General features: G+C 45.8%; 4 long non-coding RNA genes across 4 annotated transcripts; all 4 read right to left on the bottom strand.

Moving 5' to 3' along the window:
• Positions 1-51,085: 51,085 nt before the first annotated feature.
• LOC143959428 (uncharacterized) lies at positions 51,086-86,208 on the bottom strand. The gene is made up of 2 exons (XR_013270227.1): positions 85,131-86,208; positions 51,086-51,255 (listed from the first exon to the last, which is right to left on the bottom strand). It is a non-coding gene; the product is annotated as an uncharacterized LOC143959428 (long non-coding RNA).
• A 7,386-nt stretch (positions 86,209-93,594) lies between these two features.
• LOC143959427 (uncharacterized) lies at positions 93,595-149,353 on the bottom strand. Its single transcript, XR_013270226.1, has 2 exons — positions 149,250-149,353; positions 93,595-93,839 (listed from the first exon to the last, which is right to left on the bottom strand). It is a non-coding gene; the product is annotated as an uncharacterized LOC143959427 (long non-coding RNA).
• Positions 149,354-194,867: 45,514 nt separating this feature from the next.
• LOC143959426 (uncharacterized) lies at positions 194,868-229,990 on the bottom strand. Its single transcript, XR_013270225.1, has 2 exons — positions 228,913-229,990; positions 194,868-195,037 (listed from the first exon to the last, which is right to left on the bottom strand). It is a non-coding gene; the product is annotated as an uncharacterized LOC143959426 (long non-coding RNA).
• Positions 229,991-237,376: 7,386 nt separating this feature from the next.
• On the bottom strand, positions 237,377-284,706 carry LOC143959425 (uncharacterized). The gene is made up of 2 exons (XR_013270224.1): positions 284,603-284,706; positions 237,377-237,621 (listed from the first exon to the last, which is right to left on the bottom strand). It is a non-coding gene; the product is annotated as an uncharacterized LOC143959425 (long non-coding RNA).
• Between the last annotated feature and the right edge of the window lie 3,652 nt (positions 284,707-288,358).

Here is a 288,358-nt window from a genome sequence, read left to right as displayed (position 1 = left end):
TGCAGACTGTCAGTGTAAAGGCGCGTACACACGGGCGGACTGTCTGGCCAACTTAGTCCGTCAGACAATCCAACGGACAGTCCGTCCTACTTTCGAATGAACGGACTTGACCACACACGGATGCAAAACAGTCCGTCGAAAGTTTGCGCGATGACGTGTACAGCACGTACGACGGGACTAGAAATAGGAAGTCCAATACACAGCAATGCAACCTTTCGCCGTGTAAATCCTTTCTGAGCATGCGCCATACTTAGTCCGTCGAACTAGCCTACTCACGAGCGGATTGTCCGCTGAAACCAAAGTCTGACGGACAATATTACGGAAATTCCGAAATACTTAGTCCGCCAGACTGCACGCTGAAAAAGTCCGCTGAAGCCCACACACGAGCGGACTGTCCGCTGAAATGTGTTTCGACGGACTAAGTTGGCCAGACAGTCCGCCCGTGTGTACCACAAAGGATGGCGATGCTTGTAGATCATTCACACACACAGAGTCCTGTGCTGTGAAGGAATAATGCAGCCGTGTGAGCAGAGCCCCGTGCGGCCGCACTGTTTTCAAAAAGTGACAGCTAGTATAGGGAACTTCTCCCCATGCTGCTGCCAGAGGGAGAGGAGGAAACGGTGAATGGCTGCAGCAGTAGGAACATGTTACATGTTTCACCTTAAAAATGGATGGAACATGTAACACGTTCCCAAAGGTGGATTTATCCTTTAAAGAATCTTAAAGACACAGCGCAACATACAGTGCCTTTGCGAAAGTATTCGGCCCCCTTGAACTTTTCAACCTTTTGCCACATTTCAGGCTTCAAACAAAGATATAAAATTTAAATTTTTTGTGAAGAATCACCAACAAGTGGGACACAATTGTGAAGTGGAACAAAATCTATTGGATTTTTGAAACTTTTTTAACTAATAAAAAAATGAAAAGTGGGGCGTGCAAAATTATTCGGCCCCCTTGCGTTAATACTTTGTAGAGCCACCTTTTGCTGCGATTACAGCTGCAAGTCGCTTGGGGTATGTCTCTATCAGTTTTGCAAATCGAGAGACTGAAATTCTTGCCCATTCTTCCTTGCAAAACAGCTCGAGCTCAGTGAGGTTGGATGGAGAGCGTTTGTGAACAGCAGTTTTCAGCTCTTTCCACAGATTCTCGATTGGATTCAGGTCTGGACTTTGACTTGGCCATTCTAACACCTGGATACGTTTATTTGTGAACCATTCCTTTGTAGATTTTTCTGTATGTTTGGGATCATTGTCTTGTTGGAAGATAAATCTCCGTCCCAGTTTCAGGTCTTTTGCAGACTCCAACAGGTTTTCATCCAGAATGGTCCTGTATTTGGCTGCATCCATCTTCCCCTCAATTTTAACCATCTTCCCTGTCACTGCTGAAGAAAAGAAGGCCCAAACCATGATGCTGCCACCACCATGTTTGACAGTGGGGATGGTGTGTTGAGGGTGATGAGCTGTGTTACTTTTATGCCAAACATATCGTTTTGCATTGTGGACAAAAAGTTCGATTTTGGTTTCATCTGACCAGAGCACCTTCTTCCACATGTTTGGTGTATCTCCCAGGTGGCTTGTGGCAAACTTTAGACAAGACTTTTCATGGATATCTTTGAGAAATGACTTTCTTCTTGCCACTCTTCCATAAAGGCCAGATTTGTGCAGTGTACGACTGATTGTTGTCCTATGGACAGACTCTCCCATCTCAGCTGTAGTTCTCTACAGTTCATCCAGAGTGATCATGGGCCTCTTGGCTGCATCTCTGATCAGTCTTCTCCTTGTCTGAGCTGAAAGTTTAGAGGGACAGCCAGGTCTTGGTAGATTTGCAGTGGTCTGATACCCCTTCCATTTCAAAATGATCGCTTGAACAGTGCTCCTTGGGATGTTTAAAGCTTGGGAAATCTTTTTGTATCCAAATCCGGCTTTAAACTTCTCCACAACAGTATTACGGACCTGCCTGGTGTGTTCCTTGGTCTTCATGATGCTCTCTGCGCTTTCAACAGAACCCTGAGACTATCACAGAGCAGGTGCATTTATACAGAGACTTGATTACACACAGGTGGATTATATTTATCACCATCAGTCATTTAGGACAACATTGGATCATTCAGAGATCCTTGCTGAACTTCTGGAGTGAGTTTGCTGCACTGAAAGTAAGGGGGCCGAATAATTTTGCACGCACCACTTTTCAGTTTTTTATTTGCTAAAAAAGTTTAAAATATCCAATAGATTTCGTTCCACTTCACAATTGTGTCCCACTTGTTGGTGATTCTTCACAAAAAATTAAAATTTAATATCTTTATGTTTGAAGCCTGAAATGTGGCAAAAGGTTGAAAAGTTCAAGGAGGGCGAATACTTTCGCAAGCCACTGTATATATATATATTAGACATGTGCGATTAGTTTTGTACGAATCTCAAATTCTTACGAATTTCCAAAAATTCGTACGTTCGGGAGGATCCGAAATACGAATTGCCGTGCGTCCGAATTCTGTACGGAATACGAACTTTTGTTTACGAATTCCGGATTTCGGACGACAACTCGGTCATTATGTTTATTATGACTTGTAAAAGACTTTTGTGATAGAAGTCAATGTAAGTTGCCTGAAGACATCAGTGAAGCACTTTCCTCCTCTCTGGGCAGGCTGCCAAGAAAAGATCAAAGTGATACAATGTTTCTTCTTCAATGGGCTGAACTCTGTGTGTAGAAGTTCTCAGTTTACCCATTTAAAGACTAAATCTTTTCTGACACTTGTTGCTTACTAGTAAAAATCCAGTATTTTCTGCTAGAAAATCACTCATAAGCCCCAAAAATTATATATATATTTTTAGCAGAGACCCTAGGGAATAAAATAGCGGTTGTTGCAATATTTTATGTGACGCGGTATTTGCGCAGAGGTCTTTCAAACGCAAGTAAGCCCTTTTTTTTCGGTCGACCTCTAGAGAGCACTGACATTAGCAGCGTGACATACAGCAATGACACCTGCACCGTGATAGAGTGATCTGCCACCAGCACCGTGATAGAGAGCACTGACATCAGCAGCGTGACATAAAGCACTGACACCAGCACCGTGATATAAAGCACTGACACCAGCACCGTGATATACAGCACTGACACCTGCACCGTAAGCAGCCCCAAGAGGAAGTCAGCATAGTACAGGGATGGTGGAAGCCCCTCATAATAAGCAGCCCCAGGAGGAAGTCAGCATATCACAGGGATGGTGAACTTTGCAAACCTACAGGTCATATTTGCAGCCACAAAATAATTACTAGCTGTGCACACATAGTCCCACCACATGGCCAATGACATAACACATGTATGAGGTGAATCTGGGATCGACAACTACAAGCATTCTTTTTTATATGTGAAGTTCTGAAAATTCAGGAATCTTGAGACAATGGAGGCGAGGGAAGGTCAGGGTAGGCAAAGAAGAGGGTGCAGGAGATGATCACCAGCACCAGCACCGTGATATAGAGCACTGACACCTGCACCGTGATAGAGTGATCTGACACCAGCACCGTGACATAACACATATATGAGGTGAATCTGGGATCGACAACTACAAGTATTCTTTTTTTTATATGTGAAATTATGAAAATTCAAGAATCTTGAGATAATGGATGCGAGGGAAGGTCAGGGTAGGCAAAGAAGAGGGTGCAGGAGATGATCACCAGCACCAGCACTGTGATATAGAGCACTGACACCTGCACCGTGATAGAGTGATCTGACACCAGCACCGTGACATAACACATGTATGAGGTGAATCTGGGATCGACAACTACAAGCATTCTTTTTTTATATGTGAAATTTAGAAAATTCAGGAATCTTGAGATAATGGAGGCGATGGAAGGTCAGGGTAGGCAAAGAAGAGGGTGCAGGAGATGATCACCAGCACCAGCACTGTGATATAGAGCACTGACACCTGCACCGTGATAGAGTGATCTGACACCAGCACCGTGACATAACACATGTATGAGGTGAATCTGGGATCGAAAACTACAAGCATTCTTTTTTTATATGTGAAATTCTGAAAATTCTGGAATCTTGAGATAATGGAGGCGAGGGAAGGTCAGGGTAGGCAAAGGTATCAGGAGCGAGTCATCGACCATGTACGGTCACATCTGGTGCTCCCAGGAAACCGGCACATGGCTCCGCAGTGTGGGCTTTTTTTAACGTGTCCACTGCTGACAATAGCGTTGCCATCTGCAATCTTTGCAGTCAACGCATTAGTCACGGTAAGCCCAACACTCACCTAGGGACGACCGCCTTAAGAAGGCACATGAACAGCCATCACCGAGCCCAGTGGGAGCAACAGAACACACAAAGCCACACTCCAGGCTCTCACCGTCCAGCCTCGTCTTCTACTTCTGATGTCAGTGCTGTATGTCACGCTTCTGATGTCAGTGCTTTCTATCACGGTGCTGCTGTCAGTGCTGTATATCACGGTGCTGATGTCAGTGCTGTATGTCGCGCTTCTGATGTCAGTGCTCTCTATCACGGTGCTGCTGTCAGTGCTGTATATCACGGTGCTGATGTCAGTGCTGTATGTCACGCTTCTGATGTCAGTGCTCTCTATCACGGTGCTGCTGTCAGTGCTGTATATCACGGTGCTGGTGTGAGTGATTTATGTCATGCTGCTGATGTCAGTGCTCTCTATCACGGTGTTGCTGTCAATGCTGTATGTCACGGTGCTGGTGTTAATGCTTTATGTCACGCTGCTGATGTCAGTGCTCTCTATCACGGTGCTGTTGTCAGATGACTCTATCACGGTGTAGGTGTCTTTGCTGTATGTCACGCTGCTGGTGATCATCTCCTGCACCCTCTTCTTTGCCTACCCTGACCTTCCCTCTCCTCCATTGCCTTCATGCGCTCCACAGTCCTGAATTGTCACAACAATTTCCCATATAAAAAAAAAGAATGCTTGTAGTTGTCGATCCCAGATTCACCTCATACATGTGTTATGTCATTGGCCATGTGGTGGGACTATGTTTGCACAGCTATTAATTATTTTGTGGCTGCAAATTTGACATGTAGGTTTGCAAAGTTCGCCTCCCATTGAAGTCCATGGGGCCCGCCGCGAATGTTCCGGTTCGCGAACTATCAGCCGCGTTCGTGGTCCGCGTTCGCGAAATGTCCCGTCGGAAGTTCGTCCATCACTATTCCCCAATAGATGGGGACTCTCATTCTGCCAGTTCATTTTTAGGATTCATACTTATTGACTACCATGAGGCTCCATAGATTTATTGTCATAGTGCATACACTAGCATTGCCCTACAGGGGACATGAATTTATGTAAGGGCCTACCCTTAAACATTGACTGGAATATGCATGGCACCTAGACAATTACACTTTTAGTCTTTCCTTTGGTGCACATACTCTACAACCTTTCCTCCGTTGAATAGTCCTTTCCTCGCAGAATGTAGACACTGCATGCAAAACATAAAATATTTCCGTTCTGTTCTGTACTTACACATATTCAGCTGCCTCACAAAACTTGCCATGTTATTGTGCTTGAAGTACTTGGGTAGAACTTCCTTTGCAAACCTGCCTTGGTCAAAAACATGGAAACTGGTGCCATTCTGCAAGAGAGAATTTGGAATATATTTAATGGTGCCGGGAACAAAATAATCTGAAACTGAAAAGAATTTAAGAGTAGTATTCCCTACTAGAAAGGAGGTAGGCCAGCAATACAATAGAACATTTGAACCCAGGGGCAAGGGCATTGCACAGCAAACTGTGAACATATTTATTGATGAATAAGTATTAATTCCACGCTAAGGGTCTATAATCTGAAATCTGGCTGCTGCCTTACCTCAACTTCCCCACCTGTAGGTGGAGTCTATAAAGGTAAGTCTAAAAGAGAGGTATGTGTGGTGCTGCCCAATACTAGTGTCTATTTTATTAAATAAATAAATTCATCTGCATGGTGCCTTTAACTTTAGTGCTAATAAAACTATGTGTTCTAACTGATTTGTGTCACTTATTTATACCTTGTTACCCTTTTAGTAGCTAAATAAATAAATAGCTAAATTGAGTGAACAAATTTATGCCTGCTGTCCCTTTAAATGCTGCACTGAATGAAAAGTGTGTGTTGTTGTTCAAACTACATTTTCCCAGTTGTAACACATTTAATAAATACAATTAATACTGGTAAATGTTCAATATGAAAGTACTCTCATGCCCATTAAACAAAAACTTATGTGCAACAAAACAATTTAAAGGTCTATAAAGAAATGTAAAAATCATTAGTCCATATAAACTCTTCCAATCCAAAATGGATGGTGCTTAAGCATTCATGCATGTACAAGCGGCTGGTGAATAGGTGAAATCACTCGTGCTCCCCCCTCCAGGTCTGTGCTCACCACCAGATGGTTAAGCCCCAACAGGGGTCAAAGGAACCAAACATACTGTAGATGCTCCAAATCCCTTTGGATGGTATCTTATATCTCATCCTCCTCTTCACAGTATATAGTCAGTGGATGTGCTCATATGGATGGGTGAACAGAAAACGCATCTCGTAGCGTAATTCAGTTTTTACATTTATTCTTATAAAAGACAAAAACTCACTTATATGAAAGAGGGAAGATAAAATGCATGCAATATACAATGTGGCCAGGATGCCCTGTGGAAACTGAAAGTGACGCGATGACGCTCCAAGCCCTGCCCTACACGTTTCATCAGAGTGACGCCATAAGGAGCTTGTGAGATAGATTAAAGTAATAAAGGGGTTTACACTAGAGTTCTCTATTTTATATATATTAAGAAAACAGTTATTTTGGAGTGGAAAAGCTGCTGCCCTGGATATATTAACCTGTTGGGGAAAAAAAATGCATTAAGATCATACTCTTCACAGAGGGGTCATGGTCATCTAGTGAGTTCTCGGCTGTGGTGGCGATGCACGGTGGAGGATTAGCAGCACGGAAGAGATAATTTATACTCAGAGCACCATATAAAGTGATATCACTTATTGTTTTATACACAGACAGTATTGGATAGTACTTGGATACTTTGCAGAAGAATTGTTATGTTAGAGCTCATAAACAAAAATACTGATTTGCACATGGAAGAACATTTGGACACTTTACATAAGACTCCCTAACTCCCTAAGGCACACAATAAAGAAGTTCCTCTAAAGCTGGCTATACCGTATGTAGTGCTACCCCCATAGGAGCCGGTTGAGTATTACCTAGATAGTCCTTACTTCTTCACTGGCAGCCAGGTAGACACACTTAGGCTTGATGTAGTCAAATACCAGTCTAGGGGTGTTGTTTTGTAGTTTTTTTTTTGAGGAACTTGGATGAGGTAGGGTGTTTGTAGTAGGACACTCCAGAACAAAACTATTTACAACTTAAGCACTCTAGCTGATCTGGAATTGAGTAGGTGAAGGCCCTTGCTGGGAGCAGATGGCAGACTTCTCCTGTGTAGCAGTGAAGGAATAAAGAATATGAGCAAAGTCTGTTGTAGTAAATGATAGGTTGGCAAAGCTCTTTAGGTCACTAGCCAGTGATCTCTTTAGTTGGACCCTTGGCTAAATGTACTAACGCAAAGGGGTATCCAAAAAGAAACACCCCCTAGATCTTTGGTCTGTACTCACAGGTGTACTAGGACCCCTCCATTTTAGCTTCAGGCCCTCCGGTTGCCCACCTGGGGCAGCATAGCAGCAGGTACAAGGGGAGGCAAGCCTGCCTCACCCCTGACTGGTGCACTCTACCCAGAGCTAAAGTGTTCTCTGAATATATAGGCCAATCCCAGCATTCTCAGGAGCACCTCTCCTGTAAATGGCCGAGACTGCTACGTACATACTCATGCTGCCTATTTGCCTAGCTCCCACCAATGTTCCAAAAAGCTCTACTAGTTTCTTGAAGACAGGAGGAGCCCCTAGGCAAACTTAGAGTGGTTGTTAACCCACTTCTATCAAATCTTCTTATTCCCTCTGTACCTTAATAACGTAAATGTCCCTGTGCCTGTGTTCTGCAAAAAATCAGTTGATCTGTACTGATATAAGCTCCGCTCCGGGCGCACAGCTGATTCCCCTCATCGCTTCTCTCTCTGGCTCACAAAGGGCAATTTGACCACACTAGTGACCAGAAAATCAAACAAACGTTCTTAACTATTTGCCTACCGCCAACAGTACATTTACTGCTGGTGGACAGCTTCCCAAGGCACTGCTGCATACCCGCATGTTGTGGTGGTGATGCGCACAGTTCGCATCCCCTGGGGTGTGCAGCATGATCCACTCTAGACACAGCAGATTGCGTTACTCATTATTGGGTCACTGTGAGCAGCCTAGAGACCAATAGTAATGGAATCCATTCATGGCATCATTGTTTACTACTGTGTGTGATCTGTGACTGGTCACCAGTGATCACATGGGCCATGGGTAATAACTGTGGGTCAATCACAGCATCATAATTGTAAGCTATAGGGTTGATTTACTAAAGCTGGAGAATGCAAAATCTGTTGCAGCTGTGCACTGTAGCCAATCAGATTGTAACTTCAGCTTATTCAATTAAAGTGATTGTAAAGGCAGAGTTTTTTTATCCTAATGCATTCTATGCATAAAAAACCTCTGTGTGCAGCAGCCTTCCTCAGCCCCCCTAATACTTGAGCCCCATCTAGATCCAGCGATGTTGCAGGAGGGTCTTGGCTGCCCGGGATTTATTTGTTATATATATATATATAGATTTGAGCGCCTGTAAAGCGCCTGAAAACTGCTTTACATGCCGTCCAAATATGAAAGTCCAAGTGCTTTCACACTTTCACAGGTGGTGCGCTTGCAGGACGTTAGAGAAAGTTCTGCAAGCAGCATCTTTGGGGCAGTTTGGGAGCACCTGAAAAGATCTTCAGAAGCACCACAAGATGGTGCTTTTAACTCCTTCTTTAGCGCTAATACTTCGGCGGCCCCAGTGTGAAAGTGGCCTTATTATTACCAAGGAAATGTAGCAGACTACATTTTGGCCTAAATTTATGAAAATAGGGTTTTTATTTGCAAATTTTTATAATAGACATTTTTTTTTAAGTTTTTCTAGCACACAACATAGGCATACTTAGAATTACTCCCCAAAACACCTTCTGCTATTCTTTTTATGAATAGTAATAGCACATGTGTGAGAATTTTGCACAGCCTATCTACATAGAGTCCCAAAATCCAAGAAGCACCTTCAGGGGGCTCTAAGGACACAAATTACTATTTCCTGACTACCTATCACATTTTTGGAGGCACTGGAGCACCAGGGCAGTGAGAACACTCACAAAATTACCATTGTTTTAAAATTATACACCCTAATGTATTTTTTAAAAGGCATGAGTTTTTGGAAAGGAAAAATGAAAGAAAATGAAAGTTTTTTGTTTTGTTTTTACAAAAAGTTGTCAGTTTAATAGCATATTATTCACCTACAGCTTAGGCATACTTACAATTACAACCCAAAACACATTCTGCTACTCCTCCCAAGTATGGGTATACCACACGTGTGACACTTTTTCACTGTTTGGAATGACTATGTACTAAACAACGTATCTTGCGTGCCACAAAAATCAACTAAATTAAAACCAATGTACTTTAATGGTAGTTTCTTTATGAGGTCAAGGAATGTAGCTTAGTGTAGCATCACCTAAAGTAGTCACAGTTCCTAAAAGCCAATCAAGCTTAGCCTACTGGTATGTGGCTTCCCTCAGGAATGCCATGTTCACTGGCCAGGAAGTACAGGAGGCTATAAAAAAAAGTAAGAACAAAAGTGTTTCTGTGATTCCAAGAGTGCAGTTGTCTGTTGAAGATGGCTGAGACTACTTTCTGGCAAGAATGTCATCCGTCTCACATACAGATGGGTCAGTTCAGTCGTTAGGCAGAGACATGGTCAGCAAACAGGCAAAGAATTAGTCCAGGCAGCATGCAAAAATGTGGTCAATAAACAGGTCAAAGTCAGTACAGGCAGCAGGCAGAGGCAATACTGCACCCATGTGGCAGTGATTAGGGACACTATTGCTTACTTACACTGGTTTGGTGACACTTGCCACTACTATGGCAGCAAATTTAGTGACACTGGTGACTGGTGACACTGGTGACACTGTGACTGGTGTGACAGTGGCGATGATCAAGAAAACATGTTAGCTTCACTGGTCTGGTGTGGTGGAAATCAGGAAAATTCTTGATGCACTTATCTGGTGACACTGATGCCGCGTGCACACGAGCGGAATGTCCAACAGAAAAAGTCAGACAGAAGCTCATCATTGTATATTCCGATCATGTGTATGCCTCATCTGACTTTTTTTTTTATTCTGACGGACCTAGAAATAGAACATGTTCTAAATATTTCTGACCGAACCAATTCCTATCAGGAAACCGCCCGTCTGTATGCTGTTCCGACGGACCAAAAACATTGCATGCTCTGGAGCAAGTACGAGATAGAAGCTATTGGCTACTGGCTATTGAACTTCCCTTTTCTAGTCCCATTGCATGTTTTATACGTCACCACGTTCTTGACAATCGGAATTTCGTGTGATCGTGTGTACGCAAGACAGTTTCAGCGGAATTCCCTCAGAGTTTATGCCAACGGGAAAACCGGTTGTTTCTACAGGGCATGAGACTTGTGTAACAGTGATCAAGAACACTGATGCTGACTTGCACTGGTCTGGTGATACTGGGATTGGTGGGACGACAATCAAGGACACTGTTACTGGATAACACTGGTCTGGTGATACTGCAACTTGTGTGGCAGTGATAATGAACACTGTAGCTGACATAAACTGATCTGGTGACACTGCAACTAGTGGCTCACTTTTTGAATGTGTGGTGGTGATCGGAGACGCTGTTGCTGGCTTCACTTTTAGGGCTCATTCACAGGAGTGGTAAAACCTTGCAGTTGAACCTCAGTTTTCCTGCCCCTCAACCACTATCCTCTTTAACTGCAGAGGCAGCGGCCGGGGGTGTACATATGCCTAGGCTGCAATCAGTAGCTTTGCAGCTGTGGGAGAAATAATATATCCCCCTAGACGCCCACCAATTGTGACCCATTCAAGTGAATGGGGTGCTTGTGCAGGGTTCAATGGGCTAAAGAGGGAGGAAGGGAAGCAATACGATGCCTCATCACCGCCTGAAAAATGCTCCCTAAAGAGCGATTCAAACAGGGATCACACATGTGAATGAGTCTTTATGGGGACACTATGACCAGAGTGGCAGTGATCAGGGACACTGGGACTGGTGTGGTGGTGAACAGGCAGTGACGGAATTATAGGGGTCGCTGAGATTGCCAAGCCCCCATGCTGCAGGGGGTCCTCAAGTATATCTGAAGGAGCGGGCGGCTGAGACCGAGCTCCCCGATCTTCAGCCGAAGTGTAATCGGCACTGTGCGGGGAGCTCGGAGTCATCACACTGCTTATGACTAAAGTGAAAGCAGTGTGTGCTCTTTGTCTACCCCTACAGTGCAGTACCCGGCAGGAAGAGGTAAGATAAAGCACTGCCATTTTTGAAAAGACTTTATGTGTGTGTGCATTTGTGTGTGTATGTGTGCACATGTGTGTGTGTGTGTGTGTGTATGTGTGTGCATGTGTGTGTGTGCATGTGTGTAGATGGCGACCGGGCGGGGGGCACACTGGGGGCATTCAAGGGCACACTAGCAGCATTTGATGGCACACTGGCAGCGTTTAATGGCACAGTGGCTGCAATTGATGGCACAGTTGTAGCATTTGAGGGCACAGTGGCAGCGTTAAATGGGCACAGTGGCAGCATTTGGCACAGTGGCTGCAATTGATGGCACAGTGGCAGCATTTGAGGGCACAGTGGCAGCGTTAAATGGGCACAATGGCAGCGTTAAATGGGCACAGTGGCTGCAATTGAAGGCACAGTGGCAGTGTTTGATGGCACAGTGACAGCTTTTGATGGCACAGTGGCTGCAATTGATGGCACAGTTGTAGCATTTGAGGGCACAGTGGCAGCGTTAAATGGGCACAGTGGCAGCGTTTGGCACAGTGGCTGCAATTGATGGCACGGTGGCAGTGTTTGGCACAGTGGCAGAATTTGAGGGCACAGTGGCAGCATAAAATGGACACAGTGGCAGTGTTTGATGGCACAGTGGCAGCGTTTGATGGCACGGTGGCAGCGTTTGATGGCACGGTGGCAGCGTTTGATGGCACGGTGGCAGCGTTTGTTGGGCACAGTAGCAGCGTTCGGGCACAGTGGCTGCGATCGATGGCACAGTGGCTGCATTTGAGGGTACAGTGGCAGCGTTTGACGGCACAGTGGCTGCATTTGATGATTTGGTTTATAAAAATGTTGTGCCCCCCAAAAATTTTGAGCATCAACCGCCGCTGTTTAGATGTATGTATGCACATTTTATGTATCTGCGTTTAATCCTGCCCCCCCTTCCCATATTAGAGCTGGGTGATTTAAAAAATAAAAATAAATTTGTCATAAAAAAAAAACTCGATTCACAAATCGAATCCAGTTTTTTTTTATGGACACTGCGCCAGTCCTGAGGAGCTGTGGGCAGGAGTTTTTAGGTGAGGCCGTGGCTTCGTCCTAGTCCGCAGGTCCGGCCTCGTGGACTAGGCCGAAGCCACGGCCTCACCTAAAAACTCCTGCCCGCAGCTCCTCATGACCGGTGTGGTGTCAGCACCGATCCTGGTGAAAAAATAAATATCTAAAAAAAACTATTTGCTGAAAATTTGAATCGATTTGACCTCTCAACTCAATTCAAGATTCAAATCGATTTTTTTCCCCAGCCTTACCCCATATGTGTACAATCAGAACTGTTTTTTTTTCTTGCTTGTTCAAAGTACCAGCAAAAAAAGGCTATTCCTTTGACAAGCGATCTGTGCTCAGATCGCTTTTCCGAGGCATTTGACAGCTGGTAAAGGGGCAATATGTTGCCTCCTGACCACCTTTCTTTTTTTTTTATAACAAACATGTTATACTTACCTTCACTGTGCAGCTCGTTTTGCACAGAGTGGCCCCGAACCTTGTATTCTGGGGTCCCTCGGTGGCTCTCGTGGCTCCTCCTCTTATCAGACAACCCCCTAGGGAAAGTGCTCTCCCGGGGGGGGGGGGTTACCTTGCAGGCGCCCCCGATGCCCGCGTCATTGGATTTTATTAACAGCAGTGGGAGCCAATAGCTGAGCTGCTATCAATCTATCCAATCAGGAGCCGGGCAAAGGAAGAGCGCATCTCCACCTGGTGAAGTTCCAGGGCTCAGGTAAGTAAAACAGGGGGGGGGGCTGGGGTTCCGATGACTGCCAGGTGTTTTTTCACCTTAATGCATAGGATGGATTAAGGTGAAAAAACACAAGGGTTTACAACCCCTTAAATGCATCATCACTATGCTGCAACCGCATGCAATGCACACAGTTGCAGGGAGGTTGCAGTGCAGCCCCATTCACATAGGGATGTACTTAAAGGGTGCCCTGACTGGAAAAAGATTGAGAAACACCAACATAGAGGAACCCATCTCTCCATTTTCCTCCTGCAGCCGCTGAATGCCTGTGGAAGGGAGAAGTGGAGAAGCAGCGGCAAATGGAGAAATTGGTTCCTTTACATGCAGCCACCCAATTGCAACCGGGCCCTGTTGTTCCGCCACCAAACTCGGAGTAAAGGGCCCTGTCAGGGGGGCCCTTCATGGTTTCTTGCATCGGGACCCTGAAGGTTCTAGTTACGCCACTGTGAACAGGGACGCTGTGACTCGAGTGATGTTATTAGGGACACTGTGACTGGGGTAGTTTTTGTTTTGGGTGACATTGTACTGCTGGTGGCCCTGACATACAGTGATTTCAGAGCAGCCAGCTATTGTCCATGATCAGTGCCACAGCAGTACAATGTCACCAAAGCAAAAAGCGATGTGTGCAAGCATTTGACACTGTTTGTCTGCATTCATGCATCCATTCAGTACTAATGTAATAGATACGATTGGCCACAGCTATCCCATGGCAAAGAACTGCTGTGATTGGCCCTGTACCATGTGATCACTGTGACCAAACACAGAGACTACAGTAGTAAACAATGACGTAATGAATAACAGCTGTTGTTTACTACTGGTAATGCGATCCCTGTGATTGGTCAGTAACAGTTGTATCCCGATCTGTTATTCTGGACACAGCGATCACCAATTGTGCTGCTGCACGCTCTAGACAGAGCAGATGAGCAGCCGATGCTGGAGAACATATGGGAATTGGTACTGCTCTCCTCCGGCCAAATATATGCATTGGCCTGACAGGAGGTGATTGATACAGCTATGTAATCATTAATACATCATTAAATGTATTTCTATATGCAAGCAGTTGGTATCAGAAGCAGTACAAGTAGGGTTGCCACCTTTTCTTCAAGCCAAACCCGAACTCTTTAGCGGCCTGGGAATGCCCCAAGGAGAGCAGTAACGTGGTGCAGATAGAGCACCACAGCAAACAGTGGGTGGGGTCAAATTGCTCTTGCTGACATCATCACCCTGCCCCCTGGTGATGCCGAAACTACCCAAAAACAGTCGCCCGCAGCTCCTGGGTGGTGTCCTGTCATATACAGTCCCCCATCGGATAGTGTACGCTTTGTACTGCGCATGCGCAGTACACAGCACACACAGATTCTGAAAATACCGAACACATTATTCAGACCAGGCTGTGGCTCACCAAGTAACTAAGATAGTCGCACACAAATCTGTTGCCACTGTTCTGGCATATAGTGTCCTGCCATCATATACTGTCCGCCCCATACTGCGCATGCGCAGCGCTTGCACAGTACGGAGCAGAAGAAGCTTTGGAAAATCTCCGAAGATGAACGTCGCCTGCGCCGTAAGTGGAGGTTCTAGCCCCACCATCCAAGTGGACATAGAGTTGGAATAAAAAGAGCCGCGCGAAACGAGGCCAATCCTGAAGCGTGGCGAGGGGCCCTCTAATTTTGCCAGCCCTATGTCCGCTTGGATAGTGGGGCTACCACCTCCACTCACGGTGCAGGCGACGTTCATCTTCGGAGATTTTCCGAAGCTTCTTCTGCTCCGTACTGCGCAAGCGCTGCGCATGCGCAGTATGGGGCGGACAGTATATGATGGCAGGACACTATAGGCCAGAACAGTGGCAACAGATTTGTGTGGGACTATCTAACTGAGGAGCCACAGCCTGGTCTGAATAATGTGTCCGGGTTGCAGTCCACCTGAAACCCAGACACATGATTCAAAACATGGACTATCCGTGTGAATCCTCGACAGGTGGCAATCCTAACTACAAGGAGCTAGCAAGTTGTGTTTCAATGCAAGGAGCCATAAACTCATTAGTCTGCTACTTCTCTACTCTGCAGGATTAGGAGGAGACCAGTAAGTTAAGTGAAAGTGCAGCTGAAAAAAGATAAAGTCTACTGCCCTACCAGGCAGGTCTGTGCTGTGTGGCAGAGATGTGTTGATCTCAGAATTGGATTTATGGAAATACATTTCTTTTTCAGATATAACAGCTCTCCTATATGTATTTTATCTGTGTGTTCAGTATTTTTCCTGTAGTTTAGCTTTAACAAACAATGAAAGTTAAAATAATTACTATATGTATTATTTTAATGCAGACAGTGTCTGTTGGACAAAATCTGCAGCATACAAATACAATGACCTGTGCTAGGATCAGTCATCTGTGGGTAGTCGAGTTATTATAACACAAAAGGTACACTCCAGATGACATCAGAGTGACGAAACGTGTAGGGCGGAGTAAACACACGTTCTTGCATCACTTTCGGTTGTCGCGATAGTGTCAGCAATACATGCTTTATTGTTTGTATCTAAATGTGAGTACATTTCCACATCTTTTTACTGAAATAAAAGGTTTAATAGTATTACTCTATTGGGATCCTTCTCTCCTTTACATGGTACATGAGTGGAACATTACCAAAATATCTTGGGTGGGCCAGTTCTCAGGGTGCTACACAGTGGCAAATACTGTGAATGCCTTATACCCCAGGCGGGTAAGAAAATTCTGGTGAGTGCAGTCACAATAGGAGCACGGATAAGTCACGTATGCTGTGATCACCTTTTGAAGAGGAAATTTGATCAGCGTTATTTTAATATTTTTTCACTAGCACAAAGCACTTTATTGGACACTAATTATTTAATGCAATGGGATTTTTATATTTTATTTAATTAACTTTATTCATATTTTCCATTGGTATTTTATGTTCACCAAGTGGCACAGTGGTGTAGTGGGTAGCACTCTTGCCTTGCAGTAAAACGCGCTGCTGGTTCAAGTCCCAACCACGACACTACCTGCCTGGAGTTTGAATGTTCTCCCTGTGTCTGCGTGGGTTTCCTCTGGGTACTCCAGTTTCCTCCCACACTCCAAAGACATGCAGGTAGGTTAATTGGCTTTTGTCCAAAAATTGTCCCTAGTATATGAATAGGGACCTTGGATTGTGGCTCCTTGAGGGTAGGGACCAATGTGAGTGTGCAATGTACAGGGATAGGGACAATTGAGGACACTTACTCAGGTTGAACTGGATGGACTGGTGTCTTTATTCAACCTTGCAAACTAACTACCGTATATACTCGAGTATAAGCCGAGATTTTCAGCCCCTTTTTTTAGGCTGAAAGTGCCCCCCTCGGCTTATACTCGAGTCACGCAGATCGGCGACCATTCCACTATTCAAAAGCTGCGCCTCCCTGTCTGTGATAGGCGGAACACTCAATTTCCCAGCAGTCAGTGTTCCGCCTATCACGGACATCCGCTCATTCTCATACTACGGACGAGGATGAGAGGATGTCCGTGATAGGCGGAACACTGACTGCTGGGAAATTGAGTGTTCCGCCTATCACAGACAGAGAGGCGCGGCTTTTGAACAGTGGAATGGCCACCGTCTGTCAGACAAGGAGGAGAGGTGTGGCGCGGCATGGCACACAGAGGCTGCAGAAGGCAAAGAGACAGGTAGGCTGCGATGGACACAGGGAGGGACGGGACACAGGCATGGACGGGACACAGGCATGGACAGGACACAGGCATGGACGCATGGACGGGACACAGGCATGGACGGGACACAGACATGGACGGGACACAGGCATGGACGCATGGACGGGACACAGGCATGGACGGGACACAGACATGGACGGGACACAGGCATGGACAGGACACAGGCATGGACGCATGGACGGGACACAGGCATGGACGGGACACAGACATGGACGGGACACAGGCATGGACACAGGGATGGACGGGACACAGGGATGGACGGGTCACAGGCATGGACGGGACACAGGCATGGACACAGGGATGGACGGGACACAGGGATGTAACAGTAGCTGCTGCATGTCTCACCCTCGGCTTATACACGAGTCAATACGTTTTCCCAGTTTTTTGTGGTAAATTAGGGGCCTCGGCTTATATTCGGATCGACCTATACTCGAGTATATACGGGTATGTGCTATTTGTATGCACATGATTGTATATCAAGTTTATTTGGAACACTTCAAAAATGTTATATTTATATACCACCATTAGTTGTCATTTTATTTTTTGTAGTTATATGTGAGCATATTTGATTATAGTAATTCAATTTTGAATCAATGAATTGCATCACTACTACTTTATCCAATTCTCAGTCAAGTTAGCTTTATACCTATTAAATGAACAGCGCCATATCTACTTTATTTTTTATTTTTTTCTATTATAACACATCGACACAGGCCATCAGGTTTATAAAAGTAAATTTTGTACTAACTGGCAGATACTACAGACCAACCCACATCAACTAGCTAAATACCTATCTATGCCAGTTCATAAACTTCAAATAAAAAAAGTCTTGCAAAAGCACCTGTGTGTGTACTCTATGACTCAGCCCTTGTACACACGGTTGGATTTTGTCCGAAGCTTGTGTTGCATACACACGGTCGGACAAAGTTGTCGGAAAATCCGATCGTACGTAACGTGATGACGTTATTTCGTTAGGACGGACTACGTTCATGCTAGTAGCCAATAGCTTTGGTCTAGGAATTTGATCTGAGCATGCGTGGCACTTTGTCCTATCGGAATTCTCTACACACAATCAGACAAAGTCCGATCGGATCGCGTTGTCAGAAAGTTTTATAGCCCAGCTCTCCAGTCCAATGGAGCCCACACACAGTCGGATTATCCGACAACATGGTCCGATCGGACATTTTCCGTCAGAATTTCCGACCGTGTGCACAAGGGCCAACAGACAAAACAGAATGTGCTTTCTTGTTGGAAAGCTACCAATGTAAAGGGTATCTCCTCCAAATGAAAACTGTGTAAGGCCCCTTTCACACTAACGTCCCGTTCAGGCCCGCCTGTCAGTTTTTCAGGCGGACCTGAACGGGTGCTCCATAGAGCTCTATGGAGCGTCGGATGTCAGCGGTGACATGTCCGCTGACATCCGACCCGCTCCGATCCGAAAAAGTGTGACGGAGGAAAAAGCTATTTTTCCATCCGTCTGCGGATCGGATCGGATGACGAGGGGCACTGCGGTCCGTCGTCATCCGATCTCCCATAGGGGAGAGCGGCGCTGTGACAGGTCCGTCCCTGCACAGTGTGCGGAGACAGACCTGTCATCTCCCTGCTCAGCGGGGATCGGCGGAGTGATCCCCGCTGAGCAAACGGACATCCACGGGGCGGATCAGAACTGATCCGCCCCGTGTGAAAGGACCCTAAGATAGAATGTAAACTACACCTAACAACATAAAATGTATTTCTGTAATCCAGGTACTTTGATATTTCCATTTTACACATGTTCAGTAGTAAGATTCATGCGCTGTGATGAGTAGCAGTTCATAGATTGAATCCCTGCACTCTGTATGTTACATAATCCAGATTTGTGCACTACAATGCTTTGAAAAAGTATTCACACCCCTTGAAATTCTCCACATTTTGTCATGTTGCGACCAAAAACGTAAATGTATTTTATTGGGATTTTATGTGATAGACCAACACAAAGTGGCACCTAATTGTGAAGCGGAAGGATAATGATAAATGGTTTTCCACATTTTTTACAGATAAATATGTGAAATGTGTGGCATGCATTTGTATTCAGCCCCCTTTACTCGGATAACCCTTACTGAAATCTAGAGGAACAAATTACCTTCAAAAGTCAGCTAAATAGTAAATAGAGTCCACATGTGTGTAATTTAATCTCAGTATAAGGCTGGATTCACACCTATGCATTTTTTGTGCTTTTTGCATTTTGCAGATTTGCACTACAGTCCATTTAAATGGTTTCCTATGGAACATGTTCTATAGTGCAAATCTGCAAAATGCAAAAAGCACAAAAAATGCATAGGTGTGGATCCAGCCTAATTACAGCTGTTCTATGAAGCCCTCTGAGGTTTGTTAGAGAACTTTAGAGAACAAACAGCATTATGAAGGCCAAGCAACACACCAGACAGGTCAGGGATAAAGTTGTGGAGAAGTTTAAAGCAGGGTTAGAGTATAAAAAAATATCCCAAGCTTTGAACATCTCACAGAGCACTTAATCAGGTAAGCAGCCAAGAGGCCTATGGTATCTCTGGAGGAGCTGCAAAGATCCACAGCTCAGGTTGGAGAATCTGTCCACAGGATAACTATGTGTATTCCCCAAATCTGACCTTTATGGAAGAGTGGCAAGAAGAAAGCCATAAGAAGTCCTGCTTGCAGTTTGCGGGAAGCCATGTGGGGGACACAGCAAACATGTGGAAGAAGGTGCTCTGGTCAGATGAGAACGAAATTGAGCTTTTGGGCCTAAAAGCAAAGCGCTATGTGTGGCGGAAAACTAACACTGCACATCATTCTGAACACACCATCCGCACCGTGAAACATGGTGGTGGCAGCATCATGTTATGGGGACGCTTTTCTTCAGCCGGGACAGATAAGCTGGCCAGAGCTGATGGGAAGATGGATGGAGCCAAATACAGGGCAATCTTAGAAGAAAACCTGTTAAGAGTTTGTAAAAGACTTGAGACCGGGGCGGAGGTTCACCTTCCAGCAGGACAACAACCCTAAACATACAGCCAGAGCTACAATGGAATAGTTTAGATCAAAGCATATTCATGTGTTAGAATGGCCCAGTCAAAGTCCAGAGCTAAATCCAATTGAGAATCTGTGACAAGATTTGAAAATTACTGTTCACAGACGCTCTCCATCCAATCTGACAGAGCTTGAGCTATTTTGCAAAGAAGAATGGGCAAAAATATCACTCCGGGTGTGAAAAGCTGGTAGAGACATCCACAGAAAGACTTGCAGCTGTAATTGCACCGAAAGGTGGCTCTACAAAGGATTGACTGGGGGGAGGGGGGTCTGAATACAAATGCACACCACACGTTTCAGATATTTATTTGTAAAATTTGAAAAACATTTATCATTTTCCTTCCACTTCACAATTATGTGCCACATATTATGTTAGATGCTGAAGCCCGCTGTTGGCTGACAGCACAGAGCTGATCCAAGCTGAGGAAAAATCGCAACCATACGGTCAGGATCCACCCAGAACCCTAGACCGTTGCCGGGTTCAGCCTTTCATTTTTCTAATCAATTGTCACTCAGTTATTAGTGATACCTAATAAATGTATAGGGTGATTGATTGTCATTATATCATTTAATTGCTTTACCTTTTAGATAATCATTATTTAGTTTCATAACCTTTTAGACAATCATTTTTCAGGAAACGCATGAATATATTTTGCTTTATAGTGAGCCCTTGAGAGCTTGAGCCAGCCTCTCCCATCCCCTCCACAGCCCAGCACTCCAGTGAGTGGAGGAGAGGGGGCAGAGCAGAGAGCCGGTGACTGACAGTCTCCTGCTCTCTGCTCACAGAGCACTGGGAAACGAGCGATCAGTGGTGTTAGATTGCTCGGTTCTCAGCCTTAGAGGCACTGAGGACCGATGCTGCATCCACCTAGGTAGGTATTATATAAGAAAAAAAAAATAACTTCGCTTTTACATGACTTATCCGCTTGCCGACCGCCTCACGCCGATATATATCGGCAGAAGGGCTCGTACAGGCAAACTAATGTACCTGTACGTTGCCCTTTAAGAGGCGGCCAGCAGGTGCCCACGGCAAGCTCTGTGAGTTGGGTCGTGGGTCCCGCAGACTCGATGTATGCGGGGATACCCGTGATCGTCACACAAAGAGGAAGAACAGGGAGATGCTAATGTAAACAAGCATCTCCCCGTTCTGCCTAGTGACAGTGTCACTGATCTCTGCTCCCTGTGATTGGGACATAGATCAGTGATGTGTCACACATAGCCACGCCCCCCCCCCCACAGTTAGAATCACTCCCCAGGACACACTTAACCCCTACACTGCCCCCTAGTGGTTAACCTCTTTACTGCCAGTGTTATTTACACAGGAATCAGTGCATTTGTATAGCACGGATTGCTGTATAAGTGACAATGGTCCCAAACATGTGTCAAAAATGTCTGATGTGTCCACCATAATGTCGCAGTCATGATAAAAATCGCTGATCGCTGCCATTACTAGTAAAAAATTATTAATAAAAATGCCATAAAATTATCCCCTATTTTGTAAACGCTATAACTTTTGCACAAACCAATCAATAAACGCTTATTATGTTTTTTTTAACACAAAAAAATTTAGAAGAATACATATAGGCCTATACTGAGGGAAAAAAATGTTTATATATATATATATATATATATATATATATATATATATTTTTTTTTTTTTTTTTTTTTTTAATTATAGCAAAATGTAAAAAATAATGCATTTTTTTCAAAATTGTTGCTTTTTTTTTGTTTATAGCGCAAAAAATAAAAACCGCAGGGGTGATCAAATACCATCAAAAGAAAGCTCTATTTGTGGGAAAAAAAGGACGTCAATTTTGTTTGGGAGCCATGTTGTTGCTTAAAGCGACGCAGTGCCGAATCGCAAAAAGTGCTCTGGTCAGGAAGGGGGTAAATTCTTCTGGGGCTGAAGTGGTTAAAGGATAAATTTCCTTTTGGGAATATGTTACATTTTTCCAGCCATTTTTTAGGGTGGAACATGTAACATGTTCCCACTACTTCAGCCACTCCCTGATTACCCCCTTCCCTATGACAGCAGTATGGGGAGAAGTTCCCCATACACGTTGTCATTTTTTGAAAAGAGCGTGGCTGTGCGGGGCTCTGCCCACATGACCGTGTCAGCCATTCACAGAGTTCTGGGAATAAATGAACTACAAGTACGGACATGCTTTGTGACTGGTCACTTGTAGTTCTCAGTGAACTATTACGGTGCTGTTGAGCGCTGTGGTAGTTCATGGACTCTTCCTGTCAATGTGAAACTGCGTGCAATGCTGTACAATGTACGGACGGGCAGCTTACACTGACAGCCTGCAGGAGACCTGCTGATTGCTGCTGCAATGCTTTTCAGGCTCCTACACAAAACAAAAAGCAAATGCATTTTTTAACTGCAAAAAATGTTTATGTTTTATTTATTTTTTAAAAGTGAACTTATTCTTGAAAGCACATGTTCTTACAAAACAAAAAACAACATAATATTGTAGTGCTGACCTCCTGAGCACATGTTTTTGGCCTTTAGTTCTACTTAAAGTAGAGGTACACTTTAATGCCGCATACACACGACCGGACTTTCTGGCAGACTGGGTCCGACGGTCTTCCCGACGGACTTTCGACAGAATTTCTGAATGAACGGACTTGGCCACACACGAACGGACTAAGTCCATTCGAAAGCCCGTTCGTTTTGAACGTGATGACGTAAGACGGGACTAAAAAAGAAATTAAAGAAAGTTCAATAGCCAGTAGTCAATAGCTTTCCTTGCGTCGTATTTGGTCCGTCGGACCAGCATACAGATGAACGGTTTTCCCGGTAGGAATTGAGTCAGTCGGACAGATTTGAAACATGCTCTATTTCTAGGTCCGTCAGTTTATTTAAACGAAAAACGATTGGATTAGCCCACACACGATCGGATTGTCCGACAGAATGATTCCATCGGACCTAGTCTTCCGAAAAGTCCGGTCATGTGTACTCGGAATCAGAAATGCACTTGGAATTATCTATAAAGAAGATGAAATTCAAATAACGGAATATTCTGGCTAGGGGCTAAAAACTGAATTGTGTTCTTTGACTATTTCCTTGTTTTGCTTATAAAAGTATTTCATAACTGATTTAAGTTCACCTTGTGACCAAGATACATTCTTGGTCACAAGCCAGTACAACTCAACGAGCAATAACGAGACTGATGACAACCAGAGACAAACGAATGTCTTTACCGAAAACTTTGCACACAGGACATGGCCGATAAAATGGCTGATAAAACTACAGTAGCATTTCTTGACTTTGACCTTAAAAACATGACTCACATCGCTCCATTTAAATACACTGAGATAGCAGCTTGTGTAATAAAACCGAATTCCCTCAGATATAATGAACCCACTTTTTTTTCTGGTATTGCTTGTTAATCAACCAATTCAAAACATCACTGAAATAACACACAACCTCCTCGACTTATATCCAACTCCAGCCAAACCTTTTTTTCTTATGCCGCATACACACGATCGGAAATTCAGCCAGCAAAAGACCGATGAGAGCTTTTGGTCGGAAAATGCGATCGTGTGTATGCTCCATCTGACTTTTGCTGGCCGAATTTTGGGCAGCAAAAGATTGAGAGCATGTTCTAAATTTTTCGGTCGGAAAAAGTTCCTATCCGAAAATGCGTTCGTCTGTATTCAATTCTGACGCGCAAAAGCTCACGCATGCTCAGATTCAACTACAAGATGGAAGCTATTGGCTACTGGCTATTGAACTTTCTTCTTCTAGTCCCGTCGTATGTGATGTACGTCACCACGTTCTTGACGGTCGGAATTTGGTGTGACTGTGTGTATGCAAGACAGCTTGAGCAGAATCCCGTCGGAATTCGGTCAGGAAAACCATCAGAGCTTTTTCCAACCAAAATTCTGATTGTGTGTACGCAGCAATAGTCTTGGAGTGTAGAAGGATTAGAAGCTCTGTTTTTTTATTGCTAGTTGGCATTTTTTACCTCGCTTCTGCTCTATTCAAAAACATTACTTTCAGTAATAATCAAAAAAATTTAATGAATAATAATCATCAGAATTTTTTTTTAAATTGTGTCCCCTTTACATTGGTGATCAGTATAGCGATCTTTATTTTTTATTTTCATTTCTTTAGCTCTTTTCTCCTTGGGGACTCAAAGCACTTAGGAGGTGGGGTGGCCATCTTGAGCACACTCAGTTGAGCTATTTACCCTACCAGCATGTCTTTAGAGTTTGGGAGGAAACCTGAGTACCCAGGGGGTAACCTGCACAAGCCAAGGGATGACATACAAACTCCTTGCAGGTAATGTCCTGGTCAGGATTCAAACTGAAGGCCAAAGGCAGAAACGCTAACAGCCACTAAGTCATCAAGCTGTACTGCCCATTGTCAACATTCTTGGTCAGTGGGATTAGGTCCCCTTACATTGGTGATTAGTGTAGTGGCCTTTTACATTGATGGTGAGTGGAAATGTAGTACAGCCATACCCCACTTTTAAGTACACAATGGGGTTTATTTACTAAAGCTGGAAAGTGCAAAATCAGGCTCCCTTCTGCATAAAAACCAATGAGCTTCTAACCCCAGATTGTTCAATTACGGCTTTGGCAATAAATCCTGGAAGCTCATTGGTTTCTATGCAGAAGTCAGCCTGATTTTGCACTTTCCAGCTTTAGTAAATAAAACCCATTGTGTACTTAAAAGTGGGGTATGCCTGTAAGTGGTACTGTAGGTGCACCCCATATATGTGGCTTTTAGTGTAGTCATACCTCCCAACTTTCCCATTTTCTGAAAGATTGTCCCGGGGTGAGAACGAAATCTGAGGGTCCCCCAGACCCAGTTTATGTCCTGGAGCCGAGTGCTGGAATGCTCATCCCAGCCAGCACTGCTGACCACCGACAGGTACAGGCAGGGCCGCTGATAGGGCAGTACAACCAGCCCCATTGTACGGGGCCCGCCCCCATCAGCTACACAGTGGGGCCCGGGCATCTTACAGTTTGTTACTGCATTTAAAAAAAAAAAAGTTTCCTAAATTCCTCTCCCGCTCCTACTTGCTTACAGAGGGGGGGTTATATAATTTTCCAGGAGGGGAGTGCAGGCGCAGCAGAGGGACTATTTCTTTATTTTCGGGCACATGTACATCATGCCGCCCCACTATTTTATTAGTCCCGGCTGGCGGAGTGATACAGTGATACTCCGTTCGTCTCCCGGCTGCATTCCTCATGAGTTATATAGAAGTTGATCGGCTGACAGGGGAGAGGAGAAGGACAGCGTGGCTGCACTGGACACAGTGAGTGGAGAATAGAGGTTAGAATACTCACTGTGTCCTATCATGTATCTCACAGCTCAGCAGGTTATCAGCATTACAATTATCACAGGTAGCAGAATAAGCAGGTGCTCTGTCATGGTTCTATCATGGCTCTAGGTCACATTGCTTTTGGGTGCTCACTGTATTATGGCTGTGCTTTGTTACAGTCTGTTACATACAGTACAGCCATAAGTTAACTCAGTGAGCACCCAAAAGCAATGTGACCTAGAGCAATGATAGAGCCATGACAGAGCACCTGCTTATTGTGCTACCTGTGATAATTGTAATGCTGATGATCATAAGAAACAACGAGATGCTACTTGAGGGTCGGTTCACACTGAGGCAGCGCGACTTACAGCGCTATTGCCTCAGGCGACCCAGACGCGACCGCTGCAGCGACTTGCAAAACGACTTCTGTATAGAAGTCAATGCAAGTCGCCCCCAAAGTCGTTCAGGAACCTTTTTCTAAGTCGGAGCGACTTGTGTCACTCCGATTAGAACGGTTTCATTGCAACAGAACGGGACGCTACAAGTCGTCCTAGTGTGAACCGACCCTTAGACTTCATTTGGGGGAGCAGTAAACATGCAGCAGAGCTACATTTTTACGGCTCCCCAAACCAATCCCCTTTAACTGCTTCCCATCCAGCAATGTACCAGTAAATCGCTGGGATAGGCGGATGATATCTTGATCATCACTACAGCAATGATCAAGATATCATTTTTTTAGTCCCAGTCGAGGGTGGTTGAAGGGGGCCCCGTCAGGTAGGCTGTACAGGGCCCCATGATTTCTAACAGCTGCCCTGGGTACAGGGTCTTGTACAGGAGCATGCATATGGCACAGAGTTGCTAGGAAAGGCTAGGAACATACTCACTCAGAGTGCTCTGAGCCTCTGTGCTGCTCTAAGGTCTGCAAGAGTTGTGGAGGATGGACAGAGGAGGGTAGGATGATGATCTGGGTTCTAAAGAAGGTCTGATCTGGGAGTCTGAAGTAAAGGTAAAGGTGGGGAGGTCTGAAGAGACGCTTAAAGGGGGCGCTGATCAGGGCAGGGGTCTGAAGGAAGCTTTAAGCCAAGATGATCTGAGATCAGAAGAGAACTTATCTGAGACCCAAAGGGGCGTTTAAAGGTGGCTAATCTAAGATAAGAAGAGAAGTATAAAAAGTTTGAAGGGCTGATCTGAAGCCTGAAATAGAGTTTAAGGGGGAGCTGAACTGAGATCTGAATCTTAAGAGGGTCTTATTATATTTCCTCTCACCGACCAACGGCATTAGTCATTTTTCACAAACTGCCCACTGCTCCCAGTGATTAAAAATTCCAGGCTTTTTTTCTGACACATACCACCAAAAGCAAGGCATTTTCCCACTGCCTAAATGGTCAGTGGGAAAAATGATCTGTTACATTGGTGGTCAGTGGGAAGAATGCACCTTTACATTGGGGTCAGTGGGAAACATGCCTCTTACCGTGGTGGAAAGCAGGAAGAATGCCCCTTATATTGGTGGTCAGTGGGGAAATTATTAAATATTCCATTACAATGTGGATTATTGGGAGGAATGCCTCTTACACCTGTTACCAGCAGGGACCCCTACTTTTTAATATATTTGCAAATGATATAGGGTCTGGGACTTGCCTACATGGTAGGCCTGGTATCTGGCATCAGGGCTGAGAGGCAAAACTCTGGTCAACTGGAAAGAATGATGATTATGAGGCCATAAAGTACTCTATATTTATGAAGTATCTATGGACACCAGAAGTATATTACATGGAATTCAGGTTGCTGCAGAGAGGACTTGGAGATACTTTCACAGATATGGTAAGCTGTCAACACTCCAGCAGTGCACTAAAGTGTTCGAGAAAGAGGCAGGATCACCTCGAAATGCGTAGCACTCCATTCACACCTCCTGGCGTCTGATGTCACAGACTTGGTTCCCACGCCTGTCAGAGAAGCTTCCCTGCTTCCTGGTTGTCCCTGGGTCGGTGCTGCTAGCTGCACATTGTGGACTGGATTCTCTGCATCTGTGATACTGTGGTTCCAGCAGCAGACCACCAGATTGAGATATTGTTGACAGGCACTTATTCTTCTGATGCTTGTGAGTTGCCAAATGTCTTTTTATTCAATAAACATATGTTTACTATGCTTAGACTGCGCCCTCTGCTGTCTGTTTGGTTTGTTACTCTAAAGATCTCTTCAATCTCCTGAGGCGCTGCACTGAATGAATTGGAGCTCCTGGAAATTAACCCCCCATGTACCTGTCAAGGACTAATATGGATTTTCTACTGTGTATACATTGAAGAACTCATGCTTCACTGCTTGCATCATTACCTATTTTTATTTTTTTTTATTTTGCAAGGAATGATACTGAGAGTGGATGGACCAGTGAAATAAAGTATTATGTGATGCAGTTTGTTAATGAAACCTCATGCTTCAACTTATATATATATATATATATATATATATATATATATATATATTGTATTTTTTCTACATGAATAGTTCATAAGTCATAATGACAAATAAAAACAGCTGAATAAAAAAATGATTGAACGATTCCAATTAATGAGTCTAGTATTCCACTCAGGGACTGCCTTGATCTGACCTTCCATAGCAAAAATATCAATATTTAAGTGCAATATGGCTTGATCAAAAGAGATTTCAGTGCAGCAATCCCATTAGAAATGTTGTTGGCGCTCCCAAGGCTGTAAAATGTTACAAAAGAATTTCTAAGGACTTGGACCCTCCATCAATTCACAGACTAGCAGATAGTTTGCAATCAGTCTGAATCGATCACTACTCTACAAATGGTGTCCTACAATCAACAATGCAAGCACATGCCATACAACCCTCATACAAGTGAAAGTGAACCCTATGGTTGCAATGAAGAGCCTGCCCACATATCTTGCTCCTGATAACCTCATATTTATGGGTATATCAAAAGAAACAACTGAACAACAATTACATTTATGCTAGTTTATCAAAAGAGAGAAACTAGTTCTCTCTCCCCAAAAAAAAAAAACTGCCCTGATAATGACCACTTTGGCATCTTGCAGCATTAAGCCCGGTACACACGATGAGAATATGAATGATTGTCTTTTTTGTTTGCATGCTAGTCTCATATCGAAAACCAATAGGTTACTAAAGTTATGAAAATTCTCGTACAACAGAATACAACTTCAGAAGTGATGTCATGTATTGTATTGTAATGTAGTCTTTCATTTGCAAGCATGCGTGGTCTTGGTCACGTTTGTTTTTTTTTTTGTACAAATATTATACTAATTTAAAAAAAAATCAGTCGTTCTGAAATCGTACGAGAAAAAGTTTTGTGCTTGATCAGCTCTTAAAAGCTGTGTACTAATGATTCGATTATCGGAACGATCGCTACAAAAGCAGTATTTTTCGTCCGATGTCTACTAGGCATGATCAGTGAACAGTTTAAAAAAAAGCAGAACAATATGTTATGCCAAGTGTTATGCCAAGAAGCAGCAATGCATTTAATACCACCACTATAACCATATCTCAACTGTGAAGCATGGTAAAGTCAGTATGTTACGTCTTGCAATCGCTATTGAGTTCCAATTGTTTGAAGACATTTTACAACAGAATGCCAGGACATTTGGCTCGGAAAAGCCAAACAGAAGGGTCATGCAGCCTGATAATATTACAAAACACAGAAGTGTATCAACAATGGAGTGTCTCAATTAGAAAGAATGCTCAAGACTACAGTACCGACCTCAGTGCCAATGAAATGCTGTGGCATGATTAGACACGCCAAGGATTTACACACACTGGAATTGCTTTGAATACAGGATTGGGCCATATTAAGATTATTTCCAGTAATGTAGATCCACTATTTATTAAATACATGGGTTCACAGTCTTTGCATCAATAACCTTTGGTGTTTACACCATTTTTTCAATAAAGATTGTAATATGTGTATTTGTGAAATAAGATTTTTATTATAAAGACTAGATGGCTCATAATGTATTAATACAGAAAAGGGGTTCACAATTATATGCTAATTAACCCACAGGATATTACTACAAACTTACAACATTTTCTCATCCTTCATGATTAAATATGCTTTAATCTTTTTTTTAATAAACATTTTTCTAAGATAATTTCTAATGAAAATAATTTAAATGTAGGTAACAAAAGGCAAATGTAAAATACACAAAAAGAGCCAGGTTCAGGTAGAATTACAAGACAAAATATATATCATAAAATTAAATATTAGTTCATAATCAATGTATTTTCTTGATTAACCAACCAGGTATCTTTCTTGGCTGCAGGTGCTTATGAAGGTCAAATAGGAAATTAAAATATTAACTCCGCTCTCTTTTCATCTCTGGGTATGATATTAACCTCTATGTACTGTATATAGAAAAGACTTACAAAATCCCTATAGCATCCCTAATCCCTACAGTTCTGAACCTCTTTAGCTGGGCCTCACCAATGAAACACTTACCAACGTGGTTGGTTTCGGGATCTTCTACAAGTGTCCACAGCTTGGAGAGGAAGGCTGGCACGTTGCTGCAGTACCCGTCCATCGCCAGGGAATTAGCAGATTCCTGCATGGTGACCGATGTGTGCTACTCAAACTCCATGCCTATGAGATGGTACAGTGATAGGGACAGCTGAGAAGAACCCATGGGCTGAGGTCACAGTGTCACAATGAGAGTGGTTGCAGCTGATTCACACCACCAGGTCACACTGTGAACCACTCAGCACTATTTTGCTGGCACCGACCCCCTCTCCCCAGCACAGAACAATGCTCAGTGATGCAGTATTCATACAAAGCTCTGAACAAACATACAATATTATGTAAAGGGCTCATACAAACCCACCGAAAGGCAATGGATCACTGCACATCGCTAAGACACTTCAGTCGTATAAGATCACACAGCTGTGTATGACAAATGCATCCTGTGATACATTGTACTAGAACATGTCCTTGTGTATTGCCTACAAGCTGTTACAATGCATGTAAGCCCCAACAAGTATTAGCTCCGTTTATAAAAATGAAAAGAAAAGAGGGGGATTTTTGCAGTGCCGTAATACAGAATGAAATACATGAAAGGTACTATATAAAATGTATTCATTTATTAAGATACAATTAAAAAATTGCACATAGTACAATCACAAGAAGATATACATAAACAAATGGAGGGGTCCTGAAGACAAGACATGAGGTACTTGCTGCACTTTATCCCAACATGTTTCGCATTGGCTTCATCAGGGGATGTGCAAACTATCAAGTGTTTGAGAAAAACAGAAATTAGTAATATTCAATGTAAGATTTGGAAGACATAAACAAGAAATTATAAAATGTGTGAGAAGCTTTCCATGTGAAGATTCAAGAAGAAGCGCTTACCCTCCCCTAACTGAACCCTCAGATGCACTAAAAACCAGCCACTAAGTGTGGAAAATATGTGTAACCCTCTGCCCACAGATGGCCACTCAATAGAAGGAGGGCATAGACGAAGGTAAGTCAAGGCTAGAAAAAAAAAGGGGAAAATATATATTTATATAGTACCTTTCATGTATTTCATTCTGTATTACAACACCGCAAAATCCCCCTCTTTTCTTTTCATTTTTATAAATCAAATATGTACAGGGGATGAGGTGCCTATCTTTCTGGTGTTCCATGGTAGTCTAGACCCCAATTCTATAAGTATTAGCTCCCTTTTGGTCTGTTCAATATACTATTAAAAGCCTTTTGTTATTTCTGTTTGATAAGCGCAAAAAAATCTTTTCAGAATTTCAGAGCTGTCCTGAGTCCTCTGTGGTCTTCCTGTGTTATTTCATAGAGCCCTCCTCTTTCCTGTCTTGGACTACAGAGGAATTAACCTGTATGCTGTCGAGATCAGAGAGAGGAGTGGTTGAGTAGTTTAGGAAAAAGATAATGAGTATGGCTGATAACACTCACACATACAACAGCACTTCTGACAGATCAACAGCTATTCTCTGTACTTGTAACAAAAGAAATGGAAAAACTGATAAGCTCTAAAGCAGTGGTCTCTAAACTATGGCAACAGGGCCAGATGTGGCCATTTGCTTACCTTTATCTGGCCCTTGGGGCACTATTTCATCCATTGACTCCAACAATGGCCTACAACTCCTGCCAGTGATACACACAACATTGAGGCACTCCCACTGACACCAACAAAGGGGCACTATTCCTCCCAGTGACACCAATGATGGGGCACTATTCCTCCCACTGACATCAATGATGGGGCACTATTCCTCCCACTGACATCAATGATGGGGCACTATTCCTCCCACTGACACCAATGATGGGGCAGTATTCCTCCCACTGACTCCAATGATGGGGCACTATTCTCCCACTGACTACGATGATGGGGCCCTATTCCTCCCACTGACACCAATGATGGGGCAGTATTCCCCCACTGACTCCAATGATGGGGAACTATTCCCCCACTGACTACGATGATGGGGCACTATTCCTCCCACTGACTCCAATAATGAGCCACTATTCCTCCCACTGACACCAATGATGGGGCACTATTCCTCCCACTGACATCAATGATGGGGCACTATTCCTCCCACTGACACCAATGATGGGGCACTATTCCTCCCACTGACACCAATGATGGGGCACTATTCCTCCCACTGAGGTCACTGCTGTCAGTGTCACTGTGAGAGTGAATTTTATGTGCGTGTGCGCCCATTCTAATTTCGTGCCCTCCTGAGTCCTGTCCCTGAGCTACTTACTTACTATATCAAAAATAAAATAAAAAATATGTTTTTTTGCCTTATCTACTTTAAATCATATTGATAATTGCAATTTGTACTTGTTTGTAGCCTAAATACTCTCATTTGCACTTAAAACTGTGATTTTGTAACTTTTGGAAATGTCAGTAAAAACTTGGCTGTGCCAGTAAATTTTTAGTGCTGTGTCATTAAATTTCAATCAAAGGTTGGCAACACTGAAAACAAACTAATCTCCAATGCAGTGCACTTAAACATCCCTCCCCCACCAATCCACAGCCTGATAGGCGGCAGCTATGTAGGGTTGTGGGAGGAAGAAGCAGGTGTTCCCTTCCTGACTGACCTCCCCCAACCCACTGACACAGAACGCTACCTAGCAGGCTCAAACTTCCCACTGGAGTAGCAAGATGGAGGCCAAGTGAGATGGAAAGATCCAAAGGATCATGAGTGGCCTCAAACACCGACACAGGCATGAAACCTTGGGCTGCTTTCTGTGCCGGGCGATCCCGCTGCCACCCCCCACAGGGACCCCCCAGGAAGGCACAAAACAGGAGAATATACAGTAAATGGTGCAAAAATATATAAAGGAAATACTCGTCCAGCAAGTACACAGTGAAAGAAATAAAGGAAATTGAAGTAAACATCCAAATATCATTCTTCATTTCAGTAAGTCCACAGTGAGAAAAAAAAAATATTCAAAACTTAATTTCAGCAAGTCCACAGTGAAGAAAATAAAAAAATAAAAAAATGTGTGTGTGTATATATATATATATATATATGTGTGTGTGTGTTTGTGTATGTATATATATGTATGTATATATGTGTGTATGTATGTATGTATATATATATATATATATATATATATATATATATATATTAGAAGCAAACAGTGCCCAGTAAAAGAAATATAAAAATATTGAAGTAAACGTCAAAATAAGATATCAAAAATTCTTAATTTCAGCAAGTCCACAGTGAAAAAAATAAATATATATATATATTATTCAAAACTTATTTTCAACAAGTTCCCAGTGAAAAAATATATATATAATATAATGTCCCGTAAAGTGACTCTGAGATGATGATCCAAATAATATTAACTGTGACTTCACACACGTGCTCCCCCCATGTGACTGCGCTCACCTCCAATTGTGTGACCGCACAATTAAATTTGGTCCACAACAGCAGCTGAACCACCTCTGGGCTCTAAGTAGCAGGATTTACAAGCTCCCCCAGGTGTAATCCAAAGATGGTATCCTCAATTTAAAATACAAAGGAGGCCAGATAGTACATTATCGTTTAAATATAGAAATTTATTGTAGGTACATATCAGGGTACTCACACTTTATAGGTGCTTGCAGAGCACCAGGCTATAGAAAAAATACAATGTTAAAATCCTCTCCAATTGGTTTGCAGACTTGTGCGAATCAGCAGCTAGCTCAGAGAGCAAGTGACTGTCTCCTCCACTGTCCTGGACCCTCCCCTCTCTGTGACGACACATGGCGATCACGTGTCTTCCTCAGGGGGAGACAGTTGAAGTTGCACCAACATTCACTCACGCATTGCCCACGGCAATTATATCAATTTTTTCACCTGAGTGAGTGATATAGCACATAATTTGTTTATTTTTAAAATACATTTATGTTTTTGGTTGTAACATGACGAATGTGAAAAATTTCAGGGGGTAAGGATACTTTTTCAAAGCACTGTAAAGTCCATAAAGAAAAAGGGGAAATATCCATTACATCAGGGTCCCCAGAGAGCCCCCCCTTACATCAGGGTCCCCAGAGAGCCGAGCTTACATCAAGGTCCCCAGAGAGCCCCTCCTTACATAAGGGTCCCCTGAGGGCCCCTCCTTACATCAGGATTCCCAGAGGGCCCCCCTTACTTCAAGGTCCCCAGAGAGCCTCCCCTTTACTTTAGGGTCCCCAAAAAGCCCCTTCCTTACATCAGGGTCCCCTGAGGGGCCCCCTTACTTCAGGGTACCCAGAGAGCCTCCCCCTTACTTTGGGGTCCCCAGACAATCCCTTCCTTACATCAGGGTCCCCAGAGAGCCCCCCTTACTTCAGGGTCCCTAGAGAGCCCTTCCTTACATCAGGGCCCCCAGACATCCTTACATCGGGGTGCCCAGAGGGCCCCCCTTACTTCAGCGTCCCTAGAGAGCCCTTCCTTACATCAGGGCCCCCAGACATCCTTACATCAGGGTCCCTAGAGAGACCCCTTACTTCAGGGTCCCTAGAGAGCCCTTCCTTACATCAGGGTCCCCAGAGAGCCCTTCCTTACATCAGGGCCCCCAGACATCCTTACATTGGGGTCCCCAGAGGGCCCCCTTACATCAGGGTCCCCAGAGGGCCCCCTTACTTCAGGGACCCCAGAGAGCCTACCCCTTACATTAAGGTCCCCAGAGAGCCCCCTCTTACTTCACAATCCCAAGAGAGCATCCCCCTTACATCGGGGTCCCCAGAGAGTCTCCCCCTTATATCGGGTCCCCAGAGAGCCCCTTCCTTACATCAGGGTCCACAGAGAGCCCCCCTTACATAACGATCCCCAGAAAGCCCCCCTCATCACATCAGGGTCCCTAGAGAGCCCCCCTTACATTGGGGTTCCCAGAGAGCTCCCCCTTAGATCGGGGTCCCCAGAGAGCTCCTCCTTACATCAGGGTCCCCAGAGAGCCCCTCCTTACATCAGGTTCCCCAGAGGGCCCCCTTACTTCAGGGTCCCCAGAGGGCTCCCTTCAGAGAACCCAGAGGGCCCCCTCTTACATCAGGGTCCCCAGACAGCCGCAACCCCCCCTCCACCTTGCAGAGGTTCCCTTGTCCCTAGCTGGTCTCCACTTTTTGTGCACCTCCAACCCCCAGCACATCTCTGTACCTCCCACCTGGGGGGAGGTGGGATGTGGCGATCAGCAGCTCTATTGCATCCACGGGTGGTGGGATCTCCCTGGAGCTTGTAGTTCTCTCTCCGATTGTATACAGTAGAGAGGGGAGGGGCGTCTGACCTGGGCATGTATCGGCAAGAGTGTAGAAGCAGAGCGACACGCTGAAGAGTGAGGCCCCTCCCCTCTCCACTGTATACATTCGAAGAGAGAACTACAAGCCCCAGGGAGATCCCGCGGGCACCATACAACTTCTGATCGCCGCCTCTCACCTCCCCCCACTGCATACTAAAAACAGACAGCCAGAGGTGCAGGGGAGATGCCAGGTCTTGGGGCCCCCCACAGTGGCAGAACGGCAGGGCCTGCTGCGTGACTGCTGCGACCCTGAAAGTTTCACCACTGCTTAGGATTTACAGTACATCTGGAAAGTATTCACAGCACTTCGCTTTTTCCACATTTTGTTATGTATTTCCCTCAAAATTCTACAAACAATAACCCGTAATGAGAACGTGAAAGAAGTTTGTTTATAAATGTATTAAAAATAAAAAAATAAAAAATCCCATGGATTCATAGCTTTGTCATGACACTCAAAATTGAGTTCAGGTGCATCCTGTTTCTACTGATCGTCCTTGAGATGTTTCTACAAAGTGATTGAAGTCCACCTGTGGTAAATTCAGTTCATTGGACATGATTTGGAAAGGCACACACCTGTCTATAGAAGGTCCCACAGGTAAAAGTGCATGTCAGAGCACAAACCAAGCCATGAACTGCAAGAAATTGTCTGTAGACCTCCGAGACAGGATTGTATTGAGGCACAGATCTGGGGAAGGGTACAGAAAAATGTGTGCAGCATTAAAGGTCCCAACGAGCACAGTGGCCTTCATCATCCATAAATGGAAGAAGTTTGGAACCACCAGGATGCTTCCTAAAGCGGGCAAAACTGAGAGGTCGGGGAAGAAGGGCCTTAGTCAGGGAGGTGACCAAGAACCCGATGGTCACTCTGACAGAGCCCAAGCATTCCTCTGTGGAGAGAGGAGAACCTTCCAGAAGAACACCCATCTCTGCACTCCACCAATCAGGCCTGTATGGTAGAGTGGCCAGATAGAAGCCACTCCTCAGTAAAAGGCACATGACAGCCCACCTGGAGTTTGCCAAAAGGCACCTGAAGGACTCTCAGACCATGAGAAACAAAACTCTCTGGTTTGATAAAACAAAGATTTAACTCTTTGACCTGAATGGCAAGTGTCATGTCAGAGAAAACCAGGCACCGCTCATCATCTGGCCAATACCATCCCTACAGTGAAGCATGGTGGTGGCAGCCTCATCAGCCAACCTGATGGAGCTTCAGAGGTCTTGCAAAGAAGAATGGGAAAAACTGCACAAAAATAGGTGTGCCAAGCTTGTAGCATCATACTCAAAAAGACTCGAGGCTGTAATTGGTGCCAAAGGTGCTTCAACAAAGTATTGAGCAAAGGCTATGAATACTTATGTACATGGCATTTCTTTTTTCGTTTTTTTATTTTTACAAAATTTGCAAAGATTTCGAACAAACTTTTTTCACTTTGTCATTATGGGGTATTGTTTGTAGAATTTTGAGGAAAGTATTGAATTTAATTCATTTTGGAATAAGGCTATAACATAACAATATGTGGGAAAAGTGAAGCGATGTGAATACTTTACGGATGCACTATATGTAGGCGTTCATTTCCTTATTGGATTTTTTATTTATCTTACAATATAAACAAAAGTTACAGCAGGGCTGCAATGGAGTCAGATTGTGTTTCTTTAATCCCCGAGAAGCATAAGGAGCCAGTGAAAGATTAAAAATAAAACAAAAAAAAACTCCGCCCAAAAGTAAAATAGCAGTTTTGAGCAGATTGGACCTTTAATATAATAGGGTACTCTTTAATAAAGCACCCTTGGTAGACCTGGAGCCAAAAATATATTTGTATTTTATTCTGAAAATGATGGTGGCCGGTGGCTTGTGCTATATATTATTTTTAGTTCTTTATTTACACTGACTGCTTAAGGTCCGGTTCACACCGCTGCGGGTAAGAGATCCGGATGTGATTCGCACCGCACTGCAGTGCAAATCACATCCGATCTCCGTAGCGATGCGAGTTCAGCCATACAGATAGTATGGCTGAATTCGCATCACTCCCGCCGCAAACTCGCATGGGACCCTTTTTTTGGTCCGCAGCAGAATCGTATCGCATGGGTGTTCACACCATGCGATCCGATTCCTGTGCGAGTGTGCAGATCGCACTGCGATATGCGGACGGATCTGGGGGTGTCATTAACATTTCATTGACACTCCCAGCAGTCCGCATAGGGCAGTGTGAACTGCCGGCGGGAGGCATGCGATGCGGGAAAACGCTGTGGATTCGCGGCGTTCCTGCATCGCTATGGTGTGAACCCAGCCTAATGTAGAACTAAAGGCAAAACATTTTTTTCATTTTGTATAGAGTAAAGGAGGGTTATAACCCGTTGGGTATTGTTTTGCAATCTGTGTCCCACTGGGAAGATATCACTTAACTTCTTGTCCAATAGCCAAAACAGGAAGTGAGAGGAAATCCCTGGTTGTCAAAGAAAAAATACCCTGGGACAGACCCCTAATGGAAAAAGAGGTTGATCCTTCCCCATGCGGCTTGTACTGGTAAAAATGCATATAAAGAAATACAATCCCTGGTTGTTGTCAGAACTAGTGTTTCCATTTAAAGTGGTTGTAAACCCTTACAAACCACTTTGACCTACAGGTAAACCTAGATTAACCACTTAAGGACCGCCGTATTGCCATTGTACGTCATCACAATGGCACAGGCAGGCACAAGCACGTAGATGTACGTGCCTGCCTTCCAGCGGGTGGGGGGTCCGATCGGACCCCCTCCCGCTGGATACGGCGGTCCGGTTTGCTCCAGGAGCGATCCGTGATGAGGGGATGGCCGTTGGTTTCTGGCCACCCCCTCTGGATCTCTCCTGGCCAATGACAAGCTTCCTCCCACTGTGTATTGTTTACACAGGAAGGAGGAAGTGATGTCATTCTCCTCGGGGCGGTCTTTTTGACCGGACTACGAGGAGAAGACTAAAAGTAAGTGCACCAAAACACTACACTGACACATAGGTACACATAGGTACACAAACCCCCCCCGATCGCCCCCCCCCCCCAGTCACAGTGTCACTGATTGCATTGATCATTTATTTACTGATCACTGCATTCAGTGTCAGTTGTAACAGTTAAAACTGTCAGGGCAGTTAGTGTTAGATCCAGGGTAGACCCCTATCACCCCCCAATAAAGATTTAACCCCCTGATTGCCCCTAGAGTTAACCCTTTCACCCCCTTTTGCCAGTGTCACTAAGCGATCATTTTTCTGATCGCTGCATTAGTGTCGCAAGTGTCGCTAGGTAGCTAGTTATTTTTTTAGGTTCACCGCCAGGTTTTTATAGCGCTAGGTACCCCAATATACTACCCAATAATGGTTTTAACCCCCTGATTGCCCCTAGTTAACCCTTTCACCCCCTTTTGCCAGTGTCACTAAAGCGATCGTTTTTCTGATCGCTGCATTAGTGTCACTGGTGCCGCTAAGTAGCTAGTTATTTTTTTAGGTTCACCGCCAGGTTTTTATAGCGCTAGGTACAGCGATATACTACCCAATAATGGTTTTAACCCCCTGATTGCCCCTAGTTAACCCTTTCACCCCCTTTTGCCAGTGTCACTAAGCGATCATTTTTCTGATCGCTGCATTAGTGTCGCTAGTGTCGCTAGGTAGCTAGTTATTTTTTTAGGTTCACCGCCAGGTTTTTATAGCGCTAGGTACCCCGATATACTACCCAATAATGGTTTTAACCCCCTGATTGCCCCTAGTTAACCCTTTCACCCCCTTTTGCCAGTGCCACTAAGCGATCATTTTTCTGATCGCTTCATTAGTGTCGCTAGTGTTGCTAGGTAGCTAGTTTTTTTTTAGGTTCACCGCCAGGTTTTTATAGCGCTAGGTACCCCGATATACTACCCAATAATGGTTTTAACCCCCTGATTGCCCCTAGTTAACCCTTTCACCCCCTTTTGCCAGTGTCACTAAGCGATCATTTTTCTGATCGCTGCATTAGTGTCACTAGTGTCGTTAGGTAGCTAGTTATTTTTTTAGGTTCACCGCCAGGTTTTTATAGCGTTAGGTACCCCCATATACTACCCAATAATGGTTTTAACCCCCTGATTGCCCCTAGTTAACCCTTTCACCAGCGATCACAGTATAAGTGTCACTGGTGACGCTGGTTAGCCAGTTAGTTATTTAGGTTCCCCGTCAGGTTTTTATATAGCGCCAGGGACCCCCATATACTACCTAATAAAAATGTGAACCGCCTGATTGCCCCTAGTTAACCCTTTCACCACTGATCACCGTATAAGTGTTACGGGTGACTCTGGTTAGTTTGCTTTTTATAGCATCGGGGCACCCACCATTTATTACCCAATAAAGGTTTAACCCCCTGGTCACCCGGTGGGTGATATCAATTAGGTTTTAGGGTCAGGGTCTGCATCGCCCCAGGCAGCGCTAGGTTAGTGCCAGTCCGGCAAAACCCACACGCAAAGTATAAACCTCCTGTAGTGGTATAGAATCTGAACAGATCAATATCTGATCTGATCAGATCTATACTAGCGTCCCCAGCAGTTCAGGGTTCCAAAAAAACGCATTGTTAGCAGGATCAGCCCAGATACCTGCTAGCACCTGCGTTTTGCCCCTCTGCCCAGCCCACCCAAGTGCAGTATCGATCGATCACTGTCACTTACAAAACACTAAACACATAACTGCAGTGATCGCAGAGTCAGGCCTGATCCCTGCGATCGCTAACAGTTTTTTTGGTAGCATTTTATATTTAAATCCGGAAGGCAGTGCTTGGTTTTCGGGGTCCCGTACGTGGCTAGGCTCCCAAAAAGTCCCCCACATGTGGTATCCTCGTACTCGGGAGAAGCAGCAGAATTTATTTTGGGGTGTAATTTGACTTATGCCCATAGCATGTGTGAGCAATATATCATTTAGTGACAACTTTGTGCAAAAAAAAAAGTTTGTAATATTCCCGCAACTTGTGGCAAAATATAAAATATTCCATGGACTCAACATGCCTCTTAGTAAATAGCTTGGGGTGTCTACTTTCCAAAATGGGGTCATTTTGGGGGGTTTTGTGCTATTTTGGCATTCTATGGCCTTCGAAACTGTGATAGGTAGTGAGGAGTGAAATCAAAAATTTGCACCCTTAGAAATCCTGAAGGTGGTGATTGGTTTTCAGGGTGCCGTGCGCGACTAGACTCCCAAAAAGTCCCACACATGTGGTATCCCCATACTCGGGAGAAGTAGTGGAATATATTTTGGGGTGCAATTCCACATATAACCATGGCATGTGTGAGCAATATATAATTTAGTAACAACTTTTTGTAAAAAAAAAATTTTTTTTTTTTGTCATTATTCAATCCCTTGGGACAAAAAAAAAATATTCAATGGTCTCAACATGGCCCTCAGCAAATAGCTTGGGGTGTCTACTTTCCAAAATGGGGTCATTTGGGGGGGTTTGTGCCATCTTGGCATTTTATGGCCTTCAAAACTGTGATAGGTAGTGATAGGTAGTGAGGAATAAAATAAAAAATGTATGCCCTTAGAAATCCTGAAGGCGGTGCTTGGATTTCGGGGTCTCGTACGCGGCTAGGCTCCCAAAAAGTCCCACACATGTGGTATCCCTGTACTCAGGAGAAGCAGCAGAATGTATTTTGGGGTGTCATTTCACATATGCCCATAGCATGTGTGAGCAATATATAATTTAGTGACAACTTTGTGCAAAAAAAAAAGTTTGTAATATTCCCGCAACTTGTGGCAAAATATAAAATATTCCATGGACTCAACATGCCTCTCAGTAAATAGCTTGGGGTGTCTACTTTCCAAAATGGGGTCATTTTGGGGGGTTTTGTGCTATTTTGGCATTTTATGGCCTTCGAAACTGTGATAGGTAGTGAGGAGTGAAATCAAAAATTTGCACCCTTAGAAATCCTGAAGGTGGTGATTGGTTTTCGGGGTGCCGTGCGCGACTAGACTCCCAAAAAGTCCCACACATGTGGTATCCCCATACTCAGGAGAAGTAGCGGAATATATTTTGGGGTGCAATTCCACATATTACCATGGCATGTGTGAGCAATATATCATTTAGTGACAACTTTTTGTAAAAATTTTTTTTTTTTTTGTCATTATTCAATCCCTTAGGACAAAATAAATAAATATTCAATGGGCTCAACATACCCATCAGCAATTTCCTTGGGGTGTCTACTTTCCAAAATGGGGTCATTTGGGGGGGTTGTACTGCCCTGCCATTTTAGCACCTCAAGAAATGAGATAGGCAGTCATAAATTAAAAGCTGTGTAAATTCCAGAAAATGTACTCTAGTTTGTAGACGCTATAACTTTTGCGCAAACCAAAAAATATACGCTTATTGACATTTTTTTTACTAAAGACATGTGGCTGAATAAATGTTGCCCTCAATGTATGACTAAAATTTAGTTTATTCGATTTTTCTTATAACAAAAACAAGAAAATATCTTTTTTTTTTCAAAATTTTCGCTCTTTTTCCATTTATATCGCAAAAAATAAAAATCGCAGAGGCAATCAAATACCATCAAAAGAAAGCTCTATTTGTGGGAAGAAAAGGACCCAAATTTCGTTTGGGTGCAATATTGCATGACCGCGCAATTACCAGTTAAAGCAGCGCAGTGCGAAATTGTAAAAAGACCTCTGGTCCTTAAGGTGTTTATTGGTCCGGGGCTGTAGTGGTTAAGGCTTACCTGTAGGTCCAAGAAATATCTCCTAAATCTACACGGTTTAGGAGATATTTGCCGAAAGACAGGCACCGCTGTCTACAGAGCATGCGCCGTAGACAGCGGCGCGCAGGCACACTGAGCGTGCCGCAGTTAACGACGATATGCCACGAGTGGCGGCTCCCGTGCGCATGCGTGAGAGTGACGTCATCACGGCTCCGACGAATGACAGCGCCGGAGCAGCGAGACCCACCAAGAAGATGGAGGCTCCGGACTACAGGGGACAGCGGTGACTTCGCTGGCTCCTGTGTCAGGTAAGTGACACATAATGGACTACTATGCGATGCATAGTAGTCCATTATGCTTTACCTTTGCAGGGAATCAAAGAGGAAGTAAACCCATCAGGGTTTACTTCCTCTTTAAACATTTCCCCTCTATTACTATTCTGATGACAACCCAACATTTTAGATTTTAATAAATTTTCAGTGATAACTGTAAACATGACAAATACAACAGGTGAATCTCCCTAATAGGGGGAAAGGAAGCAGTAAAAACCTGACAGATGTTCTAATCGCTCTCCACTCCATCAATTACTAAATAAATGTTGCCTTTAGTTACACTACTGCATAGCAGAACTGCAGTCTGCAATTCTACCAGCAGAGGGCAGGGCTGTATAAGTTTTACTCTGTTAGTATTGCAAGTTAAAGGATCTCAAGATTACAAAATAATGTTTAAAGCGGGAGTCCGCCGGGACTCCGCGTTTTTTTTTTTTAAAAGCCAGCAGCTACAAATACTGCAGCTGCTGACTTTTAAAATAGTGACACTTACCTGTCCAGTGCGCCCGCGATGTCGGCACCCGAAGCGGATCTTTAGATCGTCACTCGGGTGCTGCCGCCGCCATCTTGGGTATGGGAATCAGGAAATGGAGCCTTTCGGCTTCATTTCCCGGTTCCCTACTGCGCATGCGCGAGTTCCGCTGCGCAATAAGGATGGTCCCCGCTGCCTCTGGGATCTGTGTGTTTCCCAGCAGGCAGCGGGGCACTTGCGGAAGGGGGCGGGCACTTGCGGAAAGGGGCGTAATCTATGCCCCTTTCCGCAGAGAGCTATCCCGGAAGTGGGTGCAGTTACCTGGATTATCCAGGTAACTGCACCCCCCTCCCCCCTGAAAGGTGCCAATTGTGGCGCCAGAGGGGGGGAGGATTCCGATGAGCGGAAGGTCCATTTTAGGGTGGACCTCCGCTTTAACCACTTTCAGACCGGACCATTTTGCTGGTAAATGTAAAAGGTCTTTTTACACTTTGGTACTGCGCTGCTTTAACTGGTAATTGCGCGGTCATGCAATGTTGTACCCAAACGAAATTTGCGTCCTTTTCTTCCCACAAATAGAGCTTTCTTTTAAAGGTATTTGACTGACTCTGCGATTTTTATTTTTTGCGATATAAACGTAAAAAGACCGCAAATTTTGAAAAAAAATGATATTTTCTACTTTTTGCTATTAGAAAAATCCAATAAACTCAATTTTAGTCATACATTTAGGCCAAAATGTATTCAGCCACATGTCTTTGGTAAAAAAAAAGTCAATAACTGTATATTTATTGGTTTGCGCAAAAGTTGTCACATCTACAAACTAAGGTACGTTTTCTGGAATTTACGCAGCTTTTAGTTTACGACTGCCTATCTCATTTCTTGAGGTGCTAAAATTGCAGGGCAGTACAAAACCCCCCCAAATGACCCCATTTTGGAAAGTAGACCCCCTAAGGAAATTGATAAGTGGCATGTTGAGCCCATTGAATATTTTATTTTTTTGCCTCAAGCGATTGAATAATGACAAAAAAATTTTTTTTATTTTTTTTTTTTACACAAAGTTGTCATTAAATTATATATTGCTCACACATGCTATGGGCATATGTGAAATGACACCCCAAAATAAATTCTGCTGCTTCTCCTGAGTACGGGGATACCACATATGTGGTACTTTTTGTAAGCCTAGCCGCGTACGGGGCCCCGAAAACCAAGCACCGCCTTCAGGCTTTCTAAGGGCGTAAATTTTTGATTTCACTTCTCACTACCTATTACAGTTTTGAAGGCCATAAAATGCCAAGATGACACAAAACCCCCACAAATGACCCCATTTTAGAAAGTAGACACCCCAAGCTATTTGCTGAGAGGCATGTTGAGTCCATGGAATATTTTATATTTTGCCACAAGTTGCGGGAAAATTACAAACTTTTTTTTTTTTTTACACAAAGTTGTCACTAAATGATATATTGCTCACACATGCTATGGGCATATGTGAAATGACACCCCAAAATAAATTCTGCTGCTTCTCCTGAGTACGGGGATACCACATATGTGGGACTTTTTGGGAGCCTAGCCGCGTACGGGGCCCCGAAAACCAAGCACCGCCATCAGGCTTTCTAAGGGCGTAAATTTTTGATTTCACTTCTCACTACCTATTACAGTTTTGAAGGCCATAAAATGCCAAGATGGCACAAAACCCCCACAAATGACCCCATTTTAGAAAGTAGACACCCCAAGCTATTTGCTGAGAGGCATGTTGAGTCCATGGAATATTTTATATTTTGCCACAAGTTGCGGGAAAATTACAAACTTTTTTATTTTATTTTATTTTTTCACAAAGTTGTCACTAAATTATATATTGCTCACGCATGCCATGGGCATATGTGAAATGACACCCCAAAATAAATTCTGCTGCTTCTCCTGAGTACGGGGATACCACATATGTGGGACTTTTTGGGAGCCTAGCCGCGTACGGGGCCCCGAAAACCAAGCACCGCCTTCAGGCTTTCTAAGGGCGTTACAGTTTTGAAGGCCATAAAATGCCAAGATGGCACAAACCCCCCCCCCAAATGACCCCATTTTGGAAAGTAGACACCCCTAAATTTACGGGTACACTAGTGAGACTAGGTAATAAATGGCGGGTGCCCTGAAACTATAAAAAAATAACTAACCAACCAGCGTCACCTGTAACAGTTATATGGTGATCACTGGTGAAAGGGTTAACTAGGGGGCAATCAGGGGGCTTTATGCGGTAGTATATGGGGGTCCCTGGCGCTATAAAAAGCTGTGGCGAACCTAAATACCTACCTGCCTAACTAGTGTCACCCGTGACACTAATACAGCAATCAGAAAAACGATCGCTTATTAGGCTGGGTTCACACTGGAGCGATGCGGGAACGCCACGAATCCGCGGCGGGTTCCCGCATCGCATGCCTCCCGGCGGCAGTTCACACTGCCCTATGCGAAATGCTGGGAGTGTCAGTGAAATGTTAATGACACCCCCAGATCAGTTCGCATATCGCAGTGCGATCTGCAAACTCGGATCGCATGGTGTGAACACCCATGCGATCCGATTCTGCTGCGGACCAAAAAAAGGGTCCCGTGCGAGTTTGCGGCGAGTGTGGCGGGTGCAACGCGAATTCAGCCATACTATCTGTATGGCTGAACTCGAATCGCACAGAGATCGGATGTGATTTGCACTGCAGTGCGGTGCGAATCACATCCGTTCTCATAAACCACTGCAATGTGAACCCAGCCTTAGTGACACTGGCGACGGGGGGTGATCACGGGGTTAAACCTTTATTGGGGGGGTTAGGGGGGTACCTTAGAACTAAAGGGGGCTAACCCTAACTGCCCTAACAGTTATTACAGTCACAAATGACACCCGCCGGGTGATCAGGGGGTTAAACCTTTATTAGGTAATAAATGGCGGGTGCCCTGAAACTATAAAAAAATAACTAACCAACCAGCGTCACCTGTAACAGTTATATGGTGATCACTGGTGAAAGGGTTAACTAGGGGGCAATCAGGGGGCTTTATGCGGTAGTATATGGGGGTCCCTGGCGCTATAAAAAGCTGCGGCGAACCTAAATACCTACCTGCCTAACTAGCGTCACCTGTGACACTAATACAGCGATCAGAAAAACGATCGCTTATTAGGCTGGGTTCACACTGGAGCGATGCGGGAACGCCACAAATCCGCGGCGGGTTCCCGCATCGCATGCCTCCCGGCGGCAGTTCACCCAGCCCTATGCGAACTGCTGGGAGTGTCAGTGAAATGTTAATGACACCCCCAGATCAGTTCGCATATCGCAGTGCGATCTGCAAACTCGGATCGCATGGTGTGAACACCCATGCGATCCGATTCTGCTGCGGACCAAAAAAAGGGTCCCGTGCGAATTTGCGGCGGGTGCGGCGGGTGCGGCAAATGGCTGAACTCGAATCGCAGAGATCGGATGTGATTTGCACTGCAGTGCGGTGCGAATCACATCCGTTCTCATAAACCGCTGCAATGTGAACCCAGCCTTAGTGACACTGGCGACGGGGGGTGATCACGGGGTTAAACCTTTATTGGGGGGGTTAGGGGGGTACATTAGAACTAAAGGGGGCTAACCCTAACTGCCCTAACAGTTATTACAGTCACAAATGACACCAATGCAAAAAAATAAAAAAAATGCATTGGTGTCACTGTGACTGGGGGGGGCAGGGGTAATTGGGGGGGTGATCGGGGGGTAAAGGGGGGGTGTGAGTGTGCCTGGCATGTTCTACTGTGAAGTGTCGTGTTGGTGCAACTCACCGATCCTCTCTCCTCGGTGCCGGAACGAAAAATACCGACACGAGGAGAGATTACATCACTTCCTCTGCCTGTGTTTACATTACAGGAGAGGAAGTGATGTCACGAAGGATTTCCATTCGTCGGGAGCGATTGCGAGGGGGTGGCCATGAATGAATGGCCGCCCCCTCATCCCGGATCGCTCCCGAACGAATACCGACCGCCGCAGGCACCGGGGGGCCCCCCACCCGCGGGAAGGCAGGGACTTATATATACGCCCATATGCCTGCCCGTGCCATTCTGTCGATGTATATCGTCGTGCGGCGGTCGGCAAGTGGTTAAGTGCTGGTTCACACTACCGCAATGCCAGACATTGCATGTAATTCGCAGCGCACTGCTGTTCATGTTACATGCGATGTCTGTGCGGGTGCGATGTCAGCCATACAGATAGTATGGCTGATATCGTACTGCTTTCGGTGCAAACACGCACAGGACCCTTTTTTCTGTTCGGACCAGAATCGGATCGCATATGTGTTCACACATATGCGATCCGATTCATGTCCGAACTGTCAGTTCGCAGTGTGATATGCGAGCTGAAATGGGGGTGTCGTTAACATATAATGACACCCCCCAGCAGTTCGCATATGGCAGTGTGATTCGCAGGGTTCTCGCATCGCACTAGTCTGGACCGGCACTTAGGCTCGTTTCACTCTACTGCGATACGGGAACCCTGCGAATCCACTGCGGGTTCCCACATCGCATGTCTCCCGGCGGCAGTTCACACTGCCCTATGTGAACTGCTGGGAGAGTCAGTTAAAAGTTAATGATACCCCCAAATCAAATTCGGACAGGAATCGGATCGCATTGGCGGTCCTGTGCGAGTTTGGTCCAAATGCGATGCAAATTCAGCCATACTATCTGTGTTGCTGTAATCGCATCATACAGAGATCGCATGTGATTTGCACTGCAGTGCGAATCACAACCGATCTCGGACATCGCACCGGTGGGACCCGCCCCTCATTGCTTTACAGGTTGTCTCTTTCCAGAGAACCTTTGTAAGACCATATTTCTTAGTTTAGCCCAAATTCCATTAAATGTCATATTTTACCAACAGATTTCCCATCCATTCAAATAAAATGTCATCTTTTTATGACTTTCTAGGAGAGGAAACTGGAGGCTCCGAATGTGAAAAGAGGCTTTTTTTGGCATTGCCCAGAATCCCTTTCCGTTTTGTAGAGGGTTCCTTGTACATTATTGCCTTTTATTTTAATTATATTTTATTTAAAAAATGTTAGTTATTTTAAAATTATTTCAGTTTAATTTTGATGACACAAGCCTTTGTTTCTGGTACAAAACCTGCTGAATATACATTTTAAATTAAAGTGGAACTAAAGCCCTATAATAATAATGAAAAGTACGCGGGGCGTAGAAAGTTTTTGGCAGAAGAGACTTGCAAAGTTTATTCCTGACCCCGGGTTTTTTATTTACTAAAAGTATGTATTTATGCACCAACAATTAATACAGCACTTAGGATATTTTTGTACATTCACATCAGCCCCTGTCCTCAGGAGCTTACAATCTAAGATTCATATCTCAGATGTACACTATATTACAAAAAGTATTGGGACGCCTGCCTGTCTTAGTCTGTAAGGTTCAATATTGAGTTGGCCCACCTTTGCAGCTATAACAGCTCCAACTCTTCTGTGGGCTGTCCACAAGGTTTAGGAGTGTGTCTATGGGAATGTTGAACCTCTCTTCCAGAAGCACATTTGTGAGCACAGGCACTGATGTGGACGAGAAGGCCTGGCTCGCAGTCTTTGCTCTAAGTCATCCCCAAGGAGTTCTATCGGGTTGAGGAAAGGACTCTGTGCAGGCCAGTCAAGTTCCTCCACCCCAAACTCACTCACCTGTATCTTTATGGACCTTGCTTTATGCACTGGTCCAAATCATTTGGTGGAGTGGATATTAGGGTGTAGGGTTGTTTTTCAGGGGTTGGGCCTGGTCCCTTAGTTCCAGTGAAGGGAACTCTTAATGCGTCAGCATACCAAGACATTTTGTACAATTTCATGCTCCCAACTTTGTGGGAACAGTTTGGGGATGACCCCTTCCTGCTCCAACATGACTGCGCACCAGTGTACAAAGCAAGGTCCATAAAGATACGGATGAGTGAGTTTGGGGTGGAGGAACTTGACTGGCCTGCACAGAGTCCTGACCTCAACCGATAGAACACCTTTGGGGTGAATTAGAGTGGAGACTGTGAGCCAGGCCTTCCCATCCAACATCAGTGCCTGACATCACAAATGCGCTTCTGGAAGACTGGTCAAAGATTCCCATAGACACCCCTAAACCTTGTGGGCAGCCTTCCCAGAAAAGTGGAAGCTACAAAGGGTGGGCCAGCTCAATATTGAACCCTACGGACTAAGACTGGGATGCCATTAAAGTTCATGGGTGTGTAAAGGCAGGTGTCCCAATACTTTTGGTAATATAGTGAATATACAAGTATACATACTTGTGCCAGTTAACCTACCATATGATCTTGAAGCTCACACAAGCATATGGAGAACATACAAACTCCATGAAGGTAGAGCCATGAACCACTGTGCTGTCCTGTATGTCTTATATGTCTTCATAGTGGGCTACCCTGTGAGGCCCCTTTCACACGGGACGGATCCGTAATGATCCGCCCCGTGAACATCCGCTTGCTCAGCGGAGATCGCTCCGTTTATCCCCGCTGAGCCGGCGGATGACAGGGCGGTCCCTGCACACCGCCCTGTCAGATCTCCGCTCTCCTCTATGGGAGATCGGATGAACATGGGCCGTCTGTCCGTGTTCATCCGATCCGCTCTGCAGAAGGATAGAAAAATAGGATTTTCCTCCGTCTGCAGAATCGGACCATAGCGGAGACGGATGATATCGGGTCATAGGGATGCATGTATGTCCGTATTTCATCCAAAATTGTCCGCATGTGTGAAAGGGGCCTAAGTGGCATGTGGAAGACCCATGTTTTTTATACTTCTTTTTAGACATGACTCAAAAACAAACAAACATTATATAGTCTGTTATGAGAGCTAACTAAAGCTGGTCATACATGGCTCCAATGTTGGCCGATTTGACTGAGCTCATCTCTGTCTCTCTTCTTTCTCCTCCTATCAATAGGCTTCTTGTCAGTACATGAATTGTGAAGCCCTCTTTTCAGGGGGGTTATGAGAAATGACCCTCCCCAAATAGGATATTGCAATACAACTGTGGGGAAAAACCAGAACCTTCGCTAAGGCTAGATTCACATCTATGCAGGTTGTGGTTGATGTGCTTTTCCAGCACGTTTTGTGGTGTGTGTTTTATATGTTCTTTGCTTTCTTTTTTGTGTAACTTTGATTCCCTCATTACATCAGGTGTCTCCAGCCAGCGGAGTCCCCCTATACATCAGGTGCCCCCAGCCAGCGGAGTCCCCCTATACATCAGTTGTCCCAAGCCAGCGGAGTCCCCCTATACACCAGTTGTACCGAACCAGCGGAGTCCCCCTATACACCAGTTGTCCCGAGCCAGCGGAGTCCCCCTATACACCAGTTGTCCCGAGCCAGCAGAGTCCCCCTATACATCAGTTGTCCCGAGCCGGCGGAGTCCCCCTATACATCAGTTGTCCCAAGCCAGCGGAGTACCCCTATACATTAGGTGTCCCCAGCCAGCGGAGTGCCCCTATACATCAGTTGTCCCCAGCCAGCGGAGTGCCCCTATACATCAGTTGTCCCCAGCCAGCGGAGTGCCCCTTGCATCAGGTGTCCCCAGCCAGCGGAGTGCCCCTATACATCAGTTGTCCCCAGCCAGCGGAGTGCCCCTTTGCATCAGGTGTCCCCAGCCAGCGGAGTGTCCCTATACATCAGTTGTCCCCAGCCAGCGGAGTCCCCCTATACATCAGGTGTCCCCAGCCAGTGGAGTCCCTCCTTACATTAAGTGTCCCCTCAGGTGTGGGCCGCAGGTGATTTGGCCTCCGCCCAATTACAGATGACCAGCTGAAGGGAAGAACCAAAAGGCAGAGCCTGGGTTCAGCCTCTTCTTTCTTCCTCACGATAGCTGGTCTTCAGTAAAATGGCAGCCGGCAGAGACATTTTATTAGTGCCGGTGTTCTGTCCAAAAATGTCCACCTATGGAACAGTGTCCGCTGTGTACTGCGCAGGCGCAGCGCTTGCACAGTATGGAGCACAAGGAGATTCGGAAAATTTCCAAGGATGAACGGCTCCTGCGCCATGAGTCCAGGTGTAAGCCCCACCATCCAAGTGGACATAGGGCTGCACATAGTTAGAGGGACCCTTGCGGGCTTGTGTCGCTCGCCACGCTTCGGGCACGGCCTCGCTTTGCTCGGCTCTTTTTTATTCTAACTATGTCCACTCCACTTGGATGGTGGGGCTAGAACCTGGACTCACGACACAGGCGCCGTTCATCTTCGGATCTTTTCAGAATCTGCTTGTCATGTGTACTGCGAATGCGGACACTATCTGACAGGACACCGCCGCAGCCTCTAGTGGGAAAAAAGATTTAGACCGGGACATTTCCCAGGAAACTGTAAGACCGGGACAAAGGTCTAAATCCTGAGAATTTCCCAGGACAGTTGGCGAGTATGCTCTTCTGGCTTGTAGCATGGATGGGACATTTGGCTGAGACTTTCTCTCTCTCTCTCAATTTCCAGGGTTTCGAAGCCAACAACTCCAGGGCAGGAAGTGCATACATAATATATTACACATGCATAAAGAGAGCATTCCCTAAGACACAAAGTTCAATAGGACTTTAATGGTACCACACCAAGAAAAAATCTCCAAGTAAAAAAACAACTTTTATTGTCTATGTTCAGTAAAAACATCCTAAATAAGGCACCAAGTTAAACACATAATACAAAACTGTACACTTTAAATCAAGGTGAGGACAATTATACAACATGTTATATAAATGCCGTCATACATTTTTAAAGATTCCACTCATAGCGTCTTGAATATGTTCTCGACACGTTTTGCAGGGCAGAGTCTGTTTCTTCAGGAAGACAAACTGATGAAGTAGAACTGTCTAAAGACATAAAATATGGACATTAACTTCTTGCAAAACAATTATGAAGGAAGTATACAGTGCATGTATAAATACAAAATAATATGATTGTCACAGTGGTAACAAAAATGTGAAGGACGACCTGCTGTATAAGGACTGCAAGATGCTGATATAAATATCTAATGCTCAACAAACACTCCTATAGAGTTTGTATGGCATTAGTGTGGGCGTCAGACCGGCATCAATGAGCTTTAGTCTGGGCATTTGACAGGCATTTTACAAGCATTAATGAGGAGTTAAAAATGCTCCCCAAACACCCTTTGGGCAGTTTTGAAGCATTTGATGAACGTTAAAACTGCTCCACAAATGCCTATTCCATTACAGTAAATGAACAAATCTTAATGCCCTGCAACTGCCTACCAGAGCATTTACCATAGACTTGAATGGGGGGCGTTGAAAAGGCTTCAAACACCTCCTGACTCGACATGAGGCTTCAATTTTGAAGCAACAGGATGCTATCGCTTAGTGTGAACAGCACTATATATCTATTGTATCTTGTGCATAGGCATTTGGGGGGCTTTTTAAAACGCCTCTCAAACACCTGCTCTTAATGCCAGTGTGAACTCAGCCTAAGGCAAATTCAGGTAAGTACACAGCTTAAAAAAAAAGAAAACATATATGGGCTGGCCCAAGACATTGTGCTGCCTGGGTCCAGGAATGAAATGCTGCCCAGCCCACCTACCCCCCCCCAAAAAAATCACACCCACCAAAAGCCCCCACAACCATTATTTTATATCATGGCAATGAAAATTAAAATGTAATTTATCAGGAAGTAAGATTTACATGCAACAGTGGTGGGGGAGTTCAATCAAATGCAATGGTGGTTGGGGGGTTTAGACACAGGCAGGGGGGGCGGGGGGTTTAGGCACAGGCAGGGGCAGCGGGGGGGTTTAGACACAGGCAGGGGCAGCGGGGGGGGGGTTTAGACACAGGCAGGGGCAGCGGGGGGGGTTTAGACACAGGCGGGGGGGTTTAGACACAGGCGGGGTGGCGGGGGGTTTAGACACAGGCAGGGGTGTTTAGACACAGGCAGGGGGGAGGTTAGACACAGGCAGGTGTGGGGGGGGTGGTTTAGACACAGGCAAGGGTGGCAGAGGGGATAGACACAGGCAGGGGTGGCAGAGGGGATAGACACAGGCAGAGGTGGCAGAGGGGATAGACACAGGCAGAGGTGGCAGAGGGGATAGACACAGGCAGAGGTGGCAGAGGGGATAGACACAGGCAGAGGTGGCAGAGGGGTTAAGACACAGGCAGGGGTGGCAGAGGGGTTAAGACACAGGCAGGGGTGGCAGAGGGGTTAAGACACAGGCAGGGGTGGCAGAGGGGTTAAGACACAGGCAGGGGTGGCAGAGGGGTTAAGACACAGGCAGGGGTGGCAGAGGGTAAGAATCAGGCAAGCACCCTGACTGCCATTTGGTATCAGGATGAAATCAGAAATCATTATCAGACCCTACGCTGGTGCAGTGGGTTCTGGGTTCCTCCTGGTGTATGACAATGCCCGGCCTCATGTGACAAGAGTATGCAGCCAGTTCCTGGAGGATGAAGGCATTGATACCATTGAATGGCCCCCACAATCGCCTGACCTAAATCCAATAGAACACCTCTGGGACATTATGTTTCGATCCATCCAACACCGCCAGGTTGCACCTCAGTCTGTTCAGGAGCTCAGTGATGCCCTGCTCCAGATCTGGAAGGAAATACCCCAGGACACCCCAAGACACCATCTGTCGTCTCATTAGGAGCATCCCCAATGTTATCAGGCATGCATACAAGCATGTGGGGGCCATACAAAGCAATGTAAGGGGTGTGATGGGAGATCAATTCACTTTGGTGAGATTTCCTGTTGCCTCTCCCAGACAAAATATGAAGGGAACATTTTCTTAGTAGCAAACTTTTAGAAAAAATACCAGATATGGGTTAAGTACCCATTCACATCGTTGTCACTTGTCATACGAATTTGACAGATCCAAAATCGCATGACAAGTCGCACCTTGTTGACAATGGAACTGATCGAATGGGTGCGTCTTCGACTTTGAGGTGCCTCGCCGATTTGAAATAGAAGTTCCTGCACTATTTTTTGCGATTTCAGTTTTGCACTTGAAGTTGCGATGACCTGCAGCTTTGAAATCTATTTCAAAGTTGGATTCGGTGTGTGAACGGGGGCTTAACCCTTTCCTACTCCATAAAAAAAAAAAAAAACGACCTTTTACTTTTGCAAACACTATGGGTCGATTTACTAAAGGTAAATAGTCTGATCACTGTGTCACTCCTTAGCTTACTGAATGTGGTGAAGCTCTGTTGACCTCCATAATCCAATCATGTGAAAGTATAAATACTGATTTTTCGACAGATTTTCACCACATTCACTAAGCTAAGGACAATTTCCCCTGTAAATTCACACACAGTAAATTCAATTTCTGGGGATGTTTTGTACTCGAATGGTGTACTGAACTCCTCCAACATTCCATCCTGCAGGGGAAGAGGTCTGACTGGCAATTTTAGGGGAAAAAAAGAGAGAAGACAGGCGCTAATCACTAGAAAGGGTTTCGGCGCTGATTGTGTGTTGAATCGCGGGAGCCACCACTAAAGGCACAATTGCCGCTAGAAATGGCACTCAGTATACCTGCGTGCCGTTGTCTACAGTGCGTGCGCCGTAGACAGCGTGACTGTCTTTTCCACACGGTTTAGGAGATATTTCTTGCACCTACAGGTGAGCCTTAATCTAGGCTTATCTGTAGGTAAAAGTGGTTTGTAAGGGTTTACAACCACTTTCCACCAAATCCCGTACCTGTACATCATTTGGCTTCAAGTGGTTATATTGGGGTGATATGCAACTGCAGACATCACCCCGGTACCGTTTTTTAGAGCCAACCGTCCCTTCCTTGTAATAACAACCGATGCGGCTAAGCAGCGGAGAGAACGTTCCCCCTCCCCGCCTTCCGCAGCTCGCCCGTCCCACCAGGAGGCCCAAGCGACCAGCCGCCACGTCTGCCGGCAACCCGGACAAAACTGGAATCGTCTTTGATCGGGTCTCGTATATAGTAACCTGGAAGTGATGGCATGACATTACTTCCACTTTACTGGAGTCTTAACCACTTGCCGACTGACTCACGCACATATATGTCGGAAAAGTGGCTCGTTACCGCAAAATCCCCTTTAAGAGGCCGCATGCTGCACCACTGGGGACCCGATGCACGTGGCCGGTGGGCAAAATCGCTGCCACCCACGCACGATCACAGGCACGAGTGCCAGAACAAGGATTTGTGTGTGTAAACACACAAATCCCCATTTTGTCAGAAGAGAGACAGATCGTCTGTTCCTACTAAGGCGGAACAGCCATATGTCTCCTCCTCTAGTAATTCCCATCCCCCATACAGTTAGAAACCCACACAAAGAACACAGTAATCAGTGTTTTTTTATAACATTGATCGCTGTATAAATGCCAATGGTCCCATAAATGTGTCAAAAGTGTCCAATCTGCCCACCGCAATGTCGCAGTCCCATAAAAAATAAAAATAAATAAAAATCGCAGAGCACAGCTATTACTAATAAAAATAAAACATAAAAATAATACAAGCATTTAAAACCACTGTTGTTGACATTTGGAATGCTTTTAAGTGCAAAGGAGGACCCCAGATCCCCCCATAATAATACCTGACACATGCCTATTGGTGTCATAAAGGATGTTTACATTCATTGTGACGGCAACATAAGTGATTTAAAAAAATAATTTAATTAAAGCGATGGTGTCAAAATAAAATAGTATAAATAATTAGAAAAAAAGCGTACGTTGGTCCTGAACACACACAAAACAATCATTCCACACGTGGGGAATCGCTGCGAATGTCAGATCATGGGCAGGAATTCTAGCACTAGACCTCCTCTGTACATCTAAAGTGGTAACCTGTAAAGGCTTTTAAAGCATTGCCTATGAATAGTAAAATTTATGTTGTTTGTCGCCGTTGTGCGGGCGTGTGCAATTTTAAAACGTGACATGTTTGGTATCTATCCAATCAGCGTGACATCATCTTTTATATTTAAAAAAAAAATTGGGTTATGTATTGTGTTTTTTCACAATAAAATGTAAAAAGGTGTAGTCTCTAACCCCCCCCCCCCCCCAAAAAGCTGCGTTTGAAAAAACGCTGCACAAAAACCATGTGACATAAACAATGGCAAAACCCACCAACCTCACTGTGCAGAGACGGACCCCTCAGAGTCCCACTCTCCTCTATGGGGAGATTGGATGAAAACGGACCACCTCTCCGCCAGATGGATGGTGGTCCTGGATTTGGTGGACAGGATCAGATTGGATATCGGAGGATGTCAGCAGACGTGTGTCCACTAACATCCACCATTCCATAGAGGTGAATGGATGGTCTGATCAGATCCACCTGAATAACAGACAGGCCGACCTGATCGCACAGCCTGTGTGAAAGGGGGCTTAAAGTCACAACAATATCCTCCTTATTCAACAAATTGAATCCATACATATCCCCCATTTAATCACTTCAGTCCCGGAAGGATTTACCCCCTTAATGACCAGCCCACTTTTTGCGATACGGCACTGCGTTATTTTAACTAACAATTGTGCGGTTGTGCGACATTGTACCTAAAAAAAATGTATGCCCCTTTTTTCCCCCCACACATAGAGCTTTCTTCTGGTGGTATTTGATCACCTCTGCGGTTTTTATTTTTTTCTCTAGAAACAAAAAAAGACCAACAATTTTGAAAAAAAAAATATTTTTTACTTTCTGCTATAAACATATCTAATCAAAAAAACAACATTCATCAATTTAGGCCAATATGTATCCTGTTACATATTTTTGGTAAAACAATCCCAATTAGTATATATTGATGGTTTGCGCAAAAGTTATCACGTCTACAAACTAGGGGATAGATTTAGGGACTTTTTTCTTTTTTACTAGTAATGGCGGCGATCAGCGATTTTTAGCAGGATTACGACATTGCGCTGGACAAATCTGACACTAAGGCTGCTTTCACACTGGGGCGGTATTCAGTGCTAAAAATAGCGCCTGTGTAATGCCTGAAAAAAACCGGCCCCTTTAACTCCAGTGTGAAAGCCGGAGGGCTTTCACACTGGAGCGATGCGCTGGCAGGACGGTGAAAAAAGTCCCGCTAGCCGCATCTTTGCAGCGGTGAAGGAGCGGTGTATTCACTGCTCCTACCAATTGAAATCAATGGGACACCGCGGCAATACCGCCGGCAAAGCGCTGCTGCAGCGGCGCTTTGCGGGCGGGTTTAACCCCTTTTCGGCCGCTAGCGGGGGTTAAAACCACCCCGCTAGCGCCCGCACACCGCCGCTAAAACAACGGTAAAGCGCCGCTAAAAATAGCGGCACTTTACCGCCGACGCCGCTCCCGCTGCACTGTGAAAGCAGCCTAAGTGACACTTTTTGGGAACCAGCGACACCAATACAGTGATCAGTGCTAAAAAAATGCATTGTCACTGTATAAATGACACTGGCACGGAAGGGGTTAACATAAGGGGCAATCAAAGGGTTAAATGTGTTCCCTAGTTGTGCTTTCTTACTGTGTGGGCTGACACTAGATATAGAGAGAGATCGGTGTTCCTGATTAGTAGGAATCACACATCTCTCTCTTCTTCTGTGACAAAACGACGGACTGCCTGGTTTACAAACCACCGTTCTGTTGTTCCTCTGAACGATCGCGGACCCGCTGATTAGGTCCTGCTGTGTCCAATCACAGTGGGAGCGGGTTGCACGCACGTGCCCCAGACCAGGAAGTGCAAACAAAGTACAGGTATGTTGTTTTTGTGCAGCCGGGCCGCCCTGCGGCAGTAAATGTGTGGTGGGCCATTAAGTAGTTAATGGTCCTGGGAAATTTTTCATGAAATTATCTCTCATTGTGTGTTTCTCTGCCTCCTTACCATCCTCATCCTCCTTGAGCTCCTCAACCTCTCCTTTCCCTCTCACACCCATTTCTTTTAAACAAGCAGTGCATATTATATTAGTTGCAATCATGTGTGAGCAAAAAATAAAAGAAAAGAATTTGGAGGGGGCTGAGAGCCACAGAGGATATTTTTTGAGTTAAGAATACATATTTGAAAAGATGGTGTTAAAATCAGAGTTTAGTGTCACTTCTAAGTAGGACTGGGGAAAAAATCTATTTAAATCTTGAATCGAGTTGAGAGGTCAAATCGATTCAAAATTTAAAACAAATTGATTGTTTTAGATTTTTTTTTCACCAACCCGCCAGTCCTGAGGTGCTCCGGACAGGAGTTTTTAGGCGAGGCCATGGCTTCGGCCTAGTCCACAAGGCCGGAAGCCAAGGACTAGGCCGGAGCCTCGGCCTCGCCTAAAAACTCCTGCCCACAGCTCCTCAGGACTGTCCATCAAAAAAAACCAAAAAAAACAAACTTGATTTGAATCGTGAATCGAGTTTTTTTTTTTTAAATCGCCCAGCTCTACTTCTAAGCCTCTTACACAATAATCGTTTTTTTTGTTCTACGCGGCGGGCTAAACAAAGAAAAAAAGAAAACTGACAATTTAGGGGGAGCCGCTGTACTATCAATGCAATGTTAGTACGGCGATCTCTCCTGCTGTGTGATTCTGTTGTGCCAGGGGAACAGCCCACCCACCAGAACACTCCGGTCAGCACTGAATGGGAGTCGCTCAGCAGACCTCTTTCAGTCATAACCCTTCCAGAGAAGCTGGCTAAAAGAACAGCTTGTCGGATTGGCTGCAGTACACACGGGCCGAACGAGCCCGACATTCACCCGTGTGTACGAGGCCTCAGAGTCCCCTTCACATCCAAGTATGAAATCATTTGGCTACAACACAAGCAGTAATACAATCATTGCATTTTTTTATTCAAAATTATTATTAATATTAAACATTTGAGAGTCTATTGTTATTCTCTCTATTGTTAATAAGAGAATCCATTTATAGTAGAATAAAATCCACCAGAAAAACTGAATCTGAGCTTTTATACAATCGACCCGTGATAATGCGATTCTATTACACTACTGTGCAAATGAAGACAATTAGAGAGAATAGAGCATTGTGCAGCACATGTCAGAAGAAACATGCAATAATAATTCTGCCCATACGGCTTCAGTTCACAGATAGGACAATTAGGGCCGTTCACACCACAAAAACACATTCCAGATCTGTTCCGGATGTGTTTCTGCATGTGTGTCTTTAGTGCATTTTTGGATACATTCCTGATGCTTTTTTTTTCTTTTTTTCAGTGTAATGGGATCCGGTGCGTTTTTGATGCACTACAGTGCATTTTTCATGCATTTTACCGCGTTCCAGTACAGGAAAAATGCAATACTTACATTTTTTTTTTCTGGAACTGGAAAGCCCCGGAACTGACCGCACTGGTGTGAAATATGCCATAGAAAACCATATAAACTACTTTCCATGCGTTTTTGATGTAGAAAAAAATGCACTGGACTGCATGTGGTGTGAACAACCAGCTATGAGTGACTCCTGTATTGTACAGCCGCTCAGTACCTGGGAAGGGAGACAAGCACTATTGCCCGTTGTCAGCTGACATGGCAGAGCAGCTATAGGATCTGGAAGGATCCCGACCATATTGTTGGGATCCACCCAGCTGCCTGAATCTCAATCCACGAGTAAGGCCTGGTTCACACCTGTGCATTTTTTAGTGCGTTTTTAGTTTTGCAGAAACACACTACAGTATGGCTATAGTTCACATCCTTGCGTTTTATGTTACATTTCCTTATTTAGGGCCACATGCAGTCCAGTGCATTTTTTTTCTGGAATCAAAAACGCATGTAAAGTAGGTTATATAGTTTTTAACCCTTTCATGACTAAGTCTATTTTTGGCATCTTGTGTTTACAAGTTAAAATCCATACTTTTTGTTAGAAAATAACTTGGAACCCCCAAACATTATATATATTTTTTTTGCAGAGACTCTAGAGAATAAAACGGCGATTGTTGCAATATTTTATGTCACACGGTTTTTGCGCAGCAGTGTTTTAAACGCAACTTTTTGGCAAAAGGGACACTTTCATGAATTTAAAAAAAAAAAAAAAACAGTAAAATTAGCCCAGTTTTTTGCACAATGTGAAAGATAATGTTACGCCGAGTAATGAGAGACCAAACATGTCACACTTTATAATCGCACGCACTCGTGGAATGACGACAAACTACGGTACCTAAAAAATCTCAATAGGCAACAATTTAAACATTTTTTTACGGTTACCAGGTTAGAGTTACAGAGGAGATCTAGTGCTAGAATTATTGCTCTCGCTCTGACGATCACGGCGATACCTCACATGTGTGATTTGAACACCGTTTACATATGTGGGCACGACTTACGTATGCGTATCGCGGGGACGGAGGGCGCTTTAAAAAAATGTTTATTTTTTTATTTATTTTAAAATTAATAAATTGTTTTTTAAAAAAAATAAAAATTTTGATCACTTTTATTGCTGTCACAAGGAATGTAAACATCCCTTGTGACAGTAATAGGTGGTGACAGGTACTCTTTATTGAGGGATGGAGGGTCTAAAAGACCCCCCATCCCTCCTTTACACGTCAATGTATTCAGATCGCCGAAAACGAAGATTCTGAATACTGTATATTTTTTTTTAAAACCGGCGCCATTGGCAGCCGAGTAAACGGGAAGTGACGTCATGATGTCGCTTCCGTGTTTACAATTAGGAGACTGGAATGAAGCCGCTTACTGCTTCATTCCAGTCCCTCCCCAGCTGCTGGAAGCGGCGGATGTGAGATCGGTGCTCCTGATTGAACGGGAGCACCGGTAAGAGCGGCGGGAGGGGGGGGGACGTCCCCTCCCAATCCTCCGGCATAACAGCCGAGCGGCTTTTAGCCGCATCGTTTGTTATGGTTGGATAGCCGATCGCCCGCTCTGCAAAACGGTACCGGAATGATGCCTGCAGGTGCGGGCATCATCCCGGTATAACCCCCGGAAGCCGAGTACGCACATCTGTGTACGCTCGGCGGGAAGGGGTTAAGAAGAACACGCTGCATTTTTCCTGCACTGGAACACTGTAAAAAGAAACAAAAAAACACTGGAATGCACCTAAATGCACTAAAACACACATATCCGTATTTAGGGCCAGTTCATATCATAGAAACGCAGTTCGGATGCGTTACAGATCCTTTTCGGCATGCGTGTTTTTGATGCAATCCAGGTCATTTTTTCTACCTCTTTTTTCTTAACCTTAAATGTGTGTTTCAGTGCGTTTTTGGTGCATTTAGTTGCATTCCAGTGCGTTTTTGGCATGTTTTACAGTGTTCCAATATAGTCAAGTGCAGGAAAAGTTTTTTCTGGAACTGGAACACTGTAAAATGCACCAAAAACGCACTGAAACACATATGTTCTTATTTAGGGCCAGTTCACACCACATGCAGTCCTGTGCGATTTTTCCTACATCAAAAACGCATGGAAAGTAGGTTATATGGTTTCCTATGGCATAGTTCACACCAGTGCGGTCAGTTTCAGGGCTTTCCAGTTCCAGAAAAAAAAAAGTAGAACACGCTGCATTTTTCCTGCACTGATCTGTATTGGAATGCTGTAAAAAGCATCAAAAACGCACTGGAACACACATGTCCTTATTTAGGGTTAAGAAAAAATGGGAGGGAAATGCACTGGACTGCATTAAAAATGCACCAAAAACGTGCATGCAGAAAAGCATCTGGAACGCATCCGGACTGCGTTTCTATGGTGTGAACTGGCCGTAAGGACCTGTGTGTTCCAGTGCATTTTTGATGCGTTTTACAGTATTGCAGCACAGTCCAATGAAGGAAAAATGCAGCATGTTCTATTTTTTTTCTGGAACGCACTGGAAATGCAAGCACTGGTGTGAACGATGTCATTGAAAAGCATATAACCTACTATCCATGCGTTTTTTAGGCAGAAAAAAATGCACCGGACTGCATGTGGTGTGAACTGGCCCTTTACCATTGGTCATTGGATCCGACTACAACTGAGAGCAGTGAAGAATTGGGGTGAAGGGTGCGATGCCCCCGAGCATCCATTGGGTGAGGAGGGGGCATCCAGGGACAGAACAGACACAGACTGCCGAAGCAGCTCCGTCTGTCTGGAAACTCCCCAGGGGGTGGTAGGTCTGCCCACAGCTCCCCGGGCACCTCGGGCACACACTACTTGTTTGGTATATTGCACTCCGCTTCTCTGCTAAGGCAGGAATACAGAGGGGGCGGTAATATCACTCCGCCTGACACTGCCGCACTATAGAAGCCGCATCGGCTGATGCGCCGGCTGTTCTCTGTGTGGCCGGCGTTTCCGCTGCCAATAAACAGTCCCACATCTGATAGTCGGCTCGGCAAGCCGAGGTGTCGATCAACCAGTCACTGTGTGGCGATCGACGGGTTGCCAACCCCAGCTATAGAGGGATATGCATTCTTCATATTTCATGTCTGAGGTTTACAAACACTTTTACCCCCCCCCCCCCCCATCATTAGTGGTCATGGAAGTGTCATGTGACCATCCCTGTATTAGGGGTCTGGGGCAGTGAAAGTCCCCTCCCCCTCCTATTTCTAGTCATAGCAGCCCCCTCTATGTATATGGGATGGAGGACAGGAAGTGTTACTGAATGATCACCATGGTGACCAGGAAATATAATGCAGATCTGAGGGCTGCTACTCTGCAATATATTACATTTGTTTTATATCATCAGAGGGGGGAGGGGGGTCAGCTTACACATTATAGGGGCCTCAAGTCCGCCCTCCCCTCCCCCACACCCCCTCTTATCCAGCAATGATGAGGGGGATTAGGAGGCACAGACTGGGGGGGGGGCAGATGAGGGGTGATGGGGGGCTCCAGCTATGTCTGCCCCCCCTCCCCCGGATATTATCACCTCTACAGCCGGCTATATACTCCCCATTACACCTCAGAGCTCACCTCACACCACAGAGCGCACATAGTACATTCTGTCAGACCTACCCCCCACCTACTTACCTCCCCCCCACCGCCTTCTCCTACCTACCCCCGGCTCTCCTCCCCTCTGTACTCCTCACCTGTAAAGCTCTGCTCTCCTCACTCACCAAAATTCCCGGATTGGGTGATTTCTTCAGCTTTCCCAGCAAATATAAACTCATATCAATTTCTCATACACAACCATTAGCCAAGATGGCGCCCAACTCCCACTCTCCTCACTGCACAGCCTTCAGCTGATTGGACAGGGACATAGTGGTATGCAAATTAGCTATGGGAAAACGGAGACTGCCACCTAGTGACAATTTTAAAGAATTAAACCCTTAAAAAACCCATTAGAATGTAATGAAATGTGAAATGAATGTAATGATATAAGATGTAGATGTGTACAGTGTTGTATGATGACATATGGGCAACAAATACGATGCTGTGAGGTCACCATAAGATGAATGATAGGCGCTTACTAGAGGGGGATGAGGCTGAGCCTGTCTCAGGTCACTTCTCATTACGAGTTGCTGAGTGCGGTTGCTCTGAGCTGTTGCTCTGCGATCTCACAGCGTTTGACTGCTTTTCCTTGTGACTGACTGCGATTTTATCGATTTTAATTGATAGTTATCGCTATTTCTACCATCTTATTGCTAATTATAATATTATTATTAATATTATAATTTTTTAGCCTTTTTCAGGTATAAAAGGCACCCTTATACCATCGGGATGCGTCGTCCTTCTCGTCCCGGATCCCGGCAGAGGCGTTCTCGTCAGGATGGCGGAGAGTCACCCATCGCCCATCGGACGAGGTCTAGAGCCCGTCGGAGGAGACAGGAGGACCATAGGAGCCGTTCTCCTAGAGACCGCGGCAGAGCTCCTCAACAACCCCCATCACCACCGCCACCCATCCAGCCGGGTGGTGAGGACCAGCTGACATGTTCCATTTGTTTAATAGATTTTCAAAATGGAGAAGACATTACGACTCTGCCCTGCAGTCACCAATTCCACCTGGAATGCATCCAGCGATGGGCGCAGCAGAGCAGGACCTGTCCTCTGTGCCGGGCTGCTGTTCCCCGACTGCCCCGCAGACTGCCCGCTGATGCCCCAATCACCTTGGAAGAAATGCTCAACTACTGGTTTGACATTCGTGTTGATCCCAATGGTGCTCCATATCTGTTTCTAATCCCCATTGTGTGACACATTTTCTTTTTATATACATTACATGAAGTGGTGTAGTACTAGTTCAGGGGTCTCCAAACCTTCTAAGGAAAGGATCAGTTTACTGCGGGAGGAATAGTGCCCCGTTATTGGAGTCTGTGGGAGGAATAGTGCCTAATTATTGGAGTCAGTGGGGGGAATAGTGCCCCATTATTGGAGTCAGTGGGGAAATAGTGTCCAATTATTGGAGTCAGTGGGGAGGAATAGTGCCCCATCATTGGAGTCAGTGGGGGAAATACTGCCCCATTATTGGAGTCAGTGGGAGGAATAGTGCCCCATTATTGGAGTCAGTGGGGGGAGTGGTACCCCATTATTGGAGGCAGTGGCAGGAATAGTGCCCCATCATTGGAGTCAGGAGGGGAATAGTGCCCCATTATTGGAGTCAGTGGGGGAAATAATGTCCAATTATTGAAGTCAGTGGGGGAATAGGGCCCCATCATTGGAGTCAGTGGGGGGAATAGTGCCCCATTATTTGAGTCAGTGGGGGGAATAGTGCCCCATTATTGGAGTCAGTGGGGGGAATAGGGCCCCATTATTGGAGTCAGTGGGAGGAATAGTGCCCCATTATTGGAGTCAGTGGGAGGAATAGTGCCCCATTATTGGAGTCAGTGGGAGGAATAGTGCCCTGTCATTGGAGTCAGTGGGAGAATACTGCCCCGTCATTGGAGTCAGTGGGGGAATAGTGCCCTATCATTGGAGTCAGTGGGGGAATAGTGCCCCATTATTGGAGTCAGTGGGGGGAATAGTGCCCCATTATTGGAGTCAGTGGGAGGAATAGTGCCCCATTATTGGAGTCAGTGGGGGAATAGTGCCCCATTATTGGAGTCAGTGGGGGGAATAGTGCCCCATTATTGGAGTCAGTGGGGGAATAGTGCCCCATTATTGGAGTCAGTGGGGGGAATAGTGCCCCATTATTGGAGTCAGTGGGAGGAATAGTGCCCCATTATTGGAGTCAGTGGGGGGAATAGTGCCCCATCATTGGAGTCAGTGGGGGAATAGTGCTCCATTATTGGAGTCAGTGGGGGGAATAGTGCCACATCATTGGAGTCAGTGGGGGGAATAGTGCCCCATCATTGGAGTCAGTGGCAGGAATAGTGCCCCATCATTGGAGTCAGTGGGGGAATAGTGCCCCATTATTGGAGTCAGTGGGAGTAATAGTGCCCCATTATTGGAGTCAGTGGGGGAAATAGTGCCCCATTATTGGAGTCAGTGAGGGGAATAGTGCCCCATTATTGGAGTCAGTGGGGGGAGTGGTACCCCATTATTGGAGGCAGTGGCAGGAATAGTGCCCCATCATTGGAGTCAGTGGGGGAAATAGTGCCCAATTATTGGAGTCAGGAGGGGAATAGTGCCCCATTATTGGAGTCAGTGGGAGGAATAGTGCCCCATTATTGGATTCAGTGGGGGAAATAATGTCCAATTATTGGAGTCAGTGGGGGAATAGGGCCCCGTCATTGGAGTCAGTGGGGGGAATAGTGCCCAATTATTTGAGTCAGTGGGGGGAATAGTGCCCCATTATTGGAGTCAGTGGGAGGAATAGTGCCCTGTCATTGGAGTCAGTGGGAGAATACTGCCCCATCATTGGAGTCAGTGGGGGAATAGTGCCCTATCATTGGAGTCAGTGGGGGAATAGTGCCCCATTATTGGAGTCAGTGGGGGGAATAGTGCCCCATTATTGGAGTCAGTGGGAGGAATAGTGCCCCATTATTGGAGTCAGTGGGAGGAATAGGGCCCCATTATTGGAGTCAGTGGGGGGAATAGTGCCCCATCATTGGAGTCAGTGGGGGAATAGTGCTCCATTATTGGAGTCAGTGGGGGGAATAGTGCCCCATTATTGGAGTCAGTGGCAGGAATAGTGCCCCATCATTGGAGTCAGTGGGGGAAATAGTGCCCAATTATTGGAGTCAGTGGGGGAAATAGTGCCCCATTATTGGAGTCAGTGGGAGTAATAGTGCCCCATTATTGGAGTCAGTGGGGGAAATAGTGCCCCATTATTGGAGTCAGTGAGGGGAATAGTGCCCCATTATTGGAGTCAGTGGGGAATAGTGCCCCATCATTGGAGTCAGTGGGGGAATAGTGCCCCATCATTGGAGTCAGTGGGAGGAATAGTGTCCCATCATTGGTGTCAGTGGGAGGAATAGTGCCCCATGATTGGAGTCAGTGGGGGGAATAGTGCCCCATTATTGGAGTCAGTGGGGGGAATAGGGCCCCATTATTGGAGTCAGTGGGAGGAATAGTGCCCTGTCATTGGAGTCAGTGGGAGAATACTGCCCTATCATTGGAGTCAGTGGGGGAATAGTGCCCCATTATTGGAGTCAGTGGGGGGAATAGTGCCCCATTATTGGAGTCAGTGGGAGGAATAGTGCCCCATTATTGGAGTCAGTGGGGGGAATAGTGCCCCATCATTGGAGTCAGTGGGGGAATAGTGCTCCATTATTGGAGTCAGTGGGGGGAATAGTGCCCCATCATTGGAGTCAGTGGGGGGAATAGTGCCCCATTATTGGAGTCAGTGGCAGGAATAGTGCCCCATCATTGGAGTCAGTGGGGGAAATAGTGCCCAATTATTGGAGTCAGTGGGGGAATAGTGCCCCATTATTGGAGTCAGTGGGAGTAATAGTGCCCCATTATTGGAGTCAGTGGGGGAAATAGTGCCCCATTATTGGAGTCAGTGAGGGGAATAGTGCCCCATTATTGGAGTCAGTGGGGAATAGTGCCCCATAATTGGAGTCAGTGGGGGAATAGTGCCCCATCATTGGAGTCAGTGGGAGGAATAGTGTCCCATCATTGGTGTCAGTGGGAGGAATAGTGCCCCATGATTGGAGTCAGTGGGGGGAATAGTGCCCCATCACTGGAGTCAGTGGGAGGAATAGTGCCCCATCACTGGAGTCAGTGGGAGGAATAGTGCCCAATCATTGGAGTCAGTGGGAGGAAGTGATCCATCATTGGAGTCAGTGGGGAATAGTGCCCCATCATTGGTGTCAGTGGGGGGGAATAGTGGCCCATTATTGGAGTCAGTGGTGGGAATATTGCCCCATCATTGGTGTCAGTGGGAGGAATATTGCCCCATCATTGGAGTTGGTGGGAGGAATAATGCTTCAAGGGCAGGATAAAAGCAAGCAAAGGGCCACATCTGGCCCCAGGGCTGCAGTTTGGTGACAACTGTAAGGCCCCTTTTACACGACTGACCCGCTTGGATCCATTTTCAGTCAGATCTGAGCCGGCCACTCATTGACTCATATGGGCAGGCGGATGTCAGTGAAGATGTGTCCGCTGACACCCACCTGCCATCCGACCTGACAAGATCTGCTCAAAACAGACAGATGGCGATATGTTTGCCATCCGTCCAGCGGATCAGATGGGATTGGATGAGAACGGTTACGCAGTCCATTTTCATCCGATGTGCCCATAGAGAACAGCGGGGCTCTGATAGGTCCATCCCTGCACAGGGAGCGGAGACAGACCTGTCATCTGCCGGCTCAGCGAGGATCAACGGAGCGATCCCCCACTGAGCTAGCGGAGCCCATCCATCCGATTCGTCCCGTGTGAAGGGGGCCTAATAGTTAAGGGTTTGAAAAAAATGTATAGAAAATGTATACATGTAAATGTATAAATATTTAACATCTTTCCTCTATACAGCATACTTCTAGCAGTTTTATAGTAATTGATGTTTTGAGAAAAAAAACAAAAAAAACAAAAAAAAAATTGTATGAATGTATAAGTATAGTAATAACAGATATTTTCTTTTTAGACTGGGTATTTTTATAAAAAAAAAAAAAAAAATACTAAACATGCCTATACTTACCTGCTCTATGCAATGGTTTTGCACAGAGCAGCCCCTCTGGGTACCCCCCACTGGCACTCCAGGACCCTCCTCTTCATCAGGTGCCCCCACGGAAAGCCGCTTTCCCTGGGGGCACCTGTGCGTGCTCACTCCCGAGACTCGCTGCTGCATCTATTGACACAGAAAGCGGGACTCTGGCCACCGCGCACCCACATGTCATCGGATTTGATTGACAGCAGCTGTAGCCAATCGCTCCCACTGCTATCAGTCTGTCCAATGAGGAGAGAGACAGCGGTGGAAGCTGGATCGGATGGGCTCAGGTAAGGAAAAGGGGGGTTGGGTGGGCGGCTTCAGCAGAGAAGGTCCTTCTCCTTAGTACATAGAGTGCATTAAGGTGATAAAACTTAGGGCTTTAGAAGCACATTTAGATAGCCATACACTGTAAGATTTGGAGAGGTTGAAGGAAAGAAAACGACTGATTAGGAGAGAGCAGATCGCACACACAGATTATAGGACGAGGCCTACTACAAACATACATCCAACATTAGAAAATCGATGACTAGCATCCAGTAGGGTAGCTTAGTGTAGTTTAGTGTAGGTCCTGCCCTAGAAGAGTCTACCTTGTCGTGGTGGGCAGGCTTGGAATCTATTGGTCAAAAGTATGTTAGCGAATGGGAGAGAGGATCACTAGATCGTCACTTCTGACCAATCGATTTCACCAAAGGACTCTTGGTTTAATCAGAGCACATGAAAAAAGTTCATGAATCAGGTTTACATCCACTTTACGATGAAAGGAGGCTCCAGGCCTCAAGACAACCTTGTCCATACAAGTTTTATACAAGACAATATTGCTAGCACTCACCTCGCAGACATGATGGCAATAAGGAAGGCCACCTTGTGAAAGTTGGCTGGGGATACACTTTAAAGTGGAGCCTACAATCCTAAAATGACCCCCCCTACATGCACTCACAGCCCCCACCCCCCTCTGTATAGTAAAATGCTATTCTTCAGTTAACTTTTTTCATACCACTCTCCTGGGATACCACATCATGTATCCTAGGAGGCTACAGGAGAAGGGATCCGCAGCATCTGATAGGCAGACGTGGCGTGCATCATCTGGAGGGGTGGGGGCGGGGCTTGTGCCTGAACCCAGAAGAGGCAGCCAACTCTCAATGACCAGGATGGCAGCATGGGACCCAGGATGTGACAACTGAGTAGCGGATCGCAGCAAGACAACACTGGATTGTCTGGGCAGAGACAACCCAGCATAAGAGGGACTTAAAACAATGTTATATATATAACCATATTATCTATAGCAGCTTTTATCAGCCAGGATGTCCAGGCACCCTGGGGCACCGTGAGGTTTCTTCAGAGGTGCCTTGGCAAAATGCCTGAAAATTGCCCCAAAATTGTATACAAGCCAGCATGTGGATAAAGCTGCCTTTCAGCCACAGGTTTCCATTGTGCACCATTACAACCTTCTTGAGGGCACTTTAGCTGAGTGATGGAGAAAATTTGAGGGAAAAGAGAAACCTTGGAATCCTAGTCAATACCAGTTTATAAAAGATGATTTGCTTTGGAAGAATAAATCCCCCCCTAATGTTGGGGGTCCTACATGTGTGGATGCTGCTGTGTTATGCAAAACTATTAGAATAGTTTTTACCTTTTGAAATGGGGAGCCCCCAGACTGTCCATATTTTTTAAAGGGTGCCTTGACTGATAAAAGTTTGAAAAATAATGATCTATACAATGAAAAGACTGAAAAGATTGTTCAATGTGCCATATATTTAATTGCCATTAACAATCAGGCCGCCTTCACACCTGGCCGACACATTGTTTTGTTTTGGTGCATTTGTTGTGTGACAGCATAGGGCAGCCAGCGCCAAAGTAGCTCCTGTACTTTTTTTTCAGCGGAGAGCCAAGCATATTTTGTCACAAGACTGCTACCCGGGTTTGGGGTGACATTGAGGGTCTGTTCACACAGGAAAGGGGCGTTCTGTGCACATTTCCTGCATGGGAGGGGAACACGTTTCACCTGCGGTCTCTTTTTATTTGTTTGATTTTTAGTTGATGATATTGATTAGGAGGTGATCATGGATTTTGTAAAGGGTGCTGCCTTTCAAGACGAATACGAATTGTATAGATTGATGTGTCATTATAAAACTTGACCACTAGATGGAGATGGATTATCCACTCTGAATTAAAGTGATAGTAAAGTCTTTTATGACATTTTTACCTATAGGTAAGTTTATAATAAAGCTTACATGTAGGTAATAGGAATATATAATAAATGTGCACTGTTTAGGAGATATTCCAGTGAGCAGCAGCCAGTGATGTCACCAGCGCATGTACTTTGAAGAAACTGAACATTGGTGCCATTCCTTCAGAGCTCTGTGCTGAGGCTCCCGCACGAATGCGCTGGACTGACATTTTTGCAGCTACCGCATCCAAATTGCAATAGTGTGAACCCAGCCGTAGCCTCCCTGGCGGTATGATTATGTCAGATCTTTGCGTCTCAAAGCAGTACAATTATTTTGCATAGAAATTTGGCGATTTGTGTTAGGAATAACACACTTAAATCTGTCCAAACAAGAGTCTAGTAGACATCCCAGGTATGATGAAGTTTGAAACACAAACTTATAATATAATAAATATAAATAATTCTAAAAAATAATAATATGATAGTAATAAAATTAATTTCCACATAATTAACTATCACTCAATTTTGCAAGTGTTCTAATTTACTATTGCCGTTTTCTAGCTGGTCTAAAACCACTTTTGACATAAAGGCACACTTTTTGGTTGCTATGGACAATTTCCAGTTTCCAGGCAGTATTTATAATACAAAAAGAATCACTAAAAAAGAGTGTATATCCTCTGATGGGGAATTAAATAGGGTTACTGGCAATAGGTAATAGTACAAGAGTAGAAGAGATTAGAGTCTTTCTACTATTACCTATTGCCAGTAAACTATTTAAAATCCCATCAGAGGATATACACTCTTTTTCAGGGATTCTTTTTCTATTGTACTAGAGATGTGGGTTCACTGACAATCAAGTCTCATACAGGGGCGACACCACTCCTCTGTAGTGATGGCCAAACGGTTCGCCCGGAGGTTGTTTCGTGGCGAATTTCGGCTGTTCGTGGTCCGCCCGATCGCCGGACTATTGCCGCCGTTCGCCGGGCGGGCTTCTGTGTTTACTGTGTAAAAGAACTTTGACCTATGATGACACATCCATCATGGGGTACAGGCAGGCATGTACTGGCCATCGGGACTACCGGGAGTTTCCCTGTGGGCCGATGGCTCAGTGGGCCACTCTGATGTAAGGGGGTTGGTGATGGGACACTCTGATGTAAGGGGGTGCTGATGGGACACTCTGATGTAAGGGGGTGCTGATGGGACACTCTGATGTAAGGGGGCTGGTGATGGGACACTCTGATGTAAGGGGGCTGGTGATGGGACACTCTGATGTAAGGGGGCTGGTGATGGGACACTCTGATGTAAGGGGACTGGTGATGGGACACTCTGATGTAAGGGGACTGGTGATGGGACACTCTGATTGTAAGGGGACTGGTGATGGGACACTCTGATGTAAGGGGGCTAATGATGGGACACTCTGATGTAAGGGGGCTAATGATGGGACACTGATGTAAGGGGGCTAATGATGGGACACTCTGATGTAAGGAGGTGCTGATGGGACACTGATGTAAGGGGACTTGTGATTGGACACTCTGATGTAAGGGGGCTGGTTATGGGACACTCTGATGTAAGGAGGGGCTGGTTATGGGACACTCTGATGTAAGGAGGTGCTGATGGGACACTCTGATGTAAGGAGGTGGTGACGGGACACTCTGATGTAAGGGGGTGCTGATGGGACACTCTGATGTAAGGGGGCTGGTGATGGGACACTCTGATGTAAGGAGGTGCTGATGGGACACTCTGATGTAAGGGGGCTGGTGATGGGACACTCTGATGTAAGGGGGCTGGTGATGGGACACTCTGATGTAAGGGAGTGCTGATGGGACACTCAAACTGTAAGTGGGCCGGTCTGGATGAAGTCCAGGGCCACATTTCTGTCCCAGTCCAGCCCTGGGTACAGGACAGCCAATTGAGACATTACAGCACATGGACACTTGGACATTCCCCCTAACTTATAAATAGACCTGATCCGGTGGCCATTTTACGTTCTTTCTTCTGTCACTATAGGGAGAGGTTGCTGTGTGGAGCAGGGAGAGATTGCAGTGACCCAAATCGCTAGCTATTTGGTACACAAAAGTTCTTTTCAGGACTGGTATAGGTGTTAGGTGTAGTTCAGGATATAGGTTTGAGGCACTGCTGTGCTACTGATTGTTGCAGCAGCCTGAGTGTCTTTTGTCAGTTTAGAGAAAGGGACAGGACGGTGTGTGCTGCAGGGACAGTCAGTTTAATCATTAGCTGTTACTATCAGGTCCACAAAAGTACTATTCAAGTTATTGTTCCAGCAGCCTCTGTTTTGTCAGTTTATATAGGGACAGGCAGGAAGCTGTGTGTGAGGCAGTGAGGGTCAGTTTAATCAGTAGCTGTTACTATATTAGGTCCACAAAGGTTCTTTTCAGGACTGGTATGGTAATAGGCTTGTGCACGTATAATATTCTTTCCTCCAAATATAGAAAGAATATTATACTTGACTGCTGCCCTTCTGCTGCAGTCTGCTAATCAGTCACAACCTACTTGTTCCACAAAGGTCCTTATAAGGACTGGTAACTTGGTCTAGGGTGCTAGAGTACATAGGGTTGAGTGAGGTACAGTCTGCTATTCTATAAGGACTGGTATAGGTCCACAATACATAGGGTTGAGGTGCACTACTGCTGACCGCTGCCCTATACTGCAGCAGTCCTTCATCAGTATAGGGACTGACGTACAGCCTGCTAATCAGTCACACACAACCTACTTGTTCCACAAAGGTCCTTATAAGGACTGGTAACTTGGTCTAGGGTGCTACAGTACCTAGAGTTGAGTGAGGTACAGTCTGCTATTCCGTAAGGACTGGTATAGGTCCACAATACATAGGGTTGAGGTGCACTACTGCTGACCGCTGCCCTATACTGCAGCAGTCCTTCATCAGTATAGGGACTGAGAGTTTTGTCACAGGGTCATTTAAAAAATGACAGGCAGAGGAAGAGGCAGGCCCTTCCGCAGGGGTAGGGCAGGAGCAACAGGCTTGATCCAAAGTGGGAAGTTGCAGAAGGTGTGTTCAATTCATTTAAAGGACGCACCAGACTTGGTTGAGTGGCTCACTCAGCCTTACTCTTCTGCACCCTCCTCATCCTCTCGATCTGCACCCTCTTCTTCACTCTCTGCTATGTGCACCCCCAAAGACACTACCACCAACAACACCACCACCTCCACATACCTTCCGCTTGAGTCACAGGAATTATTTTCCGATCCATATCAAGACATTTCTGATGCGCAGCCACTCTTGGTATTGGATCAGGAAGAGGAAGTAGCAACAACTGCTACTCAGCAGTCTGACGCCAGTACCCAGATCAGCCCAAGGAGGAGGTTGGTCCCCGGTGTTGCTGCCTACTTCGAGATCTCTACTTATAGCGGTGGGGAAGGTGACGTCGATGATGACATGTCTAGTGATGTCACGTGGGTGCTCACAAGAGAGGAAGAGGAGGGGAGTTCGGAGGGAGATATGGACCAGCAGATAGGGAGGAGAAGCAGGAATAACTTGCATTGCGCAGGAGGGACAAAGCAGACTGCAAATGTATCAGGAGCGAGTCATCGACCATGTACGGTCACATCTGGCGCTCCCAGGACACCGGCACATGGCTCCGCAGTGTGGGCTTTTTTTAACGTGTCCGCTGCTGACAATAGCGTTGCCATCTGCAATCTTTGCAGTCAACGCATTAGTCACGGTATGCCCAACACTCACCTAGGGACGACCGCCTTAAGAAGGCACATGAGCAGCCATCACCGAGCCCAGTGGGAGCAACGGAACACACAAAGCCACACTCCAGGCTCTCACCGTCCAGCCTCGTCTTCTACTTCTCCTTCTCCTCTCTCCTCACAATTGTCCTCCACTCCACCTTCCATCACGCCAAGCTCACGTTTTTCTGCAAAAAGGCAGGCTTCCGTGGGCCTAACGTTCAAGCGTAAAAAAATGATGACGCCCAATGGTTGACGGCTGGCTTGTCAGAACTTATAGCTCGCCAACTACTGCCATATAAACTGGTGGACTCGGAGGCCTTTCGCAAATTTGTGGCCATTGGAACACCACAATGGAAGGTCCCAGGAAGGAAGTATTTCTCACAGAAGGGCATCCCAGAGCTATATGGCCATGTTCAGCGGCAAGTGAATGTATCTATGGCACACAGTGTCGGTGCCAAGATACATCTGACCACAGACACGTGGTCTAGCAAACACGGGCAGGGAAGGTATATCACTTTTACTGCCCACTGGGTGATCCTTCTGACGGCCGTCAAGTATGTAACCCGTGGCACCTGTGTAGATTTGGTTTTACCGCCACGGATTGCATGCAGGCCTGGCTCTTCTTCTCCTCCTCCTCCTACTCCATCCTCCTCCCTCTCCTCCTCGGCTGACTCCTCCTTTTCTGCTGCTAGCGTCTCTTCCGCTGCGCCGCCCAAGCTCCCCAGAACCTATTCGACATGCCAGGTGAGACGTTGCCATGCCGTGCTGCGTCTGTTGTGCCTGGAAGCCAAGAGCCACATCAGGCCCGGCACTCCTTTCAGCTTTGCGTTCACAGGCAGATCAGTGGCTAACACGTCTCAATTTGACAGTTGGTAAAGTGGTGTGTGACAACGGTGCCAATCTGCTTAGCGCATTGAAACAGGGCAAAATCTTAAACTTGGTCGTGCAGCGATTCATTGTCAATTACCCTGGGGTCCAGGACATCTTGCGGCAGGCAAGGAAAATCTCGGCCCATTTCAGAAGATCTTACACGGCCATGGCTCGCCTTGCTGACATTCAGCGGCGACACAATCTGCCTGTCAGACGTCTTATTTGCGATTGCCCGACGCGATGGAACTCAACCTTCTATATGCTTGATAGGCTGCTCCAGCAGAAACGTGCAGTTAACGTCTACATGTATGAACAGGTTCTGGGGAGCTGGGTTTTTTTTCACCTCGCCAGTGGCTGCTATAGCACGACGCATGCAGACTTCTGCGCCCATTTGAGGAGATCACCAAACTGGTCAGTCGCAGCCATGGCGCCATCAGTGACATGGTACCTTATGCCTTCTTTATGGATTGTGCATTGTGTCGTGTCATTGATCAAGCTGTGGAGGAGCAGGAGCGGGAAGATGAGGAAGTCGCAATGCTGGATGAATTCCCAGAGGGGGCTACTCTATCTGAGACAAGTGAACAACAGGAGTCTGAAGAGGAGTCAGAGGAGGATGGTGCCGGGGCGGATGAGGAGGAGCAAGAAGAGCATGCTTTAAACCTTTCTGGGATCCCTGTTGTGCGTGGATGGGGAGAGGAGAATGAAGAGGACGACATTATCCTGGATGATGAGCAGGAGCCACGCCACCACACCGCTTCCAGTTTAGTGCAAATGGGGGCCTTCATGCTCCAGTGTTAGCGCCTAGACCGTCAGGTGTCCGACTACATCGGGTTAACGGCCGATGTGGACGCTCTGAGGAGTGATGAACCCCTGGACTACTGGGTGGGCAGGCTTGACCTCTGGCCAGAGCTTGCCCAATTTGCAGTCAAACTGTTGGCTTGCCCCTCGTCCAGTGTCCTGTCCGAAAGGACGTTCAGCGCAGCAGGGGGGATCGTGACCGATAAGCGTACTCGCCTAGGTCACGACAGCGTTAACTACCTCACATTTCTAAAAATGAATGAGGCATGGATCTCGGAGGAATTCAACACATGTGACCAGTAGACCATGTATATGTCTATAAACAATTTTTTTAATCGAGCACACAGACCTTCTTTCTTCATTTGGCTCAATTCCTTGTCCAAAAAAAGCACACCGTACTATATGCCCGTACCCTCCTCTTTGAAGAGGTTGAGCGGCGTCATATTTCTACTGGGGCTGCTTATTATGAGGGGCTCCCACCATCCCTGTGCTGTGCTGACTTCCTCCTGGGGCTGCTTATTATGAGGGGCTCCCACCATCCCTGTGCTGTGCTGACTTCCTCCTGGGCTGTACCTCTGCTGTGCATATTATGAGGGGCTCCCACCATCCCTTTGCTATGCTTATTATGAGGGGCTCCCACCATCCCTGTGCTGTGTTGACTTCCTCCTGGGGCTGCTTATTATGAGGGGCTCCCACCATCCCTGTGCTATGCTGACATCCTCCTGGGGCTGCTTATTATGAGGGGCTCCCACCATCCCTGTGCTATGCTTATTATGAGGGGCTCCCACCATCCCTGTGCTGTGCTGACTTCCTCCTGGGGCTGCTTATTATGAGGGGCTCCCACCATCCCTGTGCTATGCTGACATCCTCCTGGGGCTGCTTATTATGAGGGGCTCCCACCATCCCTGTGCTGTGCTGATTTCCTCCTGGGGCTGTACCTCTGCTGTGCATATTATGAGGGGCTCCCACCATCCCTGTGCTATGCTCATTATGAGGAGCTCCCACCATCCCTGTGCTATGCTCATTATGAGGGTCTCCCACCATCCCTGTGCTATGCTCATTATGAGGGGCTCCCACCATCCCTGTGCTATGCTGACTTCCTCCTGGGGCTGCTTACGGCGCAGGTGTCAGTGCTGTATATCACGGTGCTGATGTCAGTACTCTCTATCAGGGTGCTGGTGTTAGAGCTTTATGTCACACTGCTGATGTCAGTGCTCTCTATCACGGTGCTGCTGTCAGTGCTGTATATCAAGGTGCTGGTGTTAGTGCTTTATGTTACGCTGCTGATGTCAGTGCTCTCTATCACGGTGCTGCTGTCAGTGCTCTCTATCACGGTGCTGGTGTTAGTGCTTTATGTCACGCTGCTGATGTCAGTGCTCTCTATCACGGTGCTGTTGTCAGATCACTCTATTACGGTGCAGGTGTCAGTGCTGTATGTCACGCTGCTGGTGATCATCTCCTGCACCCTCTTCTTGCCTACCCTGACCTTCCCTCTCCTCCATTGCCTTCATGCGCTCCACAGTCCTGAATTGTCACAAGAATTTCCCATATAAAAAAAGAATGCTTGTAGTTGTCGATCCCAGATTCACCTCATACATGTGTTATGTCATTGGCCATGTGGTGGGACTATGTTTGCACAGCTATTAATTATTTTGTGGCTGCAAATTTGACCTGTATGTTTGCAAAGTTCGCCTCCCATTGAAGTCGATGGGGCCCGCCGTGAATGTTCTGATTCGCGAACTATCGGCCACGTTCGCGGTCCGCATTCACGAAAACGTCCCGTTGGAAGTTTGTCCATCACTACTCCTCTGTATTTATAATATAAAACTGCATGGAGGGCACTGGACAAAGCACTAGGGACAAAAGGGATGTGAAATCATTTCATACAGTGATGTAATCATTAAGATTACAGTGTACTGTATGTATTATGATTTTTCACATTTTTGAATTTGCCGCTTGGCTCTACCCCCATGCGCCGCTCGCAGGGAATGGAGCCCGGCACACAGAGGCATTGGGTGGAAGACACAGACACAGCGGGGGGGATATTGCAGGATCCTGGGGACAAGGTAAGTACACTGCACCAGGATCCTGCAATGCAATCCCGATTGTGGCTCGGGGTTACCGCTAATGGTGCGGAAATTTAACCCCGAGCCACACTCAGGGAAACCGCCAGGGAGGTTAATGAGAAGTTCACTTCAAATAAATAAATGCAATTTTTTTTGCCTTTTGGAGCCTGGAAAACATGGCACCAGCGATCAGCAGATTGCTGATACCATGCAGGTCTCCTGCAGACTGTCAGTGTAAGCTGTTTGCCTTGTACATCGTACAGCCAGGCAGTTTCACACTGACAAGAAGACTCAATGAACTACCATAGCACTGAACAGCGCAGTGGTAGATCATTGAGAACTGCAAACCAACAGCCGCAAAGGATGGCGATGCTTGTAGATCATTCACACACACAGAGTCCTGTGCTGTGAATGAATAATGCAGCCGTGTGAGCAGAGCCCTGTGCGGCCGCACTGTTTTCAAAAAGTGACAGCTAGTATAGGGAACTTCTCCCCATGCTGCTGCCAGAGGGAGAGGAGGGAACGGTGAATGGCTGCAGCAGTAGGAACATGTTACATGTTTCACCTTAAAAACGGATGGAACATGTAACACGTTCCCAAAGGTGGATTTATCCTTTAAAGAATCTTAAAGACACAGCGCAACATACAGTGCCTTGCGAAAGTATTCGGCCCCCTTGAACTTTTCAACCTTTTGCCACATTTCAGGCTTCAAACAAAGATATCAAATTTAATTTTTTTGTGAAGAATCACCAACCAGTGGGACACAATTGTGAAGTGGAACAAAATCTATTGGATTTTTGAAACTTTTTTAACTAATAAAAAAATGAAAAGTGGGGCGTGCAAAATTATTCGGCCCCCTTGCGTTAATACTTTGTAGAGCCACCTTTTGCTGCGATTACAGCTGCAAGTCGCTTGGGGTATGTCTCTATCAGATTTGCACATCGAGAGACTGAAATTCTTGCCCATTCTTCCTTGCAAAACAGCTCGAGCTCAGTGAGGTTGGATGGAGAGCGTTTGTGAACAGCAGTTTTCAGCTCTTTCCACAGATTCTCGATTGGATTCAGGTCTGGACTTTGACTTGGCCATTCTAACACCTGGATACGTTTATTTGTGAACCATTCCTTTGTAGATTTTGCTGTATGTTTGGGATTATTGTCTTGTTGGAAGATAAATCTCCATCCCAGTTTCAGGTCTTTTGCAGACTCCAACAGGTTTTCATCCAGAATGGTCCTGTATTTGGCTGCATCCATCTTCCCCTCAATTTTAACCATCTTCCCTGTCCCTGCTGAAGAAAAGAAGGCCCAAACCATGATGCTGCCACCACCATGTTTGACAGTGGGGATGGTGTGTTGAGGGTGATGAGCTGTGTTGCTTTTACGCCAAACATATCGTTTTGCATTGTGGACAAAAAGTTCGATTTTGGTTTCATCTGACCACAGCACCTTCTTCCACATGTTTGGTGTGTCTCCCAGGTGGCTTGTGGCAAACTTTAGACAAGACTTTTTATGGATATCTTTGAGAAATGACTTTCTTCTTGCCACTCTTCCATAAAGGCCAGATTTGTGCAGTGTACGACTGATTGTTGTCCTATGGACAGACTCTCCCACCTCAGCTGTAGTTCTCTACAGTTCATCCAGAGTGATCATGGGCCTCTTGGCTGCATCTCTGATCAGTCTTCTCCTTGTCTGAGCTGAAAGTTTAGAGGGACAGCCAGGTCTTGGTAGATTTGCAGTGGTCTGATACCCCTTCCATTTCAAAATGATCGCTTGCACAGTGCTCCTTGGGATGTTTAAAGCTTGGGAAATCTTTTTGTATCCAAATCCGGCTTTAAACTTCTCCACAACAGTATTACGGACCTGCCTGGTGTGTTCCTTGGTCTTCATGATGCTCTCTGCGCATTCAACAGAACCCTGAAACTATCACAGAGCAGGTGCATTTATACAGAGACTTGATTACACACAGGTGGATTATATTTATCACCATCAGTCATTTAGGACAACATTGGATCATTCAGAGATCCTCGCTGAACTTCTGGAGTGAGTTTGCTGCACTGAAAGTAAGGGGGCCGAATAATTTTGCACGCACCACTTTTCAGTTTTTTATTTGCTAAAAAAGTTTAAAATATCCAATAGATTTCGTTCCACTTCACAATTGTGTCCCACTTGTTGGTGATTCTTCACAAAAAATTAAAATTTAATATCTTTATGTTTGAAGCCTGAAATGTGGCAAAAGGTTGAAAAGTTCAAGGAGGGCGAATACTTTCGCAAGCCACTGTGTATATATATATATATATATATATATATATATATATATATATATATATATATATATATATTAGACATGTGCGATTAGTTTCGTACGAATCTCAAATTCTTACGAATTTCCAAAAATTCGTACGTTCGGGAGGATCCGAAATACGAATTGCCGTGCGTCCGAATTCTGTACGGAATACGAACTTTTGTTTACGAATTCCGGATTTCGGACGACGACTCGGTCATTATGCTTATTATGACTTGTAAAAGACTTTTGTGATAGAAGTCAATGTAAGTTGCCTGAAGACATCAGTGAAGCACTTTCCTCCTCTCTGGGCAGGCTGCCAAGAAAAGATCAACGTGATACAATGTTTCTTCTTCAATGGGCTGAACTCTGTGTGTAGAAGTTCTCAGTTTACCCATTTAAAGACTAAATCTTTTCTGACACTTGTTGCTTACTAGTAAAAATCCAGTATTTTCTGCTAGAAAATCACTCAGAAGTCCCAAAAATTATATATATATTTTTAGCAGAGACCCTAGGGAATAAAATAGCGGTTGTTGCAATATTTAATGTGACGCGGTATTTGCGCAGAGGTCTTTCAAACGCAAGTTAGCCCTTTTTTTTTCGGTCGACCTCTAGAGAGCACTGACATTAGCAGCGTGACATACAGCAATGACACCTGCACCGTGATAGAGTGATCTGACACCAGCACCGTGATAGAGAGCACTGACATCAGCAGCGTGACATAAAGCACTGACACCAGCACCGTGATATAAAGCACTGACACCAGCACCGTGATATACAGCACTGACACCTGCACCGTAAGCAGCCCCAGGAGGAAGTCAGCATAGCACAGGGATGGTGGGAGCCCCTCATAATAAGCAGCCCCAGGAGGAAGTCAGCATATCACAGGGATGGTGAACTTTGCAAACCTACAGGTCATATTTGCAGCCACAAAATAATTACTAGCTGTGCACACATAGTCCCACCACATGGCCAATGACATAACACATGTATGAGGTGAATCTGGGATCGACAACTACAAGCATTCTTTTTTTATATGTGAAGTTCTGAAAATTCAGGAATCTTGAGACAATGGAGGCGAGGGAAGGTCAGGGTAGGCAAAGAAGAGGGTGCAGGAGATGATCACCAGCACCAGCACCGTGATATAGAGCACTGACACCTGCACCGTGATAGAGTGATCTGACACCAGCACCGTGACATAACACATGTATGAGGTGAATCTGGGATCGACAACTACAAGTATTCTTTTTTTTATATGTGAAATTATGAAAATTCAAGAATCTTGAGATAATGGATGCGAGGGAAGGTCAGGGTAGGCAAAGAAGAGGGTGCAGGAGATGATCACCAGCACTGTGATATAGAGCACTGACATCTGCACCATGATAGAGTGATCTGACACCAGCACCATGACATAACACATTTATGAGGTGAATCTGGGATCGACAACTACAAGCATTCTTTTTTATATGTGAAATTCAGAAAATTCAGGAATCTTGAGACAATGGAGGCGAGGGAAGGTCAGGGTAGGCAAACAAGAGGGTGCAGAAGATGATCACCAGCACCGTGATATAGAGCACTGACACCTGCACCGTGATAGAGTGATCTGACACCAGCACCGTGACATAACACATGTATGAGGTGAATTTGGGATCGACAACTACAAGCATTCTTTTTTTATATGTGAAATTTTGAAAATTCAGGAATCTTGAGATAATGGAGGCGATGGAAGGTCAGGGTAGGCAAAGAAGAGGGTGCAGGAGATGATCACCAGCACCAGCACTGTGATATAGAGCACTGACACCTGCACTGTGATAGAGTGATCTGACACCAGCACCGTGACATAACACATGTATGAGGTGAATCTGGGATCGACAACTACAAGCATTCTTTTTTTATATGTGAAATTCTGAAAATTCAGGAATCTTGAGATAATGGAGGCGAGGGAAGGTCAGGGTAGGCAAAGGTATCAGGAGCGAGTCATCGACCATGTACGGTCACATCTGGTGCTCCCAGGAAACCGGCACATGGCTCCGCAGTGTGGGCTTTTTTTAACGTGTCCGCTGCTGACAATAGCGTTGCCATCTGCAATCTTTGCAGTCAACGCATTAGTCGCGGTAAGCCCAACACTCACCTAGGGATGACCGCCTTAAGAAGGCACATGAGCAGCCATCACCGAGCCCAGTGGGAGCAACAGAACACACAAAGCCACACTCCAGGCTCTCACCGTCCAGCCTCGTCTTCTAGTTCTCCTTCTCCTCTCTCTTCACAATTGTCCTCCACTCCACCTTCCATCACGCCAAGCTCACGTTTTTCTGCAAAAAGGCAGGCTTCCGTGGGCCTAATGTTCGAGCGTAAAAAAATAATGAAGCCGGATAACCCTCTTGCCCAACGGTTGACGGCTGGCTTGTCAGAACTCATAGCCCGCCAACTACTGCCATATAAACTGGTGGACTCGGAGGCCTTTTGCAAATTTGTGGCCATTGGAACACCACAATGGAAGGTCCCAGGAAAGAAGTATTTCTCACAGAAGGGCATCCCAGAGCTATATGGCCATGTTCAGCGGCAAGTGAATGTATCTCTGGCACACAGTGTCGGTGCCAAGATACATCTGACCACAGACACATGGTCTAGCAAACACGGGCAGGGAAGGTATATCACTTTTACTGCCCACTGGGTAAACCTGACGGCCGTCAAGCATGTAACCAGTGGCACCTGTGTAGATTTGGTTTTACCGCCACGGATTGCACGCAGGCCTGGCCCTTCTTCTCCTCCTCCTCCTCCTACTCCATCTTCCTCCCTCTCCTCCTCGGCTGACTCCTCCTTTTCCGCTGCTAGCGGCTCTTCCGCTGTGCCGCCCAAGCTCCCCAGAACCTATTCGACATGCCAGGTGAGACGTTGCCATGCCTGTTGTGCCTGGAAGCCAAGAGCCACACTGGTCCGGCACTCCTTTCAGCTTTGCGTTCACAGGCAGATCAGTGGCTAACACCGCTCAATTTGACAGTTGGTAAAGTGGTGTGCGACAACGGTGCCAATCTGCTTAGCACATTGAAACAGGGCAAAATCACATACGTGTCATGCATGGCACACGTCTTAAACTTGGTTGTTCAGTGATTCCTCGTCAAATACCCTGGGGTCCAGGACATCTTGCGGCAGGCAAGGAAAATCTCGGCCCATTTCAGAAGATCTTACACGGAACTGAGATGGAACTCAACCTTCTATATGCTTGTTAGGCTGCTCCAGCAGAAACGTGCAGTTAACGTCTACCTGTATGAACTTTGTGGCATAACAGGTTCTGGGGAGCTGGGGGGTTTTTCACCGCGCCAGTGGCTGCTATAGCGCAACGCATGCAGACTTCTGCGCCCATTTGAGGAGATCACCAAACTGGTCAGTCGCAGCCATGGCGCCATCAGTGACATGGTACCTTATGCCTTCTTTATGGAGCGTGCATTGCGTCGTGTCATTGATCAAGCTGTGGAGGAGCAGGAGCGGAAAGATGAGGAAGTCGCAATGCTGGATTAATTCCCAGGGGGGGCTACTCTATCAGAGACAAGTGAACAACAGGAGTCTGAAGAGGAGTCAGAGGAGGATGGTTCCCGGGGCGGATGAGGAGGAGCAAGAAGAGCATGCTTTAAACCTTTCTGGGATTCCTGTTGTTGTGCGTGGATGGGGGGGAGGAGAATGAAGAGGGCGACATTATCCTGGATGATGAGCAGGAGCCACGCCACCACACCGCTTCCAGTTTAGTGCAAATGGGGGCCTTCATGCTCCAGTGTTTTAATAGGGACCCCCGTATAAAAAGCATAAGGGTCAAGGACCAGTACTGGGTGGCAACGTACTTAGACCCCCGGTACAAACACATAATGGCGGAAATGTTACCGCCGTCACAGAGGGCTGGCAGAGTGGAGCATTTCCAGGCCTTGCTTCGAGAAATGCTGCATTCTGCTTTTGCGTGCGCTGGCAGAGGAGCAATTCCCACTCCCAGAGAAGGAGTTGCAGGTACCAATCCAACAGCGCCTGCAAGAAGAGGCCGGTTTGAAGAAGTGTTGGTGACTTCGGATATGAGGTCATTCTTTCAGCCGACCCAATCGACAGGTGTCATCCGGATCCAGCATCAGGGAACGCCTAGACCGTCAGGTGTCCGACTACATTGGGTTAACGGCCGATGTGGACACTGAGGAGTGATGAACCCCTGGACTACTGGGTGGGCAGGCTTGACCTCTGGCCAGAGCTTGCCCAATTTGCAGTCAAACTGTTGGCTTGCCCCTCGTCCAGTGTCCTGTCCGAAAGGACGTTCAGCGCAGCAGGGGGGATCGTGACCGATAAGCGTACTCGCCTAGCTCACGACAGTGTTAACTACCTCACATTTCTAAAAATGAATGAGGCATGGATCTCGGAGGAATTCAACACATGTGACCAGTAGACCATGTATATGTCGATAAACAATTTTTTTAATCTAGCACACAGACCTTTTTTCTTCATTTGGCTCACTTCCTTGTCCAAAAAAAGCACACCGTACTATATGCCTGTACCCTCCTCTTTGAAGAGGTTGAGCGGTGTCATATTTCTACTGGGGCTGCTTATTATGAGAGGCTCCCACTATCCCTGTGCTGTGCTGACTTCCTCCTGGGGCTGTACCTCTGCTGTGCATATTATGAGGGGCTCCCACCATTCCTGTGCTATGCTTATTATGAGGGGCTCCCACCATCCCTGTGCTATGCTGACATCCTCCTGGGGCTGCTTATTATGAGGGGCTCCCACCATCCCTGTGCTATGCTGACATCCTCCTGGGGCTGCTTATTATGAGGGGCTCCCACCATCCCTGTGCTTTGCTGACTTCCTCCTAGGGCTGTACCTCTGCTGTGCATATTATGAGGGCTCCCACCATCCCTGTGCTATGCTCATTATGAGGGGCTCCCACCATCCCTGTGCTATGCTCATTATGAGGGGCTCCCACCATCCCTGTGCTATGCTGACTTCCTCCTGGGGCTGCTTACGGTGCAGGTGTCAGTGCTGTATATCACGGTGCTGATGTCAGTACGCTCTATCACGGTGCTGGTGTTAGAGCTTTATGTCACGCTGCTGATGTCAGTGCTCTCTATCACGGTGCTGCTGTCAGTGCTGTATATCACGGTGCTGGTGTTAGTGCTTTATGTCACGCTGCTGATGTCAGTGCTCTCTATCACGGTGCTGTTGTCAGATGACTCTATCACGGTGCAGGTGTCATTGCTGTATGTCACGCTGCTGATGTCAGTGCTCTCTATCACGGTGCTGCTGTCAGATGACTCTATCACGGTGCAGGTTTCATTGCTGTATGTCACGCTGCTGGTGATCATCTCCTGCACCCTCTTCTTTGCCTAACCTGACCTTCCCTCTCCTCCATTGCCTTCATGCGCTCCACAGTCCTATATTGTCACAACAATTTCCCATATAAAAAAAAGAATGCTTGTAGTTGTCGATCCCAGATTCACCTCATACATGTGTTATGTCATTGGTCATGTGGTGGGACTATGTTTGCACAGCTATCAATTATTTTGTGGCTGCAAATTTGACATGTAGGTTTGCAAAGTTCGCCTCCCATTGAAGTCAATGGGGCCCGCCGTGAACGTTCCGGTTCGCGAACTATCGGCCGCGTTCGTGGTCCGCGTTCGCGAAACGTCCCGTCGGAAGTTCGTCCATCACTATTCACCAATAGGTGGGGACTCTCATTCTGCCAGTTCATTTTTAGGATTCATACTTATTGACTACCATGAGGCTCCATAGATTTATTGTCATAGTGCATACACTAGCATTGCCCTACAGGGGACATGAATTTATGTAAGGGCCTACCCTTAAACATTGACTGGAATATGCATGGCACCTAGACATTTACACTTTTAGTCTTTCCTTTGGTGCACATATTCTACAACCTTTCCTCCGTTGAATAGTCCTTTCCTCGCAGAATGTAGACACTGCATGCAAAACATAAAATATTTCCGTTCTGTTCTGTACTTACACATATTCAGCTGCCTCACAAAACTTGCCATGTTATTGTGCTTGAAGTACTTGGGTAGAACTTCCTTTGCAAACCTGCCTTGGTCAAAAACATGAAAACTGGTGCCATTCTGCAAGAGAGAATTTGGAATATATTTAATGGTGCCGGGAACAAAATAATCTGAAACTGAAAAGAATAAAAGAGTAGTATTCCCTACTAGAAAGGAGGTAGGCCGGCAATACAATAGAACATTTGAACCCAGGGGCAAGGGCATTGCACAGCAAACTGTGAACATATTTATTGATGAATAAGTATTAATTCCACGCTAAGGGTCTATAATCTGAAATCTGGCTGCTGCCTTACCTCAACTTCCCCACCTGTAGGTGGAGTCTATAAAGGTAAGTCTAAAAGAGAGGTATGTGTGGTGCTGCCCAATACTAGTGTCTATTTTATTAAATAAATAAATTCATGTGCATGGTGCCTTTAACTTAGTGCTAATAAAACTATGTGTTCTAACTGATTTGTGTCACTTATTTATACCATGTTACCCTTTTAGTAGCTAAATAAATAAATAGCTAAATTGAGTGAACAAATTTATGCCTGCTGTCCCTTTAAATGCTGCACTGAATGAAAAGTGTGTGTTGTTGTTCAAACTACATTTTCCCAGTTGTAACACATTTAATAAATACAATTAATACTGGTAAATGTTCAATATGAAAGTACTCTCATGCCCATTAAACAAAAACTTATGTACAACAAAACAATTTAAAGGTCCATAAAGAAATGTAAAAATCATTAGTCCATATAAACTCTTCCAATCCAAAATGGATGGTGCTTAAGCATTCATGCATGTACAAGCGGCTGGTGAATAGGTGAAATCACTCGTGCTCCCCCCTCCAGGTCTGTGCTCACCACCAGATGGTTAAGCCCCAACAGGGGTCAAAGGAACCAAACATACTGTAGATGCTCCAAATCCCTTTGGATGGTATCTGATATCTCATCCTCCTCTTCACAGTATATAGTCAGTGGATGTGCTCATATGGATGGGTGAACAGAAAACGCATCTCGTAGCGTAATTCAGTTTTTACATTTATTCTTATAAAAGACAAAAACTCACTTATATGAAAGAGGGAAGATAAAATGCATGCAATATACAATGTGGCCAGGATGCCCTGAGGATACTGAAAGTGCCGCGATGACGCTCCAAGCCCTGCCCTACACGTTTAATCAGAGTGACGCTATAAGGAGCTTGTGAGATAGATTAAAGTAATAAATGGGTTTACACTAGAGTTCTCTATTTTATATTTATATATATATATATATTAAGATGCTGTGCTCTCAAGCGGCACTTGATCTCCTGGAAGCGGGATCTCCTCCTCTGTACGTCGCTGGAAAAATCCTGGAACACTGCCACCTGGTTGTTTTCCACTTGAATATTTCTCCTTTCTCTGGTTAATCGCAGGATTTTGTCCCGGTCTCGGAAGTTCAAAAACGTAGCTATAAACGTGCGGGGAGGAGCTCCGGGCGGTAGGGGTCTCATCGGAATGCGATGGACACGTTCCACCGCAAACATAATGGAGAATACCTTCCTGCCATAGGTCTTAATCAGGAGGGATTCCAGGTATTCTGCTGGGTCTGTACCCTCCACTCTCTCCGGGAGACCAATGAATCTGAGGTTGCACCTCCTCAAGCGGTTCTCCATATCATCTTGGTGGGAGTGCAGTTGTTGAATTTGCCGCTGCATATCCTCCGTGGCGTGTCTCAACGGGTGGATGAGGTCCTCCGCCGTCCCTATTCTCGTTTCTGTTTCTGTGACTCTGTCCTTTAGTTTGGAGAGGTCTTGTCGGAGCAGGAAGATGTCAGTCTTTATATCATTAATTTTGGCCGTCAGCGTACCCTGCAACGCCGCTATGGCGTCTAACACCTTGGCTGTATCAGGTGCATGTTGTCTCTCACCCGCGCAAGTGCCCGCGCCATCTTCGGCCTGTTGCTCCGGTTCCAGCCGGCGGAACTGAGCCAGTTTGTCCGTGGTCCGAGTGTTTCGTTTCGGCGGAGACATGTTCCCCGTTTGGTCCACTCGGGTATGAGGCAGTATGTGGTGTCTTACAAAGACCAATTAACGTGCAGGATAGCGATCAGGAGAATCGGCGCTGGGAGCTCACTCTACCCATGTCTTACTCCATTGCTGGTCAGGCCACGCCCCCCGCCAAGCATAGGTTTATATGAGCATCATCCGTAAATGTGTGTGATGCATAATGATGAAGACTGTGAAATGATGGTGTGGAACCGGAGAAAAAAAAGCAAGAAAACGAACTGAATCATGAGAAAAGATCATGTTATGAAAAAGTGAAAATAAAAATGGAGCGAAGAAAGTAAAATGGGCAATAAAAATAAATGTCAAAAGGGAAAACGTGATGTGAAATAAAGTGTTTTATATATGAAAATATTTGTAAAAAATATAAGTAATAAGTATGTGTTGTGTAAAAACAAAAACAACAACTCTGTTGTCCTCATCAGAAACATCATGTAGGACATGTCCTACATGTAGGATATGGACAGCATATAGGGGAAAAAGTCCCTAATATTTCTATATACTCCATGACGTAAAAAAAAGGGAGGTAAAAGAATGGGGAAAGAAATGGAGGGGAAAGGGAGAGGATGGGGAAAGTGTGTGTGTATGTGGGGGGAGAAAGAAGGGGGGGGGGGAGGGAGGGGAAGGAGAGAAAATGGAATATATACGGGGGAGGGGATATCATTCATAATAATGACTGACTTTGTACTCATAATTTAATGCCTTTGGAATACATGTGTCCAATTTGAATATCCAATACACTTCTCTTTTGCAGAGCAGAGGAAACCGGCCCCCCTCAAGCAATGGTGTCCACACATTCTATGATTTGAACTTTGAGGGATCTGGTGTCCAAATCATGTCAGAATCTGAAATGTCTAGCAAGATTGATATTTTTGTTTATAATGAATAATTGTTTGCACAAGAGATAACTGTATGAGGAGTTCCAGTAAAACGTCAACTTGAGCAACGGGTAGCATTAAACTTGAAAAAGCCTGTGGTATGCAGTCAGGTATGCATGGGTTGTTTAGACATGCTAGGAGAGATTAGATTGCCTAATGTTAGAGTCTTCCTAACTACGAACTTGATTTCTTTCGATAGAAAGGTCTTAAATCCAGGATCTTCATGAAGGATGGGTAGGTATTTGGAAATGATATGCTTTGTTATGGTACTGGTTACTGTAACATGTTGAAAAAAAACAAAGTTGCAATACTGTCTGTCATGATTTTGTTCTTCCTCTCTTCTAGCAGGTTCTGTCGAAATAGATTAGTAACAGATTTGTGAGCTTTTTTGATTACGTTTGTTCTAGCCACGTTCGTGGAACATTGCTTCCCTCTCAAAATCCCCAGCTGAAGAACAATTCAGTTTTAAACAGTTTTAAACAAATAAATTGACATTTCGATATAGTATGAATAACATGCCCAGGGTGGCAGCTTTATGCATAAAGTATTAAATTCTTCGATGTTGGCCTTCTATATGCAGTTCCAGTTACTTGATGTTGTTGAGCATTTTTTTTTTAATTCTTTATTTATAATTTCCATTTTCTACACATAAAAACAAGAGCGTATCTGACATTATACATAATAAATTACATCAGTTATATATCAGCAGTCCCCTCCAAACCCCGCCCCTGTCCCACCATCCCCCCCCCCAACCCCCGCACGTCTCCTCAGTTCTATAAACTCACCTAGTTGACCCCTCCTCTCACGCTACATACTCTTTCCGGTTCTAATTTTCTCAGGTTATCTCCCACACATAACTCCAAGAATTTTTTAAACAATCCCAGTCTTTCCATTTATCTTTTCTTTCCTCTACCTTTCCCTCCTCCCTCTCTTTGTCTTGTTCCCTCTCTATTTTTTGAATATAATTAACTCCCTTTATCCACTTGCTTATCTTTGGGCTTTCTGGTTTCTGCCAATTTTTTGGGATCAATCCCTTCGCTATATTTAACAAGATTGGCAACAATGAAACTTTATATGGCCCTATCGATCTGTCCGTCCCATGGAACAGACAGACCCATGGGTCATAAAGGATAGATTCCCCTCTCTTTTATCAATGCTAAAATCTTAATCCAATAATCTTTTATGGTGGGACATTCCCACCATATATGTAACATTGTACCTGCCATTTTGCACCCTCTCCAACATTCAGATGATGTTTCAGATTGATATCTACTCAATCTATCCGGAGTAAGGAACCATCTCGCCAGGCATTTATAGTTAATTTCTACCGTCCTCGTATCCGGTGCCATTTCATGTACTAATCTCCATATTTTAACCAATCTATCTCTATCATACCTCGTGCCTATTTCCCTTTCCCATTTCTTGATACTTGGAGGGGCATCCCCCTTCTCCTCCTCCACCACAATTTTATATATTTGAGCAATACTATTTTTTATATTCCCCTTTATTATCATCTTTTCCATTTTTGTATATTCCTTTTCCGATCTAATTGGATCAGGTAATTTTTCCACAAATTTTTCCAGCTGAATGTACCTCCATGTATCAAGTCTCCACCGCTCAGTATCGCCTTGTAATCTTTTAAAAGTATGTATTTTGCCTTTATCTATTATGTCCTTCACTTGGACATCTTTTTTAATCTAATTTCCCCCCAGCTCCCTCGTCCCTGGTGTAAAAAAAACATTGTCTTTCAAATAAATTAGTGGGGAGTTGTATTTCCAGTTTTTTTGTGCATGTATCCTATCCCATATTTTCAGTGTATTATGAGTGATTTCATGAGTGTTCTGTCCTAATTCCCTAGAATGTGGTGGATTCCATACTATGTGACCCAAATGTGTACTACTCATGTTGAATTCTATATCCCTCCATCTTTTGTTGCTATTCTCCATTGTCTATTCAACCAACCGTGATATTACCACCGCGTAGTAATATTTTTTAAAGTCTGGAACAGCCAGACCTCCCTTTTTCTTACTTTGACACAAAACGGCACCCGTGATACGGGTTTTTCTTTTTTTTTGTTATACCATATATAACGCGAGATGATACCTTTTTAATGTTGTAAAAAAACGATTGCGAGCTCCTTATTGGGAGCATTTGATATTTATAAAGGATTTTGGGGTTATCATCATTTTTATCGCATTTATGCGACCGAACCACGAGAGGGGGGCGGACGACATTTTATTTACTTCTCTCCTTGTCTTGTCCAACAGCGGGATATAATTTATTAGATATATTTTCCTCAGAGTATCAGTTAATATAATCCCCAAATACTTTATGTCCTGTTTCCAAATAAAATGGAACTCTTTTGCTAATCTCTTTTCTTCTATATGGTTTATATTAATATTTAGTATTTCTGACTTCGTGGGATCGATTTTGAGATTGGAAAGTTCTCCGTAATTTTCTAAGACTCCCAGCAAATTAGGCAGCGATGTCCTAGGATGTGAGATAAAGAGAAGTACATCATCAGCGAAAGCTGCTAGTTTATGCTCCTCTCGGCCCATCTTATCCCCCTTATATCCACACTATTCCTTATATAAGACAATAAAGGTTCCAATGTCAGTATGAACAACAAGGGGGACAAGGGGCAACCCTGCCTTGTTCCATTACTCATCCTAAAGGGGGAGGACGAGTACCCGTTTACCTTCACCCTTGTCTGAGGGCCCCTGTACAACGCTTTAATCCAACTAATCATCCCGGGTCCCAGCCCCATCATCTCCAAGACTTTCCACATAAAACCCCAGTCTACCCTGTCAAAAGCTTTTTCAGCATCAATAGACAGGAATAGACTGGGGTTTCCTTCGCTCTTAGCTGCCTGTATTAACAACAGGGCCCGAACTCCATTGTCCCGGCCCTCCCTACCTGATATAAATCCAGTCTGGTCCGGATGGACCAACTCACTCTTCCTCTCCTTCAATCTGTTCGCTAGAATGCTTGGTTGGAGTTTAGTATCTGCGTTTAATATCGCGATCGGCCTATAACTAGAACATAATTTATCATCTTTCCCTTCCTTTAAGATTAGCGTTATTGAGGCGAGCAGCGCATCTGACCCCATATCGCATTCTTTACCCACAGTATCTGCATAACTTCGGGACCAGAATGTCTTTAAACTTCTTTAGGTATAAAGTCCTAAAGCCATCCGAGCCCGGGCTTTTGCCCGGGGGAGATTTTTTTAGGACTTCTTTCTCTGTTATTGGATTATCCATGTACTCCCTATCATACTCCGATATTGTATTTAACACACAACTCTCGTAGAAATCCCGTATCTTTGCTTCCATTATCTGTTCTTCCACTTTCTGTCCCTCCTGATTTTCCTTCCTTACAGTATACAGGGCCTCATAATAATTTCTAAACTCTTGTGCTATCTCTTTTGTAGTATAAATGGGATCTCCACCCTTATTCAGAATTTTCTCAATATAATTGACCTCTCTTTTCTTCTTCACGGTCCTGGTTAATTTTTTGCTGGGCTTGTTTCCCCGTAAGTATTGGTTCCGTGCTAACCTATTAATCTCTTTCCTGGCCGCCTCTTCCATGATGTCCTTTAATTCTTCTCTTTTACTGACCAACTCGTGGAAGACTGCCTGTGAAAACCCCCCCTATTTTTATGTTGTAATTCTAAACCATGAATTTCTTCCGTAAGTTTTTCAATATACGTTTCTCTTACCCTTTTTTTTTTCTGGCCCCTATGGAGATAAGGATCCCTCTTATATACGCCTTAAGCGTTTCCCAGAGAATATTGGGCGCTACTTTACCCATATCATTAGTTGAAAAATAAAACTCAATTTCGGTCTCTTTATCCAATAATAGACTTTCATTAAGCCGCCATGTATATGGTATCCTTTGGATCCCCGGGGTCCCCATCTCCATAGTGACCGGGGCATGGTCAGATATTGATATTATTTCAATCTTAACCTCCTCCAATACTTTGTGTTCAACAAACAAGTAATCCAACCTTGAATAGGTCCCGTGCACAGGGGAGAAAAAAGTATAGTCCCTAACACCATCATGTTTTTTCCTCCAGACGTCCATTAGTTGGACTTGATGTAATTTTGCTTTTATCTTTTTAATTTGTGCCTTACTCCTCCCCTGTGCATGCAACGTACTATCCAGCAAAAGGTCCAAACCAGAGTTTAGGTCTCCCGCCAGGACCACCGTTCCCGTCCGGAATCCCTCCAATATGGTCAATATTCTATTAAAAAATGTACAGGGTTCTTGTTTGGGCAGTATACATTGACCAGGGTATATATCCCTTCTCCCATTTTACCTTTAATGAACATATAGTGCCCCTTCGGGTCTATCCTTCTATCTAGTATCTTAAATTTAACCCTTTCCGAAAATCCAATTCCCACCCCATTTGCCCCCCTTATTGGTGAGTCCCCATAGAACCAGGTAGGATAGTCCCTTGAATGCATTTTAATATTTGTCTGCTGGGTTAGGTGAGTCTCTGGAATAAAAATTACATCTACAGCTCGCTGTTTAATTTGGGGATTTTAAATCTCTTCCCATACAAACTCAATCCCTGCACATTATATGTCATGTATTTTAGCTCCATCATCTACCGGGTTCTATGTTGGGTCCGGTTACTCTAGGGATTCCCATTCATTCTTGTCCTTCTACATATTTATCTGAGATACGTGCATGCCCCCCCCCCCCCGACCTTCCCACGACCATTCCGGTCATATATCTCACGTTGGGTATCTAAACTCATACCCACGGAGACACCTATTCCTGAGGGTGAGACTCAGGCCCTGCCAACTTAACTTTCACCCCCCCCCCCCCAGAACCTCCCCCTATTTACCAGGAGAGATCCGTAGGAGCCCCACTGTCTTTTCGGAGCTCTTCAACCATTTCCCCCTGCTCTCTCGACAAGCTTGTACACAAATAACCCGTGTCTCCCCCTCCCCCCGTCCCCTTAAAAAGGGACAACAAAGACACACCTCTCTTACCCGACTCGTGGGGCACACCTAAAAGGCTTGTGTCGCTCGCCACGCTTCGGGCACGGCCTCGCTTTGCTCGGCTCTTTTTTATTCTAACTATGTCCACTTGGATGGTGGGGCTAGAACCTGGACTCACGACGCAGGCGCCGTTCATCTTCGGATCTTTTCAGAATCTGCTTGTCATGTGTACTGCGAATGCGGACACTATCTGACAGGACACCGCCGCAGCCTCTAGTGGGAAAAAAGATTTAGACCGGGACATTTCCCAGGAAACTGTAAGACCGGGACAAAGGTCTAAATCCTGAGAATTTCCCAGGACAGTTGGCGAGTATGCTCTTCTGGCTTGTAGCATGGATGGGACATTTGGCTGAGACTTTCTCTCTCTCTCTCAATTTCCTGGGTTTCGAAGCCAACAACTCCAGGGCAGGAAGTGCATACATAATATATTACACATGCATAAAGAGAGCATTCCCTAAGACACAAAGTTCAATAGGACTTTAATGGTACCACACCAAGAAAAAATCTCCAAGTAAAAAACAACTTTTATTGTCTATGTTCAGTAAAAATATCCTAAATAAGGCACCAAGTTAAACACATAATACAAAACTGTACACTTTAAATCAAGGTGAGGACAATTATACAACATGTTATATAAATGCCGTCATACATTTTTAAAGATTCCACTCATAGCGTCTTGAATATGTTCTCGACACGTTTCGCAGGGCAGAGTCTGTTTCTTCAGGAAGACAAACTGATGAAGTAGAACTGTCTAAAGACATAAAATATGGGCATTAACTTCTTGCAAAACAATTATGAAGAAAGTATACAGTGCATGTATAAATACAAAATAATATGATTGTCACAGTGGTAACAAAAATGTGAAGGACGACCTGCTGTATAAGGACTGCAAGATGCTGATATAAATATCTAATGCTCAACAAACACTCCTATAGAGTTTGTATGGCATTAGTGTGGGCGTCAGACCGGCATCAATGAGCTTTAGTCTGGGCATTTGACAGGCATTTTACAAGCATTAATGAGGAGTTAAAAATGCTCCCCAAACACCCTATGGGCAGTTTTGAAGCATTTGATGAACGTTAAAACTGCTCCACAAATGCCTATTCCATTACAGTAAATGAACAAATCTTAATGCCCTGCAACCGCCTACCAGAGCATTTACCATAGACTTGAATGGGGGGCGTTGAAAAGGCTTCAAACACCTCCTGACTCGACATGAGGCTTCAATTTTGAAGCAACAGGATGCTAACGCTTAGTGTGAACAGCACTATATATCTATTGTATCTTGTGCATAGGCATTTGGGGGGCTTTTTAAAACTCCTCTCAAACACCTGCTCTTAATGCCAGTGTGAACTCAGCCTAAGGCAAATTCAGGTAAGTACACAGCTTAAAAAAAAAGAAAACATATATGGGCTGGCCCAAGACATTGTGCTGCCTGGGTCCAGGAATGAAATGCTGCCCAGCCCACCTACCCCCCCCCCCCCAAAAAAAATCCCACCCACCAAAAGCCCCCACAACCATTATTTTATATCATGGCAATGAAAATTAAAATGTAATTTATCAGGAAGTAAGATTTAAATGCAACAGTGGTGGGGGAGTTCAATCAAATGCAATGGTGGTTGGGGGGTTTAGACACAGGCAGGGGAGGCGGGGGGGTTTAGGCACAGACAGGGGCAGCGGGGGGGTTTAGACACAGGCAGGGGCAGCGGGGGGGGGGGGGTTTAGACACAGGCAGGGGCAGCGGGGGGGATTTAGACACAGGCAGGGGTAGCGGGGGGGGTTTAGACACAGGCGGGGGGGGGGTTTAGACACAGGCAGGGGGGAGGTTAGACACAGGCAGGTGTGGGGGGGGTGGTTTAGACACAGGCAAGGGTGGCAGAGGGGATAGACACAGGCAGGGGTGGCAGAGGAGATAGACACAGGCAGAGGTGGCAGAGGGGATAGACACAGGCAGAGGTGGCAGAGGGGATAGACACAGGCAGAGGTGGCAGAGGGGATAGACACAGGCAGAGGTGGCAGAGGGGATAGACACAGGCAGAGGTGGCAGAGGGGTTAAGACACAGGCAGGGGTGGCAGAGGGGTTAAGACACAGGCAGGGGTGGCAGTGGGTAAGAATCAGGCAAGCACCCTGACTGCCATTTGGTATCAGGATGAAATCAGAAATCATTATCAGACCCTACGCTGGTGCAGTGGGTTCTGGGTTCCTCCTGGTGTATGACAATGCCCGGCCTCATGTGACAAGAGTATGCAGCCAGTTCCTGGAGGATGAAGGCATTGATACCATTGAATGGCCCCCACAATCGCCTGACCTAAATCCAATAGAACACCTCTGGGACATTATGTTTCGATCCATCCAACACCGCCAGGTTGCACCTCAGTCTGTTCAGGAGCTCAGTGATGCCCTGCTCCAGATCTGGGAGGAAATACCCCAGGACACCCCAAGACACCATCTGTCGTCTCATTAGGAGCATCCCCAATGTTATCAGGCATGCATACAAGCATGTGGGGGCCATACAAAGCAATGTAAGGGGTGTGATGGGAGATCAATTCACTTTGGTGAGATTTCCTGTTGCCTCTCCCAGACAAAATATGAAGGGAACATTTTCTTAGTAGCAAACTTTTAGAAAAAATACCAGATATGGGTTAAGTACCCATTCACATCGTTGTCACTTGTCATACGAATTTGACAGATCCAAAAATCGCATGACAAGTCGCACCTTGTTGACAATGGAACTGATCGAATGGGTGCGTCTTCGACTTTGAGGTGCCTCGCCGATTTGAAATAGAAGTTCCTGCACTATTTTTTGCGATTTCAGTTTTGCACTTGAAGTTGCGATGACCTGCAGCTTTGAAATCTATTTCAAAGTTGGATTCGGTGTGTGAACGGGGCCTTAACCCTTTCCTACTCCATAAAAAAAACCAAAAAACGACCTTTTACTTTTGCAAACACTATGGGTCGATTTACTAAAGGTAAATAGTCTGATCACTGTGTCACTCCTTAGCTTACTGAATGTGGTGAAGCTCTGTTGACCTCCATAATCCAATCATGTGAAAGTATAAATACTGATTTTTCGATCTTCTTTGCACAGATTTTCACCACATTCACTAAGCTAAGGACAATTTCCCCTGTAAAGTCACACACAGTAAATTCAATTTCTGGGGATGTTTTGTACTCGAATGGTGTACTGAACTCCTCCAACATTCCATCCTGCAGGGGAAGAGGTCTGACTGGCAATTTTAGGGGAAAAAAGAGAGAAGACAGGCGCTAATCACTAGAAAGGGTTTCGGCGCTGATTGTGTGTTGAATCGCGGGAGCCACCACTAAAGGCACAATTGCCGCTAGAAATGGCACACTCAGTATACCTGCGTGCCGTTGTCTACAGTGCGTGCGCCATAGACAGCGTGACTGTCTTTTCCACACGGTTTAGGAGATATTTCTTGCACCTACAGGTGAGCCTTAATCTAGGCTTATCTGTAGGTAAAAGTGGTTTGTAAGGGTTTACAACCACTTTCCACCAAATCCCGTACCTGTACATCATTTGGCTTCAAGTGGTTATATTGGGGTGATATGCAACTGCAGACATCACCCCGGTACCGTTTTTTAGAGCCAACCGTCACTTCCTTGTAATAACAACCGATGCGGCTAAGCAGCGGAGAGAACGTTCCCCCCTCCCCCGCCTTCCGCAGCTCGCCCGTCCCACCAGGAGGCCCAAGCGACCAGCCGCCACGTCTGCCGGCAACCCGGACAAAGCTGGAATCGTCTTTGATCGGGTCTCGTATCTAGTAACCTGGAAGTGATGGCATGACATTACTTCCACTTTACTGGAGTCTTAACCACTTGCCGACTGACTCACGCACATATATGTCGGAAAAGTGGCTCGTTACCGCAAAATCCCCTTTAAGAGGCCGCATGCTGCACCACTGGGGACCCGATGCACGTGGCCGGTGGGCACAATCGCTGCCACCCACGCACGATCACAGGCACGAGTGCCAGAACAAGGATTTGTGTGTGTAAACACACAAATCCCCATTTTGTCAGAAGAGAGACAGATCGTCTGTTCCTACTAAGGCGGAACAGCCATATGTCTCCTCCTCTAGTAATTCCCATCCCCCATACAGTTAGAAACCCACACAAAGAACACAATAATCAGTGTTTTTTTATAACATTGATCGCTGTATAAATGCCAATGGTCCCATAAATGTGTCAAAAGTGTCCAATCTGCCCACCGCAATGTCGCAGTCCCATAAAAAATAAAAATAAATAAAAATCGCAGAGCACAGCTATTACTAATAAAAATAAAACATAAAAATAATACAAGCATTTAAAACCACTGTTGTTGACATTTGGAATGCTTTTAAGTGCAAAGGAGGACCCCAGATCCCCCCATAATAATACCTGACACATGCCTATTGGTGTCATAAAGGATGTTTACATTCATTGTGACGGCAACATAAGTGATTTAAAAAAATAATTTAATTAAAGCGACGGTGTCAAAATAAAATAGTATAAATAATTAGAAAAAAAGCGTACGTTGGTCCTGAACACACACAAAACAATCATTCCACACGTGGGGAATCGCTGCGAACGTCAGATCATGGGCAGGAATTCTAGCACTAGACCTCCTCTGTACATCTAAAGTGGTAACCTGTAAAGGCTTTTAAAGCATTGCCTATGAATAGTAAAATTTATGTTGTTTGTCGCCGTTGTGCGGGCGTGTGCAATTTTAAAACGTGACATGTTTGGTATCTATCCAATCAGCGTGACATCATCTTTTATATTTAAAAAAAAATTGGGTTATGTATTGTGTTTTTTCACAATAAAATGTAAAAAGGTGTAGTCTCTAACCCCCCCCCCCCCCCCAAAAAAAGCTGCGTTTGAAAAAACGCTGCACAAAAACCATGTGACATAAACAATGGCAAAACCCACCAACCTCACTGTGCAGAGACGGACCCCTCAGAGTCCCACTCTCCTCTATGGGGAGATTGGATGAAAACGGACCACCTCTCCGCCAGATGGATGGTGGTCCTGGATTTGGTGGACAGGATCAGATTGGATATCGGCGGATGTCAGCAGACGTGTGTCCACTAACATCCACCATTCCATAGAGGTGAATGGATGGTCTGATCAGATCCACCTGAATAACAGACAGGCCGACCTGATCGCACAGCCTGTGTGAAAGGGGGCTTAAAGTCACAACAATATCCTCCTTATTGAACAAATTGAATCCATACATATCCCCCATTTAATCACTTCAGTCCCGGAAGGATCTACCCCCTTAATGACCAGCCCACTTTTTGCGATACGGCACTGCGTTATTTTAACTAACAATTGTGCGGTTGTGCGACATTGTACCTAAACAAAATGTATGCCCCTTTTTTCCCCCACACATAGAGCTTTCTTTTGGTGGTATTTGATCACCTCTGCGGTTTTTATTTTTTTCTCTAGAAACAAAAAAAGACCAACAATTTTGAAAAAATATATATTTTTTACTTTCTGCTATAAACATATCTAATCAAAAAAACAACATTCATCAATTTAGGCCAATATGTATCCTGTTACATATTTTTGGTAAAACAATCCCAATTAGTATATATTGATGGTTTGCGCAAAAGTTATCACGTCTACAAACTAGGGGATAGATTTAGGGACTTTTTTCTTTTTTACTAGTAATGGCGGCGATCAGCGATTTTTAGCAGGATTACGACATTGCGCTGGACAAATCTGACACTAAGGCTGCTTTCACACTGGGGCGGTATTCAGTGCTAAAAATAGCACCTGTGTAATGCCTGAAAAAAACCGGCCCCTTTAACTCCAGTGTGAAAGCCGGAGGGCTTTCACACTGGAGCGATGCGCTGGCAGGACGGTGAAAAAAGTCCTGCTAGCCGCATCTTTGCAGCGGTGAAGGAGCGGTGTATTCACCGCTCCTACCCATTGAAATCAATGGGACACCGCGGCAATACCGCCGGCAAAGCGCCGCTGCAGCGGCGCTTTGCGGGCGGGTTTAACCCCTTTTTGGCCGCTAGCGGGGGTTAAAACCACCCCGCTAGCGCCCGCACACTGCCGCTAAAACGACGGTAAAGCGCCGCTAAAAATAGCGGCACTTTACCGCCGACGCCGCTCCCGCTGCACTGTGAAAGCAGCCTAAGTGACACTTTTTGGGAACCAGCGACACCAATACAGTGATCAGTGCTAAAAAAATGCATTGTCACTGTATAAATGACACTGGCAGGGAAGGGGTTAACATAAGGGGCAATCAAAGGGTTAAATGTGTTCCCTAGTTGTGCTTTCTTACTGTGTGGGCTGACACTAGATATAGAGAGAGATCGGTGTTCCTGATTAGTAGGAATCACACATCTCTCTCTTCTTCTGTGACAAAACGACGGACTGCCTGGTTTACAAACCACCGTTCTGTTGTTCCTCTGAACGATCGCGGACCCGCTGATTAGGTCCTGCTGTGTCCAATCACAGTGGGAGCGGGTTGCACGCACGTGCCCCAGACCAGGAAGTGCAAACAAAGTACAGGTATGTTGTTTTTGTGCAGCCGGGCCGCCCTGCGGCAGTAAATGTGTGGTGGGCCATTAAGTAGTTAATGGTCCTGGGACATTTTTCATGAAATTATTTCTCATTGTGTGTTTCTCTGCCTCCTTACCATCCTCATCCTCCTTGAGCTCCTCAACCTCTCCTTTCCCCCTCACACCCATTTCTTTTAAACAAGCAGTGCATATTATATTAGTTGCAATCATGTGTGAGCAAAAAATAAAAGAAAAGAATTTGGAGGGGGCTGAGAGCCATAGAGGATATTTTTTGAGTTAAGAATACATATTTGAAAAGATGGTTTTAAAATCAGAGTTTAGTGTCGCTTCTAAGTAGGACTGGGGAAAAAATCTATTTAAATCTTGAATCGAGTTGAGAGGTCAAATCGATTCAAAATTTAAAACAAATTGATTGTTTTAGATTTTTTTTTCACCAACCCGCCAGTCCTGAGGTGCTCCGGACAGGAGTTTTTAGGCGAGGCCATGGCTTCAGGCCTAGTCCACAAGGCAGGAAGCCAAGGACTAGGCCGGAGCCTCGGCCTCGCCTAAAAACTCCTGCCCACAGCTCCTCAGGACTGTCCATCAAAAAAAAACAAAAAAACAAACTTGATTTGAATCGTGAATCGAGTTTTTTTTTTTTAAATCGCCCAGCTCTACTTCTAAGCCTCGTACACAATAATCGTTTTTTTTTTGTTCTACGCGGCGGGCTAAACAAAGAAAAAAAGAAAACTGACAATTCAGGGGGAGCCGCTGTACTATCAATGCAATGTTAGTACGGCGATCTCTCCTGCTGTGTGATTCTGTTGTGCCAGGGGAACAGCCCACCCACCAGAACACTCCGGTCAGCACTGAATGGGAGTCGCTCAGCAGACCTCTTTCAGTCATAACCCTTCCAGAGAAGCTGGCTAAAAGAACGGCTTGTCGGATTGGCTGCAGTACACACGGGCCGAACGAGCCCGACATTCACCCGTGTGTACGAGGCCTCAGAGTCCCCTTCCCATCCAAGTATGAAATCATTTGGCTACAACACAAGCAGTAATACAATCATTGCATTTTTTTATTCAAAATTATTATTAATATTAAACATTTGAGAGTCTATTGTTATTCTCTCTATTGTTAATAAGAGAATCCATTTATAGTAGAATAAAATCCACCAGAAAAACTGAATCTGAGCTTTTATACAATCGACCCGTGATAATGCGATTCTATTACCCTACTGTGCAAATGAAGACAATTAGAGAGAATAGAGCATTGTGCAGCACATGTCAGAAGAAACATGCAATAATAATTCTGCCCATACGGCTTCAGTTCACAGATAGGACAATTAGGGCCGTTCACACCACAAAAACACATTCCAGATCTGTTCCGGATGTGTTTCTGCATGTGTGTCTTTAGTGCATTTTTGGATACATTCCTGATGCTTTTTTTTTCTTTTTTTCAGTGTAATGGGATCCGGTGCGTTTTTGATGCACTACAGTGCATTTTTCATGCATTTTACCGCGTTCCAGTACAGGAAAAATGCAATACTTACATTTTTTTTTCTGGAACTGGAGAGCCCCGGAACTGACCGCACTGGTGTGAAATATGCCATAGAAAACCATATAAACTACTTTCCATGCGTTTTTGATGCAGAAAAAAATGCACTGGACTGCATGTGGTGTGAACAACCAGCTATGAGTGACTCCTGTATTGTACAGCCGCTCAATACCTGGGAAGGGAGACAAGCACTATTGCCTGTTGTCAGCTGACATGGCAGAGCAGCTATAGGATCTGGAAGGATCCCGACCATATTGTTGGGATCCACCCAGCTGCCTGAATCTCAATCCACGAGTAAGGCCTGGTTCACACCTGTGCATTTTTTAGTGCGTTTTTAGTTTTGCAGAAACACACTACAGTATGGCTATAGTTCACATCCGTGCGTTTTATGTTACATTTCCTTATTTAGGGCCACATGCAGTCCAGTGCATTTTTTTTCTGGAATCAAAAACGCATGTAAAGTAGGTTATATAGTTTTTAACCCTTTCATGACTAAGTCTATTTTTGGCATCTTGTGTTTACAAGTTAAAATCCATACTTTTTGTTAGAAAATAACTTGGAACCCCCAAACATTATATATATTTTTTTAGCAGAGACTCTAGAGAATAAAACGGCGATTGTTGCAATATTTTATGTCACACGGTTTTTGCGCAGCAGTGTTTTAAACGCAACTTTTTGGCAAAAGGGACACTTTCATGAATTAAAAAAAAAAAACGAAACAGTAAAATTAGCCCAGTTTTTTGCACAATGTGAAAGATAATGTTACGCCGAGTAAATAGACACCAAACATGTCACACTTTATAATCGCATGCACTCGTGGAATGACGATAAACTACGGTACCTAAAAAATCTCAATAGGCGACAATTTAAACATTTTTTTACGGTTACCAGGTTAGAGTTACAGAGGAGATCTAGTGCTAGAATTATTGCTCTCGCTCTGACGATCGCGGCGATACCTCACATGTGTGATTTGAACACCGTTTACATATGTGGGCACGACTTACGTATGCGTATCGCGGGGATGGAGGGCGCTTTAAAAAAATGTTTATTTTTTTATTTATTTTAAAATTAATAAATTGTTTTTTTTAAAAAATAAAAATTTTGATCACTTTTATTGCTGTCACAAGGAATGTAAACATCCCTTGTGACAGTAATAGGTGGTGACAGGTACTCTTTATGGAGGGATGGAGGGTCTAAAAGACCCCCCATCCCTCCTTTACACGTCAATGTATTCAGATCGCCGAAAACGAAGATTCTGAATACTGTATATTTTTTTTTAAAACCGGCGCCATTGGCAGCCGAGTAAACGGGAAGTGACGTCATGATGTCGCTTCCGTGTTTACAATTAGGAGACTGGAATGAAGCCGCTTACTGCTTCATTCCAGTCCCTCCCCAGCCGCTGGAAGCGGCGGATGTGAGATCGGTGCTCCTGATTGAACGGGAGCACCGGTAAGAGCGGCGGGAGGGGGGGGGACGTCCCAATCCTCCGGCATAACAGCCGAGCGGCTTTTAGCCGCATCGTTTGTTATGGTTGGATAGCCGATCGCCCGCTCTGCAAAACGGTACCGGGATGATGCCTGCAGGTGCGGGCATCATCCCGGTATAACCCCCGGAAGCCGAGTACGCACATCTGTGTACGCTCGGCGGGAAGGGGTTAAGAAGAACACGCTGCATTTTTCCTGCACTGGAACACTGTAAAAAGAAACAAAAAAACACTGGAATGCACCTAAATGCACTAAAACACACATATCCGTATTTAGGGCCAGTTCATATCATAGAAACGCAGTTCGGATGCGTTACAGATCCTTTTCGGCATGCGTGTTTTTGATGCAATCCAGGTCATTTTTTCTACCTCTTTTTTCTTAACCTTAAATGTGTGTTTCAGTGCGTTTTTGGTGCATTTAGTTGCATTCCAGTGCGTTTTTGGCATGTTTTACAGTGTTCCAATATAGTCAAGTGCAGGAAAAGTTTTTTCTGGAACTGGAACACTGTAAAATGCACCAAAAACGCACTGAAACACATATGTTCTTATTTAGGGCCAGTTCACACCACATGCAGTCCTGTGCGATTTTTCCTACATCAAAAACGCATGGAAAGTAGGTTATATGGTTTCCTATGGCATAGTTCACACCAGTGCGGTCAGTTTCAGGGCTTTCCAGTTCCAGAAAAAAAAAAGTAGAACACGCTGCATTTTTCCTGCACTGATCTGTATTGGAATGCTGTAAAAAGCATCAAAAACGCACTGGAACACACATGTCCTTATTTAGGGTTAAGAAAAAATGGGAGGGAAATGCACTGGACTGCATTAAAAATGCACCAAAAACGTGCATGCAGAAAAGCATCTGGAACGCATCCGGACTGCGTTTCTATGGTGTGAACTGGCCGTAAGGACCTGTGTGTTCCAGTGCATTTTTGATGCGTTTTACAGTATTGCAGCACAGTCCAATGAAGGAAAAATGCAGCATGTTCTATTTTTTTTCTGGAACGCACTGGAAATGCAAGCACTGGTGTGAACGATGTCATTGAAAAGCATATAACCTACTATCCATGCGTTTTTTAGGCAGAAAAAAATGCACCGGACTGCATGTGGTGTGAACTGGCCCTTTACCATTGGTCATTGGATCCGACTACAACTGAGAGCAGTGAAGAATTGGGGTGAAGGGTGCGATGCCCCCGAGCATCCATTGGGTGAGGAGGGGGCATCCAGGGACAGAACAGACACAGACTGCCGAAGCAGCTCCGTCTGTCTGGAAACTCCCCAGGGGGTGGTAGGTCTGCCCACAGCTCCCCGGGCACCTCGGGCACACACTACTTGTTTGGTATATTGCACTCCGCTTCTCTGCTAAGGCAGGAATACAGAGGGGGGCGGTAATATCACTCCGCCTGACACTGCCGCACTATAGAAGCCGCATCGGCTGATGCGCCGGCTGTTCTCTGTGTGGCCGGCGTTTCCGCTGCCAATAAACAGTCCCACATCTGATAGTCGGCTCGGCAAGCCGAGGTGTCGATCAACCAGTCACTGTGTGGCGATCGACGGGTTGCCAACCCCAGCTATAGAGGGATATGCATTCTTCATATTTCATGTCTGAGGTTTACAAACACTTTTACCCCCCCCCCCATCATTAGTGGTCATGGAAGTGTCATGTGACCATCCCTGTATTAGGGGTCTGGGGCAGTGAAAGTCCCCTCCCCCTCCTATTTCTAGTCATAGCAGCCCCCTCTATGTATATGGGATGGAGGACAGGAAGTGTTACTGAATGATCACCATGGTGACCAGGAAATATAATGCAGATCTGAGGGCTGCTACTCTGCAATATATTACATTTGTTTTATATCATCAGAGGGGGGAGGGGGGTCAGCTTACACATTATAGGGGCCTCAAGTCCGCCCTCCCCTCCCCCACACCCCCTCTCTTCCAGCAATGATGAGGGGGATTAGGAGGCACAGACTGGGGGGGGGCAGATGAGGGGTGATGGGGGGCTCCAGCTATGTCTGCCCCCCCTCCCCCGGATATTATCACCTCTACAGCCGGCTATATACTCCCCATTACACCTCAGAGCTCACCTCACACCACAGAGCGCACACAGTACATTCTGTCAGACCTACCCCCCACCTACTTACCTCCCCCCCACCGCCTTCTCCTACCTACCCCCGGCTCTCCTCCCCTCTGTACTCCTCACCTGTAAAGCTCTGCTCTCCTCACTCACCAAAATTCCCGGATTGGGTGATTTCTTCAGCTTTCCCAGCAAATATAAACTCATAACAATTTCTCATACACAACCATTAGCCAAGATGGCGCCCAACTCCCACTCTCCTCACTGCACAGCCTTCAGCTGATTGGACAGGGACATAGTGGTATGCAAATTAGCTATGGGAAAACGGAGACTGCCACCTAGTGACAATTTTAAAGAATTAAACCCTTAAAAAACCCATTAGAATGTAATGAAATGTGAAATGAATGTAATGATATAAGATGTAGATGTGTACAGTGTTGTATGATGACATATGGGCAACAAATACGATGCTGTGAGGTCACCATAAGATGAATGATAGGCGCTTACTAGAGGGGGATGAGGCTGAGCCTGTCTCAGGTCACTTCTCATTACGAGTTGCTGAGTGCGGTTGCTCTGAGCTGTTGCTCTGCGATCTCACAGCGTTTGACTGCTTTTCCTTGTGACTGACTGCGATTTTATCGATTTTAATTGATAGTTATCGCTATTTCTACCATCTTATTGCTAATTATAATATTATTATTAATATTATAATTTTTTAGCCTTTTTCAGGTATAAAAGGCACCCTTATACCATCGGGATGCGTCGTCCTTCTCGTCCCGGATCCCGGCAGAGGCGTTCTCGTCAGGACGGCGGAGAGTCACCCATCGCCCATCGGACGAGGTCTAGAGCCCGTCGGAGGAGACAGGAGGACCATAGGAGCCGTTCTCCTAGAGACCGCGGCAGAGCTCCTCAACAACCCCCATCACCACCGCCACCCATCCAGCCGGGTGGTGAGGACCAGCTGACATGTTCCATTTGTTTAATAGATTTTCAAAATGGAGAAGACATTACGACTCTGCCCTGCAGTCACCAATTCCACCTGGAATGCATCCAGCGATGGGCGCAGCAGAGCAGGACCTGTCCTCTGTGCCGGGCTGCTGTTCCCCGACTGCCCCGCAGACTGCCCGCTGATGCCCCAATCACCTTGGAAGAAATGCTCAACTACTGGTTTGACATTCGTGTTGATCCCAATGGTGCTCCATATCTGTTTCTAATCCCCATTGTGTGACACATTTTCTTTTTATATACATTACATGAAGTGGTGTAGTACTAGTTCAGGGGTCTCCAAACCTTCTAAGGAAAGGACCAGTTTACTGCGGGAGGAATAGTGCCCCGTTATTGGAGTCTGTGGGAGGAATAGTGCCTAATTATTGGAGTCAGTGGGGGGAATAGTGCCCCATTATTGCAGTCAGTGGGGAAATAGTGTCCAATTATTGGAGTCAGTGGGGAGGAATAGTGCCCCATCATTGGAGTCAGTGGGGGAAATACTGCCCCATTATTGGAGTCAGTGGGAGGAATAGTGCCCCATTATTGGAGTCAGTGGGGGGAGTGGTACCCCATTATTGGAGGCAGTGGCAGGAATAGTGCCCCATCATTGGAGTCAGTGGGGGAAATAGTGCCCAATTATTGGAGTCAGGAGGGGAATAGTGCCCCATTATTGGAGTCAGTGGGAGGAATAGTGCCCCATTATTGGATTCAGTGGGGGAAATATTGTCCAATTATTGGAGTCAGTGGGGGAATAGGGCCCCGTCATTGGAGTCAGTGGGGGGAATAGTGCCCCATTATTTGAGTCAGTGGGGGGAATAGTGCCCCATTATTGGAGTCAGTGGGGGGAATAGGGCCCCATTATTGCAGTCAGTGGGAGGAATAGTGCCCTGTCATTGGAGTCAGTGGGAGAATACTGACCCGTCATTGGAGTCAGTGGGGGAATAGTGCCCTATCATTGGAGTCAGTGGGAGAATAGTGCCCCATTATTGGAGTCAGTGGGGGGAATAGTGCCCCATTATTGGAGTCAGTGGGAGGAATAGTGCCCCATTATTGGAGTCAGTGGGGGGAATAGTGCCCCATCATTGGAGTCAGTGGGGGAATAGTGCTCCATTATTGGAGTCAGTGGGGGAATAGTGCCCCATCATTGGAGTCAGTGGGGGAATAGTGCCCCATTATTGGAGTCAGTGGCAGGAATAGTGCCCCATCATTGGAGTCAGTGGGGGAAATAGTGCCCAATTATTGGAGTCAGTGGGGGAATAGTGCCCCATTATTGGAGTCAGTGGGAGTAATAGTGCCCCATTATTGGAGTCAGTGGGGGAAATAGTGCCCCATTATTGGAGTCAGTGAGGGGAATAGTGCCCCATTATTGGAGTCAGTGGGGGGAGTGGTACCCCATTATTGGAGGCAGTGGCAGGAATAGTGCCCCATCATTGGAGTCAGTGGGGGAAATAGTGCCCAATTATTGGAGTCAGGAGGGGAATAGTGCCCCATTATTGGAGTCAGTGGGAGGAATAGTGCCCCATTATTGGATTCAGTGGGGGAAATAATGTCCAATTATTGGAGTCAGTGGGGGAATAGGGCCCCGTCATTGGAGTCAGTGGGGGGAATAGTGCCCAATTATTTGAGTCAGTGGGGGGAATAGTGCCCCATTATTGGAGTCAGTGGGAGGAATAGTGCCCTGTCATTGGAGTCAGTGGGAGAATACTGCCCCGTCATTGGAGTCAGTGGGGGAATAGTGCCCTATCATTGGAGTCAGTGGGGGAATAGTGCCCCATTATTGGAGTCAGTGGGGGGAATAGTGCCCCATTATTGGAGTCAGTGGGAGGAATAGTGCCCCATTATTGGAGTCAGTGGGGGGAATAGTGCCCCATCATTGGAGTCAGTGGGGGAATAGTGCTCCATTATTGGAGTCAGTGGGGGGAATAGTGCCCCATCATTGGAGTCAGTGGGGAATAGTGCCCCATCATTGGAGTCAGTGGCAGGAATAGTGCCCCATCATTGGAGTCAGTGGGGGAAATAGTGCCCAATTATTGGAGTCAGTGGGGGAATAGTGCCCCATTATTGGAGTCAGTGGGAGTAATAGTGCCCCATTATTGGAGTCAGTGGGGGAAATAGTGCCCCATTATTGGAGTCAGTGAGGGGAATAGTGCCCCATTATTGGAGTCAGTGGGGAATAGTGCCCCATCATTGGAGTCAGTGGGGGAATAGTGCCCCATCATTGGAGTCAGTGGGAGGAATAGTGTCCCATCATTGGTGTCAGTGGGAGGAATAGTGCCCCATGATTGGAGTCAGTGGGGGAATAGTGCCCCATTATTGGAGTCAGTGGGGGGAATAGGGCCCCATTATTGGAGTCAGTGGGAGGAATAGTGCCCTGTCATTGGAGTCAGTGGGAGAATACTGCGCCGTCATTGGAGTCAGTGGGGGAATAGTGCCCCATTATTGGAGTCAGTGGGGGGAATAGTGCCCCATTATTGGAGTCAGTGGGAGGAATAGTGCCCCATTATTGGAGTCAGTGGGGGGAATAGTGCCCCATCATTGGAGTCAGTGGGGGAATAGTGCTCCATTATTGGAGTCAGTGGGGGGAATAGTGCCCCATCATTGGAGTCAGTGGGGGGAATAGTGCCCCATTATTGGAGTCAGTGGCAGGAATAGTGCCCCATCATTGGAGTCAGTGGGGGAAATAGTGCCCAATTATTGGAGTCAGTGGGGGAATAGTGCCCCATTATTGGAGTCAGTGGGAGTAATAGTGCCCCATTATTGGAGTCAGTGGGGGAAATAGTGCCCCATTATTGGAGTCAGTGAGGGGAATAGTGCCCCATTATTGGAGTCAGTGAGGGGAATAGTGCCCCATTATTGGAGTCAGTGGGGAATAGTGCCCCATCATTGGAGTCAGTGGGGGAATAGTGCCCCATCATTGGAGTCAATGGGAGGAATAGTGTCCCATCATTGGTGTCAGTGGGAGGAATAGTGCCCCATGATTGGAGTCAGTGGGGGGAATAGTGCCCCATCACTGGAGTCAGTGGGAGGAATAGTGCCCCATCACTGGAGTCAGTGGGAGGAAGTGATCCATCATTGGAGTCAGTGGGGAATAGTGCCCCATCATTGGTGTCAGTGGGGGGGAATAGTGGCCCATTATTGGAGTCAGTGGTGGGAATATTGCCCCATCATTGGTGTCAGTGGGAGGAATATTGCCCCATCATTGGAGTTGGTGGGAGGAATAATGCTTCAAGGGCAGGATAAAAGCAAGCAAAGGGCCACATCTGGCCCCAGGGCTGCAGTTTGGTGACAACTGTAAGGCCCCTTTTACACGACTGACCCGCTTGGATCCATTTTCAGTCAGATCTGAGCCGGCCACTCATTGACTCATATGGGCAGGCGGATGTCAGTGAAGATGTGTCCGCTGACACCCACCTGCCATCCGACCTGACAAGATCTGCTCAAAACAGACAGATGGCGATATGTTTGCCATCCGTCCAGCGGATCAGATGGGATCGGATGAGAACGGTCACGCAGTCCATTTTCATCCGATGTGCCCATAGAGAACAGCGGGGCTCTGATAGGTCCATCCCTGCACAGGGAGCGGAGACAGACCTGTCATCTGCCGGCTCAGCGAGGATCAACGGAGCGATCCCCCACTGAGCTAGCGGAGCCCATCCATCCGATTCGTCCCGTGTGAAGGGGGCCTAATAGTTAAGGGTTTGAAAAAAATGTATAGAAAATGTATACATGTAAATGTATAAATATTTAACATCTTTCCTCTATACAGCATACTTCTAGCAGTTTTATAGTAATTGATGTTTTGAGAAAAAAAACAAAAAAAACAAAAAAAAATTGTATGAATGTATAAGTATAGTAATAACAGATATTTTCTTTTTAGACTGGGTATTTTTATAAAAAAAAAAAAAAAAATACTAAACATGCCTATACTTACCTGCTCTATGCAATGGTTTTGCACAGAGCAGCCCCTCTGGGTACCCCCCACTGGCACTCCAGGACCCTCCTCTTCATCAGGTGCCCCCACGGAAAGCCGCTTTCCCTGGGGGCACCTGTGCGTGCTCACTCCCGAGACTCGCTGCTGCATCTATTGACACAGAAAGCGGGACTCTGGCCACCGCGCACCCCCATGTCATCGGATTTGATTGACAGCAGCTGTAGCCAATCGCTCCCACTGCTATCAGTCTGTCCAATGAGGAGAGAGACAGCGGTGGAAGCTGGATCGGATGGGCTCAGGTAAGGAAAAGGGGGGTTGGGTGGGCGGCTTCAGCAGAGAAGGTCCTTCTCCTTAGTACATAGAGTGCATTAAGGTGATAAAACTTAGGGCTTTAGAAGCACATTTAGATAGCCATACACTGTAAGATTTGGAGAGGTTGAAGGAAAGAAAACGACTGATTAGGAGAGAGCAGATCGCACACACAGATTATAGGACGAGGCCTACTACAAACATACATCCAACATTAGAAAATCGATGACTAGCATCCAGTAGGGTAGCTTAGTGTAGTTTAGTGTAGGTCCTGCCCTAGAAGAGTCTACCTTGTCGTGGTGGGCAGGCTTGGAATCTATTGGTCAAAAGTATGTTAGCGAATGGGAGAGAGGATCACTAGATCGTCACTTCTGACCAATCGATTTCACCAAAGGACTCTTGGTTTAATCAGAGCACATGAAAAAAGTTCATGAATCAGGTTTACATCCACTTTACGATGAAAGGAGGCTCCAGGCCTCAAGACAACCTTGTCCATACAAGTTTTATACAAGACAATATTGCTAGCACTCACCTCGCAGACATGATGGCAATAAGGAAGGCCACCTTGTGAAAGTTGGCTGGGGATACACTTTAAAGTGGAGCCTACAATCCTAAAATGACCCCCCCTACATGCACTCACAGCCCCCACCCCCCTCTGTATAGTAAAATGCTATTCTTCAGTTAACTTTTTTCATACCACTCTCCTGGGATACCACATCATGTATCCTAGGAGGCTACAGGAGAAGGGATCTGCAGCATCTGATAGGCAGACGTGGCGTGCATCATCTGGAGGGGTGGGGGCGGGGCTTGTGCCTGAACCCAGAAGAGGCAGCCAACTCTCAATGACCAGGATGGCAGCATGGGACCCAGGATGTGACAACTGAGTAGCGGATCGCAGCAAGACAACACTGGATTGTCTGGGCAGAGACAACCCAGCATAAGAGGGACTTAAAACAATGTTATATATATAACCATATTATCTATACCAGCTTTTATCAGCCAGGATGTCCAGGCACCCTGGGGCACCGTGAGGTTTCTTCAGAGGTGCCTTGGCAAAATGCCTGAAAATTGCCCCAAAATTGTATACAAGCCAGCATGTGGATAAAGCTGCCTTTCAGCCACAGGTTTCCATTGTGCACCATTACAACCTTCTTGAGGGCACTTTAGCTGAGTGATGGAGAAAATTTGAGGGAAAAGAGAAACCTTGGAATCCTAGTCAATACCAGTTTATAAAAGATGATTTGCTTTGGAAGAATAAATCCCCCCCTAATGTTGGGGGTCCTACATGTGTGGATGCTGCTGTGTTATGCAAAACTATTAGAATAGTTTTTACCTTTTGAAATGGGGAGCCCCCAGACTGTCCATATTTTTTAAAGGGTGCCTTGACTGATAAAAGTTTGAAAAATAATGATCTATACAATGAAAAGACTGAAAAGATTGTTCAATGTGCCATATATTTAATTGCCATTAACAATCAGGCCGCCTTCACACCTGGCCGACACATTGTTTTGTTTTGGTGCATTTGTTGTGTGACAGCATAGGGCAGCCAGCGCCAAAGTAGCTCCTGTACTTTTTTTTCAGCGGAGAGCCAAGCATATTTTGTCACAAGACTGCTACCCGGGTTTGGGGTGACATTGAGGTTCTGTTCACACAGGAAAGGGGTGTTCTGTGCACATTTCCTGCATGGGAGGGGAACACGTTTCACATGCGGTCTCTTTTTATTTGTTTGATTTTTAGTTGATGATATTGATTAGGAGGTGATCATGGATTTTGTAAAGGGTGCTGCCTTTCAAGACGAATACGAATTGTATAGATTGATGTGTCATTATAAAACTTGACCACTAGATGGAGATGGATTATCCACTCTGAATTAAAGTGATAGTAAAGTCTTTTATGACATTTTTACCTATAGGTAAATTTATAATAAAGCTTACATGTAGGTAATAGGAATATATAATAAATGTGCACTGTTTAGGAGATATTCCAGTGAGCAGCAGCCAGTGACATCACCAGCGCATGTACTTTGAAGAAACTGAACATTGGTGCCATTCCTTCAGAGCTCTGTGTTGAGGCTCCCGCACGAATGCGCTGGACTGACATTTTTGCAGCTACCACATCCAAATTGCAATAGTGTGAACCCAGCCGTAGCCTCCCTGGCGGTATGATTATGTCAGATCTTTGCGTCTCAAAGCAGTACAATTATTTTGCATAGGAATTTGGCGTTTTGTGTTAGAAATAACACACTTAAATCTGTCCAAACAAGAGTCTAGTAGACATCCCGGGTATGATGAAGTTTGAAACACAAACTTATAATATAATAAATATAAATAATTCTAAAAAATAATAATATGATAGTAATAAAATTAATTTCCACATAATTAACTATCACTCAATTTTGCAAGTGTTCTAATTTACTATTGGCGTTTTCTAGCTGGTCTAAAAACACTTTTGACATAAAGGCACACTTTTTGGTTGCTATGGACAATTTCCAGTTTCCAGGCAGTATTTATAATACAAGAAGAATCACTAAAAAAGAGTGTATATCCTCTGATGGGAAATTAAATAGGGTTACTGGCAATAGGTAATAGTACAAGAGTAGAAGAGATTAGAGTCTTTCTACTATTACCTATTGCCAGTAAACTATTTAAAATCCCATCAGAGGATATACACTCTTTTTCAGGGATTCTTTTTCTATTGTACTAGAGATGTGGGTTCACTGACAATCAAGTCTCATACAGGGGCGACACCACTCCTCTGTAGTGATGGCGGAACGGTTCTCTCCCGGCGGTTGTTTCGTGGCGAATTTCGGCTGTTCGCGGTCCGCCCGATCAGCGGACTATTGCCGCCATTCACCGGGCGGGCTTCCGTGTTTACTGTGTAAAAGAACTTTGACCTATGATGACACATCCATCATGGGGTACAGGCAGGCATGTACTGGCCATCGGGACTACCGGGAGTTTCCCTGTGGGCCGATGGCTCAGTGGGCCACTCTGATGTAAGGGGGCTGGTGATGGGACACTCTGATGTAAGGGGGTGCTGATGGGACACTCTGATGTAAGGGGGTGCTGATGGGACACTCTGATGTAAGGGGGTGCTGATGGGACACTCTGATGTAAGGGGGCTGGTGATGGGACACTCTGATGTAAGGGGGCTGGTGATGGGACACTCTGATGTAAGGGGGCTGGTGATGGGACACTCTGATGTAAGGGGACTGGTGATGGGACACTCTGATGTAAGGGGACTGGTGATGGGACACTCTGATGTAAGGGGACTGGTGATGGGACACTCTGATGTAAGGGGGCTAATGATGGGACACTCTGATGTAAGGGGGCTAATGATGGGACACTCTGATGTAAGGGGGCTAATGATGGGACACTCTGATGTAAGGGGGCTAATGATGGGACACTCTGATGTAAGGAGGTGCTGATGGGACACTGATGTAAGGGGACTTGTGATTGGACACTCTGATGTAAGGGGGCTGGTTATGGGACACTCTGATGTAAGCAGGTGCTGATGGCACACTCTGATGTAAGGAGGTGGTGATGGGACACTCTGATGTAAGGGGGCTGGTAATGGGACACTCTGATATAAGGGGGTGCTGATGGGACACTCTGATGTAAGGGGGCTGGTGATGGGACACTCTGATGTAAGGAGGTGCTGATGGGACACTCTGATGTAAGGGGGCTGGTGATGGGACACTCTGATGTAAGGGGGCTGGTGATGGGACACTCTGATGTAAGGGAGTGCTGATGGGACACTCAAACTGTAAGTGGGCCGGTCTGGATGAAGTCCAGGGCCACATTTCTGTCCCAGTCCAGCCCTGGGTACAGGACAGCCAATTGAGACATTACAGCACATGGACACTTGGACATTCCCCCTAACTTATAAATAGACCTGATCCGGCGGCCATTTTACATTCTTTCTTCTGTCACTATAGGGAGAGATTGCTGTGTGGAGCAGGGAGAGATTGCAGTGACCCAAATCGCTAGCTATTTGGTACACAAAAGTTCTTTTCAGGACTGGTATAGGTGTTAGGTGTAGTTCAGGATATAGGTTTGAGGCACTGCTGTGCTACTGATTGTTGCAGCAGCCTGAGTGTCTTTTGTCAGTTTAGAGAAAGGGACAGGACGGTGTGTGCTGCAGGGACAGTCAGTTTAATCATTAGCTGTTACTATCAGGTCCACAAAAGTACTATTCAAGTTATTGTTCCAGCAGCCTCTCTTTTGTCAGTTTATATAGGGACAGGCAGGAAGCTGTGTGTGAGGCAGTGAGGGTCAGTTTAATCAGTAACTGTTACTATATTAGGTCCACAAAGGTTCTTTTCAGGACTGGTATGGTAATAGGCTTGTACACGTATAATATTCTTTCCTCCAAATATAGAAAGAATATTATACTTGACTGCTGCCCTTCTGCTGCAGTCTGCTAATCAGTCACAACCTACTTGTTCCACAAAGGTCCTTATAAGGACTGGTAACTTGGTCTAGGGTGCTAGAGTACATAGGGTTGAGTGAGGTACAGTCTGCTATTCTATAAGGACTGGTATAGGTCCACAATACATAGGGTTGAGGTGCACTACTGCTGACTGCTGCCCTATACTGCAGCAGTCCTTCATCAGTATAGGGACTGACGTACAGTCTGCTAATCAGTCACACACAACCTACTTGTTCCACAAAGGTCCTTATAAGGACTGGTAACTTGGTCTAGGGTGCTACAGTACATAGAGTTGAGTGAGGTACAGTCTGCTATTCCGTAAGGACTGGTATAGGTCCACAATACATAGGGTTGAGGTGCACTACTGCTGACCGCTGCCCTATACTGCAGCAGTCCTTCATCAGTATAGGGACTGAGAGTTTTGTCACAGGGTTATTTAAAAAATGACAGGCAGAGGAAGAGGCAGGCCCTTCCGCAGGGGTAGGGCAGGAGCAACAGGCTTGATCCAAAGTGGGAAGTTGCAGAAGGTGCGTTCAATTCATTTAAAGGACGCACCAGACTTGGTTGAGTGGCTCACTCAGCCTTACTCTTCTGCACCCTCCTCATCCTCTCGATCTGCACCCTCTTCTTCACTCTCTGCTATGTGCACCCCCAAAGACACTACCACCAACAACACCATCACCTCCACATACCTTCCGCTTGAGTCACAGGAATTATTTTCCGATCCATATCAAGACATTTCTGATGCGCAGCCACTCTTGGTATTGGATCAGGAAGAGGAAGTAGCAACAAATGCTACTCAGCAGTCTGACGCCAGTACCCAGATCAGCCCAAGGAGGAGGTTGGTCCCCGGTGTTGCTGCCTACTTCGAGATCTCTACTTATAGCGGTGGGGAAGGTGACGTCGATGATGACATGTCTAGTGATGTCACGTGGGTGCTCACAAGAGAGGAAGAGGAGGGGAGTTCGGAGGGAGATATGGACCAGCAGATAGGGAGGAGAAGCAGGAATAACTTACATTGCACAGGAGGGACAAAGCAGACTGCAAATGTATCAGGAGCGAGTCATCGACCATGTACGGTGTTAGGTGCAATTGTCAACTTAATTGCTTTCTAGTTTATATTGCTGTGCCAAATTTTAGCTCTTTAAAGAATGAGACACAGAAAGACCATGCTCCGTATGCCAGCTTTGAGCTTCAAATGTCCCGTGCTCAGCTTCTTCCTCTTTTTTATTATCTTATATAGGGTGGTTACAAAAGTATAGGTTTTAGCAAAGTTTCCATATAAGGTAACAAGCAGTTAATTTCAACATACATCACGCGATGGTCAGTCGTTTAACAGAAAACCACAAACTACAACCTTGCAACATATTTTGACACGTACACATAGAATGCAGAGAGAGAAATGAAAGAAAATTAAACAAAACTTAAGTAGAACTATAATCCATTAATTTCCAATCTTATCATTTTTCCCCCTTTGACATCATACCCTTCACCATTCTGGGTCCTTGCAAACAAGTGAACAGCCGATACTTCAAAGAGTACTATCCCTGACCGCGGGTTGTCAGAGGAGGATAAGTCTTCTCTATTTACCCTCATCCCTCAAATCCATACCAGCATCTTATAAGCAAAGAGAATAGAAAAGGGGTGATGTCAAAATACCCTTTTTATCATTAGAGTTCCTTAATATCTTTCTCTTTCCATTCTATCTGTTCGTGCCTTAATCTTCCTATATAAGCAACAGTTTATTATGGTAGGCAATACAAAAGCTAAAATTAGAATAAGCATCGGATTGAGCATCCAATTGAAAATACCCGTAGCTGTGGGTGACCATCCACTGAAAACATCGTACCAATGGTGGGTAGTTTCAGCTCTTATCTGTGAGGATAAATGTATTAATTTTCCTTTATCTATAACTGCAGATATTAGATTATTTTGAAGGGTATGTTCCTGTGTCTCTATGTGTTTTCTAAGTATTTCGGACTCTCTTAAAATTTGTTGTAAGGGCTCTAATGATATTATGAAAGGTGTAGTATCAGTAAGATTATCTACCGTCCATTCTTGATTGAATATTCTATGTGCATCTGGTTCAAAAAGGAAAGTTTCATTCTGCCATTTAAGCATTTTAACATTCTTTACACATCCTGAATAAGGAGCTGTTTTATTTAAACTTTCCATAGTTTCCTGATCATTTGTAATTAAACAAATATGTTGTGGTCCTATCTCCATAAATCTGTTTCCTACACTTACTGGTAGTCTCTGAAACTTACATATATTAGATTGATGTTTCAATAAGCAAGGTTCATAGACTGGAGAACTTCTTCCACAAACTATTCCCTTATTAGTTTTAGTACATAGACTTAGATCATGAGTCATGTTTTGTGTATCTACATAATGTCCATAGATCTCAGGATACCAAAATTCAGGTAGATCCTTCCCTATCAGGAGTGGCATTACTATTAACTTACACATTACCTCAATCCCTTCTACTTTATATACATCAAATCTTCCAGCACACCATCTTTCTTCACATTCAACTTCTTTTCCTGGTACTTCAAACCATGTATTTTCTAAATTTAAACCCTTGAAATAGGTCATCCAAGTGTGATAATTCCCCAATCGTAGCTCATCTCGAGCTCTATTAATTTGAATGTGATAAGATAGTGTAGAGAAAGCACATTGAGTAATATTTATGAACGTCTGATTTGCTTTCCACAACTCCAAACTAGCTAGTACTGTGTGATTAACCATAATATTGAGATATTTAGTTAACTGTACCTGGCTAATTTGTGTTTCAAATGTTGTAGGTAACCATTTGCTTGTGATTATTAAACTATCAGCTATGTGACTTCCTGCACGTTTCCACTTATTTTGTATCATTTCCATCTGTATCCCATTCATTACTCCCATTCCAGTTCCTGCAGCTCCCAAAACTGTATCATACCATTCTCGTCGATACCTACACTCTGGTAGCTGGGGAAAAGTTACATTAAATTTGATTTTTGTTTTCTGTTGTGATACCGAAACATTTATGCAAGTTTTAGGAATAGGAGTTAATACAGAGGATTCAAAGATGGTAGGTAGAGTGTCCTCTATCTTTATATCGAAACCATAATGTTGCCATTGTATATATCCTCCTATTTTTTTACCTGATTTCCTTATTGGTACAAAATACCATGCTGCACAAATATAAGTTGCAGATTGATTTGTACTAATAGGACCTGTTAGATTGAATTGTTCACTTCCACTTACTGGTCTGGGACCCTTTCCCCTCGGTTGGTTCCTGTAGATTTGGGAATCTGGGGTAAAAAGTAACATTCGTGTTTTGTCAAATACTTCCCAAAAAGTATTTCATATGGGGATAACCCTGTTTTTCCCGTTGGAGTATACCTTATGGAGAACAAAGCTAAGGGTAGGCATTCAGGCCATGGTTTATTTAACTCCTGCATAGCTTTTTGTATTTTTAACTTTATTGTCCCATTTACTCTTTCTACTGATCCTGAACTCTGTGGGTGGTAAGGGGTGTGGAAACTTTGTTGAACCCCTAACATAGCCATTACATTCTGCATGATTTCTCCTGTAAAGTGTGTTCCCCTATCTGATTCTATGGTTTCAGGAAGACCAAACCTAGGTATTAACTCAGTGATCAGTTTCTTGGCTGTGGCTTTTGCTGTAGCTGATTTCACTGAATAACTTTCGGCCAGCCTGAAAATAAGTCGATGCACACGAGACAAAATTCAAATGGGCCGCTCTTAGGCATTTGGATATAGTCAATTTGCAGTCTCTGAAAGGGATACTGGGCCCGAACCTGGTGTTTCTGTGGAGTTTTTACTCTCTGTCCTGGATTATTCAGGAGACAGATTTGGCAGGCTGCACAGTAGTTTCTCGCAATACTACTGAATCCAGGGGCGAGCCATCCTTGGTTCACAATCCTATACATGGAATTGGAACTGACATGGGTGGGTAGGTGAACTGCCGCTGCCATTGCTAGATACAGAGAGGCAGGTAGGCATATTCTGCCTCCTTCCCTCCATATATTGTCAAGGCCTAGCGCTGCTCCCATTTTTACCCATCTGTCTTTCTCACTCTCCCCTGCTTGCTCCTGTAGTTTACTCAGCTGCTGCCATGTCGGTTCTGGGATACTCACCTTTACCGTTGCTAAGGTTTCAGGGCTTACTTCCCCTAGAGCTGCCTGTTTTGCAGTTAAATCTGCAAATGCATTTCCTTTTGCCTCAATTGTTTTTGCGCTCGTGTGTGCCGCTATCTTCATAATGGCCACTCGTTTACCCTTTTGAAGATTGTTCAGAACTCTCTTAATCCCTTCTCCATGTTTTACAGGTGTACCTGCTGCTGTCAGATAACCTCTAGCTTTCCATATGTGACCATAATCATGTGCAACACCATAAGCATAGGCAGAGTCAGTGTAAATATTCCCTTCTCGCCCTTCTAAGTATTCTAGGGCTTTTTCCAAAGCTGTTAATTCTGCTTCTTGTGCGGACATGTGGACTGGTAAGGACCGTGCTTCAATTACCAGTGTATCAGTCACTACAGCATATCCTGTGTGATATTTACCCTTGTCATCAGCAAACCTACTGCCATCTATATACAAGGTGTGCTCAGCATTTAAAATTGGTGTATCTGTAACATGTGGAAACCCCATTGTCTCTTGTTCCATGAGCTGAAAACAATCGTGTTCATCTATCTCTTTAAACAAAAGAGTGTCAGTGTCAGTTTCCTCATTTCCTTCCTTATTAGCACTATTAGCACTATCATTCCCCCTTGCCAAATCTGGTGACTGAAGAGGCAAAAAGGTGGCCAAATTTAAAGTTGTACAGCGCTGAAAAGTGACATTTGGAGGTAAGAGTAAAGTACACTGTAGCCTTAGTTGTCGGGCCATGGATATGTGTTTAGGCTGTATCTGAGACAAGATTGCATGTATGTCGTGTGTGGTATGCACTACAACCGGATTGTCTAGAACAATTTCTGATGACTTATCTATGATAATTGACACTGCAGCTACCGCCCGTACACAGGACGGCGAACCTCTGGACACAGGATCTAGTGCTGCTGAGAAGTAGGCAACGGGTCTTTGTTTTATATGTGACTGTGTCAAAACACCTGTGGCGTGTCCAGTGATCTCAGCAATGTATAGATGGAATGTCTTGGTGTAATCTGGTATACCGATAGCCGGTGCAGAAATCAATAACTTTTTTAGAGTGACAAACGACTCATAAGCTACTTCCGTAAGCATATATGGCACGATTTTCAAACAATCGTATAATGGCTGCATCAAAGAGCTAGCGTGTGGTATCCATTGTCTACAATATGACACAATACCTAAAAACATACACAATTGTTTGAAATTCCGTGGGGGTAACATTCCCTTTATCACTTGAACCCTCTCCTCAGTGAGATGTCTTGTACCCTGTGATATACAATGTCCTAAAAAGATAACCTTTTCCTGACACACTTGCAACTTTTTCTTATTAACCTTACAACCTTTTTCTGCCAAAAATCGCAACAATTTAAGGGTAGTATCTAAACAAGTTTCCTTGTCAGGGCAGCATAACAATAAATCATCCACATATTGTAACAATACACAAGAATCAGGTGGTACCCATTCCTCCAATACCGTTTGTAACATGAGATGTTTTTATTGTCTATTTGTATTGGGATGTGTAACATTTTTGTATGTGATTTTATATCATCATTATTGTTGCCCCTGGGCTGGTTCCTTCTCTGATTAACTGGAGAATCAACACCTTCCTCTCCTTCATCCCTTATTCTTTTCCTACAGTTGCGTCTGATGTGACCAATCTTGTTACAGTAGTAACAGGTGAGGGGTTTGCGAGAGGAACCTCTACCTTGCTCTTGGGGACCCACAATCGCATTGATTGCATGATGTTTCCTCCCTTTGGTTTCTGCTAAGTCCGCCTCTATGCCTTGTGCCTTCTGTAACAATGTCCCTCTATCTCTAGTTGCCCTCCACTCTGGTGTGCAGGCTTTCAGTCTTTCACTTATCTGTGGAATTAATCCTTCCATGAACTGTCTATTGAAGGCTCGGATCGTGACTGGCAGAGCCAAATCCAATCCCTCATCTGCCATCATACTTTCCATAGATAAGTAAAATTCTGAAACAGTTTGTCCTGGCATTTGTTTCATGGGTGATATGGACCCCCTCTCCTGTTGTTTTGCCTGACAGAAAGCTTCTAATCTAGCAATAAAAGGGGCCCTTGAGTAGTGATGGACGAACTTCCGACGGGACGTTTCGCGAACGCGAAACGCGAACGGACACAAACGTTCGCGAAAACGACCGTTCGCCGCGGGCTCCATTGACTTCAATGGGAGGCGAATTTCGCAAACCTTTAGGTCGAATTTGCGGCCACGGGGTAATTATTAGGGGGTAGCACGTAGTCCCACCACCTGGACAATAGCATAATACATGTATGAGGTGAATTTGGGATCGATAACTACAAGCATTTTTTTTTTATTTGGGAAATTGTTCTGACAATTCAGGACTATGGAGCTAATGAAGGCAATGGAGGAGAGGGAAGGTCAGGGACCAGGGTAGGCAAACAAGAGGGTGCAGGAGATACAGAGCACTGACAGCAGCACCGTAATACAGAGCACTGACATCAGCACCGTGACATACAGCGCTGACAGCAGCTCCGTGACATACAGCGCTGACAGCAGCTCCGTGACATACAGCGCTGACAGCAGCTCCGTGACATACAGCGCTGACAGCAGCTCCGTGACATACAGCGCTGACAGCAGCTCCGTGACATACAGCGCTGACAGCAGCACCGTGACATACAGCGCTGACAGCAGCTCCGTGACATACAGCGCTGACAGCAGCTCCGTGACATACAGCGCTGACAGCAGCTCCGTGACATACAGCACTGACAGCAGCTCCGTGACATACAGCGCTGACAGCAGCTCCGTGACATACAGCGCTGACAGCAGCACCGTGACATACAGCGCTGACAGCAGCTCCGTGACATACAGCGCTGACAGCAGCTCCGTGACATACAGCGCTGACAGCAGCTCCGTGACATACAGCGCTGACAGCAGCTCCGTGACATACAGCGCTGACAGCAGCTCCGTGACATACAGCGCTGACAGCAGCTCCGTGACATACAGCGCTGACAGCAGCTCCGTGACATACAGCGCTGACAGCAGCTCCGTGACATACAGCGCTGACAGCAGCTCCGTGACATACAGCGCTGACAGCAGCTCCGTGACATACAGCGCTGACAGCAGCTCCGTGACATACAGCGCTGACAGCAGCTCCGTGACATACAGCGCTGACAGCAGCACCGTGACATACAGCGCTGACAGCAGCTCCGTGACATACAGCGCTGACAGCAGCTCCGTGACATACAGCGCTGACAGCAGCTCCGTGACATACAGCACTGACAGCAGCTCCGTGACATACAGCGCTGACAGCAGCTCCGTGACATACAGCGCTGACAGCAGCACCGTGACATACAGCGCTGACAGCAGCTCCGTGACATACAGCGCTGACAGCAGCTCCGTGACATACAGCGCTGACAGCAGCTCCGTGACATACAGCGCTGACAGCAGCTCCGTGACATACAGCGCTGACAGCAGCTCCGTGACATACAGCGCTGACAGCAGCTCCGTGACATACAGCGCTGACAGCAGCTCCGTGACATACAGCGCTGACAGCAGCTCCGTGACATACAGCGCTGACAGCAGCTCCGTGACATACAGCGCTGACAGCAGCTCCGTGACATACAGCGCTGACAGCAGCACCGTAAGCAGCCCCAGGAGGAAGTCAGCACAGCACAGGGATGGTGTGATCCCCTCATAATAAGAACCCCCAGGAGGAAGTCAGCACAGCACAGGGATGGTGGGAGCCCCTCATAATAAGAACACCCAGGAGGAAGTCAGCACAGCACAGGGATGGTGGGAACCCCTCATAATAAGCAGCCCCAGTAGAAATATGACACCGCTCAACCTCTTCAAAGAGGAGGGTAGGGGCATATAGTACGGTGTGCTTTTTTGGGTCAGGGAAGTGAGCCAAATGAATTAAGAAGGTCTGTGTGCTTGATTCCAAAAATTGTTTATAGACATATACATGGTCTACTGATCACATGTGTTGAATTCCTCCGAGATCCATGCCTCATTCATTTTTAGAAATGTGAGGTAGTTAACACTGTGGTGAGCTAGGCGAGTACGCTTATCGGTCACAATCCCCCCTGCTGCGCTGAACGTCCTTTCGGACAGGACACTGGATGAGGGGCAAGCCAACAGTTCGATTGCAAATTGGGCAAGCTCTGGCCAGAGGTCAAGCCTGCCCACCCAGTAGTCTAGGGGTTCATCACTCCTCAGAGCGTCCACATCGGCCGTTAACCCAATGTAGTCGGACACCTGACGGTCTAGGCGTTCCCTGATGCTGGATCCGGATGACACCTGTCGATGGGTCGGCTGAAAGAATGACCTCATATCCGAAGTCACCAACACATCTTCAAACCGGCCTCTTCTTGCAGGCGCTGTTGGATTGGTACCCGCAAATCCTTCTCTGGGAGTGGGAATTGCTCCTCTGCCAGCGCACGCAAAAGCAGAATGCAGCATTTCTCGAAGCAAGGCCTGGAAGTGCTGCATTCTGACAGCCCTCTGCGACGGCGGTAACATTTCCGCCATTTTGTGTTTGTACCGGGGGTCTAAGTACGTTGCCACCCAGTACTGGTCCTTGACCCTCATGCTTTTTATACGGGGGTCCCTATTAAAACACTGGAGCATGAAGGCCCCCATTTGCACTAAAGTGGAAGCGGTGTGGTGGCCTGGCTCCTGCTCATCATCCAGGATAATGTCGTCCTCTTCATTCTCCTCTCCCCATCCTCGCACAACAGGGATCCCAGAAAGGTTTAAAGCATGCTCTTCTTGCTCCTGCTCATCCGCCCCGGCACCATCCTCCTCTGACTCCTCATCAGACTCCTGTTGTTGACTTGTCTCAGATAGAGTAGCCCCCCCTGGGAATTCATCCAGCATTGCGACTTCCTCATCTTCCCGCTCCTGCTCCTCCACAGCCTGATCAATGACACGACGCAATGCACGCTCCAGAAAGAAGGCATAAGGTACCATGTCACTGATGGCGCCATGGCTGCGACTGACCAGTTTGGTGATCTCCTCAAATGGCCGCAGAAGTCTGCATGTGTCGCGCATGAGCAGCCACTGGCGCGGTGAAAAAAAACCCAGCTCCCCAGAACCGTTTCTTTCGCAGAGTTCATACAGGTAGACGTTAACTGCACGTTTCTGCTGGAGCAGCCTATCAAGCATATAGAAGGTTGAGTTCCATCGCGTCGGGCAATCGCAAATAAGACGTCTGACCGGCAGATGGTGTCGCCGCTGAATGTCAGCAAGGCGAGCCATGGCCGTGTAAGATCTTCTGAAATGGGCCGAGATTTTCCTTGCCTGCCGCAAGATGTCCTGGACCCCAGGGTATTTGACAAGGAATCGCTGCACGACCAAGTTTAAGACGTGTGCCATGCACGGCACGTGCGTGATTTTGCCCTGTTTCAATGCGCTAAGCAGATTGGCACCGTTGTCACACACCACTTTACCAACTGTCAAATTGAGCGGTGTTAGCCACTCATCTGCCTGTGAACGCAAAGCTGAAAGGAGTGCCGGGCCAGTGTGGCTCTTTGCTTCCAGGCACAACAGACGCAGCACGGCATGGCAACGTCTCACCTGGCATGTGGAATAGGTTCTGGGGAGCTTGGGCGGTGCAGTGGAAGAGACGCTAGCAGCGGAAAAGGAGGAGGCAGCTGAGGAGGAGAGGGAGGAGGATGGAGTAGGAGGAGGAGAAGAAGAGTCAGGCCTGCATGCAATCCGTGGCGGTAAAACCAAATCTACACGGGTGCCACGGGTTACATGCTTGACGGCCGTCAGAAGGTTCACCCAGTGGGCAGTAAAACTGATATACCTTCCCTGCCCGTGTTTGCTAGACCACGTGTCTGTGGTCAGATGTATCTTGGCACCGACACTGTGTGCCAGAGATACATTCACTTGCCGCTGAACATGGCCATATAGCTCTGGGATGCCCTTCTCTGAGAAATACTTCCTTCCTGGGACCTTCCATTGTGGTGTTCCAATGGCCACAAATTTGCGAAAGGCCTCCGAGTCCACCAGTTTATATGGCAGTAGTTGGCGGGCTATGAGTTCTGACAAGCCAGCCGCCAACCGTTGGGCAAGAGGGTTATCCGGCGTCATCATTTTTTTACGCTCAAACATTAGGCCCACGGAAGCCTGCCTTTTTGCAGAAAAATGTGAGCTTGGCGTGATGGAAGGTGGAGTGGAGGACAATTGTGAGGAGAGAGGAGAAGGAGAAGTAGAAGACGAGGCTGGACGGTGAGAGCCTGCAGTGTGGCTTTGTGTGTTCCGTTGCTCCCACTGGGCTCGGTGATGGCTGCTCATGTGCCTTCTTAAGGCGGTCGTCCCTAGGTGAGTATTGGGCTTACCGCGACTAACGCGTTGACTGCAAAGATTGCAGATGGCAACGCTATTGTCAGCAGCGGACACGTTAAAAAAAGCCCACACTGCGGAGCCATGTGCCGGTGTCCTGGGAGCGCCAGATGTGACCGTACATGGTCGATGACTCGCTCCTGATACATTTGCAGTCTGCTTTGTCCCTGCTGTGCAATGTAAGTCATTGCTGCTTCTCCTCCCTATCTGCTGGTCCATATCTCCCTCTGAACTCCCCTCCTCTTCCTCTCTTGTGGGCACCCACGTGACATCACTAGACACGTCATCATCAACGTCACCTTCCCCACCGCTATAAGTAGAGTAGGCAGCAACACCGGGGACCAACCTCCTCCTTGGGCTGATCTGGGTACTGGCGTCAGACTGCTGAGTAGCGCTTGTTGCTACCTCCTCTTCCTGATCCAATACCAAGAGTGGCTGCGCATCAGAAATGTCCTCTTGATATGGATCGGAAAATAATTCCAGTGACTCAAGCGGAAGGTATGTGGTGGTGGTGGTGGTGGTCGTGTTGTTGGTGGTAGTGTCTTTGGGGGTGCACATAGCAGAGAGTGAAGAAGAGGGTGCAGATCGAGAGGATGAGGAGGGTGCAGAAGAGTAAGGCTGAGCGAGCCACTCAACCAAGTCTGGTGCATCCTTTAAAGTAATTGAACGCACCTTCTGCAACTTCCCACTTTGGCTCAAGCCTGTTGCTCCTGCCCTACCCCTACCACCCCTGCGGAAGGGCCTGCCTCTTCCTCTGCATGTCATTTTTTAAATGACCCTGTGACAAAACTCTTAGTCCCTATACCGCTGAAGGACTGCTGCAGTATAGGTGAGCGGTCAGCAGTGGTGCACGTCAACCCTATCTATTGTGGACCTATAGCGGTCCTTACAGAACAGCAGACTGTACCGCACTCAAGCCTATGTACCGTAGCACCCTATACCAAGTTACCAGTCCTTATAAGAACTTTTGTGGACCAAGCAGGTTGTGTATTAGTGTTTAGCAGACTGTACGTCAGTCCCTATACCGCTGAAGGACTGCTGCAGTATAGGGCAGCGGTCAGCAGTGGTGCACGTCAACCCTATCTATTGTGGACCGATAGCGGTCCTTACAGAACAGCAGACTGTACCGCACTCAAGCCTATGTACCGTAGCACCCTATACCAAGTTACCAGTCCTTATAAGAACTTTTGTGGACCAAGCAGGTTGTGTATTAGTGTTTAGCAGACTGTACGTCAGTCCCTATACCGCTGAAGGACTGCTGCAGTATAGGGCAGCGGTCAGCAGTGGTGCACGTCAACCCTATCTATTGTGGACCGATAGCGGTCCTTACAGAACAGCAGACTGTACCGCACTCAAGCCTATGTACCGTAGCACCCTATACCAAGTTACCAGTCCTTATAAGAACTTTTGTGGAACAAGCAGGTTGTGTGTTAGTGATTAGCAGACTGTACGTCAGTCCCTATACCAATGAAGGACTGCTGCAGTATAGGGCAGCGGTCAGCAGTAGTGCACGGCAACCCTATGTATTGTGGACCGATAGCGGTCCTTACAGAACAGCAGACTGTACTGCACTCAGGCCTATGTACCGTAGCACCCTATACCAAGTTACCAGTCCTTATAAGAACTTTTGTGGACCAAGCAGGTTGTGTGTTAGTGTTTAGCAGACTGTGCGTCAGTCCCTATACCGCTGAAGGACTGCTGCAGTATAGGGCAGCGGTCAGCAGTAGTGCACGGCAACCCTATGTATTGTGGACCGATAGCGGTCCTTACAGAACAGCAGACTGTAACGCACTCAGGCCTATGTACCGTAGCACCCTATACCAAGTTACCAGTCCTTATAAGAACTTTTGTGGACCAAGCAGGTTGTGTGTTAGTGATTAGCAGACTGTACGTCAGTCCCTATACCAATGAAGGACTGCTGCAGTATAGGGCAGCGGTCAGCAGTAGTGCACGGCAACCCTATGTATTGTGGACCGATAGCGGTCCTTACAGAACAGCAGACTGTAACGCACTCAGGCCTATGTACCGTAGCACCCTATACCAAGTTACCAGTCCTTATAAAAACTTTTGTGGACCAAGCAGGTTGTGTGTTAGTGTTTAGCAGACTGTGCGTCAGTCCCTATACCGCTGAAGGACTGCTGCAGTATAGGGCAGCGGTCAGCAGTGGTGCACGTCAACCCTATCTATTGTGGACCGATAGCGGTCCTTACAGAACAGCAGACTGTACCGCACTCAAGCCTATGTACCGTAGCACCCTATACCAAGTTACCAGTCCTTATAAGAACTTTTGTGGACCAAGCAGGTTGTGTATTAGTGTTTAGCAGACTGTACGTCAGTCCCTATACCGCTGAAGGACTGCTGCAGTATAGGGCAGCGGTCAGCAGTGGTGCACGTCAACCCTATCTATTGTGGACCGATAGCGGTCCTTACAGAACAGCAGACTGTACCGCACTCAAGCCTATGTACCGTAGCACCCTATACCAAGTTACCAGTCCTTATAAGAACTTTTGTGGAACAAGCAGGTTGTGTGTTAGTGATTAGCAGACTGTACGTCAGTCCCTATACCAATGAAGGACTGCTGCAGTATAGGGCAGCGGTCAGCAGTAGTGCACGGCAACCCTATGTATTGTGGACCGATAGCGGTCCTTACAGAACAGCAGACTGTAACGCACTCAGGCCTATGTACCGTAGCACCCTATACCAAGTTACCAGTCCTTATAAGAACTTTTGTGGACCAAGCAGGTTGTGTGTTAGTGATTAGCAGACTGTACGTCAGTCCCTATACCAATGAAGGACTGCTGCAGTATAGGGCAGCGGTCAGCAGTAGTGCACGGCAACCCTATGTATTGTGGACCGATAGCGGTCCTTACAGAACAGCAGACTGTACTGCACTCAGGCCTATGTACCGTAGCACCCTATACCAAGTTACCAGTCCTTATAAAAACTTTTGTGGACCAAGCAGGTTGTGTGTTAGTGTTTAGCAGACTGTGCGTCAGTCCCTATACCGCTGAAGGACTGCTGCAGTATAGGGCAGCGGTCAGCAGTAGTGCACGGCAACCCTATGTATTGTGGACCGATAGCGGTCCTTACAGAACAGCAGACTGTAACGCACTCAGGCCTATGTACCGTAGCACCCTATACCAAGTTACCAGTCCTTATAAGAACTTTTGTGGACCAAGCAGGTTGTGTGTTAGTGATTAGCAGACTGTACGTCAGTCCCTATACCAATGAAGGACTGCTGCAGTATAGGGCAGCGGTCAGCAGTAGTGCACGGCAACCCTATGTATTGTGGACCGATAGCGGTCCTTACAGAACAGCAGACTGTACCGCACCCAAGCCTATGTACCGTAGCACCCTAGACAGACCAAGTTACCAGTCCTGATAAAGAGCTTTGTGGAACAAGTGAGTTGTGAATGATTAGCAGACTGCAGCAGAAGGGCAGCAGTCAAGTATAATATTCTTTCTATATTTGGAAGAAAGAATATTATACGTGTACAAGCCTATTACCGTACCACTGATACCAGTCCTGAAAAGAACCTTTGTGGAACTAATAGTAACAGCAAGTCTTTAAAATTATCCTCACTGCCTGACACACTGCTTCCTGCCTGTCCCTATACAAATTGGCAAAAAAGAGTAGGCTGGAACGATTAGCTGGAACAGCTCTTTTGTGGACCTGATAGTAACAGCTAATGATGATGATGATGATGATGATGAAGAAAGACTAATCTGGCTGAGCTGTCCCTAAAATAGCAGCATACAGCGCTCTGTCCCTTTATCTAAACTGACAAAAGAAACTCAGGCTGCTGACCTAACACCTATACCAGTCCTGAAAAGAACTTTTGTGTACCAAATAGCTAGCGTTTTCTCTGTCCCTACTCCACACAGGATCCTTTCCCTACAGTGACAGAAGAAAGAATGTAAAATGGCCACCGGATCGGGTGTATTTATAGGTTAGGGGGAATGTCCAAGTGTCCATGAGCTGTCATGTCTCAATTGGTTGTCCTGTAACACATGATAAACGTGTCACGAAAGGTTAAAGTTCTTGTATACATTAAACACGTAAGTCCGCCGGGGCGAACGACGGAAAAAGGCGTTCGAACCCGCGGACGGCGAAAGTCGGAAATTCGCCGCGAAACGACCGCCGGGCGAACCGTTCGGCCATCACTACCCTTGAGTCTATGTGTCTCACATGCCCTCCCAACAGGTTACCATCCGCATCAGTCTGTCCTGCCGGCCGATGTGGACCTATCTCATTCATAAATTGGTTGAATAATGTCAAAGTCATTTTATGTCTACATAAGTCCTCTCCGTCCTGCTAGGCCGCTTCATGCGTATTCATTAATTGGGTTACAAATCTGCAGAAAGCGGCTGGTTTTGCTACTGGGTCTGGGGCGCTCTGTATTAATGCCATAAGGGTGTCTGCTGACCAAGGCGCCCAAGTCCTTATCTGCATTCTACGGGTGACAGTTGGTGGGGCATTTGGGTTGGCTGGTCCAAAATCTTGGTTATTCACTTGCACTATACGCGTGTCAGTTCGTACGGGAGCTACCGTTTCTGGGTGAGGTTTTTGTGCCCCACAATGCACACATTCTATTGCCCATTCTGGGTTCTGTGCTCCACAGACCTGACAAACCCATCCTCTCCCCTCAAGTACAGGATATATCTTGTGTGTCTTACGCTCTATGTCAGCATATGGGGGTGGGGTGGATGGTTTGGGGTTAACTTTAGGCTCAACCAGTTTCATTCGTCGGTCTTTCATATCCCATCCGTCACACTCTGGATTATATTTCCACCCTTCATCCTGTGCTCGATTTGAGACCTTAATTAAGCATTCAATCTGATACGTCCATTGTTTCTCTAACACCTCTCCCTGTCTGTCCTTCCTTATTTCATCCCATACTTCTGGGTCTAAACCCGCTGCTCCTTTCACTTTGAATTTACGGAGGACATTTTTCAAATCCCTCGCTCCATCTTTACCATAGATGTTTTTAACTATCTGTTGCACAGTATAGTGTGCCACAGTTCCCTGTCGGGGCTTTGTATTCAGCTGGCCCATTTTGGCAGTCTGTGCCTAGGTAGCGTGTGGGACACTTAATGTACCGATATATATATAATTCAAAAAGTTACAAAAAGCACCTCGTTACTTTCCTCCTAGGGTGCCAAAAAATACTAAAAACCTCTCCTGGATGAGATTTCTGAAATCGAATTACCTTATATGCTAGCCAACTGACAAATATTATAACCAGACTGACGGCTACAACATATACAAGCATTCCTTTTAAGTGGCCAGGTATCCCCTCTAGATCTCCGGGCTTGTGGAGACCTTATTCCCCTTTGTATCTGGGATCCCTCTCGTGCACTCTTATCCCTGCTTTATGGAGCAGACAGGGCTTATACTCTCAACTCGCCTATGGTTTATGAATTAGATGTGAGGTTAAGCATAAGCGTCAGACCCCCCCGAAAGGGCGCATTCCGTTGCTTAGTTCGGCAATCCCCTTCCAACTCATACCATCCTTGACAAGGCTCATTCACTTTCTCAACAAGACAGACAGACAACAAACAACAAATAATTCCAGCAATATAAACCAAATATACAGTAATTTAAGACCCGCCACTACAGAGGCTGATGCTCTGCACCAGGAGGACAGTAACTGACAGAACGGATAGGCACAAATCAGGGGAGCACAGAATATAAGAAAAATAAAGCTTTTTCTTACCTGCGCAGGTTTTGGTCTGTGGTTCCCAGAATGCCTGATCCGATTGTTCCGTCGGTCCCGTTCGTCCACCTCTTGTAGTTTCATTGGCCGGGTCCCTGTTCGGGCCCAAACTGTTAGGTGCAATTGTCAACTTAATTGCTTTCTAGTTTATATTGCTGTGCCAAATTTTAGCTCTTTAAAGAATGAGACACAGAAAGACCATGCTCCGTATGCCAGCTTTGAGCTTCAAATGTCCCGTGCTCAGCTTCTTCCTCTTTTTTATTATCTTATATAGGGTGGTTACAAAAGTATAGGTTTTAGCAAAGTTTCCATATAAGGTAACAAGCAGTTAATTTCAACATACATCACGCGATGGTCAGTCGTTTAACAGAAAACCACAAACTACAACCTTGCAACATATTTTGACACGTACACATAGAATGCAGAGAGAGAAATGAAAGAAAATTAAACAAAACTTAAGTAGAACTATAATCCATTAATTTCCAATCTTATCAACGGTCACATCTGGCGCTCCCAGGACACCGGAACATGGCTCCGCAGTGTGGGCTTTTTTTAACGTGTCCGCTGCTGACAATAGCGTTGCCATCTGCAATCTTTGCAGTCAACGCATTAGTAACGGTATGCCCAGCACTCACTTAGGGGCGACCGCCTTAAGAAGGCACATGAGCAGCCATCACCGAGCCCAGTGGGAGCAACGGAACACACAAAGCCACACTCCAGGCTCTCACCGTCCAGCCTCGTCTTCTACTTCTCCTTCTCCTCTCTCCTCACAATTGTCCTCCACTCCACCTTCCATCACGCCAAGCTCACGTTTTTCTGCAAAAAGGCAGGCTTCCGTGGGCCTAATGTTCAAGCGTAAAAAAATGATGACGCCGGATAACCCTCTTGCCCAATGGTTGACGGCTGGCTTGTCAGAACTTATAGCCCGCCAACTACTGCCATATAAACTGGTGGACTCGGAGGCCTTTCGCAAATTTGTGGCCATTGGAACACCACAATGGAAGGTCCCAGGAAGGAAGTATTTCTCACAGAAGGGCATCCCAGAGCTATATGGCCATGTTCAGCGGCAAGTGAATGTATCTCTGGCACACAGTGTCGGTGCTAAGATACATCTGACCACAGACACGTGGTCTAGCAAACACGGGCAGGGAAGGTATATCACTTTTACTGCCCACTGGGTGAACCTTCTGACGGCCGTCAAGCATGTAACCCGTGGCACCTGTGTAGATTTGGTTTTACCGCCACGGATTGCATGCAGGCCTGGCTCTTCTTCTCCTCCTCCTCCTACTCCATCCTCCTCCCTCTCCTCCTCAGCTGACTCCTTCTTTTCCGCTGCTAGCGTCTCTTCCGCTGCGCCGCCCAAGCTCCCCAGAACCTATTCGACATGCCAGGTGAGACGTTGCCATGCCGTGCTGCGTCTGTTGTGCCTGGAAGCCAAGAGCCACATCAGGCCCGGCACTCCTTTCAGCTTTGCGTTCACAGGCAGAACAGTGGCTAACACGGCTCAATTTGACAGTTGGTAAAGTGGTGTGTGACAACGGTGCCAATCTGCTTAGCGCATTGAAACAGGGCAAAATCACGCACGTGCCATGCATGGCACATGTCTTAAACTTGGTCGTGCAGCGATTCATTGTCAAATACCCTGGGGTCCAGGACATCTTGCAGCAGGCAAGGAAAATCTCGGCCCATTTCAGAAGATCTTACACGGCCATGGCTCGCCTTGCTGACATTCAGCGGCGACACAATCTGCCCGTCAGACGTCTTATTTGCGATTGCCCGGCGCGATGGAACTCAACCTTCTATATGCTTGATAGGCTGCTCCAGCAGAAACGTGCAGTTAACGTCTACAAGTATAAACTCTGCGGCAGAACAGGTTCTGGGGAGCTGGGGTTTTTTTCACCGCGCCAGTGGCTGCTATAGCGCGACACATGCAGACTTCTGCGCCCATTTGAGGAGATCACCAAACTGGTCAGTCGCAGCCATGGCGCCATCAGTGACATGGTACCTTATGCCTTCTTTATGGATCGTGCATTGCGTCGTGTCATTGATCAAGCTGTGGAGGAGCAGGAGCGGGAAGATGAGGAAGTCGCAATGCTGGATGAATTCCCAGAGGGGGCTACTCTATCTGAGACAAGTGAACAACAGGAGTCAGAGGAGGATGGTGCCCGGGCGGATGAGGAGGAGCAAGAAGAGCATGCTGTAAACCTTTCTGGGATCCCTGTTGTGCGTGGATGGGGAGAGGAGAATGAAGAGGACGACATTATCCTGGATGATGAGCAGGAGCCAGGCCACCACACCGCTTCCAGTTTAGTGCAAATGGGGGCCTTCATGCTCCAGTGTTTTAATAGGGACCCCTGTATAAAAAGCATGAGGGTCAAGGACCAGTACTGGGTGGCAACGTACTTAGACCCCCGGTACAAACACAAAATGGTGGAAATGTTACCGCTGTCACAGAGGGCTGGCAGAATGGAGCACTTCCAGGCCTTGCTTCGAGAAATGCTGCATTCTGCTTTTGCATGCGCTGGCAGAGGAGCAATTACCTCTCCCAGAGAAGGAGTTGCAGGTACCAATCCAACAGCGCCTGCAAGAAGAGGCCGGTTTGAAGATGTGTTGGTGACTTCGGATATGAGGTCATTCTTTCAGCCGACCCATCGACAGGTGTCATCTGGATCCAGCATCAGGGAACGCCTAGACCGTCAGGTGTCCGACTACATCGGGTTAACGGCCGATGTGGACGCTCTGAGGAGTGATGAACCCCTGGACTACTGGGTGGGCAGGCTTGACCTCTGGCCAGACCTTGCCCAATTTGCAATCGAACTGTTGGCTTGCCCCTCATGCAGTGTCCTGTCCGAAAGGACGTTCAGCGCAGCAGGGGGGATCGTGACCGATAAGCGTACTCGCCTAGGTCACGACAGCGTTAACTACCTCACATTTCTAAAAATGAATGAGGCATGGATCTCGGAGGAATTCAACACATGTGACCAGTAGACCATGTATATGTCTATAAACAATTTTTTTAATCGAGCACACAGACCTTCTTTCTTCATTTGGCTCAATTCCTTGTCCAAAAAAAGCACACCGTACTATATGCCCGTACCCTCCTCTTTGAAGAGGTTGAGCGGCATCATATTTCTACTGGGGCTGCTTATTATGAGGGGCTCCCACCATCCCGGTGCTGTGCTGACTTCCTTCTGGGCTGTACCTCTGCTGTGCATATTATGAGGGGCTCCCACCATCCCTGTGCTATGCTTATTATGAGGGGCTCCCACCATCCCTGTGCTGTGTTGACTTTCTCCTGGGGCTGTTTATTATGAGGGGCTCCCACCATCCCTGTGCTATGCTGACATCCTCCTGGGGCTGCTTATTATGAGGGGCTCCCATCATCCCTGTGCTATGCTTATTATGAGGGGCTCCCACCATCCCTGTGCTGTGCTGACTTCCTCCTGGGGCTGCTTATTATGAGGGGCTCCCACCATCCCTGTGCTGTGCTGACATCCTCCTGGGGCTGCTTATTATGAGGGGCTCCCACCATCCCTGTGCTGTGCTGACTTCCTCCTGAGGCTGTACCTCTGCTGTGCATATTATGAGGGGCTCCCACCATCCCTGTGCTATGCTCATTATGAGGGGCTCCCACCATCCCTGTGCTATGCTCATTATGAGGGGCTCCCACCATCCCTGTGCTATGCTCATTATGAGGGGCTCCCACCATCCCTGTGCTATGCTGACTTCCTCCTGGGGCTGCTTACGGCACAGGTGTCAGTGCTGTATATCACGGTGCTGATGTTAGTACTCTCTATCACGGTGCTGGTGTTAGAGCTTTATGTCACGCTGCTGATGTCAGTGTTCTCTATCACGGTGCTGCTGTCAGTGCTGTATATCAAGGTGCTGGTGTTAGTGCTTTATGTCACGCTGCTGATGTCAGTGCTCTCTATCACGGTGCTGCTGTCAGTGCTGTATATCACGGTGCTGGTGTTAGTGCCTTATGTCACGCTGCTGATGTCAGTGCTCTCTATCACGGTGCTGTTGTCAGATCTCTCTATCACGGTGCAGGTGTCAGTGCTGTATGTCACGCTGCTGGTGATCATCTCCTGCACCCTCTTCTTTGCCTACCCTGACCTTCCCTCTCTTCCATTGCCTTCATGCGCTCCACAGTCCTGAATTGTCACAACAATTTCCCATATAAAAAAAGAATGCTTGTAGTTGTCGATCCCAGATTCACCTCATACATGTGTTATGTCATTGGCCATGTGGTGGGACTATGTTTGCACAGCTACTAATTATTTTGTGGCTGCAAATTTGACCTGTATGTTTGCAAAGTTCGCCTCCCATTGAAGTCAATGGGGCCCGCCGCGAATGTTCCGGTTCGCAAACTATCGGCCACGTTCGCAGTCCGCGTTCGCGAAACGTCCCGTTGGAAGTTTGTCCATTACTACTCCTCTGTATTTATAATATAAAACTGCATGGAGGGAACTGGACAAAGCACTAGGGACAAAAGGGATGTGAAATCATTTCATACAGTGATGTAATCATTAAGATTACAGTGTACTGTATGTATTATGATTTTTCACATTTTTGAATTTGCCGCTTGGCTCTACCCCCATGCGCCGCTCGCAGGGAATGGACCCGGCACACAGAGGCATTGGGTGGAAGACACAGACACAGCGGGTGGGATATTGCAGGATCCTGGGGACAAGGTAAGTACACTGCACCAGGATCCTGCAATGCAATCCCGAGTGTGGCTCGGGGTTACCGCTAATGGTGCGGAAATTTAACCCCGAGCCACACTCAGGGAAACCGCCAGGGAGGTTAATGAGAAGTTCACTTCAAATAAATAAATGCACATTTTTTTTGCCTTTGGAGCCTGGAAAACATGGCACCAGCGATCAGCAGATTGCTGATACCATGCAGGTCTCCTGCAGACTGTCAGTGTAAGCTGTTTGCCCTGCACATCGTACAGCCAGGCAGTTTCACACTGACAAGAAGACTCAATTAACTACCATAGCACTGAACAGCGCAGTGGTAGATCATTGAGAACTGCAAACCAACAGCCGCAAAGGATGGCGATGCTTGTAGATCATTCACACACACAGAGTCCTGTGCTGTGAATGAATAATGCAGCCGTGTGAGCAGAGCCCCGTGCGGCCGCACTGTTTTCAAAAAGTGACAGCTAGTATAGGGAACTTCTCCCCATGCTGCTGCCAGAGGGAGAGGAGGGATCGGTGAATGGCTGCAGCAGTAGGAACATGTTACATGTTTCACCTTAAAAACAGATGGAACATGTAACACGTTCCCAAAGGTGGATTTATCCTTTAAAGAATCTTAAAGACACAGCGCAACATACAGTGCCTTGCGAAAGTATTCGGCCCCCTTGAACTTTTCAACCTTTTGCCACATTTTAGGCTTCAAACAAAGATATAAAATTTTTATTTTTTGTGAAGAATCACCAACAAGTGGGACGCAAGTGTGAATTGGAACAAAATCTATTGGATTTTTGAAACTTTTTTAACTAATAAAAAAATGAAAAGTGGGGCGTGCAAAATTATTCGGCCCCCTTGCGTTAATACTTTGTAGAGCCACCTTTTGTTGCGATTACAGCTGCAAGTCGCTTGGGGTATGTCTCTATCAGTTTTGCACATCGAGAGACTGAAATTCTTGCCCATTCTTCCTTGCAAAACAGCTCAAGCTCAGTGAGGTTGGATGGAGAGCGTTTGTGAACAGCAGTTTTCAGCTCTTTCCACAGATTCTCGATTGGATTCAGGTCTGGACTTTGACTTGGCCATTCTAACACCTGGATACGTTTATTTGTGAACCATTTCTTTGTAGATTTTGCTGTATGTTTGGGATCATTGTCTTGTTGGAAGATAAATCTCCGTCCCAGTTTCAGGTCTTTTGCAGACTCCAACAGGTTTTCATCCAGAATGGTCCTGTATTTGGCTGCATCCATCTTCCCCTCAATTTTAACCATCTTCCCTGTCCCTGCTGAAGAAAAGAAGGCCCAAACCATGATGCTGCCACCACCATGTTTGACAGTGGGGATGGTGTGTTGAGGTTGATGAGCTTTGTTGCTTTTACGCCAAACATATCGTTTTGCATTGTGGACAAAAAGTTCGATTTTGGTTTTATCTGACCAGAGCACCTTCTTCCACATGTTTGGTGTGTCTCCCAGGTGGCTTGTGGCAAACTTTAGACAAGACTTTTTATGGATATCTTTGAGAAATGACTTTCTTCTTGCCACTCTTCCATAAAGGCCAGATTTGTGCAGTGTACGACTGATTGTTGTCCTATGGACAGACTCTCCCACCTCAGCTGTAGTTCTCTACAGTTCATCCAGAGTGATCATGGGCCTCTTGGCTGCATCTCTGATCAATCTTCTCCTTGTCTGAGCTGAAAGTTTAGAGGGACGGCCAGGTCTTGGTAGATTTGCAGTGGTCTGATACCCCTTCCTTTTCAAAATGATCGCTTGCACAGTGCTCCTTGGGATGTTTAAAGCTTGGGAAATCTTTTTGTATCCAAATCCGGCTTTAAACTTCTCCACAACAGTATTACGGACCTGCCTGGTGTGTTCCTTGGTCTTCATGATGCTCTCTGCGCTTTCAACAGAACCCTGAGACTACCACAGTGCAGGTGCATTTATACAGAGACTTGATTACACACAGGTGGATTATATTTATCACCATCAGTCATTTAGGACAACATTGGATCATTCAGAGATCCTCGCTGAACTTCTGGAGTGAGTTTGCTGCACTGAAAGTAAGGGGGCCGAATAATTTTGCACGCACCACTTTTCAGTTTTTTATTTGCTAAAAAAGTTTAAAATATCCAATAGATTTCGTTCCACTTCACAATTGTGTCCCACTTGTTGGTGATTCTTCACAAAAAATTAAAATTTAATATCTTTATGTTTGAAGCCTGAAATGTGGCAAAAGGTTGAAAAGTTCAAGGAGGGCGAATACTTTCACAAGCCACTGTATATATATATATATATATATATATATATATATATATATATATATTAGACATGTGTGATTAGTTTCGTACGAATTTCCAAAAATTCGTACGTTCGGGAGGATCCGAAATACGAATTGCCATGCGTCCGAATTCTGTACGGAATACGAACTTTTGTTTACGAATTCCGGATTTCGGACGACGACTCGGTCATTATGCTTATTATGACTTGTAAAAGACTTTTGTGATAGAAGTCAATGTAAGTTACCTGAAGACATCAGTGAAGCACTTTCCTCCTCTCTGGGCAGGCTGCCAAGAAAAGATCAAAGTGATACAATGTTTCTTCTTCAATGGGCTGAACTCTGTGTGTAGAAGTTCTCAGTTTACCCATTTAAAGACTAAATCTTTTCTGACACTTGTTGCTTACTAGTAAAAATCCAGTATTTTCTGCTAGAAAATCACTCAGAAGCCCCAAAAATTATATATATATATTTTAGCAGACACCCTAGGGAATAAAATAGCGGTTGTTGCAATATTTTATGTGACGCGGTATTTGCGCAGAGGTCTTTCAAACGCAAGTTAGCCCTTTTTTTTCGGTCAACCTCTAGAGAGCACTGACATTAGCAGCGTGACATACAGCAATGACACCTGCACCGTGATAGAGTGATCTGACACCAGCACCGTGATAGAGAGCACTGACATCAGCAGCGTGACATAAAGCACTGACACCAGCACCGTGATATAAAGCACTGACACCAGCACCGTGATATACAGCACTGACACCTGCACCGTAAGCAGCCCCAGGAGGAAGTCAGCATAGTACAGGGATGGTGGGAGCCCCTCATAATAAGCAGCCCCAGGAGGAAGTCAGCATATCAAAAGGATGGTGAACTTTGCAAACCTACAGGTCATATTTGCAGCCACAAAATAATTACTAGCTGTGCACACATAGTCCCACCACATGGCCAATGACATAACACATGTATGAGGTGAATCTGGGATCGACAACTACAAGCATTCTTTTTTTATATGTGAAGTTCTGAAAATTCTGGAATCTTGAGACAATGGAGGCGAGGGAAGGTCAGGGTAGGCAAAGAAGAGGGTGCAGGAGATGATCACCAGCACCAGCACCGTGATATAGAGCACTGACACCTGCACCGTGATAGAGTGATCTGACACCAGCACCGTGACATAACACATGTATGAGGTGAATCTGGGATCGACAACTACAAGTATTCTTTTTTTAATATGTGAAATTATGAAAATTCAGGAATCTTGAGATAATGGATGCGAGGGAAGGTCAGGGTAGGCAAAGAAGAGGGTGCAGGAGATGATCACCAGCACTGTGATATAGAGCACTGACATCTGCACCGTGATAGAGTGATCTGACACCAGCACCATGACATAACACATGTATGAGGTGAATCTGGGATCGACAACTACAAGCATTCTTTTTTTATATGTGAAATTCTGAAAATTCAGGAATCTTGAGACAATGGAGGCGAGGGAAGGTCAGGGTAGGCAAACCACAGGGTGCAGGAAAAGATCACCAGCACCAGCACCGTGATATAGAGCACTGACACCTGCACCGTGATAGAGTGATCTGACACCAGCACCGTGACATAACACATGTATGAGGTGAATCTGGGATCGACAACTACAAGCATTCTTTTTTTATATGTGAAATTTTGAAAATTCAGGAATCTTGAGATAATGGAGGCGATGGAAGGTCAGGGTAGGCAAAGAAGAGGGTGCAGGAGATGATCACCAGCACTGTGATATAGAGCACTGACACCTGCACCATGATAGAGTGATCTGACACCAGCACCGTGACATAACACATGTATGAAGTGAATCTGGGATCGACAACTACAAGCATTCTTTTTTTATATGTGAAATTCTGAAAATTCAGGAATCTTGAGATAATGGAGGCGAGGGAAGGTCAGGGTAGGCAAAGGTATCATGAGCGAGTCATCGACCATGTACGGTCACATCTGGTGCTCCCAGGACACCGGCACATGGCTCCGCAGTGTGGGCTTTTTTTAACGTGTCCGCTGCTGACAATAGCGTTGCCATCTGCAATCTTTGCAGTCAACGCATTAGTCGCGGTAAGCCCAACACTCACCTAGGGACGACCGCCTTAAGAAGGCACATGAGCAGCCATCACCGAGCCCAGTGGAAGCAACAGAACACACAAAGCCACACTCCAGGCTCTCACAGTCCAGCCTCGTCTTCTACTTCTCCTTCTTCTCTCTCCTCACAATTGTCCTCCACTCCACCTTCCATCACGCCAAGCTCACGTTTTTCTGCAAAAAGGCAGACTTCCGTGGGCCTAATGTTCGAGCGTAAAAAAAATGATGACGCCGGATAACCCTCTTGCCCAACGGTTGACGGCTGGCTTGTCAGAACTCATAGCCCGCCAACTACTGGCATATAAACTGGTGGACTCGGAGGCCTTTCGCAAAATTGTGGCCATTGGAACACCACAATGGAAGGTCCCAGGAAGGAAGTATTTCTCACAGAAGGGCATCCCAGAGCTATATGGCCATGTTCAACGGCAAGTGAATGTATCTTTGGCACACAGTGTCGGTGCCAAGATACATCTGACCACAGACACGTGGTCTAGCAAACACGGGCAGGGAAGGTATATCACTTTTACTGCCCACTGGGTAAACCTTCTGACGGCTGTCAAGCATGTAACCCGTGGCACCCGTGTAGATTTGGTTTTACCGCCACGGATTGCATGCAGGCCTGGCCCTTCTTCTCCTCCTCCTCCTACTCCATCTTCCTCCCTCTCCTCCTCGGCTGACTCCTCCTTTTCCGCTGCTAGCGGCTCTTCTGCTACGCCGCCCAAGCTCCCCAGAACCTATTCGACATGCCAGGTGAGACGTTGCCATGCCGTGCTGCGTCTGTTGTGCCTGGAAGCCAAGAGCCACATCAGGCCCGGCACTCCTTTCAGCTTTGCGTTCACAGGCAGATCAGTGGCTAACACGGCTCAATTTGACAGTTGGTAAAGTGGTGTGTGACAACGGTGCCAATCTGCTTAGCGCATTGAAACAGGGCAAAATCACGCCCGTGCCATGCATGGCACACGTCTTAAACTTGGTCGTGCAGTGATTCATTGTCAAATACCCTGGGGTCCAGGACATCTTGCGGCAGGCAAGGAAAATCTCTGCCCATTTCAGAAGATCTTACACGGCCATGGCTCGCCTTGCTGACATTCAGCGGCGACACAATCTGCCTGTCAGACGTCTTATTTGCGATTGCCCGACGCGATGGAACTCAACCTATATGCTTGATAGGCTGCTCCAGCAGAAACGTGCAGTTAACGTCTACCTGTATGAACTCTGCGGCAGAACAGTTTCTGGGGAGCTAGGGTTTTTTCACCGCGCCAGTGGCTGCTATAGCGCGACACATGCAGACTTCTGCGCCCATTTGAGGAGATCACCAAACTGGTCAGTCGCAGCCATGGCGCCATCAGTGACATGGTACCTTATGCCTTCTTTATAGAGTGTGCATTGCGTCGTGTCATTGATCAAGCTGTGGAGGAGCAGGAGCGGGAAGATGAGGAAGTCGCAATGCTGGATGAATTCCCAGAGGGGGCTACTCTATCTGAGACAAGTGAACAACAGGAGTCTGAAGAGGAGTCAGAGGAGGATGGTGCCGGGGCGGATGAGGAGGAGCAAGAAGAGCATGCTTTAAACCTTTCTGGGATCCCTGTTGTGCGTGGATGGGGAGAGGAGAATGAAGAGGACGACATTATCCTGGATGATGAGCAGGAGCCACGCCACCACACCGCTTCCAGCTTAGTGCAAATGGGGCCTTCATGCTCCAGTGTTTTAATAGGGACCCCCGTATAAAAAGCATGAGGGTCAAGGACCAGTACTGGGTGGCAACGTACTTAGACCCCCGGTACAAACACAAAATGGTGGAAATGTTACCGCCGTCACAGAGGGCTGGCAGAATGGAGCACTTCCAGGCCTTGCTTCGAGAAATGCTGCATTCTGCTTTTGCGTGCGCTGGCAGAGGAGCAATTACCTCTCCCAGAGAAGGAGTTGCGGGTACCAATCCAACAGCGCCTGCAAGAAGAGGCCGGCTTGAAGATGTGTTGGTGACTTCGGATATGAGGTCATTCTTTCAGCTGACCCATCGACAGGTGTCATCCGGATCCAGCATCAGGTAATGCCTAGACCGTCAGGTGTCCGACTACATCGGGTTAACGGCCGATGTGGACGCTCTGAGGAGTGATGAACCCCTGAACTACTGGGTGGGCAGGCTTGACCTCTGGCCAGACCTTGCCCAATTTGCAATCGAACTGTTGGCTTTCCCCTCATGCAGTGTCCTGTCCGAAAGGAGGTTCAGCACAGCAGGGGGGATCGTGACCGATAAGCGTATTCGCCTAGCTCACGACAGCGTTAACTACCTCACATTTCTAAAAATGAATGAGGCATGGATCTCGGAGGAATTCAACACATGTGACCAGTAGACCATGTATATGTCTATAAACAATTTTTTTAATCGAGCACACAGACCTTTCTTCATTTGGCTCACTTCCTTGTCCAAAAAAAGCACACCATACTATATGCCCGTACCCTCCTCTTTGAAGAGGTTGAGCGGTGTCATATTTCTCCTGGGGCTGCTTATTATGAGGGGCTCCCACCATCCCTGTGCTGTGCTGACTTTCTCCTGGGGCTGCTTATTATGAGGGGCTCCCACCATCCCTGTGCTGTGCTGACTTCCTCCTGGGCTGTACCTCTGCTGTGCATATTATGAGGGGCTCCCACCATCCCTGTGCTATGCTTATTATGAGGGGCTCCCACCATCCCTGTGCTGTGTTGACTTCCTCCTGGGGCTGCTTATTATGAGGGGCTCCCACCATCCCTGTGCTATGCTGACATCCTCCTGGGGCTGATTATTATGAGGGGCTCCCACCATTCCTTGTGCTATGCTTATTATGAAGGGCTCCCACCATCCCTGTGCTGTGCTGACTTCCTCCTGGGGCTGCTTATTATGAGGGGCTCCCACCATCCCTGTGCTATGCTGACATCCTCCTGGGGCTGCTTATTATGAGGGGCTCCCACCATCCCTGTGCTATGCTGACTTCCTCCTGGGGCTGCTTACGGTGCAGGTGTCAGTGCTGTATATCACGGTGCTGATGTCTGTACTCTCTATCACGGTGCTGGTGTTAGAGCTTTATGTCACGCTGCTGATGTCAGTGCTCTCTATCACGGTGCTGCTGTCAGTGCTGTATATCAAGGTGCTGGTGTTAGTGCTTTATGTCACGCTGCTGATGTCAGTGCTGTATATCACGGTGCTGCTGTCAGTGCTGTATATCACGGTGCTGGTATTAGTGCTTTATGTCAAGCTGCTGATGTCAGTGCTCTCTATCACGGTGCTGTTGTCAGATCACTCTATCATGGTGCAGGTGTCATTGCTGTATGTCACGCTGCTGGTGATCATCTCCTGCACCCTCTTCTTTGCCTACCCTGACCTTCCCTCTCCTCCATTGCCTTCATGCGCTCCACAGTCCTGAATTGTCACAACAATTTCCTATATAAAAAAAGAATGCTTGTAGTTGTCGATCCCAGATTCACCTCATACATGTGTTATGTCATTGGCCATGTGGTGGGACTATGTTTGCGCAGCTATTAATTATTTTGTGGCTGCAAATTTGACCTGTAGGTTTGCAAAGTTCGCCTCCCATTGAAGTCAATGGGGCCCGCCGCGAATGTTCGCGGTCCGCGTTCGCGAAACGTCCCGTTGGAAGTTCGTCCATCACTACTCCTCTGTATTTATAATATAAAACTGCATGGAGGGCACTGGACAAAGCACTAGGGACAAAAGGGATGTGAAATCATTTCATACAGTGATATAATCATTAAGATTACAGTGTACTGTATGTATTATGATTTTTCACATATTTGAATTTGCCGCTTGGCTCTACCCCCATGCGCCGCTCGCAGGGAATGGAGCCCGGCACACAGAGGCATTGGGCGGAAGACACAGACACAGCGGGGGGGATATTGGAGGATCCTGGGGACAAGGTAAGTACACTGCACCAGGATCCTGCAATGCAATCCCGAGTGTGGCTCGGGGTTACCGCTAATGGTGCGGAAATTTAACCCCGAGCCACACTCAGGGAAACCGCCAAGGAGGTTAATGAGAAGTTCACTTCAAATAAATAAATGCAATTTTTTTTTGCCTTTTGGAGCCTGGAAAACATGGCACCAGCAATCAGCAGATTGCTGATACCATGCAGGTCTCCTGCAGACTGTCAGTGTAAAGGCGCGTACACACGGGCGGACTGTCTGGCCAACTTAGTCCGTCAGACAATCCAACGGACAGTCCGTCCTACTTTCGAATGAACGGACTTGACCACACACGGATGCAAAACAGTCCGTCGAAAGTTTGCGCGATGACGTGTACAGCACGTACGACGGGACTAGAAATAGGAAGTCCAATACACAGCAATGCAACCTTTCGCCGTGTAAATCCTTTCTGAGCATGCGCCATACTTAGTCCGTCGAACTAGCCTACTCACGAGCGGATTGTCCGCTGAAACCAAAGTCTGACGGACAATATTACGGAAATTCCGAAATACTTAGTCCGCCAGACTGCACGCTGAAAAAGTCCGCTGAAGCCCACACACGAGCGGACTGTCCGCTGAAATGTGTTTCGACGGACTAAGTTGGCCAGACAGTCCGCCCGTGTGTACCACAAAGGATGGCGATGCTTGTAGATCATTCACACACACAGAGTCCTGTGCTGTGAAGGAATAATGCAGCCGTGTGAGCAGAGCCCCGTGCGGCCGCACTGTTTTCAAAAAGTGACAGCTAGTATAGGGAACTTCTCCCCATGCTGCTGCCAGAGGGAGAGGAGGAAACGGTGAATGGCTGCAGCAGTAGGAACATGTTACATGTTTCACCTTAAAAATGGATGGAACATGTAACACGTTCCCAAAGGTGGATTTATCCTTTAAAGAATCTTAAAGACACAGCGCAACATACAGTGCCTTTGCGAAAGTATTCGGCCCCCTTGAACTTTTCAACCTTTTGCCACATTTCAGGCTTCAAACAAAGATATAAAATTTAAATTTTTTGTGAAGAATCACCAACAAGTGGGACACAATTGTGAAGTGGAACAAAATCTATTGGATTTTTGAAACTTTTTTAACTAATAAAAAAATGAAAAGTGGGGCGTGCAAAATTATTCGGCCCCCTTGCGTTAATACTTTGTAGAGCCACCTTTTGCTGCGATTACAGCTGCAAGTCGCTTGGGGTATGTCTCTATCAGTTTTGCAAATCGAGAGACTGAAATTCTTGCCCATTCTTCCTTGCAAAACAGCTCGAGCTCAGTGAGGTTGGATGGAGAGCGTTTGTGAACAGCAGTTTTCAGCTCTTTCCACAGATTCTCGATTGGATTCAGGTCTGGACTTTGACTTGGCCATTCTAACACCTGGATACGTTTATTTGTGAACCATTCCTTTGTAGATTTTTCTGTATGTTTGGGATCATTGTCTTGTTGGAAGATAAATCTCCGTCCCAGTTTCAGGTCTTTTGCAGACTCCAACAGGTTTTCATCCAGAATGGTCCTGTATTTGGCTGCATCCATCTTCCCCTCAATTTTAACCATCTTCCCTGTCACTGCTGAAGAAAAGAAGGCCCAAACCATGATGCTGCCACCACCATGTTTGACAGTGGGGATGGTGTGTTGAGGGTGATGAGCTGTGTTACTTTTATGCCAAACATATCGTTTTGCATTGTGGACAAAAAGTTCGATTTTGGTTTCATCTGACCAGAGCACCTTCTTCCACATGTTTGGTGTATCTCCCAGGTGGCTTGTGGCAAACTTTAGACAAGACTTTTCATGGATATCTTTGAGAAATGACTTTCTTCTTGCCACTCTTCCATAAAGGCCAGATTTGTGCAGTGTACGACTGATTGTTGTCCTATGGACAGACTCTCCCATCTCAGCTGTAGTTCTCTACAGTTCATCCAGAGTGATCATGGGCCTCTTGGCTGCATCTCTGATCAGTCTTCTCCTTGTCTGAGCTGAAAGTTTAGAGGGACAGCCAGGTCTTGGTAGATTTGCAGTGGTCTGATACCCCTTCCATTTCAAAATGATCGCTTGAACAGTGCTCCTTGGGATGTTTAAAGCTTGGGAAATCTTTTTGTATCCAAATCCGGCTTTAAACTTCTCCACAACAGTATTACGGACCTGCCTGGTGTGTTCCTTGGTCTTCATGATGCTCTCTGCGCTTTCAACAGAACCCTGAGACTATCACAGAGCAGGTGCATTTATACAGAGACTTGATTACACACAGGTGGATTATATTTATCACCATCAGTCATTTAGGACAACATTGGATCATTCAGAGATCCTTGCTGAACTTCTGGAGTGAGTTTGCTGCACTGAAAGTAAGGGGGCCGAATAATTTTGCACGCACCACTTTTCAGTTTTTTATTTGCTAAAAAAGTTTAAAATATCCAATAGATTTCGTTCCACTTCACAATTGTGTCCCACTTGTTGGTGATTCTTCACAAAAAATTAAAATTTAATATCTTTATGTTTGAAGCCTGAAATGTGGCAAAAGGTTGAAAAGTTCAAGGAGGGCGAATACTTTCGCAAGCCACTGTATATATATATATTAGACATGTGCGATTAGTTTTGTACGAATCTCAAATTCTTACGAATTTCCAAAAATTCGTACGTTCGGGAGGATCCGAAATACGAATTGCCGTGCGTCCGAATTCTGTACGGAATACGAACTTTTGTTTACGAATTCCGGATTTCGGACGACAACTCGGTCATTATGTTTATTATGACTTGTAAAAGACTTTTGTGATAGAAGTCAATGTAAGTTGCCTGAAGACATCAGTGAAGCACTTTCCTCCTCTCTGGGCAGGCTGCCAAGAAAAGATCAAAGTGATACAATGTTTCTTCTTCAATGGGCTGAACTCTGTGTGTAGAAGTTCTCAGTTTACCCATTTAAAGACTAAATCTTTTCTGACACTTGTTGCTTACTAGTAAAAATCCAGTATTTTCTGCTAGAAAATCACTCATAAGCCCCAAAAATTATATATATATTTTTAGCAGAGACCCTAGGGAATAAAATAGCGGTTGTTGCAATATTTTATGTGACGCGGTATTTGCGCAGAGGTCTTTCAAACGCAAGTAAGCCCTTTTTTTTCGGTCGACCTCTAGAGAGCACTGACATTAGCAGCGTGACATACAGCAATGACACCTGCACCGTGATAGAGTGATCTGCCACCAGCACCGTGATAGAGAGCACTGACATCAGCAGCGTGACATAAAGCACTGACACCAGCACCGTGATATAAAGCACTGACACCAGCACCGTGATATACAGCACTGACACCTGCACCGTAAGCAGCCCCAAGAGGAAGTCAGCATAGTACAGGGATGGTGGAAGCCCCTCATAATAAGCAGCCCCAGGAGGAAGTCAGCATATCACAGGGATGGTGAACTTTGCAAACCTACAGGTCATATTTGCAGCCACAAAATAATTACTAGCTGTGCACACATAGTCCCACCACATGGCCAATGACATAACACATGTATGAGGTGAATCTGGGATCGACAACTACAAGCATTCTTTTTTATATGTGAAGTTCTGAAAATTCAGGAATCTTGAGACAATGGAGGCGAGGGAAGGTCAGGGTAGGCAAAGAAGAGGGTGCAGGAGATGATCACCAGCACCAGCACCGTGATATAGAGCACTGACACCTGCACCGTGATAGAGTGATCTGACACCAGCACCGTGACATAACACATATATGAGGTGAATCTGGGATCGACAACTACAAGTATTCTTTTTTTTATATGTGAAATTATGAAAATTCAAGAATCTTGAGATAATGGATGCGAGGGAAGGTCAGGGTAGGCAAAGAAGAGGGTGCAGGAGATGATCACCAGCACCAGCACTGTGATATAGAGCACTGACACCTGCACCGTGATAGAGTGATCTGACACCAGCACCGTGACATAACACATGTATGAGGTGAATCTGGGATCGACAACTACAAGCATTCTTTTTTTATATGTGAAATTTAGAAAATTCAGGAATCTTGAGATAATGGAGGCGATGGAAGGTCAGGGTAGGCAAAGAAGAGGGTGCAGGAGATGATCACCAGCACCAGCACTGTGATATAGAGCACTGACACCTGCACCGTGATAGAGTGATCTGACACCAGCACCGTGACATAACACATGTATGAGGTGAATCTGGGATCGAAAACTACAAGCATTCTTTTTTTATATGTGAAATTCTGAAAATTCTGGAATCTTGAGATAATGGAGGCGAGGGAAGGTCAGGGTAGGCAAAGGTATCAGGAGCGAGTCATCGACCATGTACGGTCACATCTGGTGCTCCCAGGAAACCGGCACATGGCTCCGCAGTGTGGGCTTTTTTTAACGTGTCCACTGCTGACAATAGCGTTGCCATCTGCAATCTTTGCAGTCAACGCATTAGTCACGGTAAGCCCAACACTCACCTAGGGACGACCGCCTTAAGAAGGCACATGAACAGCCATCACCGAGCCCAGTGGGAGCAACAGAACACACAAAGCCACACTCCAGGCTCTCACCGTCCAGCCTCGTCTTCTACTTCTGATGTCAGTGCTGTATGTCACGCTTCTGATGTCAGTGCTTTCTATCACGGTGCTGCTGTCAGTGCTGTATATCACGGTGCTGATGTCAGTGCTGTATGTCGCGCTTCTGATGTCAGTGCTCTCTATCACGGTGCTGCTGTCAGTGCTGTATATCACGGTGCTGATGTCAGTGCTGTATGTCACGCTTCTGATGTCAGTGCTCTCTATCACGGTGCTGCTGTCAGTGCTGTATATCACGGTGCTGGTGTGAGTGATTTATGTCATGCTGCTGATGTCAGTGCTCTCTATCACGGTGTTGCTGTCAATGCTGTATGTCACGGTGCTGGTGTTAATGCTTTATGTCACGCTGCTGATGTCAGTGCTCTCTATCACGGTGCTGTTGTCAGATGACTCTATCACGGTGTAGGTGTCTTTGCTGTATGTCACGCTGCTGGTGATCATCTCCTGCACCCTCTTCTTTGCCTACCCTGACCTTCCCTCTCCTCCATTGCCTTCATGCGCTCCACAGTCCTGAATTGTCACAACAATTTCCCATATAAAAAAAAAGAATGCTTGTAGTTGTCGATCCCAGATTCACCTCATACATGTGTTATGTCATTGGCCATGTGGTGGGACTATGTTTGCACAGCTATTAATTATTTTGTGGCTGCAAATTTGACATGTAGGTTTGCAAAGTTCGCCTCCCATTGAAGTCCATGGGGCCCGCCGCGAATGTTCCGGTTCGCGAACTATCAGCCGCGTTCGTGGTCCGCGTTCGCGAAATGTCCCGTCGGAAGTTCGTCCATCACTATTCCCCAATAGATGGGGACTCTCATTCTGCCAGTTCATTTTTAGGATTCATACTTATTGACTACCATGAGGCTCCATAGATTTATTGTCATAGTGCATACACTAGCATTGCCCTACAGGGGACATGAATTTATGTAAGGGCCTACCCTTAAACATTGACTGGAATATGCATGGCACCTAGACAATTACACTTTTAGTCTTTCCTTTGGTGCACATACTCTACAACCTTTCCTCCGTTGAATAGTCCTTTCCTCGCAGAATGTAGACACTGCATGCAAAACATAAAATATTTCCGTTCTGTTCTGTACTTACACATATTCAGCTGCCTCACAAAACTTGCCATGTTATTGTGCTTGAAGTACTTGGGTAGAACTTCCTTTGCAAACCTGCCTTGGTCAAAAACATGGAAACTGGTGCCATTCTGCAAGAGAGAATTTGGAATATATTTAATGGTGCCGGGAACAAAATAATCTGAAACTGAAAAGAATTTAAGAGTAGTATTCCCTACTAGAAAGGAGGTAGGCCAGCAATACAATAGAACATTTGAACCCAGGGGCAAGGGCATTGCACAGCAAACTGTGAACATATTTATTGATGAATAAGTATTAATTCCACGCTAAGGGTCTATAATCTGAAATCTGGCTGCTGCCTTACCTCAACTTCCCCACCTGTAGGTGGAGTCTATAAAGGTAAGTCTAAAAGAGAGGTATGTGTGGTGCTGCCCAATACTAGTGTCTATTTTATTAAATAAATAAATTCATCTGCATGGTGCCTTTAACTTTAGTGCTAATAAAACTATGTGTTCTAACTGATTTGTGTCACTTATTTATACCTTGTTACCCTTTTAGTAGCTAAATAAATAAATAGCTAAATTGAGTGAACAAATTTATGCCTGCTGTCCCTTTAAATGCTGCACTGAATGAAAAGTGTGTGTTGTTGTTCAAACTACATTTTCCCAGTTGTAACACATTTAATAAATACAATTAATACTGGTAAATGTTCAATATGAAAGTACTCTCATGCCCATTAAACAAAAACTTATGTGCAACAAAACAATTTAAAGGTCTATAAAGAAATGTAAAAATCATTAGTCCATATAAACTCTTCCAATCCAAAATGGATGGTGCTTAAGCATTCATGCATGTACAAGCGGCTGGTGAATAGGTGAAATCACTCGTGCTCCCCCCTCCAGGTCTGTGCTCACCACCAGATGGTTAAGCCCCAACAGGGGTCAAAGGAACCAAACATACTGTAGATGCTCCAAATCCCTTTGGATGGTATCTTATATCTCATCCTCCTCTTCACAGTATATAGTCAGTGGATGTGCTCATATGGATGGGTGAACAGAAAACGCATCTCGTAGCGTAATTCAGTTTTTACATTTATTCTTATAAAAGACAAAAACTCACTTATATGAAAGAGGGAAGATAAAATGCATGCAATATACAATGTGGCCAGGATGCCCTGTGGAAACTGAAAGTGACGCGATGACGCTCCAAGCCCTGCCCTACACGTTTCATCAGAGTGACGCCATAAGGAGCTTGTGAGATAGATTAAAGTAATAAAGGGGTTTACACTAGAGTTCTCTATTTTATATATATTAAGAAAACAGTTATTTTGGAGTGGAAAAGCTGCTGCCCTGGATATATTAACCTGTTGGGGAAAAAAAATGCATTAAGATCATACTCTTCACAGAGGGGTCATGGTCATCTAGTGAGTTCTCGGCTGTGGTGGCGATGCACGGTGGAGGATTAGCAGCACGGAAGAGATAATTTATACTCAGAGCACCATATAAAGTGATATCACTTATTGTTTTATACACAGACAGTATTGGATAGTACTTGGATACTTTGCAGAAGAATTGTTATGTTAGAGCTCATAAACAAAAATACTGATTTGCACATGGAAGAACATTTGGACACTTTACATAAGACTCCCTAACTCCCTAAGGCACACAATAAAGAAGTTCCTCTAAAGCTGGCTATACCGTATGTAGTGCTACCCCCATAGGAGCCGGTTGAGTATTACCTAGATAGTCCTTACTTCTTCACTGGCAGCCAGGTAGACACACTTAGGCTTGATGTAGTCAAATACCAGTCTAGGGGTGTTGTTTTGTAGTTTTTTTTTTGAGGAACTTGGATGAGGTAGGGTGTTTGTAGTAGGACACTCCAGAACAAAACTATTTACAACTTAAGCACTCTAGCTGATCTGGAATTGAGTAGGTGAAGGCCCTTGCTGGGAGCAGATGGCAGACTTCTCCTGTGTAGCAGTGAAGGAATAAAGAATATGAGCAAAGTCTGTTGTAGTAAATGATAGGTTGGCAAAGCTCTTTAGGTCACTAGCCAGTGATCTCTTTAGTTGGACCCTTGGCTAAATGTACTAACGCAAAGGGGTATCCAAAAAGAAACACCCCCTAGATCTTTGGTCTGTACTCACAGGTGTACTAGGACCCCTCCATTTTAGCTTCAGGCCCTCCGGTTGCCCACCTGGGGCAGCATAGCAGCAGGTACAAGGGGAGGCAAGCCTGCCTCACCCCTGACTGGTGCACTCTACCCAGAGCTAAAGTGTTCTCTGAATATATAGGCCAATCCCAGCATTCTCAGGAGCACCTCTCCTGTAAATGGCCGAGACTGCTACGTACATACTCATGCTGCCTATTTGCCTAGCTCCCACCAATGTTCCAAAAAGCTCTACTAGTTTCTTGAAGACAGGAGGAGCCCCTAGGCAAACTTAGAGTGGTTGTTAACCCACTTCTATCAAATCTTCTTATTCCCTCTGTACCTTAATAACGTAAATGTCCCTGTGCCTGTGTTCTGCAAAAAATCAGTTGATCTGTACTGATATAAGCTCCGCTCCGGGCGCACAGCTGATTCCCCTCATCGCTTCTCTCTCTGGCTCACAAAGGGCAATTTGACCACACTAGTGACCAGAAAATCAAACAAACGTTCTTAACTATTTGCCTACCGCCAACAGTACATTTACTGCTGGTGGACAGCTTCCCAAGGCACTGCTGCATACCCGCATGTTGTGGTGGTGATGCGCACAGTTCGCATCCCCTGGGGTGTGCAGCATGATCCACTCTAGACACAGCAGATTGCGTTACTCATTATTGGGTCACTGTGAGCAGCCTAGAGACCAATAGTAATGGAATCCATTCATGGCATCATTGTTTACTACTGTGTGTGATCTGTGACTGGTCACCAGTGATCACATGGGCCATGGGTAATAACTGTGGGTCAATCACAGCATCATAATTGTAAGCTATAGGGTTGATTTACTAAAGCTGGAGAATGCAAAATCTGTTGCAGCTGTGCACTGTAGCCAATCAGATTGTAACTTCAGCTTATTCAATTAAAGTGATTGTAAAGGCAGAGTTTTTTTATCCTAATGCATTCTATGCATAAAAAACCTCTGTGTGCAGCAGCCTTCCTCAGCCCCCCTAATACTTGAGCCCCATCTAGATCCAGCGATGTTGCAGGAGGGTCTTGGCTGCCCGGGATTTATTTGTTATATATATATATATAGATTTGAGCGCCTGTAAAGCGCCTGAAAACTGCTTTACATGCCGTCCAAATATGAAAGTCCAAGTGCTTTCACACTTTCACAGGTGGTGCGCTTGCAGGACGTTAGAGAAAGTTCTGCAAGCAGCATCTTTGGGGCAGTTTGGGAGCACCTGAAAAGATCTTCAGAAGCACCACAAGATGGTGCTTTTAACTCCTTCTTTAGCGCTAATACTTCGGCGGCCCCAGTGTGAAAGTGGCCTTATTATTACCAAGGAAATGTAGCAGACTACATTTTGGCCTAAATTTATGAAAATAGGGTTTTTATTTGCAAATTTTTATAATAGACATTTTTTTTTAAGTTTTTCTAGCACACAACATAGGCATACTTAGAATTACTCCCCAAAACACCTTCTGCTATTCTTTTTATGAATAGTAATAGCACATGTGTGAGAATTTTGCACAGCCTATCTACATAGAGTCCCAAAATCCAAGAAGCACCTTCAGGGGGCTCTAAGGACACAAATTACTATTTCCTGACTACCTATCACATTTTTGGAGGCACTGGAGCACCAGGGCAGTGAGAACACTCACAAAATTACCATTGTTTTAAAATTATACACCCTAATGTATTTTTTAAAAGGCATGAGTTTTTGGAAAGGAAAAATGAAAGAAAATGAAAGTTTTTTGTTTTGTTTTTACAAAAAGTTGTCAGTTTAATAGCATATTATTCACCTACAGCTTAGGCATACTTACAATTACAACCCAAAACACATTCTGCTACTCCTCCCAAGTATGGGTATACCACACGTGTGACACTTTTTCACTGTTTGGAATGACTATGTACTAAACAACGTATCTTGCGTGCCACAAAAATCAACTAAATTAAAACCAATGTACTTTAATGGTAGTTTCTTTATGAGGTCAAGGAATGTAGCTTAGTGTAGCATCACCTAAAGTAGTCACAGTTCCTAAAAGCCAATCAAGCTTAGCCTACTGGTATGTGGCTTCCCTCAGGAATGCCATGTTCACTGGCCAGGAAGTACAGGAGGCTATAAAAAAAAGTAAGAACAAAAGTGTTTCTGTGATTCCAAGAGTGCAGTTGTCTGTTGAAGATGGCTGAGACTACTTTCTGGCAAGAATGTCATCCGTCTCACATACAGATGGGTCAGTTCAGTCGTTAGGCAGAGACATGGTCAGCAAACAGGCAAAGAATTAGTCCAGGCAGCATGCAAAAATGTGGTCAATAAACAGGTCAAAGTCAGTACAGGCAGCAGGCAGAGGCAATACTGCACCCATGTGGCAGTGATTAGGGACACTATTGCTTACTTACACTGGTTTGGTGACACTTGCCACTACTATGGCAGCAAATTTAGTGACACTGGTGACTGGTGACACTGGTGACACTGTGACTGGTGTGACAGTGGCGATGATCAAGAAAACATGTTAGCTTCACTGGTCTGGTGTGGTGGAAATCAGGAAAATTCTTGATGCACTTATCTGGTGACACTGATGCCGCGTGCACACGAGCGGAATGTCCAACAGAAAAAGTCAGACAGAAGCTCATCATTGTATATTCCGATCATGTGTATGCCTCATCTGACTTTTTTTTTTATTCTGACGGACCTAGAAATAGAACATGTTCTAAATATTTCTGACCGAACCAATTCCTATCAGGAAACCGCCCGTCTGTATGCTGTTCCGACGGACCAAAAACATTGCATGCTCTGGAGCAAGTACGAGATAGAAGCTATTGGCTACTGGCTATTGAACTTCCCTTTTCTAGTCCCATTGCATGTTTTATACGTCACCACGTTCTTGACAATCGGAATTTCGTGTGATCGTGTGTACGCAAGACAGTTTCAGCGGAATTCCCTCAGAGTTTATGCCAACGGGAAAACCGGTTGTTTCTACAGGGCATGAGACTTGTGTAACAGTGATCAAGAACACTGATGCTGACTTGCACTGGTCTGGTGATACTGGGATTGGTGGGACGACAATCAAGGACACTGTTACTGGATAACACTGGTCTGGTGATACTGCAACTTGTGTGGCAGTGATAATGAACACTGTAGCTGACATAAACTGATCTGGTGACACTGCAACTAGTGGCTCACTTTTTGAATGTGTGGTGGTGATCGGAGACGCTGTTGCTGGCTTCACTTTTAGGGCTCATTCACAGGAGTGGTAAAACCTTGCAGTTGAACCTCAGTTTTCCTGCCCCTCAACCACTATCCTCTTTAACTGCAGAGGCAGCGGCCGGGGGTGTACATATGCCTAGGCTGCAATCAGTAGCTTTGCAGCTGTGGGAGAAATAATATATCCCCCTAGACGCCCACCAATTGTGACCCATTCAAGTGAATGGGGTGCTTGTGCAGGGTTCAATGGGCTAAAGAGGGAGGAAGGGAAGCAATACGATGCCTCATCACCGCCTGAAAAATGCTCCCTAAAGAGCGATTCAAACAGGGATCACACATGTGAATGAGTCTTTATGGGGACACTATGACCAGAGTGGCAGTGATCAGGGACACTGGGACTGGTGTGGTGGTGAACAGGCAGTGACGGAATTATAGGGGTCGCTGAGATTGCCAAGCCCCCATGCTGCAGGGGGTCCTCAAGTATATCTGAAGGAGCGGGCGGCTGAGACCGAGCTCCCCGATCTTCAGCCGAAGTGTAATCGGCACTGTGCGGGGAGCTCGGAGTCATCACACTGCTTATGACTAAAGTGAAAGCAGTGTGTGCTCTTTGTCTACCCCTACAGTGCAGTACCCGGCAGGAAGAGGTAAGATAAAGCACTGCCATTTTTGAAAAGACTTTATGTGTGTGTGCATTTGTGTGTGTATGTGTGCACATGTGTGTGTGTGTGTGTGTGTATGTGTGTGCATGTGTGTGTGTGCATGTGTGTAGATGGCGACCGGGCGGGGGGCACACTGGGGGCATTCAAGGGCACACTAGCAGCATTTGATGGCACACTGGCAGCGTTTAATGGCACAGTGGCTGCAATTGATGGCACAGTTGTAGCATTTGAGGGCACAGTGGCAGCGTTAAATGGGCACAGTGGCAGCATTTGGCACAGTGGCTGCAATTGATGGCACAGTGGCAGCATTTGAGGGCACAGTGGCAGCGTTAAATGGGCACAATGGCAGCGTTAAATGGGCACAGTGGCTGCAATTGAAGGCACAGTGGCAGTGTTTGATGGCACAGTGACAGCTTTTGATGGCACAGTGGCTGCAATTGATGGCACAGTTGTAGCATTTGAGGGCACAGTGGCAGCGTTAAATGGGCACAGTGGCAGCGTTTGGCACAGTGGCTGCAATTGATGGCACGGTGGCAGTGTTTGGCACAGTGGCAGAATTTGAGGGCACAGTGGCAGCATAAAATGGACACAGTGGCAGTGTTTGATGGCACAGTGGCAGCGTTTGATGGCACGGTGGCAGCGTTTGATGGCACGGTGGCAGCGTTTGATGGCACGGTGGCAGCGTTTGTTGGGCACAGTAGCAGCGTTCGGGCACAGTGGCTGCGATCGATGGCACAGTGGCTGCATTTGAGGGTACAGTGGCAGCGTTTGACGGCACAGTGGCTGCATTTGATGATTTGGTTTATAAAAATGTTGTGCCCCCCAAAAATTTTGAGCATCAACCGCCGCTGTTTAGATGTATGTATGCACATTTTATGTATCTGCGTTTAATCCTGCCCCCCCTTCCCATATTAGAGCTGGGTGATTTAAAAAATAAAAATAAATTTGTCATAAAAAAAAAACTCGATTCACAAATCGAATCCAGTTTTTTTTTATGGACACTGCGCCAGTCCTGAGGAGCTGTGGGCAGGAGTTTTTAGGTGAGGCCGTGGCTTCGTCCTAGTCCGCAGGTCCGGCCTCGTGGACTAGGCCGAAGCCACGGCCTCACCTAAAAACTCCTGCCCGCAGCTCCTCATGACCGGTGTGGTGTCAGCACCGATCCTGGTGAAAAAATAAATATCTAAAAAAAACTATTTGCTGAAAATTTGAATCGATTTGACCTCTCAACTCAATTCAAGATTCAAATCGATTTTTTTCCCCAGCCTTACCCCATATGTGTACAATCAGAACTGTTTTTTTTTCTTGCTTGTTCAAAGTACCAGCAAAAAAAGGCTATTCCTTTGACAAGCGATCTGTGCTCAGATCGCTTTTCCGAGGCATTTGACAGCTGGTAAAGGGGCAATATGTTGCCTCCTGACCACCTTTCTTTTTTTTTTATAACAAACATGTTATACTTACCTTCACTGTGCAGCTCGTTTTGCACAGAGTGGCCCCGAACCTTGTATTCTGGGGTCCCTCGGTGGCTCTCGTGGCTCCTCCTCTTATCAGACAACCCCCTAGGGAAAGTGCTCTCCCGGGGGGGGGGGGTTACCTTGCAGGCGCCCCCGATGCCCGCGTCATTGGATTTTATTAACAGCAGTGGGAGCCAATAGCTGAGCTGCTATCAATCTATCCAATCAGGAGCCGGGCAAAGGAAGAGCGCATCTCCACCTGGTGAAGTTCCAGGGCTCAGGTAAGTAAAACAGGGGGGGGGGCTGGGGTTCCGATGACTGCCAGGTGTTTTTTCACCTTAATGCATAGGATGGATTAAGGTGAAAAAACACAAGGGTTTACAACCCCTTAAATGCATCATCACTATGCTGCAACCGCATGCAATGCACACAGTTGCAGGGAGGTTGCAGTGCAGCCCCATTCACATAGGGATGTACTTAAAGGGTGCCCTGACTGGAAAAAGATTGAGAAACACCAACATAGAGGAACCCATCTCTCCATTTTCCTCCTGCAGCCGCTGAATGCCTGTGGAAGGGAGAAGTGGAGAAGCAGCGGCAAATGGAGAAATTGGTTCCTTTACATGCAGCCACCCAATTGCAACCGGGCCCTGTTGTTCCGCCACCAAACTCGGAGTAAAGGGCCCTGTCAGGGGGGCCCTTCATGGTTTCTTGCATCGGGACCCTGAAGGTTCTAGTTACGCCACTGTGAACAGGGACGCTGTGACTCGAGTGATGTTATTAGGGACACTGTGACTGGGGTAGTTTTTGTTTTGGGTGACATTGTACTGCTGGTGGCCCTGACATACAGTGATTTCAGAGCAGCCAGCTATTGTCCATGATCAGTGCCACAGCAGTACAATGTCACCAAAGCAAAAAGCGATGTGTGCAAGCATTTGACACTGTTTGTCTGCATTCATGCATCCATTCAGTACTAATGTAATAGATACGATTGGCCACAGCTATCCCATGGCAAAGAACTGCTGTGATTGGCCCTGTACCATGTGATCACTGTGACCAAACACAGAGACTACAGTAGTAAACAATGACGTAATGAATAACAGCTGTTGTTTACTACTGGTAATGCGATCCCTGTGATTGGTCAGTAACAGTTGTATCCCGATCTGTTATTCTGGACACAGCGATCACCAATTGTGCTGCTGCACGCTCTAGACAGAGCAGATGAGCAGCCGATGCTGGAGAACATATGGGAATTGGTACTGCTCTCCTCCGGCCAAATATATGCATTGGCCTGACAGGAGGTGATTGATACAGCTATGTAATCATTAATACATCATTAAATGTATTTCTATATGCAAGCAGTTGGTATCAGAAGCAGTACAAGTAGGGTTGCCACCTTTTCTTCAAGCCAAACCCGAACTCTTTAGCGGCCTGGGAATGCCCCAAGGAGAGCAGTAACGTGGTGCAGATAGAGCACCACAGCAAACAGTGGGTGGGGTCAAATTGCTCTTGCTGACATCATCACCCTGCCCCCTGGTGATGCCGAAACTACCCAAAAACAGTCGCCCGCAGCTCCTGGGTGGTGTCCTGTCATATACAGTCCCCCATCGGATAGTGTACGCTTTGTACTGCGCATGCGCAGTACACAGCACACACAGATTCTGAAAATACCGAACACATTATTCAGACCAGGCTGTGGCTCACCAAGTAACTAAGATAGTCGCACACAAATCTGTTGCCACTGTTCTGGCATATAGTGTCCTGCCATCATATACTGTCCGCCCCATACTGCGCATGCGCAGCGCTTGCACAGTACGGAGCAGAAGAAGCTTTGGAAAATCTCCGAAGATGAACGTCGCCTGCGCCGTAAGTGGAGGTTCTAGCCCCACCATCCAAGTGGACATAGAGTTGGAATAAAAAGAGCCGCGCGAAACGAGGCCAATCCTGAAGCGTGGCGAGGGGCCCTCTAATTTTGCCAGCCCTATGTCCGCTTGGATAGTGGGGCTACCACCTCCACTCACGGTGCAGGCGACGTTCATCTTCGGAGATTTTCCGAAGCTTCTTCTGCTCCGTACTGCGCAAGCGCTGCGCATGCGCAGTATGGGGCGGACAGTATATGATGGCAGGACACTATAGGCCAGAACAGTGGCAACAGATTTGTGTGGGACTATCTAACTGAGGAGCCACAGCCTGGTCTGAATAATGTGTCCGGGTTGCAGTCCACCTGAAACCCAGACACATGATTCAAAACATGGACTATCCGTGTGAATCCTCGACAGGTGGCAATCCTAACTACAAGGAGCTAGCAAGTTGTGTTTCAATGCAAGGAGCCATAAACTCATTAGTCTGCTACTTCTCTACTCTGCAGGATTAGGAGGAGACCAGTAAGTTAAGTGAAAGTGCAGCTGAAAAAAGATAAAGTCTACTGCCCTACCAGGCAGGTCTGTGCTGTGTGGCAGAGATGTGTTGATCTCAGAATTGGATTTATGGAAATACATTTCTTTTTCAGATATAACAGCTCTCCTATATGTATTTTATCTGTGTGTTCAGTATTTTTCCTGTAGTTTAGCTTTAACAAACAATGAAAGTTAAAATAATTACTATATGTATTATTTTAATGCAGACAGTGTCTGTTGGACAAAATCTGCAGCATACAAATACAATGACCTGTGCTAGGATCAGTCATCTGTGGGTAGTCGAGTTATTATAACACAAAAGGTACACTCCAGATGACATCAGAGTGACGAAACGTGTAGGGCGGAGTAAACACACGTTCTTGCATCACTTTCGGTTGTCGCGATAGTGTCAGCAATACATGCTTTATTGTTTGTATCTAAATGTGAGTACATTTCCACATCTTTTTACTGAAATAAAAGGTTTAATAGTATTACTCTATTGGGATCCTTCTCTCCTTTACATGGTACATGAGTGGAACATTACCAAAATATCTTGGGTGGGCCAGTTCTCAGGGTGCTACACAGTGGCAAATACTGTGAATGCCTTATACCCCAGGCGGGTAAGAAAATTCTGGTGAGTGCAGTCACAATAGGAGCACGGATAAGTCACGTATGCTGTGATCACCTTTTGAAGAGGAAATTTGATCAGCGTTATTTTAATATTTTTTCACTAGCACAAAGCACTTTATTGGACACTAATTATTTAATGCAATGGGATTTTTATATTTTATTTAATTAACTTTATTCATATTTTCCATTGGTATTTTATGTTCACCAAGTGGCACAGTGGTGTAGTGGGTAGCACTCTTGCCTTGCAGTAAAACGCGCTGCTGGTTCAAGTCCCAACCACGACACTACCTGCCTGGAGTTTGAATGTTCTCCCTGTGTCTGCGTGGGTTTCCTCTGGGTACTCCAGTTTCCTCCCACACTCCAAAGACATGCAGGTAGGTTAATTGGCTTTTGTCCAAAAATTGTCCCTAGTATATGAATAGGGACCTTGGATTGTGGCTCCTTGAGGGTAGGGACCAATGTGAGTGTGCAATGTACAGGGATAGGGACAATTGAGGACACTTACTCAGGTTGAACTGGATGGACTGGTGTCTTTATTCAACCTTGCAAACTAACTACCGTATATACTCGAGTATAAGCCGAGATTTTCAGCCCCTTTTTTTAGGCTGAAAGTGCCCCCCTCGGCTTATACTCGAGTCACGCAGATCGGCGACCATTCCACTATTCAAAAGCTGCGCCTCCCTGTCTGTGATAGGCGGAACACTCAATTTCCCAGCAGTCAGTGTTCCGCCTATCACGGACATCCGCTCATTCTCATACTACGGACGAGGATGAGAGGATGTCCGTGATAGGCGGAACACTGACTGCTGGGAAATTGAGTGTTCCGCCTATCACAGACAGAGAGGCGCGGCTTTTGAACAGTGGAATGGCCACCGTCTGTCAGACAAGGAGGAGAGGTGTGGCGCGGCATGGCACACAGAGGCTGCAGAAGGCAAAGAGACAGGTAGGCTGCGATGGACACAGGGAGGGACGGGACACAGGCATGGACGGGACACAGGCATGGACAGGACACAGGCATGGACGCATGGACGGGACACAGGCATGGACGGGACACAGACATGGACGGGACACAGGCATGGACGCATGGACGGGACACAGGCATGGACGGGACACAGACATGGACGGGACACAGGCATGGACAGGACACAGGCATGGACGCATGGACGGGACACAGGCATGGACGGGACACAGACATGGACGGGACACAGGCATGGACACAGGGATGGACGGGACACAGGGATGGACGGGTCACAGGCATGGACGGGACACAGGCATGGACACAGGGATGGACGGGACACAGGGATGTAACAGTAGCTGCTGCATGTCTCACCCTCGGCTTATACACGAGTCAATACGTTTTCCCAGTTTTTTGTGGTAAATTAGGGGCCTCGGCTTATATTCGGATCGACCTATACTCGAGTATATACGGGTATGTGCTATTTGTATGCACATGATTGTATATCAAGTTTATTTGGAACACTTCAAAAATGTTATATTTATATACCACCATTAGTTGTCATTTTATTTTTTGTAGTTATATGTGAGCATATTTGATTATAGTAATTCAATTTTGAATCAATGAATTGCATCACTACTACTTTATCCAATTCTCAGTCAAGTTAGCTTTATACCTATTAAATGAACAGCGCCATATCTACTTTATTTTTTATTTTTTTCTATTATAACACATCGACACAGGCCATCAGGTTTATAAAAGTAAATTTTGTACTAACTGGCAGATACTACAGACCAACCCACATCAACTAGCTAAATACCTATCTATGCCAGTTCATAAACTTCAAATAAAAAAAGTCTTGCAAAAGCACCTGTGTGTGTACTCTATGACTCAGCCCTTGTACACACGGTTGGATTTTGTCCGAAGCTTGTGTTGCATACACACGGTCGGACAAAGTTGTCGGAAAATCCGATCGTACGTAACGTGATGACGTTATTTCGTTAGGACGGACTACGTTCATGCTAGTAGCCAATAGCTTTGGTCTAGGAATTTGATCTGAGCATGCGTGGCACTTTGTCCTATCGGAATTCTCTACACACAATCAGACAAAGTCCGATCGGATCGCGTTGTCAGAAAGTTTTATAGCCCAGCTCTCCAGTCCAATGGAGCCCACACACAGTCGGATTATCCGACAACATGGTCCGATCGGACATTTTCCGTCAGAATTTCCGACCGTGTGCACAAGGGCCAACAGACAAAACAGAATGTGCTTTCTTGTTGGAAAGCTACCAATGTAAAGGGTATCTCCTCCAAATGAAAACTGTGTAAGGCCCCTTTCACACTAACGTCCCGTTCAGGCCCGCCTGTCAGTTTTTCAGGCGGACCTGAACGGGTGCTCCATAGAGCTCTATGGAGCGTCGGATGTCAGCGGTGACATGTCCGCTGACATCCGACCCGCTCCGATCCGAAAAAGTGTGACGGAGGAAAAAGCTATTTTTCCATCCGTCTGCGGATCGGATCGGATGACGAGGGGCACTGCGGTCCGTCGTCATCCGATCTCCCATAGGGGAGAGCGGCGCTGTGACAGGTCCGTCCCTGCACAGTGTGCGGAGACAGACCTGTCATCTCCCTGCTCAGCGGGGATCGGCGGAGTGATCCCCGCTGAGCAAACGGACATCCACGGGGCGGATCAGAACTGATCCGCCCCGTGTGAAAGGACCCTAAGATAGAATGTAAACTACACCTAACAACATAAAATGTATTTCTGTAATCCAGGTACTTTGATATTTCCATTTTACACATGTTCAGTAGTAAGATTCATGCGCTGTGATGAGTAGCAGTTCATAGATTGAATCCCTGCACTCTGTATGTTACATAATCCAGATTTGTGCACTACAATGCTTTGAAAAAGTATTCACACCCCTTGAAATTCTCCACATTTTGTCATGTTGCGACCAAAAACGTAAATGTATTTTATTGGGATTTTATGTGATAGACCAACACAAAGTGGCACCTAATTGTGAAGCGGAAGGATAATGATAAATGGTTTTCCACATTTTTTACAGATAAATATGTGAAATGTGTGGCATGCATTTGTATTCAGCCCCCTTTACTCGGATAACCCTTACTGAAATCTAGAGGAACAAATTACCTTCAAAAGTCAGCTAAATAGTAAATAGAGTCCACATGTGTGTAATTTAATCTCAGTATAAGGCTGGATTCACACCTATGCATTTTTTGTGCTTTTTGCATTTTGCAGATTTGCACTACAGTCCATTTAAATGGTTTCCTATGGAACATGTTCTATAGTGCAAATCTGCAAAATGCAAAAAGCACAAAAAATGCATAGGTGTGGATCCAGCCTAATTACAGCTGTTCTATGAAGCCCTCTGAGGTTTGTTAGAGAACTTTAGAGAACAAACAGCATTATGAAGGCCAAGCAACACACCAGACAGGTCAGGGATAAAGTTGTGGAGAAGTTTAAAGCAGGGTTAGAGTATAAAAAAATATCCCAAGCTTTGAACATCTCACAGAGCACTTAATCAGGTAAGCAGCCAAGAGGCCTATGGTATCTCTGGAGGAGCTGCAAAGATCCACAGCTCAGGTTGGAGAATCTGTCCACAGGATAACTATGTGTATTCCCCAAATCTGACCTTTATGGAAGAGTGGCAAGAAGAAAGCCATAAGAAGTCCTGCTTGCAGTTTGCGGGAAGCCATGTGGGGGACACAGCAAACATGTGGAAGAAGGTGCTCTGGTCAGATGAGAACGAAATTGAGCTTTTGGGCCTAAAAGCAAAGCGCTATGTGTGGCGGAAAACTAACACTGCACATCATTCTGAACACACCATCCGCACCGTGAAACATGGTGGTGGCAGCATCATGTTATGGGGACGCTTTTCTTCAGCCGGGACAGATAAGCTGGCCAGAGCTGATGGGAAGATGGATGGAGCCAAATACAGGGCAATCTTAGAAGAAAACCTGTTAAGAGTTTGTAAAAGACTTGAGACCGGGGCGGAGGTTCACCTTCCAGCAGGACAACAACCCTAAACATACAGCCAGAGCTACAATGGAATAGTTTAGATCAAAGCATATTCATGTGTTAGAATGGCCCAGTCAAAGTCCAGAGCTAAATCCAATTGAGAATCTGTGACAAGATTTGAAAATTACTGTTCACAGACGCTCTCCATCCAATCTGACAGAGCTTGAGCTATTTTGCAAAGAAGAATGGGCAAAAATATCACTCCGGGTGTGAAAAGCTGGTAGAGACATCCACAGAAAGACTTGCAGCTGTAATTGCACCGAAAGGTGGCTCTACAAAGGATTGACTGGGGGGAGGGGGGTCTGAATACAAATGCACACCACACGTTTCAGATATTTATTTGTAAAATTTGAAAAACATTTATCATTTTCCTTCCACTTCACAATTATGTGCCACATATTATGTTAGATGCTGAAGCCCGCTGTTGGCTGACAGCACAGAGCTGATCCAAGCTGAGGAAAAATCGCAACCATACGGTCAGGATCCACCCAGAACCCTAGACCGTTGCCGGGTTCAGCCTTTCATTTTTCTAATCAATTGTCACTCAGTTATTAGTGATACCTAATAAATGTATAGGGTGATTGATTGTCATTATATCATTTAATTGCTTTACCTTTTAGATAATCATTATTTAGTTTCATAACCTTTTAGACAATCATTTTTCAGGAAACGCATGAATATATTTTGCTTTATAGTGAGCCCTTGAGAGCTTGAGCCAGCCTCTCCCATCCCCTCCACAGCCCAGCACTCCAGTGAGTGGAGGAGAGGGGGCAGAGCAGAGAGCCGGTGACTGACAGTCTCCTGCTCTCTGCTCACAGAGCACTGGGAAACGAGCGATCAGTGGTGTTAGATTGCTCGGTTCTCAGCCTTAGAGGCACTGAGGACCGATGCTGCATCCACCTAGGTAGGTATTATATAAGAAAAAAAAAATAACTTCGCTTTTACATGACTTATCCGCTTGCCGACCGCCTCACGCCGATATATATCGGCAGAAGGGCTCGTACAGGCAAACTAATGTACCTGTACGTTGCCCTTTAAGAGGCGGCCAGCAGGTGCCCACGGCAAGCTCTGTGAGTTGGGTCGTGGGTCCCGCAGACTCGATGTATGCGGGGATACCCGTGATCGTCACACAAAGAGGAAGAACAGGGAGATGCTAATGTAAACAAGCATCTCCCCGTTCTGCCTAGTGACAGTGTCACTGATCTCTGCTCCCTGTGATTGGGACATAGATCAGTGATGTGTCACACATAGCCACGCCCCCCCCCCCACAGTTAGAATCACTCCCCAGGACACACTTAACCCCTACACTGCCCCCTAGTGGTTAACCTCTTTACTGCCAGTGTTATTTACACAGGAATCAGTGCATTTGTATAGCACGGATTGCTGTATAAGTGACAATGGTCCCAAACATGTGTCAAAAATGTCTGATGTGTCCACCATAATGTCGCAGTCATGATAAAAATCGCTGATCGCTGCCATTACTAGTAAAAAATTATTAATAAAAATGCCATAAAATTATCCCCTATTTTGTAAACGCTATAACTTTTGCACAAACCAATCAATAAACGCTTATTATGTTTTTTTTAACACAAAAAAATTTAGAAGAATACATATAGGCCTATACTGAGGGAAAAAAATGTTTATATATATATATATATATATATATATATATATATATATATTTTTTTTTTTTTTTTTTTTTAATTATAGCAAAATGTAAAAAATAATGCATTTTTTTCAAAATTGTTGCTTTTTTTTTGTTTATAGCGCAAAAAATAAAAACCGCAGGGGTGATCAAATACCATCAAAAGAAAGCTCTATTTGTGGGAAAAAAAGGACGTCAATTTTGTTTGGGAGCCATGTTGTTGCTTAAAGCGACGCAGTGCCGAATCGCAAAAAGTGCTCTGGTCAGGAAGGGGGTAAATTCTTCTGGGGCTGAAGTGGTTAAAGGATAAATTTCCTTTTGGGAATATGTTACATTTTTCCAGCCATTTTTTAGGGTGGAACATGTAACATGTTCCCACTACTTCAGCCACTCCCTGATTACCCCCTTCCCTATGACAGCAGTATGGGGAGAAGTTCCCCATACACGTTGTCATTTTTTGAAAAGAGCGTGGCTGTGCGGGGCTCTGCCCACATGACCGTGTCAGCCATTCACAGAGTTCTGGGAATAAATGAACTACAAGTACGGACATGCTTTGTGACTGGTCACTTGTAGTTCTCAGTGAACTATTACGGTGCTGTTGAGCGCTGTGGTAGTTCATGGACTCTTCCTGTCAATGTGAAACTGCGTGCAATGCTGTACAATGTACGGACGGGCAGCTTACACTGACAGCCTGCAGGAGACCTGCTGATTGCTGCTGCAATGCTTTTCAGGCTCCTACACAAAACAAAAAGCAAATGCATTTTTTAACTGCAAAAAATGTTTATGTTTTATTTATTTTTTAAAAGTGAACTTATTCTTGAAAGCACATGTTCTTACAAAACAAAAAACAACATAATATTGTAGTGCTGACCTCCTGAGCACATGTTTTTGGCCTTTAGTTCTACTTAAAGTAGAGGTACACTTTAATGCCGCATACACACGACCGGACTTTCTGGCAGACTGGGTCCGACGGTCTTCCCGACGGACTTTCGACAGAATTTCTGAATGAACGGACTTGGCCACACACGAACGGACTAAGTCCATTCGAAAGCCCGTTCGTTTTGAACGTGATGACGTAAGACGGGACTAAAAAAGAAATTAAAGAAAGTTCAATAGCCAGTAGTCAATAGCTTTCCTTGCGTCGTATTTGGTCCGTCGGACCAGCATACAGATGAACGGTTTTCCCGGTAGGAATTGAGTCAGTCGGACAGATTTGAAACATGCTCTATTTCTAGGTCCGTCAGTTTATTTAAACGAAAAACGATTGGATTAGCCCACACACGATCGGATTGTCCGACAGAATGATTCCATCGGACCTAGTCTTCCGAAAAGTCCGGTCATGTGTACTCGGAATCAGAAATGCACTTGGAATTATCTATAAAGAAGATGAAATTCAAATAACGGAATATTCTGGCTAGGGGCTAAAAACTGAATTGTGTTCTTTGACTATTTCCTTGTTTTGCTTATAAAAGTATTTCATAACTGATTTAAGTTCACCTTGTGACCAAGATACATTCTTGGTCACAAGCCAGTACAACTCAACGAGCAATAACGAGACTGATGACAACCAGAGACAAACGAATGTCTTTACCGAAAACTTTGCACACAGGACATGGCCGATAAAATGGCTGATAAAACTACAGTAGCATTTCTTGACTTTGACCTTAAAAACATGACTCACATCGCTCCATTTAAATACACTGAGATAGCAGCTTGTGTAATAAAACCGAATTCCCTCAGATATAATGAACCCACTTTTTTTTCTGGTATTGCTTGTTAATCAACCAATTCAAAACATCACTGAAATAACACACAACCTCCTCGACTTATATCCAACTCCAGCCAAACCTTTTTTTCTTATGCCGCATACACACGATCGGAAATTCAGCCAGCAAAAGACCGATGAGAGCTTTTGGTCGGAAAATGCGATCGTGTGTATGCTCCATCTGACTTTTGCTGGCCGAATTTTGGGCAGCAAAAGATTGAGAGCATGTTCTAAATTTTTCGGTCGGAAAAAGTTCCTATCCGAAAATGCGTTCGTCTGTATTCAATTCTGACGCGCAAAAGCTCACGCATGCTCAGATTCAACTACAAGATGGAAGCTATTGGCTACTGGCTATTGAACTTTCTTCTTCTAGTCCCGTCGTATGTGATGTACGTCACCACGTTCTTGACGGTCGGAATTTGGTGTGACTGTGTGTATGCAAGACAGCTTGAGCAGAATCCCGTCGGAATTCGGTCAGGAAAACCATCAGAGCTTTTTCCAACCAAAATTCTGATTGTGTGTACGCAGCAATAGTCTTGGAGTGTAGAAGGATTAGAAGCTCTGTTTTTTTATTGCTAGTTGGCATTTTTTACCTCGCTTCTGCTCTATTCAAAAACATTACTTTCAGTAATAATCAAAAAAATTTAATGAATAATAATCATCAGAATTTTTTTTTAAATTGTGTCCCCTTTACATTGGTGATCAGTATAGCGATCTTTATTTTTTATTTTCATTTCTTTAGCTCTTTTCTCCTTGGGGACTCAAAGCACTTAGGAGGTGGGGTGGCCATCTTGAGCACACTCAGTTGAGCTATTTACCCTACCAGCATGTCTTTAGAGTTTGGGAGGAAACCTGAGTACCCAGGGGGTAACCTGCACAAGCCAAGGGATGACATACAAACTCCTTGCAGGTAATGTCCTGGTCAGGATTCAAACTGAAGGCCAAAGGCAGAAACGCTAACAGCCACTAAGTCATCAAGCTGTACTGCCCATTGTCAACATTCTTGGTCAGTGGGATTAGGTCCCCTTACATTGGTGATTAGTGTAGTGGCCTTTTACATTGATGGTGAGTGGAAATGTAGTACAGCCATACCCCACTTTTAAGTACACAATGGGGTTTATTTACTAAAGCTGGAAAGTGCAAAATCAGGCTCCCTTCTGCATAAAAACCAATGAGCTTCTAACCCCAGATTGTTCAATTACGGCTTTGGCAATAAATCCTGGAAGCTCATTGGTTTCTATGCAGAAGTCAGCCTGATTTTGCACTTTCCAGCTTTAGTAAATAAAACCCATTGTGTACTTAAAAGTGGGGTATGCCTGTAAGTGGTACTGTAGGTGCACCCCATATATGTGGCTTTTAGTGTAGTCATACCTCCCAACTTTCCCATTTTCTGAAAGATTGTCCCGGGGTGAGAACGAAATCTGAGGGTCCCCCAGACCCAGTTTATGTCCTGGAGCCGAGTGCTGGAATGCTCATCCCAGCCAGCACTGCTGACCACCGACAGGTACAGGCAGGGCCGCTGATAGGGCAGTACAACCAGCCCCATTGTACGGGGCCCGCCCCCATCAGCTACACAGTGGGGCCCGGGCATCTTACAGTTTGTTACTGCATTTAAAAAAAAAAAAGTTTCCTAAATTCCTCTCCCGCTCCTACTTGCTTACAGAGGGGGGGTTATATAATTTTCCAGGAGGGGAGTGCAGGCGCAGCAGAGGGACTATTTCTTTATTTTCGGGCACATGTACATCATGCCGCCCCACTATTTTATTAGTCCCGGCTGGCGGAGTGATACAGTGATACTCCGTTCGTCTCCCGGCTGCATTCCTCATGAGTTATATAGAAGTTGATCGGCTGACAGGGGAGAGGAGAAGGACAGCGTGGCTGCACTGGACACAGTGAGTGGAGAATAGAGGTTAGAATACTCACTGTGTCCTATCATGTATCTCACAGCTCAGCAGGTTATCAGCATTACAATTATCACAGGTAGCAGAATAAGCAGGTGCTCTGTCATGGTTCTATCATGGCTCTAGGTCACATTGCTTTTGGGTGCTCACTGTATTATGGCTGTGCTTTGTTACAGTCTGTTACATACAGTACAGCCATAAGTTAACTCAGTGAGCACCCAAAAGCAATGTGACCTAGAGCAATGATAGAGCCATGACAGAGCACCTGCTTATTGTGCTACCTGTGATAATTGTAATGCTGATGATCATAAGAAACAACGAGATGCTACTTGAGGGTCGGTTCACACTGAGGCAGCGCGACTTACAGCGCTATTGCCTCAGGCGACCCAGACGCGACCGCTGCAGCGACTTGCAAAACGACTTCTGTATAGAAGTCAATGCAAGTCGCCCCCAAAGTCGTTCAGGAACCTTTTTCTAAGTCGGAGCGACTTGTGTCACTCCGATTAGAACGGTTTCATTGCAACAGAACGGGACGCTACAAGTCGTCCTAGTGTGAACCGACCCTTAGACTTCATTTGGGGGAGCAGTAAACATGCAGCAGAGCTACATTTTTACGGCTCCCCAAACCAATCCCCTTTAACTGCTTCCCATCCAGCAATGTACCAGTAAATCGCTGGGATAGGCGGATGATATCTTGATCATCACTACAGCAATGATCAAGATATCATTTTTTTAGTCCCAGTCGAGGGTGGTTGAAGGGGGCCCCGTCAGGTAGGCTGTACAGGGCCCCATGATTTCTAACAGCTGCCCTGGGTACAGGGTCTTGTACAGGAGCATGCATATGGCACAGAGTTGCTAGGAAAGGCTAGGAACATACTCACTCAGAGTGCTCTGAGCCTCTGTGCTGCTCTAAGGTCTGCAAGAGTTGTGGAGGATGGACAGAGGAGGGTAGGATGATGATCTGGGTTCTAAAGAAGGTCTGATCTGGGAGTCTGAAGTAAAGGTAAAGGTGGGGAGGTCTGAAGAGACGCTTAAAGGGGGCGCTGATCAGGGCAGGGGTCTGAAGGAAGCTTTAAGCCAAGATGATCTGAGATCAGAAGAGAACTTATCTGAGACCCAAAGGGGCGTTTAAAGGTGGCTAATCTAAGATAAGAAGAGAAGTATAAAAAGTTTGAAGGGCTGATCTGAAGCCTGAAATAGAGTTTAAGGGGGAGCTGAACTGAGATCTGAATCTTAAGAGGGTCTTATTATATTTCCTCTCACCGACCAACGGCATTAGTCATTTTTCACAAACTGCCCACTGCTCCCAGTGATTAAAAATTCCAGGCTTTTTTTCTGACACATACCACCAAAAGCAAGGCATTTTCCCACTGCCTAAATGGTCAGTGGGAAAAATGATCTGTTACATTGGTGGTCAGTGGGAAGAATGCACCTTTACATTGGGGTCAGTGGGAAACATGCCTCTTACCGTGGTGGAAAGCAGGAAGAATGCCCCTTATATTGGTGGTCAGTGGGGAAATTATTAAATATTCCATTACAATGTGGATTATTGGGAGGAATGCCTCTTACACCTGTTACCAGCAGGGACCCCTACTTTTTAATATATTTGCAAATGATATAGGGTCTGGGACTTGCCTACATGGTAGGCCTGGTATCTGGCATCAGGGCTGAGAGGCAAAACTCTGGTCAACTGGAAAGAATGATGATTATGAGGCCATAAAGTACTCTATATTTATGAAGTATCTATGGACACCAGAAGTATATTACATGGAATTCAGGTTGCTGCAGAGAGGACTTGGAGATACTTTCACAGATATGGTAAGCTGTCAACACTCCAGCAGTGCACTAAAGTGTTCGAGAAAGAGGCAGGATCACCTCGAAATGCGTAGCACTCCATTCACACCTCCTGGCGTCTGATGTCACAGACTTGGTTCCCACGCCTGTCAGAGAAGCTTCCCTGCTTCCTGGTTGTCCCTGGGTCGGTGCTGCTAGCTGCACATTGTGGACTGGATTCTCTGCATCTGTGATACTGTGGTTCCAGCAGCAGACCACCAGATTGAGATATTGTTGACAGGCACTTATTCTTCTGATGCTTGTGAGTTGCCAAATGTCTTTTTATTCAATAAACATATGTTTACTATGCTTAGACTGCGCCCTCTGCTGTCTGTTTGGTTTGTTACTCTAAAGATCTCTTCAATCTCCTGAGGCGCTGCACTGAATGAATTGGAGCTCCTGGAAATTAACCCCCCATGTACCTGTCAAGGACTAATATGGATTTTCTACTGTGTATACATTGAAGAACTCATGCTTCACTGCTTGCATCATTACCTATTTTTATTTTTTTTTATTTTGCAAGGAATGATACTGAGAGTGGATGGACCAGTGAAATAAAGTATTATGTGATGCAGTTTGTTAATGAAACCTCATGCTTCAACTTATATATATATATATATATATATATATATATATATATATATTGTATTTTTTCTACATGAATAGTTCATAAGTCATAATGACAAATAAAAACAGCTGAATAAAAAAATGATTGAACGATTCCAATTAATGAGTCTAGTATTCCACTCAGGGACTGCCTTGATCTGACCTTCCATAGCAAAAATATCAATATTTAAGTGCAATATGGCTTGATCAAAAGAGATTTCAGTGCAGCAATCCCATTAGAAATGTTGTTGGCGCTCCCAAGGCTGTAAAATGTTACAAAAGAATTTCTAAGGACTTGGACCCTCCATCAATTCACAGACTAGCAGATAGTTTGCAATCAGTCTGAATCGATCACTACTCTACAAATGGTGTCCTACAATCAACAATGCAAGCACATGCCATACAACCCTCATACAAGTGAAAGTGAACCCTATGGTTGCAATGAAGAGCCTGCCCACATATCTTGCTCCTGATAACCTCATATTTATGGGTATATCAAAAGAAACAACTGAACAACAATTACATTTATGCTAGTTTATCAAAAGAGAGAAACTAGTTCTCTCTCCCCAAAAAAAAAAAACTGCCCTGATAATGACCACTTTGGCATCTTGCAGCATTAAGCCCGGTACACACGATGAGAATATGAATGATTGTCTTTTTTGTTTGCATGCTAGTCTCATATCGAAAACCAATAGGTTACTAAAGTTATGAAAATTCTCGTACAACAGAATACAACTTCAGAAGTGATGTCATGTATTGTATTGTAATGTAGTCTTTCATTTGCAAGCATGCGTGGTCTTGGTCACGTTTGTTTTTTTTTTTGTACAAATATTATACTAATTTAAAAAAAAATCAGTCGTTCTGAAATCGTACGAGAAAAAGTTTTGTGCTTGATCAGCTCTTAAAAGCTGTGTACTAATGATTCGATTATCGGAACGATCGCTACAAAAGCAGTATTTTTCGTCCGATGTCTACTAGGCATGATCAGTGAACAGTTTAAAAAAAAGCAGAACAATATGTTATGCCAAGTGTTATGCCAAGAAGCAGCAATGCATTTAATACCACCACTATAACCATATCTCAACTGTGAAGCATGGTAAAGTCAGTATGTTACGTCTTGCAATCGCTATTGAGTTCCAATTGTTTGAAGACATTTTACAACAGAATGCCAGGACATTTGGCTCGGAAAAGCCAAACAGAAGGGTCATGCAGCCTGATAATATTACAAAACACAGAAGTGTATCAACAATGGAGTGTCTCAATTAGAAAGAATGCTCAAGACTACAGTACCGACCTCAGTGCCAATGAAATGCTGTGGCATGATTAGACACGCCAAGGATTTACACACACTGGAATTGCTTTGAATACAGGATTGGGCCATATTAAGATTATTTCCAGTAATGTAGATCCACTATTTATTAAATACATGGGTTCACAGTCTTTGCATCAATAACCTTTGGTGTTTACACCATTTTTTCAATAAAGATTGTAATATGTGTATTTGTGAAATAAGATTTTTATTATAAAGACTAGATGGCTCATAATGTATTAATACAGAAAAGGGGTTCACAATTATATGCTAATTAACCCACAGGATATTACTACAAACTTACAACATTTTCTCATCCTTCATGATTAAATATGCTTTAATCTTTTTTTTAATAAACATTTTTCTAAGATAATTTCTAATGAAAATAATTTAAATGTAGGTAACAAAAGGCAAATGTAAAATACACAAAAAGAGCCAGGTTCAGGTAGAATTACAAGACAAAATATATATCATAAAATTAAATATTAGTTCATAATCAATGTATTTTCTTGATTAACCAACCAGGTATCTTTCTTGGCTGCAGGTGCTTATGAAGGTCAAATAGGAAATTAAAATATTAACTCCGCTCTCTTTTCATCTCTGGGTATGATATTAACCTCTATGTACTGTATATAGAAAAGACTTACAAAATCCCTATAGCATCCCTAATCCCTACAGTTCTGAACCTCTTTAGCTGGGCCTCACCAATGAAACACTTACCAACGTGGTTGGTTTCGGGATCTTCTACAAGTGTCCACAGCTTGGAGAGGAAGGCTGGCACGTTGCTGCAGTACCCGTCCATCGCCAGGGAATTAGCAGATTCCTGCATGGTGACCGATGTGTGCTACTCAAACTCCATGCCTATGAGATGGTACAGTGATAGGGACAGCTGAGAAGAACCCATGGGCTGAGGTCACAGTGTCACAATGAGAGTGGTTGCAGCTGATTCACACCACCAGGTCACACTGTGAACCACTCAGCACTATTTTGCTGGCACCGACCCCCTCTCCCCAGCACAGAACAATGCTCAGTGATGCAGTATTCATACAAAGCTCTGAACAAACATACAATATTATGTAAAGGGCTCATACAAACCCACCGAAAGGCAATGGATCACTGCACATCGCTAAGACACTTCAGTCGTATAAGATCACACAGCTGTGTATGACAAATGCATCCTGTGATACATTGTACTAGAACATGTCCTTGTGTATTGCCTACAAGCTGTTACAATGCATGTAAGCCCCAACAAGTATTAGCTCCGTTTATAAAAATGAAAAGAAAAGAGGGGGATTTTTGCAGTGCCGTAATACAGAATGAAATACATGAAAGGTACTATATAAAATGTATTCATTTATTAAGATACAATTAAAAAATTGCACATAGTACAATCACAAGAAGATATACATAAACAAATGGAGGGGTCCTGAAGACAAGACATGAGGTACTTGCTGCACTTTATCCCAACATGTTTCGCATTGGCTTCATCAGGGGATGTGCAAACTATCAAGTGTTTGAGAAAAACAGAAATTAGTAATATTCAATGTAAGATTTGGAAGACATAAACAAGAAATTATAAAATGTGTGAGAAGCTTTCCATGTGAAGATTCAAGAAGAAGCGCTTACCCTCCCCTAACTGAACCCTCAGATGCACTAAAAACCAGCCACTAAGTGTGGAAAATATGTGTAACCCTCTGCCCACAGATGGCCACTCAATAGAAGGAGGGCATAGACGAAGGTAAGTCAAGGCTAGAAAAAAAAAGGGGAAAATATATATTTATATAGTACCTTTCATGTATTTCATTCTGTATTACAACACCGCAAAATCCCCCTCTTTTCTTTTCATTTTTATAAATCAAATATGTACAGGGGATGAGGTGCCTATCTTTCTGGTGTTCCATGGTAGTCTAGACCCCAATTCTATAAGTATTAGCTCCCTTTTGGTCTGTTCAATATACTATTAAAAGCCTTTTGTTATTTCTGTTTGATAAGCGCAAAAAAATCTTTTCAGAATTTCAGAGCTGTCCTGAGTCCTCTGTGGTCTTCCTGTGTTATTTCATAGAGCCCTCCTCTTTCCTGTCTTGGACTACAGAGGAATTAACCTGTATGCTGTCGAGATCAGAGAGAGGAGTGGTTGAGTAGTTTAGGAAAAAGATAATGAGTATGGCTGATAACACTCACACATACAACAGCACTTCTGACAGATCAACAGCTATTCTCTGTACTTGTAACAAAAGAAATGGAAAAACTGATAAGCTCTAAAGCAGTGGTCTCTAAACTATGGCAACAGGGCCAGATGTGGCCATTTGCTTACCTTTATCTGGCCCTTGGGGCACTATTTCATCCATTGACTCCAACAATGGCCTACAACTCCTGCCAGTGATACACACAACATTGAGGCACTCCCACTGACACCAACAAAGGGGCACTATTCCTCCCAGTGACACCAATGATGGGGCACTATTCCTCCCACTGACATCAATGATGGGGCACTATTCCTCCCACTGACATCAATGATGGGGCACTATTCCTCCCACTGACACCAATGATGGGGCAGTATTCCTCCCACTGACTCCAATGATGGGGCACTATTCTCCCACTGACTACGATGATGGGGCCCTATTCCTCCCACTGACACCAATGATGGGGCAGTATTCCCCCACTGACTCCAATGATGGGGAACTATTCCCCCACTGACTACGATGATGGGGCACTATTCCTCCCACTGACTCCAATAATGAGCCACTATTCCTCCCACTGACACCAATGATGGGGCACTATTCCTCCCACTGACATCAATGATGGGGCACTATTCCTCCCACTGACACCAATGATGGGGCACTATTCCTCCCACTGACACCAATGATGGGGCACTATTCCTCCCACTGAGGTCACTGCTGTCAGTGTCACTGTGAGAGTGAATTTTATGTGCGTGTGCGCCCATTCTAATTTCGTGCCCTCCTGAGTCCTGTCCCTGAGCTACTTACTTACTATATCAAAAATAAAATAAAAAATATGTTTTTTTGCCTTATCTACTTTAAATCATATTGATAATTGCAATTTGTACTTGTTTGTAGCCTAAATACTCTCATTTGCACTTAAAACTGTGATTTTGTAACTTTTGGAAATGTCAGTAAAAACTTGGCTGTGCCAGTAAATTTTTAGTGCTGTGTCATTAAATTTCAATCAAAGGTTGGCAACACTGAAAACAAACTAATCTCCAATGCAGTGCACTTAAACATCCCTCCCCCACCAATCCACAGCCTGATAGGCGGCAGCTATGTAGGGTTGTGGGAGGAAGAAGCAGGTGTTCCCTTCCTGACTGACCTCCCCCAACCCACTGACACAGAACGCTACCTAGCAGGCTCAAACTTCCCACTGGAGTAGCAAGATGGAGGCCAAGTGAGATGGAAAGATCCAAAGGATCATGAGTGGCCTCAAACACCGACACAGGCATGAAACCTTGGGCTGCTTTCTGTGCCGGGCGATCCCGCTGCCACCCCCCACAGGGACCCCCCAGGAAGGCACAAAACAGGAGAATATACAGTAAATGGTGCAAAAATATATAAAGGAAATACTCGTCCAGCAAGTACACAGTGAAAGAAATAAAGGAAATTGAAGTAAACATCCAAATATCATTCTTCATTTCAGTAAGTCCACAGTGAGAAAAAAAAAATATTCAAAACTTAATTTCAGCAAGTCCACAGTGAAGAAAATAAAAAAATAAAAAAATGTGTGTGTGTATATATATATATATATATATGTGTGTGTGTGTTTGTGTATGTATATATATGTATGTATATATGTGTGTATGTATGTATGTATATATATATATATATATATATATATATATATATATATTAGAAGCAAACAGTGCCCAGTAAAAGAAATATAAAAATATTGAAGTAAACGTCAAAATAAGATATCAAAAATTCTTAATTTCAGCAAGTCCACAGTGAAAAAAATAAATATATATATATATTATTCAAAACTTATTTTCAACAAGTTCCCAGTGAAAAAATATATATATAATATAATGTCCCGTAAAGTGACTCTGAGATGATGATCCAAATAATATTAACTGTGACTTCACACACGTGCTCCCCCCATGTGACTGCGCTCACCTCCAATTGTGTGACCGCACAATTAAATTTGGTCCACAACAGCAGCTGAACCACCTCTGGGCTCTAAGTAGCAGGATTTACAAGCTCCCCCAGGTGTAATCCAAAGATGGTATCCTCAATTTAAAATACAAAGGAGGCCAGATAGTACATTATCGTTTAAATATAGAAATTTATTGTAGGTACATATCAGGGTACTCACACTTTATAGGTGCTTGCAGAGCACCAGGCTATAGAAAAAATACAATGTTAAAATCCTCTCCAATTGGTTTGCAGACTTGTGCGAATCAGCAGCTAGCTCAGAGAGCAAGTGACTGTCTCCTCCACTGTCCTGGACCCTCCCCTCTCTGTGACGACACATGGCGATCACGTGTCTTCCTCAGGGGGAGACAGTTGAAGTTGCACCAACATTCACTCACGCATTGCCCACGGCAATTATATCAATTTTTTCACCTGAGTGAGTGATATAGCACATAATTTGTTTATTTTTAAAATACATTTATGTTTTTGGTTGTAACATGACGAATGTGAAAAATTTCAGGGGGTAAGGATACTTTTTCAAAGCACTGTAAAGTCCATAAAGAAAAAGGGGAAATATCCATTACATCAGGGTCCCCAGAGAGCCCCCCCTTACATCAGGGTCCCCAGAGAGCCGAGCTTACATCAAGGTCCCCAGAGAGCCCCTCCTTACATAAGGGTCCCCTGAGGGCCCCTCCTTACATCAGGATTCCCAGAGGGCCCCCCTTACTTCAAGGTCCCCAGAGAGCCTCCCCTTTACTTTAGGGTCCCCAAAAAGCCCCTTCCTTACATCAGGGTCCCCTGAGGGGCCCCCTTACTTCAGGGTACCCAGAGAGCCTCCCCCTTACTTTGGGGTCCCCAGACAATCCCTTCCTTACATCAGGGTCCCCAGAGAGCCCCCCTTACTTCAGGGTCCCTAGAGAGCCCTTCCTTACATCAGGGCCCCCAGACATCCTTACATCGGGGTGCCCAGAGGGCCCCCCTTACTTCAGCGTCCCTAGAGAGCCCTTCCTTACATCAGGGCCCCCAGACATCCTTACATCAGGGTCCCTAGAGAGACCCCTTACTTCAGGGTCCCTAGAGAGCCCTTCCTTACATCAGGGTCCCCAGAGAGCCCTTCCTTACATCAGGGCCCCCAGACATCCTTACATTGGGGTCCCCAGAGGGCCCCCTTACATCAGGGTCCCCAGAGGGCCCCCTTACTTCAGGGACCCCAGAGAGCCTACCCCTTACATTAAGGTCCCCAGAGAGCCCCCTCTTACTTCACAATCCCAAGAGAGCATCCCCCTTACATCGGGGTCCCCAGAGAGTCTCCCCCTTATATCGGGTCCCCAGAGAGCCCCTTCCTTACATCAGGGTCCACAGAGAGCCCCCCTTACATAACGATCCCCAGAAAGCCCCCCTCATCACATCAGGGTCCCTAGAGAGCCCCCCTTACATTGGGGTTCCCAGAGAGCTCCCCCTTAGATCGGGGTCCCCAGAGAGCTCCTCCTTACATCAGGGTCCCCAGAGAGCCCCTCCTTACATCAGGTTCCCCAGAGGGCCCCCTTACTTCAGGGTCCCCAGAGGGCTCCCTTCAGAGAACCCAGAGGGCCCCCTCTTACATCAGGGTCCCCAGACAGCCGCAACCCCCCCTCCACCTTGCAGAGGTTCCCTTGTCCCTAGCTGGTCTCCACTTTTTGTGCACCTCCAACCCCCAGCACATCTCTGTACCTCCCACCTGGGGGGAGGTGGGATGTGGCGATCAGCAGCTCTATTGCATCCACGGGTGGTGGGATCTCCCTGGAGCTTGTAGTTCTCTCTCCGATTGTATACAGTAGAGAGGGGAGGGGCGTCTGACCTGGGCATGTATCGGCAAGAGTGTAGAAGCAGAGCGACACGCTGAAGAGTGAGGCCCCTCCCCTCTCCACTGTATACATTCGAAGAGAGAACTACAAGCCCCAGGGAGATCCCGCGGGCACCATACAACTTCTGATCGCCGCCTCTCACCTCCCCCCACTGCATACTAAAAACAGACAGCCAGAGGTGCAGGGGAGATGCCAGGTCTTGGGGCCCCCCACAGTGGCAGAACGGCAGGGCCTGCTGCGTGACTGCTGCGACCCTGAAAGTTTCACCACTGCTTAGGATTTACAGTACATCTGGAAAGTATTCACAGCACTTCGCTTTTTCCACATTTTGTTATGTATTTCCCTCAAAATTCTACAAACAATAACCCGTAATGAGAACGTGAAAGAAGTTTGTTTATAAATGTATTAAAAATAAAAAAATAAAAAATCCCATGGATTCATAGCTTTGTCATGACACTCAAAATTGAGTTCAGGTGCATCCTGTTTCTACTGATCGTCCTTGAGATGTTTCTACAAAGTGATTGAAGTCCACCTGTGGTAAATTCAGTTCATTGGACATGATTTGGAAAGGCACACACCTGTCTATAGAAGGTCCCACAGGTAAAAGTGCATGTCAGAGCACAAACCAAGCCATGAACTGCAAGAAATTGTCTGTAGACCTCCGAGACAGGATTGTATTGAGGCACAGATCTGGGGAAGGGTACAGAAAAATGTGTGCAGCATTAAAGGTCCCAACGAGCACAGTGGCCTTCATCATCCATAAATGGAAGAAGTTTGGAACCACCAGGATGCTTCCTAAAGCGGGCAAAACTGAGAGGTCGGGGAAGAAGGGCCTTAGTCAGGGAGGTGACCAAGAACCCGATGGTCACTCTGACAGAGCCCAAGCATTCCTCTGTGGAGAGAGGAGAACCTTCCAGAAGAACACCCATCTCTGCACTCCACCAATCAGGCCTGTATGGTAGAGTGGCCAGATAGAAGCCACTCCTCAGTAAAAGGCACATGACAGCCCACCTGGAGTTTGCCAAAAGGCACCTGAAGGACTCTCAGACCATGAGAAACAAAACTCTCTGGTTTGATAAAACAAAGATTTAACTCTTTGACCTGAATGGCAAGTGTCATGTCAGAGAAAACCAGGCACCGCTCATCATCTGGCCAATACCATCCCTACAGTGAAGCATGGTGGTGGCAGCCTCATCAGCCAACCTGATGGAGCTTCAGAGGTCTTGCAAAGAAGAATGGGAAAAACTGCACAAAAATAGGTGTGCCAAGCTTGTAGCATCATACTCAAAAAGACTCGAGGCTGTAATTGGTGCCAAAGGTGCTTCAACAAAGTATTGAGCAAAGGCTATGAATACTTATGTACATGGCATTTCTTTTTTCGTTTTTTTATTTTTACAAAATTTGCAAAGATTTCGAACAAACTTTTTTCACTTTGTCATTATGGGGTATTGTTTGTAGAATTTTGAGGAAAGTATTGAATTTAATTCATTTTGGAATAAGGCTATAACATAACAATATGTGGGAAAAGTGAAGCGATGTGAATACTTTACGGATGCACTATATGTAGGCGTTCATTTCCTTATTGGATTTTTTATTTATCTTACAATATAAACAAAAGTTACAGCAGGGCTGCAATGGAGTCAGATTGTGTTTCTTTAATCCCCGAGAAGCATAAGGAGCCAGTGAAAGATTAAAAATAAAACAAAAAAAAACTCCGCCCAAAAGTAAAATAGCAGTTTTGAGCAGATTGGACCTTTAATATAATAGGGTACTCTTTAATAAAGCACCCTTGGTAGACCTGGAGCCAAAAATATATTTGTATTTTATTCTGAAAATGATGGTGGCCGGTGGCTTGTGCTATATATTATTTTTAGTTCTTTATTTACACTGACTGCTTAAGGTCCGGTTCACACCGCTGCGGGTAAGAGATCCGGATGTGATTCGCACCGCACTGCAGTGCAAATCACATCCGATCTCCGTAGCGATGCGAGTTCAGCCATACAGATAGTATGGCTGAATTCGCATCACTCCCGCCGCAAACTCGCATGGGACCCTTTTTTTGGTCCGCAGCAGAATCGTATCGCATGGGTGTTCACACCATGCGATCCGATTCCTGTGCGAGTGTGCAGATCGCACTGCGATATGCGGACGGATCTGGGGGTGTCATTAACATTTCATTGACACTCCCAGCAGTCCGCATAGGGCAGTGTGAACTGCCGGCGGGAGGCATGCGATGCGGGAAAACGCTGTGGATTCGCGGCGTTCCTGCATCGCTATGGTGTGAACCCAGCCTAATGTAGAACTAAAGGCAAAACATTTTTTTCATTTTGTATAGAGTAAAGGAGGGTTATAACCCGTTGGGTATTGTTTTGCAATCTGTGTCCCACTGGGAAGATATCACTTAACTTCTTGTCCAATAGCCAAAACAGGAAGTGAGAGGAAATCCCTGGTTGTCAAAGAAAAAATACCCTGGGACAGACCCCTAATGGAAAAAGAGGTTGATCCTTCCCCATGCGGCTTGTACTGGTAAAAATGCATATAAAGAAATACAATCCCTGGTTGTTGTCAGAACTAGTGTTTCCATTTAAAGTGGTTGTAAACCCTTACAAACCACTTTGACCTACAGGTAAACCTAGATTAACCACTTAAGGACCGCCGTATTGCCATTGTACGTCATCACAATGGCACAGGCAGGCACAAGCACGTAGATGTACGTGCCTGCCTTCCAGCGGGTGGGGGGTCCGATCGGACCCCCTCCCGCTGGATACGGCGGTCCGGTTTGCTCCAGGAGCGATCCGTGATGAGGGGATGGCCGTTGGTTTCTGGCCACCCCCTCTGGATCTCTCCTGGCCAATGACAAGCTTCCTCCCACTGTGTATTGTTTACACAGGAAGGAGGAAGTGATGTCATTCTCCTCGGGGCGGTCTTTTTGACCGGACTACGAGGAGAAGACTAAAAGTAAGTGCACCAAAACACTACACTGACACATAGGTACACATAGGTACACAAACCCCCCCCGATCGCCCCCCCCCCCCAGTCACAGTGTCACTGATTGCATTGATCATTTATTTACTGATCACTGCATTCAGTGTCAGTTGTAACAGTTAAAACTGTCAGGGCAGTTAGTGTTAGATCCAGGGTAGACCCCTATCACCCCCCAATAAAGATTTAACCCCCTGATTGCCCCTAGAGTTAACCCTTTCACCCCCTTTTGCCAGTGTCACTAAGCGATCATTTTTCTGATCGCTGCATTAGTGTCGCAAGTGTCGCTAGGTAGCTAGTTATTTTTTTAGGTTCACCGCCAGGTTTTTATAGCGCTAGGTACCCCAATATACTACCCAATAATGGTTTTAACCCCCTGATTGCCCCTAGTTAACCCTTTCACCCCCTTTTGCCAGTGTCACTAAAGCGATCGTTTTTCTGATCGCTGCATTAGTGTCACTGGTGCCGCTAAGTAGCTAGTTATTTTTTTAGGTTCACCGCCAGGTTTTTATAGCGCTAGGTACAGCGATATACTACCCAATAATGGTTTTAACCCCCTGATTGCCCCTAGTTAACCCTTTCACCCCCTTTTGCCAGTGTCACTAAGCGATCATTTTTCTGATCGCTGCATTAGTGTCGCTAGTGTCGCTAGGTAGCTAGTTATTTTTTTAGGTTCACCGCCAGGTTTTTATAGCGCTAGGTACCCCGATATACTACCCAATAATGGTTTTAACCCCCTGATTGCCCCTAGTTAACCCTTTCACCCCCTTTTGCCAGTGCCACTAAGCGATCATTTTTCTGATCGCTTCATTAGTGTCGCTAGTGTTGCTAGGTAGCTAGTTTTTTTTTAGGTTCACCGCCAGGTTTTTATAGCGCTAGGTACCCCGATATACTACCCAATAATGGTTTTAACCCCCTGATTGCCCCTAGTTAACCCTTTCACCCCCTTTTGCCAGTGTCACTAAGCGATCATTTTTCTGATCGCTGCATTAGTGTCACTAGTGTCGTTAGGTAGCTAGTTATTTTTTTAGGTTCACCGCCAGGTTTTTATAGCGTTAGGTACCCCCATATACTACCCAATAATGGTTTTAACCCCCTGATTGCCCCTAGTTAACCCTTTCACCAGCGATCACAGTATAAGTGTCACTGGTGACGCTGGTTAGCCAGTTAGTTATTTAGGTTCCCCGTCAGGTTTTTATATAGCGCCAGGGACCCCCATATACTACCTAATAAAAATGTGAACCGCCTGATTGCCCCTAGTTAACCCTTTCACCACTGATCACCGTATAAGTGTTACGGGTGACTCTGGTTAGTTTGCTTTTTATAGCATCGGGGCACCCACCATTTATTACCCAATAAAGGTTTAACCCCCTGGTCACCCGGTGGGTGATATCAATTAGGTTTTAGGGTCAGGGTCTGCATCGCCCCAGGCAGCGCTAGGTTAGTGCCAGTCCGGCAAAACCCACACGCAAAGTATAAACCTCCTGTAGTGGTATAGAATCTGAACAGATCAATATCTGATCTGATCAGATCTATACTAGCGTCCCCAGCAGTTCAGGGTTCCAAAAAAACGCATTGTTAGCAGGATCAGCCCAGATACCTGCTAGCACCTGCGTTTTGCCCCTCTGCCCAGCCCACCCAAGTGCAGTATCGATCGATCACTGTCACTTACAAAACACTAAACACATAACTGCAGTGATCGCAGAGTCAGGCCTGATCCCTGCGATCGCTAACAGTTTTTTTGGTAGCATTTTATATTTAAATCCGGAAGGCAGTGCTTGGTTTTCGGGGTCCCGTACGTGGCTAGGCTCCCAAAAAGTCCCCCACATGTGGTATCCTCGTACTCGGGAGAAGCAGCAGAATTTATTTTGGGGTGTAATTTGACTTATGCCCATAGCATGTGTGAGCAATATATCATTTAGTGACAACTTTGTGCAAAAAAAAAAGTTTGTAATATTCCCGCAACTTGTGGCAAAATATAAAATATTCCATGGACTCAACATGCCTCTTAGTAAATAGCTTGGGGTGTCTACTTTCCAAAATGGGGTCATTTTGGGGGGTTTTGTGCTATTTTGGCATTCTATGGCCTTCGAAACTGTGATAGGTAGTGAGGAGTGAAATCAAAAATTTGCACCCTTAGAAATCCTGAAGGTGGTGATTGGTTTTCAGGGTGCCGTGCGCGACTAGACTCCCAAAAAGTCCCACACATGTGGTATCCCCATACTCGGGAGAAGTAGTGGAATATATTTTGGGGTGCAATTCCACATATAACCATGGCATGTGTGAGCAATATATAATTTAGTAACAACTTTTTGTAAAAAAAAAATTTTTTTTTTTTGTCATTATTCAATCCCTTGGGACAAAAAAAAAATATTCAATGGTCTCAACATGGCCCTCAGCAAATAGCTTGGGGTGTCTACTTTCCAAAATGGGGTCATTTGGGGGGGTTTGTGCCATCTTGGCATTTTATGGCCTTCAAAACTGTGATAGGTAGTGATAGGTAGTGAGGAATAAAATAAAAAATGTATGCCCTTAGAAATCCTGAAGGCGGTGCTTGGATTTCGGGGTCTCGTACGCGGCTAGGCTCCCAAAAAGTCCCACACATGTGGTATCCCTGTACTCAGGAGAAGCAGCAGAATGTATTTTGGGGTGTCATTTCACATATGCCCATAGCATGTGTGAGCAATATATAATTTAGTGACAACTTTGTGCAAAAAAAAAAGTTTGTAATATTCCCGCAACTTGTGGCAAAATATAAAATATTCCATGGACTCAACATGCCTCTCAGTAAATAGCTTGGGGTGTCTACTTTCCAAAATGGGGTCATTTTGGGGGGTTTTGTGCTATTTTGGCATTTTATGGCCTTCGAAACTGTGATAGGTAGTGAGGAGTGAAATCAAAAATTTGCACCCTTAGAAATCCTGAAGGTGGTGATTGGTTTTCGGGGTGCCGTGCGCGACTAGACTCCCAAAAAGTCCCACACATGTGGTATCCCCATACTCAGGAGAAGTAGCGGAATATATTTTGGGGTGCAATTCCACATATTACCATGGCATGTGTGAGCAATATATCATTTAGTGACAACTTTTTGTAAAAATTTTTTTTTTTTTTGTCATTATTCAATCCCTTAGGACAAAATAAATAAATATTCAATGGGCTCAACATACCCATCAGCAATTTCCTTGGGGTGTCTACTTTCCAAAATGGGGTCATTTGGGGGGGTTGTACTGCCCTGCCATTTTAGCACCTCAAGAAATGAGATAGGCAGTCATAAATTAAAAGCTGTGTAAATTCCAGAAAATGTACTCTAGTTTGTAGACGCTATAACTTTTGCGCAAACCAAAAAATATACGCTTATTGACATTTTTTTTACTAAAGACATGTGGCTGAATAAATGTTGCCCTCAATGTATGACTAAAATTTAGTTTATTCGATTTTTCTTATAACAAAAACAAGAAAATATCTTTTTTTTTTCAAAATTTTCGCTCTTTTTCCATTTATATCGCAAAAAATAAAAATCGCAGAGGCAATCAAATACCATCAAAAGAAAGCTCTATTTGTGGGAAGAAAAGGACCCAAATTTCGTTTGGGTGCAATATTGCATGACCGCGCAATTACCAGTTAAAGCAGCGCAGTGCGAAATTGTAAAAAGACCTCTGGTCCTTAAGGTGTTTATTGGTCCGGGGCTGTAGTGGTTAAGGCTTACCTGTAGGTCCAAGAAATATCTCCTAAATCTACACGGTTTAGGAGATATTTGCCGAAAGACAGGCACCGCTGTCTACAGAGCATGCGCCGTAGACAGCGGCGCGCAGGCACACTGAGCGTGCCGCAGTTAACGACGATATGCCACGAGTGGCGGCTCCCGTGCGCATGCGTGAGAGTGACGTCATCACGGCTCCGACGAATGACAGCGCCGGAGCAGCGAGACCCACCAAGAAGATGGAGGCTCCGGACTACAGGGGACAGCGGTGACTTCGCTGGCTCCTGTGTCAGGTAAGTGACACATAATGGACTACTATGCGATGCATAGTAGTCCATTATGCTTTACCTTTGCAGGGAATCAAAGAGGAAGTAAACCCATCAGGGTTTACTTCCTCTTTAAACATTTCCCCTCTATTACTATTCTGATGACAACCCAACATTTTAGATTTTAATAAATTTTCAGTGATAACTGTAAACATGACAAATACAACAGGTGAATCTCCCTAATAGGGGGAAAGGAAGCAGTAAAAACCTGACAGATGTTCTAATCGCTCTCCACTCCATCAATTACTAAATAAATGTTGCCTTTAGTTACACTACTGCATAGCAGAACTGCAGTCTGCAATTCTACCAGCAGAGGGCAGGGCTGTATAAGTTTTACTCTGTTAGTATTGCAAGTTAAAGGATCTCAAGATTACAAAATAATGTTTAAAGCGGGAGTCCGCCGGGACTCCGCGTTTTTTTTTTTTAAAAGCCAGCAGCTACAAATACTGCAGCTGCTGACTTTTAAAATAGTGACACTTACCTGTCCAGTGCGCCCGCGATGTCGGCACCCGAAGCGGATCTTTAGATCGTCACTCGGGTGCTGCCGCCGCCATCTTGGGTATGGGAATCAGGAAATGGAGCCTTTCGGCTTCATTTCCCGGTTCCCTACTGCGCATGCGCGAGTTCCGCTGCGCAATAAGGATGGTCCCCGCTGCCTCTGGGATCTGTGTGTTTCCCAGCAGGCAGCGGGGCACTTGCGGAAGGGGGCGGGCACTTGCGGAAAGGGGCGTAATCTATGCCCCTTTCCGCAGAGAGCTATCCCGGAAGTGGGTGCAGTTACCTGGATTATCCAGGTAACTGCACCCCCCTCCCCCCTGAAAGGTGCCAATTGTGGCGCCAGAGGGGGGGAGGATTCCGATGAGCGGAAGGTCCATTTTAGGGTGGACCTCCGCTTTAACCACTTTCAGACCGGACCATTTTGCTGGTAAATGTAAAAGGTCTTTTTACACTTTGGTACTGCGCTGCTTTAACTGGTAATTGCGCGGTCATGCAATGTTGTACCCAAACGAAATTTGCGTCCTTTTCTTCCCACAAATAGAGCTTTCTTTTAAAGGTATTTGACTGACTCTGCGATTTTTATTTTTTGCGATATAAACGTAAAAAGACCGCAAATTTTGAAAAAAAATGATATTTTCTACTTTTTGCTATTAGAAAAATCCAATAAACTCAATTTTAGTCATACATTTAGGCCAAAATGTATTCAGCCACATGTCTTTGGTAAAAAAAAAGTCAATAACTGTATATTTATTGGTTTGCGCAAAAGTTGTCACATCTACAAACTAAGGTACGTTTTCTGGAATTTACGCAGCTTTTAGTTTACGACTGCCTATCTCATTTCTTGAGGTGCTAAAATTGCAGGGCAGTACAAAACCCCCCCAAATGACCCCATTTTGGAAAGTAGACCCCCTAAGGAAATTGATAAGTGGCATGTTGAGCCCATTGAATATTTTATTTTTTTGCCTCAAGCGATTGAATAATGACAAAAAAATTTTTTTTATTTTTTTTTTTTACACAAAGTTGTCATTAAATTATATATTGCTCACACATGCTATGGGCATATGTGAAATGACACCCCAAAATAAATTCTGCTGCTTCTCCTGAGTACGGGGATACCACATATGTGGTACTTTTTGTAAGCCTAGCCGCGTACGGGGCCCCGAAAACCAAGCACCGCCTTCAGGCTTTCTAAGGGCGTAAATTTTTGATTTCACTTCTCACTACCTATTACAGTTTTGAAGGCCATAAAATGCCAAGATGACACAAAACCCCCACAAATGACCCCATTTTAGAAAGTAGACACCCCAAGCTATTTGCTGAGAGGCATGTTGAGTCCATGGAATATTTTATATTTTGCCACAAGTTGCGGGAAAATTACAAACTTTTTTTTTTTTTTACACAAAGTTGTCACTAAATGATATATTGCTCACACATGCTATGGGCATATGTGAAATGACACCCCAAAATAAATTCTGCTGCTTCTCCTGAGTACGGGGATACCACATATGTGGGACTTTTTGGGAGCCTAGCCGCGTACGGGGCCCCGAAAACCAAGCACCGCCATCAGGCTTTCTAAGGGCGTAAATTTTTGATTTCACTTCTCACTACCTATTACAGTTTTGAAGGCCATAAAATGCCAAGATGGCACAAAACCCCCACAAATGACCCCATTTTAGAAAGTAGACACCCCAAGCTATTTGCTGAGAGGCATGTTGAGTCCATGGAATATTTTATATTTTGCCACAAGTTGCGGGAAAATTACAAACTTTTTTATTTTATTTTATTTTTTCACAAAGTTGTCACTAAATTATATATTGCTCACGCATGCCATGGGCATATGTGAAATGACACCCCAAAATAAATTCTGCTGCTTCTCCTGAGTACGGGGATACCACATATGTGGGACTTTTTGGGAGCCTAGCCGCGTACGGGGCCCCGAAAACCAAGCACCGCCTTCAGGCTTTCTAAGGGCGTTACAGTTTTGAAGGCCATAAAATGCCAAGATGGCACAAACCCCCCCCCCAAATGACCCCATTTTGGAAAGTAGACACCCCTAAATTTACGGGTACACTAGTGAGACTAGGTAATAAATGGCGGGTGCCCTGAAACTATAAAAAAATAACTAACCAACCAGCGTCACCTGTAACAGTTATATGGTGATCACTGGTGAAAGGGTTAACTAGGGGGCAATCAGGGGGCTTTATGCGGTAGTATATGGGGGTCCCTGGCGCTATAAAAAGCTGTGGCGAACCTAAATACCTACCTGCCTAACTAGTGTCACCCGTGACACTAATACAGCAATCAGAAAAACGATCGCTTATTAGGCTGGGTTCACACTGGAGCGATGCGGGAACGCCACGAATCCGCGGCGGGTTCCCGCATCGCATGCCTCCCGGCGGCAGTTCACACTGCCCTATGCGAAATGCTGGGAGTGTCAGTGAAATGTTAATGACACCCCCAGATCAGTTCGCATATCGCAGTGCGATCTGCAAACTCGGATCGCATGGTGTGAACACCCATGCGATCCGATTCTGCTGCGGACCAAAAAAAGGGTCCCGTGCGAGTTTGCGGCGAGTGTGGCGGGTGCAACGCGAATTCAGCCATACTATCTGTATGGCTGAACTCGAATCGCACAGAGATCGGATGTGATTTGCACTGCAGTGCGGTGCGAATCACATCCGTTCTCATAAACCACTGCAATGTGAACCCAGCCTTAGTGACACTGGCGACGGGGGGTGATCACGGGGTTAAACCTTTATTGGGGGGGTTAGGGGGGTACCTTAGAACTAAAGGGGGCTAACCCTAACTGCCCTAACAGTTATTACAGTCACAAATGACACCCGCCGGGTGATCAGGGGGTTAAACCTTTATTAGGTAATAAATGGCGGGTGCCCTGAAACTATAAAAAAATAACTAACCAACCAGCGTCACCTGTAACAGTTATATGGTGATCACTGGTGAAAGGGTTAACTAGGGGGCAATCAGGGGGCTTTATGCGGTAGTATATGGGGGTCCCTGGCGCTATAAAAAGCTGCGGCGAACCTAAATACCTACCTGCCTAACTAGCGTCACCTGTGACACTAATACAGCGATCAGAAAAACGATCGCTTATTAGGCTGGGTTCACACTGGAGCGATGCGGGAACGCCACAAATCCGCGGCGGGTTCCCGCATCGCATGCCTCCCGGCGGCAGTTCACCCAGCCCTATGCGAACTGCTGGGAGTGTCAGTGAAATGTTAATGACACCCCCAGATCAGTTCGCATATCGCAGTGCGATCTGCAAACTCGGATCGCATGGTGTGAACACCCATGCGATCCGATTCTGCTGCGGACCAAAAAAAGGGTCCCGTGCGAATTTGCGGCGGGTGCGGCGGGTGCGGCAAATGGCTGAACTCGAATCGCAGAGATCGGATGTGATTTGCACTGCAGTGCGGTGCGAATCACATCCGTTCTCATAAACCGCTGCAATGTGAACCCAGCCTTAGTGACACTGGCGACGGGGGGTGATCACGGGGTTAAACCTTTATTGGGGGGGTTAGGGGGGTACATTAGAACTAAAGGGGGCTAACCCTAACTGCCCTAACAGTTATTACAGTCACAAATGACACCAATGCAAAAAAATAAAAAAAATGCATTGGTGTCACTGTGACTGGGGGGGGCAGGGGTAATTGGGGGGGTGATCGGGGGGTAAAGGGGGGGTGTGAGTGTGCCTGGCATGTTCTACTGTGAAGTGTCGTGTTGGTGCAACTCACCGATCCTCTCTCCTCGGTGCCGGAACGAAAAATACCGACACGAGGAGAGATTACATCACTTCCTCTGCCTGTGTTTACATTACAGGAGAGGAAGTGATGTCACGAAGGATTTCCATTCGTCGGGAGCGATTGCGAGGGGGTGGCCATGAATGAATGGCCGCCCCCTCATCCCGGATCGCTCCCGAACGAATACCGACCGCCGCAGGCACCGGGGGGCCCCCCACCCGCGGGAAGGCAGGGACTTATATATACGCCCATATGCCTGCCCGTGCCATTCTGTCGATGTATATCGTCGTGCGGCGGTCGGCAAGTGGTTAAGTGCTGGTTCACACTACCGCAATGCCAGACATTGCATGTAATTCGCAGCGCACTGCTGTTCATGTTACATGCGATGTCTGTGCGGGTGCGATGTCAGCCATACAGATAGTATGGCTGATATCGTACTGCTTTCGGTGCAAACACGCACAGGACCCTTTTTTCTGTTCGGACCAGAATCGGATCGCATATGTGTTCACACATATGCGATCCGATTCATGTCCGAACTGTCAGTTCGCAGTGTGATATGCGAGCTGAAATGGGGGTGTCGTTAACATATAATGACACCCCCCAGCAGTTCGCATATGGCAGTGTGATTCGCAGGGTTCTCGCATCGCACTAGTCTGGACCGGCACTTAGGCTCGTTTCACTCTACTGCGATACGGGAACCCTGCGAATCCACTGCGGGTTCCCACATCGCATGTCTCCCGGCGGCAGTTCACACTGCCCTATGTGAACTGCTGGGAGAGTCAGTTAAAAGTTAATGATACCCCCAAATCAAATTCGGACAGGAATCGGATCGCATTGGCGGTCCTGTGCGAGTTTGGTCCAAATGCGATGCAAATTCAGCCATACTATCTGTGTTGCTGTAATCGCATCATACAGAGATCGCATGTGATTTGCACTGCAGTGCGAATCACAACCGATCTCGGACATCGCACCGGTGGGACCCGCCCCTCATTGCTTTACAGGTTGTCTCTTTCCAGAGAACCTTTGTAAGACCATATTTCTTAGTTTAGCCCAAATTCCATTAAATGTCATATTTTACCAACAGATTTCCCATCCATTCAAATAAAATGTCATCTTTTTATGACTTTCTAGGAGAGGAAACTGGAGGCTCCGAATGTGAAAAGAGGCTTTTTTTGGCATTGCCCAGAATCCCTTTCCGTTTTGTAGAGGGTTCCTTGTACATTATTGCCTTTTATTTTAATTATATTTTATTTAAAAAATGTTAGTTATTTTAAAATTATTTCAGTTTAATTTTGATGACACAAGCCTTTGTTTCTGGTACAAAACCTGCTGAACATACATTTTAAATTAAAGTGGAACTAAAGCCCTATAATAATAATGAAAAGTACGCGGGGCGTAGAAAGTTTTTGGCAGAAGAGACTTGCAAAGTTTATTCCTGACCCCGGGTTTTTTATTTACTAAAAGTATGTATTTATGCACCAACAATTAATACAGCACTTAGGATATTTTTGTACATTCACATCAGCCCCTGTCCTCAGGAGCTTACAATCTAAGATTCATATCTCAGATGTACACTATATTACAAAAAGTATTGGGACGCCTGCCTGTCTTAGTCTGTAAGGTTCAATATTGAGTTGGCCCACCTTTGCAGCTATAACAGCTCCAACTCTTCTGTGGGCTGTCCACAAGGTTTAGGAGTGTGTCTATGGGAATGTTGAACCTCTCTTCCAGAAGCACATTTGTGAGCACAGGCACTGATGTGGACGAGAAGGCCTGGCTCGCAGTCTTTGCTCTAAGTCATCCCCAAGGAGTTCTATCGGGTTGAGGAAAGGACTCTGTGCAGGCCAGTCAAGTTCCTCCACCCCAAACTCACTCACCTGTATCTTTATGGACCTTGCTTTATGCACTGGTCCAAATCATTTGGTGGAGTGGATATTAGGGTGTAGGGTTGTTTTTCAGGGGTTGGGCCTGGTCCCTTAGTTCCAGTGAAGGGAACTCTTAATGCGTCAGCATACCAAGACATTTTGTACAATTTCATGCTCCCAACTTTGTGGGAACAGTTTGGGGATGACCCCTTCCTGCTCCAACATGACTGCGCACCAGTGTACAAAGCAAGGTCCATAAAGATACGGATGAGTGAGTTTGGGGTGGAGGAACTTGACTGGCCTGCACAGAGTCCTGACCTCAACCGATAGAACACCTTTGGGGTGAATTAGAGTGGAGACTGTGAGCCAGGCCTTCCCATCCAACATCAGTGCCTGACATCACAAATGCGCTTCTGGAAGACTGGTCAAAGATTCCCATAGACACCCCTAAACCTTGTGGGCAGCCTTCCCAGAAAAGTGGAAGCTACAAAGGGTGGGCCAGCTCAATATTGAACCCTACGGACTAAGACTGGGATGCCATTAAAGTTCATGGGTGTGTAAAGGCAGGTGTCCCAATACTTTTGGTAATATAGTGAATATACAAGTATACATACTTGTGCCAGTTAACCTACCATATGATCTTGAAGCTCACACAAGCATAGGGAGAACATACAAACTCCATGAAGGTAGAGCCATGAACCACTGTGCTGTCCTGTATGTCTTATATGTCTTCATAGTGGGCTACCCTGTGAGGCCCCTTTCACACGGGACGGATCCGTAATGATCCGCCCCGTGAACATCCGCTTGCTCAGCGGAGATCGCTCCGTTTATCCCCGCTGAGCCGGCGGATGACAGGGCGGTCCCTGCACACCGCCCTGTCAGATCTCCGCTCTCCTCTATGGGAGATCGGATGAACATGGGCCGTCTGTCCGTGTTCATCCGATCCGCTCTGCAGAAGGATAGAAAAATAGGATTTTCCTCCGTCTGCAGAATCGGACCATAGCGGAGACGGATGATATCGGGTCATAGGGATGCATGTATGTCCGTATTTCATCCAAAATTGTCCGCATGTGTGAAAGGGGCCTAAGTGGCATGTGGAAGACCCATGTTTTTTATACTTCTTTTTAGACATGACTCAAAAACAAACAAACATTATATAGTCTGTTATGAGAGCTAACTAAAGCTGGTCATACATGGCTCCAATGTTGGCCGATTTGACTGAGCTCATCTCTGTCTCTCTTCTTTCTCCTCCTATCAATAGGCTTCTTGTCAGTACATGAATTGTGAAGCCCTCTTTTCAGGGGGGTTATGAGAAATGACCCTCCCCAAATAGGATATTGCAATACAACTGTGGGGAAAAACCAGAACCTTCGCTAAGGCTAGATTCACATCTATGCAGGTTGTGGTTGATGTGCTTTTCCAGCACGTTTTGTGGTGTGTGTTTTATATGTTCTTTGCTTTCTTTTTTGTGTAACTTTGATTCCCTCATTACATCAGGTGTCTCCAGCCAGCGGAGTCCCCCTATACATCAGGTGCCCCCAGCCAGCGGAGTCCCCCTATACATCAGTTGTCCCAAGCCAGCGGAGTCCCCCTATACACCAGTTGTACCGAACCAGCGGAGTCCCCCTATACACCAGTTGTCCCGAGCCAGCGGAGTCCCCCTATACACCAGTTGTCCCGAGCCAGCAGAGTCCCCCTATACATCAGTTGTCCCGAGCCGGCGGAGTCCCCCTATACATCAGTTGTCCCAAGCCAGCGGAGTACCCCTATACATTAGGTGTCCCCAGCCAGCGGAGTGCCCCTATACATCAGTTGTCCCCAGCCAGCGGAGTGCCCCTATACATCAGTTGTCCCCAGCCAGCGGAGTGCCCCTTGCATCAGGTGTCCCCAGCCAGCGGAGTGCCCCTATACATCAGTTGTCCCCAGCCAGCGGAGTGCCCCTTTGCATCAGGTGTCCCCAGCCAGCGGAGTGTCCCTATACATCAGTTGTCCCCAGCCAGCGGAGTCCCCCTATACATCAGGTGTCCCCAGCCAGTGGAGTCCCTCCTTACATTAAGTGTCCCCTCAGGTGTGGGCCGCAGGTGATTTGGCCTCCGCCCAATTACAGATGACCAGCTGAAGGGAAGAACCAAAAGGCAGAGCCTGGGTTCAGCCTCTTCTTTCTTCCTCACGATAGCTGGTCTTCAGTAAAATGGCAGCCGGCAGAGACATTTTATTAGTGCCGGTGTTCTGTCCAAAAATGTCCACCTATGGAACAGTGTCCGCTGTGTACTGCGCAGGCGCAGCGCTTGCACAGTATGGAGCACAAGGAGATTCGGAAAATTTCCAAGGATGAACGGCTCCTGCGCCATGAGTCCAGGTGTAAGCCCCACCATCCAAGTGGACATAGGGCTGCACATAGTTAGAGGGACCCTTGCGGGCTTGTGTCGCTCGCCACGCTTCGGGCACGGCCTCGCTTTGCTCGGCTCTTTTTTATTCTAACTATGTCCACTCCACTTGGATGGTGGGGCTAGAACCTGGACTCACGACACAGGCGCCGTTCATCTTCGGATCTTTTCAGAATCTGCTTGTCATGTGTACTGCGAATGCGGACACTATCTGACAGGACACCGCCGCAGCCTCTAGTGGGAAAAAAGATTTAGACCGGGACATTTCCCAGGAAACTGTAAGACCGGGACAAAGGTCTAAATCCTGAGAATTTCCCAGGACAGTTGGCGAGTATGCTCTTCTGGCTTGTAGCATGGATGGGACATTTGGCTGAGACTTTCTCTCTCTCTCTCAATTTCCAGGGTTTCGAAGCCAACAACTCCAGGGCAGGAAGTGCATACATAATATATTACACATGCATAAAGAGAGCATTCCCTAAGACACAAAGTTCAATAGGACTTTAATGGTACCACACCAAGAAAAAATCTCCAAGTAAAAAAACAACTTTTATTGTCTATGTTCAGTAAAAACATCCTAAATAAGGCACCAAGTTAAACACATAATACAAAACTGTACACTTTAAATCAAGGTGAGGACAATTATACAACATGTTATATAAATGCCGTCATACATTTTTAAAGATTCCACTCATAGCGTCTTGAATATGTTCTCGACACGTTTTGCAGGGCAGAGTCTGTTTCTTCAGGAAGACAAACTGATGAAGTAGAACTGTCTAAAGACATAAAATATGGACATTAACTTCTTGCAAAACAATTATGAAGGAAGTATACAGTGCATGTATAAATACAAAATAATATGATTGTCACAGTGGTAACAAAAATGTGAAGGACGACCTGCTGTATAAGGACTGCAAGATGCTGATATAAATATCTAATGCTCAACAAACACTCCTATAGAGTTTGTATGGCATTAGTGTGGGCGTCAGACCGGCATCAATGAGCTTTAGTCTGGGCATTTGACAGGCATTTTACAAGCATTAATGAGGAGTTAAAAATGCTCCCCAAACACCCTTTGGGCAGTTTTGAAGCATTTGATGAACGTTAAAACTGCTCCACAAATGCCTATTCCATTACAGTAAATGAACAAATCTTAATGCCCTGCAACTGCCTACCAGAGCATTTACCATAGACTTGAATGGGGGGCGTTGAAAAGGCTTCAAACACCTCCTGACTCGACATGAGGCTTCAATTTTGAAGCAACAGGATGCTATCGCTTAGTGTGAACAGCACTATATATCTATTGTATCTTGTGCATAGGCATTTGGGGGGCTTTTTAAAACGCCTCTCAAACACCTGCTCTTAATGCCAGTGTGAACTCAGCCTAAGGCAAATTCAGGTAAGTACACAGCTTAAAAAAAAAGAAAACATATATGGGCTGGCCCAAGACATTGTGCTGCCTGGGTCCAGGAATGAAATGCTGCCCAGCCCACCTACCCCCCCCCAAAAAAATCACACCCACCAAAAGCCCCCACAACCATTATTTTATATCATGGCAATGAAAATTAAAATGTAATTTATCAGGAAGTAAGATTTACATGCAACAGTGGTGGGGGAGTTCAATCAAATGCAATGGTGGTTGGGGGGTTTAGACACAGGCAGGGGAGGCGGGGGGTTTAGGCACAGGCAGGGGCAGCGGGGGGGTTTAGACACAGGCAGGGGCAGCGGGGGGGGGGTTTAGACACAGGCAGGGGCAGCGGGGGGGGTTTAGACACAGGCGGGGGGGTTTAGACACAGGCGGGGTGGCGGGGGGTTTAGACACAGGCAGGGGTGTTTAGACACAGGCAGGGGGGAGGTTAGACACAGGCAGGTGTGGGGGGGGTGGTTTAGACACAGGCAAGGGTGGCAGAGGGGATAGACACAGGCAGGGGTGGCAGAGGGGATAGACACAGGCAGAGGTGGCAGAGGGGATAGACACAGGCAGAGGTGGCAGAGGGGATAGACACAGGCAGAGGTGGCAGAGGGGATAGACACAGGCAGAGGTGGCAGAGGGGTTAAGACACAGGCAGGGGTGGCAGAGGGGTTAAGACACAGGCAGGGGTGGCAGAGGGGTTAAGACACAGGCAGGGGTGGCAGAGGGGTTAAGACACAGGCAGGGGTGGCAGAGGGGTTAAGACACAGGCAGGGGTGGCAGAGGGTAAGAATCAGGCAAGCACCCTGACTGCCATTTGGTATCAGGATGAAATCAGAAATCATTATCAGACCCTACGCTGGTGCAGTGGGTTCTGGGTTCCTCCTGGTGTATGACAATGCCCGGCCTCATGTGACAAGAGTATGCAGCCAGTTCCTGGAGGATGAAGGCATTGATACCATTGAATGGCCCCCACAATCGCCTGACCTAAATCCAATAGAACACCTCTGGGACATTATGTTTCGATCCATCCAACACCGCCAGGTTGCACCTCAGTCTGTTCAGGAGCTCAGTGATGCCCTGCTCCAGATCTGGAAGGAAATACCCCAGGACACCCCAAGACACCATCTGTCGTCTCATTAGGAGCATCCCCAATGTTATCAGGCATGCATACAAGCATGTGGGGGCCATACAAAGCAATGTAAGGGGTGTGATGGGAGATCAATTCACTTTGGTGAGATTTCCTGTTGCCTCTCCCAGACAAAATATGAAGGGAACATTTTCTTAGTAGCAAACTTTTAGAAAAAATACCAGATATGGGTTAAGTACCCATTCACATCGTTGTCACTTGTCATACGAATTTGACAGATCCAAAATCGCATGACAAGTCGCACCTTGTTGACAATGGAACTGATCGAATGGGTGCGTCTTCGACTTTGAGGTGCCTCGCCGATTTGAAATAGAAGTTCCTGCACTATTTTTTGCGATTTCAGTTTTGCACTTGAAGTTGCGATGACCTGCAGCTTTGAAATCTATTTCAAAGTTGGATTCGGTGTGTGAACGGGGGCTTAACCCTTTCCTACTCCATAAAAAAAAAAAAAAACGACCTTTTACTTTTGCAAACACTATGGGTCGATTTACTAAAGGTAAATAGTCTGATCACTGTGTCACTCCTTAGCTTACTGAATGTGGTGAAGCTCTGTTGACCTCCATAATCCAATCATGTGAAAGTATAAATACTGATTTTTCGACAGATTTTCACCACATTCACTAAGCTAAGGACAATTTCCCCTGTAAATTCACACACAGTAAATTCAATTTCTGGGGATGTTTTGTACTCGAATGGTGTACTGAACTCCTCCAACATTCCATCCTGCAGGGGAAGAGGTCTGACTGGCAATTTTAGGGGAAAAAAAGAGAGAAGACAGGCGCTAATCACTAGAAAGGGTTTCGGCGCTGATTGTGTGTTGAATCGCGGGAGCCACCACTAAAGGCACAATTGCCGCTAGAAATGGCACTCAGTATACCTGCGTGCCGTTGTCTACAGTGCGTGCGCCGTAGACAGCGTGACTGTCTTTTCCACACGGTTTAGGAGATATTTCTTGCACCTACAGGTGAGCCTTAATCTAGGCTTATCTGTAGGTAAAAGTGGTTTGTAAGGGTTTACAACCACTTTCCACCAAATCCCGTACCTGTACATCATTTGGCTTCAAGTGGTTATATTGGGGTGATATGCAACTGCAGACATCACCCCGGTACCGTTTTTTAGAGCCAACCGTCCCTTCCTTGTAATAACAACCGATGCGGCTAAGCAGCGGAGAGAACGTTCCCCCTCCCCGCCTTCCGCAGCTCGCCCGTCCCACCAGGAGGCCCAAGCGACCAGCCGCCACGTCTGCCGGCAACCCGGACAAAACTGGAATCGTCTTTGATCGGGTCTCGTATATAGTAACCTGGAAGTGATGGCATGACATTACTTCCACTTTACTGGAGTCTTAACCACTTGCCGACTGACTCACGCACATATATGTCGGAAAAGTGGCTCGTTACCGCAAAATCCCCTTTAAGAGGCCGCATGCTGCACCACTGGGGACCCGATGCACGTGGCCGGTGGGCAAAATCGCTGCCACCCACGCACGATCACAGGCACGAGTGCCAGAACAAGGATTTGTGTGTGTAAACACACAAATCCCCATTTTGTCAGAAGAGAGACAGATCGTCTGTTCCTACTAAGGCGGAACAGCCATATGTCTCCTCCTCTAGTAATTCCCATCCCCCATACAGTTAGAAACCCACACAAAGAACACAGTAATCAGTGTTTTTTTATAACATTGATCGCTGTATAAATGCCAATGGTCCCATAAATGTGTCAAAAGTGTCCAATCTGCCCACCGCAATGTCGCAGTCCCATAAAAAATAAAAATAAATAAAAATCGCAGAGCACAGCTATTACTAATAAAAATAAAACATAAAAATAATACAAGCATTTAAAACCACTGTTGTTGACATTTGGAATGCTTTTAAGTGCAAAGGAGGACCCCAGATCCCCCCATAATAATACCTGACACATGCCTATTGGTGTCATAAAGGATGTTTACATTCATTGTGACGGCAACATAAGTGATTTAAAAAAATAATTTAATTAAAGCGATGGTGTCAAAATAAAATAGTATAAATAATTAGAAAAAAAGCGTACGTTGGTCCTGAACACACACAAAACAATCATTCCACACGTGGGGAATCGCTGCGAATGTCAGATCATGGGCAGGAATTCTAGCACTAGACCTCCTCTGTACATCTAAAGTGGTAACCTGTAAAGGCTTTTAAAGCATTGCCTATGAATAGTAAAATTTATGTTGTTTGTCGCCGTTGTGCGGGCGTGTGCAATTTTAAAACGTGACATGTTTGGTATCTATCCAATCAGCGTGACATCATCTTTTATATTTAAAAAAAAAATTGGGTTATGTATTGTGTTTTTTCACAATAAAATGTAAAAAGGTGTAGTCTCTAACCCCCCCCCCCCCCCAAAAAGCTGCGTTTGAAAAAACGCTGCACAAAAACCATGTGACATAAACAATGGCAAAACCCACCAACCTCACTGTGCAGAGACGGACCCCTCAGAGTCCCACTCTCCTCTATGGGGAGATTGGATGAAAACGGACCACCTCTCCGCCAGATGGATGGTGGTCCTGGATTTGGTGGACAGGATCAGATTGGATATCGGAGGATGTCAGCAGACGTGTGTCCACTAACATCCACCATTCCATAGAGGTGAATGGATGGTCTGATCAGATCCACCTGAATAACAGACAGGCCGACCTGATCGCACAGCCTGTGTGAAAGGGGGCTTAAAGTCACAACAATATCCTCCTTATTCAACAAATTGAATCCATACATATCCCCCATTTAATCACTTCAGTCCCGGAAGGATTTACCCCCTTAATGACCAGCCCACTTTTTGCGATACGGCACTGCGTTATTTTAACTAACAATTGTGCGGTTGTGCGACATTGTACCTAAAAAAAATGTATGCCCCTTTTTTCCCCCCACACATAGAGCTTTCTTCTGGTGGTATTTGATCACCTCTGCGGTTTTTATTTTTTTCTCTAGAAACAAAAAAAGACCAACAATTTTGAAAAAAAAAATATTTTTTACTTTCTGCTATAAACATATCTAATCAAAAAAACAACATTCATCAATTTAGGCCAATATGTATCCTGTTACATATTTTTGGTAAAACAATCCCAATTAGTATATATTGATGGTTTGCGCAAAAGTTATCACGTCTACAAACTAGGGGATAGATTTAGGGACTTTTTTCTTTTTTACTAGTAATGGCGGCGATCAGCGATTTTTAGCAGGATTACGACATTGCGCTGGACAAATCTGACACTAAGGCTGCTTTCACACTGGGGCGGTATTCAGTGCTAAAAATAGCGCCTGTGTAATGCCTGAAAAAAACCGGCCCCTTTAACTCCAGTGTGAAAGCCGGAGGGCTTTCACACTGGAGCGATGCGCTGGCAGGACGGTGAAAAAAGTCCCGCTAGCCGCATCTTTGCAGCGGTGAAGGAGCGGTGTATTCACTGCTCCTACCAATTGAAATCAATGGGACACCGCGGCAATACCGCCGGCAAAGCGCTGCTGCAGCGGCGCTTTGCGGGCGGGTTTAACCCCTTTTCGGCCGCTAGCGGGGGTTAAAACCACCCCGCTAGCGCCCGCACACCGCCGCTAAAACAACGGTAAAGCGCCGCTAAAAATAGCGGCACTTTACCGCCGACGCCGCTCCCGCTGCACTGTGAAAGCAGCCTAAGTGACACTTTTTGGGAACCAGCGACACCAATACAGTGATCAGTGCTAAAAAAATGCATTGTCACTGTATAAATGACACTGGCACGGAAGGGGTTAACATAAGGGGCAATCAAAGGGTTAAATGTGTTCCCTAGTTGTGCTTTCTTACTGTGTGGGCTGACACTAGATATAGAGAGAGATCGGTGTTCCTGATTAGTAGGAATCACACATCTCTCTCTTCTTCTGTGACAAAACGACGGACTGCCTGGTTTACAAACCACCGTTCTGTTGTTCCTCTGAACGATCGCGGACCCGCTGATTAGGTCCTGCTGTGTCCAATCACAGTGGGAGCGGGTTGCACGCACGTGCCCCAGACCAGGAAGTGCAAACAAAGTACAGGTATGTTGTTTTTGTGCAGCCGGGCCGCCCTGCGGCAGTAAATGTGTGGTGGGCCATTAAGTAGTTAATGGTCCTGGGAAATTTTTCATGAAATTATCTCTCATTGTGTGTTTCTCTGCCTCCTTACCATCCTCATCCTCCTTGAGCTCCTCAACCTCTCCTTTCCCTCTCACACCCATTTCTTTTAAACAAGCAGTGCATATTATATTAGTTGCAATCATGTGTGAGCAAAAAATAAAAGAAAAGAATTTGGAGGGGGCTGAGAGCCACAGAGGATATTTTTTGAGTTAAGAATACATATTTGAAAAGATGGTGTTAAAATCAGAGTTTAGTGTCACTTCTAAGTAGGACTGGGGAAAAAATCTATTTAAATCTTGAATCGAGTTGAGAGGTCAAATCGATTCAAAATTTAAAACAAATTGATTGTTTTAGATTTTTTTTTCACCAACCCGCCAGTCCTGAGGTGCTCCGGACAGGAGTTTTTAGGCGAGGCCATGGCTTCGGCCTAGTCCACAAGGCCGGAAGCCAAGGACTAGGCCGGAGCCTCGGCCTCGCCTAAAAACTCCTGCCCACAGCTCCTCAGGACTGTCCATCAAAAAAAACCAAAAAAAACAAACTTGATTTGAATCGTGAATCGAGTTTTTTTTTTTTAAATCGCCCAGCTCTACTTCTAAGCCTCTTACACAATAATCGTTTTTTTTGTTCTACGCGGCGGGCTAAACAAAGAAAAAAAGAAAACTGACAATTTAGGGGGAGCCGCTGTACTATCAATGCAATGTTAGTACGGCGATCTCTCCTGCTGTGTGATTCTGTTGTGCCAGGGGAACAGCCCACCCACCAGAACACTCCGGTCAGCACTGAATGGGAGTCGCTCAGCAGACCTCTTTCAGTCATAACCCTTCCAGAGAAGCTGGCTAAAAGAACAGCTTGTCGGATTGGCTGCAGTACACACGGGCCGAACGAGCCCGACATTCACCCGTGTGTACGAGGCCTCAGAGTCCCCTTCACATCCAAGTATGAAATCATTTGGCTACAACACAAGCAGTAATACAATCATTGCATTTTTTTATTCAAAATTATTATTAATATTAAACATTTGAGAGTCTATTGTTATTCTCTCTATTGTTAATAAGAGAATCCATTTATAGTAGAATAAAATCCACCAGAAAAACTGAATCTGAGCTTTTATACAATCGACCCGTGATAATGCGATTCTATTACACTACTGTGCAAATGAAGACAATTAGAGAGAATAGAGCATTGTGCAGCACATGTCAGAAGAAACATGCAATAATAATTCTGCCCATACGGCTTCAGTTCACAGATAGGACAATTAGGGCCGTTCACACCACAAAAACACATTCCAGATCTGTTCCGGATGTGTTTCTGCATGTGTGTCTTTAGTGCATTTTTGGATACATTCCTGATGCTTTTTTTTTCTTTTTTTCAGTGTAATGGGATCCGGTGCGTTTTTGATGCACTACAGTGCATTTTTCATGCATTTTACCGCGTTCCAGTACAGGAAAAATGCAATACTTACATTTTTTTTTTCTGGAACTGGAAAGCCCCGGAACTGACCGCACTGGTGTGAAATATGCCATAGAAAACCATATAAACTACTTTCCATGCGTTTTTGATGTAGAAAAAAATGCACTGGACTGCATGTGGTGTGAACAACCAGCTATGAGTGACTCCTGTATTGTACAGCCGCTCAGTACCTGGGAAGGGAGACAAGCACTATTGCCCGTTGTCAGCTGACATGGCAGAGCAGCTATAGGATCTGGAAGGATCCCGACCATATTGTTGGGATCCACCCAGCTGCCTGAATCTCAATCCACGAGTAAGGCCTGGTTCACACCTGTGCATTTTTTAGTGCGTTTTTAGTTTTGCAGAAACACACTACAGTATGGCTATAGTTCACATCCTTGCGTTTTATGTTACATTTCCTTATTTAGGGCCACATGCAGTCCAGTGCATTTTTTTTCTGGAATCAAAAACGCATGTAAAGTAGGTTATATAGTTTTTAACCCTTTCATGACTAAGTCTATTTTTGGCATCTTGTGTTTACAAGTTAAAATCCATACTTTTTGTTAGAAAATAACTTGGAACCCCCAAACATTATATATATTTTTTTTGCAGAGACTCTAGAGAATAAAACGGCGATTGTTGCAATATTTTATGTCACACGGTTTTTGCGCAGCAGTGTTTTAAACGCAACTTTTTGGCAAAAGGGACACTTTCATGAATTTAAAAAAAAAAAAAAAACAGTAAAATTAGCCCAGTTTTTTGCACAATGTGAAAGATAATGTTACGCCGAGTAATGAGAGACCAAACATGTCACACTTTATAATCGCACGCACTCGTGGAATGACGACAAACTACGGTACCTAAAAAATCTCAATAGGCAACAATTTAAACATTTTTTTACGGTTACCAGGTTAGAGTTACAGAGGAGATCTAGTGCTAGAATTATTGCTCTCGCTCTGACGATCACGGCGATACCTCACATGTGTGATTTGAACACCGTTTACATATGTGGGCACGACTTACGTATGCGTATCGCGGGGACGGAGGGCGCTTTAAAAAAATGTTTATTTTTTTATTTATTTTAAAATTAATAAATTGTTTTTTAAAAAAAATAAAAATTTTGATCACTTTTATTGCTGTCACAAGGAATGTAAACATCCCTTGTGACAGTAATAGGTGGTGACAGGTACTCTTTATTGAGGGATGGAGGGTCTAAAAGACCCCCCATCCCTCCTTTACACGTCAATGTATTCAGATCGCCGAAAACGAAGATTCTGAATACTGTATATTTTTTTTTAAAACCGGCGCCATTGGCAGCCGAGTAAACGGGAAGTGACGTCATGATGTCGCTTCCGTGTTTACAATTAGGAGACTGGAATGAAGCCGCTTACTGCTTCATTCCAGTCCCTCCCCAGCTGCTGGAAGCGGCGGATGTGAGATCGGTGCTCCTGATTGAACGGGAGCACCGGTAAGAGCGGCGGGAGGGGGGGGGACGTCCCCTCCCAATCCTCCGGCATAACAGCCGAGCGGCTTTTAGCCGCATCGTTTGTTATGGTTGGATAGCCGATCGCCCGCTCTGCAAAACGGTACCGGAATGATGCCTGCAGGTGCGGGCATCATCCCGGTATAACCCCCGGAAGCCGAGTACGCACATCTGTGTACGCTCGGCGGGAAGGGGTTAAGAAGAACACGCTGCATTTTTCCTGCACTGGAACACTGTAAAAAGAAACAAAAAAACACTGGAATGCACCTAAATGCACTAAAACACACATATCCGTATTTAGGGCCAGTTCATATCATAGAAACGCAGTTCGGATGCGTTACAGATCCTTTTCGGCATGCGTGTTTTTGATGCAATCCAGGTCATTTTTTCTACCTCTTTTTTCTTAACCTTAAATGTGTGTTTCAGTGCGTTTTTGGTGCATTTAGTTGCATTCCAGTGCGTTTTTGGCATGTTTTACAGTGTTCCAATATAGTCAAGTGCAGGAAAAGTTTTTTCTGGAACTGGAACACTGTAAAATGCACCAAAAACGCACTGAAACACATATGTTCTTATTTAGGGCCAGTTCACACCACATGCAGTCCTGTGCGATTTTTCCTACATCAAAAACGCATGGAAAGTAGGTTATATGGTTTCCTATGGCATAGTTCACACCAGTGCGGTCAGTTTCAGGGCTTTCCAGTTCCAGAAAAAAAAAAGTAGAACACGCTGCATTTTTCCTGCACTGATCTGTATTGGAATGCTGTAAAAAGCATCAAAAACGCACTGGAACACACATGTCCTTATTTAGGGTTAAGAAAAAATGGGAGGGAAATGCACTGGACTGCATTAAAAATGCACCAAAAACGTGCATGCAGAAAAGCATCTGGAACGCATCCGGACTGCGTTTCTATGGTGTGAACTGGCCGTAAGGACCTGTGTGTTCCAGTGCATTTTTGATGCGTTTTACAGTATTGCAGCACAGTCCAATGAAGGAAAAATGCAGCATGTTCTATTTTTTTTCTGGAACGCACTGGAAATGCAAGCACTGGTGTGAACGATGTCATTGAAAAGCATATAACCTACTATCCATGCGTTTTTTAGGCAGAAAAAAATGCACCGGACTGCATGTGGTGTGAACTGGCCCTTTACCATTGGTCATTGGATCCGACTACAACTGAGAGCAGTGAAGAATTGGGGTGAAGGGTGCGATGCCCCCGAGCATCCATTGGGTGAGGAGGGGGCATCCAGGGACAGAACAGACACAGACTGCCGAAGCAGCTCCGTCTGTCTGGAAACTCCCCAGGGGGTGGTAGGTCTGCCCACAGCTCCCCGGGCACCTCGGGCACACACTACTTGTTTGGTATATTGCACTCCGCTTCTCTGCTAAGGCAGGAATACAGAGGGGGCGGTAATATCACTCCGCCTGACACTGCCGCACTATAGAAGCCGCATCGGCTGATGCGCCGGCTGTTCTCTGTGTGGCCGGCGTTTCCGCTGCCAATAAACAGTCCCACATCTGATAGTCGGCTCGGCAAGCCGAGGTGTCGATCAACCAGTCACTGTGTGGCGATCGACGGGTTGCCAACCCCAGCTATAGAGGGATATGCATTCTTCATATTTCATGTCTGAGGTTTACAAACACTTTTACCCCCCCCCCCCCCCATCATTAGTGGTCATGGAAGTGTCATGTGACCATCCCTGTATTAGGGGTCTGGGGCAGTGAAAGTCCCCTCCCCCTCCTATTTCTAGTCATAGCAGCCCCCTCTATGTATATGGGATGGAGGACAGGAAGTGTTACTGAATGATCACCATGGTGACCAGGAAATATAATGCAGATCTGAGGGCTGCTACTCTGCAATATATTACATTTGTTTTATATCATCAGAGGGGGGAGGGGGGTCAGCTTACACATTATAGGGGCCTCAAGTCCGCCCTCCCCTCCCCCACACCCCCTCTTATCCAGCAATGATGAGGGGGATTAGGAGGCACAGACTGGGGGGGGGGCAGATGAGGGGTGATGGGGGGCTCCAGCTATGTCTGCCCCCCCTCCCCCGGATATTATCACCTCTACAGCCGGCTATATACTCCCCATTACACCTCAGAGCTCACCTCACACCACAGAGCGCACATAGTACATTCTGTCAGACCTACCCCCCACCTACTTACCTCCCCCCCACCGCCTTCTCCTACCTACCCCCGGCTCTCCTCCCCTCTGTACTCCTCACCTGTAAAGCTCTGCTCTCCTCACTCACCAAAATTCCCGGATTGGGTGATTTCTTCAGCTTTCCCAGCAAATATAAACTCATATCAATTTCTCATACACAACCATTAGCCAAGATGGCGCCCAACTCCCACTCTCCTCACTGCACAGCCTTCAGCTGATTGGACAGGGACATAGTGGTATGCAAATTAGCTATGGGAAAACGGAGACTGCCACCTAGTGACAATTTTAAAGAATTAAACCCTTAAAAAACCCATTAGAATGTAATGAAATGTGAAATGAATGTAATGATATAAGATGTAGATGTGTACAGTGTTGTATGATGACATATGGGCAACAAATACGATGCTGTGAGGTCACCATAAGATGAATGATAGGCGCTTACTAGAGGGGGATGAGGCTGAGCCTGTCTCAGGTCACTTCTCATTACGAGTTGCTGAGTGCGGTTGCTCTGAGCTGTTGCTCTGCGATCTCACAGCGTTTGACTGCTTTTCCTTGTGACTGACTGCGATTTTATCGATTTTAATTGATAGTTATCGCTATTTCTACCATCTTATTGCTAATTATAATATTATTATTAATATTATAATTTTTTAGCCTTTTTCAGGTATAAAAGGCACCCTTATACCATCGGGATGCGTCGTCCTTCTCGTCCCGGATCCCGGCAGAGGCGTTCTCGTCAGGATGGCGGAGAGTCACCCATCGCCCATCGGACGAGGTCTAGAGCCCGTCGGAGGAGACAGGAGGACCATAGGAGCCGTTCTCCTAGAGACCGCGGCAGAGCTCCTCAACAACCCCCATCACCACCGCCACCCATCCAGCCGGGTGGTGAGGACCAGCTGACATGTTCCATTTGTTTAATAGATTTTCAAAATGGAGAAGACATTACGACTCTGCCCTGCAGTCACCAATTCCACCTGGAATGCATCCAGCGATGGGCGCAGCAGAGCAGGACCTGTCCTCTGTGCCGGGCTGCTGTTCCCCGACTGCCCCGCAGACTGCCCGCTGATGCCCCAATCACCTTGGAAGAAATGCTCAACTACTGGTTTGACATTCGTGTTGATCCCAATGGTGCTCCATATCTGTTTCTAATCCCCATTGTGTGACACATTTTCTTTTTATATACATTACATGAAGTGGTGTAGTACTAGTTCAGGGGTCTCCAAACCTTCTAAGGAAAGGATCAGTTTACTGCGGGAGGAATAGTGCCCCGTTATTGGAGTCTGTGGGAGGAATAGTGCCTAATTATTGGAGTCAGTGGGGGGAATAGTGCCCCATTATTGGAGTCAGTGGGGAAATAGTGTCCAATTATTGGAGTCAGTGGGGAGGAATAGTGCCCCATCATTGGAGTCAGTGGGGGAAATACTGCCCCATTATTGGAGTCAGTGGGAGGAATAGTGCCCCATTATTGGAGTCAGTGGGGGGAGTGGTACCCCATTATTGGAGGCAGTGGCAGGAATAGTGCCCCATCATTGGAGTCAGGAGGGGAATAGTGCCCCATTATTGGAGTCAGTGGGGGAAATAATGTCCAATTATTGAAGTCAGTGGGGGAATAGGGCCCCATCATTGGAGTCAGTGGGGGGAATAGTGCCCCATTATTTGAGTCAGTGGGGGGAATAGTGCCCCATTATTGGAGTCAGTGGGGGGAATAGGGCCCCATTATTGGAGTCAGTGGGAGGAATAGTGCCCCATTATTGGAGTCAGTGGGAGGAATAGTGCCCCATTATTGGAGTCAGTGGGAGGAATAGTGCCCTGTCATTGGAGTCAGTGGGAGAATACTGCCCCGTCATTGGAGTCAGTGGGGGAATAGTGCCCTATCATTGGAGTCAGTGGGGGAATAGTGCCCCATTATTGGAGTCAGTGGGGGGAATAGTGCCCCATTATTGGAGTCAGTGGGAGGAATAGTGCCCCATTATTGGAGTCAGTGGGGGAATAGTGCCCCATTATTGGAGTCAGTGGGGGGAATAGTGCCCCATTATTGGAGTCAGTGGGGGAATAGTGCCCCATTATTGGAGTCAGTGGGGGGAATAGTGCCCCATTATTGGAGTCAGTGGGAGGAATAGTGCCCCATTATTGGAGTCAGTGGGGGGAATAGTGCCCCATCATTGGAGTCAGTGGGGGAATAGTGCTCCATTATTGGAGTCAGTGGGGGGAATAGTGCCACATCATTGGAGTCAGTGGGGGGAATAGTGCCCCATCATTGGAGTCAGTGGCAGGAATAGTGCCCCATCATTGGAGTCAGTGGGGGAATAGTGCCCCATTATTGGAGTCAGTGGGAGTAATAGTGCCCCATTATTGGAGTCAGTGGGGGAAATAGTGCCCCATTATTGGAGTCAGTGAGGGGAATAGTGCCCCATTATTGGAGTCAGTGGGGGGAGTGGTACCCCATTATTGGAGGCAGTGGCAGGAATAGTGCCCCATCATTGGAGTCAGTGGGGGAAATAGTGCCCAATTATTGGAGTCAGGAGGGGAATAGTGCCCCATTATTGGAGTCAGTGGGAGGAATAGTGCCCCATTATTGGATTCAGTGGGGGAAATAATGTCCAATTATTGGAGTCAGTGGGGGAATAGGGCCCCGTCATTGGAGTCAGTGGGGGGAATAGTGCCCAATTATTTGAGTCAGTGGGGGGAATAGTGCCCCATTATTGGAGTCAGTGGGAGGAATAGTGCCCTGTCATTGGAGTCAGTGGGAGAATACTGCCCCATCATTGGAGTCAGTGGGGGAATAGTGCCCTATCATTGGAGTCAGTGGGGGAATAGTGCCCCATTATTGGAGTCAGTGGGGGGAATAGTGCCCCATTATTGGAGTCAGTGGGAGGAATAGTGCCCCATTATTGGAGTCAGTGGGAGGAATAGGGCCCCATTATTGGAGTCAGTGGGGGGAATAGTGCCCCATCATTGGAGTCAGTGGGGGAATAGTGCTCCATTATTGGAGTCAGTGGGGGGAATAGTGCCCCATTATTGGAGTCAGTGGCAGGAATAGTGCCCCATCATTGGAGTCAGTGGGGGAAATAGTGCCCAATTATTGGAGTCAGTGGGGGAAATAGTGCCCCATTATTGGAGTCAGTGGGAGTAATAGTGCCCCATTATTGGAGTCAGTGGGGGAAATAGTGCCCCATTATTGGAGTCAGTGAGGGGAATAGTGCCCCATTATTGGAGTCAGTGGGGAATAGTGCCCCATCATTGGAGTCAGTGGGGGAATAGTGCCCCATCATTGGAGTCAGTGGGAGGAATAGTGTCCCATCATTGGTGTCAGTGGGAGGAATAGTGCCCCATGATTGGAGTCAGTGGGGGGAATAGTGCCCCATTATTGGAGTCAGTGGGGGGAATAGGGCCCCATTATTGGAGTCAGTGGGAGGAATAGTGCCCTGTCATTGGAGTCAGTGGGAGAATACTGCCCTATCATTGGAGTCAGTGGGGGAATAGTGCCCCATTATTGGAGTCAGTGGGGGGAATAGTGCCCCATTATTGGAGTCAGTGGGAGGAATAGTGCCCCATTATTGGAGTCAGTGGGGGGAATAGTGCCCCATCATTGGAGTCAGTGGGGGAATAGTGCTCCATTATTGGAGTCAGTGGGGGGAATAGTGCCCCATCATTGGAGTCAGTGGGGGGAATAGTGCCCCATTATTGGAGTCAGTGGCAGGAATAGTGCCCCATCATTGGAGTCAGTGGGGGAAATAGTGCCCAATTATTGGAGTCAGTGGGGGAATAGTGCCCCATTATTGGAGTCAGTGGGAGTAATAGTGCCCCATTATTGGAGTCAGTGGGGGAAATAGTGCCCCATTATTGGAGTCAGTGAGGGGAATAGTGCCCCATTATTGGAGTCAGTGGGGAATAGTGCCCCATAATTGGAGTCAGTGGGGGAATAGTGCCCCATCATTGGAGTCAGTGGGAGGAATAGTGTCCCATCATTGGTGTCAGTGGGAGGAATAGTGCCCCATGATTGGAGTCAGTGGGGGGAATAGTGCCCCATCACTGGAGTCAGTGGGAGGAATAGTGCCCCATCACTGGAGTCAGTGGGAGGAATAGTGCCCAATCATTGGAGTCAGTGGGAGGAAGTGATCCATCATTGGAGTCAGTGGGGAATAGTGCCCCATCATTGGTGTCAGTGGGGGGGAATAGTGGCCCATTATTGGAGTCAGTGGTGGGAATATTGCCCCATCATTGGTGTCAGTGGGAGGAATATTGCCCCATCATTGGAGTTGGTGGGAGGAATAATGCTTCAAGGGCAGGATAAAAGCAAGCAAAGGGCCACATCTGGCCCCAGGGCTGCAGTTTGGTGACAACTGTAAGGCCCCTTTTACACGACTGACCCGCTTGGATCCATTTTCAGTCAGATCTGAGCCGGCCACTCATTGACTCATATGGGCAGGCGGATGTCAGTGAAGATGTGTCCGCTGACACCCACCTGCCATCCGACCTGACAAGATCTGCTCAAAACAGACAGATGGCGATATGTTTGCCATCCGTCCAGCGGATCAGATGGGATTGGATGAGAACGGTTACGCAGTCCATTTTCATCCGATGTGCCCATAGAGAACAGCGGGGCTCTGATAGGTCCATCCCTGCACAGGGAGCGGAGACAGACCTGTCATCTGCCGGCTCAGCGAGGATCAACGGAGCGATCCCCCACTGAGCTAGCGGAGCCCATCCATCCGATTCGTCCCGTGTGAAGGGGGCCTAATAGTTAAGGGTTTGAAAAAAATGTATAGAAAATGTATACATGTAAATGTATAAATATTTAACATCTTTCCTCTATACAGCATACTTCTAGCAGTTTTATAGTAATTGATGTTTTGAGAAAAAAAACAAAAAAAACAAAAAAAAAATTGTATGAATGTATAAGTATAGTAATAACAGATATTTTCTTTTTAGACTGGGTATTTTTATAAAAAAAAAAAAAAAAATACTAAACATGCCTATACTTACCTGCTCTATGCAATGGTTTTGCACAGAGCAGCCCCTCTGGGTACCCCCCACTGGCACTCCAGGACCCTCCTCTTCATCAGGTGCCCCCACGGAAAGCCGCTTTCCCTGGGGGCACCTGTGCGTGCTCACTCCCGAGACTCGCTGCTGCATCTATTGACACAGAAAGCGGGACTCTGGCCACCGCGCACCCCCATGTCATCGGATTTGATTGACAGCAGCTGTAGCCAATCGCTCCCACTGCTATCAGTCTGTCCAATGAGGAGAGAGACAGCGGTGGAAGCTGGATCGGATGGGCTCAGGTAAGGAAAAGGGGGGTTGGGTGGGCGGCTTCAGCAGAGAAGGTCCTTCTCCTTAGTACATAGAGTGCATTAAGGTGATAAAACTTAGGGCTTTAGAAGCACATTTAGATAGCCATACACTGTAAGATTTGGAGAGGTTGAAGGAAAGAAAACGACTGATTAGGAGAGAGCAGATCGCACACACAGATTATAGGACGAGGCCTACTACAAACATACATCCAACATTAGAAAATCGATGACTAGCATCCAGTAGGGTAGCTTAGTGTAGTTTAGTGTAGGTCCTGCCCTAGAAGAGTCTACCTTGTCGTGGTGGGCAGGCTTGGAATCTATTGGTCAAAAGTATGTTAGCGAATGGGAGAGAGGATCACTAGATCGTCACTTCTGACCAATCGATTTCACCAAAGGACTCTTGGTTTAATCAGAGCACATGAAAAAAGTTCATGAATCAGGTTTACATCCACTTTACGATGAAAGGAGGCTCCAGGCCTCAAGACAACCTTGTCCATACAAGTTTTATACAAGACAATATTGCTAGCACTCACCTCGCAGACATGATGGCAATAAGGAAGGCCACCTTGTGAAAGTTGGCTGGGGATACACTTTAAAGTGGAGCCTACAATCCTAAAATGACCCCCCCTACATGCACTCACAGCCCCCACCCCCCTCTGTATAGTAAAATGCTATTCTTCAGTTAACTTTTTTCATACCACTCTCCTGGGATACCACATCATGTATCCTAGGAGGCTACAGGAGAAGGGATCCGCAGCATCTGATAGGCAGATGTGGCGTGCATCATCTGGAGGGGTGGGGGCGGGGCTTGTGCCTGAACCCAGAAGAGGCAGCCAACTCTCAATGACCAGGATGGCAGCATGGGACCCAGGATGTGACAACTGAGTAGCGGATCGCAGCAAGACAACACTGGATTGTCTGGGCAGAGACAACCCAGCATAAGAGGGACTTAAAACAATGTTATATATATAACCATATTATCTATAGCAGCTTTTATCAGCCAGGATGTCCAGGCACCCTGGGGCACCGTGAGGTTTCTTCAGAGGTGCCTTGGCAAAATGCCTGAAAATTGCCCCAAAATTGTATACAAGCCAGCATGTGGATAAAGCTGCCTTTCAGCCACAGGTTTCCATTGTGCACCATTACAACCTTCTTGAGGGCACTTTAGCTGAGTGATGGAGAAAATTTGAGGGAAAAGAGAAACCTTGGAATCCTAGTCAATACCAGTTTATAAAAGATGATTTGCTTTGGAAGAATAAATCCCCCCCTAATGTTGGGGGTCCTACATGTGTGGATGCTGCTGTGTTATGCAAAACTATTAGAATAGTTTTTACCTTTTGAAATGGGGAGCCCCCAGACTGTCCATATTTTTTAAAGGGTGCCTTGACTGATAAAAGTTTGAAAAATAATGATCTATACAATGAAAAGACTGAAAAGATTGTTCAATGTGCCATATATTTAATTGCCATTAACAATCAGGCCGCCTTCACACCTGGCCGACACATTGTTTTGTTTTGGTGCATTTGTTGTGTGACAGCATAGGGCAGCCAGCGCCAAAGTAGCTCCTGTACTTTTTTTTCAGCGGAGAGCCAAGCATATTTTGTCACAAGACTGCTACCCGGGTTTGGGGTGACATTGAGGGTCTGTTCACACAGGAAAGGGGCGTTCTGTGCACATTTCCTGCATGGGAGGGGAACACGTTTCACCTGCGGTCTCTTTTTATTTGTTTGATTTTTAGTTGATGATATTGATTAGGAGGTGATCATGGATTTTGTAAAGGGTGCTGCCTTTCAAGACGAATACGAATTGTATAGATTGATGTGTCATTATAAAACTTGACCACTAGATGGAGATGGATTATCCACTCTGAATTAAAGTGATAGTAAAGTCTTTTATGACATTTTTACCTATAGGTAAGTTTATAATAAAGCTTACATGTAGGTAATAGGAATATATAATAAATGTGCACTGTTTAGGAGATATTCCAGTGAGCAGCAGCCAGTGATGTCACCAGCGCATGTACTTTGAAGAAACTGAACATTGGTGCCATTCCTTCAGAGCTCTGTGCTGAGGCTCCCGCACGAATGCGCTGGACTGACATTTTTGCAGCTACCGCATCCAAATTGCAATAGTGTGAACCCAGCCGTAGCCTCCCTGGCGGTATGATTATGTCAGATCTTTGCGTCTCAAAGCAGTACAATTATTTTGCATAGAAATTTGGCGATTTGTGTTAGGAATAACACACTTAAATCTGTCCAAACAAGAGTCTAGTAGACATCCCAGGTATGATGAAGTTTGAAACACAAACTTATAATATAATAAATATAAATAATTCTAAAAAATAATAATATGATAGTAATAAAATTAATTTCCACATAATTAACTATCACTCAATTTTGCAAGTGTTCTAATTTACTATTGCCGTTTTCTAGCTGGTCTAAAACCACTTTTGACATAAAGGCACACTTTTTGGTTGCTATGGACAATTTCCAGTTTCCAGGCAGTATTTATAATACAAAAAGAATCACTAAAAAAGAGTGTATATCCTCTGATGGGGAATTAAATAGGGTTACTGGCAATAGGTAATAGTACAAGAGTAGAAGAGATTAGAGTCTTTCTACTATTACCTATTGCCAGTAAACTATTTAAAATCCCATCAGAGGATATACACTCTTTTTCAGGGATTCTTTTTCTATTGTACTAGAGATGTGGGTTCACTGACAATCAAGTCTCATACAGGGGCGACACCACTCCTCTGTAGTGATGGCCAAACGGTTCGCCCGGAGGTTGTTTCGTGGCGAATTTCGGCTGTTCGTGGTCCGCCCGATCGCCGGACTATTGCCGCCGTTCGCCGGGCGGGCTTCTGTGTTTACTGTGTAAAAGAACTTTGACCTATGATGACACATCCATCATGGGGTACAGGCAGGCATGTACTGGCCATCGGGACTACCGGGAGTTTCCCTGTGGGCCGATGGCTCAGTGGGCCACTCTGATGTAAGGGGGTTGGTGATGGGACACTCTGATGTAAGGGGGTGCTGATGGGACACTCTGATGTAAGGGGGTGCTGATGGGACACTCTGATGTAAGGGGGCTGGTGATGGGACACTCTGATGTAAGGGGGCTGGTGATGGGACACTCTGATGTAAGGGGGCTGGTGATGGGACACTCTGATGTAAGGGGACTGGTGATGGGACACTCTGATGTAAGGGGACTGGTGATGGGACACTCTGATTGTAAGGGGACTGGTGATGGGACACTCTGATGTAAGGGGGCTAATGATGGGACACTCTGATGTAAGGGGGCTAATGATGGGACACTGATGTAAGGGGGCTAATGATGGGACACTCTGATGTAAGGAGGTGCTGATGGGACACTGATGTAAGGGGACTTGTGATTGGACACTCTGATGTAAGGGGGCTGGTTATGGGACACTCTGATGTAAGGAGGGGCTGGTTATGGGACACTCTGATGTAAGGAGGTGCTGATGGGACACTCTGATGTAAGGAGGTGGTGACGGGACACTCTGATGTAAGGGGGTGCTGATGGGACACTCTGATGTAAGGGGGCTGGTGATGGGACACTCTGATGTAAGGAGGTGCTGATGGGACACTCTGATGTAAGGGGGCTGGTGATGGGACACTCTGATGTAAGGGGGCTGGTGATGGGACACTCTGATGTAAGGGAGTGCTGATGGGACACTCAAACTGTAAGTGGGCCGGTCTGGATGAAGTCCAGGGCCACATTTCTGTCCCAGTCCAGCCCTGGGTACAGGACAGCCAATTGAGACATTACAGCACATGGACACTTGGACATTCCCCCTAACTTATAAATAGACCTGATCCGGTGGCCATTTTACGTTCTTTCTTCTGTCACTATAGGGAGAGGTTGCTGTGTGGAGCAGGGAGAGATTGCAGTGACCCAAATCGCTAGCTATTTGGTACACAAAAGTTCTTTTCAGGACTGGTATAGGTGTTAGGTGTAGTTCAGGATATAGGTTTGAGGCACTGCTGTGCTACTGATTGTTGCAGCAGCCTGAGTGTCTTTTGTCAGTTTAGAGAAAGGGACAGGACGGTGTGTGCTGCAGGGACAGTCAGTTTAATCATTAGCTGTTACTATCAGGTCCACAAAAGTACTATTCAAGTTATTGTTCCAGCAGCCTCTGTTTTGTCAGTTTATATAGGGACAGGCAGGAAGCTGTGTGTGAGGCAGTGAGGGTCAGTTTAATCAGTAGCTGTTACTATATTAGGTCCACAAAGGTTCTTTTCAGGACTGGTATGGTAATAGGCTTGTGCACGTATAATATTCTTTCCTCCAAATATAGAAAGAATATTATACTTGACTGCTGCCCTTCTGCTGCAGTCTGCTAATCAGTCACAACCTACTTGTTCCACAAAGGTCCTTATAAGGACTGGTAACTTGGTCTAGGGTGCTAGAGTACATAGGGTTGAGTGAGGTACAGTCTGCTATTCTATAAGGACTGGTATAGGTCCACAATACATAGGGTTGAGGTGCACTACTGCTGACCGCTGCCCTATACTGCAGCAGTCCTTCATCAGTATAGGGACTGACGTACAGCCTGCTAATCAGTCACACACAACCTACTTGTTCCACAAAGGTCCTTATAAGGACTGGTAACTTGGTCTAGGGTGCTACAGTACCTAGAGTTGAGTGAGGTACAGTCTGCTATTCCGTAAGGACTGGTATAGGTCCACAATACATAGGGTTGAGGTGCACTACTGCTGACCGCTGCCCTATACTGCAGCAGTCCTTCATCAGTATAGGGACTGAGAGTTTTGTCACAGGGTCATTTAAAAAATGACAGGCAGAGGAAGAGGCAGGCCCTTCCGCAGGGGTAGGGCAGGAGCAACAGGCTTGATCCAAAGTGGGAAGTTGCAGAAGGTGTGTTCAATTCATTTAAAGGACGCACCAGACTTGGTTGAGTGGCTCACTCAGCCTTACTCTTCTGCACCCTCCTCATCCTCTCGATCTGCACCCTCTTCTTCACTCTCTGCTATGTGCACCCCCAAAGACACTACCACCAACAACACCACCACCTCCACATACCTTCCGCTTGAGTCACAGGAATTATTTTCCGATCCATATCAAGACATTTCTGATGCGCAGCCACTCTTGGTATTGGATCAGGAAGAGGAAGTAGCAACAACTGCTACTCAGCAGTCTGACGCCAGTACCCAGATCAGCCCAAGGAGGAGGTTGGTCCCCGGTGTTGCTGCCTACTTCGAGATCTCTACTTATAGCGGTGGGGAAGGTGACGTCGATGATGACATGTCTAGTGATGTCACGTGGGTGCTCACAAGAGAGGAAGAGGAGGGGAGTTCGGAGGGAGATATGGACCAGCAGATAGGGAGGAGAAGCAGGAATAACTTGCATTGCGCAGGAGGGACAAAGCAGACTGCAAATGTATCAGGAGCGAGTCATCGACCATGTACGGTCACATCTGGCGCTCCCAGGACACCGGCACATGGCTCCGCAGTGTGGGCTTTTTTTAACGTGTCCGCTGCTGACAATAGCGTTGCCATCTGCAATCTTTGCAGTCAACGCATTAGTCACGGTATGCCCAACACTCACCTAGGGACGACCGCCTTAAGAAGGCACATGAGCAGCCATCACCGAGCCCAGTGGGAGCAACGGAACACACAAAGCCACACTCCAGGCTCTCACCGTCCAGCCTCGTCTTCTACTTCTCCTTCTCCTCTCTCCTCACAATTGTCCTCCACTCCACCTTCCATCACGCCAAGCTCACGTTTTTCTGCAAAAAGGCAGGCTTCCGTGGGCCTAACGTTCAAGCGTAAAAAAATGATGACGCCCAATGGTTGACGGCTGGCTTGTCAGAACTTATAGCTCGCCAACTACTGCCATATAAACTGGTGGACTCGGAGGCCTTTCGCAAATTTGTGGCCATTGGAACACCACAATGGAAGGTCCCAGGAAGGAAGTATTTCTCACAGAAGGGCATCCCAGAGCTATATGGCCATGTTCAGCGGCAAGTGAATGTATCTATGGCACACAGTGTCGGTGCCAAGATACATCTGACCACAGACACGTGGTCTAGCAAACACGGGCAGGGAAGGTATATCACTTTTACTGCCCACTGGGTGATCCTTCTGACGGCCGTCAAGTATGTAACCCGTGGCACCTGTGTAGATTTGGTTTTACCGCCACGGATTGCATGCAGGCCTGGCTCTTCTTCTCCTCCTCCTCCTACTCCATCCTCCTCCCTCTCCTCCTCGGCTGACTCCTCCTTTTCTGCTGCTAGCGTCTCTTCCGCTGCGCCGCCCAAGCTCCCCAGAACCTATTCGACATGCCAGGTGAGACGTTGCCATGCCGTGCTGCGTCTGTTGTGCCTGGAAGCCAAGAGCCACATCAGGCCCGGCACTCCTTTCAGCTTTGCGTTCACAGGCAGATCAGTGGCTAACACGTCTCAATTTGACAGTTGGTAAAGTGGTGTGTGACAACGGTGCCAATCTGCTTAGCGCATTGAAACAGGGCAAAATCTTAAACTTGGTCGTGCAGCGATTCATTGTCAATTACCCTGGGGTCCAGGACATCTTGCGGCAGGCAAGGAAAATCTCGGCCCATTTCAGAAGATCTTACACGGCCATGGCTCGCCTTGCTGACATTCAGCGGCGACACAATCTGCCTGTCAGACGTCTTATTTGCGATTGCCCGACGCGATGGAACTCAACCTTCTATATGCTTGATAGGCTGCTCCAGCAGAAACGTGCAGTTAACGTCTACATGTATGAACAGGTTCTGGGGAGCTGGGTTTTTTTTCACCTCGCCAGTGGCTGCTATAGCACGACGCATGCAGACTTCTGCGCCCATTTGAGGAGATCACCAAACTGGTCAGTCGCAGCCATGGCGCCATCAGTGACATGGTACCTTATGCCTTCTTTATGGATTGTGCATTGTGTCGTGTCATTGATCAAGCTGTGGAGGAGCAGGAGCGGGAAGATGAGGAAGTCGCAATGCTGGATGAATTCCCAGAGGGGGCTACTCTATCTGAGACAAGTGAACAACAGGAGTCTGAAGAGGAGTCAGAGGAGGATGGTGCCGGGGCGGATGAGGAGGAGCAAGAAGAGCATGCTTTAAACCTTTCTGGGATCCCTGTTGTGCGTGGATGGGGAGAGGAGAATGAAGAGGACGACATTATCCTGGATGATGAGCAGGAGCCACGCCACCACACCGCTTCCAGTTTAGTGCAAATGGGGGCCTTCATGCTCCAGTGTTAGCGCCTAGACCGTCAGGTGTCCGACTACATCGGGTTAACGGCCGATGTGGACGCTCTGAGGAGTGATGAACCCCTGGACTACTGGGTGGGCAGGCTTGACCTCTGGCCAGAGCTTGCCCAATTTGCAGTCAAACTGTTGGCTTGCCCCTCGTCCAGTGTCCTGTCCGAAAGGACGTTCAGCGCAGCAGGGGGGATCGTGACCGATAAGCGTACTCGCCTAGGTCACGACAGCGTTAACTACCTCACATTTCTAAAAATGAATGAGGCATGGATCTCGGAGGAATTCAACACATGTGACCAGTAGACCATGTATATGTCTATAAACAATTTTTTTAATCGAGCACACAGACCTTCTTTCTTCATTTGGCTCAATTCCTTGTCCAAAAAAAGCACACCGTACTATATGCCCGTACCCTCCTCTTTGAAGAGGTTGAGCGGCGTCATATTTCTACTGGGGCTGCTTATTATGAGGGGCTCCCACCATCCCTGTGCTGTGCTGACTTCCTCCTGGGGCTGCTTATTATGAGGGGCTCCCACCATCCCTGTGCTGTGCTGACTTCCTCCTGGGCTGTACCTCTGCTGTGCATATTATGAGGGGCTCCCACCATCCCTTTGCTATGCTTATTATGAGGGGCTCCCACCATCCCTGTGCTGTGTTGACTTCCTCCTGGGGCTGCTTATTATGAGGGGCTCCCACCATCCCTGTGCTATGCTGACATCCTCCTGGGGCTGCTTATTATGAGGGGCTCCCACCATCCCTGTGCTATGCTTATTATGAGGGGCTCCCACCATCCCTGTGCTGTGCTGACTTCCTCCTGGGGCTGCTTATTATGAGGGGCTCCCACCATCCCTGTGCTATGCTGACATCCTCCTGGGGCTGCTTATTATGAGGGGCTCCCACCATCCCTGTGCTGTGCTGATTTCCTCCTGGGGCTGTACCTCTGCTGTGCATATTATGAGGGGCTCCCACCATCCCTGTGCTATGCTCATTATGAGGAGCTCCCACCATCCCTGTGCTATGCTCATTATGAGGGTCTCCCACCATCCCTGTGCTATGCTCATTATGAGGGGCTCCCACCATCCCTGTGCTATGCTGACTTCCTCCTGGGGCTGCTTACGGCGCAGGTGTCAGTGCTGTATATCACGGTGCTGATGTCAGTACTCTCTATCAGGGTGCTGGTGTTAGAGCTTTATGTCACACTGCTGATGTCAGTGCTCTCTATCACGGTGCTGCTGTCAGTGCTGTATATCAAGGTGCTGGTGTTAGTGCTTTATGTTACGCTGCTGATGTCAGTGCTCTCTATCACGGTGCTGCTGTCAGTGCTCTCTATCACGGTGCTGGTGTTAGTGCTTTATGTCACGCTGCTGATGTCAGTGCTCTCTATCACGGTGCTGTTGTCAGATCACTCTATTACGGTGCAGGTGTCAGTGCTGTATGTCACGCTGCTGGTGATCATCTCCTGCACCCTCTTCTTGCCTACCCTGACCTTCCCTCTCCTCCATTGCCTTCATGCGCTCCACAGTCCTGAATTGTCACAAGAATTTCCCATATAAAAAAAGAATGCTTGTAGTTGTCGATCCCAGATTCACCTCATACATGTGTTATGTCATTGGCCATGTGGTGGGACTATGTTTGCACAGCTATTAATTATTTTGTGGCTGCAAATTTGACCTGTATGTTTGCAAAGTTCGCCTCCCATTGAAGTCGATGGGGCCCGCCGTGAATGTTCTGATTCGCGAACTATCGGCCACGTTCGCGGTCCGCATTCACGAAAACGTCCCGTTGGAAGTTTGTCCATCACTACTCCTCTGTATTTATAATATAAAACTGCATGGAGGGCACTGGACAAAGCACTAGGGACAAAAGGGATGTGAAATCATTTCATACAGTGATGTAATCATTAAGATTACAGTGTACTGTATGTATTATGATTTTTCACATTTTTGAATTTGCCGCTTGGCTCTACCCCCATGCGCCGCTCGCAGGGAATGGAGCCCGGCACACAGAGGCATTGGGTGGAAGACACAGACACAGCGGGGGGGATATTGCAGGATCCTGGGGACAAGGTAAGTACACTGCACCAGGATCCTGCAATGCAATCCCGATTGTGGCTCGGGGTTACCGCTAATGGTGCGGAAATTTAACCCCGAGCCACACTCAGGGAAACCGCCAGGGAGGTTAATGAGAAGTTCACTTCAAATAAATAAATGCAATTTTTTTTGCCTTTTGGAGCCTGGAAAACATGGCACCAGCGATCAGCAGATTGCTGATACCATGCAGGTCTCCTGCAGACTGTCAGTGTAAGCTGTTTGCCTTGTACATCGTACAGCCAGGCAGTTTCACACTGACAAGAAGACTCAATGAACTACCATAGCACTGAACAGCGCAGTGGTAGATCATTGAGAACTGCAAACCAACAGCCGCAAAGGATGGCGATGCTTGTAGATCATTCACACACACAGAGTCCTGTGCTGTGAATGAATAATGCAGCCGTGTGAGCAGAGCCCTGTGCGGCCGCACTGTTTTCAAAAAGTGACAGCTAGTATAGGGAACTTCTCCCCATGCTGCTGCCAGAGGGAGAGGAGGGAACGGTGAATGGCTGCAGCAGTAGGAACATGTTACATGTTTCACCTTAAAAACGGATGGAACATGTAACACGTTCCCAAAGGTGGATTTATCCTTTAAAGAATCTTAAAGACACAGCGCAACATACAGTGCCTTGCGAAAGTATTCGGCCCCCTTGAACTTTTCAACCTTTTGCCACATTTCAGGCTTCAAACAAAGATATCAAATTTAATTTTTTTGTGAAGAATCACCAACCAGTGGGACACAATTGTGAAGTGGAACAAAATCTATTGGATTTTTGAAACTTTTTTAACTAATAAAAAAATGAAAAGTGGGGCGTGCAAAATTATTCGGCCCCCTTGCGTTAATACTTTGTAGAGCCACCTTTTGCTGCGATTACAGCTGCAAGTCGCTTGGGGTATGTCTCTATCAGATTTGCACATCGAGAGACTGAAATTCTTGCCCATTCTTCCTTGCAAAACAGCTCGAGCTCAGTGAGGTTGGATGGAGAGCGTTTGTGAACAGCAGTTTTCAGCTCTTTCCACAGATTCTCGATTGGATTCAGGTCTGGACTTTGACTTGGCCATTCTAACACCTGGATACGTTTATTTGTGAACCATTCCTTTGTAGATTTTGCTGTATGTTTGGGATTATTGTCTTGTTGGAAGATAAATCTCCATCCCAGTTTCAGGTCTTTTGCAGACTCCAACAGGTTTTCATCCAGAATGGTCCTGTATTTGGCTGCATCCATCTTCCCCTCAATTTTAACCATCTTCCCTGTCCCTGCTGAAGAAAAGAAGGCCCAAACCATGATGCTGCCACCACCATGTTTGACAGTGGGGATGGTGTGTTGAGGGTGATGAGCTGTGTTGCTTTTACGCCAAACATATCGTTTTGCATTGTGGACAAAAAGTTCGATTTTGGTTTCATCTGACCACAGCACCTTCTTCCACATGTTTGGTGTGTCTCCCAGGTGGCTTGTGGCAAACTTTAGACAAGACTTTTTATGGATATCTTTGAGAAATGACTTTCTTCTTGCCACTCTTCCATAAAGGCCAGATTTGTGCAGTGTACGACTGATTGTTGTCCTATGGACAGACTCTCCCACCTCAGCTGTAGTTCTCTACAGTTCATCCAGAGTGATCATGGGCCTCTTGGCTGCATCTCTGATCAGTCTTCTCCTTGTCTGAGCTGAAAGTTTAGAGGGACAGCCAGGTCTTGGTAGATTTGCAGTGGTCTGATACCCCTTCCATTTCAAAATGATCGCTTGCACAGTGCTCCTTGGGATGTTTAAAGCTTGGGAAATCTTTTTGTATCCAAATCCGGCTTTAAACTTCTCCACAACAGTATTACGGACCTGCCTGGTGTGTTCCTTGGTCTTCATGATGCTCTCTGCGCATTCAACAGAACCCTGAAACTATCACAGAGCAGGTGCATTTATACAGAGACTTGATTACACACAGGTGGATTATATTTATCACCATCAGTCATTTAGGACAACATTGGATCATTCAGAGATCCTCGCTGAACTTCTGGAGTGAGTTTGCTGCACTGAAAGTAAGGGGGCCGAATAATTTTGCACGCACCACTTTTCAGTTTTTTATTTGCTAAAAAAGTTTAAAATATCCAATAGATTTCGTTCCACTTCACAATTGTGTCCCACTTGTTGGTGATTCTTCACAAAAAATTAAAATTTAATATCTTTATGTTTGAAGCCTGAAATGTGGCAAAAGGTTGAAAAGTTCAAGGAGGGCGAATACTTTCGCAAGCCACTGTGTATATATATATATATATATATATATATATATATATATATATATATATATATATATATATTAGACATGTGCGATTAGTTTCGTACGAATCTCAAATTCTTACGAATTTCCAAAAATTCGTACGTTCGGGAGGATCCGAAATACGAATTGCCGTGCGTCCGAATTCTGTACGGAATACGAACTTTTGTTTACGAATTCCGGATTTCGGACGACGACTCGGTCATTATGCTTATTATGACTTGTAAAAGACTTTTGTGATAGAAGTCAATGTAAGTTGCCTGAAGACATCAGTGAAGCACTTTCCTCCTCTCTGGGCAGGCTGCCAAGAAAAGATCAACGTGATACAATGTTTCTTCTTCAATGGGCTGAACTCTGTGTGTAGAAGTTCTCAGTTTACCCATTTAAAGACTAAATCTTTTCTGACACTTGTTGCTTACTAGTAAAAATCCAGTATTTTCTGCTAGAAAATCACTCAGAAGTCCCAAAAATTATATATATATTTTTAGCAGAGACCCTAGGGAATAAAATAGCGGTTGTTGCAATATTTAATGTGACGCGGTATTTGCGCAGAGGTCTTTCAAACGCAAGTTAGCCCTTTTTTTTTCGGTCGACCTCTAGAGAGCACTGACATTAGCAGCGTGACATACAGCAATGACACCTGCACCGTGATAGAGTGATCTGACACCAGCACCGTGATAGAGAGCACTGACATCAGCAGCGTGACATAAAGCACTGACACCAGCACCGTGATATAAAGCACTGACACCAGCACCGTGATATACAGCACTGACACCTGCACCGTAAGCAGCCCCAGGAGGAAGTCAGCATAGCACAGGGATGGTGGGAGCCCCTCATAATAAGCAGCCCCAGGAGGAAGTCAGCATATCACAGGGATGGTGAACTTTGCAAACCTACAGGTCATATTTGCAGCCACAAAATAATTACTAGCTGTGCACACATAGTCCCACCACATGGCCAATGACATAACACATGTATGAGGTGAATCTGGGATCGACAACTACAAGCATTCTTTTTTTATATGTGAAGTTCTGAAAATTCAGGAATCTTGAGACAATGGAGGCGAGGGAAGGTCAGGGTAGGCAAAGAAGAGGGTGCAGGAGATGATCACCAGCACCAGCACCGTGATATAGAGCACTGACACCTGCACCGTGATAGAGTGATCTGACACCAGCACCGTGACATAACACATGTATGAGGTGAATCTGGGATCGACAACTACAAGTATTCTTTTTTTTATATGTGAAATTATGAAAATTCAAGAATCTTGAGATAATGGATGCGAGGGAAGGTCAGGGTAGGCAAAGAAGAGGGTGCAGGAGATGATCACCAGCACTGTGATATAGAGCACTGACATCTGCACCATGATAGAGTGATCTGACACCAGCACCATGACATAACACATTTATGAGGTGAATCTGGGATCGACAACTACAAGCATTCTTTTTTATATGTGAAATTCAGAAAATTCAGGAATCTTGAGACAATGGAGGCGAGGGAAGGTCAGGGTAGGCAAACAAGAGGGTGCAGAAGATGATCACCAGCACCGTGATATAGAGCACTGACACCTGCACCGTGATAGAGTGATCTGACACCAGCACCGTGACATAACACATGTATGAGGTGAATTTGGGATCGACAACTACAAGCATTCTTTTTTTATATGTGAAATTTTGAAAATTCAGGAATCTTGAGATAATGGAGGCGATGGAAGGTCAGGGTAGGCAAAGAAGAGGGTGCAGGAGATGATCACCAGCACCAGCACTGTGATATAGAGCACTGACACCTGCACTGTGATAGAGTGATCTGACACCAGCACCGTGACATAACACATGTATGAGGTGAATCTGGGATCGACAACTACAAGCATTCTTTTTTTATATGTGAAATTCTGAAAATTCAGGAATCTTGAGATAATGGAGGCGAGGGAAGGTCAGGGTAGGCAAAGGTATCAGGAGCGAGTCATCGACCATGTACGGTCACATCTGGTGCTCCCAGGAAACCGGCACATGGCTCCGCAGTGTGGGCTTTTTTTAACGTGTCCGCTGCTGACAATAGCGTTGCCATCTGCAATCTTTGCAGTCAACGCATTAGTCGCGGTAAGCCCAACACTCACCTAGGGATGACCGCCTTAAGAAGGCACATGAGCAGCCATCACCGAGCCCAGTGGGAGCAACAGAACACACAAAGCCACACTCCAGGCTCTCACCGTCCAGCCTCGTCTTCTAGTTCTCCTTCTCCTCTCTCTTCACAATTGTCCTCCACTCCACCTTCCATCACGCCAAGCTCACGTTTTTCTGCAAAAAGGCAGGCTTCCGTGGGCCTAATGTTCGAGCGTAAAAAAATAATGAAGCCGGATAACCCTCTTGCCCAACGGTTGACGGCTGGCTTGTCAGAACTCATAGCCCGCCAACTACTGCCATATAAACTGGTGGACTCGGAGGCCTTTTGCAAATTTGTGGCCATTGGAACACCACAATGGAAGGTCCCAGGAAAGAAGTATTTCTCACAGAAGGGCATCCCAGAGCTATATGGCCATGTTCAGCGGCAAGTGAATGTATCTCTGGCACACAGTGTCGGTGCCAAGATACATCTGACCACAGACACATGGTCTAGCAAACACGGGCAGGGAAGGTATATCACTTTTACTGCCCACTGGGTAAACCTGACGGCCGTCAAGCATGTAACCAGTGGCACCTGTGTAGATTTGGTTTTACCGCCACGGATTGCACGCAGGCCTGGCCCTTCTTCTCCTCCTCCTCCTCCTACTCCATCTTCCTCCCTCTCCTCCTCGGCTGACTCCTCCTTTTCCGCTGCTAGCGGCTCTTCCGCTGTGCCGCCCAAGCTCCCCAGAACCTATTCGACATGCCAGGTGAGACGTTGCCATGCCTGTTGTGCCTGGAAGCCAAGAGCCACACTGGTCCGGCACTCCTTTCAGCTTTGCGTTCACAGGCAGATCAGTGGCTAACACCGCTCAATTTGACAGTTGGTAAAGTGGTGTGCGACAACGGTGCCAATCTGCTTAGCACATTGAAACAGGGCAAAATCACATACGTGTCATGCATGGCACACGTCTTAAACTTGGTTGTTCAGTGATTCCTCGTCAAATACCCTGGGGTCCAGGACATCTTGCGGCAGGCAAGGAAAATCTCGGCCCATTTCAGAAGATCTTACACGGAACTGAGATGGAACTCAACCTTCTATATGCTTGTTAGGCTGCTCCAGCAGAAACGTGCAGTTAACGTCTACCTGTATGAACTTTGTGGCATAACAGGTTCTGGGGAGCTGGGGGGTTTTTCACCGCGCCAGTGGCTGCTATAGCGCAACGCATGCAGACTTCTGCGCCCATTTGAGGAGATCACCAAACTGGTCAGTCGCAGCCATGGCGCCATCAGTGACATGGTACCTTATGCCTTCTTTATGGAGCGTGCATTGCGTCGTGTCATTGATCAAGCTGTGGAGGAGCAGGAGCGGAAAGATGAGGAAGTCGCAATGCTGGATTAATTCCCAGGGGGGGCTACTCTATCAGAGACAAGTGAACAACAGGAGTCTGAAGAGGAGTCAGAGGAGGATGGTTCCCGGGGCGGATGAGGAGGAGCAAGAAGAGCATGCTTTAAACCTTTCTGGGATTCCTGTTGTTGTGCGTGGATGGGGGGGAGGAGAATGAAGAGGGCGACATTATCCTGGATGATGAGCAGGAGCCACGCCACCACACCGCTTCCAGTTTAGTGCAAATGGGGGCCTTCATGCTCCAGTGTTTTAATAGGGACCCCCGTATAAAAAGCATAAGGGTCAAGGACCAGTACTGGGTGGCAACGTACTTAGACCCCCGGTACAAACACATAATGGCGGAAATGTTACCGCCGTCACAGAGGGCTGGCAGAGTGGAGCATTTCCAGGCCTTGCTTCGAGAAATGCTGCATTCTGCTTTTGCGTGCGCTGGCAGAGGAGCAATTCCCACTCCCAGAGAAGGAGTTGCAGGTACCAATCCAACAGCGCCTGCAAGAAGAGGCCGGTTTGAAGAAGTGTTGGTGACTTCGGATATGAGGTCATTCTTTCAGCCGACCCAATCGACAGGTGTCATCCGGATCCAGCATCAGGGAACGCCTAGACCGTCAGGTGTCCGACTACATTGGGTTAACGGCCGATGTGGACACTGAGGAGTGATGAACCCCTGGACTACTGGGTGGGCAGGCTTGACCTCTGGCCAGAGCTTGCCCAATTTGCAGTCAAACTGTTGGCTTGCCCCTCGTCCAGTGTCCTGTCCGAAAGGACGTTCAGCGCAGCAGGGGGGATCGTGACCGATAAGCGTACTCGCCTAGCTCACGACAGTGTTAACTACCTCACATTTCTAAAAATGAATGAGGCATGGATCTCGGAGGAATTCAACACATGTGACCAGTAGACCATGTATATGTCGATAAACAATTTTTTTAATCTAGCACACAGACCTTTTTTCTTCATTTGGCTCACTTCCTTGTCCAAAAAAAGCACACCGTACTATATGCCTGTACCCTCCTCTTTGAAGAGGTTGAGCGGTGTCATATTTCTACTGGGGCTGCTTATTATGAGAGGCTCCCACTATCCCTGTGCTGTGCTGACTTCCTCCTGGGGCTGTACCTCTGCTGTGCATATTATGAGGGGCTCCCACCATTCCTGTGCTATGCTTATTATGAGGGGCTCCCACCATCCCTGTGCTATGCTGACATCCTCCTGGGGCTGCTTATTATGAGGGGCTCCCACCATCCCTGTGCTATGCTGACATCCTCCTGGGGCTGCTTATTATGAGGGGCTCCCACCATCCCTGTGCTTTGCTGACTTCCTCCTAGGGCTGTACCTCTGCTGTGCATATTATGAGGGCTCCCACCATCCCTGTGCTATGCTCATTATGAGGGGCTCCCACCATCCCTGTGCTATGCTCATTATGAGGGGCTCCCACCATCCCTGTGCTATGCTGACTTCCTCCTGGGGCTGCTTACGGTGCAGGTGTCAGTGCTGTATATCACGGTGCTGATGTCAGTACGCTCTATCACGGTGCTGGTGTTAGAGCTTTATGTCACGCTGCTGATGTCAGTGCTCTCTATCACGGTGCTGCTGTCAGTGCTGTATATCACGGTGCTGGTGTTAGTGCTTTATGTCACGCTGCTGATGTCAGTGCTCTCTATCACGGTGCTGTTGTCAGATGACTCTATCACGGTGCAGGTGTCATTGCTGTATGTCACGCTGCTGATGTCAGTGCTCTCTATCACGGTGCTGCTGTCAGATGACTCTATCACGGTGCAGGTTTCATTGCTGTATGTCACGCTGCTGGTGATCATCTCCTGCACCCTCTTCTTTGCCTAACCTGACCTTCCCTCTCCTCCATTGCCTTCATGCGCTCCACAGTCCTATATTGTCACAACAATTTCCCATATAAAAAAAAGAATGCTTGTAGTTGTCGATCCCAGATTCACCTCATACATGTGTTATGTCATTGGTCATGTGGTGGGACTATGTTTGCACAGCTATCAATTATTTTGTGGCTGCAAATTTGACATGTAGGTTTGCAAAGTTCGCCTCCCATTGAAGTCAATGGGGCCCGCCGTGAACGTTCCGGTTCGCGAACTATCGGCCGCGTTCGTGGTCCGCGTTCGCGAAACGTCCCGTCGGAAGTTCGTCCATCACTATTCACCAATAGGTGGGGACTCTCATTCTGCCAGTTCATTTTTAGGATTCATACTTATTGACTACCATGAGGCTCCATAGATTTATTGTCATAGTGCATACACTAGCATTGCCCTACAGGGGACATGAATTTATGTAAGGGCCTACCCTTAAACATTGACTGGAATATGCATGGCACCTAGACATTTACACTTTTAGTCTTTCCTTTGGTGCACATATTCTACAACCTTTCCTCCGTTGAATAGTCCTTTCCTCGCAGAATGTAGACACTGCATGCAAAACATAAAATATTTCCGTTCTGTTCTGTACTTACACATATTCAGCTGCCTCACAAAACTTGCCATGTTATTGTGCTTGAAGTACTTGGGTAGAACTTCCTTTGCAAACCTGCCTTGGTCAAAAACATGAAAACTGGTGCCATTCTGCAAGAGAGAATTTGGAATATATTTAATGGTGCCGGGAACAAAATAATCTGAAACTGAAAAGAATAAAAGAGTAGTATTCCCTACTAGAAAGGAGGTAGGCCGGCAATACAATAGAACATTTGAACCCAGGGGCAAGGGCATTGCACAGCAAACTGTGAACATATTTATTGATGAATAAGTATTAATTCCACGCTAAGGGTCTATAATCTGAAATCTGGCTGCTGCCTTACCTCAACTTCCCCACCTGTAGGTGGAGTCTATAAAGGTAAGTCTAAAAGAGAGGTATGTGTGGTGCTGCCCAATACTAGTGTCTATTTTATTAAATAAATAAATTCATGTGCATGGTGCCTTTAACTTAGTGCTAATAAAACTATGTGTTCTAACTGATTTGTGTCACTTATTTATACCATGTTACCCTTTTAGTAGCTAAATAAATAAATAGCTAAATTGAGTGAACAAATTTATGCCTGCTGTCCCTTTAAATGCTGCACTGAATGAAAAGTGTGTGTTGTTGTTCAAACTACATTTTCCCAGTTGTAACACATTTAATAAATACAATTAATACTGGTAAATGTTCAATATGAAAGTACTCTCATGCCCATTAAACAAAAACTTATGTACAACAAAACAATTTAAAGGTCCATAAAGAAATGTAAAAATCATTAGTCCATATAAACTCTTCCAATCCAAAATGGATGGTGCTTAAGCATTCATGCATGTACAAGCGGCTGGTGAATAGGTGAAATCACTCGTGCTCCCCCCTCCAGGTCTGTGCTCACCACCAGATGGTTAAGCCCCAACAGGGGTCAAAGGAACCAAACATACTGTAGATGCTCCAAATCCCTTTGGATGGTATCTGATATCTCATCCTCCTCTTCACAGTATATAGTCAGTGGATGTGCTCATATGGATGGGTGAACAGAAAACGCATCTCGTAGCGTAATTCAGTTTTTACATTTATTCTTATAAAAGACAAAAACTCACTTATATGAAAGAGGGAAGATAAAATGCATGCAATATACAATGTGGCCAGGATGCCCTGAGGATACTGAAAGTGCCGCGATGACGCTCCAAGCCCTGCCCTACACGTTTAATCAGAGTGACGCTATAAGGAGCTTGTGAGATAGATTAAAGTAATAAATGGGTTTACACTAGAGTTCTCTATTTTATATTTATATATATATATATATTAAGATGCTGTGCTCTCAAGCGGCACTTGATCTCCTGGAAGCGGGATCTCCTCCTCTGTACGTCGCTGGAAAAATCCTGGAACACTGCCACCTGGTTGTTTTCCACTTGAATATTTCTCCTTTCTCTGGTTAATCGCAGGATTTTGTCCCGGTCTCGGAAGTTCAAAAACGTAGCTATAAACGTGCGGGGAGGAGCTCCGGGCGGTAGGGGTCTCATCGGAATGCGATGGACACGTTCCACCGCAAACATAATGGAGAATACCTTCCTGCCATAGGTCTTAATCAGGAGGGATTCCAGGTATTCTGCTGGGTCTGTACCCTCCACTCTCTCCGGGAGACCAATGAATCTGAGGTTGCACCTCCTCAAGCGGTTCTCCATATCATCTTGGTGGGAGTGCAGTTGTTGAATTTGCCGCTGCATATCCTCCGTGGCGTGTCTCAACGGGTGGATGAGGTCCTCCGCCGTCCCTATTCTCGTTTCTGTTTCTGTGACTCTGTCCTTTAGTTTGGAGAGGTCTTGTCGGAGCAGGAAGATGTCAGTCTTTATATCATTAATTTTGGCCGTCAGCGTACCCTGCAACGCCGCTATGGCGTCTAACACCTTGGCTGTATCAGGTGCATGTTGTCTCTCACCCGCGCAAGTGCCCGCGCCATCTTCGGCCTGTTGCTCCGGTTCCAGCCGGCGGAACTGAGCCAGTTTGTCCGTGGTCCGAGTGTTTCGTTTCGGCGGAGACATGTTCCCCGTTTGGTCCACTCGGGTATGAGGCAGTATGTGGTGTCTTACAAAGACCAATTAACGTGCAGGATAGCGATCAGGAGAATCGGCGCTGGGAGCTCACTCTACCCATGTCTTACTCCATTGCTGGTCAGGCCACGCCCCCCGCCAAGCATAGGTTTATATGAGCATCATCCGTAAATGTGTGTGATGCATAATGATGAAGACTGTGAAATGATGGTGTGGAACCGGAGAAAAAAAAGCAAGAAAACGAACTGAATCATGAGAAAAGATCATGTTATGAAAAAGTGAAAATAAAAATGGAGCGAAGAAAGTAAAATGGGCAATAAAAATAAATGTCAAAAGGGAAAACGTGATGTGAAATAAAGTGTTTTATATATGAAAATATTTGTAAAAAATATAAGTAATAAGTATGTGTTGTGTAAAAACAAAAACAACAACTCTGTTGTCCTCATCAGAAACATCATGTAGGACATGTCCTACATGTAGGATATGGACAGCATATAGGGGAAAAAGTCCCTAATATTTCTATATACTCCATGACGTAAAAAAAAGGGAGGTAAAAGAATGGGGAAAGAAATGGAGGGGAAAGGGAGAGGATGGGGAAAGTGTGTGTGTATGTGGGGGGAGAAAGAAGGGGGGGGGGGAGGGAGGGGAAGGAGAGAAAATGGAATATATACGGGGGAGGGGATATCATTCATAATAATGACTGACTTTGTACTCATAATTTAATGCCTTTGGAATACATGTGTCCAATTTGAATATCCAATACACTTCTCTTTTGCAGAGCAGAGGAAACCGGCCCCCCTCAAGCAATGGTGTCCACACATTCTATGATTTGAACTTTGAGGGATCTGGTGTCCAAATCATGTCAGAATCTGAAATGTCTAGCAAGATTGATATTTTTGTTTATAATGAATAATTGTTTGCACAAGAGATAACTGTATGAGGAGTTCCAGTAAAACGTCAACTTGAGCAACGGGTAGCATTAAACTTGAAAAAGCCTGTGGTATGCAGTCAGGTATGCATGGGTTGTTTAGACATGCTAGGAGAGATTAGATTGCCTAATGTTAGAGTCTTCCTAACTACGAACTTGATTTCTTTCGATAGAAAGGTCTTAAATCCAGGATCTTCATGAAGGATGGGTAGGTATTTGGAAATGATATGCTTTGTTATGGTACTGGTTACTGTAACATGTTGAAAAAAAACAAAGTTGCAATACTGTCTGTCATGATTTTGTTCTTCCTCTCTTCTAGCAGGTTCTGTCGAAATAGATTAGTAACAGATTTGTGAGCTTTTTTGATTACGTTTGTTCTAGCCACGTTCGTGGAACATTGCTTCCCTCTCAAAATCCCCAGCTGAAGAACAATTCAGTTTTAAACAGTTTTAAACAAATAAATTGACATTTCGATATAGTATGAATAACATGCCCAGGGTGGCAGCTTTATGCATAAAGTATTAAATTCTTCGATGTTGGCCTTCTATATGCAGTTCCAGTTACTTGATGTTGTTGAGCATTTTTTTTTTAATTCTTTATTTATAATTTCCATTTTCTACACATAAAAACAAGAGCGTATCTGACATTATACATAATAAATTACATCAGTTATATATCAGCAGTCCCCTCCAAACCCCGCCCCTGTCCCACCATCCCCCCCCCCAACCCCCGCACGTCTCCTCAGTTCTATAAACTCACCTAGTTGACCCCTCCTCTCACGCTACATACTCTTTCCGGTTCTAATTTTCTCAGGTTATCTCCCACACATAACTCCAAGAATTTTTTAAACAATCCCAGTCTTTCCATTTATCTTTTCTTTCCTCTACCTTTCCCTCCTCCCTCTCTTTGTCTTGTTCCCTCTCTATTTTTTGAATATAATTAACTCCCTTTATCCACTTGCTTATCTTTGGGCTTTCTGGTTTCTGCCAATTTTTTGGGATCAATCCCTTCGCTATATTTAACAAGATTGGCAACAATGAAACTTTATATGGCCCTATCGATCTGTCCGTCCCATGGAACAGACAGACCCATGGGTCATAAAGGATAGATTCCCCTCTCTTTTATCAATGCTAAAATCTTAATCCAATAATCTTTTATGGTGGGACATTCCCACCATATATGTAACATTGTACCTGCCATTTTGCACCCTCTCCAACATTCAGATGATGTTTCAGATTGATATCTACTCAATCTATCCGGAGTAAGGAACCATCTCGCCAGGCATTTATAGTTAATTTCTACCGTCCTCGTATCCGGTGCCATTTCATGTACTAATCTCCATATTTTAACCAATCTATCTCTATCATACCTCGTGCCTATTTCCCTTTCCCATTTCTTGATACTTGGAGGGGCATCCCCCTTCTCCTCCTCCACCACAATTTTATATATTTGAGCAATACTATTTTTTATATTCCCCTTTATTATCATCTTTTCCATTTTTGTATATTCCTTTTCCGATCTAATTGGATCAGGTAATTTTTCCACAAATTTTTCCAGCTGAATGTACCTCCATGTATCAAGTCTCCACCGCTCAGTATCGCCTTGTAATCTTTTAAAAGTATGTATTTTGCCTTTATCTATTATGTCCTTCACTTGGACATCTTTTTTAATCTAATTTCCCCCCAGCTCCCTCGTCCCTGGTGTAAAAAAAACATTGTCTTTCAAATAAATTAGTGGGGAGTTGTATTTCCAGTTTTTTTGTGCATGTATCCTATCCCATATTTTCAGTGTATTATGAGTGATTTCATGAGTGTTCTGTCCTAATTCCCTAGAATGTGGTGGATTCCATACTATGTGACCCAAATGTGTACTACTCATGTTGAATTCTATATCCCTCCATCTTTTGTTGCTATTCTCCATTGTCTATTCAACCAACCGTGATATTACCACCGCGTAGTAATATTTTTTAAAGTCTGGAACAGCCAGACCTCCCTTTTTCTTACTTTGACACAAAACGGCACCCGTGATACGGGTTTTTCTTTTTTTTTGTTATACCATATATAACGCGAGATGATACCTTTTTAATGTTGTAAAAAAACGATTGCGAGCTCCTTATTGGGAGCATTTGATATTTATAAAGGATTTTGGGGTTATCATCATTTTTATCGCATTTATGCGACCGAACCACGAGAGGGGGGCGGACGACATTTTATTTACTTCTCTCCTTGTCTTGTCCAACAGCGGGATATAATTTATTAGATATATTTTCCTCAGAGTATCAGTTAATATAATCCCCAAATACTTTATGTCCTGTTTCCAAATAAAATGGAACTCTTTTGCTAATCTCTTTTCTTCTATATGGTTTATATTAATATTTAGTATTTCTGACTTCGTGGGATCGATTTTGAGATTGGAAAGTTCTCCGTAATTTTCTAAGACTCCCAGCAAATTAGGCAGCGATGTCCTAGGATGTGAGATAAAGAGAAGTACATCATCAGCGAAAGCTGCTAGTTTATGCTCCTCTCGGCCCATCTTATCCCCCTTATATCCACACTATTCCTTATATAAGACAATAAAGGTTCCAATGTCAGTATGAACAACAAGGGGGACAAGGGGCAACCCTGCCTTGTTCCATTACTCATCCTAAAGGGGGAGGACGAGTACCCGTTTACCTTCACCCTTGTCTGAGGGCCCCTGTACAACGCTTTAATCCAACTAATCATCCCGGGTCCCAGCCCCATCATCTCCAAGACTTTCCACATAAAACCCCAGTCTACCCTGTCAAAAGCTTTTTCAGCATCAATAGACAGGAATAGACTGGGGTTTCCTTCGCTCTTAGCTGCCTGTATTAACAACAGGGCCCGAACTCCATTGTCCCGGCCCTCCCTACCTGATATAAATCCAGTCTGGTCCGGATGGACCAACTCACTCTTCCTCTCCTTCAATCTGTTCGCTAGAATGCTTGGTTGGAGTTTAGTATCTGCGTTTAATATCGCGATCGGCCTATAACTAGAACATAATTTATCATCTTTCCCTTCCTTTAAGATTAGCGTTATTGAGGCGAGCAGCGCATCTGACCCCATATCGCATTCTTTACCCACAGTATCTGCATAACTTCGGGACCAGAATGTCTTTAAACTTCTTTAGGTATAAAGTCCTAAAGCCATCCGAGCCCGGGCTTTTGCCCGGGGGAGATTTTTTTAGGACTTCTTTCTCTGTTATTGGATTATCCATGTACTCCCTATCATACTCCGATATTGTATTTAACACACAACTCTCGTAGAAATCCCGTATCTTTGCTTCCATTATCTGTTCTTCCACTTTCTGTCCCTCCTGATTTTCCTTCCTTACAGTATACAGGGCCTCATAATAATTTCTAAACTCTTGTGCTATCTCTTTTGTAGTATAAATGGGATCTCCACCCTTATTCAGAATTTTCTCAATATAATTGACCTCTCTTTTCTTCTTCACGGTCCTGGTTAATTTTTTGCTGGGCTTGTTTCCCCGTAAGTATTGGTTCCGTGCTAACCTATTAATCTCTTTCCTGGCCGCCTCTTCCATGATGTCCTTTAATTCTTCTCTTTTACTGACCAACTCGTGGAAGACTGCCTGTGAAAACCCCCCCTATTTTTATGTTGTAATTCTAAACCATGAATTTCTTCCGTAAGTTTTTCAATATACGTTTCTCTTACCCTTTTTTTTTTCTGGCCCCTATGGAGATAAGGATCCCTCTTATATACGCCTTAAGCGTTTCCCAGAGAATATTGGGCGCTACTTTACCCATATCATTAGTTGAAAAATAAAACTCAATTTCGGTCTCTTTATCCAATAATAGACTTTCATTAAGCCGCCATGTATATGGTATCCTTTGGATCCCCGGGGTCCCCATCTCCATAGTGACCGGGGCATGGTCAGATATTGATATTATTTCAATCTTAACCTCCTCCAATACTTTGTGTTCAACAAACAAGTAATCCAACCTTGAATAGGTCCCGTGCACAGGGGAGAAAAAAGTATAGTCCCTAACACCATCATGTTTTTTCCTCCAGACGTCCATTAGTTGGACTTGATGTAATTTTGCTTTTATCTTTTTAATTTGTGCCTTACTCCTCCCCTGTGCATGCAACGTACTATCCAGCAAAAGGTCCAAACCAGAGTTTAGGTCTCCCGCCAGGACCACCGTTCCCGTCCGGAATCCCTCCAATATGGTCAATATTCTATTAAAAAATGTACAGGGTTCTTGTTTGGGCAGTATACATTGACCAGGGTATATATCCCTTCTCCCATTTTACCTTTAATGAACATATAGTGCCCCTTCGGGTCTATCCTTCTATCTAGTATCTTAAATTTAACCCTTTCCGAAAATCCAATTCCCACCCCATTTGCCCCCCTTATTGGTGAGTCCCCATAGAACCAGGTAGGATAGTCCCTTGAATGCATTTTAATATTTGTCTGCTGGGTTAGGTGAGTCTCTGGAATAAAAATTACATCTACAGCTCGCTGTTTAATTTGGGGATTTTAAATCTCTTCCCATACAAACTCAATCCCTGCACATTATATGTCATGTATTTTAGCTCCATCATCTACCGGGTTCTATGTTGGGTCCGGTTACTCTAGGGATTCCCATTCATTCTTGTCCTTCTACATATTTATCTGAGATACGTGCATGCCCCCCCCCCCCCGACCTTCCCACGACCATTCCGGTCATATATCTCACGTTGGGTATCTAAACTCATACCCACGGAGACACCTATTCCTGAGGGTGAGACTCAGGCCCTGCCAACTTAACTTTCACCCCCCCCCCCCCAGAACCTCCCCCTATTTACCAGGAGAGATCCGTAGGAGCCCCACTGTCTTTTCGGAGCTCTTCAACCATTTCCCCCTGCTCTCTCGACAAGCTTGTACACAAATAACCCGTGTCTCCCCCTCCCCCCGTCCCCTTAAAAAGGGACAACAAAGACACACCTCTCTTACCCGACTCGTGGGGCACACCTAAAAGGCTTGTGTCGCTCGCCACGCTTCGGGCACGGCCTCGCTTTGCTCGGCTCTTTTTTATTCTAACTATGTCCACTTGGATGGTGGGGCTAGAACCTGGACTCACGACGCAGGCGCCGTTCATCTTCGGATCTTTTCAGAATCTGCTTGTCATGTGTACTGCGAATGCGGACACTATCTGACAGGACACCGCCGCAGCCTCTAGTGGGAAAAAAGATTTAGACCGGGACATTTCCCAGGAAACTGTAAGACCGGGACAAAGGTCTAAATCCTGAGAATTTCCCAGGACAGTTGGCGAGTATGCTCTTCTGGCTTGTAGCATGGATGGGACATTTGGCTGAGACTTTCTCTCTCTCTCTCAATTTCCTGGGTTTCGAAGCCAACAACTCCAGGGCAGGAAGTGCATACATAATATATTACACATGCATAAAGAGAGCATTCCCTAAGACACAAAGTTCAATAGGACTTTAATGGTACCACACCAAGAAAAAATCTCCAAGTAAAAAACAACTTTTATTGTCTATGTTCAGTAAAAATATCCTAAATAAGGCACCAAGTTAAACACATAATACAAAACTGTACACTTTAAATCAAGGTGAGGACAATTATACAACATGTTATATAAATGCCGTCATACATTTTTAAAGATTCCACTCATAGCGTCTTGAATATGTTCTCGACACGTTTCGCAGGGCAGAGTCTGTTTCTTCAGGAAGACAAACTGATGAAGTAGAACTGTCTAAAGACATAAAATATGGGCATTAACTTCTTGCAAAACAATTATGAAGAAAGTATACAGTGCATGTATAAATACAAAATAATATGATTGTCACAGTGGTAACAAAAATGTGAAGGACGACCTGCTGTATAAGGACTGCAAGATGCTGATATAAATATCTAATGCTCAACAAACACTCCTATAGAGTTTGTATGGCATTAGTGTGGGCGTCAGACCGGCATCAATGAGCTTTAGTCTGGGCATTTGACAGGCATTTTACAAGCATTAATGAGGAGTTAAAAATGCTCCCCAAACACCCTATGGGCAGTTTTGAAGCATTTGATGAACGTTAAAACTGCTCCACAAATGCCTATTCCATTACAGTAAATGAACAAATCTTAATGCCCTGCAACCGCCTACCAGAGCATTTACCATAGACTTGAATGGGGGGCGTTGAAAAGGCTTCAAACACCTCCTGACTCGACATGAGGCTTCAATTTTGAAGCAACAGGATGCTAACGCTTAGTGTGAACAGCACTATATATCTATTGTATCTTGTGCATAGGCATTTGGGGGGCTTTTTAAAACTCCTCTCAAACACCTGCTCTTAATGCCAGTGTGAACTCAGCCTAAGGCAAATTCAGGTAAGTACACAGCTTAAAAAAAAAGAAAACATATATGGGCTGGCCCAAGACATTGTGCTGCCTGGGTCCAGGAATGAAATGCTGCCCAGCCCACCTACCCCCCCCCCCCCAAAAAAAATCCCACCCACCAAAAGCCCCCACAACCATTATTTTATATCATGGCAATGAAAATTAAAATGTAATTTATCAGGAAGTAAGATTTAAATGCAACAGTGGTGGGGGAGTTCAATCAAATGCAATGGTGGTTGGGGGGTTTAGACACAGGCAGGGGAGGCGGGGGGGTTTAGGCACAGACAGGGGCAGCGGGGGGGTTTAGACACAGGCAGGGGCAGCGGGGGGGGGGGGGTTTAGACACAGGCAGGGGCAGCGGGGGGGATTTAGACACAGGCAGGGGTAGCGGGGGGGGTTTAGACACAGGCGGGGGGGGGGTTTAGACACAGGCAGGGGGGAGGTTAGACACAGGCAGGTGTGGGGGGGGTGGTTTAGACACAGGCAAGGGTGGCAGAGGGGATAGACACAGGCAGGGGTGGCAGAGGAGATAGACACAGGCAGAGGTGGCAGAGGGGATAGACACAGGCAGAGGTGGCAGAGGGGATAGACACAGGCAGAGGTGGCAGAGGGGATAGACACAGGCAGAGGTGGCAGAGGGGATAGACACAGGCAGAGGTGGCAGAGGGGTTAAGACACAGGCAGGGGTGGCAGAGGGGTTAAGACACAGGCAGGGGTGGCAGTGGGTAAGAATCAGGCAAGCACCCTGACTGCCATTTGGTATCAGGATGAAATCAGAAATCATTATCAGACCCTACGCTGGTGCAGTGGGTTCTGGGTTCCTCCTGGTGTATGACAATGCCCGGCCTCATGTGACAAGAGTATGCAGCCAGTTCCTGGAGGATGAAGGCATTGATACCATTGAATGGCCCCCACAATCGCCTGACCTAAATCCAATAGAACACCTCTGGGACATTATGTTTCGATCCATCCAACACCGCCAGGTTGCACCTCAGTCTGTTCAGGAGCTCAGTGATGCCCTGCTCCAGATCTGGGAGGAAATACCCCAGGACACCCCAAGACACCATCTGTCGTCTCATTAGGAGCATCCCCAATGTTATCAGGCATGCATACAAGCATGTGGGGGCCATACAAAGCAATGTAAGGGGTGTGATGGGAGATCAATTCACTTTGGTGAGATTTCCTGTTGCCTCTCCCAGACAAAATATGAAGGGAACATTTTCTTAGTAGCAAACTTTTAGAAAAAATACCAGATATGGGTTAAGTACCCATTCACATCGTTGTCACTTGTCATACGAATTTGACAGATCCAAAAATCGCATGACAAGTCGCACCTTGTTGACAATGGAACTGATCGAATGGGTGCGTCTTCGACTTTGAGGTGCCTCGCCGATTTGAAATAGAAGTTCCTGCACTATTTTTTGCGATTTCAGTTTTGCACTTGAAGTTGCGATGACCTGCAGCTTTGAAATCTATTTCAAAGTTGGATTCGGTGTGTGAACGGGGCCTTAACCCTTTCCTACTCCATAAAAAAAACCAAAAAACGACCTTTTACTTTTGCAAACACTATGGGTCGATTTACTAAAGGTAAATAGTCTGATCACTGTGTCACTCCTTAGCTTACTGAATGTGGTGAAGCTCTGTTGACCTCCATAATCCAATCATGTGAAAGTATAAATACTGATTTTTCGATCTTCTTTGCACAGATTTTCACCACATTCACTAAGCTAAGGACAATTTCCCCTGTAAAGTCACACACAGTAAATTCAATTTCTGGGGATGTTTTGTACTCGAATGGTGTACTGAACTCCTCCAACATTCCATCCTGCAGGGGAAGAGGTCTGACTGGCAATTTTAGGGGAAAAAAGAGAGAAGACAGGCGCTAATCACTAGAAAGGGTTTCGGCGCTGATTGTGTGTTGAATCGCGGGAGCCACCACTAAAGGCACAATTGCCGCTAGAAATGGCACACTCAGTATACCTGCGTGCCGTTGTCTACAGTGCGTGCGCCATAGACAGCGTGACTGTCTTTTCCACACGGTTTAGGAGATATTTCTTGCACCTACAGGTGAGCCTTAATCTAGGCTTATCTGTAGGTAAAAGTGGTTTGTAAGGGTTTACAACCACTTTCCACCAAATCCCGTACCTGTACATCATTTGGCTTCAAGTGGTTATATTGGGGTGATATGCAACTGCAGACATCACCCCGGTACCGTTTTTTAGAGCCAACCGTCACTTCCTTGTAATAACAACCGATGCGGCTAAGCAGCGGAGAGAACGTTCCCCCCTCCCCCGCCTTCCGCAGCTCGCCCGTCCCACCAGGAGGCCCAAGCGACCAGCCGCCACGTCTGCCGGCAACCCGGACAAAGCTGGAATCGTCTTTGATCGGGTCTCGTATCTAGTAACCTGGAAGTGATGGCATGACATTACTTCCACTTTACTGGAGTCTTAACCACTTGCCGACTGACTCACGCACATATATGTCGGAAAAGTGGCTCGTTACCGCAAAATCCCCTTTAAGAGGCCGCATGCTGCACCACTGGGGACCCGATGCACGTGGCCGGTGGGCACAATCGCTGCCACCCACGCACGATCACAGGCACGAGTGCCAGAACAAGGATTTGTGTGTGTAAACACACAAATCCCCATTTTGTCAGAAGAGAGACAGATCGTCTGTTCCTACTAAGGCGGAACAGCCATATGTCTCCTCCTCTAGTAATTCCCATCCCCCATACAGTTAGAAACCCACACAAAGAACACAATAATCAGTGTTTTTTTATAACATTGATCGCTGTATAAATGCCAATGGTCCCATAAATGTGTCAAAAGTGTCCAATCTGCCCACCGCAATGTCGCAGTCCCATAAAAAATAAAAATAAATAAAAATCGCAGAGCACAGCTATTACTAATAAAAATAAAACATAAAAATAATACAAGCATTTAAAACCACTGTTGTTGACATTTGGAATGCTTTTAAGTGCAAAGGAGGACCCCAGATCCCCCCATAATAATACCTGACACATGCCTATTGGTGTCATAAAGGATGTTTACATTCATTGTGACGGCAACATAAGTGATTTAAAAAAATAATTTAATTAAAGCGACGGTGTCAAAATAAAATAGTATAAATAATTAGAAAAAAAGCGTACGTTGGTCCTGAACACACACAAAACAATCATTCCACACGTGGGGAATCGCTGCGAACGTCAGATCATGGGCAGGAATTCTAGCACTAGACCTCCTCTGTACATCTAAAGTGGTAACCTGTAAAGGCTTTTAAAGCATTGCCTATGAATAGTAAAATTTATGTTGTTTGTCGCCGTTGTGCGGGCGTGTGCAATTTTAAAACGTGACATGTTTGGTATCTATCCAATCAGCGTGACATCATCTTTTATATTTAAAAAAAAATTGGGTTATGTATTGTGTTTTTTCACAATAAAATGTAAAAAGGTGTAGTCTCTAACCCCCCCCCCCCCCCAAAAAAAGCTGCGTTTGAAAAAACGCTGCACAAAAACCATGTGACATAAACAATGGCAAAACCCACCAACCTCACTGTGCAGAGACGGACCCCTCAGAGTCCCACTCTCCTCTATGGGGAGATTGGATGAAAACGGACCACCTCTCCGCCAGATGGATGGTGGTCCTGGATTTGGTGGACAGGATCAGATTGGATATCGGCGGATGTCAGCAGACGTGTGTCCACTAACATCCACCATTCCATAGAGGTGAATGGATGGTCTGATCAGATCCACCTGAATAACAGACAGGCCGACCTGATCGCACAGCCTGTGTGAAAGGGGGCTTAAAGTCACAACAATATCCTCCTTATTGAACAAATTGAATCCATACATATCCCCCATTTAATCACTTCAGTCCCGGAAGGATCTACCCCCTTAATGACCAGCCCACTTTTTGCGATACGGCACTGCGTTATTTTAACTAACAATTGTGCGGTTGTGCGACATTGTACCTAAACAAAATGTATGCCCCTTTTTTCCCCCACACATAGAGCTTTCTTTTGGTGGTATTTGATCACCTCTGCGGTTTTTATTTTTTTCTCTAGAAACAAAAAAAGACCAACAATTTTGAAAAAATATATATTTTTTACTTTCTGCTATAAACATATCTAATCAAAAAAACAACATTCATCAATTTAGGCCAATATGTATCCTGTTACATATTTTTGGTAAAACAATCCCAATTAGTATATATTGATGGTTTGCGCAAAAGTTATCACGTCTACAAACTAGGGGATAGATTTAGGGACTTTTTTCTTTTTTACTAGTAATGGCGGCGATCAGCGATTTTTAGCAGGATTACGACATTGCGCTGGACAAATCTGACACTAAGGCTGCTTTCACACTGGGGCGGTATTCAGTGCTAAAAATAGCGCCTGTGTAATGCCTGAAAAAAACCGGCCCCTTTAACTCCAGTGTGAAAGCCGGAGGGCTTTCACACTGGAGCGATGCGCTGGCAGGACGGTGAAAAAAGTCCTGCTAGCCGCATCTTTGCAGCGGTGAAGGAGCGGTGTATTCACCGCTCCTACCCATTGAAATCAATGGGACACCGCGGCAATACCGCCGGCAAAGCGCCGCTGCAGCGGCGCTTTGCGGGCGGGTTTAACCCCTTTTTGGCCGCTAGCGGGGGTTAAAACCACCCCGCTAGCGCCCGCACACCGCCGCTAAAACGACGGTAAAGCGCCGCTAAAAATAGCGGCACTTTACCGCCGACGCCGCTCCCGCTGCACTGTGAAAGCAGCCTAAGTGACACTTTTTGGGAACCAGCGACACCAATACAGTGATCAGTGCTAAAAAAATGCATTGTCACTGTATAAATGACACTGGCAGGGAAGGGGTTAACATAAGGGGCAATCAAAGGGTTAAATGTGTTCCCTAGTTGTGCTTTCTTACTGTGTGGGCTGACACTAGATATAGAGAGAGATCGGTGTTCCTGATTAGTAGGAATCACACATCTCTCTCTTCTTCTGTGACAAAACGACGGACTGCCTGGTTTACAAACCACCGTTCTGTTGTTCCTCTGAACGATCGCGGACCCGCTGATTAGGTCCTGCTGTGTCCAATCACAGTGGGAGCGGGTTGCACGCACGTGCCCCAGACCAGGAAGTGCAAACAAAGTACAGGTATGTTGTTTTTGTGCAGCCGGGCCGCCCTGCGGCAGTAAATGTGTGGTGGGCCATTAAGTAGTTAATGGTCCTGGGACATTTTTCATGAAATTATTTCTCATTGTGTGTTTCTCTGCCTCCTTACCATCCTCATCCTCCTTGAGCTCCTCAACCTCTCCTTTCCCCCTCACACCCATTTCTTTTAAACAAGCAGTGCATATTATATTAGTTGCAATCATGTGTGAGCAAAAAATAAAAGAAAAGAATTTGGAGGGGGCTGAGAGCCATAGAGGATATTTTTTGAGTTAAGAATACATATTTGAAAAGATGGTTTTAAAATCAGAGTTTAGTGTCGCTTCTAAGTAGGACTGGGGAAAAAATCTATTTAAATCTTGAATCGAGTTGAGAGGTCAAATCGATTCAAAATTTAAAACAAATTGATTGTTTTAGATTTTTTTTTCACCAACCCGCCAGTCCTGAGGTGCTCCGGACAGGAGTTTTTAGGCGAGGCCATGGCTTCAGGCCTAGTCCACAAGGCAGGAAGCCAAGGACTAGGCCGGAGCCTCGGCCTCGCCTAAAAACTCCTGCCCACAGCTCCTCAGGACTGTCCATCAAAAAAAAACAAAAAAACAAACTTGATTTGAATCGTGAATCGAGTTTTTTTTTTTTAAATCGCCCAGCTCTACTTCTAAGCCTCGTACACAATAATCGTTTTTTTTTTGTTCTACGCGGCGGGCTAAACAAAGAAAAAAAGAAAACTGACAATTCAGGGGGAGCCGCTGTACTATCAATGCAATGTTAGTACGGCGATCTCTCCTGCTGTGTGATTCTGTTGTGCCAGGGGAACAGCCCACCCACCAGAACACTCCGGTCAGCACTGAATGGGAGTCGCTCAGCAGACCTCTTTCAGTCATAACCCTTCCAGAGAAGCTGGCTAAAAGAACGGCTTGTCGGATTGGCTGCAGTACACACGGGCCGAACGAGCCCGACATTCACCCGTGTGTACGAGGCCTCAGAGTCCCCTTCCCATCCAAGTATGAAATCATTTGGCTACAACACAAGCAGTAATACAATCATTGCATTTTTTTATTCAAAATTATTATTAATATTAAACATTTGAGAGTCTATTGTTATTCTCTCTATTGTTAATAAGAGAATCCATTTATAGTAGAATAAAATCCACCAGAAAAACTGAATCTGAGCTTTTATACAATCGACCCGTGATAATGCGATTCTATTACCCTACTGTGCAAATGAAGACAATTAGAGAGAATAGAGCATTGTGCAGCACATGTCAGAAGAAACATGCAATAATAATTCTGCCCATACGGCTTCAGTTCACAGATAGGACAATTAGGGCCGTTCACACCACAAAAACACATTCCAGATCTGTTCCGGATGTGTTTCTGCATGTGTGTCTTTAGTGCATTTTTGGATACATTCCTGATGCTTTTTTTTTCTTTTTTTCAGTGTAATGGGATCCGGTGCGTTTTTGATGCACTACAGTGCATTTTTCATGCATTTTACCGCGTTCCAGTACAGGAAAAATGCAATACTTACATTTTTTTTTCTGGAACTGGAGAGCCCCGGAACTGACCGCACTGGTGTGAAATATGCCATAGAAAACCATATAAACTACTTTCCATGCGTTTTTGATGCAGAAAAAAATGCACTGGACTGCATGTGGTGTGAACAACCAGCTATGAGTGACTCCTGTATTGTACAGCCGCTCAATACCTGGGAAGGGAGACAAGCACTATTGCCTGTTGTCAGCTGACATGGCAGAGCAGCTATAGGATCTGGAAGGATCCCGACCATATTGTTGGGATCCACCCAGCTGCCTGAATCTCAATCCACGAGTAAGGCCTGGTTCACACCTGTGCATTTTTTAGTGCGTTTTTAGTTTTGCAGAAACACACTACAGTATGGCTATAGTTCACATCCGTGCGTTTTATGTTACATTTCCTTATTTAGGGCCACATGCAGTCCAGTGCATTTTTTTTCTGGAATCAAAAACGCATGTAAAGTAGGTTATATAGTTTTTAACCCTTTCATGACTAAGTCTATTTTTGGCATCTTGTGTTTACAAGTTAAAATCCATACTTTTTGTTAGAAAATAACTTGGAACCCCCAAACATTATATATATTTTTTTAGCAGAGACTCTAGAGAATAAAACGGCGATTGTTGCAATATTTTATGTCACACGGTTTTTGCGCAGCAGTGTTTTAAACGCAACTTTTTGGCAAAAGGGACACTTTCATGAATTAAAAAAAAAAAACGAAACAGTAAAATTAGCCCAGTTTTTTGCACAATGTGAAAGATAATGTTACGCCGAGTAAATAGACACCAAACATGTCACACTTTATAATCGCATGCACTCGTGGAATGACGATAAACTACGGTACCTAAAAAATCTCAATAGGCGACAATTTAAACATTTTTTTACGGTTACCAGGTTAGAGTTACAGAGGAGATCTAGTGCTAGAATTATTGCTCTCGCTCTGACGATCGCGGCGATACCTCACATGTGTGATTTGAACACCGTTTACATATGTGGGCACGACTTACGTATGCGTATCGCGGGGATGGAGGGCGCTTTAAAAAAATGTTTATTTTTTTATTTATTTTAAAATTAATAAATTGTTTTTTTTAAAAAATAAAAATTTTGATCACTTTTATTGCTGTCACAAGGAATGTAAACATCCCTTGTGACAGTAATAGGTGGTGACAGGTACTCTTTATGGAGGGATGGAGGGTCTAAAAGACCCCCCATCCCTCCTTTACACGTCAATGTATTCAGATCGCCGAAAACGAAGATTCTGAATACTGTATATTTTTTTTTAAAACCGGCGCCATTGGCAGCCGAGTAAACGGGAAGTGACGTCATGATGTCGCTTCCGTGTTTACAATTAGGAGACTGGAATGAAGCCGCTTACTGCTTCATTCCAGTCCCTCCCCAGCCGCTGGAAGCGGCGGATGTGAGATCGGTGCTCCTGATTGAACGGGAGCACCGGTAAGAGCGGCGGGAGGGGGGGGGACGTCCCAATCCTCCGGCATAACAGCCGAGCGGCTTTTAGCCGCATCGTTTGTTATGGTTGGATAGCCGATCGCCCGCTCTGCAAAACGGTACCGGGATGATGCCTGCAGGTGCGGGCATCATCCCGGTATAACCCCCGGAAGCCGAGTACGCACATCTGTGTACGCTCGGCGGGAAGGGGTTAAGAAGAACACGCTGCATTTTTCCTGCACTGGAACACTGTAAAAAGAAACAAAAAAACACTGGAATGCACCTAAATGCACTAAAACACACATATCCGTATTTAGGGCCAGTTCATATCATAGAAACGCAGTTCGGATGCGTTACAGATCCTTTTCGGCATGCGTGTTTTTGATGCAATCCAGGTCATTTTTTCTACCTCTTTTTTCTTAACCTTAAATGTGTGTTTCAGTGCGTTTTTGGTGCATTTAGTTGCATTCCAGTGCGTTTTTGGCATGTTTTACAGTGTTCCAATATAGTCAAGTGCAGGAAAAGTTTTTTCTGGAACTGGAACACTGTAAAATGCACCAAAAACGCACTGAAACACATATGTTCTTATTTAGGGCCAGTTCACACCACATGCAGTCCTGTGCGATTTTTCCTACATCAAAAACGCATGGAAAGTAGGTTATATGGTTTCCTATGGCATAGTTCACACCAGTGCGGTCAGTTTCAGGGCTTTCCAGTTCCAGAAAAAAAAAAGTAGAACACGCTGCATTTTTCCTGCACTGATCTGTATTGGAATGCTGTAAAAAGCATCAAAAACGCACTGGAACACACATGTCCTTATTTAGGGTTAAGAAAAAATGGGAGGGAAATGCACTGGACTGCATTAAAAATGCACCAAAAACGTGCATGCAGAAAAGCATCTGGAACGCATCCGGACTGCGTTTCTATGGTGTGAACTGGCCGTAAGGACCTGTGTGTTCCAGTGCATTTTTGATGCGTTTTACAGTATTGCAGCACAGTCCAATGAAGGAAAAATGCAGCATGTTCTATTTTTTTTCTGGAACGCACTGGAAATGCAAGCACTGGTGTGAACGATGTCATTGAAAAGCATATAACCTACTATCCATGCGTTTTTTAGGCAGAAAAAAATGCACCGGACTGCATGTGGTGTGAACTGGCCCTTTACCATTGGTCATTGGATCCGACTACAACTGAGAGCAGTGAAGAATTGGGGTGAAGGGTGCGATGCCCCCGAGCATCCATTGGGTGAGGAGGGGGCATCCAGGGACAGAACAGACACAGACTGCCGAAGCAGCTCCGTCTGTCTGGAAACTCCCCAGGGGGTGGTAGGTCTGCCCACAGCTCCCCGGGCACCTCGGGCACACACTACTTGTTTGGTATATTGCACTCCGCTTCTCTGCTAAGGCAGGAATACAGAGGGGGGCGGTAATATCACTCCGCCTGACACTGCCGCACTATAGAAGCCGCATCGGCTGATGCGCCGGCTGTTCTCTGTGTGGCCGGCGTTTCCGCTGCCAATAAACAGTCCCACATCTGATAGTCGGCTCGGCAAGCCGAGGTGTCGATCAACCAGTCACTGTGTGGCGATCGACGGGTTGCCAACCCCAGCTATAGAGGGATATGCATTCTTCATATTTCATGTCTGAGGTTTACAAACACTTTTACCCCCCCCCCCATCATTAGTGGTCATGGAAGTGTCATGTGACCATCCCTGTATTAGGGGTCTGGGGCAGTGAAAGTCCCCTCCCCCTCCTATTTCTAGTCATAGCAGCCCCCTCTATGTATATGGGATGGAGGACAGGAAGTGTTACTGAATGATCACCATGGTGACCAGGAAATATAATGCAGATCTGAGGGCTGCTACTCTGCAATATATTACATTTGTTTTATATCATCAGAGGGGGGAGGGGGGTCAGCTTACACATTATAGGGGCCTCAAGTCCGCCCTCCCCTCCCCCACACCCCCTCTCTTCCAGCAATGATGAGGGGGATTAGGAGGCACAGACTGGGGGGGGGCAGATGAGGGGTGATGGGGGGCTCCAGCTATGTCTGCCCCCCCTCCCCCGGATATTATCACCTCTACAGCCGGCTATATACTCCCCATTACACCTCAGAGCTCACCTCACACCACAGAGCGCACACAGTACATTCTGTCAGACCTACCCCCCACCTACTTACCTCCCCCCCACCGCCTTCTCCTACCTACCCCCGGCTCTCCTCCCCTCTGTACTCCTCACCTGTAAAGCTCTGCTCTCCTCACTCACCAAAATTCCCGGATTGGGTGATTTCTTCAGCTTTCCCAGCAAATATAAACTCATAACAATTTCTCATACACAACCATTAGCCAAGATGGCGCCCAACTCCCACTCTCCTCACTGCACAGCCTTCAGCTGATTGGACAGGGACATAGTGGTATGCAAATTAGCTATGGGAAAACGGAGACTGCCACCTAGTGACAATTTTAAAGAATTAAACCCTTAAAAAACCCATTAGAATGTAATGAAATGTGAAATGAATGTAATGATATAAGATGTAGATGTGTACAGTGTTGTATGATGACATATGGGCAACAAATACGATGCTGTGAGGTCACCATAAGATGAATGATAGGCGCTTACTAGAGGGGGATGAGGCTGAGCCTGTCTCAGGTCACTTCTCATTACGAGTTGCTGAGTGCGGTTGCTCTGAGCTGTTGCTCTGCGATCTCACAGCGTTTGACTGCTTTTCCTTGTGACTGACTGCGATTTTATCGATTTTAATTGATAGTTATCGCTATTTCTACCATCTTATTGCTAATTATAATATTATTATTAATATTATAATTTTTTAGCCTTTTTCAGGTATAAAAGGCACCCTTATACCATCGGGATGCGTCGTCCTTCTCGTCCCGGATCCCGGCAGAGGCGTTCTCGTCAGGACGGCGGAGAGTCACCCATCGCCCATCGGACGAGGTCTAGAGCCCGTCGGAGGAGACAGGAGGACCATAGGAGCCGTTCTCCTAGAGACCGCGGCAGAGCTCCTCAACAACCCCCATCACCACCGCCACCCATCCAGCCGGGTGGTGAGGACCAGCTGACATGTTCCATTTGTTTAATAGATTTTCAAAATGGAGAAGACATTACGACTCTGCCCTGCAGTCACCAATTCCACCTGGAATGCATCCAGCGATGGGCGCAGCAGAGCAGGACCTGTCCTCTGTGCCGGGCTGCTGTTCCCCGACTGCCCCGCAGACTGCCCGCTGATGCCCCAATCACCTTGGAAGAAATGCTCAACTACTGGTTTGACATTCGTGTTGATCCCAATGGTGCTCCATATCTGTTTCTAATCCCCATTGTGTGACACATTTTCTTTTTATATACATTACATGAAGTGGTGTAGTACTAGTTCAGGGGTCTCCAAACCTTCTAAGGAAAGGACCAGTTTACTGCGGGAGGAATAGTGCCCCGTTATTGGAGTCTGTGGGAGGAATAGTGCCTAATTATTGGAGTCAGTGGGGGGAATAGTGCCCCATTATTGCAGTCAGTGGGGAAATAGTGTCCAATTATTGGAGTCAGTGGGGAGGAATAGTGCCCCATCATTGGAGTCAGTGGGGGAAATACTGCCCCATTATTGGAGTCAGTGGGAGGAATAGTGCCCCATTATTGGAGTCAGTGGGGGGAGTGGTACCCCATTATTGGAGGCAGTGGCAGGAATAGTGCCCCATCATTGGAGTCAGTGGGGGAAATAGTGCCCAATTATTGGAGTCAGGAGGGGAATAGTGCCCCATTATTGGAGTCAGTGGGAGGAATAGTGCCCCATTATTGGATTCAGTGGGGGAAATATTGTCCAATTATTGGAGTCAGTGGGGGAATAGGGCCCCGTCATTGGAGTCAGTGGGGGGAATAGTGCCCCATTATTTGAGTCAGTGGGGGGAATAGTGCCCCATTATTGGAGTCAGTGGGGGGAATAGGGCCCCATTATTGCAGTCAGTGGGAGGAATAGTGCCCTGTCATTGGAGTCAGTGGGAGAATACTGACCCGTCATTGGAGTCAGTGGGGGAATAGTGCCCTATCATTGGAGTCAGTGGGAGAATAGTGCCCCATTATTGGAGTCAGTGGGGGGAATAGTGCCCCATTATTGGAGTCAGTGGGAGGAATAGTGCCCCATTATTGGAGTCAGTGGGGGGAATAGTGCCCCATCATTGGAGTCAGTGGGGGAATAGTGCTCCATTATTGGAGTCAGTGGGGGAATAGTGCCCCATCATTGGAGTCAGTGGGGGAATAGTGCCCCATTATTGGAGTCAGTGGCAGGAATAGTGCCCCATCATTGGAGTCAGTGGGGGAAATAGTGCCCAATTATTGGAGTCAGTGGGGGAATAGTGCCCCATTATTGGAGTCAGTGGGAGTAATAGTGCCCCATTATTGGAGTCAGTGGGGGAAATAGTGCCCCATTATTGGAGTCAGTGAGGGGAATAGTGCCCCATTATTGGAGTCAGTGGGGGGAGTGGTACCCCATTATTGGAGGCAGTGGCAGGAATAGTGCCCCATCATTGGAGTCAGTGGGGGAAATAGTGCCCAATTATTGGAGTCAGGAGGGGAATAGTGCCCCATTATTGGAGTCAGTGGGAGGAATAGTGCCCCATTATTGGATTCAGTGGGGGAAATAATGTCCAATTATTGGAGTCAGTGGGGGAATAGGGCCCCGTCATTGGAGTCAGTGGGGGGAATAGTGCCCAATTATTTGAGTCAGTGGGGGGAATAGTGCCCCATTATTGGAGTCAGTGGGAGGAATAGTGCCCTGTCATTGGAGTCAGTGGGAGAATACTGCCCCGTCATTGGAGTCAGTGGGGGAATAGTGCCCTATCATTGGAGTCAGTGGGGGAATAGTGCCCCATTATTGGAGTCAGTGGGGGGAATAGTGCCCCATTATTGGAGTCAGTGGGAGGAATAGTGCCCCATTATTGGAGTCAGTGGGGGGAATAGTGCCCCATCATTGGAGTCAGTGGGGGAATAGTGCTCCATTATTGGAGTCAGTGGGGGGAATAGTGCCCCATCATTGGAGTCAGTGGGGAATAGTGCCCCATCATTGGAGTCAGTGGCAGGAATAGTGCCCCATCATTGGAGTCAGTGGGGGAAATAGTGCCCAATTATTGGAGTCAGTGGGGGAATAGTGCCCCATTATTGGAGTCAGTGGGAGTAATAGTGCCCCATTATTGGAGTCAGTGGGGGAAATAGTGCCCCATTATTGGAGTCAGTGAGGGGAATAGTGCCCCATTATTGGAGTCAGTGGGGAATAGTGCCCCATCATTGGAGTCAGTGGGGGAATAGTGCCCCATCATTGGAGTCAGTGGGAGGAATAGTGTCCCATCATTGGTGTCAGTGGGAGGAATAGTGCCCCATGATTGGAGTCAGTGGGGGAATAGTGCCCCATTATTGGAGTCAGTGGGGGGAATAGGGCCCCATTATTGGAGTCAGTGGGAGGAATAGTGCCCTGTCATTGGAGTCAGTGGGAGAATACTGCGCCGTCATTGGAGTCAGTGGGGGAATAGTGCCCCATTATTGGAGTCAGTGGGGGGAATAGTGCCCCATTATTGGAGTCAGTGGGAGGAATAGTGCCCCATTATTGGAGTCAGTGGGGGGAATAGTGCCCCATCATTGGAGTCAGTGGGGGAATAGTGCTCCATTATTGGAGTCAGTGGGGGGAATAGTGCCCCATCATTGGAGTCAGTGGGGGGAATAGTGCCCCATTATTGGAGTCAGTGGCAGGAATAGTGCCCCATCATTGGAGTCAGTGGGGGAAATAGTGCCCAATTATTGGAGTCAGTGGGGGAATAGTGCCCCATTATTGGAGTCAGTGGGAGTAATAGTGCCCCATTATTGGAGTCAGTGGGGGAAATAGTGCCCCATTATTGGAGTCAGTGAGGGGAATAGTGCCCCATTATTGGAGTCAGTGAGGGGAATAGTGCCCCATTATTGGAGTCAGTGGGGAATAGTGCCCCATCATTGGAGTCAGTGGGGGAATAGTGCCCCATCATTGGAGTCAATGGGAGGAATAGTGTCCCATCATTGGTGTCAGTGGGAGGAATAGTGCCCCATGATTGGAGTCAGTGGGGGGAATAGTGCCCCATCACTGGAGTCAGTGGGAGGAATAGTGCCCCATCACTGGAGTCAGTGGGAGGAAGTGATCCATCATTGGAGTCAGTGGGGAATAGTGCCCCATCATTGGTGTCAGTGGGGGGGAATAGTGGCCCATTATTGGAGTCAGTGGTGGGAATATTGCCCCATCATTGGTGTCAGTGGGAGGAATATTGCCCCATCATTGGAGTTGGTGGGAGGAATAATGCTTCAAGGGCAGGATAAAAGCAAGCAAAGGGCCACATCTGGCCCCAGGGCTGCAGTTTGGTGACAACTGTAAGGCCCCTTTTACACGACTGACCCGCTTGGATCCATTTTCAGTCAGATCTGAGCCGGCCACTCATTGACTCATATGGGCAGGCGGATGTCAGTGAAGATGTGTCCGCTGACACCCACCTGCCATCCGACCTGACAAGATCTGCTCAAAACAGACAGATGGCGATATGTTTGCCATCCGTCCAGCGGATCAGATGGGATCGGATGAGAACGGTCACGCAGTCCATTTTCATCCGATGTGCCCATAGAGAACAGCGGGGCTCTGATAGGTCCATCCCTGCACAGGGAGCGGAGACAGACCTGTCATCTGCCGGCTCAGCGAGGATCAACGGAGCGATCCCCCACTGAGCTAGCGGAGCCCATCCATCCGATTCGTCCCGTGTGAAGGGGGCCTAATAGTTAAGGGTTTGAAAAAAATGTATAGAAAATGTATACATGTAAATGTATAAATATTTAACATCTTTCCTCTATACAGCATACTTCTAGCAGTTTTATAGTAATTGATGTTTTGAGAAAAAAAACAAAAAAAACAAAAAAAAATTGTATGAATGTATAAGTATAGTAATAACAGATATTTTCTTTTTAGACTGGGTATTTTTATAAAAAAAAAAAAAAAAATACTAAACATGCCTATACTTACCTGCTCTATGCAATGGTTTTGCACAGAGCAGCCCCTCTGGGTACCCCCCACTGGCACTCCAGGACCCTCCTCTTCATCAGGTGCCCCCACGGAAAGCCGCTTTCCCTGGGGGCACCTGTGCGTGCTCACTCCCGAGACTCGCTGCTGCATCTATTGACACAGAAAGCGGGACTCTGGCCACCGCGCACCCCCATGTCATCGGATTTGATTGACAGCAGCTGTAGCCAATCGCTCCCACTGCTATCAGTCTGTCCAATGAGGAGAGAGACAGCGGTGGAAGCTGGATCGGATGGGCTCAGGTAAGGAAAAGGGGGGTTGGGTGGGCGGCTTCAGCAGAGAAGGTCCTTCTCCTTAGTACATAGAGTGCATTAAGGTGATAAAACTTAGGGCTTTAGAAGCACATTTAGATAGCCATACACTGTAAGATTTGGAGAGGTTGAAGGAAAGAAAACGACTGATTAGGAGAGAGCAGATCGCACACACAGATTATAGGACGAGGCCTACTACAAACATACATCCAACATTAGAAAATCGATGACTAGCATCCAGTAGGGTAGCTTAGTGTAGTTTAGTGTAGGTCCTGCCCTAGAAGAGTCTACCTTGTCGTGGTGGGCAGGCTTGGAATCTATTGGTCAAAAGTATGTTAGCGAATGGGAGAGAGGATCACTAGATCGTCACTTCTGACCAATCGATTTCACCAAAGGACTCTTGGTTTAATCAGAGCACATGAAAAAAGTTCATGAATCAGGTTTACATCCACTTTACGATGAAAGGAGGCTCCAGGCCTCAAGACAACCTTGTCCATACAAGTTTTATACAAGACAATATTGCTAGCACTCACCTCGCAGACATGATGGCAATAAGGAAGGCCACCTTGTGAAAGTTGGCTGGGGATACACTTTAAAGTGGAGCCTACAATCCTAAAATGACCCCCCCTACATGCACTCACAGCCCCCACCCCCCTCTGTATAGTAAAATGCTATTCTTCAGTTAACTTTTTTCATACCACTCTCCTGGGATACCACATCATGTATCCTAGGAGGCTACAGGAGAAGGGATCTGCAGCATCTGATAGGCAGACGTGGCGTGCATCATCTGGAGGGGTGGGGGCGGGGCTTGTGCCTGAACCCAGAAGAGGCAGCCAACTCTCAATGACCAGGATGGCAGCATGGGACCCAGGATGTGACAACTGAGTAGCGGATCGCAGCAAGACAACACTGGATTGTCTGGGCAGAGACAACCCAGCATAAGAGGGACTTAAAACAATGTTATATATATAACCATATTATCTATACCAGCTTTTATCAGCCAGGATGTCCAGGCACCCTGGGGCACCGTGAGGTTTCTTCAGAGGTGCCTTGGCAAAATGCCTGAAAATTGCCCCAAAATTGTATACAAGCCAGCATGTGGATAAAGCTGCCTTTCAGCCACAGGTTTCCATTGTGCACCATTACAACCTTCTTGAGGGCACTTTAGCTGAGTGATGGAGAAAATTTGAGGGAAAAGAGAAACCTTGGAATCCTAGTCAATACCAGTTTATAAAAGATGATTTGCTTTGGAAGAATAAATCCCCCCCTAATGTTGGGGGTCCTACATGTGTGGATGCTGCTGTGTTATGCAAAACTATTAGAATAGTTTTTACCTTTTGAAATGGGGAGCCCCCAGACTGTCCATATTTTTTAAAGGGTGCCTTGACTGATAAAAGTTTGAAAAATAATGATCTATACAATGAAAAGACTGAAAAGATTGTTCAATGTGCCATATATTTAATTGCCATTAACAATCAGGCCGCCTTCACACCTGGCCGACACATTGTTTTGTTTTGGTGCATTTGTTGTGTGACAGCATAGGGCAGCCAGCGCCAAAGTAGCTCCTGTACTTTTTTTTCAGCGGAGAGCCAAGCATATTTTGTCACAAGACTGCTACCCGGGTTTGGGGTGACATTGAGGTTCTGTTCACACAGGAAAGGGGTGTTCTGTGCACATTTCCTGCATGGGAGGGGAACACGTTTCACATGCGGTCTCTTTTTATTTGTTTGATTTTTAGTTGATGATATTGATTAGGAGGTGATCATGGATTTTGTAAAGGGTGCTGCCTTTCAAGACGAATACGAATTGTATAGATTGATGTGTCATTATAAAACTTGACCACTAGATGGAGATGGATTATCCACTCTGAATTAAAGTGATAGTAAAGTCTTTTATGACATTTTTACCTATAGGTAAATTTATAATAAAGCTTACATGTAGGTAATAGGAATATATAATAAATGTGCACTGTTTAGGAGATATTCCAGTGAGCAGCAGCCAGTGACATCACCAGCGCATGTACTTTGAAGAAACTGAACATTGGTGCCATTCCTTCAGAGCTCTGTGTTGAGGCTCCCGCACGAATGCGCTGGACTGACATTTTTGCAGCTACCACATCCAAATTGCAATAGTGTGAACCCAGCCGTAGCCTCCCTGGCGGTATGATTATGTCAGATCTTTGCGTCTCAAAGCAGTACAATTATTTTGCATAGGAATTTGGCGTTTTGTGTTAGAAATAACACACTTAAATCTGTCCAAACAAGAGTCTAGTAGACATCCCGGGTATGATGAAGTTTGAAACACAAACTTATAATATAATAAATATAAATAATTCTAAAAAATAATAATATGATAGTAATAAAATTAATTTCCACATAATTAACTATCACTCAATTTTGCAAGTGTTCTAATTTACTATTGGCGTTTTCTAGCTGGTCTAAAAACACTTTTGACATAAAGGCACACTTTTTGGTTGCTATGGACAATTTCCAGTTTCCAGGCAGTATTTATAATACAAGAAGAATCACTAAAAAAGAGTGTATATCCTCTGATGGGAAATTAAATAGGGTTACTGGCAATAGGTAATAGTACAAGAGTAGAAGAGATTAGAGTCTTTCTACTATTACCTATTGCCAGTAAACTATTTAAAATCCCATCAGAGGATATACACTCTTTTTCAGGGATTCTTTTTCTATTGTACTAGAGATGTGGGTTCACTGACAATCAAGTCTCATACAGGGGCGACACCACTCCTCTGTAGTGATGGCGGAACGGTTCTCTCCCGGCGGTTGTTTCGTGGCGAATTTCGGCTGTTCGCGGTCCGCCCGATCAGCGGACTATTGCCGCCATTCACCGGGCGGGCTTCCGTGTTTACTGTGTAAAAGAACTTTGACCTATGATGACACATCCATCATGGGGTACAGGCAGGCATGTACTGGCCATCGGGACTACCGGGAGTTTCCCTGTGGGCCGATGGCTCAGTGGGCCACTCTGATGTAAGGGGGCTGGTGATGGGACACTCTGATGTAAGGGGGTGCTGATGGGACACTCTGATGTAAGGGGGTGCTGATGGGACACTCTGATGTAAGGGGGTGCTGATGGGACACTCTGATGTAAGGGGGCTGGTGATGGGACACTCTGATGTAAGGGGGCTGGTGATGGGACACTCTGATGTAAGGGGGCTGGTGATGGGACACTCTGATGTAAGGGGACTGGTGATGGGACACTCTGATGTAAGGGGACTGGTGATGGGACACTCTGATGTAAGGGGACTGGTGATGGGACACTCTGATGTAAGGGGGCTAATGATGGGACACTCTGATGTAAGGGGGCTAATGATGGGACACTCTGATGTAAGGGGGCTAATGATGGGACACTCTGATGTAAGGGGGCTAATGATGGGACACTCTGATGTAAGGAGGTGCTGATGGGACACTGATGTAAGGGGACTTGTGATTGGACACTCTGATGTAAGGGGGCTGGTTATGGGACACTCTGATGTAAGCAGGTGCTGATGGCACACTCTGATGTAAGGAGGTGGTGATGGGACACTCTGATGTAAGGGGGCTGGTAATGGGACACTCTGATATAAGGGGGTGCTGATGGGACACTCTGATGTAAGGGGGCTGGTGATGGGACACTCTGATGTAAGGAGGTGCTGATGGGACACTCTGATGTAAGGGGGCTGGTGATGGGACACTCTGATGTAAGGGGGCTGGTGATGGGACACTCTGATGTAAGGGAGTGCTGATGGGACACTCAAACTGTAAGTGGGCCGGTCTGGATGAAGTCCAGGGCCACATTTCTGTCCCAGTCCAGCCCTGGGTACAGGACAGCCAATTGAGACATTACAGCACATGGACACTTGGACATTCCCCCTAACTTATAAATAGACCTGATCCGGCGGCCATTTTACATTCTTTCTTCTGTCACTATAGGGAGAGATTGCTGTGTGGAGCAGGGAGAGATTGCAGTGACCCAAATCGCTAGCTATTTGGTACACAAAAGTTCTTTTCAGGACTGGTATAGGTGTTAGGTGTAGTTCAGGATATAGGTTTGAGGCACTGCTGTGCTACTGATTGTTGCAGCAGCCTGAGTGTCTTTTGTCAGTTTAGAGAAAGGGACAGGACGGTGTGTGCTGCAGGGACAGTCAGTTTAATCATTAGCTGTTACTATCAGGTCCACAAAAGTACTATTCAAGTTATTGTTCCAGCAGCCTCTCTTTTGTCAGTTTATATAGGGACAGGCAGGAAGCTGTGTGTGAGGCAGTGAGGGTCAGTTTAATCAGTAACTGTTACTATATTAGGTCCACAAAGGTTCTTTTCAGGACTGGTATGGTAATAGGCTTGTACACGTATAATATTCTTTCCTCCAAATATAGAAAGAATATTATACTTGACTGCTGCCCTTCTGCTGCAGTCTGCTAATCAGTCACAACCTACTTGTTCCACAAAGGTCCTTATAAGGACTGGTAACTTGGTCTAGGGTGCTAGAGTACATAGGGTTGAGTGAGGTACAGTCTGCTATTCTATAAGGACTGGTATAGGTCCACAATACATAGGGTTGAGGTGCACTACTGCTGACTGCTGCCCTATACTGCAGCAGTCCTTCATCAGTATAGGGACTGACGTACAGTCTGCTAATCAGTCACACACAACCTACTTGTTCCACAAAGGTCCTTATAAGGACTGGTAACTTGGTCTAGGGTGCTACAGTACATAGAGTTGAGTGAGGTACAGTCTGCTATTCCGTAAGGACTGGTATAGGTCCACAATACATAGGGTTGAGGTGCACTACTGCTGACCGCTGCCCTATACTGCAGCAGTCCTTCATCAGTATAGGGACTGAGAGTTTTGTCACAGGGTTATTTAAAAAATGACAGGCAGAGGAAGAGGCAGGCCCTTCCGCAGGGGTAGGGCAGGAGCAACAGGCTTGATCCAAAGTGGGAAGTTGCAGAAGGTGCGTTCAATTCATTTAAAGGACGCACCAGACTTGGTTGAGTGGCTCACTCAGCCTTACTCTTCTGCACCCTCCTCATCCTCTCGATCTGCACCCTCTTCTTCACTCTCTGCTATGTGCACCCCCAAAGACACTACCACCAACAACACCATCACCTCCACATACCTTCCGCTTGAGTCACAGGAATTATTTTCCGATCCATATCAAGACATTTCTGATGCGCAGCCACTCTTGGTATTGGATCAGGAAGAGGAAGTAGCAACAAATGCTACTCAGCAGTCTGACGCCAGTACCCAGATCAGCCCAAGGAGGAGGTTGGTCCCCGGTGTTGCTGCCTACTTCGAGATCTCTACTTATAGCGGTGGGGAAGGTGACGTCGATGATGACATGTCTAGTGATGTCACGTGGGTGCTCACAAGAGAGGAAGAGGAGGGGAGTTCGGAGGGAGATATGGACCAGCAGATAGGGAGGAGAAGCAGGAATAACTTACATTGCACAGGAGGGACAAAGCAGACTGCAAATGTATCAGGAGCGAGTCATCGACCATGTACGGTGTTAGGTGCAATTGTCAACTTAATTGCTTTCTAGTTTATATTGCTGTGCCAAATTTTAGCTCTTTAAAGAATGAGACACAGAAAGACCATGCTCCGTATGCCAGCTTTGAGCTTCAAATGTCCCGTGCTCAGCTTCTTCCTCTTTTTTATTATCTTATATAGGGTGGTTACAAAAGTATAGGTTTTAGCAAAGTTTCCATATAAGGTAACAAGCAGTTAATTTCAACATACATCACGCGATGGTCAGTCGTTTAACAGAAAACCACAAACTACAACCTTGCAACATATTTTGACACGTACACATAGAATGCAGAGAGAGAAATGAAAGAAAATTAAACAAAACTTAAGTAGAACTATAATCCATTAATTTCCAATCTTATCATTTTTCCCCCTTTGACATCATACCCTTCACCATTCTGGGTCCTTGCAAACAAGTGAACAGCCGATACTTCAAAGAGTACTATCCCTGACCGCGGGTTGTCAGAGGAGGATAAGTCTTCTCTATTTACCCTCATCCCTCAAATCCATACCAGCATCTTATAAGCAAAGAGAATAGAAAAGGGGTGATGTCAAAATACCCTTTTTATCATTAGAGTTCCTTAATATCTTTCTCTTTCCATTCTATCTGTTCGTGCCTTAATCTTCCTATATAAGCAACAGTTTATTATGGTAGGCAATACAAAAGCTAAAATTAGAATAAGCATCGGATTGAGCATCCAATTGAAAATACCCGTAGCTGTGGGTGACCATCCACTGAAAACATCGTACCAATGGTGGGTAGTTTCAGCTCTTATCTGTGAGGATAAATGTATTAATTTTCCTTTATCTATAACTGCAGATATTAGATTATTTTGAAGGGTATGTTCCTGTGTCTCTATGTGTTTTCTAAGTATTTCGGACTCTCTTAAAATTTGTTGTAAGGGCTCTAATGATATTATGAAAGGTGTAGTATCAGTAAGATTATCTACCGTCCATTCTTGATTGAATATTCTATGTGCATCTGGTTCAAAAAGGAAAGTTTCATTCTGCCATTTAAGCATTTTAACATTCTTTACACATCCTGAATAAGGAGCTGTTTTATTTAAACTTTCCATAGTTTCCTGATCATTTGTAATTAAACAAATATGTTGTGGTCCTATCTCCATAAATCTGTTTCCTACACTTACTGGTAGTCTCTGAAACTTACATATATTAGATTGATGTTTCAATAAGCAAGGTTCATAGACTGGAGAACTTCTTCCACAAACTATTCCCTTATTAGTTTTAGTACATAGACTTAGATCATGAGTCATGTTTTGTGTATCTACATAATGTCCATAGATCTCAGGATACCAAAATTCAGGTAGATCCTTCCCTATCAGGAGTGGCATTACTATTAACTTACACATTACCTCAATCCCTTCTACTTTATATACATCAAATCTTCCAGCACACCATCTTTCTTCACATTCAACTTCTTTTCCTGGTACTTCAAACCATGTATTTTCTAAATTTAAACCCTTGAAATAGGTCATCCAAGTGTGATAATTCCCCAATCGTAGCTCATCTCGAGCTCTATTAATTTGAATGTGATAAGATAGTGTAGAGAAAGCACATTGAGTAATATTTATGAACGTCTGATTTGCTTTCCACAACTCCAAACTAGCTAGTACTGTGTGATTAACCATAATATTGAGATATTTAGTTAACTGTACCTGGCTAATTTGTGTTTCAAATGTTGTAGGTAACCATTTGCTTGTGATTATTAAACTATCAGCTATGTGACTTCCTGCACGTTTCCACTTATTTTGTATCATTTCCATCTGTATCCCATTCATTACTCCCATTCCAGTTCCTGCAGCTCCCAAAACTGTATCATACCATTCTCGTCGATACCTACACTCTGGTAGCTGGGGAAAAGTTACATTAAATTTGATTTTTGTTTTCTGTTGTGATACCGAAACATTTATGCAAGTTTTAGGAATAGGAGTTAATACAGAGGATTCAAAGATGGTAGGTAGAGTGTCCTCTATCTTTATATCGAAACCATAATGTTGCCATTGTATATATCCTCCTATTTTTTTACCTGATTTCCTTATTGGTACAAAATACCATGCTGCACAAATATAAGTTGCAGATTGATTTGTACTAATAGGACCTGTTAGATTGAATTGTTCACTTCCACTTACTGGTCTGGGACCCTTTCCCCTCGGTTGGTTCCTGTAGATTTGGGAATCTGGGGTAAAAAGTAACATTCGTGTTTTGTCAAATACTTCCCAAAAAGTATTTCATATGGGGATAACCCTGTTTTTCCCGTTGGAGTATACCTTATGGAGAACAAAGCTAAGGGTAGGCATTCAGGCCATGGTTTATTTAACTCCTGCATAGCTTTTTGTATTTTTAACTTTATTGTCCCATTTACTCTTTCTACTGATCCTGAACTCTGTGGGTGGTAAGGGGTGTGGAAACTTTGTTGAACCCCTAACATAGCCATTACATTCTGCATGATTTCTCCTGTAAAGTGTGTTCCCCTATCTGATTCTATGGTTTCAGGAAGACCAAACCTAGGTATTAACTCAGTGATCAGTTTCTTGGCTGTGGCTTTTGCTGTAGCTGATTTCACTGAATAACTTTCGGCCAGCCTGAAAATAAGTCGATGCACACGAGACAAAATTCAAATGGGCCGCTCTTAGGCATTTGGATATAGTCAATTTGCAGTCTCTGAAAGGGATACTGGGCCCGAACCTGGTGTTTCTGTGGAGTTTTTACTCTCTGTCCTGGATTATTCAGGAGACAGATTTGGCAGGCTGCACAGTAGTTTCTCGCAATACTACTGAATCCAGGGGCGAGCCATCCTTGGTTCACAATCCTATACATGGAATTGGAACTGACATGGGTGGGTAGGTGAACTGCCGCTGCCATTGCTAGATACAGAGAGGCAGGTAGGCATATTCTGCCTCCTTCCCTCCATATATTGTCAAGGCCTAGCGCTGCTCCCATTTTTACCCATCTGTCTTTCTCACTCTCCCCTGCTTGCTCCTGTAGTTTACTCAGCTGCTGCCATGTCGGTTCTGGGATACTCACCTTTACCGTTGCTAAGGTTTCAGGGCTTACTTCCCCTAGAGCTGCCTGTTTTGCAGTTAAATCTGCAAATGCATTTCCTTTTGCCTCAATTGTTTTTGCGCTCGTGTGTGCCGCTATCTTCATAATGGCCACTCGTTTACCCTTTTGAAGATTGTTCAGAACTCTCTTAATCCCTTCTCCATGTTTTACAGGTGTACCTGCTGCTGTCAGATAACCTCTAGCTTTCCATATGTGACCATAATCATGTGCAACACCATAAGCATAGGCAGAGTCAGTGTAAATATTCCCTTCTCGCCCTTCTAAGTATTCTAGGGCTTTTTCCAAAGCTGTTAATTCTGCTTCTTGTGCGGACATGTGGACTGGTAAGGACCGTGCTTCAATTACCAGTGTATCAGTCACTACAGCATATCCTGTGTGATATTTACCCTTGTCATCAGCAAACCTACTGCCATCTATATACAAGGTGTGCTCAGCATTTAAAATTGGTGTATCTGTAACATGTGGAAACCCCATTGTCTCTTGTTCCATGAGCTGAAAACAATCGTGTTCATCTATCTCTTTAAACAAAAGAGTGTCAGTGTCAGTTTCCTCATTTCCTTCCTTATTAGCACTATTAGCACTATCATTCCCCCTTGCCAAATCTGGTGACTGAAGAGGCAAAAAGGTGGCCAAATTTAAAGTTGTACAGCGCTGAAAAGTGACATTTGGAGGTAAGAGTAAAGTACACTGTAGCCTTAGTTGTCGGGCCATGGATATGTGTTTAGGCTGTATCTGAGACAAGATTGCATGTATGTCGTGTGTGGTATGCACTACAACCGGATTGTCTAGAACAATTTCTGATGACTTATCTATGATAATTGACACTGCAGCTACCGCCCGTACACAGGACGGCGAACCTCTGGACACAGGATCTAGTGCTGCTGAGAAGTAGGCAACGGGTCTTTGTTTTATATGTGACTGTGTCAAAACACCTGTGGCGTGTCCAGTGATCTCAGCAATGTATAGATGGAATGTCTTGGTGTAATCTGGTATACCGATAGCCGGTGCAGAAATCAATAACTTTTTTAGAGTGACAAACGACTCATAAGCTACTTCCGTAAGCATATATGGCACGATTTTCAAACAATCGTATAATGGCTGCATCAAAGAGCTAGCGTGTGGTATCCATTGTCTACAATATGACACAATACCTAAAAACATACACAATTGTTTGAAATTCCGTGGGGGTAACATTCCCTTTATCACTTGAACCCTCTCCTCAGTGAGATGTCTTGTACCCTGTGATATACAATGTCCTAAAAAGATAACCTTTTCCTGACACACTTGCAACTTTTTCTTATTAACCTTACAACCTTTTTCTGCCAAAAATCGCAACAATTTAAGGGTAGTATCTAAACAAGTTTCCTTGTCAGGGCAGCATAACAATAAATCATCCACATATTGTAACAATACACAAGAATCAGGTGGTACCCATTCCTCCAATACCGTTTGTAACATGAGATGTTTTTATTGTCTATTTGTATTGGGATGTGTAACATTTTTGTATGTGATTTTATATCATCATTATTGTTGCCCCTGGGCTGGTTCCTTCTCTGATTAACTGGAGAATCAACACCTTCCTCTCCTTCATCCCTTATTCTTTTCCTACAGTTGCGTCTGATGTGACCAATCTTGTTACAGTAGTAACAGGTGAGGGGTTTGCGAGAGGAACCTCTACCTTGCTCTTGGGGACCCACAATCGCATTGATTGCATGATGTTTCCTCCCTTTGGTTTCTGCTAAGTCCGCCTCTATGCCTTGTGCCTTCTGTAACAATGTCCCTCTATCTCTAGTTGCCCTCCACTCTGGTGTGCAGGCTTTCAGTCTTTCACTTATCTGTGGAATTAATCCTTCCATGAACTGTCTATTGAAGGCTCGGATCGTGACTGGCAGAGCCAAATCCAATCCCTCATCTGCCATCATACTTTCCATAGATAAGTAAAATTCTGAAACAGTTTGTCCTGGCATTTGTTTCATGGGTGATATGGACCCCCTCTCCTGTTGTTTTGCCTGACAGAAAGCTTCTAATCTAGCAATAAAAGGGGCCCTTGAGTCTATGTGTCTCACATGCCCTCCCAACAGGTTACCATCCGCATCAGTCTGTCCTGCCGGCCGATGTGGACCTATCTCATTCATAAATTGGTTGAATAATGTCAAAGTCATTTTATGTCTACATAAGTCCTCTCCGTCCTGCTAGGCCGCTTCATGCGTATTCATTAATTGGGTTACAAATCTGCAGAAAGCGGCTGGTTTTGCTACTGGGTCTGGGGCGCTCTGTATTAATGCCATAAGGGTGTCTGCTGACCAAGGCGCCCAAGTCCTTATCTGCATTCTACGGGTGACAGTTGGTGGGGCATTTGGGTTGGCTGGTCCAAAATCTTGGTTATTCACTTGCACTATACGCGTGTCAGTTCGTACGGGAGCTACCGTTTCTGGGTGAGGTTTTTGTGCCCCACAATGCACACATTCTATTGCCCATTCTGGGTTCTGTGCTCCACAGACCTGACAAACCCATCCTCTCCCCTCAAGTACAGGATATATCTTGTGTGTCTTACGCTCTATGTCAGCATATGGGGGTGGGGTGGATGGTTTGGGGTTAACTTTAGGCTCAACCAGTTTCATTCGTCGGTCTTTCATATCCCATCCGTCACACTCTGGATTATATTTCCACCCTTCATCCTGTGCTCGATTTGAGACCTTAATTAAGCATTCAATCTGATACGTCCATTGTTTCTCTAACACCTCTCCCTGTCTGTCCTTCCTTATTTCATCCCATACTTCTGGGTCTAAACCCGCTGCTCCTTTCACTTTGAATTTACGGAGGACATTTTTCAAATCCCTCGCTCCATCTTTACCATAGATGTTTTTAACTATCTGTTGCACAGTATAGTGTGCCACAGTTCCCTGTCGGGGCTTTGTATTCAGCTGGCCCATTTTGGCAGTCTGTGCCTAGGTAGCGTGTGGGACACTTAATGTACCGATATATATATAATTCAAAAAGTTACAAAAAGCACCTCGTTACTTTCCTCCTAGGGTGCCAAAAAATACTAAAAACCTCTCCTGGATGAGATTTCTGAAATCGGATTACCTTATATGCTAGCCAACTGACAAATATTATAACCAGACTGACGGCTACAACATATACAAGCATTCCTTTTAAGTGGCCAGGTATCCCCTCTAGATCTCCGGGCTTGTGGAGACCTTATTCCCCTTTGTATCTGGGATCCCTCTCGTGCACTCTTATCCCTGCTTTATGGAGCAGACAGGGCTTATACTCTCAACCCGCCTATGGTTTATGAATTAGATGTGAGGTTAAGCATAAGCGTCAGACCCCCCCGAAAGGGCGCATTCCGTTGCTTAGTTCGGCAATCCCCTTCCAACTCATACCATCCTTGACAAGGCTCATTCACTTTCTCAACAAGACAGACAGACAACAAACAACAAATAATTCCAGCAATATAAACCAAATATACAGTAATTTAAGACCCGCCACTACAGAGGCTGATGCTCTGCACCAGGAGGACAGTAACTGACAGAACGGATAGGCACAAATCAGGGGAGCACAGAATATAAGAAAAATAAAGCTTTTTCTTACCTGCGCAGGTTTTGGTCTGTGGTTCCCAGAATGCCTGATCCGATTGTTCCGTCGGTCCCGTTCGTCCACCTCTTGTAGTTTCATTGGCCGGGTCCCTGTTCGGGCCCAAACTGTTAGGTGCAATTGTCAACTTAATTGCTTTCTAGTTTATATTGCTGTGCCAAATTTTAGCTCTTTAAAGAATGAGACACAGAAAGACCATGCTCCGTATGCCAGCTTTGAGCTTCAAATGTCCCGTGCTCAGCTTCTTCCTCTTTTTTATTATCTTATATAGGGTGGTTACAAAAGTATAGGTTTTAGCAAAGTTTCCATATAAGGTAACAAGCAGTTAATTTCAACATACATCACGCGATGGTCAGTCGTTTAACAGAAAACCACAAACTACAACCTTGCAACATATTTTGACACGTACACATAGAATGCAGAGAGAGAAATGAAAGAAAATTAAACAAAACTTAAGTAGAACTATAATCCATTAATTTCCAATCTTATCAACGGTCACATCTGGCGCTCCCAGGACACCGGAACATGGCTCCGCAGTGTGGGCTTTTTTTAACGTGTCCGCTGCTGACAATAGCGTTGCCATCTGCAATCTTTGCAGTCAACGCATTAGTAACGGTATGCCCAGCACTCACTTAGGGGCGACCGCCTTAAGAAGGCACATGAGCAGCCATCACCGAGCCCAGTGGGAGCAACGGAACACACAAAGCCACACTCCAGGCTCTCACCGTCCAGCCTCGTCTTCTACTTCTCCTTCTCCTCTCTCCTCACAATTGTCCTCCACTCCACCTTCCATCACGCCAAGCTCACGTTTTTCTGCAAAAAGGCAGGCTTCCGTGGGCCTAATGTTCAAGCGTAAAAAAATGATGACGCCGGATAACCCTCTTGCCCAATGGTTGACGGCTGGCTTGTCAGAACTTATAGCCCGCCAACTACTGCCATATAAACTGGTGGACTCGGAGGCCTTTCGCAAATTTGTGGCCATTGGAACACCACAATGGAAGGTCCCAGGAAGGAAGTATTTCTCACAGAAGGGCATCCCAGAGCTATATGGCCATGTTCAGCGGCAAGTGAATGTATCTCTGGCACACAGTGTCGGTGCTAAGATACATCTGACCACAGACACGTGGTCTAGCAAACACGGGCAGGGAAGGTATATCACTTTTACTGCCCACTGGGTGAACCTTCTGACGGCCGTCAAGCATGTAACCCGTGGCACCTGTGTAGATTTGGTTTTACCGCCACGGATTGCATGCAGGCCTGGCTCTTCTTCTCCTCCTCCTCCTACTCCATCCTCCTCCCTCTCCTCCTCAGCTGACTCCTTCTTTTCCGCTGCTAGCGTCTCTTCCGCTGCGCCGCCCAAGCTCCCCAGAACCTATTCGACATGCCAGGTGAGACGTTGCCATGCCGTGCTGCGTCTGTTGTGCCTGGAAGCCAAGAGCCACATCAGGCCCGGCACTCCTTTCAGCTTTGCGTTCACAGGCAGAACAGTGGCTAACACGGCTCAATTTGACAGTTGGTAAAGTGGTGTGTGACAACGGTGCCAATCTGCTTAGCGCATTGAAACAGGGCAAAATCACGCACGTGCCATGCATGGCACATGTCTTAAACTTGGTCGTGCAGCGATTCATTGTCAAATACCCTGGGGTCCAGGACATCTTGCAGCAGGCAAGGAAAATCTCGGCCCATTTCAGAAGATCTTACACGGCCATGGCTCGCCTTGCTGACATTCAGCGGCGACACAATCTGCCCGTCAGACGTCTTATTTGCGATTGCCCGGCGCGATGGAACTCAACCTTCTATATGCTTGATAGGCTGCTCCAGCAGAAACGTGCAGTTAACGTCTACAAGTATAAACTCTGCGGCAGAACAGGTTCTGGGGAGCTGGGGTTTTTTTCACCGCGCCAGTGGCTGCTATAGCGCGACACATGCAGACTTCTGCGCCCATTTGAGGAGATCACCAAACTGGTCAGTCGCAGCCATGGCGCCATCAGTGACATGGTACCTTATGCCTTCTTTATGGATCGTGCATTGCGTCGTGTCATTGATCAAGCTGTGGAGGAGCAGGAGCGGGAAGATGAGGAAGTCGCAATGCTGGATGAATTCCCAGAGGGGGCTACTCTATCTGAGACAAGTGAACAACAGGAGTCAGAGGAGGATGGTGCCCGGGCGGATGAGGAGGAGCAAGAAGAGCATGCTGTAAACCTTTCTGGGATCCCTGTTGTGCGTGGATGGGGAGAGGAGAATGAAGAGGACGACATTATCCTGGATGATGAGCAGGAGCCAGGCCACCACACCGCTTCCAGTTTAGTGCAAATGGGGGCCTTCATGCTCCAGTGTTTTAATAGGGACCCCTGTATAAAAAGCATGAGGGTCAAGGACCAGTACTGGGTGGCAACGTACTTAGACCCCCGGTACAAACACAAAATGGTGGAAATGTTACCGCTGTCACAGAGGGCTGGCAGAATGGAGCACTTCCAGGCCTTGCTTCGAGAAATGCTGCATTCTGCTTTTGCATGCGCTGGCAGAGGAGCAATTACCTCTCCCAGAGAAGGAGTTGCAGGTACCAATCCAACAGCGCCTGCAAGAAGAGGCCGGTTTGAAGATGTGTTGGTGACTTCGGATATGAGGTCATTCTTTCAGCCGACCCATCGACAGGTGTCATCTGGATCCAGCATCAGGGAACGCCTAGACCGTCAGGTGTCCGACTACATCGGGTTAACGGCCGATGTGGACGCTCTGAGGAGTGATGAACCCCTGGACTACTGGGTGGGCAGGCTTGACCTCTGGCCAGACCTTGCCCAATTTGCAATCGAACTGTTGGCTTGCCCCTCATGCAGTGTCCTGTCCGAAAGGACGTTCAGCGCAGCAGGGGGGATCGTGACCGATAAGCGTACTCGCCTAGGTCACGACAGCGTTAACTACCTCACATTTCTAAAAATGAATGAGGCATGGATCTCGGAGGAATTCAACACATGTGACCAGTAGACCATGTATATGTCTATAAACAATTTTTTTAATCGAGCACACAGACCTTCTTTCTTCATTTGGCTCAATTCCTTGTCCAAAAAAAGCACACCGTACTATATGCCCGTACCCTCCTCTTTGAAGAGGTTGAGCGGCATCATATTTCTACTGGGGCTGCTTATTATGAGGGGCTCCCACCATCCCGGTGCTGTGCTGACTTCCTTCTGGGCTGTACCTCTGCTGTGCATATTATGAGGGGCTCCCACCATCCCTGTGCTATGCTTATTATGAGGGGCTCCCACCATCCCTGTGCTGTGTTGACTTTCTCCTGGGGCTGTTTATTATGAGGGGCTCCCACCATCCCTGTGCTATGCTGACATCCTCCTGGGGCTGCTTATTATGAGGGGCTCCCATCATCCCTGTGCTATGCTTATTATGAGGGGCTCCCACCATCCCTGTGCTGTGCTGACTTCCTCCTGGGGCTGCTTATTATGAGGGGCTCCCACCATCCCTGTGCTGTGCTGACATCCTCCTGGGGCTGCTTATTATGAGGGGCTCCCACCATCCCTGTGCTGTGCTGACTTCCTCCTGAGGCTGTACCTCTGCTGTGCATATTATGAGGGGCTCCCACCATCCCTGTGCTATGCTCATTATGAGGGGCTCCCACCATCCCTGTGCTATGCTCATTATGAGGGGCTCCCACCATCCCTGTGCTATGCTCATTATGAGGGGCTCCCACCATCCCTGTGCTATGCTGACTTCCTCCTGGGGCTGCTTACGGCACAGGTGTCAGTGCTGTATATCACGGTGCTGATGTTAGTACTCTCTATCACGGTGCTGGTGTTAGAGCTTTATGTCACGCTGCTGATGTCAGTGTTCTCTATCACGGTGCTGCTGTCAGTGCTGTATATCAAGGTGCTGGTGTTAGTGCTTTATGTCACGCTGCTGATGTCAGTGCTCTCTATCACGGTGCTGCTGTCAGTGCTGTATATCACGGTGCTGGTGTTAGTGCCTTATGTCACGCTGCTGATGTCAGTGCTCTCTATCACGGTGCTGTTGTCAGATCTCTCTATCACGGTGCAGGTGTCAGTGCTGTATGTCACGCTGCTGGTGATCATCTCCTGCACCCTCTTCTTTGCCTACCCTGACCTTCCCTCTCTTCCATTGCCTTCATGCGCTCCACAGTCCTGAATTGTCACAACAATTTCCCATATAAAAAAAGAATGCTTGTAGTTGTCGATCCCAGATTCACCTCATACATGTGTTATGTCATTGGCCATGTGGTGGGACTATGTTTGCACAGCTACTAATTATTTTGTGGCTGCAAATTTGACCTGTATGTTTGCAAAGTTCGCCTCCCATTGAAGTCAATGGGGCCCGCCGCGAATGTTCCGGTTCGCAAACTATCGGCCACGTTCGCAGTCCGCGTTCGCGAAACGTCCCGTTGGAAGTTTGTCCATTACTACTCCTCTGTATTTATAATATAAAACTGCATGGAGGGAACTGGACAAAGCACTAGGGACAAAAGGGATGTGAAATCATTTCATACAGTGATGTAATCATTAAGATTACAGTGTACTGTATGTATTATGATTTTTCACATTTTTGAATTTGCCGCTTGGCTCTACCCCCATGCGCCGCTCGCAGGGAATGGACCCGGCACACAGAGGCATTGGGTGGAAGACACAGACACAGCGGGTGGGATATTGCAGGATCCTGGGGACAAGGTAAGTACACTGCACCAGGATCCTGCAATGCAATCCCGAGTGTGGCTCGGGGTTACCGCTAATGGTGCGGAAATTTAACCCCGAGCCACACTCAGGGAAACCGCCAGGGAGGTTAATGAGAAGTTCACTTCAAATAAATAAATGCACATTTTTTTTGCCTTTGGAGCCTGGAAAACATGGCACCAGCGATCAGCAGATTGCTGATACCATGCAGGTCTCCTGCAGACTGTCAGTGTAAGCTGTTTGCCCTGCACATCGTACAGCCAGGCAGTTTCACACTGACAAGAAGACTCAATTAACTACCATAGCACTGAACAGCGCAGTGGTAGATCATTGAGAACTGCAAACCAACAGCCGCAAAGGATGGCGATGCTTGTAGATCATTCACACACACAGAGTCCTGTGCTGTGAATGAATAATGCAGCCGTGTGAGCAGAGCCCCGTGCGGCCGCACTGTTTTCAAAAAGTGACAGCTAGTATAGGGAACTTCTCCCCATGCTGCTGCCAGAGGGAGAGGAGGGATCGGTGAATGGCTGCAGCAGTAGGAACATGTTACATGTTTCACCTTAAAAACAGATGGAACATGTAACACGTTCCCAAAGGTGGATTTATCCTTTAAAGAATCTTAAAGACACAGCGCAACATACAGTGCCTTGCGAAAGTATTCGGCCCCCTTGAACTTTTCAACCTTTTGCCACATTTTAGGCTTCAAACAAAGATATAAAATTTTTATTTTTTGTGAAGAATCACCAACAAGTGGGACGCAAGTGTGAATTGGAACAAAATCTATTGGATTTTTGAAACTTTTTTAACTAATAAAAAAATGAAAAGTGGGGCGTGCAAAATTATTCGGCCCCCTTGCGTTAATACTTTGTAGAGCCACCTTTTGTTGCGATTACAGCTGCAAGTCGCTTGGGGTATGTCTCTATCAGTTTTGCACATCGAGAGACTGAAATTCTTGCCCATTCTTCCTTGCAAAACAGCTCAAGCTCAGTGAGGTTGGATGGAGAGCGTTTGTGAACAGCAGTTTTCAGCTCTTTCCACAGATTCTCGATTGGATTCAGGTCTGGACTTTGACTTGGCCATTCTAACACCTGGATACGTTTATTTGTGAACCATTTCTTTGTAGATTTTGCTGTATGTTTGGGATCATTGTCTTGTTGGAAGATAAATCTCCGTCCCAGTTTCAGGTCTTTTGCAGACTCCAACAGGTTTTCATCCAGAATGGTCCTGTATTTGGCTGCATCCATCTTCCCCTCAATTTTAACCATCTTCCCTGTCCCTGCTGAAGAAAAGAAGGCCCAAACCATGATGCTGCCACCACCATGTTTGACAGTGGGGATGGTGTGTTGAGGTTGATGAGCTTTGTTGCTTTTACGCCAAACATATCGTTTTGCATTGTGGACAAAAAGTTCGATTTTGGTTTTATCTGACCAGAGCACCTTCTTCCACATGTTTGGTGTGTCTCCCAGGTGGCTTGTGGCAAACTTTAGACAAGACTTTTTATGGATATCTTTGAGAAATGACTTTCTTCTTGCCACTCTTCCATAAAGGCCAGATTTGTGCAGTGTACGACTGATTGTTGTCCTATGGACAGACTCTCCCACCTCAGCTGTAGTTCTCTACAGTTCATCCAGAGTGATCATGGGCCTCTTGGCTGCATCTCTGATCAATCTTCTCCTTGTCTGAGCTGAAAGTTTAGAGGGACGGCCAGGTCTTGGTAGATTTGCAGTGGTCTGATACCCCTTCCTTTTCAAAATGATCGCTTGCACAGTGCTCCTTGGGATGTTTAAAGCTTGGGAAATCTTTTTGTATCCAAATCCGGCTTTAAACTTCTCCACAACAGTATTACGGACCTGCCTGGTGTGTTCCTTGGTCTTCATGATGCTCTCTGCGCTTTCAACAGAACCCTGAGACTACCACAGTGCAGGTGCATTTATACAGAGACTTGATTACACACAGGTGGATTATATTTATCACCATCAGTCATTTAGGACAACATTGGATCATTCAGAGATCCTCGCTGAACTTCTGGAGTGAGTTTGCTGCACTGAAAGTAAGGGGGCCGAATAATTTTGCACGCACCACTTTTCAGTTTTTTATTTGCTAAAAAAGTTTAAAATATCCAATAGATTTCGTTCCACTTCACAATTGTGTCCCACTTGTTGGTGATTCTTCACAAAAAATTAAAATTTAATATCTTTATGTTTGAAGCCTGAAATGTGGCAAAAGGTTGAAAAGTTCAAGGAGGGCGAATACTTTCACAAGCCACTGTATATATATATATATATATATATATATATATATATATATATATATTAGACATGTGTGATTAGTTTCGTACGAATTTCCAAAAATTCGTACGTTCGGGAGGATCCGAAATACGAATTGCCATGCGTCCGAATTCTGTACGGAATACGAACTTTTGTTTACGAATTCCGGATTTCGGACGACGACTCGGTCATTATGCTTATTATGACTTGTAAAAGACTTTTGTGATAGAAGTCAATGTAAGTTACCTGAAGACATCAGTGAAGCACTTTCCTCCTCTCTGGGCAGGCTGCCAAGAAAAGATCAAAGTGATACAATGTTTCTTCTTCAATGGGCTGAACTCTGTGTGTAGAAGTTCTCAGTTTACCCATTTAAAGACTAAATCTTTTCTGACACTTGTTGCTTACTAGTAAAAATCCAGTATTTTCTGCTAGAAAATCACTCAGAAGCCCCAAAAATTATATATATATATTTTAGCAGACACCCTAGGGAATAAAATAGCGGTTGTTGCAATATTTTATGTGACGCGGTATTTGCGCAGAGGTCTTTCAAACGCAAGTTAGCCCTTTTTTTTCGGTCAACCTCTAGAGAGCACTGACATTAGCAGCGTGACATACAGCAATGACACCTGCACCGTGATAGAGTGATCTGACACCAGCACCGTGATAGAGAGCACTGACATCAGCAGCGTGACATAAAGCACTGACACCAGCACCGTGATATAAAGCACTGACACCAGCACCGTGATATACAGCACTGACACCTGCACCGTAAGCAGCCCCAGGAGGAAGTCAGCATAGTACAGGGATGGTGGGAGCCCCTCATAATAAGCAGCCCCAGGAGGAAGTCAGCATATCAAAAGGATGGTGAACTTTGCAAACCTACAGGTCATATTTGCAGCCACAAAATAATTACTAGCTGTGCACACATAGTCCCACCACATGGCCAATGACATAACACATGTATGAGGTGAATCTGGGATCGACAACTACAAGCATTCTTTTTTTATATGTGAAGTTCTGAAAATTCTGGAATCTTGAGACAATGGAGGCGAGGGAAGGTCAGGGTAGGCAAAGAAGAGGGTGCAGGAGATGATCACCAGCACCAGCACCGTGATATAGAGCACTGACACCTGCACCGTGATAGAGTGATCTGACACCAGCACCGTGACATAACACATGTATGAGGTGAATCTGGGATCGACAACTACAAGTATTCTTTTTTTAATATGTGAAATTATGAAAATTCAGGAATCTTGAGATAATGGATGCGAGGGAAGGTCAGGGTAGGCAAAGAAGAGGGTGCAGGAGATGATCACCAGCACTGTGATATAGAGCACTGACATCTGCACCGTGATAGAGTGATCTGACACCAGCACCATGACATAACACATGTATGAGGTGAATCTGGGATCGACAACTACAAGCATTCTTTTTTTATATGTGAAATTCTGAAAATTCAGGAATCTTGAGACAATGGAGGCGAGGGAAGGTCAGGGTAGGCAAACCACAGGGTGCAGGAAAAGATCACCAGCACCAGCACCGTGATATAGAGCACTGACACCTGCACCGTGATAGAGTGATCTGACACCAGCACCGTGACATAACACATGTATGAGGTGAATCTGGGATCGACAACTACAAGCATTCTTTTTTTATATGTGAAATTTTGAAAATTCAGGAATCTTGAGATAATGGAGGCGATGGAAGGTCAGGGTAGGCAAAGAAGAGGGTGCAGGAGATGATCACCAGCACTGTGATATAGAGCACTGACACCTGCACCATGATAGAGTGATCTGACACCAGCACCGTGACATAACACATGTATGAAGTGAATCTGGGATCGACAACTACAAGCATTCTTTTTTTATATGTGAAATTCTGAAAATTCAGGAATCTTGAGATAATGGAGGCGAGGGAAGGTCAGGGTAGGCAAAGGTATCATGAGCGAGTCATCGACCATGTACGGTCACATCTGGTGCTCCCAGGACACCGGCACATGGCTCCGCAGTGTGGGCTTTTTTTAACGTGTCCGCTGCTGACAATAGCGTTGCCATCTGCAATCTTTGCAGTCAACGCATTAGTCGCGGTAAGCCCAACACTCACCTAGGGACGACCGCCTTAAGAAGGCACATGAGCAGCCATCACCGAGCCCAGTGGAAGCAACAGAACACACAAAGCCACACTCCAGGCTCTCACAGTCCAGCCTCGTCTTCTACTTCTCCTTCTTCTCTCTCCTCACAATTGTCCTCCACTCCACCTTCCATCACGCCAAGCTCACGTTTTTCTGCAAAAAGGCAGACTTCCGTGGGCCTAATGTTCGAGCGTAAAAAAAATGATGACGCCGGATAACCCTCTTGCCCAACGGTTGACGGCTGGCTTGTCAGAACTCATAGCCCGCCAACTACTGGCATATAAACTGGTGGACTCGGAGGCCTTTCGCAAAATTGTGGCCATTGGAACACCACAATGGAAGGTCCCAGGAAGGAAGTATTTCTCACAGAAGGGCATCCCAGAGCTATATGGCCATGTTCAACGGCAAGTGAATGTATCTTTGGCACACAGTGTCGGTGCCAAGATACATCTGACCACAGACACGTGGTCTAGCAAACACGGGCAGGGAAGGTATATCACTTTTACTGCCCACTGGGTAAACCTTCTGACGGCTGTCAAGCATGTAACCCGTGGCACCCGTGTAGATTTGGTTTTACCGCCACGGATTGCATGCAGGCCTGGCCCTTCTTCTCCTCCTCCTCCTACTCCATCTTCCTCCCTCTCCTCCTCGGCTGACTCCTCCTTTTCCGCTGCTAGCGGCTCTTCTGCTACGCCGCCCAAGCTCCCCAGAACCTATTCGACATGCCAGGTGAGACGTTGCCATGCCGTGCTGCGTCTGTTGTGCCTGGAAGCCAAGAGCCACATCAGGCCCGGCACTCCTTTCAGCTTTGCGTTCACAGGCAGATCAGTGGCTAACACGGCTCAATTTGACAGTTGGTAAAGTGGTGTGTGACAACGGTGCCAATCTGCTTAGCGCATTGAAACAGGGCAAAATCACGCCCGTGCCATGCATGGCACACGTCTTAAACTTGGTCGTGCAGTGATTCATTGTCAAATACCCTGGGGTCCAGGACATCTTGCGGCAGGCAAGGAAAATCTCTGCCCATTTCAGAAGATCTTACACGGCCATGGCTCGCCTTGCTGACATTCAGCGGCGACACAATCTGCCTGTCAGACGTCTTATTTGCGATTGCCCGACGCGATGGAACTCAACCTATATGCTTGATAGGCTGCTCCAGCAGAAACGTGCAGTTAACGTCTACCTGTATGAACTCTGCGGCAGAACAGTTTCTGGGGAGCTAGGGTTTTTTCACCGCGCCAGTGGCTGCTATAGCGCGACACATGCAGACTTCTGCGCCCATTTGAGGAGATCACCAAACTGGTCAGTCGCAGCCATGGCGCCATCAGTGACATGGTACCTTATGCCTTCTTTATAGAGTGTGCATTGCGTCGTGTCATTGATCAAGCTGTGGAGGAGCAGGAGCGGGAAGATGAGGAAGTCGCAATGCTGGATGAATTCCCAGAGGGGGCTACTCTATCTGAGACAAGTGAACAACAGGAGTCTGAAGAGGAGTCAGAGGAGGATGGTGCCGGGGCGGATGAGGAGGAGCAAGAAGAGCATGCTTTAAACCTTTCTGGGATCCCTGTTGTGCGTGGATGGGGAGAGGAGAATGAAGAGGACGACATTATCCTGGATGATGAGCAGGAGCCACGCCACCACACCGCTTCCAGCTTAGTGCAAATGGGGCCTTCATGCTCCAGTGTTTTAATAGGGACCCCCGTATAAAAAGCATGAGGGTCAAGGACCAGTACTGGGTGGCAACGTACTTAGACCCCCGGTACAAACACAAAATGGTGGAAATGTTACCGCCGTCACAGAGGGCTGGCAGAATGGAGCACTTCCAGGCCTTGCTTCGAGAAATGCTGCATTCTGCTTTTGCGTGCGCTGGCAGAGGAGCAATTACCTCTCCCAGAGAAGGAGTTGCGGGTACCAATCCAACAGCGCCTGCAAGAAGAGGCCGGCTTGAAGATGTGTTGGTGACTTCGGATATGAGGTCATTCTTTCAGCTGACCCATCGACAGGTGTCATCCGGATCCAGCATCAGGTAATGCCTAGACCGTCAGGTGTCCGACTACATCGGGTTAACGGCCGATGTGGACGCTCTGAGGAGTGATGAACCCCTGAACTACTGGGTGGGCAGGCTTGACCTCTGGCCAGACCTTGCCCAATTTGCAATCGAACTGTTGGCTTTCCCCTCATGCAGTGTCCTGTCCGAAAGGAGGTTCAGCACAGCAGGGGGGATCGTGACCGATAAGCGTATTCGCCTAGCTCACGACAGCGTTAACTACCTCACATTTCTAAAAATGAATGAGGCATGGATCTCGGAGGAATTCAACACATGTGACCAGTAGACCATGTATATGTCTATAAACAATTTTTTTAATCGAGCACACAGACCTTTCTTCATTTGGCTCACTTCCTTGTCCAAAAAAAGCACACCATACTATATGCCCGTACCCTCCTCTTTGAAGAGGTTGAGCGGTGTCATATTTCTCCTGGGGCTGCTTATTATGAGGGGCTCCCACCATCCCTGTGCTGTGCTGACTTTCTCCTGGGGCTGCTTATTATGAGGGGCTCCCACCATCCCTGTGCTGTGCTGACTTCCTCCTGGGCTGTACCTCTGCTGTGCATATTATGAGGGGCTCCCACCATCCCTGTGCTATGCTTATTATGAGGGGCTCCCACCATCCCTGTGCTGTGTTGACTTCCTCCTGGGGCTGCTTATTATGAGGGGCTCCCACCATCCCTGTGCTATGCTGACATCCTCCTGGGGCTGATTATTATGAGGGGCTCCCACCATTCCTTGTGCTATGCTTATTATGAAGGGCTCCCACCATCCCTGTGCTGTGCTGACTTCCTCCTGGGGCTGCTTATTATGAGGGGCTCCCACCATCCCTGTGCTATGCTGACATCCTCCTGGGGCTGCTTATTATGAGGGGCTCCCACCATCCCTGTGCTATGCTGACTTCCTCCTGGGGCTGCTTACGGTGCAGGTGTCAGTGCTGTATATCACGGTGCTGATGTCTGTACTCTCTATCACGGTGCTGGTGTTAGAGCTTTATGTCACGCTGCTGATGTCAGTGCTCTCTATCACGGTGCTGCTGTCAGTGCTGTATATCAAGGTGCTGGTGTTAGTGCTTTATGTCACGCTGCTGATGTCAGTGCTGTATATCACGGTGCTGCTGTCAGTGCTGTATATCACGGTGCTGGTATTAGTGCTTTATGTCAAGCTGCTGATGTCAGTGCTCTCTATCACGGTGCTGTTGTCAGATCACTCTATCATGGTGCAGGTGTCATTGCTGTATGTCACGCTGCTGGTGATCATCTCCTGCACCCTCTTCTTTGCCTACCCTGACCTTCCCTCTCCTCCATTGCCTTCATGCGCTCCACAGTCCTGAATTGTCACAACAATTTCCTATATAAAAAAAGAATGCTTGTAGTTGTCGATCCCAGATTCACCTCATACATGTGTTATGTCATTGGCCATGTGGTGGGACTATGTTTGCGCAGCTATTAATTATTTTGTGGCTGCAAATTTGACCTGTAGGTTTGCAAAGTTCGCCTCCCATTGAAGTCAATGGGGCCCGCCGCGAATGTTCGCGGTCCGCGTTCGCGAAACGTCCCGTTGGAAGTTCGTCCATCACTACTCCTCTGTATTTATAATATAAAACTGCATGGAGGGCACTGGACAAAGCACTAGGGACAAAAGGGATGTGAAATCATTTCATACAGTGATATAATCATTAAGATTACAGTGTACTGTATGTATTATGATTTTTCACATATTTGAATTTGCCGCTTGGCTCTACCCCCATGCGCCGCTCGCAGGGAATGGAGCCCGGCACACAGAGGCATTGGGCGGAAGACACAGACACAGCGGGGGGGATATTGGAGGATCCTGGGGACAAGGTAAGTACACTGCACCAGGATCCTGCAATGCAATCCCGAGTGTGGCTCGGGGTTACCGCTAATGGTGCGGAAATTTAACCCCGAGCCACACTCAGGGAAACCGCCAAGGAGGTTAATGAGAAGTTCACTTCAAATAAATAAATGCAATTTTTTTTTGCCTTTTGGAGCCTGGAAAACATGGCACCAGCAATCAGCAGATTGCTGATACCATGCAGGTCTCCTGCAGACTGTCAGTGTAAAGGCGCGTACACACGGGCGGACTGTCTGGCCAACTTAGTCCGTCAGACAATCCAACGGACAGTCCGTCCTACTTTCGAATGAACGGACTTGACCACACACGGATGCAAAACAGTCCGTCGAAAGTTTGCGCGATGACGTGTACAGCACGTACGACGGGACTAGAAATAGGAAGTCCAATACACAGCAATGCAACCTTTCGCCGTGTAAATCCTTTCTGAGCATGCGCCATACTTAGTCCGTCGAACTAGCCTACTCACGAGCGGATTGTCCGCTGAAACCAAAGTCTGACGGACAATATTACGGAAATTCCGAAATACTTAGTCCGCCAGACTGCACGCTGAAAAAGTCCGCTGAAGCCCACACACGAGCGGACTGTCCGCTGAAATGTGTTTCGACGGACTAAGTTGGCCAGACAGTCCGCCCGTGTGTACCACAAAGGATGGCGATGCTTGTAGATCATTCACACACACAGAGTCCTGTGCTGTGAAGGAATAATGCAGCCGTGTGAGCAGAGCCCCGTGCGGCCGCACTGTTTTCAAAAAGTGACAGCTAGTATAGGGAACTTCTCCCCATGCTGCTGCCAGAGGGAGAGGAGGAAACGGTGAATTGCTGCAGCAGTAGGAACATGTTACATGTTTCACCTTAAAAATGGATGGAACATGTAACACGTTCCCAAAGGTGGATTTATCCTTTAAAGAATCTTAAAGACACAGCGCAACATACAGTGCCTTTGCGAAAGTATTCGGCCCCCTTGAACTTTTCAACCTTTTGCCACATTTCAGGCTTCAAACAAAGATATAAAATTTAAATTTTTTGTGAAGAATCACCAACAAGTGGGACACAATTGTGAAGTGGAACAAAATCTATTGGATTTTTGAAACTTTTTTAACTAATAAAAAAATGAAAAGTGGGGCGTGCAAAATTATTCGGCCCCCTTGCGTTAATACTTTGTAGAGCCACCTTTTGCTGCGATTACAGCTGCAAGTCGCTTGGGGTATGTCTCTATCAGTTTTGCAAATCGAGAGACTGAAATTCTTGCCCATTCTTCCTTGCAAAACAGCTCGAGCTCAGTGAGGTTGGATGGAGAGCGTTTGTGAACAGCAGTTTTCAGCTCTTTCCACAGATTCTCGATTGGATTCAGGTCTGGACTTTGACTTGGCCATTCTAACACCTGGATACGTTTATTTGTGAACCATTCCTTTGTAGATTTTTCTGTATGTTTGGGATCATTGTCTTGTTGGAAGATAAATCTCCGTCCCAGTTTCAGGTCTTTTGCAGACTCCAACAGGTTTTCATCCAGAATGGTCCTGTATTTGGCTGCATCCATCTTCCCCTCAATTTTAACCATCTTCCCTGTCACTGCTGAAGAAAAGAAGGCCCAAACCATGATGCTGCCACCACCATGTTTGACAGTGGGGATGGTGTGTTGAGGGTGATGAGCTGTGTTACTTTTATGCCAAACATATCGTTTTGCATTGTGGACAAAAAGTTCGATTTTGGTTTCATCTGACCAGAGCACCTTCTTCCACATGTTTGGTGTATCTCCCAGGTGGCTTGTGGCAAACTTTAGACAAGACTTTTCATGGATATCTTTGAGAAATGACTTTCTTCTTGCCACTCTTCCATAAAGGCCAGATTTGTACAGTGTACGACTGATTGTTGTCCTATGGACAGACTCTCCCATCTCAGCTGTAGTTCTCTACAGTTCATCCAGAGTGATCATGGGCCTCTTGGCTGCATCTCTGATCAGTCTTCTTGTCTGAGCTGAAAGTTTAGAGGGACAGCCAGGTCTTGGTAGATTTGCAGTGGTCTGATACCCCTTCCATTTCAAAATGATCGCTTGAACAGTGCTCCTTGGGATGTTTAAAGCTTGGGAAATCTTTTTGTATCCAAATCCGGCTTTAAACTTCTCCACAACAGTATTACGGACCTGCCTGGTGTGTTCCTTGGTCTTCATGATGCTCTCTGCGCTTTCAACAGAACCCTGAGACTATCACAGAGCAGGTGCATTTATACAGAGACTTGATTACACACAGGTGGATTATATTTATCACCATCAGTCATTTAGGACAACATTGGATCATTCAGAGATCCTTGCTGAACTTCTGGAGTGAGTTTGCTGCACTGAAAGTAAGGGGGCCGAATAATTTTGCACGCACCACTTTTCAGTTTTTTATTTGCTAAAAAAGTTTAAAATATCCAATAGATTTCGTTCCACTTCACAATTGTGTCCCACTTGTTGGTGATTCTTCACAAAAAATTAAAATTTAATATCTTTATGTTTGAAGCCTGAAATGTGGCAAAAGGTTGAAAAGTTCAAGGAGGGCGAATACTTTCGCAAGCCACTGTATATATATATATTAGACATGTGCGATTAGTTTTGTACGAATCTCAAATTCTTACGAATTTCCAAAAATTCGTACGTTCGGGAGGATCCGAAATACGAATTGCCGTGCGTCCGAATTCTGTACGGAATACGAACTTTTGTTTACGAATTCCGGATTTCGGACGACAACTCGGTCATTATGTTTATTATGACTTGTAAAAGACTTTTGTGATAGAAGTCAATGTAAGTTGCCTGAAGACATCAGTGAAGCACTTTCCTCCTCTCTGGGCAGGCTGCCAAGAAAAGATCAAAGTGATACAATGTTTCTTCTTCAATGGGCTGAACTCTGTGTGTAGAAGTTCTCAGTTTACCCATTTAAAGACTAAATCTTTTCTGACACTTGTTGCTTACTAGTAAAAATCCAGTATTTTCTGCTAGAAAATCACTCATAAGCCCCAAAAATTATATATATATTTTTAGCAGAGACCCTAGGGAATAAAATAGCGGTTGTTGCAATATTTTATGTGACGCGGTATTTGCGCAGAGGTCTTTCAAACGCAAGTAAGCCCTTTTTTTTCGGTCGACCTCTAGAGAGCACTGACATTAGCAGCGTGACATACAGCAATGACACCTGCACCGTGATAGAGTGATCTGCCACCAGCACCGTGATAGAGAGCACTGACATCAGCAGCGTGACATAAAGCACTGACACCAGCACCGTGATATAAAGCACTGACACCAGCACCGTGATATACAGCACTGACACCTGCACCGTAAGCAGCCCCAAGAGGAAGTCAGCATAGTACAGGGATGGTGGAAGCCCCTCATAATAAGCAGCCCCAGGAGGAAGTCAGCATATCACAGGGATGGTGAACTTTGCAAACCTACAGGTCATATTTGCAGCCACAAAATAATTACTAGCTGTGCACACATAGTCCCACCACATGGCCAATGACATAACACATGTATGAGGTGAATCTGGGATCGACAACTACAAGCATTCTTTTTTATATGTGAAGTTCTGAAAATTCAGGAATCTTGAGACAATGGAGGCGAGGGAAGGTCAGGGTAGGCAAAGAAGAGGGTGCAGGAGATGATCACCAGCACCAGCACCGTGATATAGAGCACTGACACCTGCACCGTGATAGAGTGATCTGACACCAGCACCGTGACATAACACATATATGAGGTGAATCTGGGATCGACAACTACAAGTATTCTTTTTTTTATATGTGAAATTATGAAAATTCAAGAATCTTGAGATAATGGATGCGAGGGAAGGTCAGGGTAGGCAAAGAAGAGGGTGCAGGAGATGATCACCAGCACCAGCACTGTGATATAGAGCACTGACACCTGCACCGTGATAGAGTGATCTGACACCAGCACCGTGACATAACACATGTATGAGGTGAATCTGGGATCGACAACTACAAGCATTCTTTTTTTATATGTGAAATTTAGAAAATTCAGGAATCTTGAGATAATGGAGGCGATGGAAGGTCAGGGTAGGCAAAGAAGAGGGTGCAGGAGATGATCACCAGCACCAGCACTGTGATATAGAGCACTGACACCTGCACCGTGATAGAGTGATCTGACACCAGCACCGTGACATAACACATGTATGAGGTGAATCTGGGATCGAAAACTACAAGCATTCTTTTTTTATATGTGAAATTCTGAAAATTCTGGAATCTTGAGATAATGGAGGCGAGGGAAGGTCAGGGTAGGCAAAGGTATCAGGAGCGAGTCATCGACCATGTACGGTCACATCTGGTGCTCCCAGGAAACCGGCACATGGCTCCGCAGTGTGGGCTTTTTTTAACGTGTCCACTGCTGACAATAGCGTTGCCATCTGCAATCTTTGCAGTCAACGCATTAGTCACGGTAAGCCCAACACTCACCTAGGGACGACCGCCTTAAGAAGGCACATGAACAGCCATCACCGAGCCCAGTGGGAGCAACAGAACACACAAAGCCACACTCCAGGCTCTCACCGTCCAGCCTCGTCTTCTACTTCTGATGTCAGTGCTGTATGTCACGCTTCTGATGTCAGTGCTTTCTATCACGGTGCTGCTGTCAGTGCTGTATATCACGGTGCTGATGTCAGTGCTGTATGTCGCGCTTCTGATGTCAGTGCTCTCTATCACGGTGCTGCTGTCAGTGCTGTATATCACGGTGCTGATGTCAGTGCTGTATGTCACGCTTCTGATGTCAGTGCTCTCTATCACGGTGCTGCTGTCAGTGCTGTATATCACGGTGCTGGTGTGAGTGATTTATGTCATGCTGCTGATGTCAGTGCTCTCTATCACGGTGTTGCTGTCAATGCTGTATGTCACGGTGCTGGTGTTAATGCTTTATGTCACGCTGCTGATGTCAGTGCTCTCTATCACGGTGCTGTTGTCAGATGACTCTATCACGGTGTAGGTGTCTTTGCTGTATGTCACGCTGCTGGTGATCATCTCCTGCACCCTCTTCTTTGCCTACCCTGACCTTCCCTCTCCTCCATTGCCTTCATGCGCTCCACAGTCCTGAATTGTCACAACAATTTCCCATATAAAAAAAAAGAATGCTTGTAGTTGTCGATCCCAGATTCACCTCATACATGTGTTATGTCATTGGCCATGTGGTGGGACTATGTTTGCACAGCTATTAATTATTTTGTGGCTGCAAATTTGACATGTAGGTTTGCAAAGTTCGCCTCCCATTGAAGTCCATGGGGCCCGCCGCGAATGTTCCGGTTCGCGAACTATCAGCCGCGTTCGTGGTCCGCGTTCGCGAAATGTCCCGTCGGAAGTTCGTCCATCACTATTCCCCAATAGATGGGGACTCTCATTCTGCCAGTTCATTTTTAGGATTCATACTTATTGACTACCATGAGGCTCCATAGATTTATTGTCATAGTGCATACACTAGCATTGCCCTACAGGGGACATGAATTTATGTAAGGGCCTACCCTTAAACATTGACTGGAATATGCATGGCACCTAGACAATTACACTTTTAGTCTTTCCTTTGGTGCACATACTCTACAACCTTTCCTCCGTTGAATAGTCCTTTCCTCGCAGAATGTAGACACTGCATGCAAAACATAAAATATTTCCGTTCTGTTCTGTACTTACACATATTCAGCTGCCTCACAAAACTTGCCATGTTATTGTGCTTGAAGTACTTGGGTAGAACTTCCTTTGCAAACCTGCCTTGGTCAAAAACATGGAAACTGGTGCCATTCTGCAAGAGAGAATTTGGAATATATTTAATGGTGCCGGGAACAAAATAATCTGAAACTGAAAAGAATTTAAGAGTAGTATTCCCTACTAGAAAGGAGGTAGGCCAGCAATACAATAGAACATTTGAACCCAGGGGCAAGGGCATTGCACAGCAAACTGTGAACATATTTATTGATGAATAAGTATTAATTCCACGCTAAGGGTCTATAATCTGAAATCTGGCTGCTGCCTTACCTCAACTTCCCCACCTGTAGGTGGAGTCTATAAAGGTAAGTCTAAAAGAGAGGTATGTGTGGTGCTGCCCAATACTAGTGTCTATTTTATTAAATAAATAAATTCATCTGCATGGTGCCTTTAACTTTAGTGCTAATAAAACTATGTGTTCTAACTGATTTGTGTCACTTATTTATACCTTGTTACCCTTTTAGTAGCTAAATAAATAAATAGCTAAATTGAGTGAACAAATTTATGCCTGCTGTCCCTTTAAATGCTGCACTGAATGAAAAGTGTGTGTTGTTGTTCAAACTACATTTTCCCAGTTGTAACACATTTAATAAATACAATTAATACTGGTAAATGTTCAATATGAAAGTACTCTCATGCCCATTAAACAAAAACTTATGTGCAACAAAACAATTTAAAGGTCTATAAAGAAATGTAAAAATCATTAGTCCATATAAACTCTTCCAATCCAAAATGGATGGTGCTTAAGCATTCATGCATGTACAAGCGGCTGGTGAATAGGTGAAATCACTCGTGCTCCCCCCTCCAGGTCTGTGCTCACCACCAGATGGTTAAGCCCCAACAGGGGTCAAAGGAACCAAACATACTGTAGATGCTCCAAATCCCTTTGGATGGTATCTTATATCTCATCCTCCTCTTCACAGTATATAGTCAGTGGATGTGCTCATATGGATGGGTGAACAGAAAACGCATCTCGTAGCGTAATTCAGTTTTTACATTTATTCTTATAAAAGACAAAAACTCACTTATATGAAAGAGGGAAGATAAAATGCATGCAATATACAATGTGGCCAGGATGCCCTGTGGAAACTGAAAGTGACGCGATGACGCTCCAAGCCCTGCCCTACACGTTTCATCAGAGTGACGCCATAAGGAGCTTGTGAGATAGATTAAAGTAATAAAGGGGTTTACACTAGAGTTCTCTATTTTATATATATTAAGAAAACAGTTATTTTGGAGTGGAAAAGCTGCTGCCCTGGATATATTAACCTGTTGGGGAAAAAAAATGCATTAAGATCATACTCTTCACAGAGGGGTCATGGTCATCTAGTGAGTTCTCGGCTGTGGTGGCGATGCACGGTGGAGGATTAGCAGCACGGAAGAGATAATTTATACTCAGAGCACCATATAAAGTGATATCACTTATTGTTTTATACACAGACAGTATTGGATAGTACTTGGATACTTTGCAGAAGAATTGTTATGTTAGAGCTCATAAACAAAAATACTGATTTGCACATGGAAGAACATTTGGACACTTTACATAAGACTCCCTAACTCCCTAAGGCACACAATAAAGAAGTTCCTCTAAAGCTGGCTATACCGTATGTAGTGCTACCCCCATAGGAGCCGGTTGAGTATTACCTAGATAGTCCTTACTTCTTCACTGGCAGCCAGGTAGACACACTTAGGCTTGATGTAGTCAAATACCAGTCTAGGGGTGTTGTTTTGTAGTTTTTTTTTTGAGGAACTTGGATGAGGTAGGGTGTTTGTAGTAGGACACTCCAGAACAAAACTATTTACAACTTAAGCACTCTAGCTGATCTGGAATTGAGTAGGTGAAGGCCCTTGCTGGGAGCAGATGGCAGACTTCTCCTGTGTAGCAGTGAAGGAATAAAGAATATGAGCAAAGTCTGTTGTAGTAAATGATAGGTTGGCAAAGCTCTTTAGGTCACTAGCCAGTGATCTCTTTAGTTGGACCCTTGGCTAAATGTACTAACGCAAAGGGGTATCCAAAAAGAAACACCCCCTAGATCTTTGGTCTGTACTCACAGGTGTACTAGGACCCCTCCATTTTAGCTTCAGGCCCTCCGGTTGCCCACCTGGGGCAGCATAGCAGCAGGTACAAGGGGAGGCAAGCCTGCCTCACCCCTGACTGGTGCACTCTACCCAGAGCTAAAGTGTTCTCTGAATATATAGGCCAATCCCAGCATTCTCAGGAGCACCTCTCCTGTAAATGGCCGAGACTGCTACGTACATACTCATGCTGCCTATTTGCCTAGCTCCCACCAATGTTCCAAAAAGCTCTACTAGTTTCTTGAAGACAGGAGGAGCCCCTAGGCAAACTTAGAGTGGTTGTTAACCCACTTCTATCAAATCTTCTTATTCCCTCTGTACCTTAATAACGTAAATGTCCCTGTGCCTGTGTTCTGCAAAAAATCAGTTGATCTGTACTGATATAAGCTCCGCTCCGGGCGCACAGCTGATTCCCCTCATCGCTTCTCTCTCTGGCTCACAAAGGGCAATTTGACCACACTAGTGACCAGAAAATCAAACAAACGTTCTTAACTATTTGCCTACCGCCAACAGTACATTTACTGCTGGTGGACAGCTTCCCAAGGCACTGCTGCATACCCGCATGTTGTGGTGGTGATGCGCACAGTTCGCATCCCCTGGGGTGTGCAGCATGATCCACTCTAGACACAGCAGATTGCGTTACTCATTATTGGGTCACTGTGAGCAGCCTAGAGACCAATAGTAATGGAATCCATTCATGGCATCATTGTTTACTACTGTGTGTGATCTGTGACTGGTCACCAGTGATCACATGGGCCATGGGTAATAACTGTGGGTCAATCACAGCATCATAATTGTAAGCTATAGGGTTGATTTACTAAAGCTGGAGAATGCAAAATCTGTTGCAGCTGTGCACTGTAGCCAATCAGATTGTAACTTCAGCTTATTCAATTAAAGTGATTGTAAAGGCAGAGTTTTTTTATCCTAATGCATTCTATGCATAAAAAACCTCTGTGTGCAGCAGCCTTCCTCAGCCCCCCTAATACTTGAGCCCCATCTAGATCCAGCGATGTTGCAGGAGGGTCTTGGCTGCCCGGGATTTATTTGTTATATATATATATATAGATTTGAGCGCCTGTAAAGCGCCTGAAAACTGCTTTACATGCCGTCCAAATATGAAAGTCCAAGTGCTTTCACACTTTCACAGGTGGTGCGCTTGCAGGACGTTAGAGAAAGTTCTGCAAGCAGCATCTTTGGGGCAGTTTGGGAGCACCTGAAAAGATCTTCAGAAGCACCACAAGATGGTGCTTTTAACTCCTTCTTTAGCGCTAATACTTCGGCGGCCCCAGTGTGAAAGTGGCCTTATTATTACCAAGGAAATGTAGCAGACTACATTTTGGCCTAAATTTATGAAAATAGGGTTTTTATTTGCAAATTTTTATAATAGACATTTTTTTTTAAGTTTTTCTAGCACACAACATAGGCATACTTAGAATTACTCCCCAAAACACCTTCTGCTATTCTTTTTATGAATAGTAATAGCACATGTGTGAGAATTTTGCACAGCCTATCTACATAGAGTCCCAAAATCCAAGAAGCACCTTCAGGGGGCTCTAAGGACACAAATTACTATTTCCTGACTACCTATCACATTTTTGGAGGCACTGG

Source organism: Lithobates pipiens, unplaced genomic scaffold (assembly GCF_037356315.1).
Source record: "Lithobates pipiens isolate NorthernLeopardFrog02 unplaced genomic scaffold, aLitPip1_a1.2 Scaffold_74, whole genome shotgun sequence".
In the NCBI taxonomy this organism is placed as follows: domain Eukaryota; kingdom Metazoa; phylum Chordata; class Amphibia; order Anura; family Ranidae; genus Lithobates; species Lithobates pipiens.
This window is presented reverse-complemented; position numbering and strand designations above follow the sequence as displayed.